The 288,358-nt window shown below is 38.7% G+C and overlaps 5 protein-coding genes and 3 long non-coding RNA genes across 10 annotated transcripts; 3 read left to right on the top strand and 5 right to left on the bottom strand.

Moving 5' to 3' along the window:
* Positions 1–26,302: 26,302 nt before the first annotated feature.
* On the top strand, positions 26,303–26,737 carry LOC128534568 (uncharacterized). Its single transcript, XR_008361490.1, has 3 exons — positions 26,303–26,370; positions 26,482–26,557; positions 26,647–26,737. It is a non-coding gene; the product is annotated as an uncharacterized LOC128534568 (long non-coding RNA).
* Positions 26,738–35,589: 8,852 nt separating this feature from the next.
* Positions 35,590–37,647, bottom strand: LOC128534560 (uncharacterized). Its single transcript, XR_008361475.1, has 6 exons — positions 37,486–37,647; positions 36,654–37,328; positions 36,492–36,537; positions 36,119–36,383; positions 35,745–36,021; positions 35,590–35,621 (listed from the first exon to the last, which is right to left on the bottom strand). It is a non-coding gene; the product is annotated as an uncharacterized LOC128534560 (long non-coding RNA).
* Positions 37,648–59,298: 21,651 nt separating this feature from the next.
* On the bottom strand, positions 59,299–60,291 carry LOC128534571 (uncharacterized). Its single transcript, XR_008361492.1, has 3 exons — positions 60,249–60,291; positions 60,061–60,152; positions 59,299–59,372 (listed from the first exon to the last, which is right to left on the bottom strand). It is a non-coding gene; the product is annotated as an uncharacterized LOC128534571 (long non-coding RNA).
* Positions 60,292–67,731: 7,440 nt separating this feature from the next.
* On the top strand, positions 67,732–217,560 carry LOC128534524 (NACHT, LRR and PYD domains-containing protein 12-like). The gene is made up of 18 exons (XM_053508978.1): positions 67,732–67,844; positions 68,795–68,926; positions 94,277–94,393; positions 96,834–98,597; positions 122,525–122,698; positions 132,261–132,434; positions 133,204–133,377; positions 137,371–137,544; positions 144,891–145,064; positions 148,082–148,184; positions 165,217–165,220; positions 189,280–189,346; positions 197,406–197,579; positions 201,687–201,860; positions 213,042–213,215; positions 213,388–213,561; positions 213,910–214,083; positions 214,518–217,560. The coding sequence occupies exons 2-18, from the start codon at positions 68,877–68,879 to the stop codon at positions 214,525–214,527; spliced, it is 3,855 nt and encodes a 1,284-aa protein (XP_053364953.1). The 5' UTR covers positions 67,732–67,844; positions 68,795–68,876; the 3' UTR covers positions 214,528–217,560.
* A 3,128-nt stretch (positions 217,561–220,688) lies between these two features.
* LOC128534126 (protein NLRC3-like) lies at positions 220,689–232,319 on the bottom strand (the record flags this gene model as incomplete). Its single annotated transcript, XM_053508425.1, has 8 exons — positions 232,193–232,319; positions 231,592–231,708; positions 229,313–229,429; positions 227,693–227,806; positions 224,258–224,311; positions 222,278–224,050; positions 221,635–221,829; positions 220,689–220,857 (listed from the first exon to the last, which is right to left on the bottom strand). Coding segments are annotated over exons 1-8 (2,592 nt in total), but the record flags the coding sequence as incomplete, so codon positions are not given.
* Positions 232,320–237,078: 4,759 nt separating this feature from the next.
* LOC128534553 (NACHT, LRR and PYD domains-containing protein 3-like) lies at positions 237,079–257,286 on the top strand. Its single transcript, XM_053509025.1, has 13 exons — positions 237,079–237,223; positions 240,930–241,044; positions 241,242–241,358; positions 241,821–241,937; positions 242,895–242,942; positions 243,142–244,890; positions 246,668–246,862; positions 248,328–248,501; positions 249,664–249,837; positions 251,284–251,457; positions 252,598–252,771; positions 254,257–254,430; positions 256,910–257,286. Exons 2-13 carry the CDS (start codon positions 240,992–240,994, stop codon positions 256,935–256,937), a joined length of 3,177 nt encoding a protein of 1,058 aa, XP_053365000.1. The 5' UTR covers positions 237,079–237,223; positions 240,930–240,991; the 3' UTR covers positions 256,938–257,286.
* Positions 257,287–260,342: 3,056 nt separating this feature from the next.
* LOC128534542 (histone-lysine N-methyltransferase PRDM9-like) lies at positions 260,343–266,362 on the bottom strand. The gene is made up of 7 exons (XM_053509012.1): positions 266,210–266,362; positions 264,694–264,772; positions 264,308–264,485; positions 263,559–263,830; positions 262,976–263,043; positions 262,657–262,847; positions 260,343–262,374 (listed from the first exon to the last, which is right to left on the bottom strand). The coding sequence occupies exons 2-7, from the start codon at positions 264,760–264,762 to the stop codon at positions 261,323–261,325; spliced, it is 1,830 nt and encodes a 609-aa protein (XP_053364987.1). The 5' UTR covers positions 264,763–264,772; positions 266,210–266,362; the 3' UTR covers positions 260,343–261,322.
* A 4,184-nt stretch (positions 266,363–270,546) lies between these two features.
* On the bottom strand, positions 270,547–282,780 carry LOC128534537 (uncharacterized). 3 transcript variants are annotated; one of them, XM_053509004.1, is made up of 9 exons: positions 282,608–282,780; positions 281,985–282,068; positions 281,084–281,293; positions 279,881–280,152; positions 278,801–278,868; positions 278,503–278,690; positions 276,204–276,713; positions 271,716–272,473; positions 270,547–271,248 (listed from the first exon to the last, which is right to left on the bottom strand). In XM_053509004.1, the coding sequence occupies exons 3-9, from the start codon at positions 281,253–281,255 to the stop codon at positions 270,808–270,810; spliced, it is 2,409 nt and encodes an 802-aa protein (XP_053364979.1). In that variant the 5' UTR covers positions 281,256–281,293; positions 281,985–282,068; positions 282,608–282,780; the 3' UTR covers positions 270,547–270,807. The 3 variants fall into 3 exon arrangements, with proteins under 3 accessions (XP_053364979.1, XP_053364977.1, XP_053364978.1); XM_053509002.1 differs by having other exon boundaries at positions 281,084–281,267; XM_053509003.1 differs by having other exon boundaries at positions 270,547–271,245; positions 281,084–281,267.
* Positions 282,781–288,358: the final 5,578 nt, after the last annotated feature.

Genomic DNA, 288,358 nt, shown 5'->3' with positions numbered 1-288,358 from the left:
GATATCATCCAAGTATACTATGACAAACCCGTTTAACATATGACGAAACACGTCATGCATGAACCCCTGAAACACCGCAGGTGCGTTTACCAGTCCATAAGCCATCACGTTATATTGGTAATGACCTGATGTCGTGCTAAACGCAGTCTTCCACTCATCTCCCTTGCGAACACGAACGAGGTTGTAAGCGCTGCGGAGGTCGAGTTTTGTGAATATGGACGCGCCGCGGAGCTGGTCGATAGCGGCCGGTACCAAGGGCAGTGGGTGCTTATATTTTACTGTAATAGCATTGAGTCCCCTATAATCAATACAAGGTCGAAGACCCCCCCCTTTTTTCTCGATAAAAAAAAAACCTGCCGATGCCGGAGACGTGGACCTGCTGATGAGTCCCTGCCGGAGAGCTTCACTCACGTATTTCTCCATTGCCTGTGTTTCTGTTACAGACAATGGATAAATGCGCGAGCAAGGCGGTGTTTTCCCCGGCAGGAGCTCAATCGCGCAGTCCCACGGACAGTGAGGAGGGAGTCGCGCGGCTGCCCTAATACTAAACACGTCACTAAACCTCTCGTACTCAGATGGCACCGTGGTAGACATTAGGGCGATAGGGCTTTCAATGGTGGTGGCTTGGACCTTCAACGTGGAAGGTTTACAGAATTTTGCGCATCTGGGGGACCAAGAAATGATGCGTGAAACTGCCCAATCAAAATTGGGATTGTGGGAGCTTAGCCATGGGAGACCCAGCATGACGGCTTGGTCCATCCGCGAAATTACAAAGAATTTTAATTCCTCGGAGTGACCCGGGAAGGTTAACCGTAGGGGCACGGATAGAAGTTTAACTGGCGATTGTTTTAATGGTTTGCCATCTAGAGCTTTGATTTGAATTTGGATTTGGGTTTGGAAGCTTCGACACAGGAGCTCGCAGCGCGGAAAGGAGAGAGGAAGAAATGAAATTCCCAGCCGAACCGTAATCTATTAAAGGGTAAACAGAAACAGAGTGGTTATGATATGTGAGTGATGCACGTAAACAAAAAGCATGATGTGTGCGTGGGGGTGTGTGTGCAGTTACTCGAACTAGAGGACAGTCTTTGAGGAGGTGCGTGCCCCCTCCGCAGTACAGACAAAGTCCGGACGAAATCCTCCGGCGTCTCTCCTGGGCTGACAGGCGAGAGGTGCTGACGACCATGGGTTCGACTGCATCGCGCGGTTCGACGGGGGTTTTATTGAGGCTGTCCCTGTGTGAAAAGTCAGTTCTTCCTTCTCCGCTTTTAGAAAGGGGAGGGCGTCGTCGTCCGCGGAGGTGCTGGTCCAGTTTGATAGCTAGCTCGATGGTGTCATCCAGGTCGAAGTCTGCGTCTCGGCAGGCTAGCTCTAGCTGGAGGTCTGGTTGCAACCCGTCCCGGAAGCGCGCGAGTAAGCTTTTCTCGCACCAGCCACTCTCCGCGGCGAGAACTCTGAACTTGACGGCGTAATCTGCCACCGAGAGGTGTCCCTGTTTTAGCCTCAATAACTGCTGTTCCCCCGTCTTGCCGTGATCCGGATGCTGGAAGACCGTGCGAAAGGCGTGGAGGAACCGGCCGTAGTGGGACGTCACCATCCCACCCGTGCTCCACACGGCGGTGGCCCAGTCCAACGCTGGCCCGGTGAGCTGTTGGATAATGAAGCTGATTTTCTTCTGATCTGACAGATCGGGGTAGTCAGCGAGGTACAGCTCACAGGCCATCAGGAACTTCTTGCACCCCTCCGGATCTCCAGCGTATCGTTCCGGGGGGGTGGCTCTAGGTGGTGATGGTGTGGAGCGCTGTGGAGGAGAGGCAGGGGCGGGGCGGTTGACCGAGATGTCGCGCACGCTGCGAGCCAGGTCACTTACGGCCCTGGCCAGACTGTTCATCTGCCCCTGTTGGCGGAGAATGTAATCCAGGATAGGGACTTCATCTTCTGGGAGGGGGGTCCCTGCTGCGTTCTGGGGGGTCTGGTCATCTGTCATGTCTTCCATAGAGAGGAGGCGAACGCAGGTGCAGGTTGTCAGAATGAACAGAGGTTTATTTTGAAAACAAGAAAACAATGAACACAAAAGCACAAACTCAAGCTGAACCAGGCAAAATGAAAACTAATTGACTCAGCGACCTTGTTCCCAGGCTGGGTCTGCAGGGGGCTGTGTAAAGCGCACTTGAGAATGCGAGTACTCCCTTCTTTTATGGGAGAGAAATCACTACGTGGAATGACTTTCCAAAGAAAAGCATACGTATAACCTTAATGCAAGTCCTTTCCTTTCAACCGCCACCTCCTGCAGACGCCCCTCAGTCCTGGGAGAGAGAAAAACACACAAAGTGGTGAGACACAAACATAACGTGCACATCAGTGACCAGACGAGGTGGTATGGGTTCGGCTGGGTTAAATAGTGTGACACGGGAGGTAGACACAGGTGATATTTGTTTAGTGTTTGATTAAATGAATGGGGAAACAGTACCGACACAGACACACTAGGGGGAGACAAAAGGCCACGGCTCAGTAATCCGGTGAGGCCGATCTTACTCCCCAGGACTGAGGTGGCCCAGATGTGACACTACCAAAGTCATTTTGATAGGAAATGCCTCCACAAATTTGTAAAATGTTTTATAATTCTTGTACTGGCTGGCTGCACCATCTGAGAACTAATGCACATGATTAAAATTTGGTAGAGAACTTTCAGTGGATTCATGAGAACCTTAATAAACTTGTGAACAACAACAGCATTGTGTTCCCTTTCATTACTGACAACACAAAAACTTTTGCAACTTAGTGAACCCTCGGTTTTACTACCACCCCTATAGTAAACCACCAAGGGATGCAGAATCACTTGGGATGTATCCCAATGAAAACCTTGAACAGCATCCTGACAAATGAAAAAATAGCTTTCGTCAAAATCCATGAGGATAACAGCCTCCTTTCCAATGGGAAGTTTCTCTTTCAGTACTTTCAGATAAGGAGCTTGGGCCTTGGCTGTATAGTGATGAGCTGTGCAGGAGTCACATTTTTCACAAAGTCTCATAATGAAATCCACTGCTTGAACTGAACAGTGTCATCTGGGTCCAAATCAGCATTTTCAAATATACCATCAAGATTAGGGCTGGGCCATATTATACCTTTCACGGTAATACCGGTACAATGTTAGGCAATGGTAAGAAAATAAAATATCGCGATAGAATATGGGTAAAACGCGCATGCGCAGTGCCTTTGTTTCCAAACGCTTATGGCGGAAAAAGCAAGGCGGCGGCGGAGAATAAGTAGGGTGAAAGCGGATCGTTGAATGAAACAGATAAACCAGAATTGGTTTGTAAAAATAGTGCAACTTCAGTGGTGTGGAATTTGCATTTGCCCTTTTAAAATTTTATATAGTTTTAATGCACATACAAACAGCTGCTTGTTAAATGAAAATAAATTGATGGGTGTTTTTTTTGCACTAATAAAGTTTTGGAATTGTAAAGTATTTTGTCTCGTGTCAATCATATCATCAGTTATATAATTATCGCAAATTTTCAAATATATATCGTAATAAATATTTTGGGCCATATTGCCCTGCCCTAATCAAGATAATCAGATAGTTTTGATTTAGGGGGGCACTGCTCACACCTGTGCAACATACTGTATAGTCACGAGAATCCAAAGAACAGACAAGCTTTGCCATCAAGTCTTTGTAATCAGACTGTGATTAGGATAATAAACTACATTGGAAAGCTTCAGTTAATAAATTAACCTAAATAAAACACACTCACCTGCTTTTGTTTTTTTTGCACTTAATTATTACCAAGAAAAAGATGAAGCAATCACCAAGTTCCTTGAGTGCGAGGTCACTCATGGAGTTGGTTGGAGATAATTCAACTTTCTGATCAGTATGAACCTGAATGGTTCAGTTACAGGATACTGTTTGACAGTGTATACATGTACCACCATAAAATGACACATTTACTGGTAGATAAGACCTATTGTGTAGATCCATGTACATTCTCTGTATATAAAATGTGTGTCAAATCGTAAAACATTTGCAAAACCTGGACAATAAATTTTTTGATGATTTCTATAAAACAGGGCATAACACACCCCTGGTTTTTATTTATTTTCAAGATGAGGTGATGTGAAGTAACCCCTATTTTTTTGAGTAACATATATACATGCAGACCTTGGGTTCTGGGGGGTCGAAAAGTTGTACCCCAAAAAATGGTTTTTCAGACATATCTCCATAACCACAAGAGATAGCCAAATTCTCATCTACATGCAGAATCTGAATCTACATGAAAAATTACATAAATATACCCAGTTTCATCTCCATATGACATATAGCAAGTCAGTTATCAAGGAAAAGAGGATTTCAAAAAGGGGCATGGCACGTTTTGAAGCGCGTTGAGGCCAAAAATCAAGATGGCTGCCATTTTTAAATGAGTGGGAGTTGGGACAAAAAAAATGGGGGTTTTTATTTTCATGGCAATACCAACAATTGGTAAAAAAAAAATCAGCAAAATCTGAGAAGTGATGGTGGAAAATTTCTCTTCCATTGGTTGATTTGAGATGGAATTACTCAGTTGGAGATGGTGCCTAAAGTTGCATGGTGTTGCGGAAAAAGAAAGCGAAGATGTCAGAAGCGTGGTGAAAAGAAGGTTGCTCCTGGGATTGGAGACAGACTCCAAGACAGTGTTGATGCCGCCCACCGTCTGGGTCCGAAACGATCGGAGGGTAAGGCCAGATCGATCATAATCCTCTTCTCAATTTCTGCGCAAAAAAACAGACTTCATCTTTCGGAGCCTTTATCTCCTGACGATAGAGCAGCGCGTCCCGCTCTGGCCACTCATGAAGAAGGCACGCAAGGAGGGCAAAAGAACAAGCTTCCGCAGCTCTTTTGCCTTGATAGAAACAAGTATTCTACGCAGACGTTTCCTAAGCTGAGTTTTAAGGACACTGGCCACCTCTCTCATGTGTTGTTCTAAAAGACTTAAAATGGTAACAACACCATCTGTGCCATTCTTAGTAACAGGATAGTTACTATGTTTATTTAGCCTTGGTTGTTGTTATTTTGATGGTTAATCTTGACCTCATTTATTGTATTTATTTTACCTTAAAGTCAATATAATTACAGGTTATTAACCACCTCTCCCTTCTTGTTTAGGGTTAAGTTAAAGGGAACTACTCTTTTGTTGTTTGTTTTAAATTATTTGGTCGTTCTTTTTCTTTTTTTTTTCATGGAGTTCAAGTCTGTCTATTGTAACACTAAATGTTCGAGGTTTGCGGGACAATTTGAAAAGAAAAGCAATTTTTTTATTTTGTAAAAAAAGTGCAGCTGATTTTATCTTTCTTCAAGAAATCCACTCAGGGGGAACGGATGTTAGCTTTTGGAGGAATCAGTAGGGAAACTCAATCTTCTTTAGTCATGGTAGCAATCACTCAGCTGGAGTTGCATATGTTACACCGTTTTAAAGGTACTATTTTAGAAACTTTAAGTTCTGAAGAAGGCAGATGGGTTATAGCTATAATCAAACAAGATATTACCACTTTCATAACTTGCTGCGTATATGGTTATAATTCTAATACATCCAATAGAGCAATGTTTTCTTACCCAGTTGATAAACTTCAGAATTTAAATAAAAAATATATTGATGCTTATTTTATTTGAGGAGGGGACTTAATGAATGTACAGATAATTATTTGGATAGACACCCCCCTAGACTCCACGGTGGGATGAGTAATGACTTAATTTTTTCGATTTGTACGGTTCTCTCTCTGACTGATACATGGCGCTTCTATAACCCTTATACTAAAGATTTTACTTGGTCAAATAATACTTGTTCTCTTGGATCTAGAATTGATTTATTTTTAATTTCTTCTTCCATCGTCAGTTATGTAAAAGATATTTCTCATGCTATTGCCCCTCTATCAGATCATAAATTAGTCTGTTTAAAGCTGAGTGACATCCATGATAACCCAAGACTTAGGGGCTATTGGAAACTTAATAATACTTTGTTTAAAGGTCCTACACATCATATTTTTCATTAAATGTTAATATGATCTTTAGGGTCCTAATAAAAAGTTTGTATTATATGTTAATTAAAAATTCAAAATTATTGTGTAAAAAAACACTAATTTTACCTGGTAAAAACTAGCTCTGTTCTCAGCAACCTGTTTCAGTACACGCTAATTTAAATGCTCATGACCTCTGCTGAGCCCCCCCCCCCCAGTTCTGTGGGGCGTGTCTTCACAACACACGTGGGGTATAGCCACGGAAGTGTAGTCCAGTGCGGGCAATGCTTTGGACTGCATTACCCACAAAGCATTGCCCACAACGCAGTGCTTTGTGGGTAATGCAGTCCAAACTGGAAACCGCTGGATTATAGAGCCCGAGCCTGTTTTCTTCAGTCGTTTTTGGTTTGATTTAAGTACGGAACCTACACGGAAGTTTGTAATATCGCCTGGCAACGCAGAAATTAAAAGAATGGACATGCATCGACTCGATTTGTCTTTCTCATCACTGCATGGGCATGAATTAACGGGCTGTTGCGCTGCCGCGAGCAACAACAACAAAAGCGGAGAAACTTACCGAGAGAGATACGGACGCGATGTGTTTACTGATGTGTTTACATGACTTCTTAATCTTCGACAGACATCGTTATAAACCATCTAACGTTACAAAGGTAAGCATAATATAGTTTTCCGACTACGTACACAGTTTGCAACTAGACAATCACTTTAATGCATTGTTTATTATAAACGGCGATTAGGGATTATATAGAGACGGATGTACATAGAGAAGAAGCCATAACCATGTTCTATGAGAGTATAAGTTAACTTACACTCCGCATTCATCGTGATTATTAGAAAAGGCGATCTGCAAAGAGTCATAGTAAAATAAATCACACTCACCGAGCCTGGTGAAGATGAAGCAGGAACACGAAGCGTTAGTACAGATCCATTTTTAGGAGCAGCTTCCTAGTAAAACCTGCTTTATATTGACCCGCGTTTATAAAGCAGTCTGGTGAGAAATGATTATCGCAAACATGAACGCATTTAGGTAAATCGGCGGGGACGTTAGCTTTAAAAATTAAATTCAGCCACTGCGTCCTCAGTGGCTCAGACACCTAACCCTAGGTAGGTACCCTAGGTCACTAACCCTAGGTAGTGAATGACAACTGCTGTGTTCGCTATTACACCCAACAACTGTACACAACACTCGCTTAGGCGCCATTTTGCTCCAGCGGCGAAAAACAATGGCCGACAGCTTCTTCTCACTCGGGGCGGGTCTTTGCTAAAACACCAGTGTCAATCAACTTGTGTAGGAGCGGCCTCTGTCGGTGTGGCGTCACATCGACAGGCATTTGTGATTGGCCTGATTTCAGAAGGGGGATGTTATTTTAATAAATGAAAAGAAAACCACTGGGCGGCTCTTTATCAGCGTAGAGTGGTTGTGTACGCACTCTCCTAACAAACAGTTCAGTCCAAACAGCTTAAAAAAGTGCATGTAGGCCTGTATGACCCCTTTAAAGATAAAAAATTCAATAATAGTATTATCAATCTTATTTAATAATTATTCACTGACTCAATTGAAGATTATAAAAAAGCATGGGAGTTCTTTAAATATAAAGCTAGACATATAGCAATTAAAATAATTAAAGAAATTAAAAAGAGTAAACATCAAACTGATTTGGAGTTGGTTAATAAACGTAATGCTTTACTAGCTAAAAGTGAAGAGGATTACAAATTACAGAAGAGGATACTTTAAAAATAAATAGGCTAAATTTGGAGCTTGATGAAGCCTACTTAGATTTAGCCAAAGGTGCATATACAGTACAAGATCTCGTGCTAAATGGCTGGAGGAAGGGGAAAGAAATTCTAGATATTTCTTTGCCCTGGAAAATCGAAATGGTCAGAGAAAGACTCTTTCTGAACTTAATATAGGTGGAGCCAGAAGACCAAAGAGTAATATCAGATTTTGTTGCTAAATTCTATGGTGGCCTTTATACCTCTAATTTTACCTATAATATTTCTGAAGAATTTATTGATCTAATTAAATACCATATTAAAGATATTGATTTAGAGTAAAGACAAATTTGTGATTCACGTTTAAATATTGATAAAATTAAACAAGCTTCACATAAAATGAAAAAACGTAAATCCCCTGGGATCAACGGGCTTTCAGCTGAATTTTATCTTCATTTTTGGGAATTTATCAAATTACCTTTCATATGTACAAGGAATGCATCAGTCAAAGAGAAATGACCGATACTATGAAACAGGGAGTCATCTCTCTTATACCTAAACCAGATAAGGATCCTTTAATAATCGATAATTGGAGGCCCATTTCTTTAACATTAAATTATAAAATATTAGCCTCTGTGTATGCCAAAAGATTAAGCTATAGTTTAGGAAACATTATTTCAGAATGTCAGTCTGGTTTTATGAAAGGCCGTCACATTTCTAACAACATAAGATTAGTATTAGACTTGCTGGATTATTCCAACTCAATCTGTTCAGATGGTCTCATACTCTTTCTTGATTTTCATAAAGCTTTTGACTCCATAGAACACAAATTTATATTTTGTACTCTAGAATTATTTGGTTTTGGTAAAGCTTTTATTGAGACTGTTACCATGTTTTACAAGGGTATTAATAGCTCAGTGATTGTGAACTTTGACCCCTCTAAGCGATTTGACATCCATCGTGGAGTCAGACAGGGCTGTCCAATTTCCCCATTTTTATTAATTTTAGCCACAGAGTTACTCTGTTTAAGAATCACCCAAGATAATAATTTGAAAGGAATTAGTGTATTTGATAAGGAGTTCAAAATTGCACAGTTAGCGGATGACACTACGCTGTTCTTGAATGACAAAAAACAGCTACTAAAAGCTCTGGAATTAGTTGAACATTTTTCTTGTGCCTCAGGTCAAAAACTTAACATGTTGAAGTGTGAAATTATCTCAGTCCATGATATAGATGATTACTCTTAGAAGGTATTCCAGTTAAGAATAGTGTAAAATATTTAGGAATTCATATCACAAGAAATTTAATTTGTGGACATAATTTAAACTTTTCTGATAAAATTATTAAAACTAAATATATTTTTAACAACTGGCTTCAAAGGGATCTCTCTTTATACGGTCGTGTTCTTTTGTCCAAGGTTGAAGGGCTTTCTTGTTTTGTATATTCTGCTCTTTCTTTATTTGTCAGCGATAAAACTATAAAGGAAATTAACAAACTGTTTTTGGATTTTGTTTGGAAAAATAGACCCTACAAATTAAAAAGAGAAGTGCTTGATAACTCTAGGAGTGAAGGTGGTCAGGATTTTTTGAATTTTGCTGATGCAGTGAATACTTTTAAAGTAAATTGGCTGAAGAGATGCCTTAAAAATACAATGTCTGTATGGTTTTTTATTCCAAATAAGATCTTTGACTATCTTTGAAAATGCAATTTTCATCAGCAATGCCTTCTTTCATGGAAACTGTGTTTTATTCATGGCTTAAAGTTATAATTTGGAATAATGCAGATATAACTGTCAAAACTAGGCAAGGGCGTAGATTTGCTCTGGACATTGGTGGGGACATATGACTCCACCACCCCCCCATACCCCCACCCCCCCATACACTGCCTGGCAATGCCTCGAATAACCTTTCACTTGAATTGCAATTCATTAAGTTAAATTAAGGAATAGTGTAATGTTAAAGGAATGTTCTGACTAACATTGTCTGAATTTTGTCTGAATTTTTGTCTGAAACATTGTCTGAATAACTGACAAAAAGATTATTCTTTATTGAGCCATAGTGCAAATGAAACATCTCAAACATCAGTATATATAAAAGTAGATTACATCTAAACATGAACCACTGTTAGGTATCACACAACAGCTCAATGCCTATTGCTCCTATATGAAGGAGCCAAAAAGACCCTTCTCTCCATCGCTGTCTGATATACAGCAGTTGTTTAGGTTCTGTCACCTGACAAAACAGGATAAACACATGCCATTTAAACAGCAATAATTTTATTTCACTTTTCTGAGTCTTGGTGTGCAAATCTAGAATCAAATCATTAATGTTTGCCAAGTCAGTGAATGCATTTATAAAATTATTTGTGCGAAGCGGATTGTCTATTGGTGAACTGTCAACTAAATTCTAACATGGCAATATTACTATGTAGCACATCAATTTCTTTCACAAGACTGATTTCTGACAAATAGTCGTCATTAGATTAGGAGAACTAACAGGGATCATATTTATACCTTTACATTTAGCTGTTTAATCTGCTGTTAGTTTTAAGTTCGTATTTACAGACTATAGCCTATCCTGCTATAATGAATGTGTGTCAAAGCGGTAAAAAAATCTAATAAATAAAACTAGCATTAACGTTAACTGTTGTCGTTACTTTGACGGACTTTGATAGATTCACTAGCAAACTTAAAGTGACTTACTCTTTTCTTTTTAAAAAAGCTCCTTATGTCAAGGTTTTTTTTTTTTTATGCTGCCGCCATCCTCACATGTATGTCACCCAACACACCTTCTTGCACGGGAAACAAATCCACTGCATTTGGCGCTGCTTGTATCTGCTTGTACAATAAATGTAAATTGGAGAAAGGCCTGGCTGTTACCAAATAAGTTTTGTATTTCTAACAAAGTTAAGGAGATTCACTTAAAAATTCTTCATAAAATTTATCCAGTTAATTCGACCATTTCGAGATATTCTGATGTTGATGAGTCTTGCTCTTTTTGTGGAATTGTGGAGGAAACTGCTGCTCACCTGTTTTTTGATTGTGGTATTACAAAAAAATTATGGATTGACTTAAGTGCTTATGTTTCTAACCTTACAAATGTGACCCATATGACCTCAAGGATATTATAGGCTATTTTATTATGAAAACCCAAAGCTACCATCTGCCGAATTTGTTATTAATTTTATCATACTGAATGCAAAGTTTTTTATTCATAAACAAAAATAACGTAAATCTCCTGTAACTTTCACCCTCTTCCTTGCTGAATCTTAGACTTACGAATAACAAAAAAGTATACAGGTTTTGGTGCATTTTGACAAATTTTCTGAAAGGATGTAACTTTATGTAATATTTTATTTACTTGTTTTTCTATCTTTATGGATATTAATCTGTTAAATGCAAACCAAAGACCTTTGTTTGCTTATTTTTATGTATGATTGTACATTGTAAAACTATATCAATGTCTTTCTTCCCTGTTCTTGTATGTTTTAATTCTTGCATTTAAAAAAAAAAGTGAATATCAAAAAAAAAATCTCCTAAATGCGCGTTCTCTGTGCCGTTTTCTCGCGGGTGGGGCTAAAAAAACGCATCCTGATGGGGGAACCAAATTTGACACAGCATCGGCCCTGGTGTGGACAAGGAAAAAGTATATATATTTCCTATTCTACTCTTCCATTATTGAATTGAGAGACAAGTGCTTAAATATGCACAACTATACAAATAGTCTTAACCGACCGATAAGACTTCAGGATCACATCTAATCCTCAGAGAAAGTCTAAACTAGAGAGCGCGTATGGTAATGTAGACTGCGCATGCGCGGTACGATTCTCATGCGTTTAGAGCTGCGCGCGCTGACTGGGTAGCTGAAGGTGTCTCGCGTGCTGTGCACGTGCACAACAAGCTAGAAGACGTGTGTGTTCAGAACAGCAACGTTCGCTAAGCGTTATACTCCCTCTTGTGGTCAATGTTAGTAACAATGCTTTAGCTTTCTTTTAAACAATGCACTGTCTGTGTATTGGAAACTGGAGTATCAATATTTCGTAAACAAATCATACCATGATGCAACCCCCCCCCCCCCCCCCAAAAAAAAAAAAACAAAAAAAACATTAAATATAATTTTACTTCGATCAAAAGTGTTAGGATTTAGTAAAATAAATAATATGTAAAGGTATGTAAATATGTAATGTGCTCTTTTAAGTGCTTCATTAAAGTCACATTCCTCACACAGACACCTAGATTATGCTGTAGGCATTTTCAGATTGTCTGTAGTGTGTGTGTGTGTGTGTGTGTGTGTGAGAGAGAGAGAGAGAGAGAGAGAGAGAGAGATATCTGGGATCGAAGAGTCACATGTTGTGACATGTTGTTTTTTTAACAATATCAGGATAGAATCCCTTTTGCGTTAATACTGGTAGCACTTTCTGAGTGAAGTGAACTAACATTGTTAGTGTTGTCAGATGTATAATAATTATTGTATTAGTGCTCTCCGTATGATCTACAATTAGTAATTGTAAACATAGCCATAGTTTAACAGCGTGGGTTTGATTTGTGAGTCTGGTTATTCATTTTATATACAGTGGAACCTCAGATTGTGAGTAACCTGGTTTGCGAGCGTTTCACAAGACAAACAAAAATTTTTAATATATTTTGACTTTACAAACGAGCAAGTCTTGATATACCTCATAATATAACCACATGATATATCATGAAGTATATATATGAGATACATCATGTGGCACGCATACACTTCTTCTTTTGATGCCGAGTTTCACATGATCACAACTGAGACAATGTCTCTTTCTCTTGTGCTGCGGAATTGTGGGTAACATCAAAACATCAGTTCCTGTGGCAGTGCCCAGCTGGCATGCAGGCATTAACGCTGATTATCGCCAGCCGGCCCGAACGGGCAACCTCGTCTCTTCGTGCACATGCAGAAGGGCTATGTAGGGAGCCTACAGAGAGAGCGATGAGCAACAGTAGGTTGAGGCGCACCCCCATCACAGGTGCACACTGTAACAACTGGGCTGAAGGGAAAGCAAATCAGGACGTTCATTTTATATTGGATGAGCTGAATTTGATGATGGACTGAGTCTGACGGAGCTCCTTCAAGTCTTTTGTTTAAAATGTCCAGGTTGAAAAATGTTCTGTTCATTTTTGATAGATTGAATGAGTGTAATTTTTCTCTAGATTTGCAGAACACAGTGAGAGTGTGTGATGTAACTGAATCAGTATCAGTGCCTGTGCTGCTGATAAACCTGATCAAAGGGAATCTGCTTCCCTCTGCTCTCATCTGGATCACCTCCCGACCAGCAGCAGCTGATCAAATCCCCTCTGAGTGTGTCCATCGAGTCACGGAGGTACGAGGGTTCAATGACCCACAGAAGGAGGAGTACTTCAGGAAGAGGATCAGTGATCAGAGCCTGGCCAATAACATCATCACACACCTGAAGTCATTAAGAAGCCTCTACATCATGTGTCGCATCCCAGTCTTCTGCTGGATTTCAGCCGCTGTTCTAGAGAGAATGTTGTGTAAAGCAGAGAGTGGAGAGATCCCCAAGACTCTGACTCAAATGTACACACACTTCCTCATCATCCAGACAAACATCATAAGAGAAAAGTACTCAAAGAAGCAGGAGAGTGATGAAGAAATGCTTCTTAAACTGGGAAAACTGGCTTTTGAGCAGCTGGAGAAAGGGAACCTGATCTTCTATGAGGAAGACCTGAGAGAGTGTGGCATTGATGTGAGAGAAGCAGCAGTGTACTCAGGTGTGTGTACGCAGATCTTCAGAGAGGAGGTTGGGCTTCACCAGAGTAAAGTGTACTGCTTTGTTCATCTGAGTATTCAGGAGCACCTCGCAGCTCTGTATGTGCACCTGATGTTCATGATGAAAAAGAAAAATGTTTTCCAACAAAGAAAGCTTTCTGAACATGAGAGTAATAATATTACAATATCAGATGTACATGAGTGTGCTGTCGATGAGGCTTTAGAAAGCCAGACTGAATATCTGAATCTTTTCCTTCGATTTCTTTTGGGTCTCTTATTGGAGGTCAATCAGAAACTATTAAATGCTTTAGTAACACAGACAGGAAGTAGCTCAGAGAGCACAGAGAAAACAGTACATTAAGAAGATGATCAGTGAAGATCTTCCAACAGAGAAATCCATCAATCTGTTCCACTGTCTGATTGAACTGGGTGATGATTCTTTAGTGGAGGAAATCCAACGATACCTGAACTCTGGAAAACGAAGTGAACTCTCTTCTTCACAGTGGTCTGCTCTGGTGTTTGTGTTACTGACATCAGCACAGGAGCTGGAGGAGTTTGACCTGAATAAATATATCAGTGAAGATGAGATAACAGAAGCTGTTCTTCCGTAGATGATGCCTGTGATTGCAGCAACCAGAAAATTACTGTAAATAAAGCTGAATATTACCGTTTTCCCATTACAGAAAAACTTAACACACTTTGTTCAATATGTTTGTTAGGATGTTTTTAACTTAAGGCGATACAGGTTTAAATTATGGCAGCTTGAAAAATAGATAGGTAAATAAATATAGAACACAATTAAAAAGAATTAAATAAAAAAAAATGGATTGAGCCAATTAATAACACAGAAGGAAAGGTATTAAATGTCTGGAGGGTAACTGATTTTATCATAGGAAAAACATAAAAGTCTTGAATTTATGCTACGGTAACTTAAAATAATAATAATTTCTTAAAATTCTGATTGTAGTTTTATCATGCTGATGATATATTTGATATATGTTTACAGAGCTCAGAGGAGAGTCTGTTATATTGTTTAAAATTATATAAACTTTATCACTGTGATACTCACATCTCTTACTTTTATTTCATCGTATTTATGTTTTAAATCAATTTAAATTATGCAGATTAAAACACAAAAAAGCATATTTATTGTTAATCTTCCTTTTAAATAAAAAAGTCAAAAGAGTCAAGGAAATACAGCACAGAGATTAGGTGGAAGAACACGTCCATTGCATCAACAGCCACCTGACCCCCAACAAAACCACTTTTAGTTTGTGATTTAGATTTTAAGAGAGCTGTGAAAGGAGGACAAAGCTATGCCCACATGCCATCTGATCTAATGGACAACAAGGTCCATGGCAATTCTGTTAAAGACAACCTTGATCAAGGTGGATGTGGACACTTTTGGAGACCCATGTAGGTTTGTTTACTAGTTGGCATTTATGACAAGACGACCAACACCTACTCACCTTTTCATGTATGTGCAGACAATAAAAATTATCCATGAGCTGATTCAGTGTTTAATTAACCATTAGATGATCTGCCATTGAATAGAATGTTCCTTTTGGAATAAGGTTTTCTAGTTAGCCCTATATTGCCCCTGGTGTGAGGCAATAATATTGATGGGGAAGCAGAAATGGAAGGAAAGCAGAGGTTCAGGGAGGATCTTTGCCGCGTCTGTGTACTTTAAAGTTGAACATTTAACTTTTAAATTAAACTATCAACATCCTTATCATCATCAAAGGTAGCCGTCATCAGTCACCACACATATCCCAGGCAGACCAGCAAGAGGCCTCCATATGATCTCTAACCAGAAGTGGGGAACCAGGATGTGTCGGACAGGTCCAGAAGGCAGAAGGGGTCGGGATTACTGGCAGCTTACACTGTAAACCTGAATAAGTTGGCAAAACTAAAAAAAAATTGAGTTAATCAGTTACATCTAATATTTTAAGTAATGATGTTTCCAGTTTTAAGTAAACGAAACTATATTTTTTTTTCACTTGAAAAGTAGCATTTCTACAAACTCAAATAGTTATAATAAAAAAATTCTTAATACTCATCAAGGTCTATTAATTTAAACTAATTGTAATTATTTAAGTTAACAGTACTCAATGTGTTTAATTACTTTGAGCATTAAAGTTTACAGTGCAGGAGTTCCTTGTGTAGGTTAACAGAAAGAAAGGGAGAGAACAGGTGGGTATGCTAACAGTCACGTAATATGAATGTGATTGTAAATTTAGTGCATACAGGAATGCATACAGGAGGTTGTGCTTGCCAAGCATCATCGCATGGAGCCACTTTCAGTGTTTCTTGGGGGTATGGCTTGGGGGGTATACCCACTGTATAACTGCTAATTGCTGTAGTACACTATCCAGCAGTCGGCAGGGCACCTGTGGGCGGTGAGCTGCACCTCGTCTTTTAGCAATTACAGCAGACCGGCTATCTTCTGGCTGCTCCCTTTATTACTTCATCATTACATCATTGAGGCCCCCCTATTGTTTAATTTCTGGCTTTGCCCCTGAACAATCTTTTGATTGATTATACCTAGTCGAAAGAGGGCAGAAAATTCGAGAAGCCAGACACAACATGTTCACAAAAATCTGTTGATGAAGAGTGTCTCGTCATTGTGTCTCTCTATAGGATGAATAGGTGTGGTGTCTCAGATGAAGGCCTTGCTGTTCTGTCTTCAGCTATGAGATCAAACGCATCAAACCTAAAAAAAACTGGATCTGTCCTATATGTAGGAGACTCAGGAGTGAAGAGTCTCTTTGCTGTTCTGGAGAATCCCCACTGTAATCTGGAGAAATCAAGGTAAGATTATGTCACATGACTTGGTAAGATGACATGATGGTTCAATTATATATGTACACAGTTTGCTTCATGTAATTGCATACACCACTCACATAATGTATGATCCTATACTGAGATAATGTAGCCCACTTTAGAAGCACTAAAAACCTATCGCCACACAAAATACTACTACTGCTACTACTACTACTAATATTAATAATAATTATAATAATAAATCTACAAACAACTTGCAGCATTATGTAATTAATAATAATAATAATAATAGATTTTATTTGTAGGCGCCTTTCATGACACTCAAGGACACCTTACACACCATAAAAAAAAGTATAAAAAACAACAACAATAGTAAAGGACAATATACAAGCAATGCAGTGTTAAAAGTATGTCTGCCTGAAGAGATGTGAGTTACTATTTCGGATATCAAGAGGTAGTAGATTCCACAGGTAAGGGGCAGCATAGCTAAAAGCTCGAGATTCCATGGTTGCCAAACGCATACGAGGAAAAAACAAATTTAGTGACGATGATGATCTCAGGTTTCTTGAGGGAGTATAGGTTAGGAGAAGATCTGTTAAATATGACGGAGCCAGGTTATGTAATGCCTTATAAACAAAAAACAGAATTTTATAATGTATGCGCTGTTGAACAGGAAGCCAGTGTAACTGTTGAAGAACAGGAGTTATGTGGTCCATTGTAGGAATTCTAGTTAGTATTCTAGCTCTGAGTTCTGTACTAACTGTAGCTTATGTAGGAGTTTTAGGGGAAGACCAAAAAATAGAGCATTGCAATAGTCGATGCATGTGGTGACGAGGGCGTCTACCAGGATAGCAGCGCTCCTCATTGAGAGGGCCGGACGGAGACGGTTATGGTTTCGGATGTGATAGTACGCTGTCCTAGTGAGTTTATTAATGTGTGCTTCAAAGGATAGGGTGCTATCAAGAATAACACCCAAGCTTTTAACTTGTGTTGAAGGAGAGATTGTAGAACCATCAATACATAAGGAAAAACTACTGGCCTTCGATAGAGTATTTTTAGTGCCCACGAGGAGTATTTCGGTTTTACTACTGTTGAGTTTAAGATTATTTGAAAACCAAGATTTAATTTCAGCTAAACAATTTGAAAGAGAAGATGGAGGAAGGTAAGAAGTGGGCTTGGAGGAAATATAAAGCTGGGTGTCGTCAGCATGACAATGAAATTGAACACCGTATTTCCGGAAAATGTTCCCCAAAGGCAATAAGTAGATGATAAAGAGTAAGGGCCCCAAGACTGACCCCTGAGGCACTCCTGCAGTGATGGGTAAAGATGTAGATTTGATCTGGCCTAGATGAACAAACTGAATTTCTTGGACTGTTGTGATCAGTTGGCCCATCATACAACCTATGTCATGTATGTGCCTATCCATAAATGCTACTGTTTAGACTTTACAGTTTAGACTTGTTTTAGAATGAAAGTAATTTATCAATGCTACTAGGAACGATTTCCTAAATATTCTTAATAGAATGAATGAATTTAGATAAGAACCAACCCGCTAAAATTGCAGTAAGATTTACCGTACTGTATATGTCTAAAAGTGGTTTATAAAAATCTGCTGATGAAGAGTGTGTTGTGTGTCTCTGCAGGTTGTGGGGTTGTGGTGTCTCAGATAAAGGCTGTGCTTATGGAAGTACCAATAACAGTGCCAAAATTCCTCAAAGCAAAATAGCAGGTTGAATTACATGAACTGAAAAAAACGTGTTGCAATAAAAATGTTTGAATTTTTCTGCATTGCAATTTGATCTGAATTGAAAAAAAAAATCCATAGAGCATTTACAATGTTTGAAATTTTTGCCACTGCAATTTATTGTGGTTGTATATTTCAAGTGAAAATGTAATCCAAGCATTTAAAATTCAATGCAAAAATATTTAAGTTACTAAATTGCACTTCAAAAATATTTTCAAGTTTAAAAAATACAATCTTCATAATTTTTTTAATCTTACAAATTCAGGTCGACAAAATTCAGGTCTTCACATCCGGGGTATCACAGGAAGAGCAGTGGAGAGCCGATTGCTGCTGTCCGTGCCGCAGTGTACTTTAAAGTGTGCTTCCTGCTCCCTGTGCAGTCTACTTCTCAGAAACTACTTACCGATCGGAACGCAGTCCTCTTAACTAACAGGCCGGGTTGCCAGTTGCACAATAAACTTTTTTAAAAATATTAAATTATGACTGACATGTGCGTCGACCCACCAGTCCAGGCCTGGATCTAATCAATATTGAATTTCTACCAGAAAGTATCTCAGATCATAATGCTGTATTTGCACATCTTTAGATTAACAATCTACGTAAACCTTCCAGATGGAGATTTAATACTTTTTTACTGCAAAATGAAGAATGTCTTTTTCAAAATTCTGTTTCTAATTAAGACATGTTCTGGGCATCTATCAAAGGGTTTTTAAGAAATAATGCCATCTCCTTCGTTGCTAGACTTGCTGCTAGACTTCAGCTAGGAATGCTGAAAGGGCTGCTCTTAATGATTTGCTTTGACAAAGAACAGAAAATTTTATGCATATTACAAAACATAAATATTACATAGATGGAAGTAAACCGAGTCGACTCCTTGCGCTCACTCTTTAAAAAAAAATTATCTCACCTCGCATCCCATGGAGATCAATAAAACATTCAAAAATTTTTTGAAAAATTTTATACCTCAGAAACGAAACCTACCATCGACCAGTTAAATAGTTTTTTCGACCAATTGAATTTAACCAAACCTTCAAAGAAAGAAACTGATAGTCTAGATTCTGAAATTACATTGGATGACCTCCATAATGCAGCGATGGATTCTCATAAAGGAAAATCCCAGTCGATTTAAATTTGGTGCTGTGGGATCTACTAGGTCATATCTGGTTACGCACTATTGATGACACCATATTCAAGGGCCACTTTCATAAAGATCTTAATATGGCTTTAATTACAGTTTAACCTAAACCTGACAAAGACCATTCAGATTGTTCTAATTATAGGCCTATTTCCTTGATTAACGAAGATGTTAAAATATATACTGTACTAGAGTTATTGCCAGACGTTCGGTGATTCACAAATTAATTGATCCAGATCAAGCAGGATTTATTACTGGCTGTTTGGCTGCGGATAATGTGCGTAGAGTGTTACGTTATTGGTGAATCAGGGAAACTGAAAACACCTACTGTAGTGGCCTCCTATTTATAGATGCTGAAAGAGCCTTTGATCGCCTGGAATGGGGGTATTTATGGTATACATTGAAAAAGTTTAATTTTGGTGATAAGTTTATTAGAATGATACTAACCCTATACAATAATCCCATGGCCAGAGTATCTACCAGTGGGCTTATTTCAGATATCTTCAATATTTGTAGAGGCACGAGGCAGGGATGCCCACTATCCCCTCTTATGTTTAATCTTTCAATAGAACCCCTGTCACAGTTCATTAGACAGTGTAACTATATCAATCCAATTCAGTTAGGCACATCAGTCCATTCCATTTCTCTATATGCAGGTGATACTTCATTGTTTCTATCTGACCTGCAACATTCACTCCCTAATGCCCTTAAAGTTACAGGTATGGATAAATTTGGCAATTTTTCTGGATTTAAAATCAATCATCCTAAAACAATTTTGATGCCCCTCAATTCAGGAGGTTCCAATGTCATTGTAAGGGCCATATTTCATTCTTGTGATTTGTTGTTATGTTTATCTTATTTCAGTTTATTAGTTAAGCATTAAGCATTAAGTATCATACTCATAATTTGTATTGTGACATCATTTCATGGGTTGTTCTGTTATATCATCCCACAGTTATGCAGTTCCATGTCTATCACGCACGTTAGTTGTAGTTGTTGTTAAGACACGGAAGGATACAGAAAGGTGTGGAGCACACAAGCCTTTGACCGTGAGACAGTAAGCTAAAAGGAATACAGTAAAATAAGTTGTTGTAACTGTAATCTATCGAAGCTACAGAACACAGCAAGCCACTTGTCGTGACTACAGTGGATTTATGCAAGAAACTGTAACAACCGTTGTTTTTGATGTTGAAAATAAACAAGAGACAAAGAAATCAACGAAACGTCTGATGTCGTTAGTGACACTGTGTAACTAAAGACACGCGTCAGAACTTGTGAATAACATGCACCTACAATAAAGTCAAAAGCTTGGCTCCGCCGCAGAAATGAAGATAAGTGATTTAAGATTGTGAAGAGCGCGCGTGCGACTTCAAAAATGCGCACCAACCGATAACGAGCAACCGAAACCGAAAGCGAGAAGAGGATTAGCCTGCCATAAAACTTCACCGTGTCACACGGCGAGGACAACGCCGCTATCGCCGAATCTGAGCAGGTGATGGTGCTCGACAAACTGAAGAGCGCCAGAGAAGGCAAGTTGAGTCAGTTGACTGTATTATACAATGAACTAGAGGCGCTTATGGACAATGCTTGTAATTTGCATGACGTTAAAGCCAAGCGCCGCCAATACAAAGCGCTGCTAAATGACTTTATTGAAAGTAATGTAACAGTGCGATCGTGCGCAAAGGACGAAGAGCGTGAAACCGATCAGCATCACTGGTTTCACCCTAGATTAACGCGCTGCTCAGAATTCATGGTAAGAGTGGAGTCGTGGATCGCGGACACTAGTAATCGCTTTAAGTTGCCTCAAACAGGTGACGATGGAGTTTCGCCAAACGACAGTGTGTCAATGGTGGAGCGCAAGACGCCCGCCCCCCAAAGGCATGGAAGCGTAACGTCAGCGGCATTCAAGAGGTCCTTAACGTCAGCAGTATCTGAGGCTCGACTAAAAAAGGCAGAAGCCAACAGAGCAGCTTTGCTGGCTAAAGCAGCGACTTTGAGAGATCGGCAGGCGCTGGAACTGGAGGAAGCACGATTAAAGGTCGAGGAAGAGCAATTGAAGGCACAACTAAAGGCTAAGCAAGCACAATTAAAGGCACAAAAGGAAAGGCTGGAATTGGAAACGCCGCTTGCAATAGCCGATGCTGAACTAAATTCTTACCAGAACCGTAAAAAACAACATCCTGCGTGACGGAGCGTGGTCGTCGAAACAAGTGGTGCATGCGCCCCGGAACCGGAGCACAACGACCACTGCGACCACAGTTCGGCAACGGAATACCTTGAGCTGCCATCACGCCTCCGAGCAACCCACTTAAGCATGCCAGTGAGTGCCAAACCCATAATGTCAAGCACCCTAGTGGAACGCCCACCCAAGGTAACGAACACTCACTTTACAACACTGACATAGTGGAGCCTCAGGGTAGGATGCCACTTCAGGCAGATCTTACAGAAATGTTTGCAAAGAGTCAGAGGCAACATTCCTTACCTCCGCGCAACGTTCCTCCATTCTATGGTGACCCTCTTGAGTTCACGTCCTTTGTAAGAGCCTTTAAACATGCCATCGAAACCAAAACTGATAGCAATCTGGAAAGGCTGTTCTATCTTGAGCAGTATACCGAAGGACAGCCTAGGGACCTAGTGAAAAGCTGCCAGCTCATGCCAGAACGTCGTGGTTACGCAGAGGCTATGAAACTGTTACATGACAATTTCGGAAATAGACAAATAATCGCTACAACGCTGATGCAAAAGGCACTCAACTGGCCAGAAATAAAGTCAGAGGACGGAAAGTCGCTGAAAACTTTCTCCCTGTTCCTAGTAAAATGTTACAATACCATGTCAAGCATCGATTACATGGATGAGCTAGACAATGCTACCAACTTGAGGAGTGTTGCCTTAAAACTGCCCTACAAATTGCGTGAAAAATGGAGAAGCCACGTATACGAGTACGAAGAGCGCAATGAAGAAAGAGCTAAGTTCGTGCAGCTGATGAAATTCGTAGAACGAGAAGCAAAGGTAATGTCTAACCCACTTTTTGGAGACATGAACGTTTCGACTAGTGGTACAACGACTAGTGGTAAAAAACACAGCAACAAATCCCCTTCAGGATTCAAGCAAAAAATGGAAGAAAAGAGAGGTAGCAGCTTTGCGACCGGCGTAAAACAGGTTGGTAAAAATCATAAAGACTCAATTACAGTAAAGAGTAGTGGTGCATTAGTTATTAGTGCCTTCACTAAACCTTGTGCATCCTGTGAGCAAGATCATACCCTAGACGAATGCCACAAGTTTAACAATGAGACATATAAGGTCAAATTGGACTTTCTAAAAAAGAATGGATTCTGCTTTGGCTGTTTAGTAAAAGGATATTTAAGCAAAGACTGCACGAAGAAAATTACATGTCAGTTGTGCTCAAAGAAACATCCTCGCATGCTACACATTGCAGCAAAGGACACAGCTCAAGCGATCGTAAAGGCTGACGAAACCGAACCAGTTCAAACATTGCTTGTTACAGCGAGTCACGAAACGAGTGCGTGTATCGGGGCTGGAGATGACTGTATTCTCTCCATAGTACCTGTTAAAATAAAGTCCAAGAAAGGCAACAAGACAGTAAAAGTATACGCCTTTATGGACCCAGGTAGCTTTGCTACCTTTTGTACAGAGTCATTAGCAAGGCGATTAAACGTACAAGGTAAAAAAATTGACATCATGTTAAGCACCATGAACGCGAGGAAACAAGTAGAAAGTTACGTGCTTACTGACCTAGAGTTTAGCAGTCTGGAAGAAAACACCTTTGTTGAACTCCCCAAAGTGTTCACACAAAAGAGTATCCCAGTCTCAGTGGAAAATATTCCACAACAGCACGACATTGATAAGTGGCCATACCTCAGCGAAGTAAAACTGCCTTACATTAATGCTGGAGTTGAAATTCTCATAGGTAACAAAGAGCACAGGCTCCTAGAACCACGGCGAGTAATTAACAGCAGGCACAATGGGCCATATGCAGTAAAGACTGCTCTCGGATGGACCATAAATGGACCTCTTCGAGAGTCGGTCGAGGAAGGCACATGTGACAATAAGCAAGCGAGCGTTGCAGTCAACAGAGTCTCCATCGAAAGTGTAGAACAAATGCTGATACAACAGTACAACCATGATTTTCCTGAACGGAAATGTGATGACAAAGCTGAGTTATCACAAGAGGACTATTAGTTTTTAGACTCTGTAACTAATTCTCTGCAGTTTACCGATAATCACTTCTACATCGGTCTCCCATTTAAGAAAGCAGCTATTCAAATGCCCAATAACCGAAGCGCAGCCATGCAGCGCGCACTGAACCTCAAACGGAAGTTTAAGCATAACCGCTCCTTTCACAAAGAGTATTTAAACTTCATGAATGACATGTTTGAGAAGGGTCATGCAGTCAAGGTCCCCACACCCCACCTAAGTCGACAAGACGGGCAAGTGTGGTACATACCTCACCATGGTGTGTACCATCCTCAAAAGAAAAAGCTAAGGGTAGTCTCTGACTGTGCTGCCAGCTATCAGGGAATATCATTAAATAGCGAGCTTCTGCAGGGACCCGACCTGACAAACTCACTCATTGGGGTGCTCGCACGCTTTAGACAAGAAGAAGTTGCCATGATGGCAGATGTGGAAGCCATGTACTATCAGGTCAGAGTTCCGGAAAAGGACACAGACTTGTTGCGTTTCCTGTGGTGGCCGAACGGAGACGTGAGTCAGGACTTGGTTGAGTATAAAATGGTCGTTCATTTGTTTGGTGCAAAATCATCTCCAAGTGTAGCTAACTTCGCCCTTAGGAAAACAGCAGAAGAAAACGGCAGCAATGCATCTGCCGAGGCAGTCAACACAGTACTTAAAAACTTTTATGTAGACGACTGCTTGAAGTCTGTCTCTAGTCATAGCCAAGCAGTTGCGCTATATAGTAATCTCACCAAACTGTGCGCAAGTGGAGGGTTTCACCTCACCAAGTGGGCAAGTAATAGTCGTACATTGCTAGCTTCCATCCCTGAGAGTGAGAGAATTAAAGACATGAGGGACTTAGATTTGAGTAAAGACGTACTCCCTGTTGAGAGAGCTCTAGGGGTGCTGTGGTGTATTAATTCAGACACGCTCAAGTTCAAGATTAGTTTAAAAGAGCGGCCTGTGACTAGAAGAGGAATCTTGTCAGTCACTAGTTCAATTTATGACCCCTTAGGCTTCCTTGCACCAGTCATACTGCCAGCTAAGATCTTAATGCAGCAGTTATGTAAAGAGAGACTCGCTTGGGACGATGACATTCCCGAACAATTTATAAAAAGATGGAGGGCCTGGCTACACGAGTTGCATCAATTGTCTGAGTTTAGTGTAGCAAGATGCGTAAAACCAGTTGACTTTGGAGTTACAACTACAGCACAACTTCACCACTTCTCATATGCAAGTGAAATGGGATATGGAGTTGTCTCATATATTAGGTTGGTAAATGCTGATGGACTTACACACTGTGCATTCATGATGGGGAATTCTCGCGTAGCGCCCTTGAAACAAACTACTATCCCCCGAATGGAATTGACAGCGGCAGTGGTCGCCGTAAACAACAACAAAATGTTAAAAGGTCAACTGGAAATAGAACTGCTGGACTCTGTGTTTTGGACAGACAGCACAACTGTCTTGAGATACATTGTTAATGAAAAACTTCGCTTTAAAACCTTTGTCGCTAACAGAATCTCCATCATACGAGAGTCAACCAAGCCACAGCAGTGGAGGTACGTCAACACTTTAAAAAACCCAGCTGACGCTGCTTCCAGAGGAGTTTCCTGTGAAAAATTCATGAAAAACAACAATTGGATCCATGGTCCCCCCTTTCTTAAAACACCAGAGAGTAAATGGCCTAAAGACATTCACGATCTGTCGATGAAAGAGGATGACATTGAGATTAAACACTCGTAAAAACTACAGAGAGCACAGATGCCGTGAGAAAACTGATTTACTATCACTCTGACTGGTATAATTTAAAAAGATCCGTTGCCTGGATTCTTTGCGTTAAGGACATGCTTAAACAGAGAACAAAAAGGATTAAGGGACAGGCAAACAACTCAATAACAGAAAACCATAAGTCTTTAACAATTAAGGACTTAACAATGGCAGAAAACGAAGTCATTAAGTTCGTTCAAAACCAAAACTTCAAAGACGAAATTTCCATGTTACAAAAGGGTAATGCATCCGTAAAAAGAAACAGTTGTCTCTCCAAACTAGATCCAGTACTGCAGAATGGAGTGCTAAGAGTTGGAGGACGTCTTGGTAGGTCTGCAATGCCTGAGCATGCAAAACACCCTGTCATTATACCCAAAGACTCACACATTACAACTCTAATCTTAAGAAACACTCACGAACAGGTCGGACATTGTGGAAGGAATTATATGCTTTCAAAATTGCGGCAGAAATACTGGATTCCGACAGCAAAATATGTGTTGTCATTGTGGAGTAAAAAATAATTTATTTTACCATATAGTAAAAACTGAAGTGTTCTGAATACCTTCTGAATGCACAATATAAACTTTTTTTTTTTTTCATTGTTTCTCATTATACTTGCATTACTTCTAATTTTAACTTTGTGTTTAGCAGACAGAGTACCCGGATGTGGTTAGTGCAGCACAGAGCCTCATCTCTGTGCTAACACAGACTCTAAATCAGAGTCCTGTAACACCACGTCCACAAGTTCAAGTTCAGGGTCAGGGCCAGCAGACAGCAGTGCAAGAACAAAGACAGACAAATACCACCATTGATCAGGACATGGCCAGGTGCATTTTGCTGGCCACACAGAGCATGGATGCCCAATTAAATACTTAAAAGCTTTAATTTGCAGGCACTCTGTACATAGTCAACCCCTTACAGTACAGTAGTTGACAAAGTTAAACAAACTTAGTTAAACATGGAATTATTTTTATGACTATTTATCTACCAACATTAATTTTATGTTGGAAAACAAAAATAAATACATTTTCTTTTCTTTGTAGGGCCTTTCCTAGCATGTTTCGAAGACATGCATTCTGTGGGGAAAAAAAGAATACATTTAGCATCCCGAACACATACCAAGCCTGCAAAAGCATTTAAACCTTATGATTTAAATGTGTATCTCCTGGATACAAATTCTGAGACCACCCCTTCATGAACTCAAGCTTGTGCAAGCAGGGCTTGGCAAAAGGACAATCTCAATTACAATGGACATGACACATTCAGAGGTAAGGTAGTCTGTCTGTATTTTTTGGGGAAAAAGTAGTTTATATACTAGAATCACTAGTAAAAAAATAAATAAATTCAAAATGAGTGAGTTTCTTTGCATTTTTCAACAGTTTTCCAGCTTACTGTATGAAGCATTCCCAAAAATGGAGGGTTTGAGTGGAGGATGGATGCTTTATAAGGCTACTGGTGACTTTACAATTTTTCTTTATTATCACTTAAGTCAGTATGTATTTGGTTATAGAAAAATGTCATGTTAATTCTATCTTTGTTTTTAGGGGGGTGTGGTGTAAGGCGGCTAAACATTATTCCTCCAGACTCAGAAGGTTACACTGGATCCCAAATCAAAACTGCCTCTGCATCTGGAAAGACAATGCTGTATGTAGTTCCTCTGCAAGAGGAACTGGACCTTAATCCTTTCCCTAATGATGCCAGAGAATAAAAAAAATGCCTAAGGCTACTTGCCAAATGTGCAACAAAAGCATGCTCCTGCAGGTGCTGGCTCTCCACATTCAGGTTTGCAAGTCACATGATTCAGCATCTTCAAATGAAGAGGTAATGGAGAAATGCTGTTTAATTATTTTTATTTTATTATATTCTGGATTATTATCCAGACTCCCTCTGCCCTCCGGACCTGTCTGACCCATCCTGGTGCCCCGTTTCTGGCTGAAGATCTCGTCACATGGATGCCCCGTGTGTCTCTCTGGGATGCGTCTGGTGTCTGGGGATGATTCTCTCTACCTGAGAGTTGACTGGTGTTGGCAACTGTTTCTCTGGGGACTTGACAGTTCGATAGTTCATGACTGGAACTTCTTACAAGTCCACCTGGGTCTTCAATAACTATCTGGACTCCATATTAACATCAATTAACATCAGCTATTATAGCTAAACTGCCTCCCACCCTACACACTGTATAAATGCAGATCATTTACTGCTTTCTGTTTCACCCAAATGAGGATGGGTTCCCTGTTGAGTCTGGTTCCTCTCAAGGTTTCTTCCTATTACCATCTCAGGGAGTTTTTCCTTGCCACTGTCGCCCTCGGCTTGCTCACCAGGGACAAACTGACCATTTTGATTCATACAAATTCACATTTCATACAAACTTAAATAATTTTTTTGACTGTGTAAAGCTGCTTTGCGGCAATGAAAATTGCTAAAAGCGCTATACAAATAAAATTGAATTGAATTGAATTATTTGCTGATTTCATGATGTATTTCGACTGAATGTTTAATTTGTATTAATTTAACATTCCACGTTGATTTTATATTAGATCTAGAAATGTGTTCAAACCTTCAAAAGAATACCAAATGATTTCAGATTTAATTTCTCTGTTGTTGGAGCAGACAGAAGGCCAGTTTGTCTCAGAAAGCAATTTGGATGAGATGAAACAAGAAAATTCTCCATTTGAGGTAATGTGGCATTAAAACTCTCCAGCCCTAATTAAACATTTCTCTAACCCATGGTGCTTTTATTGTTCTGTAACAGTTATTGTTAAATAATAATTAAGAATTAATCATTAGTTAATGGTTGTCTCTCCCTAATGGACATCTTGATAATTACGTATTGTAGCAGTTACCATGTGATCAATCAGGAAGTTAGTGTTTTCCGTGATGGGCAGTTCTGAACATGTGCTGCAGTTAATCAGCAACTATCTGTGTTCATCCTTGGCCTTTGGTAGCTTCGTTGGTATGTTTATTTTTCCTTTTTATCTATATTTTATAGCATTTGATTATTTGTTGGATTTACAGTTTGTACATATATTTGTTTGTTAGCTGTACATGCCCAACATGCTCCAACATGCCTGTTGGATTGATATTGGGGAATATTGCATTTGTAGAATTTGTGTAAATATTGTGTGTATACTTATATTGTTTATTGTTTTCTTACTTTGTTTCATAGTTTTACCCTATCCTTATTAAAAGCTGGAAAGAGACATTCCGTGTCTGTCATTTTGATGAGAGAAAAGCCTCCTGAAGAACGCAGAGCATTCTTAAAAGAGAATGGGATTTGCTTCAGATGTTGCACATCTTCATCACACATTGCTAAAAACTGCAAAGCCTATGTCAAATGCACAGAATGTGGTAGCGAAAGGCATGATACCGTTCTTCATCAAGATCCAGCACTTTCAACTAAAGACACAAACTTCCATCCAGAGAATGGCGGGGAGGGAGATCTTGAAATCTCAGCTCATTGCACTGAGGTCTGTGGTGGTGATTTAACTAACAGGTCATGTTTTAAAATCTGCCTTGCCAAGATCTATCCTAGGGGTTACCGTGATAAAGCTGATAAAGTGATAAAGATATGTTTGACATCCAAAGCTATGTTTGACATCCAAATATTCACTAAGAACCTGTGCTGGCATTATGGAAACAACAGGAAGATGAGCCAGTGGCTTTCAAATTGAATCCAAGGATGGACAGATTAGCCTTCCACTTCCAGATCTGATTAAGTGTAATGAGATTCTCAATAACCGATCTGAGATTCCTTCACCTTCTGCTGCACTTCACTATCCACATCTTAAATCAGTAGCACCCCTAATCCCAGAAACTGATCCAAATGCTCACATTATACTTCTCCTTGGACGGGATGTTCTTAGTCTGCATAAGGTGCGTAAACTAATCAATGGCCCGCATGACTTGCCATATGCGCAAAAACTTGACTTAGGATGGGTCATTGTAGGCAACGTCTGCCTTGGAAATATCCATAAGCCACCCACAGTTAGCACACTCTATACCAAGACATTGGATAATGGACGACCTTCACTTTTCGAACAATGTCCTAACATCTTGCAGGTAAAAGACAGATACAATGATTCCTTCAGACCTGTCTCAGCACATAAAATGAACTGTTTGGGCGACACAGTCTTTGAGCGTACGAAAGATGATGACAAATTGGCTCCGTCTATTGAAGATGGACTGTTTTTGAACATTATGGAGAAAGGGTTTAAGAAAATTGAGAACAACAGTTGGGTAGCACCATTGCCATTTAAAAATCCACAACAATGTCTTCCTGACAATAAATCACAAGCAATAAAACGCCTCACATCACTTTTGCGCAACTTTGAAAGAAAACCACAGATGAGAGAACACTTTATTTCCTTCATGGGAAAAATCTTTGAGAACGGACATGCAGAGGTGGCTCCTCCTCTTGAAGATGAAGAGGAACGGTGGTATCTTCCACTCTTTGGCGTTTACCATCCAAAGAAATCTGGACAGATCAGGGTGGTATTCGATTCGAGTGCCCAATACAATGGCATCTCTCTCAATGATGTGCTGTTAACGGGTCCTGACCTTAACAATTCTCTCTTAGGTGTACTCATTCGATTTCGCAAAAAGTCAGTCGCCATATCTGCAGACATCCAGCAGATGTTTTATTGTTTTTTTGTTAGAGAGGAAAAACTTTGAACTCATAAATCCTACAAGTGATGTTGAGGTGCGACCAGAGGTTTCTAGTATGATTACAACTACTATGAGCAAAAAACTAGGATCACATCGCTTCTCTAGGTTCTCTAATTGGCAATCACTTATTCGTTCAATTGGACACCTCATTCACATTGCCAGTGTTTTCCAAAAAGCACCTACTGACAAATCCTTAAACTGCAAAAATTGGCATTGTTGTCCAAAAGCTTGCACAGCTGAAAACCTTTTTAAAGCAAAGACTGTAATCATTCGTACTGTACAGGAAGAAACCTATGGATCAGAGATCTCATGCATCAAGAGTGGGGAAAAAACTTCCTAAAAGTAGTCCATTAATTTCACTTGATCCATTCATTGATGAACAGGGCCTTCTTAGAGTTGGAGGAAAACCCAACATCAAGGACGCTTGTTCACTGAAGGAGCTGTCCGCACAGCTGGCCTCTGGATCACTGGCGGCAAAAGGCTCATAAATAGTATCATACACCACTGTGTCCTTTGTCGGAAACTTCGTGGCTACTTTCAGACGCAGAAAATGTCTTGTCTTCCATCAGACAGGTTGTGTACAGATCCTCCATTTACCAATGTAGGCCTTGATGTATTTGGCCCATGGCCAGACGGTGCACATCGGACAAGGGGAGGTCTGGCCCATGACATAGGTGGGCAGTGATTTTCACTTGTCTTAGTGTCAGGGCAGTCCACATTGAGGTATTTGAGTCGCTGGACACATCCAGTTTCATAAATGCCCTAAGGCACTTTTTTGCTCTTCGTGGTTCAGCAAAACAGATTTGCTCGGATCGTGGGACAAATTGTATTGGTGCGTGTAAAGAGCTTCAGATCCCATCAAACCTTTACAATGAAACTGTTCAAAAATATCTAGCAGAAAATGAGTGCTCTTGGACTTTTAACCCGCCTCATGCTTCCCACATGGGTGGTTCCTGGGAAGGGATTATAGGAATAGCAAGGAGAATACTAGACATCATGTTACTTCAGCTACTTCATCTATGTGAGTAACACACACTTTAGAAAACATAGCTCTTGGAAACAGATATGTTATAAATCTTTGTGCTTTATTGCCACATGTGCCACTGGAGGAAAAAAAACACTTTATTCTCTTCACATTACAGTGGAGTCTTTTTTACACAATGATGATCCTTGTATTACTGATGATACAACAGGCAATTCAAGCTCTCAACAAGTATTATGGTAAACTTTGTTTTCAATAAAAGTCTAAAAAAATTCAGTAAACGTTACAGTGTTTATGTTGGGTACCATCTCAATATCTCCTGCCACAGTCTAGAGCAGTGGTTCTCAAACATTTTCTGTCATTCCCCACTTAAACCTTTTTAAAGCAAAGACTGTAATCATTCGTACTGTACAGGAAGAAACCTATGGATCAGAGATCTCATGCATCAAGAGTGGGGAATCTCATGCACTTAAGAGGGTGGGCGAATTTTCAAGCCCCACTTGTCAACAAAATGATAACGAAAACGGCCAAGTGTACTATTTATTGAAATATCAATTTCTAAACCGATAAGATCAAATAACACCAAGTTCAAAACAGATAAAATACACGTGCAATTGTTATAACAGGCTTACTTTGTCACTTATCTAGAGCTTTCTTTCAAAAAAAGATGTTGTCGATAAGTGTCTTCCTACTTTGTCTCATGCTGTCTGCTGCCAGCGGTTTAAGACACAAAACACACAGAGGTCTCTCCTCTGCCCCCACCATCCCCACCATGAATTCAAGCGCAACATAGGCTTCATCATGTTTTCGGCTGGATTTTTGGTTGATTAGGCTGATAGGGCTGAATCACCTGCTTATTTGTGGTCCATGTAACAAATGTATCCATTGATGTTATTATGCTCACTACATACAGTACGCTACTGTGTTATGGTCTAAAATGCCCCCGACCTAGGCCACGGATTGCCCACCTAAATTCATAGGTTTATGGTTTAGAAATTACAAATTATAACAAATGAATTTAATTATAAAGTAAGCAATATAAAAAAAAGGTTGTATAGGGGGCAAAATATATAAATTATATATTTTTTCATATACCACATGTATATTTTTATATTGCTTATTTTATAATAAAAATCATTTCCTGTAATTTTTCACCACAAACAATATTTAGTGTAATTTGTGATAATTTGTTATTAGTACATTGACAAACCCCTATAAAATAAATGTGCCATAAAATAATCATTTTGGGGATTTGTATTAATCGTCTCGATGGCTGTCACGTGCCTAGGGTTAATTATAATAGTAATGATATATTTGATAATAATAAACCTTTGAGTGTATGTCCTAATATAATAATTGATAGAGATTATGTAGGGGGGCAATCTGTGGCAGGGGGGCATTTTAGCGCATAACACCTGTTTGTGTCCGCGGTAAAGTTAGTTTGATATTCGCATCTCCGAATTCAATAGCTGCGTAAATAAACCTGCGAATAAGATACCCACATATATTTCCTCTCTACAGTGTGTTTAAGCTACATCTGCCTTAAATTATACATGTTTAAAAGCATAAACACCATTATTCTCTACCACGCAACGAATGATTTAGGGATCATCGCAAAATGCCGCACAGCAACAAAAAGCGTAGAACGATATTGATCTTCCCTTCTGTTCAGCGCCTGAAGGAGCAAAAAGCAACTTTGTTGCCGCACTGGAAACTAGAAATGCCAGACTAGTACTGCCTGATGAAATATTAATGTTTAACAAAAACACAGAAACATCAGAATACACATAGGAATAAATGAAATTACATATATAATACCGAATGTTTCCTTATATATTGCTCCTCTGGAATTAACAAGCCGACGTTAAACCGTTATTGTTGCACTATGGTTCCACTTTTTCTCTGATGTTATTTTAATTTACTTGTATTAATGATCCATTTCTTTGTGTGTCATTATTTAGTTTCGAATGTCCGATGAAGAAAATAAAGATTAAAAAAATCAATAAAGAAAAGCATGAATTAGAATAGGTACTTTCCTATTATTTTCCACTAATTCCCTCCCGTTCATTGCGCCCCACCTGTCATGTCTCTATTCCCCACTAGTGGGGCGCGCCCCACACTTTGAGAACCACTGGTCTAGAGGGTCTTCTGGAGCTGCTTGCTAGCCGAGTAAATGCAGAAAACCACTTTCGCATTTGTGTTTCACGGGACAATCTCCTAGAGAGGGGGCTCAAGCAGTGGCAAAGACAAAAAAAAGGAAATCCAGTCAACCAGCTAAAGGTAACCTTCATTGGCGAAGCTGGAATCGACTCTGGTGCTTTGCGAAAGGAGTTTCTTACAGGCAAGTTATTAAGTATAATAAAAGTGGAAAAGCTGTAACAAAAAGAAATAACATTTATTTGGTAATTTACACAGTTTTGTTCTCAATATAATATTAAGAAATGATCAGTGGCATTGAAAAACACCTCTTCTTGGGTCAGAGAGCAAAGAGTCCACAGTACTCCAACAGTGACCTTGACAATGGTCTCTTCAGGTTTGTAACATTGTAGCTATTTTTTTCCCCTTAATTATGTGTAATGGCATTGACTGAGTGCTTTTTGTAATCTCACTTTGGAATAATAGGACTGCTGGAGAGATCTTTGCAGTTAGCTTAGCTCAAGGTGGCCCAGCCCCATGTTTCATAAGAGAGTGGTGCTACTATTATCTCACCACTGGGGAAGTTGATATTGAATACTCCCTGTTGATCTCAAAGGTAACTTCACTCTGAGTACTGTAGTATATTGCATTGTTGGTTTGCATTTTACCACAAAGTAATAATGTACTGTTAATTTGGTATCCTGTTGTTACTATTTTTCATGAGGTTGAAGAGACGGCTGATCTGACTGAATTTACAGATGAAATTATCAGCTGTGGATACACAGGACCACTCAACATAGACCAAAAGATGCCATAATTCGGTAAATATGGAACATAATTGCCCTTCCAATAATCTTTTAAGCAGTCTGTGTCATGAAGGACATTTGAAAGACTATTCAGTGTTGCTTGTTAACTTACAACTTAAACAAACTTTTGCTATATTGGTTTTTTAGTTTTGCAGTTTTTTTTTCTTTTTTTTTTTTGTATATTAAATTTGTCACTTTTTTGTTTTCTCCACAAGCGCAATTGTTCTCCATGCAACATTTAGAGTTACACCGATGCTTGGAGACTTGCGCAAAGGCCTCCAGCTGTATGGACTGCTGGACATACTTAAGAAGCATCCACATTTTTGCAAGAGTCTGTTTGTTCCTGGGGAGGATTGTACAGTAAGTCAAATGTTTGTAATAATGTTGTTTTTTGAACCGAACACTAATTTTTTGTTTTACTGACAGTTTGTTGTTTTTCCAGCCGGATGCTGACTACATTCTCAGCAGTGTTGCTCCTGAAATGAGTACGAGAGGAACTTCGAGGGCTTCGGTAGAGAGTAAAATCATAAACTACTTTCAAGACTTCCTACAAGAAATTGAATGTGGAGGTGGGCTTTGCATTGTATTGTATTTTTTTTTTTATTATTAAATGTTCTTGATAAGATGGTTTATCCAAAAATAATACTGACCAACACTACTCACTCTCAGGCTGTCCAAGATATGACTTTCTGCATCAAAACTGAAATACTGAGCTGGGATCAAAAAAGAGAGTTTTTTAGAAAATGAAATTTGAGATCAACAGTCTTTTCAGTGTAACTAAGTATTGCTGTAAGAGTCTCTCAGTACTTTGTTGCAGTAACACTTGTTTGCTTGTTTTCCCCCTTTCTTTACTCAAAACTACAGAGAGAGTGCTGAAGATGCAGCAGAAGTGGAAACCGAGCCATCCGACCTCACTGTTCCTAGACTCATGCAGTGGATTACAGGCCAAGGGCATAAGCCACTACTGCTTTCGGAACAGAAAGCTTTTCAGACACCATATGCTACCCAATAGTGAGCGCCTGCACTAATACAGTTACCTTTCCAGTGGCACACATGACAACATATAAAGACTTTAAACGCATCATTGTACAAGCCATAAAATCAGGGGGAGCATTTAGCAGGGTTTAAATATCCTCTAGGTGCTGGATTTGAGTTTATTTCTTAAACCACATGTTTTAGTGTTACAGTTTGTTAACATATTTCCTATCTCAACTTGTTGGAGGTCTACAGTATTTTATCTACATTAAGATACTTAAATTGCAATTCCAATTCTAAAATGTTTTAAAAATGTTAGCCCCTGCTAAGAGTGCTGTTTCTGGAGTTTATATCTGATACAAGTTATGTAACTTGCATTTGCAGTTCAAATTGTTCAAATTAAGCTGCTCTGTTACAGAGCTCTTCTTAAATTTATATCTGTTTTAAGGTACTAATGTTGCATTTCATTGATATGTTAGTGTTTCTAAGGGAACCTTGGTGTAGAAGTTTGCCACTACAGTAGGTATTTGGCAATGTTATTATTATTAATAATAATAATAAACTTTTAAAAGCCATTGCTTTTATTTATTGTCATGTCAAAGGTGTGCATACACACATTTACCACATTAGTTATACATAAAAAAAAAAATAAAGCTAAAAATTCTACGATTTGTTTTTTTTTCTGCGTACTACTTCACAGTAGTTAAATGACACTGTAAACTTTGCAGAACAAAAAAATCATAACTTACAGTCTGATGTTTTGAGTTTCAAAGTATGTTATTCAAGAAGCTGCTAAACAAAATTTAACACAGATAAGTAAATATCTTGTCCAAAGTCTCTAGACTGGGATACTGGATTAATGGTTGTCCTGAGTCGAGCCATTTCATACTCGGAGAGCAGACACTCCTCCTGAGGGACCTCTACTCCAACATTCTGCTCCTCCAGTGGGTAAGTTCTGTCTTGCACAAAAATGTTAAGGTCCTGAATTAGAAAACAACAACATGAACAGTATAGACAGAACATACATTGTGTTGTGCTTTAAAATTTTTAATTTTTTAAAAAAAATCATTATTCATACCTCCATGTCGCATGAAACATTGACTGCATTCTGTGCAAGTCCTATTTCCCACAGCTGATTGGGGGAAAGATTTTGTTCTGTACGGATGGAATGGTCATTCCATGCATCAGTGAAGGTCTCTAGGTCTCTTTGGCGGCGAGGAAGAAAAGCATAATGTGCACAGAAGAGATGAAGGCTGTTTGATGGGTCAAGAGAGCCACTCTCTTCCATACTATGTAGAACATCATAATACACATTTGAAACCGACATCCACACGTCTTTCCACAATCGTTCGATCCTAAATGTAAGAGACAAAAACAACCTTATTTCTTAGTCATTTATAATTTAAAAAGTAAAACAAATACATTACCTACACTAACGTAACACAAAATTACCTCTGATTATGAACGCTCTTCCCCGAAATGAAACTTCCTCTGCCACAGCCCTGAACAGTGAACATCCACCTTGCTATGTCCACATTTTCTACACCTCGGTCTGCTCTTACCCTACACATTAAGACAATACATTTAATAAGGACAGACATACAGACTAAAATGTGCATACATACCGTGAAGGAACTCCATGCTTCTCTACTGCCTCGAGAAAGAAACCTAGAGCAGTCTCTGCTCTGTTGTTGTTTGTGGCCCCCAGATACATGATCTGATAAAATAATTTAGTTAAGTTATTGGCATCTTACACAATTAATTCATGATTGTATCACACATACAGTACACACAGAGGTCACACAAATAAAGATCCACCACTAACCTTTCTTGAGTAGCCATCTATGCCCCCAAATATTACTAAGCCATATCTGAATATAAAAAAAGAAAACCTCTTATGCACACAGGTACCTAAACCGTTTTAATAACAGAATAACATATCTTGCTGTACAAATATTGTCTACAAAAATATTTTAACCTACAGTACCTGATCAGCTTGTGGTTGGTGTCCAAATGCATAAGGGATAGAGGAGCCTGTACTGAATATGATCTTCTCACAACATGTCCAAGTTGTGACAATCTAGCAAGGACTCCAGCTGAATCAACTCTATTCATAGAATCCCAGACTCTGCTCCACTGGACTCGATGACCACGAGCTTTCAAGTGTCCTCTCATCATTCTGTAGCCTGAGTGTGGTGATGTTGTTTTGATTGCAACCACAAGATTGTCTAACTCCTCGTCAGTCAATTGACTGTATGTTCCTCTCACACTAATACAAAACTCTTGCATTCTTCGTTCCACAGTTGCTGTTGACATGCCAAGCAGTTTTGAAATGCAAGATACAGTCAGACCAACTTCTATCAATCGTCTGAGATGCTGTTCAGATACAGTGATTTTGGGACGTCCCGTTGGTCCAGCAATTTCATTTACAACAACTGAAGGGGTACGTCTTGTGTCCAGGCAATTAGAAAGAACAGAACACAGGTTTGAAAGGCACTGCATTACCTCATACATGAGGCACATGTTCACGACTTGCATGTGAAGTGATCAATGTCAAATCATTTGTGCAAATAAAATATAAATAATCCAGGTCCAGAGGCAAGCGCTGCATGGCCTCCTGTAATCGTGACAAGAGTCTCTCTAAAAGCAGCCTTGTCACTGCCTGAAAATATACATGAAATAATAAGTAAAAATACCAAAATAAATAAAAGTGATCAATTATTTGATACTCGGTACAACATAAAGCTTGCAGAAAATATGCATAGCGCACGTAAGAAATGTATCGGTCACCCACTAAAAAAACAATTAAGGCCAATTACCTGAGACTGTCCAGCATTTGCCAGCTGACGGGGGCTATCCATCTTCACACCTGTACGAGTTAGCCACAGAAGTCATGAGTCGCACTGGAGTGACGTAATCTCCCCCTTCGACTGATTGGCTAGAGGAGCAGCTGTCAATTCAGACTAGTTAACCAATGGTGACTCTGAAGCCCGCCCTAATTTACATCAAACTCTGTCAGCAAAGTTTTGAAACGCAAGCGCAAAACATGAGAACGTGAGCAAAAGGGAAAGGAGCATAAGCACACAAAAAATTTAAATATGAGAGGAAAACCTGATTTTGTTTGTGACTCGAAAAATGCTGAATTTGTGTTTCAGTTTTGTGCAATATAATTTGTAATGGGTTTACATTTGGAATTTGCGCTTATTATTTTTCGACCCGTGACCGGGTTGTTTGTTTTTCTAAATGACTTTGCATCTATTTTTCATTTTTGTGCGTTATAATTTTAAGAGTCTTTCATTTTCTTTTATTTACGCTTATTATTTTTAGATCTGTTACCGCAATACTTTTGATGGAAATTTGATCCCATATATTTGGGTTCAGTTTCAAATAATCATTCAACGCTAATCCCCAAACAGCAAGAGAACATGATGATAATAATAATCAAAAGTTATCGGGTAGTTATAACACTTTAAGCACTTGGTTCATTTAGTTATTACACATTAAACATGGTTTAAGTAGTTATAACAGATTAAAGACCTCCCTTATTTAGTTTAAACACATTCGACAGACTGAGGGATATGAGAAGTGTGTTTATCATGCACAGGGAATTAGACTGCACACAGTTCTATACTAAGTGTATAACAATCTCTGATCTCTGGATAAAATTCCCTGAACCTGAATTCCATAAAAAAAAACCTGAGGTATGATTTGGAACAGAAGGTAAAAAAAATCACATGATCTCCACCTGATGGCCGTATGGATCATGAAGACAGTGGATTGCTTCTTGTTGTGGTAACACGTAGGCTGACTGCCAGCACAGAGTAAGTAAGTAATGGCTTCAGTATAACAAACTTTCACAAACATTTTACATTTGTTAAATATTAGATCTCTCACATCTAAAGCAGTTATTGTTAATGAAACTATCACAGATCAGGAGTTTGATTTACTCTGTTTAACAGAAACCTGGATTAAACAGGACGAGTATGTAGCTCTAAATGAAGCTAGTCCTCCTGGATACAGCTACATACACCAGCCTCGGCTAACTGGTAGAGGAGGAGGCGTCACAGTTATTTACAATGATAATCTGACTATCGTACAAAAGCACGGACACAAATTTCATGCATTTGAAGTTCTCTGTAGTAACATAAGTGTAGCTACAAATATGAAGTCTGCTCAGTCGATCCCGCTAATCATCATTTACAGACCTCCAGGGCCGTACTCTGAATTTCTTAGTGAATTTGCAGATTTCCTCTCAAACCTAGTCGTTTCTGTAGACAAAAAACCTTAATTGCTGGAGATCTTAATATTTATTTTGAGAATGCAGAAGACCCCCTAAGAACAGCATTTATGGCCATACTGGACTTACTAGGAGTAAATCAGTGTGTAGTAGGACCCACTCATAAAGCATGTTACACTTTAGATTTAATATTGTTCTTTGGATTAAGTATAAGAAATTCCACAGTCTGAAGTTATCTGAATTAAAGTATGTCATTGTCGTTATCGTTAGTTAAAATTTTTATTAAAATAAAATGTTCTTTAAATTTTTGTGGCGTAGCCGTATCTTATTTTGAAGGGATAGTTAGAGTTAGTGTTAGGGCAGTGGTCGAGAGGAGAGGAGTAGCGCTTGTGAGTATTAGAGGGCACACCAACATGCAGAAGCCTCGTCAGACGGCTTCATCCTTAGATAAAGGAGCAGATCTGGGGGACTCATGGACGTAGAGTATTACGATGAACTGGTATGTTTATATGCTGTCTTCCCCACTTTCATTGATCACTCAGGTTTGCTGACGGTGAGGTGATTGTTTGCTTTACAGTACATCCCAGTTCCCCCCCATGTCTGTGTTTCCTTCTGGCTCTCCCTTTTAGTTATGCCGTCATAGTCCTGCCGGAGTCCCGCCTTGCACTCTGCAATAAAAATACATTCACATTATTCATTGTTGGACTGTGACCATACTTAACTGCCATCTCTCCTTCTCTTCTTCTCTCTCTTCTCCTCTCTCTCTCCCTCTCTCTCTTTCCCTCTACCTGTCTCTCTGTATCCAGTGATCCAGCCCCCCCTTCTCTCTAGACCTATCTGACTCGTCCTGGTGTCGTGACTGGGGATGGTTCCACTTCTCCACGAAGACGGTCCTGTTCTCCGCTTCTTCTGGTCGTGAGTGACAGCGTTGGGGGAAATCTGTTCATTGTTGAATCGTCGATTACAAAGTAAACACAGCGATGGAGAGAAAAAGGCCGAAGCTGTCAGGTGCCAAATCTAGGGAAAAAATAAAAGAAGATGAGGAGAAACAGGCAAAAGATAAAATTATACAACAATGTTCTCTCTGTATGATTAATGTATTCATGTCATTATGTTCATTAGTGGTATAACGTTAACTCTTAGGTTTGTTAGACTTCTTGCTTATGATGCTTGCTGTGCTTAGCTTGCTAAAAAGAAACACACAATAAAAGCCTAATATACAAACCATTACAGAAATTCTAATAATTTCTATTAAATACCATTATGAACCATTAACATTTTCCAGTAAACTATTACAAAATTTCTTCTTGTAGCCATTTGCATCTAGAAAGGCCAGAAATGGCAGATTTTAGTTTCAGTTTGTGTTTTCTGTTCTGCAGTGAAATAAATAATTTAATTTTCTTTAGTGTGATTCATTCTATATTTTATTCGTATAGTATTCTTAATAATTTAAAATATTTTTAAAGTGTGGTTTGGGGCGCCGGGAGGGAGTCTCGCCCGGGGAGCAATTCAGTGTAGAACCGCCACTGATTGGGAGAATTTTATGCCGACTGTAGTATGTACAGTATGCACTTGGCAACCCGGCAACTCCAAAATTTTTCCTAAAGTCTCGGCTCCATTTTGTGCAGCGTTTGGAGAAGGTAAACTTTATCGGCCCAAACGGTGATATTAACGTCACACAACAAGAATGTCGACTAAAAGTGAGATATTTCATCATTATAAACGACTTTATATAAGATTCACGCGGATATTGTGTAAATGAAACTCGTGTAAACCCCGTTTATTATTAAATATTAGAAAACATTCAGTTTGTAAAATAGCATAAATAAATCATGGGTAGTGTATATCAGTGATAAAAAAAAACAATGCGCGTAATCGGCGTTTTTTCCGTTGCAGGGATTAAAAACGCGAACAATGTCATTTTTTGGCCTTTACCGCGCTCCGTAGAATCCCAGTGGTACGCGCGTAACCCTTCGCGGGCGAGCCTTTTCCTAAGTGCGCGCTCGCTGCGCCGTTTTCACCGGGATGGGTCTAAAAAAAACGCATCCTGATGGGGGAACCAATTTCGACACAGCACGTAAAACCTCACTGAATCAGCTGAATCATTTTTGCTCTGTAAACAAGTGAGCAGTAACAGAACTTCTACTGCTTACTTAGAACATGGACATATGAACATAGTGTTATAATGATGAAACTCAGACAGTCTGATACATGAGGGAAGTTATTTACATAGAAAGCAGAGTGGGATCAGTAACTGACAGTAATAATTCTGTCTATCGGGATGTCTTTCCCTTGCTATAATGAACAAACTTAGAAAGATAAAACTGCTTTACGATAATGTCAATTGTTAAGCGCTATACAAATAAAATTAAACTGAATTAAATCAAGTCCTTGTGGTCTGAGGCGAGCAAAGCTGAGATGAGCAGAAAGCACTTTGAAAGAATAAGTGGAGGGCACGATCACGGGCATGCTGCTTTCTCCATGACAAAGTCCTTTCAGAGTTCTTGGAGTCTGCGGATATTGGAGACAGACGTGAGTTTATGTGCTGAAAGAACCAATTCACCGGACTGTGCGCTGACAACGAGACAGTTGATGTTAATCAGCATCCTTGCCTGGTGGCTTTGGAAACTTAAAACTTAATCTCAGTAAAACCAAACTGGTGTTCATCCCAGGAGATTCATTCCCCTGTCAGGATATTATGAAGTACCTGGCCAACATTTGGATCACTCCTTCAGTCACTGGACCAATCACAACCTTGGGGTCACCCTGGACAATGAACTGTCATTTTCCCCACACTTTAAACTTACTCACGCTTGTCGTTTTTTTTTGTTTCTTTACAACATCAAAAGAATTTCACTCTTGGCAGGTCTTCATCTGTCCACCATTCATTCTTTGCAGCTGATCCAGAATGCAGCTGCATGGCAGCTTTCAACGTTCCTAAGTCTATAAAGCTAAAAATGGCCCAGAACCCCCTTACCTCTCAGCTCTAATTACACACCGCACTCGTGATGGGTCGTTTAGAAACGATTAAATTAGTGTTTAACATGACTCAGAAGAACGACTAGTCTTAGAGAGTGATTCGTTAATTTTCTACTGGGTGCGCATGCACAAAGCATTGCAAAACCTCTGTAGGTTATATACAGGAAATAAGTAGTAACCTTTGAGGGTTCTAGTCTGAATCGTTCGTTCTTTTGTCATGTGACTCCAATAGACGCTGTGCAGTGCAATTTAGATTCACAAGATCGATCGAGCGATTCTGACCAGAAGATATGATGGTGAGCTTCTCATTCTGTTTATCATAATAGGTCCTTAGCTGCATTGTAATATTTTTATTACTGGAACTATAGCCAAAGTTTGTTTATGTACACGTGTTGGGGTCTGTTTATAGAGAATGTAACATTTTATTTTATTCCTGATCACAAAAACTAAATGAACTAAATGACTCCAAAAAAAGATTTAATTTACAAAATATATACACAATGTATTTATAGTCTGTCCAACTAAGCTCTCAACCTCCACACAAACTAGCTCAACTGCACTCCACTTCAAACAAAAACCCTGGCAATAGCAGGTGACTGGCGTCAGGATGGCCTTATACGTATGTACAGATCTGGCCTGTAAAAACGCACGTTTTCGGAAAAGGGATCCCTTTTCCCTTTGCGCGCGGCAAGCTGTGAAAATGCCCTTCAATACCTGTAGGGGGCAGTCGTGTTTCAGTCAAAATATTGTGTGTCTACTGAAGCCGAAAAATGTTATGTCTCTTAGGCGCCCATTGACAGCAAGCGACAGAGCTCATAAACGTGTCAAGCTCAAACTAATATGTATTTATTCATCATTTTAATTCAGAATTATTATTATTAGTAGTAGTAGTTCTCCGAATTTATTATTATTATTATTAACCTGCGCGTGTGTGCAAAAGGGCTACAAAAATGTATGATGTTAGCCCATAACAGTATTGTTTTATTGTTTTTATGCACTCGGAGTATATAAGGGTACTGGTGGCTCAGTGGTAGGTGATTCGCCTGCCATGCAGGAGGCCCGGGTTCGATTCCCAGCCAGTGCTCAAAGTGCCGGTGTTTCAGTACTATATGCATGTTTGCAATTGAGAATTTTTTTTGCTTAAAGGGGTCATACAGCACTACATGCACTATTTTAAGCTGTTTGGACTAAACTGTGTGTTAGGAGAGTGCGTACACAACCACTCTACGATGATAAAGAGCCGCCCAGTGGTTTTCTTTTCGTTTATTACAGTAACATCCCCCTTCTGAAATCAGGCCAATCGCAAAAGCCTGTCGATGTGACGCCGAACCGACAGAGGACGCTCCTACACAAGTTGATTGACACTGGTGTTTTAGCAAAGACCCGCCCCGAGTGAGAAGACGCTGTCGGCCATTGTTTTTTCGCCGCTGGAGCAAAATGACGCCTAAGCGAGTGTTGTGTACAGTTGTTGGGTGTAATAGCGAACACAGCAGTCGTCATTCACTACCTAGGGTTAGTGACCTAGGGTACCTACCTAGGGTTAGGTATCTGAGCCACTGAGGACGCAGTGGCTGAATTTAGTTTTTAAAGCTAATGTCCCCACTGATTTACCTAAATGCGTTCATGTTTGCGATAATCATTTTTCACCAGACTGCTTTATAAACGTGGGTCAATATAAAGCAGGTTTTACTAGGAAGCTGCTCCTAAAAATCGGATCTGTACTAACGCTTCGTGTTCCTGCTTCATCTTCACCAGGCTCGGTGAGTGTGATTTCTTTTACTATGACTCTTTGCAGATCGCCTTTTCTAATAATCACGATGAATGCGGAGTGTAAGTTAACTTATACTCTCATAGAACATGGTTATGGCTTCTTCTCTATGTACATCCGTCTCTATATAATCCTTAATCGCCCGTTTATAATAAACAATGCATTAAGGTGATTGTCTAGTTGCAAACTGTAGTCGGAAAACTATATTATGCTTACCTTTGTTACGTTAGATGGTTTATAACGATGTCTGTTGAAGATTAAGAAGTCATGTAAACACATCAGTAAACACATCGCGTCCGTATCTCTCTCGGTAAGTTTCTCCGCTTTTGTTGTTGTTGTTGCTCGCGGCAGCGCAACAGCCCGTTAATTCCTGCACATGCAGTGATGAGAAAGACAAACGGGTCGATGCATGTCCATTCTTTTAATTTCTGCGTTGTCAGGCGATATTACAAACTTCCGCGTAGGTTCCGTACTTAAATCAAACCAAAAACGACTGAAGAAAACAGGCTCGGGCTCCATATTCCATAGTTTTCCAGTTTGGACTGCATTACCCACAAAGCACTGCGTTGTGGCAATGCTTTGTGGGTAATGCAGTCCAAAGCATTGCCCGCACTGGACTACACTTCCGTCGCTATACCCCACGTGTCACGCCCACAGAACGGGGGGGGGGGGCTCAGCAGAGGTCATGAGCATTTAAATTAGCATGTACTGAAACAGGTTGCTGAGAACAGAGCTAGTTTTTACCAGGTAAAAGTAGTGTTTTTTTTACACAATCCTTTTGAATTTTTAATTAACGTATAATACAAACTTTTCATTAGGACCCTAAAGATCTTATTAAAATTTAATGAAAAATATAATGTGTAGGACCTTTAAGCTATGAAACACATTAGCACTCACCTCACAGTTGCTATAATTTAATGCTAATCATAAGCAAAAAGTGTAAAACAAAGGATTCACATTTATTAAATTTTCACCCAGAGCGGGATTCGAACCAGGGTCTGGACGAGTTTATACTACTATTTAAGCAACGCCACACCACGTGGAAAGCAGCAAAAATGCTTCAATTTCATTGGCTGTCACTGAGTGTCAGCTATTCACGACTGGCCCACCGCGGAACGCAGAATCCCCGGGCTTTGACTGCGCTTTCTCCATTCGTTATTACAGGGGTGGACTGGGACCAAAAAGTGGCCCTGGACTTCCTGGCCCACAGCAGCCCACACCATAATACATTGGCTCATTAATGTAGAGATACATTTTTAACACCAGTTACTAGTATAAAAATATAACACAATACAGAAATCAATGCTATTTAAACATATTATTTGAAGTATCACTAAACATATATTGGGTCATATTAGTAAAACAAAGAAACGAAGAAAAGAACATCAAGACAAACAACATATAAACCTATAAAGACAATATTTTAAAAGGAATGGCAATAAAACTGAACAGGTAAGCTGAAATAAAATCAGTAGCAGCAGTAGCTCACGCTAGTAAACTAGTTACTTATTTTAATTACTTATTTTAATCGCTCCGAAAACAACGTGGGCTTCATAGATAATTGGAAGACCTTTGAGGGCAAAGCTGGCCTGTTAGGGCGGGACGGTGTCCATCCCACTCGGGAAGGTGCTGCTCTCATTTCTTGTAGTATAGCTCATAGTCTCAGAAAAGGCCTAGTTAATCGGTGACAATCCAGAGCCCAGGCCAGGGAGCAGACAGACAGGCTAAACCAACCGTCTGCTAGCTGCATAGAGTCGTCACCCAGGGTTCACTCTATTGAGACTGTGTCTGTTCCCCGAGCTAAAATCAAATTTAGAAAGACTCAGAAAGTCTGTTTTAGTAATTTAATTAGCATAAAGACCACAAACTTGGATCAGACTGAATGCGCAGCCGGCACCTCTGATCTGAAGCTAGGACTGTTAAATATTAGATCTCTCGCATCTAAAGCAGTTATAGTTAATGAAATTATCACAGATCAGGAGTTTGATATACTCTGTTTAACAGAAACCTGGATTAAACAGGACGAGTATGTAGCTCTAAATGAAGCTAGTCCTCCTGGATACAGCTACATACACCAGCCTCGGTTAACTGGTAGAGGAGGAGGCGTCGCAGTTATTCACAATGATAATTTGACTATTGTACAAAAACACGGACACAAATTTAATTCATTTGAAATTCTTTATAGTAACATAAGTGTATTTAACTATATTAAGTCAGCTCAGTCGATCCCGCTAATTGTCATTTACAGACCTCCAGGGCCGTACTCGGAATTTCTTAGTGAATTTGCAGATTTCCTCTCAAACCTAGTCGTTTCTGTAGACAAAATGTTAATTGCTGGAGATTTTAATATTCATTTTGAAAACCCAGAAGACCCTCTGAGAACTGCATTTATGTCTATACTGGACTCGGTAGGAGTAAATCAGTGTGTAGTAGGACCCACTCATAAAGCAGGTCACACTTTAGATTTAATAATATTTTTTGGATTAAGTATAAAAAATTTATTCACAATACCACTATCTGAAGTTATCTCAGATCACTATCTTGTCTCAATTCAAGTGTGTCACAATAATAATGTACACACAGCGCCGCGCTACCGTATAAAACGTACATTCACATCAACTACCAAACAGAGTTTTATCAGTAATCTCCCAGAGTTCCCAACTACGATTAGATCACCGTCTGACCCCACAGAACTCGATCAGGCGACTGAATATTTAGAGTCGACATTTCGCTATACCCTAGATAATGTAGCTCCAGTCAAGAGAAAAATTATTAGAGATAAAAAACTTGCTCCCTGGTATAACGATCACACGCGCACTCTAAAACAGACCGCTCGGAAATTAGAACGTAAATGGCGTCAAACTAAATTACTAGTATTTCAAATAGCATGGAAGGAGAGCATCCTGAACTATAGAAAAGCTCTTAGTGTAGCTAGATCAACATATCTCTCCACTCTTATAGAAAATAACAAAAATAATCCTAGATTCTTATTTAATGCTGTAGCCAAATTAACCAGAAATAAGACCACTGCAGAAATCTCCACAATAACATCATGCAATAGTGAGGACTTCATGAACTTTTTTAATAATAAAATTGTAAATATTAGGCATAAAATTGAGGTTTTGAAACCGAACAATGTAATTGATGCAGATGTTAATCTAGCCATGTCAGACCAGAACCTAGAATACTTTACTCCCCTTGAAGAGAATGAACTGATTTCACTCATCTCTTCTTCAAATTCATCAACCTGTATATTAGATCCTGTACCGACACATTTTCTTAAACAGATAGTACCAGCAATAATAGAACCCCTGTTGAGAATAATTAATTCTTCACTCAGCATTGGATATGTTCCAAAATCTTTTAAATTAGCAGTTATCAAACCAATAATTAAGAAACCTGACCTCGACCCCTGTCAGCTGTCCAGTTACAGACCAATATCAAACCTCCCCTTTATCTCTAAGATCCTGGAAAAGATAGTAGCGGAGCAGCTATGCTCATATATACATAGAAATGGCATACATGAACTGTATCAGTCAGGATTTAGGCCTCATCACAGTACAGAGACAGCGCTCGTTAAAGTAGTAAATGACATTCTATTGGCCTCTGATCAGGGTTGTGTAACTATGCTTGTATTACTTGACCTCAGTGCAGCTTTTGACACTGTTGATCACGCTATTCTTCTTCACAGATTAGAAAATGTAGTGGGAATTAAGGGTACAGCCCTCTCCTGGCTCAGATCCTATCTGACCCATCGTTATCAGTATGTAGACTTAAATGGTGATTATTCTGCATGTTCTCTAGTGGAGTTTGGCGTTCCGCAGGGTTCAGTTTTAGGTCCACTGCTTTTTTCCCTTTACATGCTTCCTCTGGGCAACATAATCCGTAAGCATGGTATTAGTTTTCATTGTTATGCTGACGATACACAGTTATATGTCTCAGCAAAACCTGATGAGAAAAAACAGCTTACTAAAATTGAGCAATGTGTGCAGGACATAAGAAATTGGATGCTAATTAACTTCCTTCTGCTAAATCCGGATAAGACAGAAGTTCTAGTCATAGGACCGCATACAGCTAGGAGTAAAATTTTAGATCACACCGTAACTTTAGATGGCCTTTCTGTTCCATCAAATGCAACAGTGAAAGACCTTGGTGTGATTATTGATTCCAGCCTTTCATTTGAAGCACATGTAGATAATATTACCAGGATAGCATTCTTTCACCTCAGAAATATTGCCAGAATAAGAAATTTATTGTCGCTAAACGACGCAGAAAAACTAGTTCATGCTTTTATCACCTCTAGGTTGGACTATTGTAATGCCTTACTGTCTGGTTGTTCAGCTAGATGCATAAATAAGCTTCAGCTAGTCCAGAATGCAGCAGCGAGAGTCCTCACCAGAACCAGAAGATATGAGCACATCACCCCTATCTTATCTTCACTCCATTGGCTCCCTGTGAAATTTCGCATTGATTTTAAAATACTACTCTTGACATATAAAGCATTAAATGGTCTCGCGCCGCAGTACCTGAGCGAAATGCTAGTGTCTTACGATCCGCCACGCCTACTTCGATCAAAGGATGCAGGCTGCTTGTCAGTACCGCGTATTATGAAAAATACAGCTGGGGGCAGAGCTTTTTCTTATGAAGCCCCAAAGTTATGGAATAGTCTTCCAAATAGTGTTCGGGACTCAGACACAGTCTCAGTGTTTAAGTCCAGGCTAAAAACCTATTTATTTAGCCAAGCATTTTTATAAATAGATTTGCCATAGGTAAAGGAGCAGATCTGGGGGACTCATGGACGTAGAGTATTATGGTGAACTGGTATGTTTGGATGCTGTCTTCCTCACTCTCATTGATCACTCAGGTTTGCTGACGGTGAGGTGATTGTTTGCTTTACATGTCAGGAAGCCCTCATGTTTGTGTTTCCTTCTGGCTCTCCCTTTTAGTTATGCTGTCATAGTTAGTCCTGCCGGAGTCTCTGCTTGCACTCTACAGTTAATATACATTCACATTATACATTGTGTGACTGTGACCATACCTAACTGCCATCTCTCCTCTTCTTCTCTTTCCCCCCCTCTTTCTTTTTCCTCTCTCCTTCTGTCCCCCCCTTTCACTCTTTCTCTCTCTCTCTGTTGAGCTACACATGTCGTTCCTGAGCTGCCAGTGATCCAGACTCCCTCTGCCCTCCGGACCTGTCTGACCCATCCTGGTGCCCCGCTTCTGGCTGAAGATCTCGTCACATGGATGCCCCGTGTGTCTCTCTGGGATGCGTCTGGTGTCTGGGAATGATTCTCTCCACCTAGAAAATGGTTCTGGCCTTGACTGGTGTTGGCAACTGTTTCTCTGGGGACTTGACAGTTCGATAGTTCATGACTGGAACTTCTTACAAGTCTACCTGGGTCTTCAATAACTACCTGGACTCCATATTAACATCAATTAACATCAGCTATTATAGCTAAACTGCCTCCCACCCTACACACTGTATAAATGCAGATCATTTACTGCTTTCTGTTTCACCCAAATGAGGATGGGTTCCCTGTTGAGTCTGGTTCCTCTCAAGGTTTCTTCCTATTACCATCTCAGGGAGTTTTTCCTTGCCACTGTCGCCCTCGGCTTGCTCACCAGGGACAAACTGACCATTTTGATTCATACAAATTCACATTTCATACAAACTTAAATAATTCTTTTGACTATGTAAAGCTGCTTTGCGGCAATGAAAATTGCTAAAAGCGCTATACAAATAAAATTGAATTGAATTGAATTATTATGGTAGTCAATATTAATACAAAATAATGCTGAGAAACATTATTTCAATTAATATTGACCACCATAATAATTACTAGCACAAGTTAATGCTGCTACTAATTTTATCCTGTTTGATTGCCATTCTTTTTACTTGGCTCTGGTAGATCAGGGGAGACGTGTTGGTCATCATCAGCATGTATTATGATGTGGGATGTGGTGCGCTGCTGGATCCAGCCTCACTGTCCCTGACCTGTTATAGGCAGAATCTGTCCATTTGAAGCATTTCACAGCATTTACCTCTAAAGCTTTTTCTTATTTTCTCTAAAGCTTTTTCTTATTTTCACGTTACCTTTTCTTCTTCCTGCTTTTCATTCATGTAAATTATTATTATTTTGCTTAGAAAATTCGCTGCATCGAGAAAGGATCAATATCTAAAAAGTTTAAGATGCCCACGTGTGTGGACAAATAATACAAAAGTGTATAATCTTTAATAAAGTTAGCCTAATACAATATTGTTTCCAATGCTGAAGCAAACATGATTTAGTTTTAGTCTATTCATTGAATACAACGCGACAGCGCGCTCTCAGGTGAAGCGCACCCACAGTTACTGTAATCCCCCATCTCACCTTTACGACAGGTGTGAAGTCATCAAACCGGTTTCGCTGCTGGGGGAATTCACAGAATTGGGGGTTTTAAAACAAATTAACAAGACCGAGCAGACGTCAGAGAGGGGGTTTGGTTGGTTAAAAGTGGCGCTGACGGGCAAGTAGGGATAACTGCAGGCTGGAACAATAAGGCGTGCCGAAAGGTCGGGGCGTGCCGAAGGGTAGAGGGCATGTCAAAAAAAAAAGGGTGGGTAAATGGAGCTTTTGCGTTGGCCAATCAACGTGCCAAAAGGTAGGGGGCGTGTCGAAAGGTAGGGTGTGCCGAAAGGTAGGGGCGTGCCGAAAGGTTTTTTATTGGTGAATGGAGCTTCTGCATTGGCCAATCAGCGTGCCGAAAGGTAGGGGGCAGGTCGAAAGCTTTCTCAATAGTGAAAGCAGCTTCTGCGTTGGCCAATCAGCGGTAATCTTATTTATATGTAAGTACCTTTTTAGCGTAGAAGAACATGGCGGCGGTAAGGCTTAGTGTGGTTAGTCAATATAAATAATTATTTTCTTTATTTTCGTCAATTAATTGTTCGTTTAATTGTTGTCGACAGACACATATTATTGTGAGACGAAACACAGACAGGTTTTCACTCGAAGTAAGGGTTGGCAGTGTGTATCGGTGTCTGTTTTGCGCTACAGATGTTTTTAGGCCTCGTTAATGTTTTAGGTCTCGTCATTTTATTCTGACCGAGAGTTTGAAGGATTCTGTTCCATGGACTGCTACTACAGCATAAATAAATGAATGAATGAATGAGCAGATTGAGTGTACAGGGTGGGTGGAGTACACTCTTAAACTGAGCAGCTCTGCCTCTATGGAATAAAATCACTGTCAAAAATATTCGTGCGTAAAAAAAAAGATTTGTGTGTAATTCTGTCTTTTGTCTAAGTTGGATTCCAAAATCTACGGCCACGACAGCTTACAGATACGAGATTTTGTGTGTTTGTTACAATACAACTCTGAAATATACGACTCTGACCGCTTACAGACACAAAACTCGTTTTTACAACTCCTCTGTTTTACGGACGAATTGCGAAATTATATGGCGTTATATTCCTGCCACAATTTTGAGAGCAGACAAAGCACTCTATGCGCGTGCAATGTCTCCACTGCGCGCTCAACAGCTCGATTCTGCGCGTGCAGTAAAGTTCCTCCCCTGCTTGCTCAACATGTTCTCCGCGCACGCGCGACTTCTCGATTCTGTGCGCGCTCGACTCTGTCTGCACACGCGTGCAACGTTTGTTTTCTGTGCGCGCTCGACTCTCCCTGTACGCTCGCTCAACTTTGTCCAGTGTTACAAAACTGCCACAAAACCAGCCAATCACAGACTTCCACACACTACTTCTGATTGGCTGTTCCTTCTCTATCAGCTGGCAATATGTGCTTTTAAAATGGTCATTGTCTCAAAGCAGCTTTACAAAATCAAAAGAAAATAATAAGAAATAAAAATTATATTATTATATATAATTATATACAAATGAAAATAAATTATATATAAGGGAAGCAATGTAAATAAATTTGCATTTATTTATAAATATTATAAACAAATATAATAGTATTTATTTTTATTTAATGAAGTATTAGTATATACCAGTTTCGTTTGTCCATTGTGTGTTTTTATTCACTTATCTAATTATCCATATAGCTCATTGTTAGACTACATCGACTAAAATTAAAATCGGACAACTCGGTCGCTTCACTTATAAACCTTTATTTACAATGCTTCCGTTAAGCGGTCGATAGTAGTGCCACTTGATTGGAGGAGGAACAGCCAATCAGAAGTAGTGTGTGGAAGTCTGTAATTGGCTGGTTTTGTGGCAGTTTTGTAACACTGGACAAAGTTGAGCGAGCGTACAGGGAGAGTCGAGCGCGCACAGAAAACAAACGTTGCACGCGCGTGCAGACAGAGTCGAGCGCGCACAGAATCGAGAAGTCGCGCGTGCGCGGAGAACATGTTGAGCAAGCAGGGGAGGAACTGCACGCGCAGAATCGAGCTGTTGAGCGCGCAGTGGAGACATTGCACGCGCATAGAGTGCTTTGTCTGCTCTCAAAATGTCAAACCACGCGCTCAGAATTGTGGCAGGAATATAACGCCATAAAATTACGCCTACGAATGCTGTGCGTGAAATGACTGTCAAAAATACGTCATCACAGGCATTACTATCAGAAGGAGGATTAATCGATTCCCCGATATGCGCATGCGCCCTTTAGCGGTTTAAACCACAGGCGCCGAAATGGCAGATCAGCAGCCAATAGCTCACTCATCGTCTCAGGTAAGTGCGCAATTCCACCCAAATTTCTAAGGGTTAGTTATTACTAATTACAGAAAGGATTAATATTAAGAAGATAGTTTAAGTATAGTAAGTAAGCACTCACAGTATGGGTGGTTAAAAAACAGCTGTGAGGCCATCCCTGCAGCCTGTAGACACGGGTCATGTAATATAAGTGTTCACTGCTTAAATATTTATGTCATATTTTATTGTTCATCAGGTTCCATTAGGTGACATTTTGCACACAGCCCAGAATCTGGTATCGATGTTGACTAACACCTTAAGTGCTGGACAACCGAAAGTGGGAAACCAGTCCAACAGCAGTGGACAGTCAGCCCAAGAAAGAAGGTCCACGTCAAATGGGCAGTCAGTGCAGCAGGAAATGGCTAGGTGTGAGATTTACTGTAAATGCTGTTTTAATAAACTTGTGTGTGGTTTGGTTTATATATACTTGTGGGGACTTAAACCTGAATAAACATGGACTCGTGAGGACGCGTGTGATGACCTAAATTGAGTTCTCATTGGTACAAAAGCGTATAAATCATACAGAATGTTCTTACAAAGTTTTTTTTTTTGAGAGTAAAAATGCCTGTAGTTTGGTGTAGGAAGATAGGAAATACAGTTAGTGCAGTATAAACACCATTACACCTATGGAGAGTCCCTACAAGGATAGCTGACCAGTGTGTGTGTGTGTGTGTGTGTGTGTGTGTGTACTGATGGAATGTACAGTTTGTATAGTTTAAAAAAAAAAAACATTACATCACATGTATACGTGTGCATAAGGGTATTCTGAACTGGCTCAAAAATAAAAATGAAATTGTTTTTAAGGTCATTTCCAGGATTTTTCCGAAAGGAATTGAGAGGTAAAAAACGCTTTGGACCATATAAACGGCCAGAGAAAAGCTTTTTGATGTCCTTTTTCCTCCTTGATCAACAATATGAAAAAACACCCATAGGAGATACAGAATTAACACTTACACTTGCAGGACTTGGTAGAAGATCACTAACTATAAGTGAAAACATGTCTCATTCAGAGGTAAGATCAATAATGTTATTTAATAATGTGTGTGTTGGGTGAATGTCCTTACTCTGTTTAACTCTGCCTTTAATAATTTAAGCTGTCAAAGGTGCTTGTTAATGCATATCCAAAACTGGCAAAAATCTGTGGAGGATGGTTGCTGCACAAGTGCTCAGGTATGTAGGATTGTTTCAATGTTGTTGTTTTTTTTAAATATGTCAATTGAAATCATATGTGTTTATAGATATTGTATGGATTTTATCTATTAAAGATTTTGGGTGGATATGTTCTGTTACATATTTTAAATCATAGGTGGAGGTGGGCAGCGTAAATTGACTGTTGTACCTCCTGACCCAGATGGGTATAATGGACAGCAATTGAAAACCGTGAGCAACAATGGAAAGTACACAATATATGTTGCTCCTGTGCAAGAGCAAATTGACACAACTCCATTACCACCTGATGCAAGGGAATTTGAAAAAATGCCCAAAGCCCAGTGTACACTCTGCAACCAAATGGTTCCTATCCAGTGTCTTCCAGTACACATAAAACACTGTAAGATGGAACATGTGGATCTGTCTACTTCAAGTGATGATGTGAGTCTACGGTGTTTATTTTAGTCACTGAGTTATAAGAACAAATTCAAATTTTATTTGTCACATACACAGTCATACACAGTACGATATGCAGTGAAATGCTTATACGACCGCCGGTGACCTTAAAAAGAAAATAAAAAAACTATATATAAGGAATAAATATTAATAAAATACAAAGGAAAATAAATGTAACTAGTAAAATTAACAACTGTACAAATAAGGGCATGTAAAAATATCACAAAAATAGAATATAGGAATATGGGGGGGGGAATATATATAATTTTTTAAAAAATGTTTTAAAGTGGCATTAAAATGTCTTAAAGTGGCAAAGTGTCATGTGCAATGGCAGGTAAACATGTATTGTATAAAGTGACATGTGCAATGGCTTCAGATATGTAAATATGTATTGCATGAATGTGTCCATAATTGTCCAGTCAGTGTCAATGTTTAAAAGACATTACTCCTGTGTGGTGTGATGTGATTGAGAGACCTTATCGCCTGCGGGAAGAAGCTCCTCCTCAGTCTCTCTGTGTTGGTCTTCAGGGAGCGGAATCGCTTCCCAGACCACAACAGAGTAAACAGTCCATTGTTGGGATGGCAGAGGTCTTTCACAATCTTCCTAGCCTTGGTCCAGCACCGCTTGCTGTAGATCAAGTGCAGGTCAGGGAGCTCGGTGCAGATGATGCACTTAGCTGATCGCACCACCCTCTGTAGAGCTCGTCTGTCCTGCATGGTGCTGTTTCCAAACCAGGTCGTAATGTTTCCCGTCAGGATGCTCTCTATGGTACAGGAGTAGAAATTCCTGAGCACCTTAGAGGGCAGTCTAAAGTCTCTCAAACGTCTGAGGTGGTACAGACGCTGCCGGGCCTTTTTTACCACGGTGTTGATGTGACAGGACCATGACAGGTCCTGCGTGATGTGAACACCGAGGTTTGGAAGCTGTCCACTCTCTCCACTGGGTTCTCATTGATGATGGGGTCTGGTAGTTCCTCTCCTGCTTTGTACTAAAGTCCACTATCAGCTCCTTTGTCTTGCTGACGTTCAGGAGGAGATTGTTCCTCTGGCACCAGTTCTCCAGATTTACAATCTCCTCTAAGTAGGCCGACTTATCATTGTTAGAGATCAGGCCCACCATGACAGTGTCGTCAGCAAGTGGCCACGCAGTCATGGGTGTACAAAGAGTACAGCAGGGGGCTCAGAACACAACCCTGGGGGACTCCAGTGCTGAGAGTGAGTGAGGCTGAGACATGTCCGCCCATCCTTACTGCCTGTGGTCTGCCAGTCAGAAAATTATAGATCCACTGACACATGGATGAGCTGAGTTCCAGGTGCTCCAGCTTGGTGGTGAGTGTGGAGGGAATTATGGTATTAAATGCAGAGCTGTAGTCGATGAAAAGCATTTTAACATAATTCCCTTTCCTAGTGTCCAGGTGAGTAAGTGATGTGTGGAGGAGATGTGAGATTGCATCGTTCTGGCGGTATACGAACTGTAGTGGGTCGAGTGTGTCCGGTAGTGAAGAAATGATGAAGTCTCTGACCAGGCGTTCAAAGCACTTCATCAATTAAAAAACAAGATTAATGAGATTCAGTTTTACTTGCAGGCAATAGAGAAGTCCCCAGACTCCCCACAAGAAGATAATTCATGTTCTGTTGACACTTGGAAAGAGGTGTGTGGGGTTTTTTTCTCAAAATGTTTGGGACATTTTTTGATTATATTTCATAAGATCTGAAAACACGATCTTTGTGACTTTTTTTTTTTTTTTTTCTTTTCTTGTTTTCTTTTGGTTTCAGGAATTGGAAAAGTTACCAGATATTGAAAGCTGTGATTCATATATAAATGAAGTCTGGGCAGAAAAGGTAAGAAGGATATTTATTTATCTATTTGTGTATTAAATAATATGGATTTTTAGTTTATAGTATATGCATGGTTCTTAAACAATTGTTTGTGCGTAATTTAACAACATTTTAATGTCACATCAGACTGCTGAGTGTCCACTGTGCAAAAAAACATTTGACAGTGATGTCATTGAGATACACGCAGCCAACTGTGGATTACGGTAAGTAACTAAATAGAGTTTAGTGTTATCTAATATTAATAATTTAAATGTTTCCTATCCAGCAATTTAAAATATCAAAGCATTTAGTTTGTTACTTTTGTCTGTGTGCAGACCTGCAGAATGTGATAACTTCAGTGAACCAATAAATACACTGAAAAGGTAAAAATGGTATATTGAGAAAGTGCTCATTTTGCTGGTAAATTTTTAATGTTTCATTTGTTTATTTCTATTACAAAGTTCTGGGGAGATTCTGTGTTGGATCAGCAGTAAAGTTGATCAAACCAACACCTTTGCCATCTGCATTTCTCGGAATGACATCTACACTAGAGGCATGCAGCAGTGGCAGCGACAGAAGAAATTATCACCGAAAGGCAGACTAAAGGTTACTTTTTTTGGCGAAGCAGGGGTTGACTCTGGTGCTCTTAGCAAGGAGTTCTTAACAGGTATAACTAATTTAGTTTATTATAAAATGTTTTATATTTTAAAGCAGACATTTTGACAGATAAGGTTTTAAATAAGTTGTATTTGTTGTCTAGAAATGATTGCAGAGATTGAAACAAGACTGTTTATCGCTGGTGTAGATAAAAAAGGGAAAAATCCAGTCTATTGTCTCAACAGCTTGGATCGTAACTACTTCAGGTATGCAAGATTTGATCAGTTAACACTTTTCACATTAATAAAAATTTTTGGTTGATTTAAGGTCTTGTTTTATCCACTGTGGTATTAGAAGTGCAGGAGAAATTATGGCAGTCAGTCTAGCACAAGGAGGACCACCGCCGTTTTTTTTGCGCAAGTGGTGTTTCCAATATCTTTGCTCTGGAGATAGTGACAGGATACAGGTGACTTCCAGTGATGTCACAGATTTGGAACTCTCCCTGCTCATTGAGAAGGTAAAATATTAAACAGATATGCAAGTTAGATAAAGTAGTCAACATTTGAAGTGGATCAAAACCTTTCATCAAAGTTGTCCTAAGACAAGAATAGGTATTGTTTTTGATTGTAGGACAACTTTGATGAAAGGGTTTGATCCACTTCAAATGTTGACTACTGTATAGCAATGCTTAAAAGTAAAAGATGCCAATAAGATAGTGTATTGTTTCTTTCTTTTCAGGTAAACTCCAAAGATGACATGAGTGAGCTTACAGATGAGATTTTAAGCTGTGGATACCCTGGAAAAGTGTCTGCTGACATGAAAAATGACATCATCAGGTGTACTATTCTTTGTTCTTGAAGGACTACAAAAAGTTTGATTTTAACTGCATTTCTAATCATATGAAATGTGGCACAGTAGATAACTAAAGTTTTTTTGTTACATGGTACATCAAAATTGAGTTACTGCGTATATATTTTATTAATATTGTTTAATGTTTTAAACAAATATTTGATGAAATCATTTAAATTGCCTGTAGAGCCATTGTTTTACACTCCACTATGAGAGTTGTTCCAATGCTTGATCAGCTGAGAAAAGGACTTCAACTCTATGATCTCCGGAATGTCATGGAAATGCATCCAGACTTGTGTCTACCACTATTTGTTCCAGGGGAAAAAGATGACAAGGTAAACTATTGTGGTTCTAATGGTGTTTTCATTATGAGGACATGTTAAATGTGACATGCATATAGAAATGTTAACCGTGTCTCTTTTATTTAAGGTGGATGCAGCCTTTAATCTGGAGAATTGCCACCCTGTCTTTAGTGACAAAGGTTCTGTGAAATACACTAAAGAAGTAAATGTTATGAACTTCTTCCAGGATTTCCTACAAGAAGTTGAGGATTGTGGTATGTATTATTATAATGGCATAACATACTTAGCTCTGTTAATCTTGTTTTCATTTCACTGCAAGTCCTTTTCCCTGTTTTTATAGAGGGTGAAGCTGAACAAATGACTGCTGGTAAAGTTATGCAGTGGATGACAGGCCAGAGCCACAAGCCTATTCTTCCCAGTGACCAGAAGGACTTCTCCATCACTGTGAAGTTCAATCACGACTGTGACACAAACCATACCGTTTGTTTTCCAACTGTAAGCGCATGTACTCACACAATTACGTTTCCTACAGCTCACCTGAAAACACTAAATGAATTCAAAAACATAATGGGAATAGCTATGAAATATGGGGTGTCCTTTGATAATGTTTAAATGTATTTCATGGAGAAAGCATGTTGAAATAGCTTCTCTGAGTTACTGTTTATTGGCACAAGTAAGAATTGTTCCGTTGACTATTTGTCCAAAGTAGTATCATGTTAAAGAAACGATACACAATCATTAAGTTTTCTGAATGTTACAAATTACTTCTCATATGATTCATTCATTGTGCTGCTTTGTTCCAGTTGCAATTTTCAAAATATGTACACAATTTGGTATTTGATGGGACAAGTATGTTGCAAAGAGAAGCTGAAAGTTACTGTTTCATCACTGTTTATTGGCACATGTAAAAACTGTTCTGTTGGCAATATTTGTCCAAAGAATTTGTTCAAGAAACAAAAAAATAATAATTAAAAATCATTTACTCTTCTGAATTTATTTACAGATTACTTTTCACACCATTCATTGTGCTGCTTTGTGTTACAGTTTTCGAAATGTACACAATTTGTAAAATAAATGTTTACAAATGGGCTCACACAGTTGTTTGTGTTTTTTAAAGACTTTCAAAATATTGAACCAAAGATATATAGATGTCTCTGCCATAACAGTCAGATGTTGCAAGAGGATTAAAGATGGATTTTACTGTTTCCATCAGAGCAGGAGTGAATGGGCACTCAATTTCTGGAACATTAACTCCAACATCACCTTCTGTCACACTATCAAATGTCTCCCAGTCTGTTCCAAACAGTTCCAAATTCTTAAATGAAATAAAAACAAATTACTTCCTGCATCATGCAAAAGCACAATTTAACAGTATGACTAAATGCATAGAAACAAACAAACCTGAACATCCTCTTCATCATCACCAGATGAGTTGTGCATGTGTCCCATTATCCACAGCTGGTTAGGGGTGAGCCCATTTTCAGACCGTAATGGATGATTGTCCCAGCCTTCAGAAAAAGTGTGGAGGTCACGTTTCAGACGTGGGAGGAACACATAATGTGCACAAAACACATGAAAGGAATCTGACAAGTCCAACAAGCAATCTTCTTCAAGGCTGTGAAGTACTTCGTAATACAGCTGAGTTACACCAAGCCAGACGTCTCGCCACAGACGCTCTATGCTGGAAAACACAAAAGGTATCAATTAAAACGATAAATGAAACAACAGAGTGACATCCTAAATTGTTTATTACTGCTGATTATGTACGCTTTTCCCAGCAATGAAGCTTCCTCTTCCGGTTCCTTTCACATGAAACATGGTTTCTGCAATTGCCACATTTTCCACACCTTCATCACCCCGGACCCTAAAATAGAGAAGTGGAGGGAGAGGTTAAATCTGCCCGACTGCTATAATGTTAAGATATATAAATATATATTAACATGTAGGTTCAGGTGCAATGGATGAATTAACAACAGAAGTAAAAAATTAAGAAAAAAATGACACTAACCATAACCAGAAACCATTTTTATATTTTTCCCCCTAAATATTTATGCAGGTTTTTCTATTATGTTTTGTTAATTTTTTTTTAAATATAGATTTACCTTCTATTCTGCATATTAAGAAAACATAAGCAATTTTTGTACATTATTTCACTCAAAAACAACACAATTTCCAGTCCTGTTTTATCAAAAACCAACAGATGGACTTGGAATTGAGTCATTGAGAGTCTCTAATGCCATATGGTGGGAAAAATGACAAAATGATATACTATAATGTGGTTCTGGTACATTCATTTCTATGTGGGTCAAAATTACCCACAAGGGACACTTTTGTGACTTTTTTTATTGCACCCATTAAATTTTTCTGTCTCTATGTGTGTGTTTTCCTGGTGCAATTGTGACAAAAGTAAAAAAATCCTGAACCAGAATGATCAACACACAATTTTTAGAATTTATTTTAAATTAAATTCTGGGTCAAAATGACCCAAGGGATGGATGAGGGTTTAACTAAACGCAAGAAAGGGAGGAGCAGATAAAAATATGTTCTCTTACCTTGAAGGCCAGCCATGCTTTTGCACAGACAGGAGAAAGAATGATAAGGCAGTGCTTGAACGGTTGTTTGTTGCTGGTTCCAAGTACATGATCTATAACAACAAAAAAAAAGAATAAATGAATTACATTAAATCATTCAATATAGATAGATAGATGGATTCCACTGGGTTGGAAATAAACATGTTTACCTTTCGTGAGAACCCATCTATCCCACCAAATATGATAATGTTGTATCTACAAAATAAAACCATGTTAAACATAATACTGCATAACATTACACCATCATAAGTAAAATAGAGGACAATACCTTATGAGCTTGTGATTCGTGTCAATGTGGACTAAGGACAATGGACTTTGAACACAATATGATCTCCTAACAATACACCCCAGCTGTGTCATCCTTTCCAAAATTCCAGGGGCATCCACTCTGTGCATAGATTCTTTTATTCGGTTCCATTGAACTCTATGTCCATCTGCTTGCAGGCAGCCTTTCATCATTCTATATCCAGCATTTGGTTGTCTTCTTTTGATGGCCAAAATGGCATTATCCAATTCATTGTCAGATATGGTGGTATATGTACTTTTCACAGATAAACCCAAGTCACGCATTCGGCGGAAGATCGTTGACTGGCTTACTCCTAAAATATTTGCAATGCAAGAAACAGGCAAAGACATCTCAATGAGCTGGGACAACATTTCCTCGGAAACAATAAACTTAGGTCGTCCTCGTCCCCCACCAAAGTCCCTCGTAAGAACTGGAGCCACCTCTTGAGAAAAAGCTGCACTAATTTTTTGTTGTAGATCCATGAGGGTCTCCAAAATATCACTAGGCACATCAAAGATAGTGGAGGCTGATGACAAAATAAACACTTCTTGATTGATAACATACTGAAAATAGTCCAAGTCCAGCTGATGGACATCTATAACTGCACTTATTCGTGACCTGAGGCGTTCTAGCAAGTGCGTCAAAAAAGGTCCGTGTAAATCAAATTACTCAGACATTAATATTACGTCATCTCAGTTTTTAGTGATTTCTGGGAGGAATTGTGGAATTGCGCACTTACCTGAGACGATGAGTGAGCTATTGGCTGCTGATCTGCCATTTCGGCGCCTGTGGTTTAAACCGCTAAAGGGCGCATGCGCATATCGGGGAATCGATTAATCCTCCTTCTGATAGTAATGCCTGTGATGACGTATTTTTGACAGTCATTTCACGCACAGCATTCGTAGGCGTAATTTCGCAATTCGTCCGTAAAACAGAGGAGTTGTAAAAACGAGTTTTGTGTCTGTAAGCGGTCAGAGTCGTATATTTCAGAGTTGTATTGTAACAAACACACAAAATCTCGTATCTGTAAGCTGTCGTGGCCGTAGATTTTGGAATCCAACTCAGACAAAAGACAGAATTACACACAAATCTTTTTTTTTACGCACGAATATTTTTGACAGTGATTTTATTCCATACTATTCCTAGGCTATTTATATAGCCTCTAAATAAAATGTTTTATTGGCTAAAATTCTGTCTGTTTACTGTTTACTGAATAAGTGCCACTTCAAAGGTTACTAAACTGTACTCTTTATTGTGGGGTTTTATGAACTATTACATTGTACATTTTACATTATGCTCATATCTATTTGTAAATTCCTGTCTACAGTTAATAACAACTTGTATATATTGACCACCCACTGTAAATTTATAATTATAGTTACTTGCAATATGTATACTATGCTTACATAATATCCTGCACATTATGTTCATATCCATTTGCAAATTTCTGACTACAGTTAATAACAACCTGTATATACGGCTCATCCACTGTAAATTTATAAGTATAGTTACCAGCAATCTGTATAATATCCTTCTGTAATAGTTACCCATAGCTTCTCCCTGCACATATCCCTCTTAAGTGTACTAAGACTTTATACCTTTATCCTGCACTTTCTGCTAATTGCACTTCTGGTTAGACCTACAAGGCATTTCGTTGCCTTGTACTTGTACATGTGTAATGACAATAACGTTGAATCTAATCTAATCTAATATTTGTCCTTATCAGGCAATGTCAAAGTCAACGTTATTGTCAATTCTGCTACATGTACAGTGCATACATATAGAGAATTAAAATTACATTTCTCCCAACCCTTGTTACAAATAACACTGCAAACTTTTTAAAAACCTAAAAAAAAAAACTTAAATAACACTGGAGAACTTTGAGAACAACAGAGGTAAGATAATTGAGTTACTGTTCTGCAAAAAGGGACAGTTTACAACACAGAAGGCTGATATGGTGAAAAACGGAACAGTGCAATAAGAATAGTGCAAGTGTGCTTATTTTAGTTGAGTAAAGTGACATTTTGGAGAGCAATATAAAACAGTATAAACAAGAATGTTTATACTTTTTAACGTAGTTGCACTTCTAGTAAAACTACAGAAAACAACTGTCAGTTCAAAACATTCTGAATGACTAATTCTGTAACTTTTTTTGGTCTTGTTTAACCAATACAAAGTTAATAGTATTTCAAAAATATTAAAATTACATTAAAAATTTTATGAACAGCTTGTGGTACTATATTCTTTAAATAATTGTAATTTGATTTTGATTATGGGTTTAATACAGTTGAGGCTAGAAGGAATACAGCTTGAGCTCTATTGGGCATGCTCACATCAATCTAACGTTTTTTTTTTCTCTCACTGTACAACAATAAAACTTTTTGTATTACAGAAAAATGATCCAGTAGGTATAACAATTCATTTCATTGTTAGTTTCCGGTGTTATGCGCTAAAATCCCTCTGCCATGGATTGCCCCCCCCCATACATAAATATTGTAGCGTTTTTACGCCGGAAAGAATGCTGGAGAGACGAGTGAGCTTATTTGCTGCCCAATGCAATGGCTGGGAGTACTTTATTTAGCACACAGCAGGTATGGCATGAGTAGCACCTTCACTCAGGAGCCTACATCCAATTCAGCGTCAGCCTGAACTGGAGCACATTTCACACGTCACTCCCCTCAACACACACACAACAGGGCCGAAGTCACTAACCCAAGCACCTTTCCCCATCATGGTGAATACACCGACATCCCCGCAAGGCATGCTGGTCGTCAGCCGCCGGCCCGCCCACGCCACAGTATGATATTATCATATTATATCACATATATATGATATCACAGCCGTCAATACCATGAATAGAAATTCTTGTATAAAGTTTATTTTGTGGCACATTTATTTTTAAGGGCTTTGTCATGAATAAACAAATAAGCATTTATATAAAAAAAAAATTAAATATTGTTCATGATGAAAAATTAGAGTAAACTATTTTATTATTCTAAAATAAACAATCCAAAAGTATACATGTTGTACAGTATATGAAAAAAATCTATTTTTTCATATACAACATATTTATTTTCATATTGCTTATTTTATTTTATTGTCTTATGTAATTTGTAATTTGTAAACCATTAACCTATGAATTTATATTCTAATACAATATTTGATAGCGATTATGTAGGGGGGGCAATCCATGGCGGGGGGGCATTTTAGCGCATAACACCTCGGTCGACGCTATATCCCTTTTAGCCACGACCATGGCTCAAACGCGCGAGGATGACGTCAGTAACCCGTGGCAACGCAGTAGAATGTTTAGAAAGGAATATTTGTAATATCGATATTTTACAGAAAAAAAATGGAGGGAGTCTCGCCCGGGGAGCAATTCAGTGTAGAACCGCCACTGCCTATTTTCCACCACATCACGTACTTCCCTGATCTCGGACTAAACTCCGCGCCTTGCTTTTATAATGTGGAGCAAGCCCCAGATCATATTAACGTAGCATTCATCATTCAAAGTTATTCATATCAGTGTATAGTAAGTGTGATTTGAAAAGTGCTATAACTCCACCAGCCACAGTTTCAGGCCAGTGGAACAATCTGACTACATGTGAAGTGCCATGAAAAAAGTATTTGCCCCTTCCTATTTTTTTTCTTTGCATATTTGTCACTTGTATAGGTGGAATTTCACCTAAACACTTTAGGTGAGAACGTATAGGTTAATATGTATAGGTGAGAACAGCTGATTCACACTTGGGGAGAGTGAATAATTTGCATTTGAATGTTGTCTGGCATTGTAAGCACACGCAGTGACACTAAAAGAACAATAGGATTAATAGGAATAGGAGGCACTAAAGAGGAGGATTTTAATTTAGACTATAAAAAATTAACCTGCGTCTATTTTTAGGCGTGCCAGCTGCCACTTTTTAGTTAGAAGTTTTCAATACAAATCTTATAATGCCCACACGACATGCTGTTGAGCATGCTGTTTGCACCCCGCGCTATAAAATACGAGTACGACGGCCATCCGCGGACAGCAGCTCCTGCCTCCGTCCGCTTGCGCTGGCTCTTCTTTGAAGTCCCTGGGGCGCGTTCCATTTGCCCCGCTTGCATGCCGCACTTCCGCGTTGTTGTGCGCGCGTCTCACTCACACCGCGTAGTAAAATCCACTGTAAACCAACAAACCCCAAATATTTTAAAGCGCGGATTGGAAGCCCGGGATCATTAGCCAGGAGAGCTCTGCTTCACCATCCTTGCCTAATTCCGCAGCCCTGCTTCTTCGCATATCTGAAGGAGAGGCCGCCTAACTAGTGAGTGAGAAGCGATATTGATTTGGGCGCATGCCGTGACAGGCTGAAAAAAAACTATTGTCCTCAAAAATTTAACAGATGAGGACTCTGATTAATGTGCAAAAACTATATAATAAAACTATATAAGACTACATGCCTTTATAAGACTCAACTTTTATTTAAGCACACTCACAATAACGAAAAAACGTTGTGATTTTGTAAATGTTTGAAAGCAAATAAGCTGCGATGTTCTATATTGTTTTTAGTGAACTTGAGCGCGTCAGAAAATGAACGCAAAGTTTTTTTAAAATGGTCAGAGTCGGTCTGCTTGCTGTTTTCCCGACGCGTTCATAATCATTAGTCTACTTCTGCTGGTGCGCTCTGGAAAACTTTATGCATGCGGCTGAGCGCTGATTAAAACTATGGAGTAAATTAAAGAGGAGAATCACGATGCCGAATCAAAGTCCTGAGCCCAAACCTCATTTAAATTAAATTAACAAATATTATAATAAAAAAAAACAATAGCCCACGTTTAGAAAACTTTTATAAATTATTTCCGACATGAGTTGGCCCGGTGTTATGCGCAGAGCGCCGGGAGATTTCCTGAAGCTCCGAAATCACTGGGGCATTTTTTCTAAATAGACGCTATCTTTAATAACTGATGGAGGTTTGGGGCTGTATACACACGCAGTTTTAAGGGGTTTAAAACGAATTAATAAGTCCGAGCAGACCTACATGAAAGGTGAGAAGTGAGTAACTGAGCGCACTGTCGCGTTGTATATACTGGACAACACACGTTTATCAACCTTTTGATAAAAACGCTGCCTTTTGTAAAGTGAAAGTACTTTACAAAAGACGAACAGCTTTATTTCAGTCATGAATTCACAATCGCATCACATTCCAGCTATTATTTCCAGCCGTGGTTAAATAATAGATGAAATAATTATTAAATGCTGGACACAAACAGCAAATATGATGATTATTATAAAAAGCCTGAAGAAGTTTGTGTTCATAAAATAATATTTACTTAATAATATATATAGTTCATTCATGTTTTCTGATGATGTCGACACATTTTTACGTTTTAAATAAGATATGTTGGCATATTCACGAATCAGGACATTCGCATAGTTAAGACTATCAGATAGCCTACTATCAGGAAATTAAAATATTAATTTCAACACCATGTAAACCGAGACATTGCCATGTCTTTCACTGTTTTGTCCCTGTTAAAACATTACAAAAAATATATAAGAAACTTATTAAGAATTTTAAAGCATGAATTTGGGCATCTCATTTCATCATTATGAAAATAATATAAAGCACATATACACACATTCATCATGAAAGATCTGTTGTAAAGCAAAATAAAATTCATGTTTGCTTCAGCATTGGAAACAATTTTGTTTTAGGCTAAATAATTATACACAATTCTTCATTATACTTGGTCCGGCTTTTAGATAAAGTCCTTCCATGCGCCATCTGGCGGATATTCAGTAAAGCACAACACATTTATTTAAATTCCCGAATGTTACTCATGGCAAGTCGCGGCACGCCGCGCGCTAAATTGCGGCGTCTCGCGGGAAAACATGCGCAGTCTTAATGGCCACATCTGTAGAGTGTGCAACTGCAAAACTTATTTTTCACACTTTTTTTTACTAACATCCAATTCTAAGACACCGCTAATCACATCTCACAGTTTAACAGCATTTTCCACAAAATCAACCTTTAACAATACAAAAATATACAATTTGAGTGCAGAAAACTGTTTTTCCCTGATTCATCAGCGATGCGCATGCTCAGGGAGGGAAAACGCGTATAACGACCAAAAAGCACTCGAGACTCAGTTTCCCACAATACGCTGGTGATGATGCACGCGGACGCAGCCAATCACAGTAACATGAAGACCCCGGTGTTGTGTCGAATTTGGTTCCCCCATCGAGACGAGTTTTTTTTTTTTTTTAAGCGCCACCGTGAAAACAGCGCAGGGAGCGCGCATGGCACACCCGTGAAATGTTATGCGCGTACCACTGAGCTTCTACAAAGCGCGGAAAAGGCCAAAATTTACATTGTTACCGTTTTTAATCCATGGAATGGCATTTCACGCGCCTAGAAATTTCTTTTTATTTATTTATTTTTACAAATGGAATCATTTTCTTTGGTACTTTTTGATAAGATTTAAATTTTATATTTTATAAAAAGTAGACCAGTACTGGTTCTGATTCCTTTTATACGCAGTTTTAGTTTATTCAGATTTTATAACTTAGAGAGTTGACATCACACACATTAAATGCAAAGGATATTATTATTATTATTATTATTATTATTATTATTAATAATAATAATATTTCTATTATTAATAATGTCCTGAGACTGCATCTGATGAGTCTTTATTATGGCACATACGGTTTTGCTCCACTTTATTGTAAGACATGTTTGAGAAAAAATATTAGACAGATATGTGTCCAGTGCATGCATGTTCTGTACGTGTGTGTGTGTGTGTGTGTGTGCACCCATCCGCGCTAGATTCTTGATTACAATGTGTTTTCATCAAACCTAGTAAATAGTATAAGGATATATTTATGGCTGATGTTCATTTGACCACGTGGTTGGTGGCTTGAGGTGATCTGTCTCTCCATTTACTTCTTCCTTTCCTTGAGTCAGGTTTTGCCTGTCTGTGTTTCCCTTTCACAACTTGGTCAGAGCCGAGAAAGTCACGGAGAGATTTTATTATATGGGAAAAGTTTATAATGTAACAACAGTAATAGTAACTGAATCTTGAAAACTTTCTCAACTCTCCATTAATCAGCATATCCAGGGGTGATGATGTCTGCAGGATCTATGGTATAGACATCCACTGTCACCAGCTTCCACAGGAATCTCACATCGTGTTTGAGGATTTCACATTTCCTGCGTCTTAACGGTCCCTGAATTACTGCATCAGAATGTCTGTAATGTTCGAATATTAAACTAACTTCACCGCGGTAGGATTAACGCTATCGGGAGGATTTTATCCCGACTGTAAAACGTAGATTTTGTCCTGCACCTGGCAACCTTTCCAAACCGAAAGTGTTTTTCCTAAAGTCTCCAGCGTTTTTATCCAGCGTTCCGGGAATGTAAACTTTATCGGCCCAAACGGTGATATTAACGTCACACAACAATAATTTCGAATAAAGGTGAGAGATTTCATCATTATAAAAGACTTTATATAAGATTCACGCGGATATTGTGTAACTGAAACTCGTATAAACCCCGAAGTGGGAATTCTTTAGAGCTGTGTTTATGGCGTTTGTTCTTTATAGGCCTCTCAACTCCTACTTTTATTCTATTGTAATATTCTTATTTTCATGACATTTTAAAGTCTAAAACCGGTAAGTATTTGCATGTACACACTATCTGTAATTGTGCGCTGAGGAATATTATTATAATCTCACTTATTTTAATACACGGTGTATTTTAACAAAACAGCAGCAGCTCATAAACCTGAACACACCGAGAGCACGAGGAACTCACGGAGCACAGGCGCGCGCACAGCATGACGTAAACACGGGCTTTAATCTTTTATAACACTAAATATACAGCGCTTTAAACAAAAATCAATATCATTGATCACCTGAAAAATGGTTTGGATTTAATAAAATGTTTGATGTTATTAGTTGTTTCAGTCTCACAAATGCCTCAAGTGTAAAACAAAAGCAAATGAATTAGCCCAGCTGTTCCAATACTTTTGAAGGTGACTGTAGATTAAATTGTTTTCTCTAGAGAGTCGTTCTAGTTTCTTTACCACGACATTTAAACATATTATAATCACTTATTATTTTGAGACAAAAATAATGACTCAATATAAAATATTTAGTTTAAAGTAATTTATCATGTGAGATGTCAGTGATGAACAGTTAAAAGTGAAATTGACCGTCATAGTCCATCATCTCCACTCAAGAAGAGGAACTCATGAATCCTTATATGACTGAGGGATAAGAGACTTTTCTAAATGTTACATGTTAAACGTATTTTCAATACAGTATTAATTTAAAACTCATTTTTAATCAAAGAAGAAATGTTTATGGCAAATTTTTAAAAATTTGTGTGTTTAGTGTAACTGCACATTAGTTTTTGTGTTTTCTAGGAGTGTAATTCATCACAGCAGAGGAGATCAGACTCTTCAGGACTCGGCTGTGTGTTTGTGCCATCTTTACTAATCTTCAAAGATGGATAATCCTGACCGGGACAAAGATATTTCCAGGCTCTTAGAAGAACGGTAATGTATCATGTAGTGTTGGATGATTTTTACAATTAATTCGATTAATTGAATTTAATATTGTAGTACTGTACAAGTTTTCAAAAATATGTTATAAACACACACACACACACACACACACACACACACACACACACTACCTGGCCAAAAAGTCACCACCTAGATTTAACTGGGTAAAAAGTTAAGAGGCTTCCATTGAATAATTACTGCAGTGATTACTATGGTTCAACTGCAACACGTTATTTAACTCTAACTGATGCAGTGAGTAACGTCTCTAACATAATTGAAACTACTTACATTGGGTTAAGAACTGAAAAATGTATTATTAACATGATTAAGTATAGTGGAGAATCACTGTTTTCAAGGAAGAAATGTGATGGTAAAAAATTAAATGACTGTAGGGCCGCCATGATTAATCGATGCTATCAACTAAAATCAATAACCAAAATAGTCAATAACAAATTTATTTGGGAAATTGTTCATGGCGTCAATATGCTTGATTTTTGTGTGAACGCTCTGACGTGTAGTTGTACAGCTCACTGGAGTGAAGTGAGTCATAGCGTGATGGCAAACACCTTCAGAAGCTGGTGGGGAGGCTGCTAGCCGCGGGGTGGTGGTGGTGGCTGCTGTGTGGGACGACTTTCTTACACACTCACACACACGCTAGAGGCTCATCCTCACTCAAGTGTAAACTGGTGTGTGTCTGTCTCACACACACACACATACACACACACACAAAATTAAAGATGCTTTACACACGTCACAGTGTTATGGTAAACAGTACACATGCGCATGGATGATGTTGTGTACATGAGTGGCGCACACACATTGAGACCAAGCATGGAAGACGTTACCCACAATTCTGCAGCGCGTGTGAGAATAACCATTGGCTCAGTTATGTGATGCTCAGTGTGAAAACAAGAAGCGCATGCGTACTACTAGGGGTGAGCGATATAACCAAAATCTTCTATCACGGTAGAAGCAATTTTCTACCTCGATAACGATATATATCACAATATAGCAATTTGTATCTAAAAATGTTAAATAAAAATTCAAACACAAAGAAACTGTTTAACATACATTACGTAACGTGCAACATCACGTGATCTCAACCGCGATTAAGACGATAGACCAAAATCTCTATCGGTTGACAAATTTCTACCGGTTAATCGTGTCCACCGGTATATCACCCACTCCTACGTACTACATAATAGTGATAATTGCTATATCAAGACTCGCTCGTTAAACAAGGCAAAATGTAATAATTTTTTGCTTGTCTTGCGGAACGCTTGCAAACCAGGTTACTCGCAGCCCGAGGTTCCATTTGTTTTATTTTTGCTTTATATTTTGTATTAATTATTTTTATATAAATATTTTTGGGTTGTGGAACGAATCGTCTGAGTTTTCATTATTGGAGGAAATTCGCTTTGATCTATGAGTGTTTTAATATACAAATTAAACAAACAAGAACGGATTATGCTTGCAATCCAAGGTTTTACTGTAACTAAAATAGCTAAGATCTGTAAAGTGTATATAAACTTCTAAAGGACTGTGTGTAATGTGCAGTGAACTTCAGAGGACAATACCAGGATCAGCAGCACCCAGCTGTGTCTCTGCAGAGAGTGCAGAGTCTATGGAGGGCATACTTCTACCCAGGTAACGTCTCCTCACTGTTAATGCCACAGTTACAAGAAATTCTGAGATAACACTAGAAATGAACATTTTATCTTGATATGTACTGCTCTGTTCTACTGAACTTTACATTACACAACAGCACCCAGCTGTGTCTCTGCAGAGAGCGCTGAGTCTATGGAGGGTCCTATGAATTTTTACCCAGCATTTTAGCATTTAACAAGCAGTTAATATTTTATTATCATGACATGTAGTGCTCTGTTCTGGAGAATAATTTTTCCCCCATCTCTCCAAATTAAGCTTATGTTATTGTGTATTCACTCTTGTAAACCTAATACCTTAGATATTAATAATAAGAGCATTTTTCCTGATATTAGATGGAAAATAGAAGCATGGTTGAAATATTTGGAAATCAGACTATAAAAGCATCTGCAGACTGACAGAAATGTGTATTGACTTAGTAAATAAATGTTGTTCTAATAAAGTGGGAGTAAAACTGTTTCCCAGCTCTAGAGCTCCCAGTCACTGTATGTGTGGAGTTTCACATGGTCTCCTCTTGTCTGTGTAGGGTTACTGAGCGGCGTCCGGTTGATATCAGACGTTCAAAGAAATACAGGTAGGTGGATTGACTAATTTAACTTCTCTATGTGTGATGGACTGGTGTCACATCCAGGCTGTAGTATTGTCCTGGTTGTAGTTTCATTTTACTGATTTATTAAAAAAATAATAATAATAATAATAATAACAAAACTTTTTTTTTGTCTCTTGAGAACACATTACCTGTTTACTCAGTGCGATGGGTTTAGTCCCTAACTGCCATAGAGGGGAAAACTGGAATAAGAACATTTCTTTTCCTTAAAAAATAAAAATAAAATTAGGACCTGTATTTGGGTATTTTAGTTATTAACTGTTCATATAAAATATGGAGTCCCTACATATAAAAGGAATAACTTCAAGATAACTTGAATTCGATGATGATACTCCGTCCATTATAGGTCCTTGTTAAATTAAGAAGTCGGAAAAACCTGTAAAGTATATATAAACTTCTGTTGTGCAGGGAACTCCAGAGGAAGAGATCAGAATCAGCAGCACTCAGCTGTGTCTCTGTAAAGAGCGCTAAGTCTATGGAGGGTCCTATGAATTTTAAAGATGGAGACTTCATACGTCCACACAGGTAACGTCTCCTCACTGTTAATGTCACTGCTAAAGTCACAGTTAAAGGGAAATTCCAGCATTAAACAAGCAGTGAATATTTTATCATCATGACATGTAGTGCTCTGTTCTACAGAACTTTACCCCTTACTGTCAGTGTTTTAGCAAAATCCATGATTATTGTCTGTTTTCACCCACACACTATGAAACACTGGATACAGTACAGTAATAGAGAGACTTGAGATCTCATTTTATGATACCAATAGTTTTTTTCAAATTTTTTCTATTTCTTTTTTAAACCTGATTGTATGCAATTAAAACCGCACCACAGTTTCATACCAGGAAGACACACTAGATGGAGCCGTATTACACTTCAGCTGAGTGATAAACATCAAATAGACCTACAGGACCTGTTATATTCATCTCCTGCTCTCCCAGTGCTCTCATGTAGGGCTGCAACTAACGATTATTTTAATAATCAATTAATATGTTGATGATTTTTTTTCAATTAGATAAAACAAAAACAGGAAAAGCATTCATTTTCAACCCTTTATTCAAAAAACAGAACTAAAATCCTTAAAAAGTGCAAACATGTTGCTCCTTGAGCTGTTATAAGAATAATAAAATAAAATAAAAATGGACTAACATAGACATGTATACTTTACATCTGCCAAATATATACAATCAAACCTTGGATTACTGTACGAGCATAATTCGTTCTGGAAGCGGCTCGTTTTTAAAAACACTTGAAAACCAAATTTAATTTTTAAAAACACGCTGTAAAGTAACGGAATCACTAAAGTAAAGTAAAGTAAAAATAAAACAAAATAACCTGCACTTTACCTTTGAAATGAATCGCGACAGAGCAGTGTTTCTGTGTAGAGCAGAGAGAAAGTGTGTCTGTGAAGGTGAAAGTAGGAGGTATAAAATGACACACACACACACAGCAGGCAAAGAGCAGCCTAAACCTTGAGCAGTAATATAAAATAAAATAGTAAACCTTGAGTTTTTTTTGCTCCGCCCTGTCTGAGGCGCCGAACTCTGCTAGCATCAGTGCACAAGACCAAGTGTGTTCACTCCACTCTGCGCCTAACTAAAGTTTTTTTGAAAATAATTATATGTCTCTGTGTCGCGCGACACAACCAATCGATTATGAAATTCGTTGCCAACGCTTTTAGTGATTCGTTGTTGCAGCCCTACTCTCATGCCCAGCAGTATTATATTCTAATAGACTACGATGGGACACGGCTTACAAACACAAAACACTTATTTTGGTGTCATTTTAAACCATCAGTGTTTGGTGTCTAATCTTAATTATTTCCGTGTAGCCCGAAGGGGAGGAGTCTATACTGCCAGTGGCCATGCTCTGTGCTGAATGAGTTTTTTTTTTTCTTGTCTCCGGTGTCAGTGCCCATTTGTGAGGTCCAACATAGATAAAAGCGGGCTTTGCCTAGGTACTCAAAGAGTTCATCCACTCGTATCAAATACTTGGTATTTAGAGCTTTTGTTATCAAAAAAAAAATCATTTCAGGAGGACACACTAGATGCCTCACTATTACATTTCAGAAGAGTGATGAACATCAAATAGACGTACAGGATCTGTTATATCTCTCATGCTCTCCTAGTAGACTATGATGTGACACAGCGATGAGTCCTGCAGAAGTTCTGCATCAGATGAACTTTCAGACACGCCTCATGAGTTTTCCATTATTATAGCACTGACCTGTACAGTTATCAACACTCATGTAGTGTTACAGCATCAATAGCAGCAGTAATGTTAGGTGAGGTATTTTTATAATACTGTAACAGTATTTAGTGATGATACGATGCTTTAACTTAAATAACTAGTGTATTTATTTACCAGTAAATAAAAAAGCAGAAGAAATTAACAGGGATGAGAATCAGCAGTGATACATCAGATACAATATTATCACGTCCCTATTCGAAATTGATTTTGTCACAATTTTAAGACTTTTAAATTAGGGGAAAATGTGTTATGTATTTACTCTTGTAAATATAATACTTTAGCTATTAATAATACAAATTAGTACAAATCTGATGTGAGACAGGAAAATGCAAGCAGGGTTTGTTATACAGACAGCTACTTCAGGGTTCACAGTCACTGTATGTGTGGAGTATCGTCCTGGCTGAAGTTCGGGATTTTAGTTGTGGATTTGTCTCTTTTCAGAACACATTAACTGTTTATTCAACCTGATGGTTTATTTATTTATTTTATTTTATTTTAAAATGCGTACAATTGTCATAATTTCCATAATAATATTCATAATTGGTCTCACTGTATTTATTACTCAAAAACAGAATCCAAACATTTCTGTATTTTATTCATTAACTGTTCATGTAAAATATAAAGTCAGTACATATGAAAGAAATTATTTAATGAAATGTTTTACAATGAAGAATTAAAACAGTCACCCCTTTAGCATGGAAATGTTAGATTCTCTTCAGTGTAAGTAAAATAAAGTCCTCATTAAATTAAGTTAAAGTCTGTACTAAGTGTATATAAATCTCTGTGAAACTCTGGGTTTAAACCCTGGTTGCAGTACGGTAATGTGTAGGCTGAGATCTGTCATTCCCTGTTATGAATAAGTGAACCTTTTACTGATCATTTGGACCTGAAGGCACACTAGATGGCGCTGTATTACATTTCAGGGGAGTGATGGAGATCAAATACAGCTATAAGACCTGTTCTATCCCCTCGTGGCTCCCAGTGCTCTCATGTCCAGCGGACTTCAATGTAACGCAGCCCACAAACACAAAATACTCATTTAGATCAAAGTGGTGGATAAATTCATCACAGAAAGTGAATTATTCCTCTGTCTCACTGATGACGGTGTGGACAAAGTTCCCTTTAAACTTTAAACTCCTTTCAAAGGCTCATCCATGTCTCATGCTTTTTAAGTCTGAACCTAAAATCCATTTTCCTGGTGAACTCCTTCCCTTTCTCTATGACATCATGGACACCTGTTTGGTGATGTGTTGACAGAGACGTGACTGTGGGAAGTGTGTCTCTCACATTAAACTTTAGTGACTGTAGGATTACACTGGCACGATCAGTTGTGTTTAGAATTGTGTTTTAAATAATTATACCAAACGCCTTAATTAAGTGTAGCGCATTCTTTATAGCATAATTTTTCTCACTTAAAAACCAAGAGCAGGGTTTAAACATTTAAACTACAGTAACTTAAAATTCAAGAGTTTAATATTTAACTTAAAATTAAATTAAACAAAAATGTTTTTTTTCTGACGCGCACAAATCTGTGTTTTGTCATCCATAATAACTGTTGTTTCTATACAAACTTAACAAATAATTCAGTCTTACCACACCTGATGCCAATGTGTGAATAGTTTAGAGCGCCCCCTGTAGAATCGTAAAGAAGCTAATGAAACACATTTCAGATTATGTAATTCGTATGAAACTGAATTATTGGCGCATGATCATAATGACATGATCACCTTCATCATAACAGCCAAAACCAGAGAAATTACAAGTTTATCAAATGAATTATTAAAAAGGTCAGAGTCAGTCTCCTTGCTGTTTTTCCCGACGCATTTATGATCATTAGTCTACTTCTGCCGGTGCGCTCTGGAAAAACTTTATGCATGCGGTTGGGCGCTGATTAGACGACGCAGAACGTTAAAGAGGAGGATCACGATGTCGGCTCAACATCCCGAGCACAAAATTTTAATTATTAATTTTTTTGGTTTACATTTTTTTTTTATTTAATCAGCAAATATTGTAAGTAAGCAACAATAGCCCACGTTTAGAAAGGCATTTTTATATAGACTATTAAAAATAATCCTGCATCTATTTTTAACTTTTTATACAAATCTATGAAGTTACAAAAAGGATAAAAAGAAAAAACTTATTCAGACGTTTTACCAACATAAAAAAGTCAGTCACAACTTATCATGAAAATGTTACTCTGTTCATTATAAGTAAAATAAAGTCGCGGCTAAATTAAGAATTTAGTTAAAATGAGTAAAGAGTGAATATAAATCTCTAAAGGACTGTCTGTAATGTTATACAGTGAATTCTATGGAAACAGACCAGAATCCCCATCACCCAGCGGTGTCTCCATGAAGAGTGCGAGGTCTATGGAGCCTCCTGAGAATTTTAGTGGTGGAGTTTCATCACCTCTACACAGGTAACGTCTCCTCACTGTTAATGTCACTGTTAAAGTCACAGTTACAGGGGAATTCTGGGATAAACCTTAAAATTAATATTTTATTATCGTGGTATGTAATACTCTGTTCTACAGAACTTTACCCCGTACTGTCTGTTTTAACAGAATTTATAATTTTATGTAATTTTGTTGTTTTCACTCAAACACTATGAAACCCTGGATGCAGTAATACAGAGACTTGAATTCTGTAATATTCTGTTATTATAAATAAAAAATATTTGTTGAATATTTGGTCTAGACAACCACAGTGCCATATCAGGAAGACACAGTGGATGGCGCTGTATTACATTTCAGAGGGGTGATGAACATCAAATAGACCTACAGGACCTTTTATATCCCCCTCCTGCTTTTCCAGGTCTCTTATACCCAGCAATATTAAATGTTATCCTGTAGTCTATGATGTGACACAGCGATGAGTCCTGCAGAAGTTCTGCATCAGATGAACTCTTTCAGACACGCCTCATGAGTTTTCCATTATTATAGCACTGACCTGTACAGTTATCAACACTCATGTAGTGTTACAGCATCAATAGCAGCAGTAATGTTAGGTGAGGTATTTTTATAATACTGTAACAGTATTTAGTGATGATACGATGCTTTAACTTAAATAACTAGTGTAATTATTGAGCAGTAATTGAAAAAAATAACAGGAAATTAACAGACATGAGAATCACCAGTGATGTGTCAGATACAATATTATCACCAGTCAGGTGACTATTCCAAACTGATTGTTCCAATTTTAAAACCTTTAAACCTTTTTTTTTTTTTTAAAGGTGTGCTGTGTAAATCCAAAACTTTAGCTATTAATAATAAAACTCTGCACGTCTCTGATGTGAGATTGGAAAGTGGAGACATGGTGGAAATATTTGTAAATCATACAGACAGATAGTGAGGACCTTCAGACTGAGAGAAAGGTGTATTGATTTACTGTCTGCTTGGAATGTTTAGAAATCTTTTTAGAAAGTTTCTTTATAAATGTCTAAAACGCTTTAAAAAAAAATTGCCTCTTTAGAACACATGACTTTTTTATTCAGATTGATGGGTTTATGCCATACCAGCTATACAGTAAATAACTGGAATTAAAACAGTATCCAACCGTGTCTGATATTTTAGTGATTCACTTTTCATAGGAAAATATGAAATCAGTACATATGAGTAATTATTTATTCAGAGGTTTAACTATCAATAAAAATACTAGCAGTCACAACTTAGCATGAACATGTTAAACTCTGACTCAGTGACATGTTAGACTTGTGTAAAATTACTTTCTTGTTAAATTAAGAAATTAGTTACAATTTGTATATTATTACAATACCCAGGTGTCGATTTCGATTTTAAATGTATTTATTAATAATATTTTATAATATTTTAAGTTGATATTAAGACATTTCATATTATCACTGGCACGCCCGATTCATCTCCATCATAAAACTTGTTTAGTTTTACACATCATGTTAAAATTTGAGATCATTTGAGCAAGAATTGGCTTTGGTGACCCAAAAGAGACAATCTGGCGGAGTACAGTTTTTTGTTTGTTTGTTTGTTTTATATATATTAAAATATATGGACACATCAAAGTCTCCAAAAGTTTCCAGTAACACAAGAAAAAGTCGCTAGTCGCCTTTTTAAAAAATGTCGCTAGAGGGATCTGAATACTCGCTAAATATAGCGAAGTAAAGTCACCAAGTTGGCGACACTGTTTAAATAACTAGTGTCAGGGCCAGTTCTAGACAGGCAGAAATATGAAGGGGGCATCATGTGTACACATCATGTTCGAGCACTGTTTTTCCCCCTGTGCTTATAGTAACAGTATTATCCTTGCTGAATTGTGTTGTTAGCTGCATCAGAAGCCTGGAGAAGTGGAATGCACTTTGTCAGGTCTCTACCTTCAGACCTGTCCAACTTGGGTGTCCCACTTGAAGACTAAAGTCCTGCTGGTATAGATCTTAAGGTCACTGAGGCACGCAAACCCCCTGACCACAATAAGGTGGCAATCCCTCAGGGGGAAACTGAAAAATAAAAATTAAATAAATAAAACAAAATAAAATAAAATATCCTTAATCCAGATTTTATCAATCAACGACATAACATTTATCTTAGCTGGATGGTCTAATTCTCAAAAACGTTTAACCTAAAGTAAGACTTAACACATTATAACTAGAATATTTACAAAACTGAAAGGTTGTCTTAGAATAATAAAAAAAAAAACAAAGTTAAAGCAGATGGGCTATAGAACAGATCATATTATGTTTTTTTTTTTTTTTTTATATTTTTTATATTTCAAATTTTTTGTTATTTTTTAATAGTAAATGAACAGCTCTTTTCTCTCCAATCCACTCTACAATGATGTTTACCGAGGGCTCAGGGACGTGTGTGTGTGTGTGTGTGTGTGTGTGTGTGTGTGTGTGTGTGTGTGTGCGCGCGTGTGTGTGCGTGTGCTGCAGCCTGTGAATGAATACCCACAGCAGAGGGACAGAGACATGCGGGAAATCTAATACCGTATTGAGTAGTGTCCCTTTTTCGGCGGATTTTTCCGCTACTGCAGATCATTTTATCAGCTTGTAATATATTCATTCTGTGAGTATATTAACATGTCCTTTCTCAACATTTTCAAAATTGTGTTTTGAGCGGGCAAGACATTTATTTGAGTGGGCGCTGCCCCCTCTTGCTCCTGTGTAGAGCCGGCCTCGACTAGTGTACTTGTTCAGTGATAATTTTGACGTTGAAGACAAATTAAGCATGTGTCTTATAAACTTCTACTACAGCTATTAATGTTATGAATAATAATAATAATAATAATTATAAAGAAAATATAATTATAATTAAGACAGGAAAATGAAACCCTTATTTAAATATTTGAAGTCATACAGACAGATAATGAAAGTACAGTAGTTGATCAATTGGAATTGTTATTACCGTCGCGCTCACCGCCGCGTAAAAACGTCAGCGGCCAAAATAAATCAGTTGCATTTCAAAGTCATTCGTAAAATGGCCGCCAGGTGGCGCAAAGTGACATTTTTACTCGTCGCCGTAAATACAACATTGACCGTTATACAGCGTATCTCTGTATCGGTTTATTGTTATTTAAGTTCTGGATTATTTCAGGTACTTTAAACACATTGTTGGGTTGCTCATGTTGGATCATATGAGATGTAGTTTACAATTGAACACCTGGTTGGGTTATTTTGACCCAACAACTGGTTTATTCATTATTCTTTCCTTTCTCCAAATATCAGCCTGCAGAATGTTTGAAATATTACTGTTTATTGTGTTACAGGTGTAGTTTTTAGAGTTGTTTAGGCAGGAATGAGTGTGTATACAGCTCAAAACCTCCATCAGTTATTAAAGATAGCGGCTATTTAGAAAACATGCCCAGTGATTTCGGAGCTTCAGGAAATCTCCCGGCGCTCTGCTCATAACACCGGGCCAACTCATGTCGGAAAGAATTTATAAACGGTTCCTAAACATGGGCTATTGTTTTTTTACTTATAATATTTGTTAATTTAATTTAAATGAAGTTTGGGCTCAGGACTTCGATTCGGCATCGTAATTCTCCTCTTTACTCCATAGTTTTAATCAGCGCTCAGCCGCATGCATTGAGTTTTCCAGAGCGCACCGGCAGAAGCAGACTGACTCTGACCATTTAAAAAAACGTTTGCGTTCATTTTCTGACGCGCTCAAGTTCACCAAAAACAATACAGAGCAGCGCAGCTTACAACACTTACAAAATCACAACACTTACAAAATCACAACGTTTTTTCGTTATTGTGAGTGCGCTTAAATAAAAGTTGAGTCTTATAAAGGCATGTAGTCTTATATAGTTTTATTATATAGTTTTTGCACATTAATCTGACATAGTTTTTTCAGCCTGTCACGGCGTGCGCCCAAATCAATATCGCTCCTCGCTCACTAGTTAGGCGGCCTCCCCTTCAGACATGCAAAGCAGCGGGACCGCAGAATTACACATGACTGGTGAGCTATCGTTGCTATCGTTGCCTGGGCTTGCACCCCGCGCTATAAAATACTCGGGGTTTGTTGGGTTAAAGTGGATTTTACTACGCGCTGTGTATGCAGCGCGCGTGCAACAACGCGGAAGTGCGGCATGCAAGCAGGGCAAATGGAACGCGCCCCACGGACTTCAAAGGAGCGAGAGGAGGGAGGGGGGCGGTCTGGCCATCCGCGGAGAGCAGAGTCAGCGCGAGCGGACGGATGGCCATTGCACTCACACCGCGTAGTAAAATCCACTGTAACCCAACAAAGCCCAATCATCACCAGCCGTGCCTTATTCCGTCATGTCATGTGGGCATTATAAGCTTTGTATTGAAAACTTCCAACTAAAAAGTGGCAGCTGGCACGCCTAAAAATAGACGCAGGTTATTTTTTTAATAGTCTAAATAAAAACGCTCCGATTGAATTTCCTATAGTCTAAAAAGCGCTCAACCGCACGCATAGTTTTCCCGGAATTTTTTTGTGCTAAATAATGTTTATGCAGTATAAGAATTCCTATTAATCCTGGGTTGTTCTTTTAGTGTCACTATAGTGCTTTACAATGCCAGACAACATTCAAATACAAATTATCCACCCTCCCCAGGTGTGAATCGGCTGTTCTCACCTATACATTCAGAGGAACTGAAATGCACTTCTCCCCACTTTAAAAACCTCTTGAATCTGAGGCTGACTTTCAGTGATTTCAATTTGTGTAATTTTAATCTCCTGGATTCTAGATTCTAAAGTTGACATTGTTACCTTTTTTAATCATTGGAATGGAAGAACTTATTTTCCTTATGATAGCATAAATTGCATTGTTTTTAATCAGTCTATACACAATAATATTATTTGGTATTTATTTATTTATTTATTTTTTAAACGGGTATGGGGGCTATCTTGGTTCATTAATCTCCGTGCCTGGTTTAGGTTTAGTATTCAGTGCGCATCTGTTATATTACAACTATCATAACACTCAAATACCTTTTATTGGGGGTTAAGTGACTGATGTGCCTAACATTTTTCAGCTGAGCCTTTGTTTCACTGAAAACGACCGCGACACCCCTCTCTCTCTCACACACACACACACACACACAGAGCCGACCAAATCATTAGCACGTCCCTCCCCCAAACAGCACAGACATTTACTTACACCTGAACTGAGTTGTTTGAGTAACATGGGTCGAACCCGTTACAAGTCATAACAGTCTACTGCATTTCATTCTTATAATAACGCAAAAACACAAGTGGGGCTGAAAGACCGACATCTGCTGACGCAGTAGAACGTCCTAACACTGTTTTAATTTTATGGTCATTTATTTAAGTTAATAAATCTACTATAAATTTAAAGAACACAAGAAAATAAGATGACACAAATCCATACACGCTTTTTTTTCTAATTACAAGTGATAAAATCTAAAGGCTCACTGTGTTAACATTTATTGTACTTAAATTTGATCCTAATAAGATTTAATTTAATTTGAATTTTAGAACAGTGGCAGCTGGAACACCTAAAACAGATGCAGGATAATTTTTTTTATAATCTAAATAAAAATGCTGTTTTAAACGTGGGCTATTGTTATTTACATGCAATATTTGTTAATTTAATTTAAATGGGGTTTGGTCTCCGGAATGTTGAGCATCAGGATCCTCTTCTTTACTTTCCTGCGTAGAATCAGCGCTTAATCGCACGCATTAAGTTTTGTAAATTCGTTTAATGTTTAATAGTAAATAATGACCCCCGTTGCGCTGTACCACCGCTCGGAAAACCTTATGAAATACAAGTTTAGGACAATTATGATGATCTGCCACGGCGTGCGCGTGTGATGGGTGTACGCCCAAATCTACTATAACTACTCCCTCACTCCGTAGGCTCCCTGAATAGGCGGCAAAGGGACGGGAGCCGCCTATTTGTGCCGGCTGGCGATAATTAACGTTAATATGATCTCGGGCTTGCTCCGCATTATAAAAGCAAGGCGCGGAGGTTTGTCTGAGGTCTGGGAAGTACGTGATGTAATGGAGAATATAAAAGAAGCATGTCAGTGGGGAGATGTGACGCGGCCCAGGCGCTTTAAACAAGGGCACTAGAATTCCGCCCTTTGATCTCTGCGCTGAGGACAGCGCGAGAAAGAGCTGCGCGAGCTCCTGCGGCATCTACACTCCCGCACCGTGCCCGCCCTCGCAGCCCCGCTGCCGAAGAGGAAAAGTGTGGTTAGGTTTTTGCGTCAGCGAGAACTCGCGCCGGCCATCGACAGCGGGAGAAGCGCCGTCACGAGGGAGCGTGCAGGAGCGCTGCCTCCGCGTGCTCAGTTCTGCCACTCGCACCAACACTTAGCATCAGCTGTGTGCCCGCATGCCAGTGTGGCACAGCCCCCGGAACTGCACATGCACAATCTTTATCCCTTTCTTTCCATTCTCCCTCCTTCAACACTTTCCTTCCCCATTTTACCTAAATAAATTACCCTTTTCCCGTAAGACCTCGCCTCGTGTCCGTGCTTTATGGTGCCGCCCGTGCAACATGGGTCGAATCCGTTACAGATCATAACAGTCTACTGCATTTCATTCTTATAATAATGCACAAACACAAGCGGGGCTGAATGACCAACATCAGCTGACGCAGTAGAACGTCCTGACAATGTTATAATTTTTATGGTCATTTATTTTAGTTAATAAATCTACTATAAATTTAAAGAACACAAGATATAAGACGACACAAAACCCTACACGCGTCTTTTCTAATTACACGTGATAAAATTTAAAGGCTCACTGTGTTAACATTTATTTTGTTTAAATTTGATCCTAATAAGATTTAATTTAATTTAAATTCTACATTTGTATCGTCATTTTAGTTCTGTGATTATAAATTTGTTTAACTACAATGTTTTACTTGATTTTATCCGCTACTACGTGCTGTTCTAAAACTCTGTGTCTCATTAATCCAGCGGAGGATGAACTAAGGCATGAGGCGTCAGCCTGTAGTTATATAGCGCCACTCAACGGTAAAAGCCAGCAAACGCACAAAGCCAAACGGTACCGCCGAGCACGGCGACGGTAGGACCTACATTCCGATTGATTAACCACTGTACCTGCAGACTGACAGAAATGTGTATTGAATTCCTGAATAAATGTTCTTTTAATAAAGTACCAGTATCTGTCTCACAGCTCCAGAGCTCCCAGTCACTGTATGTGTGGAGTTTCACATGTTCTCCTCTTGTCTGTGTAGGTTTACTCAGCCTTGGATGGTTGTTCCAATGGACAGGTAGGTGGATTGTCTAATATAACTTGTCTCTGTGTGTAATGGACTGGCGTCACATCCAGGCTGTAGTTAGGGATTTTATTTTTTTATTAACTGTTCATTCATACTGATGCGTTTAGTGAAAGCCTGAAATTAAATCAGGACCTGAATTAAAAAAAAAAAAATAATTTCATCCCTCCCCCCCCCCCCCCATATTCCCTATAATTGTATTTATTTATTATTATTTAGTTTTATATACAATTATGATGACGTCATTAATATATCATACTGGTCACAGTGTAGTTATTATTTTAAAACAACAGTATCCAACTGTGTCTAGGTATTTTTGTCATTAACTTTTCATATAAATCTACAGATGGTACTCAGCCAAAATAATGATTTTACCGGCGCAGCTCCTGCAGCAATGTCATTAGGGGTGTGCGTTTCCTGACCTTACCGCTAAGTGGCGCTTTAACTATAGACTATAGACTTAGTTCATTCTCTCAAAGATTAATGAGCCGCAGCTCACGTGGTAGCAGATAAATAAAAGTGAAACATTTAAACGAATTTACAATTACAGTACAAAAACTACAGTACTAATTTAGAATTTACATTAAATGTATATCGAATTTAAGCAAAGTAAATATTAACACAGTGAGCCTTTAAATTTTATTATATGTAGCGTAGCCAGAAAACAGACTCTGGGTGTACAGTTGTGGCCAAAAGTTTTGAGAATTAGATAAATATTGGAAATTGGAAAAGTTCTTGCTTATGTTTTTTATAATAGCAATTTGCATATACGCCAGAATGTTATGAAGAGTGATTAGATAAATTGCATAGTCCATAGCCATGAAAATTAACTTAATCCCAAAAAACCTTTCCACTGCATTTCATTGCTGTCATTAAAGGACCTGCTGAGATCATTTCAGTAATCGTCTGGTTAACTCAGGTGAGAATGTTGACGAGCACAAGGCTGGAGATCATTATGTCAGGCTGGTTGGGTTAGAATGGCAGACTTGACATGTTAAAAGGAGGGGGATGCTTTAAATCATTGTTCTTCCATTGTTAACCATGGTGACCTGCAAAGAAACGCGTGCAGCCATCAATGCGTTGCATAAAAATGGCTTCACAGGCAAGGATATTGTGGCTACTAAGATTGCACCTAAATCAACAATTTATAGGATCATCAGGAACTTTAAGGAAAGAGGTTCAATTCTTGTTAAGAAGGCTTCAGGGTGTTCAAGAATGTCCAGCAAGCGCCAGGATCGTCTCCTAAAGAGGATTCAGCTGCGAGATCGGAGTGCCACCAGTGCAGAGCTTGCTCAGGAATGGCAGCAGGCAGGTGTGAGCACATCTGCACGCACAGTGAGGCGAAGACTTTTGGAAGATGGCCTGGTGTCAAGAAGGGCAGCAAAGAAGCCACTTCTCTCCAAAAAAAAAACATCAGTCACAGATTGAACTTCTGCAGAAAGTATGGTGACTGGGCTGCTGAGGACTGGGGCAAAGTCATATTCTCTGATGAAGCCTCTTTCCGATTGTTTGGGGCATCTGGAAAAAGGCTTGTCCGGAGAAGAAAAGGTAAGCGCTATCATCAGTCCTGTGTCATGCCAACAGTAAAGCATCCTGAGACCATTCATGTGTGGGGTTGCTTCTCATCCAAGGGAGTGGGCTTACTCACAATTTTGCCCAAAAACACACCCATGAATAAAGAATGGTACCAAAACACCTTCCAACAACAACTTCTTCCAACAATCCAACAACAGTTTGGTGAAGAACAATGCATTTTCCAGCACAATGGAGCACCGTGCCATAAGGCAAAAGTGATAAATAAGTGGCTCTGGGACCAAAACGTTGAAATTTTGGGTCCATGGCCTGGAAACTCCCCAGATCTTAATCCCATTGAAAACTTGTGGTCAAACAAAAACCCACTAATTCTGACAAACTCCAAGAAGTGATTATAAAAGAATGGGTTGCTATCAGTCAGGATTTGGCCCAGAAGTTGATTGAGAGCCCAGTCGAATTGCAGAGGTCTTGAAAAAGAAGGGCCAACACTGCAAATACTGAGTCTTTGCATAAATGTCATGTAATTGTCGATAAAAGCCTTTAAAACGTATGAAATACTTGTAATTATATTTCAGTACATCACAGAAACAACTGAAACAAAGATCTAAAAGCAGTTTAGCAGCAAACTTTGTGAAAACTAATATTTGTGTCATTCTCAAAACATTTGGCCACGACTGTATATCAGAAAAAGTGTGTCAAAGTTATTGTGAGACAAATGTGCAAAAACTATATAATAAAACTTTATAAGCTACATAAACTCTATAAGACTTTATAAGATTCGCTGTTTTGTATCGGTTTTGGTGAATTTAAGTGCGTCAGAAAATAAACTGAAACTCTGTGTGTATATGCCGTGAAAAAAAAAAATTATGTGTAGAAACGAAATGTCTGCTTTTATTTAAACTAATGAAAAACAAATTTCAGATCATGTAATTTGTATGAAACGTGAATTATTGGCGCATCCACTGCTGGGGAGATGACGATAATTAATTATTAAAATAATCAGAGTCAGTCTTCTTGCTGTTTTTCCCGACGCATTCATGATCATTAGTCTACTTCTGCCGGTGCGCTCTGGAAATCTTTATGTTGGCGCTGATTAGACTACGTAGGAAATTAAAGAGGAGGATCACGATGTCGGCTCAACATCCCGAGCCCAAACATTGTAATTATTTAATTTTTTTTTTTTACTTTTTTTTTTTTTTTTTTTAATCAACAAATATTGTAAGTAAGCAACAATAGCCCACGTTTAGAAAGGCATTTTTATATAGACAATTAAAAATAATCCTGCATCTATTTTTAACTTTTCATACAAATCTATGAAGTTACAAAAAGGATTAAAAAAAAAAAAACTTATTCAGACGTTTTACCAACATTAAAAAGTCAGTCACAACTTATCATGAAAATGTTACTCTGTTTATTATAAGTAAAATAAAGTCGCGGCTAAATTAAGAATTCAGTTAAAATGAGTAAAGAGTGAATATAAATCTCTAAAGGACTGTCTGTAATGTTATACAGTGAATTCTATGGAAACAGACCAGAATCCCTATCACCCAGCGGTGTCTCCATGAAGAGTGCGAGGTCTATGGAGCCTCCTGAGAATTTTAGTGGTGGAGTTTCATCACCTCTACACAGGTAACGTCTCCTCACTGTTAATGTCACTGTTAAAGTCACAGTTACAGGGGAATTCTGGGATAAACCTTAAAATTAATATTTTATTATCGTGGTATGTAATACTCTGTTCTACAGAACTTTACCCCGTACTGTCTGTTTTAACAGAATTTATAATTTTATGTAATTTTGTTGTTTTCACTCAAACACTATGAAACCCTGGATGCAGTAATACAGAGACTTGAATTCTGTAATATTCTGTTATTATAAATAAAAAATATTTGTTGAATATTTGGTCTAGACAACCACAGTGCCATATCAGGAAGACACAGTAGATGGCGCTATAATCATTTCAGAGGGGTGATGAACATCAAATAGACCTACAGGACCTGTTATATCCCCCTCCTGCTTTTCCAGGTCTCTTATACCCAGCAATATTAAATGTTATCCTGTAGTCTATGATGTGACACAGCGATGAGTCCTGCAGAACTTCTGCATCAGATGAACTCTTTCAGACACGCCTCATGAGTTTTCCATTATTATAGCACTGACCTGTACAGTTATCAACACTCATGTAGTGTTACAGCATCAATAGCAGCAGTAATGTTAGGTGAGGTATTTTTATAATACTGTAACAGTATTTAGTGATGATACGATGCTTTAACTTAAATAACTAGTGTAATTATTGAGCAGTAATTGAAAAAAATAACAGGAAATTAACAGACATGAGAATCACCAGTGATGTGTCAGATACAATATTATCACCAGTCAGGTGACTATTCCAAACTGATTGTTCCAATTTTAAAACCTTTAAACCTTTTTTTTTTTTTTAAAGGTGTGCTGTGTAAATCCAATACTTTAGCTATTAATAATAAAACTCTGCACGTCTCTGATGTGAGATTGGAAAGTGGAGACATGGTGGAAATATTTGTAAATCATACAGACAGATAGTGAAAGGACCTTCAGACTGAGAGAAAGGTGTATTGATTTACTGTCTGCTTGGAATGTTTAGAAATCTTTTTAGAAAGTTTCTTTATAAATGTCTAAAACGCTTTAAAAAAAAATTGCCTCTTTAGAACACATGACTTTTTTATTCAGAGTGATGGGTTTATGCCATACCAGCTATACAGTAAATAACTGGAATTAAAACAGTATCCAACCGTGTCTGATATTTTAGTGATTCACTTTTCATAGGAAAATATGAAATCAGTACATATGAGTAATTATTTATTCAGAGGTTTAACTATCAATAAAAATACTAGCAGTCACAACTTAGCATGAACATGTTAAACTCTGACTCAGTGACATGTTAGACTTGTGTAAAATTACTTTCTTGTTAAATTAAGAAATTAGTTACAATTTGTATATTATTACAATACCCAGGTGTCGATTTCGATTTTAAATGTATTTATTAATAATATTTTATAATATTTTAAGTTGATATTAAGACATTTCATATTATCACTGGCACGCCCGATTCATCTCCATCATAAAACTTGTTTAGTTTTACACATCATGTTAAAATTTGAGATCATTTGAGCAAGAATTGGCTTTGGTGACCCAAAAGAGACAATCTGGCGGAGTACAGTTTTTTGTTTGTTTGTTTGTTTTATATATATTAAAATATATGGACACATCAAAGTCTCCAAAAGTTTCCAGTAACACAAGAAAAAGTCGCTAGTCGCTTTTTAAAAAATGTCGCTAGAGGGATCTGAATACTCGCTAAATATAGCGAAGTAAAGTCACCAAGTTGGCGACACTGTTTAAATAACTAGTGTCAGGGCCAGTTCTAGACAGGCAGAAATATGAAGGGGGCATCATGTGTACACATCATGTTCGAGCACAGTTTTTCCCCCTGTGCTTATAGTAACAGTATTATCCTTGCTGAATTGTGTTGTTAGCTGCATCAGAAGCCTGGAGAAGTGGAATGCACTTTGTCAGGTCTCTACCTTCAGACCTGTCCAACTTGGGTGTCCCACTTGAAGACTAAAGTCCTGCTGGTATAGATCTTAAGGTCACTGAGGCACGCAAACCCCCTGACCACAATAAGGTGGCAATCCCTCAGGGGGAAACTGAAAAATAAAAATTAAATAAATAAAACAAAATAAAATAAAATATCCTTAATCCAGATTTTATCAATCAACGACATAACATTTATCTTAGCTGGATGGTCTAATTCTCAAAAACGTTTAACCTAAAGTAAGACTTAACACATTATAACTAGAATATTTACAAAACTGAAAGGTTGTCTTAGAATAATAAAAAAAAAACAAAGTTAAAGCAGATGGGCTATAGAACAGATCATATTATGTTTTTTTTTTTTTTTATATATTTTTTATATTTCAAATTTTTTGTTATTTTTTAATAGTAAATGAACAGCTCTTTTCTCTCCAATCCACTCTACAATGATGTTTACCGAGGGCTCAGGGACGTGTGTGTGTGTGTGTGTGTGTGTGTGTGTGTGTGTGTGTGCGCGCGTGTGTGTGCGTGTGCTGCAGCCTGTGAATGAATACCCACAGCAGAGGGACAGAGACATGAGGGAAATCTAATACCGTATTGAGTAGTGTCCCTTTTTCGGCGGATTTTTCCGCTACTGCAGATCATTTTATCAGCTTGTAATATATTCATTCTGTGAGTATATTAACATGTCCTTTCTCAACATTTTCAAAATTGTGTTTTGAGCGGGCAAGACATTTATTTGAGTGGGCGCTGCCCCCTCTTGCTCCTGTGTAGAGCCGGCCTCGACTAGTGTACTTGTTCAGTGATAATTTTGACGTTGAAGACAAATTAAGCATGTGTCTTATAAACTTCTACTACAGCTATTAATGTTATGAATAATAATAATAATAATAATTATAAAGAAAATATAATTATAATTAAGACAGGAAAATGAAACCCTTATTTAAATATTTGAAGTCATACAGACAGATAATGAAAGTACCTGCAGACTGACAGAAATGTGTATTGAATTCCTAAATAAATGTTCTTTTAATAAAGTACCAGTATCTGTCTCACAGCTCCAGAGCTCCCAGTCACTGTATGTGTGGTGTTTCACATGTTCTCCTCTTGTCTGTGTAGGTTTACTCAGCCTTGGATGGTTGTACCCATGGACAGGTAGGTGGATTGTCTAATATAACTTGTCTCTGTGTGTAATGGACTGGCGTCACATCCAGGCTGTAGTTAGGGATTTTATTTTTTTATTAACTGTTCATTCATACTGATGCGTTTAGTGAAAGCCTGAAATTAAATCAGGACCTGAATTAAAAAAATAATAATAATTTCATCCCTCCCCCCCCCCCCATATTCCCTATAATTGTATTTATTTATTATTATTTAGTTTTATATACAATTATGATGACGTCATTAATATATCATACTGGTCACAGTGTAGTTATTATTTTAAAACAACAGTATCCAACTGTGTCTAGGTATTTTTGTCATTAACTTTTCATATAAATCTACAGATGGTACTCAGCCAAAATAATGATTTTACCGCCGCAGCTCCTGCAGCAATGTCATTAGGGGTGTGCGTTTCCTGACCTTACCGCTAAGTGGCGCTTTAACTATAGACTATAGACTTAGTTCATTCTCTCAAAGATTAATGAGCCGCAGCTCACGTGGTAGCAGATAAATAAAAGTGAAACATTTAAACGAATTTACAATCACAGTACAAAAACTACAGTACTAATTTAGAATTTACATTAAATGTATATCGAATTTAAGCAAAGTAAATATTAACACAGTGAGCCTTTAAATTTTATTATATGTAGCGTAGCCAGAAAACAGACTCTGGGTGTACAGTTGTGGCCAAAAGTTTTGAGAATTAGATAAATATTGGAAATTGGAAAAGTTCTTGCTTATGTTTTTTATAATAGCAATTTGCATATACGCCAGAATGTTATGAAGAGTGATTAGATAAATTGCATAGTCCATAGCCATGAAAATTAACTTAATCCCAAAAAACCTTTCCACTGCATTTCATTGCTGTCATTAAAGGACCTGCTGAGATCATTTCAGTAATCGTCTGGTTAACTCAGGTGAGAATGTTGACGAGCACAAGGCTGGAGATCATTATGTCAGGCTGGTTGGGTTAGAATGGCAGACTTGACATGTTAAAAGGAGGGGGATGCTTTAAATCATTGTTCTTCCATTGTTAACCATGGTGACCTGCAAAGAAACGCGTGCAGCCATCAATGCGTTGCATAAAAATGGCTTCACAGGCAAGGATATTGTGGCTACTAAGATTGCACCTAAATCAACAATTTATAGGATCATCAGGAACTTTAAGGAAAGAGGTTCAATTCTTGTTAAGAAGGCTTCAGGGTGTTCAAGAATGTCCAGCAAGCGCCAGGATCGTCTCCTAAAGAGGATTCAGCTGCGAGATCGGAGTGCCACCAGTGCAGAGCTTGCTCAGGAATGGCAGCAGGCAGGTGTGAGCACATCTGCACGCACAGTGAGGCGAAGACTTTTGGAAGATGGCCTGGTGTCAAGAAGGGCAGCAAAGAAGCCACTTCTCTCCAAAAAAAAACATCAGTCACAGATTGAACTTCTGCAGAAAGTATGGTGACTGGGCTGCTGAGGACTGGGGCAAAGTCATATTCTCTGATGAAGCCTCTTTCCGATTGTTTGGGGCATCTGGAAAAAGGCTTGTCCGGAGAAGAAAAGGTAAGCGCTATCATCAGTCCTGTGTCATGCCAACAGTAAAGCATCCTGAGACCATTCATGTGTGGGGTTGCTTCTCATCCAAGGGAGTGGGCTTACTCACAATTTTGCCCAAAAACACACCCATGAATAAAGAATGGTACCAAAACACCTTCCAACAACAACTTCTTTCAACAATCCAACAACAGTTTGGTGAAGAACAATGCATTTTCCAGCACAATGGAGCACCGTGCCATAAGGCAAAAGTGATAAATAAGTGGCTCTGGGACCAAAACGTTGAAATTTTGGGTCCATGGCCTGGAAACTCCCCAGATCTTAATCCCATTGAAAACTTGTGGTCAAACAAAAACCCACTAATTCTGACAAACTCCAAGAAGTGATTATAAAAGAATGGGTTGCTATCAGTCAGGATTTGGCCCAGAAGTTGATTGAGAGCATGCCCAGTCGAATTGCAGAGGTCTTGAAAAAGAAGGGCCAACACTGCAAATACTGAGTCTTTGCATAAATGTCATGTAATTGTCGATAAAAGCCTTTAAAACGTATGAAATACTTGTAATTATATTTCAGTACATCACAGAAACAACTGAAACAAAGATCTAAAAGCAGTTTAGCAGCAAACTTTGTGAAAACTAATATTTGTGTCATTCTCAAAACATTTGGCCACGACTGTATATCAGAAAAAGTGTGTCAAAGTTATTGTGAGACAAATGTGCAAAAACTATATAATAAAACTTTATAAGCTACATAAACTCTATAAGACTTTATAAGATTCGCTGTTTTGTATCGGTTTTGGTGAATTTAAGTGCGTCAGAAAATAAACTGAAACTCTGTGTGTATATGCCGTGAAAAAAAAAATTATGTGTAGAAACGAAATGTCTGCTTTTATTTAAACTAATGAAAAACAAATTTCAGATCATGTAATTTGTATGAAACGTGAATTATTGGCGCATCCACTGCTGGGGAGATGACGATAATTAATTATTAAAATAATCAGAGTCAGTCTTCTTGCTGTTTTTCCCGACGCATTCATGATCATTAGTCTACTTCTGCCGGTGCGCTCTGGAAATCTTTATGTTGGCGCTGATTAGACTACGTAGGAAATTAAAGAGGAGGATCACGATGTCGGCTCAACATCCCGAGACCAAACATTGTAATTATTTAATTTTTTTTGTTTACTTTTTTTTTTTTTTAATCAACAAATATTGTAAGTAAGCAACAATAGCCCACGTTTAGAAAGGCATTTTTATATAGACAATTAAAAATAATCCTGCATCTATTTTTAACTTTTCATACAAATCTATGAAGTTACAAAAAGGATAAAAAAAAAAAACTTATTCAGACGTTTTACCAACATTAAAAAGTCAGTCACAACTTATCATGAAAATGTTACTCTGTTTATTATAAGTAAAATAAAGTCGCGGCTAAATTAAGAATTCAGTTAAAATGAGTAAAGAGTGAATATAAATCTCTAAAGGACTGTCTGTGATGTTGTACAGTGAATTCTATGGAAACAGACCAGAATCCCCATCACCCAGCGGTGTCTCCATGAAGAGTGATGTGTCTATGGAGCCTCCTGAGAATTTTAGTGGTGGAGTTTCATCACCTCTACACAGGTAACGTCTCCTCACTGTTAATGTCACTGCTAAAGTCACAGTTACAGGGGAATTCTGTACCTAGAAATTTATATTTTATTATCATGGTATGTAATACTCTGTTCTACAGAACTTTTCCCCGTACTGTCTGTTTTAACAGAATTTATAATTGTTTGTAATTTTGTTGTTTTCACTCAAACACTATGAAACTCTGGATGCAGTAATAGAGACTTGAATTCTGTAATATTCTGTTATTATAAATAAAAAATATTTGTGTAATAGTTGGTCTAGAAAACCACAGTGCCATATCAGGAAGACACAGTGGATGGCGCTGTATTACATTTCAGAGGGGTGATGAACATCAAATAGACCTACAGGACCTGTTATATCCCCCTCCTGCTTTTCCAGGTCTCTTATACCCAGCAATATTAAATGTTATCCTGTAGTCTATGATGTGACACAGCGATGAGTCCTGCAGAAGTTCTGCATCAGATGAACTCTTTCAGACACGCCTCATGAGTTTTCCATTATTATAGCACTGACCTGTACAGTTATCAACACTCATGTAGTGTTACAGCATCAATAGCAGCAGTAATGTTAGGTGAGGTATTTTTATAATACTGTAACAGTATTTAGTGATGATACGATGCTTTAACTTAAATAACTAGTGTAATTATTTAACAGTAAATAAAAAAGCAGAAGAAATTAACAGGGATGAGAATCACCAGTGATACATCAGATACAATATTATCACGTCCCTATTCGAAATTGATTTTGTCACAATTTTAAGACCTTTAAATTAGGGGAAAATGTGTTATGTATTTACTCTTGTAAATATAATACTTTAGCTATTAATAATACAAATTAGTACAAATCTGATGTGAGACAGGAAAATGCAAGCAGGGTTTGTTATACAGACAGCTACTTCAGGGTTCACAGTCACTGTATGTGTGGAGTATCGTCCTGGCTGAAGTTCGGGATTTTAGTTGTGGATTTGTCTCTTTTCAAAACACATTAACTGTTTATTCAACCTGATGCCAATGTGTGAATAGTTTAGAGCGCCCCCTGTAGAATCGTAAAGAAGCTAATGAAACACATTTCAGATTATGTAATTCGTATGAAACTGAATTATTGGCGCATTATCATAATGACATGATCACCTTCATCATTACAGCCAAAGTTTATCAAATGAATTATTAAAAAGGTCAGAGTCAGTCTCCTTGCTGTTTTTCTCGACGCATTTATGATCATTAGTCTACTTCTGCCCGTGCACCCTGGAAAACTTTATGCGTGCGGTTGGGCGCTGATTAGACGACGCAGGAAATTAAAGAGGAGGATCACGATGTCGGCTCAACATCCCGAGCCCAAACATTTAAATTATTAATTTTTTTGGTTTGCATTTTTTTTATTTTAATCAACATATATTGTAAGTGAGCAACAATAGCCCACGTTTAGAAAGGCATTTTTATATAGACTATTAAAAATAATCCTGCATCTATTTTTAACTTTTCATACAAATCTATGAAGTTACAAAAAGGATAAAAAGAAAAAAAACTTATTTAGACGTTTTACCAACATTAAAAAGTCAGTCACAACTTATCATGAAAATGTTACTCTGTTCATTATAAGTAAAATAAAGTCGCGGCTAAATTAAGAATTTAGTTAAAATGAGTAAAGAGTGAATATAAATCTCTAAAGGACTGTCTGTAATGTTGTACAGTGAATTCTATGGAAACAGACGAGGATCCCCATCACCCAGCGGTGTCTCCATGAAGAGTGCTGTGTCTATGGAGCCTCCTGAGAATTTTAGTGGTGGAGTTTCATCACCTCTACACAGGTAACGTCTCCTCACTGTTAATGTCACTGTTAAAGTCACAGTTACAGGGGAATTCTGGGATAAACCTTGACATTAATATTTTATTATCATGGTATGTAATACTCTGTTCTACAGAACTTTTCCCCGTACTGTCAGTTTTAACAGAATTTATAATTGTTTGTAATTTTGTTGTTTTCACTCAAACACTATGAAACTCTGGATGCAGTAATAGAGACTTGAATTCTGTAATATTCTGTTATTATAAATAAAAAATATTTGTGCAGTAGTTGGTCTAGAAAACCACAGTGCCATATCAGGAAGACACAATAGATGGCGCTGTATTCTGCACTATTTATCCCCCTCATGCTCTCCTTGTGCTCTTACTGTATACCCGGCGATATTAAACTCTATTCTAATAGACTACGGTGTGATTTAGCTCACGAACATAAAACACTCTATATCTGTTTCATTTTAAACCAGTTTCTCCAAGACACACTTAGTAGTAATTAGGTCGATTATTCTCTAGTGTTTTTGATTTGATTGGTAAGATACAAATTACTATTAAAATTCATCCCAGAAAGTGAATTATTCCTCTGTCTCTCTGATGATCGTCTCCTGGAAACAACTGAAAAAGTTCACTTTAAACTATAAAATCCTTTCAAAGTCTCCATTTGTGATTCTCTGTAAGGGTGAAGCTAATTTCCATTTCCTGGTGAACTTCCCTTTCTCTAAGACCGTGTTGTTACAGCATCAGTAGCAGCAGTATTGAGAGGTGTGTAAAGTGTTTTGATATCAGAGATGAGACCAAACTGACTGTTACAGTTCTCACAGAAACTCAATCATTTCTCTTTCTCTTTGATGACCTAAGATCCATTTTCCTGGTGAACTCCTTCCCTTTGTCTATGACATCATGGTCACCTGGTTGTTGATGTGTTGACAGTTTGCTCTATCAGAGACGTGTCTACATGGAGTGTGTCTCTCACATGAAGCTTTAGTGACTGTAGGATTACACTGGAACAGTCAGTTGGTGATTAATTAGTTAGAAGTGTTTAAAATGACTGAAGTCACTACAGAATAGAAAGTCTCTACTGCTTTAAGAAGAGTTGACATTTCAGTAAGTTTCTGCATCAGATGAACTCTTTCATGTCTCATGTTTATGTTCCATTATTATAGCATCGTCCTGTACCGTCTTCAACTCTCATGTTGTGTTCCACTATTATTAGCAGCAGTATTGATGGGTGTGATCTTTTAATAACTTCTCTATGTGTGATGGACAAGTATCACATCCAGGCTGTAGGTGGAGGTTTTATGTCTTTGGATGTTTCTAACAGTAATCATTTAAAATAGTTTATTTCTATATTTTCAGATTATATTACCTGTTCATTCACAGTCAAGGGTTCGAATCCCATCTTGCCTCTGTGTGTGTGGAGTTTGCATACAATTTAGTGTAATTAACATTTTGTGTGTGTGTGTGTGTGTGTGTGTGTGTGTAGGTGTGTGTGTGTGTGTGTGTGTGTGTGTGTTTGTGTGTCTAGTATGGTGGAAATTAAATCAACAACTCTAGAGATTTCAACTAGTATCACAATAAGAGTAGAGGTCTATTTTAAACAGTGCTGGTCGTCTCCGTTACACACACTGCAGAGGCGTCTGTAAGAGAGAGGTAACTCCCCTCATCTCACAGTGTCTTATATATTCTAACAGAGCAGGTCATAGTGACGTCTCATAAAACACATCAAGACCTTTCCTCTCTGTACATCTTGTTCTTTCTTACATGTCCACATATTCCAAGTCTGCATCTCTAACTGACCCATGATTATGTAGACTTTTAGTCAGACACACAGAGTTGATTTAAAATATTCTATCACACTAGAGTCACTGCAGTCTAGACCAGCTCTTAGCTCCATTTATCCACTGACAGAACGGCAAGCCATAAGCATCTTGTAGAGTTACAGCTTTTAGGACACATTACTCAGATTGTAGTGGAGTAGTTCATTTGTGATGTGAATGGCATCTTATTAACCAGGTTACACATCTAAAGTGGTCTCTACACTGCTGAAACATTTTGGATGCAGATGAACTTTAAAGCAAAGGACTATAAAAGAGAAAGTGGAGTTACTGTGTCTTCTATCAAAGAAGATGCACAAGATAAACAGGGTGTTGAGTCACATCCCACAAAAAAATGTAAAGCGAAAAAGAGCCCAATGTGTTCTCTGAATGTTTGTGTATTTATTGTGGCAAAATTGGGGCTAAAATTGTTGACTATAATGTCTTAGTGATGCCACTTGTCTTTAATTGTTCTCCACATTGTCCACAGTGTTTTACAGCAGGAAATGAACAGATTTCAAAAGTTCATCACAGTCGTGTTGTTGGTTTTGATCTAGCCCTGTGTCTGTGACTTGTTATTAACTACAGAGTGATTATTAACTGTCTCACTGCATCTTTCTGCTTCATCATCCCACAGGAACGACCCAGCTATTAAAGAATTCCGGAAAAAGTTCAAATTAAATCTAATGAAGAAATTTCAGTGTTTGAATGGAGTGATGATGAACCTGGGAACCCAAACACTCCTGAATGAGATCTACACAGAGCTCTACATCACAGAGGGAGACAGTGGAGACGTCAATAAAGAACATGAGGTGAGACAGATCGAGGCAGCATCCAGGAGAACAACAACAGAGGAAACACCAATCAAATGCAATGACATCTTTAAGCCCTTATCTGAACAAGACGAACCCATCAGAACTGTGCTGACAAAGGGAGTCGCTGGCATCGGAAAAACTGTCTCTGTGCAGAAGTTCATTCTGGACTGGGCTGAAGGGAAAACAAATCAGGACGTCCACCTCATATTTCCACTTCCTTTCAGAGAGCTGAATTTGATGAAGGACCAGAAACTGAGTCTGATGGAGCTCCTTCATGTCTTTTTTAAAGAAACGAAAGAAACCGAAATGTACAGTTTGGAAAATGTTCTGTTAATTTTTGACGGATTGGACGAGTGTCGTTTTCCTCTAGATTTCCAGAACACAGTGAGAGTGTGTGATGTAACTGAATCAGTATCAGTGCCTGTGCTGCTGATAAACCTGATCAAAGGGAATCTGCTTCCCTCTGGTCTCATCTGGATCACCTCCCGACCTGCAGCAGCTGATCAAATCCCCTCTGAGTGTGTCCATCGAGTCACAGAGGTACGAGGGTTCAATGACCCACAGAAGGAGGAGTACTTCAGGAAGAGGATCAGTGATCAGAGCCTGGCCAATAACATCATCACACACCTGAAGTCATTAAGAAGCCTCTACATCATGTGCCACATCCCAGTCTTCTGCTGGATTTCAGCCGCTGTTCTAGAGAGAATGTTGTGTGAAGCAGAGAGTGGAGAGATCCCCAAGACTCTGACTCAAATGTACACACACTTCCTCATCATTCAGATAAACATCATAAGAAAAAAGTACTCAAAGAAGCAGGAGAGTGATGAAGAAATGCTTCTTAAACTGGGACAACTGGGTTTTGAGCAGCTGAAGAAAGGGAACCTGATCTTCTATGAGGAAGACCTGAGAGAGTGTGGCATTGATGTGAGAGAAGCAGCAGTGTACTCAGGTGTGTGTACGCAGATCTTCAGAGAGGAGTTTGGGCTTCACAAGAGTAAAGTGTACTGCTTTGTTCATTTGAGTATTCAGGAACACCTCGCAGCTCTGTATGTGCACCTGTGGTTCAGGAAAACCAAGACAAATGCTCTTAAAAAGAAGAAGAAAAAGCAAGTAATTAAAGATTTGGATCTACACAAGTGTGCTGTGGACCAGGCTTTAGGGAGTCAGACTGGACATCTGGATCTTTTCCTTCGCTTTCTTCTGGGTCTCTCACTGAAGTCCAGTCAGGATCTCTTACAGACCTTAGTAACACAGACAGGAAGAAGCTCCCAGAGAACAAAGAAAACAGTTCAGTACATTAAGAAGAAGATCAGTAATGATCTTCCTCCAGAGAAATCCATCAATCTGTTCCACTGTCTGAATGAACTGGGTGATAATTCTCTAGTGGAGGAAATCCAACATTATCTGAAATCTGGAAAACAAAGTGAACTCTCTTCTTCACAGTGGTCTGCTCTAGTGTTTGTGTTACTGACATCAGCAGAGGAGCTGGAAGAGTTTGACCTGAGTAAATATATCAGTGAAGATAAGATAACAGAATCTGTTCTTCTGAAGGTAATGCCTGTGATTGCAGCATCCAGAAAATCAATGTAAGTAAATCTGATTATAATTCTTCTACTGTTAGTATTGGATGGATAGATAGATAGATACAGTAGATAGATAGATAGATAGATAGATAGATAGATAGATAGATAGATAGATAGATAGATAGATAGATATTCGATCCTAATGGAAATTCGAAACATGAGGACAGTAACCAAACAACAGGTTTGTAGATGTAATTTCACACTATATATTTTACAGATAGTCAATAAATACAGTGTAAATGTGAGAGCTGACCAAAGGTACAATGCTTAACTACAAGAATACAGCGATACCTCAGTATAGACATTTTACTTGTTCCGGAGGCGAGTTCTTAAGGTGAAATTTCATATTATGAAACTCTTTTTCCCATAGGAAATAATGTAAATGCAGGTAATCTGTTCCAGTCACACAAAAATATTACCAACAACAATCAAAGCCTAAAAAGAGACATGTACGTAAAGTAAAATATGACATGAATAGACATTAAGTCTCACTTAATCTTAATCTTTGATTCCTCTTGGCACCGGCTGCTTTAAAAACCAAACTGAAAGCGGCTCTGTTTTCCTCTTGATCTCATCCTTGTAACATGTAGTCATTCCTCATCTCCCCTTTATTTTATCTCCACACGCACACACACACACACACACTCACACACACACTCACACACACTTACCCATACACAGCGCACCATTCACTTTTGTGAACTGGATCTGGATGAACTGGATGGTTTTAAAATAATAAAAATGTCCAGGATGAGACAGGGGTAGCTGCAGCTCGGAGTAATGGGCGTATTGAAAGGTTGGAGCGTGCCGAAAGGTAGGGGGCGTGCCGAAAGCTCTTCATGATTGGTTGCACAAGTTGCCTGTTTAAAGGCTATGTTACGATCTCTATCGGAATCATAACAGGCTAATATTAAACGCTATTGTTCTTTCTAATGTGTTTAAGTAATGCAGCCAACATAATCTTTCATATTACAATCCCATTCTTTTCCTGTAAAATATCGATATTACAAATATTCCTTTCTAAACATTCTACTGCGTTGCCACGGGTTACTAACGTCATCCTCGCGCGTTTGAGCCATGGTCGTGGCTAAAAGGGATATATAGCTCCGACCGAGATGTTATGTGCTAAAATGCCCCCCTGCCATGGATTGCCCCCCCCCCCCACATAATCGCTATCAAATATTGTATTAGAATATAAATTCATAGGTTAATGGTTTACAAATTACAAATAACATGAGACAATAAAATAAAATAAGCAATATAAAAATAAATATGTTGTATATGAAAAAATAGATTTTTTTTTCATATACTGTACATGTATACTTTTGGATTGTTTATTTTATAATAAAAATAGTTTACTCTAATTTTTCATCATGAAGAATATTTATTTTTATTGTATATAAATGCTTATTTGTATATTCATGACAAAGCCCTTAAAAATAAATGTGCCACAAAATAAACATTATACAAGAATTTGTATTCATGGTCTTGACGGCTGTCACGTAACTAGGGTTTATTATAATCTTAATATCATATTTGAAAATAATAAACCTATGAATTTATGTTCTACTATAATATTTGATAGCGATTATGTATGGGGGGGCAATCCATGGCAGGGGGGCATTTTAGCGCATAACACCGGAAACTAACAATGAAATGAATTGTTATACCTATTGGATCATTATTCTGTAATACAAAAAGTTTTATTGTTGTACAGTGAGAGAAAAAAAAACCGTTAGATTGATGTGCGCATGCCCAATAGAGCTCGAGCTGTATTCCTTCTAGCCTCAACTGTATTAAACCCATAATCAAAATCAAATTACAATTATTTAAAGAATATAGTACCACAAGCTGTTCATAAAATTTTTAATGTAATTTTAATATTTTTGGAATACTATTAACTGTGTATTGGTTAAACAAGACCAAAAAAAGTTACAGAATTAGTCATTCAGAATGTTTTGAACTGACAGTTGTTTTTCTGTAGTTTTACTAAAACTGCATAAAAACTAAAAACATTCCCGTTTATACTGTTTTGTTCACCGTTTTTTTATACTGTTTTATATTGCTTCTTATGATGTCACTTTAATCAACTAAAATAAGCCCACTTGCACTATTCTTATTGCACTGTTCCATTTTTCACCATATCAGCCTTCTGTGTTGTAAACTGTCCCTTTTGGCAGAACAGTAACTCAATTATCTTACCTCTGTTGTTCTCCAAGTTCTCCAGTGTTATTTAAGGTTTTTTTTTTAGGGTATTAAAAAGTTTGCAGTGTTATTTGTAACAAGGGTTGAGAGAAATGTAATTTCAATTCTCTATATGTATGCACTGTACATGTAGCAGAATTGACAATAACATTGACTTTGACATTGCCTGATAAGGACAAATATTAGATTAGATTAGATTCAACGTTATTGTCATTACACATGTACAAGTACAAGGCAACGAAATGCAGTTTAGGTCTAACCAGAAGTGCAATTAGCAGAAAGTGCAGGATAAAGGTATAAAGTCTTAGTACACTTAAGAGGGATATGTGCAGGGAGAAGCTATGGGTAACTATTACAGAAGGATATTATACAGATTGCTGGTAACTATACTTATAAATTTACACTGGATGGGCCATATATACAGGTTGTTATTAACTGTAGTCAGAAATTTGCAAATGGATATGAAGATAATGTGCAGGATATTATGTAAGTATAGTATACATATTGCAAGTAACTATAATTATAAATTTACAGTGGGTGGTCAATATATACAAGTTGTTATTAACTGTAGACAGGAATTTACAAATAGATATGAGCGTAATGAAAAATGTATAATGTAATAGTTCATAAAACCCCACAATAAAGAGGAGGATGGGTACAGTTTAGTAACCTTTGAAGTGGCCCTTATTCAGTAAACAGTAAACAGACACAATTTTAGCCAATAAAACATTTTATTTAGAGGCAGAGCTGGTCCATTTAAGAGCGTACTCCACCCAACCTGTACACTTAATCTGCTCATTCATTCAATTATTTACGCTGTAGTAGCAGTCCATGGAACAGAATCCTTCAAACTCTCGGTCAGAATAAAATGACGAGACCTAAAACATTAACGAGGCCTAAAAACATCTGTAGCGCAAAACGGACACCGATACAAACTGCCAACCCTTACTTCGAGTGAAAACCTGTCCGTGTTTCATCTCACAGTAATATGTGTCTGTCGACAACAATTAAACGACCAATTAATTGACAAAAATAAAGAAAATACTTATTTATATTGACTAACCACACCAAGCCTTACCACCACCATGTTCTTCCACGCTAAACTAAAGGTACTTACATATAAATAAGATTACCGCTGATTGGCCAACGCAGAAGCTTCATTCACCAATAAGAAACCTTTCGGCACGCCCCTACCTTTCGACACGCCCCCTACCTTTTGACACGCCCCCTACCCTTCGGCACCATTGGCCAACGCAAAAGCTCCATTCACCCACCAGTTTCTTTTGACATGCCCTCTACCCTTCGGCACGCCCAGACTTTTCGGCACGCCTTATTGCTCCAGCCTGCAGTTATCCCTACTTGTCCAGGATTGAGTGGGGAGGGACACAGATGATCTTATACTCAGAGACACATTTATGACATGAATATGGCCGTGAAAAAACTCACATTCAGGATCGAACAGTGCAGACAGGAACCAGTGCACGATGGAAAAAGGGTGTTATGTTTGTAAAAGCCGACTCTTACACCCTACACACAGTCATACATCTCTGTGTTACACTCGAAAAGCAGCTCCAGTTTAACTGAAGACACAAGTGAACATCACACACCTGCATTTCCACACACACACACACACACACACACACACACACACACACACACACACACACCCTGTGACACCCTTGTACACAGTCACAGGTGCAGACAGAGACTTATCGTGTGTCCATCCACTTTAAACATCAGCTGGAGCAAAAAACAATCTTTAAAACACACACATTCTCTGTCTGAGTCAGTGTTGCCAACTATTTTCAACGGAAAGTAGCTAAAGTCTGCTCGAAAAGTCGCCAAATGTCGCTAGATGACGTCATGCGTATATTTGCATATTGATTCAATTCAATTCAATTCAATTTTATTTGTATAGCGCTTTTAGCAATTTTCATTGCCGCAAAGCAGCTTTACATAGTCAAAAGAATTATTTATGTTTGTATGAAATGTGAATTTGTATGAATCAAAATGGTCAGTTTGTCCCTGGTGAGCAAGCCGAGGGCGACAGTGGCAAGGAAAAACTCCCTGAGATGGTAATAGGAAGAAACCTTGAGAGGAACCAGACTCAACAGGGAACCCATCCTCATTTGGGTGAAACAGAAAGCAGTAAATGATCTGCATTAATACAGTGTGTAGGGTGGGAGGCAGTTCAGCTATAATAGCTGATGTTAATTGATGTTAATATGGAGTCCAGGTAGTTACTGAAGACCCAGGTAGACTTGTAAGAAGTTCCAGTCATGAACTATCGAACTGTCAAGTCCCCAGAGAAACAGTTGCCAACACCAGTCAAGGCCAGAACCATTTTCTAGGTGGAGAGAATCATTCCCAGACACCAGACGCATCCCAGAGAGACACACGGGGCATCCATGTGACGAGATCTTCAGCCAGAAGCGGGGCACCAGGATGGGTCAGACAGGTCCGGAGGGCAGAGGGAGTCTGGATCACTGGCAGCTCAGGAACGACATGTGTAGCTCGACAGAGAGAGAGAGAAAGAGTGAAAGGGGGGACAGGAGGAGAGAGGAAAAAGAAAGAGGGGGGGGGAAAGAGAAGAAGAGGAGAGATGGCAGTTAGGTATGGTCACAGTCACACAATGTATAATGTGAATGTATATTAACTGTAGAGTGCAAGCAGAGACTCCGGCAGAACTAACTATGACAGCATAACTAAAAGGGAGAGCCAGAAGGAAACACAAACATGAGGGCTTCCTGACATGTAAAGCAAACAATCACCTCACCGTCAGCAAACCTGAGTGATCAATGAAAGTGAGGAAGACAGCATCCAAACATACCAGTTCACCATAATACTCTACGTCCATGAGTCCCCCAGATCTGCTCCTTTACCTATGGCAAATCTATTTATAAAAATGCTTGGCTAAATAAATAGGTTTTTAGCCTGGACTTAAACACTGAGACTGTGTCTGAGTCCCGAACACTATTTGGAAGACTATTCCATAACTTTGGGGCTTTGTAAGAAAAAGCTCTGCCTCCAGCTGTATTTTTCATAATACGCGGTACTGACAAGCAGCCTGCATCCTTTGATCGAAGTAGGCGTGGCGGATCGTAAGACACTAGCAGTTCGCTCAGGTACTGCGGCGCGAGACCATTTAATGCTTTATATGTCAAGAGTAGTATTTTAAAATCAATGCGAAATTTCACAGGGAGCCAATGGAGTGAAGATAAGATAGGGGTGATGTGCTCATATCTTCTGGTTCTGGTGAGGACTCTCGCTGCTGCATTCTGGACTAGCTGAAGCTTATTTATGCATCTAGCTGAACAACCAGACAGTAAGGCATTACAATAGTCCAACCTAGAGGTGATAAAAGCATGAACTAGTTTTTCTGCGTCGTTTAGCGACAATAAATTTCTTATTCTGGCAATATTTCTGAGGTGAAAGAATGCTATCCTGGTAATATTATCTACATGTGCTTCAAATGAAAGGCTGGAATCAATAATCACACCAAGGTCTTTCACTGTTGCATTTGATGGAACAGAAAGGCCATCTAAAGTTACGGTGTGATCTAAAATTTTACTCCTAGCTGTATGCGGTCCTATGACTAGAACTTCTGTCTTATCCGGATTTAGCAGAAGGAAGTTAATTAGCATCCAATTTCTTATGTCCTGCACACATTGCTCAATTTTAGTAAGCTGTTTTTTCTCATCAGGTTTTGCTGAGACATATAACTGTGTATCGTCAGCATAACAATGAAAACTAATACCATGCTTACGGATTATGTTGCCCAGAGGAAGCATGTAAAGGGAAAAAAGCAGTGGACCTAAAACTGAACCCTGCGGAACGCCAAACTCCACTAGAGAACATGCAGAATAATCACCATTTAAGTCTACATACTGATAACGATGGGTCAGATAGGATCTGAGCCAGGAGAGGGCTGTACCCTTAATTCCCACTACATTTTCTAATCTGTGAAGAAGAATAGCGTGATCAACAGTGTCAAAAGCTGCACTGAGGTCAAGTAATACAAGCATAGTTACACAACCCTGATCAGAGGCCAATAGAATGTCATTTACTACTTTAACGAGCGCTGTCTCTGTACTGTGATGAGGCCTAAATCCTGACTGATACAGTTCATGTATGCCATTTCTATGTATATATGAGCATAGCTGCTCCGCTACTATCTTTTCCAGGATCTTAGAGATAAAGGGGAGGTTTGATATTGGTCTGTAACTGGACAGCTGACAGGGGTCGAGGTCAGGTTTCTTAATTATTGGTTTGATAACTGCTAATTTAAAAGATTTTGGAACATATCCAATGCTGAGTGAAGAATTAATTATTCTCAACAGGGGTTCTATAATTGCTGGTACTATCTGTTTAAGAAAATGTGTCGGTACAGGATCTAATATACAGGTTGATGAATTTGAAGAAGAGATGAGTGAAATTAGTTCATTCTCTTCAAGGGGAGTAAAGTATTCTAGGTTCCGGTCTGACATGGCTAGATTAACATCTGCATCAATTACATTGTTCGGTTTCAAAACCTCAATTTTATGCCTAATATTTACAATTTTATTATTAAAAAAGTTCATGAAGTCCTCACTATTGCATGATGTTGTTGTGGAGATTTCTGCAGTGGTCTTATTTGTGGTTAATTTGGCTACAGCATTAAATAAGAATCTAGGATTATTTTTGTTATTTTCTATAAGAGTGGAGAGATATGTTGATCTAGCTACACTAAGAGCTTTTCTATAGTTCAGGATGCTCTCCTTCCATGCTATTCGAAATACTAGTAATTTAGTTTGACGCCATTTACGTTCTAATTTCCGAGCGGTCTGTTTTAAAGTGCGCGTGTGATCGTTATACCAGGGAGCAAGTTTTTTATCTCTAATAATTTTTCTTTTGACTGGAGCTACATTATCTAGGGTATAGCGAAATGTCGACTCTAAATATTCAGTCGCCTGATCGAGTTCTGTGGGGTCAGACGGTGATCTAATCGAAGTTGGGAACTCTGGGAGATTACTGATAAAACTCTGTTTGGTAGTTGAAGTGAATGTACGTTTCATACGGTAGCGCGGCGCTGTGTGTACATTATTATTGTGACACACTTGAATTGAGACAAGATAGTGATCTGAGATAACTTCAGATAGTGGTATTGTGAATAAATTTCTTATACTTAATCCAAATAATATTATTAAATCTAAAGTGTGACCTGCTTTATGAGTGGGTCCTACTACACACTGATTTACTCCTACCAAGTTCAGTATAGACATAAATGCTGTTCTCAGAGGGTCTTCTGGGTTTTCAAAATGAATATTAAAATCTCCAGCAATTAACACTTTGTCTACAGAAACGACTAGGTTTGAGAGGAAATCTGCAAATTCACTAAGAAATTCCGAGTACGGCCCTGGAGGTCTGTAAATGACAATTAGCGGGATCGACTGAGCTGACTTAATATAGTTAAATACACTTATGTTACTATAAAGAATTTCAAATGAATTAAATTTGTGTCCGTGTTTTTGTACAATAGTCAAATTATCATTGTGAATAACTGCGACGCCTCCTCCTCTACCAGTTAACCGAGGCTGGTGTATGTAGCTGTATCCAGGAGGACTAGCTTCATTTAGAGCTACATACTCGTCCTGTTTAATCCAGGTTTCTGTTAAACAGAGTATATTAATCTCCTGATCTGTGATAATTTCATTAACTATAACTGCTTTAGATGCGAGAGATCTAATATTTAACAGTCCTAGCTTCAGATCAGAGGTGCCGGCTGCGCATTCAGTCTGATCCAGGTTTGTGGTCTTTATGCTAATTAAATTACTAAAACAGACTTTCTGAGTCTTTCTAAATTTGATTTTAGCTCGGGGAACAGACACAGTCTCAATAGAGTGAACCCTGAGTGACGACTCTATGCAGCTAGCAGACGGTTGGTTTAGCCTGTCTGTCTGCTCCCTGGCCTGGGCTCTGGATTGTCACCGATTAACTAGGCCTTTTCCAAGACTATGAGCTATACTACAAGAAATGAGAGCAGCACCTTCCCGAGTGGGATGGACACCGTCCCGCCCTAACAGGCCAGCTTTGCCCTCAAAGGTCTTCCAATTATCAATGAAGCCCACGTTGTTTTCGGAGCACCACCTGGACATCCAGCGGTTCAGCGACCATAACCTGCTGTAAGTTATGTCACCACGTCTCATTGGGATAGGACCAGAGCATACTACTCCATCGGACATCGCCTTCGCTAATTTAAACACCTCTATAAAGTTATTCTTGCTAACCTCTGACTGACGAAGGCGTATATATTGATGACGTAATTACGTCGTGTTTGCATTTTGCGTGTTTTCCCTAATCCTTCCTCATGTGTCCAATATAATTATGAACTTAAGCTTTGTAACAGTGAGTAATATAAGTGCATCGGAAGAAAAAATAAATAAATAAGAAAAAAAAGAAAATGGTCAAATTAAATAGTTTTATTTCAAGCAAAAGAGAAGCAGGTAAGTGATAGGTCCGTTGCAACACCGATCAGGGCAGACACAGGGAGATGAGTAACTGTACCGGGAAAGCAAGACCTCGTGCTTACAGGACAGTATTGGCGACATTTGGAAACTTGCTAAGGTTTGTCCAAAAGTTGCTAGATTTGTCACTAGGCGCTTTAAAAAAAAAAAAAAAAAAAAAGTCGTCAAGGCGGGATCACTTAACGGCGGATTTGCGCATGGGCAGTCAAGACTCGTATGAGTGAGCATCTCCTGCAGTAACTGCAGCGGGGGGGGGGGGGGGGTGGGGGGCGGCGGCGGCAGCTGCTGTGGCAAGTTGAGAAGAGTCAGTACAGACACATCAGAGTCTCCAAAAGTCTCCAGTAACACAAGAAAAAGTCGCCAGATTTGTCGCTAGTCGCTTTTTAAAAAAAATGTCGCTAGAGGGATTTGAAAAGTCGCTAAATATAGCGACAAAGTCGCTAAGTTGGCAACACTGGCTGTGGCAAGTTGAGAAGAGTCAGTACAGACACATCAGAGTCTCCAAAAGTCTCCAGTAACACAAGAAAAAGTCACCAGATTTGTCGCTAGTCGCTTTTTAAAAAAAATGTCGCTAGAGGGATTTGAAAAGTCGCTAAATATAGCGACAAAGTCGCTAAGTTGGCAACACTGGTCTGAGTCAGTGTTGTTCTGAGGAAAAGCTAAACTCCTCCCACTTTCCAGAACATTCTGTAGAGCGCAACATCTTCCAAACGCTCAGAAAACTCAATCTGTGTGTGTGTGTGTGTGTGTGTGTGTGTCTGTGTGTGTGTGTGTGTGTGTCTGTGTGTGTGTCTGTGTGTGTGTGAGCAGGGACGTGCACAGACATTTTGAGGGGCAGGGGCTCAAGTGAAATAAAGGGCACTTCTCATAATTACGTATTTTTTTTCTTTTTTTAAACAAAAAAGTATATATATTAACGCAACACTGACTTCCTTTTTAAAAAAAATTATTAAAAAAGTTAATTTTATCTTCTTCAAACTCATGCAATTGTTTAAAGTCTAACACTTTCAACATCTGAGTTATCTGTTCTCTCTTGGGATTTGCTTCTGGTAACTGGTTGTAACCATGCATTTAGTGATTTGCTACTCTTGGCTGTTTCTTGGCGCTCCTTCTCCTTCCTTTTCTGTATCCTCTCTTTTTTTGGCATTATGCTGCCAGCCTGGCCCTGCACTGCAAGCATGATTAAAATTAATTGTTTAAATACTTTTTGTTTCACAAGCAAAATAACTTTTTAGCTTTACACAACCAAGCATCAGAATACTGCCTTAATGTTTTAATCAAATACATTAATATTATTATTGTACACATACACAATAACTGATGGTGACTGACATGGACATAGTTTCACGTTTGAGGGAGGACTGTATCACCATCATCAAATAAAACCTTCAAAATCCACATTTAGATGGAGTTTGTTTTAAACCTACTACACTCTAAAAAAAAAAAATTCTGTGGCTTATTAAATATTAAAGAAATATTTAACTTTATTAACTTAACAAAATCTCTGAAAATCTTACTTGATTGTTTGAATTAAACTTACCAAAATAATTGAGAAAAATTTAATAAAAGCCAATGTCATGTATGTATTTGTGGTTGTATGGACTACTATTTTATAAAGGTTCAGAGGAAATAAAAAAAAAAAGTTAAATTATCATCGTAAATAAAAAGTTAATTTATAAATATTGTTATTGTTAATGTTTAATGTTAACTTATTTCTACTCAGTTTTATTGATTAACGTACCAGATGCAGTTACTCAGATTTACTACATTTTTTAGAGTGTATCTATCCTCCATCTGTTTGCATCTGTAGATTTCTTCTAAATTCACCAATTTATGCTATGATATATGCTTATTAGTAACTTTATTAAGCTTATTTAGTAAGCTTATTACTAACTTATTTTATTACAAGATGGCTTGGTTGAATTCCAATGTAGAATGCGGTCTGTTATTTCTTGATAAAAGCCCGCTGTGCGGAGTAGAACAGAACATGAAGAACAAAGCGTTGCTATGGACTCACAGGATTCTAACCGTAGATACGGAGTGGACTATTTCCTTTAGCGGAAGCAATACAATCGGGCTTAAATCAATAAACTCCCTTTTAATATTTTGTGTCAAAATAATTATTTATTTGGTAGGTAGGTAGCCATGTAATAAGCGGGATAATATACATTGGCAGACGCTCTTATCCAGAGCGACTTACATTTTTATCTCATTACACATGAGATAAAGGGCCCAACAGTGGCAACTTGGTGGTTGTGGGGTTTGAACCTGGGATCTTCCGAACCGTAGTCCAATGCCTTAACCACTGAGCTACCCCTGGCAGTGAACAGTGACACCAGAGCTGACACACCGTTCGCCCATAATATATAGCGATTATCCCTTACACATTAGCTAGTCTAGTAGCTCATGAGGCATGCAGTTCGCTTCAGAACTCCTGAACTGATATTAAGATATACTATTCTTCAATAAATATATTTGTTTGACAGGAAAGCTGTGCGCAAACAGGAATATATATTGTATATATATAATATATATATTTTTTTTTCAACAAAAAAAAAAGCACCCCCAAAAAAAGGGCACTTTCTCTCCAGGAGTAAAAAGGGCAGGTGCTCAAGCCCCCTTTAATCTCTATGTGTGCACGTGCCTGTGTGTGAGTGTGTGTGAATGTGTGTGAGTGTGTGTGAATGTGTGTGAATGTGTGTGAGTGTGTGTGTGTGTGAGTGTGTGTGTGTGAGTGTGTGTGTGTGTGTGTGTGTGTGAGTGTGTGTGTGTGAGTGTGTGAGTGTGTGAGTGTGTGTGTGAGTGTGTGAGTGTGTGTGTGAGTGAGTGTTGTGGGCGTGGTCATTATCACATAAAGATTGTACCTCTCCTTGGATTCATACGGATTAAATAAACTGAGAATATTTATTTTTGACTGAAGTTTAATTTAAAATTAGACACTTTTAAGTGAATCTTTTTATGGATATATTTCTCGTGTGTGTGTGTGTGTGCAGTATTTGTAGAGTTTGAGTTCATTTTAGTGACGTTTTTTAGAAAGATATTGGTGGAGAATGAGACGACTGAAAGCGAACCCTGTTTATTTTATTTTTACAAAAGCACAAGGTTTAGTGGATATTGTAAGTGACATCAATAAAAGTCGACCCTTTACAGATTTAAATGATGTACTAAACTTATTTATACAATCAAAAATAATGGATTGTTTTTATGGTTCCCAGAAAGAAATGCAAGTGGAAGCCCTGCTGTCTGATAACAGAAATCTTTTACTAAATCATAATAAACCCCTTTTTCACTAGTCGGCCCTAATGTTAGTCCCTTTTATTTTTTCCCAGAATCAGTTGTGGTTCATTTGGAGTGAACGGTGTGTCAGCTCTGGTGTCACTGTTCAGCTCAGAATCCTCAGGACTGAGAGAAGTGCATCTGACCCTGGAAACACTCGATCTGTCCTGGAATAAAGTGGAAGACTCAGTAGTGAAGGATCTCTCTGTTGTACTGGAGAATCCTCACTTTAAAGTGACGAATCTGAGGTAAGATCATCTCTCTGAGAGTCACATGACCTGCTCCTCAGTAACACACCTTCTCTAACAGTGAGACTGAAGCAAAGGTTTTACAGATCTGGCCTTTAAAAACACACGTTTTCGGGAAAAGGGATCCCACGACTTGCCGCGGTTGCGCGTGGCAAGCTGTGAAAATGCCCTTCAATACCTGTAGGGGGCAGTCGTGTTTCATTCTAAAGTATTGTGTGTCTACTGAAGCCGAAAAATGTTATGTCTCTTAGGCGCCCATTGACAGCAAGTGACAGAGCTTATAAACGTGTCAAGCTTAAACTGATATGTATTTATTCTTTATTTTAATTTAGAATTATTATTAGTAGTAGTAGTAGTTCTCCTAATTTATTATTATTATTATTATTATTATTGTAACGCACCCGCGCGTGTGTGCAAAAGGACTACAAAGATGTATAATATGTTAGCCTATAACAGTATTGTTTTATTGTTTTTATGCGCTTTAAACATAGATGGGCACTGGTGGCTCAGTAGTAGGTGATTCGCCTGCCATGCGGGAGACCCGGGTTCGATTCCCAGCCAGTGCTCAAAATGCCGGTGTTATGCGCTAAAATGCCACGATATAGCCATTACATTATCAAGTTATGCTTCAGTACTGAATGCATGTTTGCAATTGACATTTTTTTTCTTAAGCTATGAAACACATTAGCACTCACCTCACAGTTGCTATAATTTAATGATAATCATAAGCAAAAAGTGTAAAACAAAGGATTCACATTTATTACATTTTCACCCAGAGCGGGAATCGAACCAGGGTCTGGACAAGTTTATACTATTGTTTAAACAACACCACACCACGTGGAAAGCGGCAAAAAAGCGCTTTCTCCATTCGTTATTACAGGGGCGGACTGGGACCAAAAAGTGTCCCTGGACTTCCTGGCCCACAGCAGCCCACACCATAATACATTGGCTCATTAATGTAGAGATACATTTTTAACACCAGTTACTAGTATAAAAATATAACACAATCCAGAAATCAATGCTATTTAAACATGTTATTTGAAGTATCACTAAACATATATTGGGTCATATTAGTAAAACAAAGAAACGAAAAAAAAAGAACATCAAGACAAACAACATATAAATCTATAAAGACAATATTTTAAAAGGAATGGCAAAAAAACTGAACAGGTAATCTGAAATAAAATCAGTAGCAGCAGTAGCTCACGCTAGTAAACTAGTTACTTATTTTAATTATTATGGTAGTCAATATTAATACAAAATAATGCTGAGAAACATTACTTCAATTAATATTGACCACCATAATAATTACTAGCACAAGTTAATGCTGCTACTAATTTTATTCTGTTTGATTGCCATTCCTTTTACTTGGCTCTGGTAGATCAGGGGAGACGTGTTGGTCATCATCAGCATGTATTATGATGTGGGATGTGGTGCGCTGCTGGGTCCAGCCTCACTGTCCCTGACCTGTTATAGGCAGAATCTGTTCATTTGAAGCATTTCACAGCATTTACCTCTAAAGCTTTTTCTTATTTTCGCGTAACCTTTTCTTCTTTCTCCTTTTCATTCGTGTAAATTATTATTAATTTGCTTAGAAAATTCGCTGCATCGAGAAAGGATCAATATCTAAAAATTTAAAGATGCCCACGTGTGTGGACAAAGAATACAAAAGTGTATAATCTTTAATAAAGTTAGCCTAATACAATATTGTTTCCAATGCTGAAGCAAACATGATTTTGTTTTGGTCTATTCATTGAATACAACGCGACAGCGCGCTCTCAGGTGAAGCGCACCCACAGTTACTGTAATCCCCCATCTCACCTTTACAACAGGTGTGAAGTCATCAAACCGGTTTCGCTGCTGGGGGAATTCGCAGAATTGGGGGTTTTAAAACAAATTAACAAGACCGAGCAGACGTCAGAGAGGGGGTTTGGTTGGTTAGAAGTGCCGCTGACAGGGGGGCGGGAGGGAGTCTCGCCCGGGGAGCAATTCAGTGTAGAACCGCCACTGCCTATTTTCCACCCCATCACATACTTCCCGGACCTCGGACTAAACTCCGCGCCTTGCTTTTATAATGTGGAGTAAGCCTGAGATTATATTAACATGAATTATCGCCAGCCGGAACGAATAAGCGGCTCCGTCCCTTTGCCGCCTATTCAGGGAGCCTACGGAGTGAGCGAGTAGAGATAGTAGATTTGGGCGCACACCCATCACAGGCGCACGCCGTGACAGGTCATCATAATTTTCTTTAATAGTAAATAATGACCCCCGTTGCGCTGTACCACCGCTGGCAAAACCCTTATAAAATACAAGGTAAACATTAAACGAATTTACTAAACTTTAAACGCTGATTATAGGAAAGTAAAGAGGAGCAGTGGCGGACTGGCCATCTGGAGCACCGGGAGTTTTCCCGGTGGGCCGGTGGGCCAGCCCAGTCAGTACGCAAATATATGTATATTTTTAAAAAATGACGGAAACCATAACCGGAAACCATCTTTTTTTCTACGCATATGGATGCGCACGTGCGCCTCCGACAAAGAGCGCGTGTTTATGTTACCGCGGATGCGGATGTATATTTGTGTGACCGAGCATTCGTGCCGGGTTCGCTTACACACTTTGCAATATAAAAAAAATAATAAAGACGAGAGCACACAAAATCCTTGTCAACTGTTTATTCTCCTTTTTTCTAATGCAACTTCGCGACACTCTAAAACAGGACGTGCGCATGCGCCTTTCTTGCCCTTCTACGGCAAGCCCCGAGGGGATAAAACCTCACACACACACATATGCACCTCATGAGCGCCTGTGCATCTAACCTTAGCACAATATAACAAAATCAAATTAGGTCTGTTACATACGTCCCCCCCTCACAAAATAAACGTCCCCGTTTATGTACCCAAACATAGTCAGGAACAGTAGCATCAGTGAACAATATGACACTAAAAGTACAGAACACATTTCAACTGGCTTTTTTTTTTTTTTTTTTTTTTTTTTGAAACAACAGCAACATAGCAAATAGTGACTAATCCGAAAATTATCCGTTTAATAAAGAACAAAATCCTTCAAATGGTCAGGAGGCCTATGAATTCTCCCAGTCCTACTCACACTAGGCTCAGATTCTCTTACTGAACAATGTAAGTCAGACAAAGAAGTAGTATCTGTCCGGGGAGAGACAGATTGGGCTCCACTAGAAACTCCCGTCCCCAGGGGAATCGACACACGCTGCAAGTCCGGAACATGAGACGGTGTCCGGATTCGTGAAACAGGTAATGTGTATGGCCGCAACCTATTATAATGCACGACCTGTGCCTGTTCCCCAATGTCCAAAGGATTTACAATCCGATAGGTCAGTCCCACTTCACCACATGAGTCCATAACTCGCACAATCTCGTAAGGTCCCTTCCAATGAGGTGCCAGTTTCATGCGGCTCTCCACTGGGTTGTGAAGCCACACCATAGCACCCACCCTATAAGGCTGGTGACGCAAGCCAACATCATGGTACAGTTTCTCATGGTCGTGCGCTGCCTCAATGTGCATCCGTGCGCCACTGAAGGCAGAATCCAATTTTGTCAGCAGTGAAGAAAGAAATTCAGCATGCGATACCGACATCTGAGAGTCAAGAACACGAGTGGGCACCAGTACATCAGCGGGAACACGTGCTTCCCGACCATGGGTCAAGAAGAAAGGTGTGAAATGAGTGCTGGAGTGAGTCGTCGTGTTATAGGCGAATGCCACATGTTTTACATACTCGTCCCATTCTCCACTATAAGTCAACAGTGTCTTAGCTAGTTGATCAATCAGAGTCCGATTAAAACGTTCAATCATGCCATCTGACTGAGGATGGTAGGGCGTGGTGCGAGTCTTCTTAATAGACAGGAGACGGCAGAGGATTTGAACCACTTCAGCCTCAAACTGACGACCCTGGTCTGAGTGCAAAGTCTCTGGAACACCATGAAGCAGAACATAGTCCTCGAAGAGACAATGTGCTACTGTTTGTGCTGTCTGATTAGGCAGGGGATATAAATTGACAAATTTTGTGAAATAGTCTTCAACAACCAGCACATACCGATTTCCTTTCGAAGTCACGGGCAGCTCTAAGATGTCCATAGCTACCCTTTCAAATGGCCGTACTGCCTGGGATCCACCCATCGGTGCACGTTGGGCTGGAACAGGACTGCGCCGTGTCTGGCATACCTTGCACTGCTCACACCAGTTCTTAATGTCCCTGTACATGGAAGGCCAATAACAAAATTGCCTCGCCCGTTCCCACACGCGCTCTGAAGAGAAATGGGCAGCAGCTGGTGCTCCATGCAACTGCAAAAGTATGTCAGGAATCAGCACGGAGGGGACAACTATTTGGATTACAGGTTTATTTGTCAGGGGGCAGCAAACTAAGCGGCACAACAGTCCATCAAGGATAGAAAGACGGTCGAATTCAGTCCAAAGCTTCCGTAAACACTGTGAAGTCACTTGTATCTTTCTCCTGGGAGGTCTTTGGGCGTGTGTCACCCAGCTCAACGCAGTTTTAATGTCAGGGTCAGCAGCTTGCATAGCCCTGATATCTGATAAACTGCACGACAATACATTAATATGAGACATGCTCTCAGAATTTTCAAGTGAGTTCTCCGCAGTCATGTTGCCAGTGGAATCTTTGACTTCAGAGGAATGTGTAATGTCTGTCTGATTAGAACTCACCACATTTACTTGAAATGCCCTCCCAACTTTGTTCTGCGCCACATTCGTGTCAAGTGTCTCAGGGCGGCGAGAAAGCGCATCCGCGTTCTTGTGATGTCGGCCATCCTTGTGAACAATGACCCAATTCAACGGATCAAGCTCCAGTATCCACCTCGCTCTTCTCCCCGTTGGGTCATCATCAACTGACATTCGCCGAAGAGCTAAGAGTGGACGATGGTCTGTGATAATGGTAAATGAGGAAAGTCCAATGTAGTGCTTGAATTCCCTTACTGCCCACACAATCGCCCACAACTCACGATCAAAAGTGGACCAGCGTTTCTGTGTAGAATTAAGTGCTCGGCTGGCATATGACACCACATGTTCACGTCCATCTCTGTCCTGCGCGAGAACCGCACCAACTGCCAAGTTTGAGGCATCAGTATAGATTTTAAATGGCACCCTGAAGTCGGGTAATATCACGACAGGCTCAGATGATAACACATTTTTTAGGTGATGAAATGATTGATCACATGTATCGTTCCATATGAAGGGCACATTTTTACCAACGAGTTGGTTCAGTGGCGCAGCAAGCTTTGAAAAGTCCCTGACAAAACGTCTATAATAAGAACACAGTCCCACAAAGGCTCTCACCTCCGACGGAGAACGAGGAACCGGCCAGTTCAAAACTTTGTCAGTGTTCTTAGGGTCGGGCTGAAGACCCTTACAAGAAACTACATGGCCCAGGAAAACTACGTGATCCCTGGCAAGGTGGCACTTTCGTGGGTTCAGTTTCAAACCTGCAGACTGGATCCTCAAAAACACCTCTTTAAGGCTTGACATGTGTTCCTCAAAGGTTTTATTGTAAATCAAAATATCATCAAGGTATACCATGCAGATGTGCCATGGGAGCCCTCTAAGGACAAGCTACATCAAACGTTGAAAAGTAGCCGGAGCGTTGGAAAGGCCCATCGGCATAGATCACCACTGATATAGGCCCTGTCCCGTTGTAAAAGCCGTCTTTTCCCTATCCTCCTCTGCAACTTCCACCTGCCAGTATCCATTAGAAAAGTCTAATGTGCTGAACCAGGCAGCGCCTGCCAGCGCGTCCAATGTGTCATCGACTCTGGGCAGTGGATGAGAGTCTTTAATAGTCACACTGTTCAAACGTCTGTAGTCCACACAAAAACGCCATGCGCCACACTTTTTTTTCACCAGGACAACTGGCGATGCCCAGGGACTACAGCTTTCCTCGATCACACCATCCGCAAGCAAATCAGCTACTTGTCTTTCTATTTCAGATCGTTTATCAGGAGATGTACGATGAGCACGCAGTTTAATTGGAGCCTGTTCGCCAGTTCTTATGTGATGTTTCACCAGCTTACACTTTCCAGCATTCTGTTTGGAGGAGCTGAAAATGTCATGAAATTCACACAGCATGGCATACAATGAAGCCCTCTCCGAGTCAGAAATAGGGGACTCGTTCAGTGATATAGGAGGCACCGCAGTGGACGAAGTCACCGCAGCTACATCAACCGGGGCATGAAACAGTTGAATATCCGATTCATCAACGGAGTATAACTCACCCAGGTGCATTCCTTGTTTTAATGAAATGTCATGTCCAGTAGGGTTCAAAATTCGTGCCTTCGTTAGTCCATTGTGAACTCCTGCCAGCGTATGCGCTACTATTAAATTAGAAGATGCTGCCACATTAGGTTCTAGATATCCAACAAAGTCACCTGTCACATGAGCCGCATTGGGTAGACATACTTTAACTGGCACCACTGTCTCACTGAGGGGCGGTAGATTTGTCGTGGTCGCCAGTGACACATTGCAACATGTCGGAACAAATTCAGTACTGTTAAGCAGAGGAACTGTGATGTCCCACAATTGGAGTTTAGCATGGCTGAGGTCCAGTAATGCGTGATTCTTCAACAGAAAATCTCAGCCCAGCAGCACAGTCTGTGTAGTTTCTCTCAGCACATGGAAAACATGCTGCCATGACTCAGTTCCTAGCTGGAATGTTACGGTGATAGTACCCAGTGTATCCAGCATTTGTCCATTCACTGCATGTGCAGAAACATAGTCCTTTCTCAGTGGGCGATTACGAAGTGTAGGGATTGACATACGAAAATCTGCACTCATAAGGGACACACTGGAGCCAGAATCGACTAACATCCGAACCTCCACACCTTCAATCACTCCTTTCACATACGACACTAACAGCTCCTGATCAGTCTCAGAACTGAACTCATTGTCTTTTAGCACAGAATTACAGTCATCTTCATTATCAGTATAAAGGCCCATAGGAAAGATAGCTGGCGTTTGGGCCGCAACATCAGCTACAGTCCGTTTTCCGGCTGATAGTGGCGCTCTTCTCTGCCAGGTGACCTGAAATGCACTCCCCTTTTTCTTGAAGCATCCTCATAGCTGTTCCATCTGCGGGGGCCGGGACTCGGGCTGCGTCTTGTAGAAGACAAAGGAGGGTGTGATTCTTTATAATTACGCACATCCATACCTGACGCGTGCTCATCCCTGTGCTGAAACTTCCTCTCAGGTGAGCGGCCTCTCCAAGCACCATCAAAGACGCGTGACTGACACCCTCGACCTCCGCAGGCACACTGACACCTTCCATTAAACTGGGAGCGGCCTTCATCCCACTCATCCCTTGCTCTAGAACTCACTCTGGCCTTCAGTTTCTGATTCTCATCACCCAAGCGCCTCAATTCCATTCTCATATCCCTCATTTCCTCAGTCAATCGATCCATTGCTCTGTGTAGTCCTCCATTATCAGTCACAGAGTAAACAGCAGCCACAGCTCCTACATCACTAGTACTCCCTGCAGCACTACCAGTCATGTAATCAGTCTTTATTGCATCTCTAGCATTCTCACACCGACCTGCAATTATCACAGCCTCCTCCAAATCCGTTGCTCCTTGTTCATGACATTTAGCTCTGAGCATAGGATCCAAACCAGCAAGGAAACGACGAAATCTTTCCTCCCTCTGTGCTCTTTCGCCGTATTCAGGAAAGGCCTCGTCCACCAGCCTACTGATTTCTGCCGCATACACTTCCAAACTTTCCTCCAGAGCACGAGGTCGGGCTGATAGGCTGGCTCTGAAGCGATCCATAAATTGCCGTTGACCAAAAGCTTCCTTAAGCCGTTCTTTGGCCGCTGTATAATCCGCCTGAACAGTATGAGCAAGGCTGTCCCACAAAAGAAATGCCGCGTTAGTCAGCCGTGTCGGTAAAATCCGTGCTAGTTCATAATTCTAGGATGCAGTGTCATCTCCCTCTGTAAGCGCTTTCACAGCGACCTCGAATTGCCGTGCCCACATAAAAAACTCTGCTTCTCGTTACCGGAAAACGGCGGCGGCAACTCAATCCTCACGTGTCTGTTAATCTTATCGCGGTCCCTTCTTGAAAATAATTCGTTCTCTTCCTTACACCACATGATGGTCGCGCCCACGTTAACTCGCGCGTGCTAACTCCGCTAAGAACTTTCAACTATAAACTAACTAGTTAAACACCCGCCGTCACACAGACTTACGTAAACGCTAATAAAACAAAACCGCTGCCACCAATGTGACCGAGCATTCGTGCCGGGTTCGCTTACACACTTTGCAATATAAAAAAAATAATAAAGACGAGAGCACACAAAATCCTTGTCAACTGTTTATTCTCCTTTTTTCTAATGCAACTTCGCGACACTCTAAAACAGGACGTGTGCATGCGCCTTTCTTGCCCTTCTACGGCAAGCCCCGAGGGGATAAAACCTCACACACACACATATGCACCTCATGAGCGCCTGTGCATCTAACCTTAGCACAATATAACAAAATCAAATTAGGTCTGTTACATTTGTAAAACAAAGAAAAAAGGAAAGAACAATAAGACAAACAACATATAAAACTACGTATAAAGACAATATTTTCAGTGTAGTAGCACCAGTCTCACAGAGACCCAGGAGGCTTATAAACAGTTTGACAGCAAAATGGGACATTTTCTCATTTCTCATGCTAAAATATATTATTTACAGGCTGTTAGAAAATATTCTGTGCATTGTGTCTTACTGAGTCACAAGAGTGCTAAAAAGCATTCATCATTCAAAGTTATTCATATCAGTGTATAGTTAGTGTGATTTGAAAAGTGCTATAACTCCTGCTACAGTTTCAGCCCAGTGGAACAATCTGACTACATGTGAAGTGCCATGAAAAATTATTTGCCCCTTCCTATTTTTTTTTCTTTGCATATTTGTCACACTTGTATAGGTGGAATTTTACCTAAACACTTTAGGTGAGAACGTATAGGTTAATATGTATAGGTGAGAACAGCTGATTCACACTTGGGGAGAGTGAATAATTTGCATTTGAATGTTGTCTGGCATTGTAAGCACACGCAGTGACACTAAAAGAACAACAGGATTAATAGGAATAGGAGGCACTAAGAGGAGGATTTAAATTTAGACTATAAAAAAATTAACCTGCCTCTATTTTTAGGCGTGCCAGCTGCCACTTTTTAGTTAGAAGTTTTCAATACAAATCTTATAATTCCCACACGACATGCTGTTGAGCATGCTGTTTTCACCCCGCGCTATAAAATATGAGTACGACGGCCATCCGCGGACAGCAGCTCCTGCCTCCGTCCGCTTGCGCTGGCTCTTCTTTGAAGTCCCTGGGCCGCGTTCCATTTGCCCCGCTTGCATGCTGCACTTCCGCGTTGTGTGCGCGCGTCTCACTCACACCACGTAGTAAAATTCACTGTAAACCAACAAACCCAGAGTATCATAGCGCGGATTGGAAGCCTGTGATCATTAGCAAGGAGAGCTCTTCTTCACCATTCGTGCCTAATTCCGCAGCCCCGCTTCTTCGCATATCTGAAGGAGAGGCCGCCTAACTAGTGAGCGAGAAGCGATATTGATTTGGGCGCACGCCGTGACAGGCTGAAAAAACTATTGTCCTCAAAAATGTAACAGATGAGGACTCTGATTAATGTGCAAAAACTGTATAATAAAACTATATAAGACTACATGCCTTTATAAGACTCAACTTTTATTTAAGCACACTCACAATAATGAAAAAACGTTGTGATTTTATAAATGTTTGAAAGCAAATAAGCTGCGCTGTTCTGTATTGTTTTTGGTAAACTTGAGCGCGTCAGAAAATGAACGCAAACGTTTTTTTAAATGGTCAGAGTCGGTCTGCTTGCTGTTTTCCTGACGCGTTCATAATCATTAGTCTACTTCTGCCGGTGCGCTCTGGAAAACTCCATGCATGCGGCTGAGCGCTGATTAAAACTATGGAGTAAATTAAAGAGCAGAATCATGATGCCGAATCGAAGTCCTGAGCCCAAACCTCATTTAAATTAAATGAACAAATATTATAAGTAAAAAAACAATAGCCCACGTTTAGAAACCGTTTATAAATTCTTTCCGACATGAGTTGGCCCGGTGTTATGCGCAGAGCGCCGGGAGATTTCCTGAAGCTCCAAAATCACTGGGCATTTTTTCTAAATAGATGCTATTGTTAATAACTGATAGAGGTTTGGGGCTGTATACACACGCATTTTTAAGGGGTTTAAAATAAATTAATAAGTCCGAGCAGACCTACATGAAAGGTGAGAAGTGAATAACTGAACGCGCTGTCGCGTTGTATAAACTGTACAACACACGTTTATCAACCTTTTGATAAAAATGCTGCCTTTTGTAAAGTGAAAGTACTTTACAAAAGACAAACTGCTTTATTTCAGTCATAAATTTACAATCACATCACATTCCAGCTATTATTTCCAGCCGTGGTTAAATAATGGATTAAATAATTATTAAATGCTGGACACAAACAGCAAATATGATGATTATTATAAAAAGCCTGAAGAAGTTCGTGTTCATAAAATAATATTTACTTAATAATATAATATATATATATAGTTCATTCATGTCTTCTGATGATGTCGACACATTTTTTACGTTTTAAATAAGATATGTTGGCATATTCACGAATCAGGACATTCGCATAGTTAAGACTATCAGATAGCCTACTATCAGGAAATTAAATTTATTTCAACACCATGTAAACCGAGACATTGCCATGTCTCTCACTGTTTTGTCCCTGTTAAAACATTACAAAAAATATATAAGAAACTTATTAAGAATTTTAAAGCACGAATTTGGGCATCTCATTTCATCATTATGAAAATAATATGAAGCACATATACACACATTTATCATGAAAGATCTGTTGTAAAACAAAATAAAATTCATGTTTGCTTCAGCATTGGAAACAATATTGTTTTAGACTAAGTAATTATACACAGTTCTTCGTTGTACAGTACTTGGTCCGGCTTTTAGATAAAGTCCTTCCATGCGCCAACTGGCGGATATTCAGTGAAGCACAACACATTTATTTAAATTCCCGAATGTTGCTAACGGCAAGTCGCGGCACGCCACACACTTAATTGCGGCATCTCGCGGGAAAACACACGCAGTCTTAATGGCCACATCTGTAGGTTCAACATCACTCACACCCAGATTTCCCCCATGGGCCAGTTGACGCTGCTTACTATTAGATTTTTTAATCAGAAATGAAAATGTTCAGAACAACCCTCTTGCTCGCCTTCCCACTTTATTTAGGACAGTTTCACATATTAACCTTAAAAAATGCTTCGGACATTTTAGCTTTGAGGAGTTTTGGGACTAAACCATTTTGATCATCTTACATAGCAGGAATTATTTATTGTTGCACTCTCTGGTATCACCCAAATATGCATTGGTTCTCTTCTAAGTCTGGTTCCTCTCAATGGTTTCTTCCTCATGCCATCTCGGGGAGCTTTGTCCTCACCACAGTCACCTCCGTCTTCTTCTTTATTGACCAAATTCATAAATTGGAGCAAAAAAATACTGTATATCCTCTTCTAGTGAAAGATTTAAAAAGGATCTTAAAAACTAATTTTAAAAACACTTTTTTTAAGTAAATCCTAAGCCAATATAAACATCTGTTGAGGAAGAGTGTGCCATTGTGTTTCTCTACAGGTTGCATGATTGTGGTGTCTCAGGTGAAGGCTGTGCTGCTCTGATTTCATCTCTAAAATCAAACCCCTCACACCTGAGAGACCTGGATCTGTCGAAGAATAATGTAGGAGACTCAGGAATGAAGTCTCTTTCCACTGTACTGGAGAATCCTCTCTGTAAACCGCATAGTCTGTGGTAAGATCATCATACTCACATTCATGCCTGAATCTCTAGTGTAAAAGGAGCCTCTCTGACTAACTATGACGATATAACTGAAAGGGATTTAAATTTGTGTCCGCGCTTTGTCTTGTGCTAGTTTTGCTTAGCTCGGGGAACAGACACAGTATGTTTAATATGATGAATCCTGAGTGACGACTCTATGCAGCTAGCAGACGGTTGGTTTAGCCTGTCTGTCTGCTCCCTGGTGTAGCGTTTTAACAATGATAATGACCATGAATAGCTTCCGGCATTCTTCATCATTAATACGTAGGGTTTACATACTAAAGACAACGGATGACGGTTGCATTGTCCACCAATTAATATAGACATTTTAATGTGGACACAATGCCAGCGCATCCTTTATCATTAATAAGTAATTTTTTAGCTCTGGGTCAGAGTTGTATCGAATCTTTAACGATTCGGGTTAATTTGATTAATTGAATCAAAATTTATAACGTACACTATATTGACTACCCGTCCAGCGTTTAGCACAATTTAGTTTCTGGTTATCACATGGCCGACGGCTATAACACAAAATCTAGTATTTAGCAATTTATGAGCAAGGTAACACGATCTGGGCAAATGTTTAGACTTTAAAATACATGACCAAGACAACAGTTCTTTATAAAGAAACGAGAATTTATTTGACTAATCTACGATACATGAAACTACACTACTTGAACGCACGCACGCACACACACACACATACACACAAACAGTTTGGCAAGTGAAAATGAATGAAGTTATTCTAGTACTGGTTACTAGATCAACGAAAGTCACAAGAGCAGAGTCTTGGGTTTAATCTTACGGTATAGTTATGAAACGAGCACCAACTTCAGCAAGGTATGCAGCATTGTTTGTTTACTTGCGTTATGTTTTGTTCTCATCCGTTGGTTCGCCTCCAGCGAAGGGAATCACTGCGTTGCTGATTGGTTGGTGCGCTGTTGTAGGGATGACGTCAGTCGGGAAAGCCCTTCGGTGAGGCGTTGGTTGCCTGGTTTCCGATGGCTGCGCTCTGGAACTTCTCCTGAGGTTTCCTTCGTTGCGGGACTTTGGAGTTCTGGCACGAAGTCTGGTTGAGAGTTCTTGAAGAGCGGATGATGCCAGCAGCGGTGGCGCAGCGTCGCAAGGGCGGGAGCCCGAGCTGCTTGGAAGATGTTGTAGGTCGCAGTTGTGATAACTTCTCTTCTACTTCCTTACTGTGGACTTCCTGAGGGTTTTTGTCCCTTGGGGGTCAGTCCGTCCCACAGGTGATTCATCCAATCGGATGTGATTGCAGGGCTTAGCCACACCACACGTGGTTCCTCCTTCCATGCATAAATTAGCCAGGTGTTTCGGCTGTCACGTGTGACCCATCTGGTTGGAGTTTTTAATACTTTATAAAAAGTCATTTTGCATGAGCTCTGTTCATGCTACCAATTACCCATGTTCACCAACATTCTTGAAATAAAGCCAGCTTGAGATTGACACCAAACATTACATATCTTACCCACTCATTCCTTCCTTTATCTAATAAAAAGGTTTGTAAATGCTGATTACACCTTTAACGTTATGCAGAATAATCAAACATATACACAGGAATAAAAGGAACTGAGTAAATATATGTAAATACGTTTTGCCCTACTGGCACACTTTAAAGATGTTTAAAATAGTGTCCATGCCGTATGCCTTTGTTCATGGAAAGGCATGTCTTCCGGAGGTCAAGAGACTGTCCAGGTGTGATGAGGCCTCTTCCTCCCCAGCTCGGGGTGGAGCTGTAAAACTGTCTTCTTTGTTTACCGGATCGCCGATTTACACCCTCGGTTTCAGGGTCTACTTCAAAGCATCTGGCCTTGTGGAGTTTCTTAGTTTTATAGACGTCCCCCTTAAGATAGCAAACCAGATAAGGTTATCAGGATGGTGCCATGCATGCTGGAAGAGGGTGTTCAGGAATGTGATCCATTGACTGTTCTCTCTATGGGAGCCCTGTTATTCGCTACACTGGCCTGGGCTCTGGATTGTCACCGATTTAACTGGGCCTCTTCTGAGACTATGAGCTATACTACAGGAAATAAGAGCAGCACCTTCCCGAGTGGGATGGACACCGTCCCGTCCTAACAGGCCAGCTTTACCCTTAAAGGTCTTCCAGTTATCTATAAAGCCCACATTATTTTCGGAGCCCCACCTGGACATCCAGCGGTTCAGCGACCATAACCTGCTGTAAGCTGTCACCAAATAACATTGGGATGGGGCCAGAGACATCGGACATCAGACATCGCCTCCGCTAATTTAAACACCTCTGAAAAGTTACTCTTACTAACCTCTGATTGACGAAGGTGTATATCAGTAGCTCATGAATGTATCACTATCTTAGAGAGCCTATGCTGTCCTAGAGCCCTAAGATTATCTGCTATATTCGGTGCTCTGGCTCCCGGTGTTGGGTAAATACATTTAGTAATTTAATTACCTAACACCTAACCACTGCTGCTGAACCCCTAAAGGCCTGGCTAATTTTATGTGCCTCAGTAAGAGTCTCCTATAACCAGAGCTCTTTCAGGTTTCACAGTGGGTGCATCACTGAGGAGAGAAAACCTGTTGGACATGTGAAGTGTGGAGGAGGTGTGCTCCGGTGGGTTAGCCTTAGCGTTAGCTTTGACTGAGCGAGTATGCGGCTGAGTCGTCACCCACTCGGCCCGCTGTAAGAGCTCTAATGTCGGAGTCGAGGGCTGGCATTCTTCACCTGTGGCACCCAGACTTTCTACTACAGGAGTAGAGTCTGCAAATCATGCCGGAAAAGTGTGCATTTCAGACACCAGTGTTCATGAAGGGATAACAATCTGACAAGGTGTGAATGTTGTGTGTACAATGAGTGTGTAAGAACGCTGCTCAGCAGGAGGGAATGTAGTGGGTGCAGTAACATCATGTCAGCTTCATGAATGAACAGTGCTAGTGTAATCTTCCTAAAGACACTAGATAAGGTGAATGAATTTTTTGCGAGTTTTGTGATACTGGCTTCACTCACACTGGTGCTCTCAGTACTCCAACTAAGTGCAAAGTAGCTCTTTTTCTCTTATGAAAAACTCGTCAATGCAATTAAGAAAATTTCACTTCAGTGTAAATCAGCACTGGTCAAACATGTTTGGTTTAGACTTCCGGTTGAGCTTTGATGGAGTAGGACGTAAGTTTGGGAGGTCCCACCGATTTTGATTAAATTGTTATTAATTTGCGCTTTTTGTCCATAATTTTAGTTCTGTTTTATTCTGTAGTTCGTTGAGTTGAGAGGTTTTACTCGGAACTGCGTAAAATGGCAGCAAAATATATTAAAACTCGCAGTACTGTTCAAACACAACTGAGGCCTAGTTTGCAAACCGCGACCACATCCTTGAGTGAGGCGTCGTCACCTGTAAAGCCCCCTTCGGGCCAAGCTAATCCGGATATGGATGCTCTTAAAGTCGAGTTGTTAGCCTCGCTGAGGGAAGATATCGCCGATATTTCTAAAAAAGAACTTCAGGATACTCTCGGTGATGTTTTGTCTATTATTAAGTTCGACTTGCAAGCGGTGCAGACGCAGCTGGCGATCGATAAAGCTGCTAATGATGCTATCGTGTCTGAGCTAAAAGGTACGGTCAGGGAGATGGAGCACGCGCTTACTGTGTGCTCGGACGACATAGCCGAGATGAAAAATACTATCAAGTGCCTCACAGCAAGCGTAGCCAAGCTGGAAAATAAATGTGAAGACTTGGAGTCTAGGTCGCGCCGTAACAATGTTAGAATAGTGGGAGTACCGGAGGGCCCTGACACGTGCACCACTGCGGCCGTGGCCTCCTTGCTAAAGGAAGTCTTTAATCTGGAGAAGAAGCCGCTTTTGGATCGTTCTCACAAGACCCTCCAACCCACACCTAAGCTCGGCGACCGTCCACGAGCCATTGTATGCAGGTTTCATTACCATACTGACTGTGTTGTCATTTTATGGCGCACTAGAGAACGCCGACAGATTAAAGTTGGAGACCAGACCATCTCAGTCTTTCCTGACTACACTGCCAAGATAGCACGCGCTCGGGCTGCATTCAATACGGTCAGGCAGCAGCTCCGCGGCATTGAAGGTGTTCGGTACAGCCTGTTTCATCCAGCACGACTTCGCATTACATATAAGGGTGTTGAGAAGGACTTTGTGTCAGCAGAGGAAGCCAGTGATTATGTCAAAACTGTGATCTCTGAGTGAGCATTAACAGCCCCTCAGTTTGGTGCTATAATGCTGCTAAGTGTTTACGCTCTCATTAGGGTTAACACTACATGCGCATTTTTTTATACTTTTTTTTTTTTAGCGTGTTGCGCTAGTTACAGTACGGTACTGTTTCTTTGCTTTTTTATTCTCACTTTTATATAATAAGACTAAATCGTATATTATACTCTTGTACTCTGGATTAGTCCAGCACAATCTTTCTATGCTTACTGTGCTTACTATTTGCACAGGACTTGTTTATTTGTATTTTTACGTATTTTTGTTGTTTTGTTGGAATGTTCATCTTCTAAGGAAACAATATTCTGTACTGTGAGTTTTTGATATAACGTGTTTATAGTTACACGCACACTGTTATACAGTCGGTGGGAGGTTTTTCTCTCGCTTTTGTTTGTTTTGTTTGGGCTCCAGTTAGTCTATTCACTTTAGTGGATCATTTTTGCTGTCTCCACTGCTGTCTCCTTTGTTCTGTTATGTGGAGACTTTGGGTGTATTTGTGGGAGGGTGTCCCATTTCGTCTCTTAACGACCACTGGCATTTTGCCTGTTGTGTTTTTTTTTTTTTTTTTTTTTTAATGGTTAGTGGCAATATAGATCCCAGCATTGCTGGGTCAGGCATGCCTCTTAGATTCATTAGTGGAATGTCAGAGGTATGGGTAACCCTGTTAAGAAATCTAAGGTTTTCACACTTGAACCGTCTAAATTCTGATATAGCATTTTTACAGGAGACTCACCTTCGCATTAAAGATCATTATAGGTTATATAGCCCTTGGGTAGGTCAGGTCTTTCACTCAAACTTTAATTTGAAAGCTAGAGGAGTTGCCATTCTCATTAATAAGAAAGTTCAATTCTCATCAACCAATGTTATCGCTGATAGGAATGGTAGATACATCATTGTTGCTGGTACCCTAATGCAAAAAAAAGTTTTGTTGGTAAATGTATATGCCCCAAATTTTGATGATGCTGAATTCGCTAATAGATTGCTGAGTAACATCCCCTTCTTGGATACCCAGCTGATCCTAGGTGGAGATCTGAATAGTGTTTTTGATCCAATCTTGGATCGATCTAATCCTCGTAATCTGACTCCATCATCTATGTCTAAAATATTTTTAGATTTTATGAAACAGAACGATCTTATTGATCCATGGAGATTTTGCAACCCTTCAATCAAACAATTTTCTTTTTTCTCTCAGGTGCATCATTCTTATTCCAGGATTGATTACTTTTTTATTGACACAACTCTTAATTCGTGTGTTAATTCTTCTGACTATTCTGGTATTGTAATATCTGATCATTCACCTCTGCTATTGGATATTCAACTTTCTACCTCTAAATGTAACCCACCAGTTTGGAGATTTAACTCTCTTCTTCTGGCAGATAAAGAATTTATTGAATTCATTTTAAGTTCTATTGAGGATTTCTTGTCCTTCAATCAAAACGATTCAGTTTCATATTCTCTGCTATGGGAGACACTTAAATGCTACCTGAGGGGTCAAATTATTTCTTATTCTGTTCTTGCTAATAAAAAGAATAATGCCAGGCTTAAAGAACTTACATCTGCGATTAGTAACCTTGATTAAAGTTATGCACTCAACCCTTCTCCAGAATTACTGAAGCAGCGTCTTGATTTGCAAGCAGAATTTAATCTAATGTCAACTAAAGAGGCAAAACGCTTGTTACTACGCAGTCGTGGCTCATATTATGAATATGGCGACAAGGCAAGTCGCTTGTTGGCACATCAGCTACGACGACAAGCCACCTCGCGTTTAATACCTAGTATTAAAAACACTTATGACACGATTACCACAGATCCCTTTGAAATTAATTCTACCTTTAAAGCATTTTACGCATCGTTATTTTAGTCAGAATTTCCTACGGACAAAGCTAAAATTAATGAATTTCTTCATAATCTTTCAAACCCTGTTATTGATACTAATATTGCCGGGCAATTGGACTCCCCATTTTCCGTTAAAGAAGTATCAAATGCTATTACAGCTATGCAGTCTAATAAAGCCCCAGGCCCTGATGGGTTTCCAATTGAATTTTATAAAACATTTATTGGTAAACTGGCACAATTGCTTTTATCTGTGTTTAATGAATCCTTGTAAAGGGGTTCATTACCACCAACTTTTACACAAGCCACTATAGCGCTGCTTCTCAAAAATGACAAAGATCCAACCTCCTGTGGTTCCTACAGGCCATTATCTCTGCTTAATGCCGATACAAAGGTGTTGGCTAAAGTGATTGCATCTCGCCTAGAGGATGTGCTTCTGGGTATTATATTTGAAGAGCAAAATGGCTTTATAAAGGGACGTCAATTGTTTTTAATACTCGTACACTCTTTAATGTTATTTACTCAAAGCATCTATCTGAACTTCCCGAACTTTTGAAATTTTAGTTTCAGTCGATTCCCTTATTTTTACCAAAACATTTTTTGTCTCACTGGACAAGATTATTGGTTCTTTCATTTGGGGAGGGAAGTCACCTAGGGTTTGTAAAACTTTACTGCGGAGATGCAAATTCAGTGGAGGACTTGCATTGCCTAATTTTCTAGCTTACTACTGGGCTGCTCACATCCATAAACTTTGCTACTGGTTAAAATCTTCTGGTTCTGAATCCTCTTGGTGTAAATTGGAGCTACCATCCTGTAAGGGATCTCCTATACCGGCTCTGCTCTATTCCTCTTTACCCATAAAACCCTCTCTGTATACTGATAATCAGGTGGTTCTTAACACACTCAAGATCTGGTTTCAGTTTAGACGGCACTTTAAATTTGTAAGGGCATCTTCCTCGGGTCCTCTAAACGACAACCATTTGTTTCCCCCATCACTCTTGGACTCGACATTCTCAGTGTGGAGTGACAAGGGTATAAAACAATTTAAATATTTATATGTGGATGGTGTCTTCGATAGTTTTGCCAATTTGTCATCTCGTTATGGTCTCCCCATTACCCATCTGTTTCGCTATTTTCAAATTCGAAATTTAGTTGCCAAGTGTTTCCCTAGTTTCCCCTCTTTACCTCCAGAACAGCAGTGGGAAACTATGCTATCATTTATTCCTAATCATAGAGGAACCATTTCTAAACTCTATGATTCTATCCTGTCTCTTAGTAACCACTCAAATGTTAGGCTTAAGTCTACATGGGAAGGGGAACTGGGAATTCAAATACATGAGGAGTCCTGGGAACAGGCTATAGCGAGGGTACGGTCTTCCACCTCTTCTGCTCGTCTTGGACTTATTAAATTTAAGGTCATACACAGGGTACATTTCTCTAAGTCTAGACTTTCTGAATTGTATCCGGATGTGGAAAACAAATGTGATAAATGTCATGGCTCTCCTTGTCACCTTAGCCACATGTTTTTTCTATGTCCTGAGCTAGAAGATTTCTGGACAGGTTATTTTGCTGTTATGTCAACTGTTCTTGGGGTAACTCTCCAACCTTGTCCTCTGATTGCTATATTTGTGATTCCTGATCGCTCACTTACACTTTATTCTACACAAATGGATATCATAGCTTCCACATCCTTATTAGCGAGACGTCTATTATTGTTGGAAGTCTGCTAAACATCCTACTATCTCCCAGTGGCTTTAAGATGTCTTTTTTTTTTTTTTAAACTTGAAAAAATTAAATATACGTTAATTTACAAATTAACGTACAAATATTTTTTTTTTCACAATTGGCAACCATTTATTTCCTATTTTACTAGTCTAGAGGTATTGCCTGATTAAATGTATACCTGTTACTGTTATATTTATGTAATGTGTTTGTTGGTTGTGTTGAGCCGGGGGGGTGGGGGGGTAATCTGTTTAGTTTTTTTTTTTTTTATATATATAAATATATTTATTTTAAAAAATTAAGAAAGGTAAATTGTATTTCTAACTGCAAATACTGTATTGTTTTCCTTTTTTTAATGAAAATATTTGCAAAAAAAAACATGTTTGGTTTAGAACACTGGTGTACCATCAGGTTTAAGGATTTTGGAACAAAGTTAATTTTCACACACACACGCACTCTCTCTCACTCACACACACAAACACACACGATATGGGGTCATAAATAATGGAACAAACGGCTGACAAGTAATTACATGGACAGGTGCGGCCGGTTCCCTCATTACTCCATGATTAATTAAGCAGATCAAAGGCCTGTAGGTGGTTCTGAGTGTTACATGTGCAATTGGTAGCTGTTCATTCAAACCCTCAACATGAAAAGCCTGTACAAGTGATGAGGTCATTAGGCTAAAAAAAAAAACAATGTACCTGTCACTGAGAGCTTTGGGAGTGGTTAATATAAAATGATTCATGTTCATGGTGAAGAAGAACCTCCTGGGTTAACCTGGGATTCACAGCTGTGTTTAAGGTTCTGTACAGTGACACTGAGAGTGCAATGAAAGCTAACAGTGGTTTATGTGAACCTTTTAAAGTCTATAGGGGTATTAGTCAGAGCTGGTCGGTCCAGCATGCTATACTCACTAGCCATAGGAACTTAGCTGTTTAAGATAAAAAGTAAAATCTTCTGTCCATCAATACCAAGCTTCTAAACAACTTAGCATGAAGACACTTAAAGGGAGAGTCTTAAATATCTGGGAGTGGACCTAGGAGACATTAACCATGTAAAAAAGAACTGAGAAGGCAAGTCGAGAGAATTAAAGAAAGTTGAATAAATAAATAAATAGAAATGGCTTGTTCCAAAAAAGTCGTACAAAGGAAGAACTTTGGTTATAAATCATTGCTATGGTACAAACTAGGCTGCATCAATCCACTTCCCAAACTAGTAGCGGCTCTACAGGCCATGTTAGTGGATTTATACTTGTAAAGTGTTTTATACTTACTTTAATTTCTTCACCTGGAGGACATACTGTAGCAGCAGGGATAGGGGCGCGTACGTAGGGAGCCTACGGAGTGAGCGAGGAGCGACAACATGTTGAGGCGCACGCCCATTATAGACGCATGCAGATGTTTTCAAAGTAACGTAATTAATAATCTGATTACTTTTTACATGTAATAATCAGTAACGTAATCAAAGTACAATTTTAAAGTAGTAATTAGTAATTTGTAGTAGATTACTTTTTTTAAATAACTTCCCCAACACTGGAGACTAAAATAAAACTCTCTTTGTCTTGCTCTGATTAAAGGTCATAGTCAGTCTGTTCCCTGTTTTAGCTTCAGCTGCTGATGGTTTAATATCACACACAACAGATGAGAGAAACTAATTAAACTGTCAATCTAAATAATAAACTCATTTTACATTCACACTATCTTCAAAGTAAATCTGAAAGCAAGATGAAAAAGCTTATGGAGTGTGTTGTTGTGTCTACAGGATGATTGATTGTGGTGTCTCAGATGAAGGCTGTGCTGCTCTGACTTCAGCTCTGAGATCAAACCCCTCACACCTGAGAAAGCTGAATCTGTCCTATAATGATGTAGGAGACTCAGGAGTGAAGTGTCTCTCTGCTCTACTGGAGAATCCTCTCTGTAAACTGGAGATACTGAGGTAAGATTATATTATTTATATTAAACCAGAAATACCAAAACATGATCTAATCCACCTCCAGGTCATAATAATAAACGATCAGGGAAAAAAAATCTCGATCTTGATTGATGTATAGACGCGTCTCATTTCTGACGGAGATTCACGTGCATGTGTTTCCCTGCAGTCAGATCACACTGTAATTTCATCCAATCAGATGCTAGAGGAGGGACAGTACCAGCCAATCAGAAGCTGGAGGGGGTACATGCTGACAACCTGTTTCTGATTGGCTCCTTTTAATGCTCTCCGTGTCCCTCAGTGCGCACGCGTCAAACTCTTACACTTTCTTCTGTTCTTTCGTTTAGCAGCAAGTATAGACTTTATCACTGCATGTGTTAGTTTGTGTTATTTTATTATCAGAATAAGGTAAATTTCTCACACACACACACTAACATATATACTACTGTGTGAATAGAGACAGGTGTGTATAGTACAGTTGTAATTGGGATATAAATTACTGATTTAGTAAAATAAACCTGACGTGTTGATTCTAGCTGTTACACAGAGACACTTTTTTCTTTTCTTTTTTAACTTGAGTGCAACAAAAGTTTTGGTTGAAAAAAATGAGAATCATGTGGATCACAATTCCAGTGGAGAAAAATCCTGAATCCCATTTTAGCCTCCCTATTCCTCAGTCCACAACAAGACAAACTGTCTACAACCAGAGCAAAATCAGAGCTGCTCCTCTGCCTGAGATCAAAAGAGTGAAGAGTGTGTCATTGTGTCTCTACAGGTTGGATTCGTGTGATGTCTCAGATGAAGGCTGTGCTGCTCTGACTTCAGCTCTGAGATCAAACCCCTCACACCTGAGAGACCTGGATCTGTCCCATAATCATGTAGGAGACTCAGGAGTGAAGTGTCTCTCTGCTCTACTGGAGAATCCTCTCTGTAAACTGGAGACACTGAGGTAAGATCATCTCTCTGAGAGTCACATGACTTGCTCCTCAGTAAGACACATTCTCTAATAGTGAGACTGAAGCAGAAGTTTTAGGTTTATTATCAATGTCAATGCTCTTCCTGCCGTAACCCTCCCATTATATCCGGGCTTGGGACCAGCACTGCATCCAGTGGCTGGGGTTTGGGGTTTGGCTGGGAATTGAAGACCCAGGCCTTCTGCATGGCAGATGAGAAACCTACCACTGATGATTAAAATAATATATATATATATTTTTTTATTTTAGTTTTTTTTCCAAAGAATGCATTAAATATATAATGGCAGTAAAAGTGTATTTCACACTATGATGGTTGAACTTGAACCCTGACCTTCCAATCAGTAACTGTTTGAGCCACCACTGCCCCATTATCCACCAGTGGGGTTTAACTTGTTTCCTCTTTATCTTAAAAACAGCGATGCCTTAGTTCTTTAATTAGTCCGGTCTTCTAACCTGTTTGTTCTTACACTTCGCTCATACAGAACTGTTTCCAAAGCATCAATTTTGCACAGATATTAACCACTAATGTCATTAGAGATGAGAAAAAATGAATAAATTCAGTTACGTATCATGATTCTTTTATGCAGCAATCCATATACGTATCGCCATGCTGACTGCCAAATCGATTTATTGTAAATACTTATTTTAAAATTATTTATATATGTTTGCATTTGAGTCTGTAATATGTTGCAGTTCCTCTATAATCCTACAGATGGTGCACTCAACTAGTGATTCCCTTCCCTAACAGTCATGCTTGTCATCACATAGCTGGTGTTCTGTCAAAACATGCTACTCGCTGATGGACGCCACAAAAACAATCCTATTTCCCTTCACAACATTGTTTTTCCAACTTTTATGCGCAATACTATGTTTGTTTTTGTACCATATTTCGACAAAAACTCCAGAACAACACAAACCTGTTGTACAGCAGCAATGCATTCTGGGACTCTGCTAGAGATCCATCTGTGATCCTTCAGGATTTAAAATCCCTGAAATGCTCCTCTCTCTGTGAAACTTCACTGGAACTCTGACGTCAGAGTGACACTCCAGTATAACTGCTTTCTTACGGCCAGAATAATAGAAACACACCAACACATTAACACCAGAATGACTATAAACAAACCTCAAATATTTTAACAGACATCCGTTTGTGTTTCAGACTGGAGGTAGACCTTAAAACTATGTGAACGGACACAATGTAAAATTTGTGAATAAATTCTAATAGTAACATTGACTAAGGTACTGAGCGTGAAAATATATATATATATACTCAGCAAAAAAAGAAACGTCCTCTGACTTTCAACTGTTTTTACTTTCAGTAAACTCAATATGTTTGTATTTTATACAATAATATTTTTATGAACACTAAAAGAGTCAACACCATAAGACATAAACTAAAAATGTTACCCCATGTGTCCCTGAATGAAGGGAGGCTCAAAATCTAAAGTACCAGTCAGTATCTGGTGTGGCCACCAGTCTGCTTGAAGTACTGCAGTGCATCTCCTCCTCATGGACTGCCTATTGCGGACAGTCTGAGCACTGATGGAGGGATTGTGTGTTCCTGGTGTGACTCGGGCAGTTGTTGTGGCCATCCTGTACCTGTCACGCAGGTGTGATACTCGGATGTACCCATCCTGTGCGGGTGTTGTTACACGTGGTCTTCCACTGCGAGGATGATCAGCCGTCCTTCCCGTCTCCCTGTAGCGCCGTCTTAGGCGTCTCACGGTGCGGACATGGCGATTTATCGCCCTAGCCACATCAGCGGTCCTCATGCCTCCCTGCAGCATGCCTAATGCACGTTCACGCAGATGAGCAGGGACCCTGGGCATCTTTCTTTGGGTGTTTTTCACAGTCGGTAGACAAGTCTCTTTAGTGTCCTGCGTTTTTAGAACTGTGACCTTAAATGCCTACTTTCTGTAAGCTGTTAAGGTCTTAACGACCATTCCACAGGTGCATGTTAATTAATTGATTATGGTTAATTGAACATGCATGGAAAACATTGTTTAAACCCTTTACAATGAAGATCTGTAAAGTTATTTGGATTTTTACAACATTATTGTTGAAATACACAGTCCTGAAAAAGGGACCTTTCTTTTTTTTTGCTGAGTATACATCTTGAGTGTGTGATCTTGCTCATTATGCCAAATATGTGCATAATCCAGATGATTAAGACTAATCAATGAAATGACATAAGGGAAAAAGCTGATCAACAATATAACAGCAAAATCTGGCAAATCAAGACACCATGTTATACAAAATGTCACCCAACCTGACACACAAGTGTTGACACACACTGCTAAACTCTGTATATTCTGTATATTGTAATGATATTTGTACAGAATGTAAAGTAAGTGTCCAATTTGACAGTTTAATTTTAATAAATGCATTATTAAGATGTACACATGTGTAAAAGGTTAGCCGTGGTGATCAACTAGGGACACCTGGGTGGACTGTATGATGTGACTGGTGGTTGGAAATTGTTTAAATAAAGAATCTAAATTTCAAATTGAAATCTTTTTACAAAGATTTCACATTTCAGAGATCCAACCTACTAACCCTCCCCATATATGATGAAGTATATAAAAATACTAAACAGTCTTTATTGTAGATGGCACTGTTTGTCAGAGAGCCCTAGTCCTTACACCCCAAAGCATTTTTAACCATTCTTTCCATTATTATGTTTTAATAAATATACTGTATATGAGTCAGGATTGTGCAATATAGAATTAATTTTTTTCAGCACAATATATTATTCAATACAAAGAACTTAATTGTATTTAATTTAAACTAACTATACACACATGACTAAGCAAAAATTGTAAAAAGGATCATATAGGCAAGAAATGGAACAGATTTATAAGATCACGTGTGACCATAATAATAACAATGATAATAATAATAATAATAATCATAATAATAATAATAAGAAGAAGAAGAAGGCATACATTAACTATACAGTTTTAAATAAAGTGACCCGTGATGAAAACCCTCTCTGTCAGCAAACATACATTTTACATCAAGGACATAATATATATCAATATGTGCATTTTTTTTTTCTACATTTTTTTATTGTCATTCCAGTTGTACTAAAATTTACATTTTCTAAAAGTAATGATGAGTTTAATTCTACATATCAGAAAACCCAAATGTACAGTTTACAAGCTCTGTATACTTGATGTGGGAAACACTGCTTTAGGGGAAACAAAAATCTGTTTATTCTGTGAGTGAATGTTCTTTCAGTGTCTCTGTCTAGTTGTTATAAACAGGGTCGCTGAAAGCAGCTGTAGACATGACGAGCAGGATTAAAACCATGCAGTTTTCCTCAATAGTTATTTCACTAAGATCCTAAAACAGTTTCGTATTATTTAACATTTTGTCATGAAGTTTATGAATAAACCCACTGACTCAAACACGTTCCTACAGTAACACAGAGCTGAAGGTGAGAACAGGATCAGTAGGTGTGTGTATGAAAGGAGATCACAGTGCACCATCACTACTGTATGTTTAATATACAGATATAATTAAAATAATGTAGTTTTTTGATTAGGTGCTAATTTACGCCTGGTTTAGAGAGGAGGACGAAATAACAAAACTGATGAGTGTTAATCTCACACACTTTATTATATGAATATGTAACCAGACACACTTCTGATTTTTACACACTTTTTGTCAGATCCTTTTTAAAATGCACAAAAAGCTCAGCACCTCTGATCCTCTGTTTTCATCTTATTCTCCTGTAGAACTTTTATTCTCTGTGAAGTTAAACCTGCAGAAGCTGAAGAACTCAATTTGTAGTTGTGACACTCAATTTAATAATTTTAATTACATTGTTAATTAGAATAATCAGGTGATATTAAATCTCCATGTCACTGTGAATAATAAGCTCATTTTCCAAACTCGTGATCTTTAAAGTGAGTCTTAAACCAAGATAAACATTTGTTGAATTGTGTGTCGTTGTGTCTCTACAGGTTGCAGTGGTGTGGTGTCTCAGATGAAGGCTGTGTTGCTCTGACTTCAGCTCTGAGATCAAACCCCTCACACCTGAGAGACCTGGATCTGTCCTATAATAATGTAGGAGACTCAGGAGTGAAGCGTCTCTCTGCTCTTAAGGATGATGAACATTTTAAACTACAGACACTGACGTAAGTAAAGACCTCTTTTAATTAATGTTGCAAACGTATAAGAATGATCTGTTAATCCCTTTTACATTAATTTGTACATTTCTCTCAAGATATCAGATTACCAGATTAGTAAATAAAACCTTTATTGATATTAATAATAATTTATTGACAAAAAAAATCTTTAAATCTTCAACATCTTACGGAATGTCACTATATTTTATATAATCAGATTTTTTCCATTGGTTTAAAAGGTGTTTTATTTTCATTAAAGTGTTGATATAAAATCCATGTGAAGTCAGAAGACAGGGAGTCAGACTGAGTCTACAAAATGTCACAAATGAGTTGATGAGAGTGATTGTAAATGAACTCGTCTCCTTGTGACACTCTGGACAAGCAAAGAAAACAACTAAGGACGAGCTGAAACTACTAAAATTGGGTTAAGAACTGTCCAATGCATTATTAAAACCTGAAAGGGTCGTAGTGACCCAACATCTCTGAGAAATAAATGCAGTCAGAAAAATATCTTGAATGAGTGTGTTGGAAGATCACTTAAATACTTGGTGAAAACACTCACTTATCGTCTTTACCGCTTTATCCTGTATTCAGGGTCACGAGGGACCTGGGGCCTATCCCAGGAGATTTAGGGCACGAGGCGGGGTACACCCTGGACAGGATGCCAATCCTTCGCAGGGCTCACACACACACTCACAGACTCAGTCACACACTATGGGCAATTCAGGAATGCCAGTTAGCCTAATCTGCAGGTCTTTGGACTGTGAAAGGAAACCAGAGTACCTGGAGGAAACTCACCAAGCACGGGGAGAACAGCAAACTCCACGCACACAGACGGAAATTGACCCTGGCTGGGAATCGAACCCTGACCCTGCAAGGCGACAGTGCTAACCACTACTAACACATAGTAGAACCCGCAGGGACCCGCAGGGACAACCCAAGGGATTGGGACTAAACAGCTGTGTAGCCTTAAGAGATCAGGGAGGCTAATCAGAAAAAAAAGCCTTCAAGTTATAATCTGGGTTTCAGGACTCAACTTTTAAAAGAGTGGTTCTGGGAGCATGAAGAATAATTTTTAAACATGAACTAAACACCCCATTGTGCATCATAATCAAAGCTAAAGGCACTTAAGCGAAATAATGGATTGTACAAAATAGTGTGTATCATTTTTATAGTCTTTTGTCTTTTAATTTTTTAAAAATAGTTTTTTTACTAAGATCGTTGAACAAAATGTTGAATAGTAAGGTCTTGTACTATTCAACATTTTGTTATAAATAAAGAATACCTATAAATAATCTCACTGACTCAAACACAGTCAGACAGAAACACAAAGCTGAAGGTGAGAACAGGATCAACAGGTGTGTGTGTGAGAGGAGATCACAGTGCAGGTTTACAATTAAAATAATGTACATAAAATATCACAACTGCAAAGAAATCAGTTCACATTGGTGGGTCAAAAGTAGCTCAAGTTCTCATGAACACTGGGGACCTGAGACCTGCTCCCAACACACATGCTGCTAATGTACACCTGGTTTAGAGAGGAGGACAAAATAACATGTAAAACTTATGAGTGTTAATCTCACACACTTTATTATTTTCTGTAAAGTTAAACCTGCAGAAGCTGATGAACTCAATTTGTACAGATCTGGCCTTTAAAAACGCACGTTTTCGGAAAAGGGATCCCACGACTTGCCGCGGCTGCGCGCGGCAAGCTGTGAAAATGCCCTTCAATACCTGTAGGGGGCAGTCGTGTTTCAGTCTAAAGTATTGTGTGTCTACTGAAGCCTACTGAAAATGTTATGTCTCTTAGGCACCCATTGACGGCAAGCGACAGAGCTCATAAACGTGTCAAGCTCAAACTGATATGTATTTATTCTTCATTTTCATTCAGAATTATTATTATTAGTGGTAGTAGTTCTCCAAATTTATTATTATTATTGTAACGCACCCGTGCGTGTGCAAAAGGACTACAAAGATGTATGATGTTAGCCTATATTTATGCGCTTTAAAAGCGACGGGTACTGGTGGCTCAGTGGTAGGTGATTCGCACGATATATATATATATATATATACATTTTCTGTTGCATGTATAGAATATATATATACATTTTCTGTTGCATGTATAGAATTAGTTTCAGCTGAAACTCATGATCAATGGTGTTGGGGTACTTATGTAGTGATAATTAGTTTCTGCCAAATCATTAAAACTAACAATAGACTATGAGAGGTGGTTGGAAGGTGTTACTCTGAATATAAACAAACTAAATACAGATTTTTTTTTCTCAGAGGTAAACGGAAAAGTGAAGTTGTTCAGCTGTTTAGTGTCACTATGTCATAACCAGTGAAACAACGTGGACTCATCGCTGTGCTTGTTGTAACCGAAAAAAACGCTGCAACTGTTCAAAGTCTTTCCTCTTCGTGACCGCTGAAATCCGACACGACACCACGTTAGGCTACGTCTTGACTCATTTGCATATCGACGGTCATTAGATGTTGACTGAGAGCTCAGGGGAGGTGTGTGTGTGTGCGCACCTACTTCGTGTACTTTTTAAACATTTCAAATATAAACAAACAAAAAAAAACGTTTTTTTTTCTTTCTCAGAGGTAAACGGAAAAGTGAAGTTGTTCAGCTGTTTAGTGTCACTATGCAGATGTTACACTCAGTGTATGTCACGAACCGCCAAGCCACAGCTCTGCCATAATGTCTGAAGCACACCTGTTCCACGTTCCCAATCACTCCTTACATCTCACTGCCTCACCTTCCGCTCGCCACACACCTGTGCGGCATCTGTAATCATCCCCTTACCTATTTAAACCACACACTGACACCACCTCATTGCCAGATTATTGTGTGCCTTCCATAGCCCAATTCTCCAGCGTTTGTTCCATGCCTTGACTCTTCGCTACCGACCACGCTTCGTTTTTCTCGACCTCGCTTTTTGTCTCACGTATTGGACTTCCACGCTCACGGACTTTGTTACCGACCATTGGGATTGTTTCAACGACTACGAACTTGGATCACGGACTTTTCTCTCGTCTTTTTGACTCTGAACTCTGCTTTCCCTCGACCACGAGTAAGATCAACAAAACCAGCCACCAACCTGCGCGATTTCGTCATTCTCTCACCGGCTCTCCACATCATTGCATCCCGGCACAAGTCACGCTACAAATAAAGTCCTTTGCACCGGCCCTTTGCACTTCTGCATTCCTGCGCGGGACACACAGGGCGCTCTCGCCGGCTCACGGCACTTCCGCATTCCTCCCAGGCTCACGGCACTTCCGCATTCCTCCCAGGCTCACGTCACACACAGAGCTCTCACTTCGGCTTCCGCATTCCCGCGCCTCTCGCTCTCTCTGCACACGCAGCTTCCCGACACAGAGGAGCGAGCGCCCCAGCTACAATCACAGTCATCAAGAAACCTCGCTGCCAGCCAGTTTCCAATCTCACGTCCGGCAGTTTATAACATAATAGATTCATAGAAGTTGCGCCACTGCACTTGGAACCATCTCGTCCTGCATTCCTAACAGTGTAGTTACCGAAATCATTGATTTAGTTCTCATTCAGTGGCCACACATCACTTCCACATTTCCCTCGCTTTTATGCATAAGCAGTGAAACATTCCGCAGGTTTATAATACACCGCGGCCAAGTGAACCACGTTCCCGCCGATTAGGCGCGTGGTCCGTTGCCTAGCAACACTAAACGAAACGATGCATAATCGTGGTGTTTGCTTCGGTTATGACATAGCATAGTTTATTATCTGCTGTGGTAGATCTGATTTATTTAAATTTAATATTGTTTTAGCGATAATTTCACGGAAGCGAGTTCAGAACTAAATCGCTGCTCCTGCTCCACCCGAGACGTTCAGAAGCTTCCAATAGAATGAACAAACTAATAAATTTTCTCCATACGATATAAAATTAAGTAGAGCTTCCCTTTTTGTTATAGGCCGAAGCCCCTAGATGGACAAAGGAGGAGAAAAAACGGCAGAAAAAAGTCAAAAACTTTGGGTTATAATTCCAAACATGACTTGTTTTTTCCCTCTGACTTGTTTTCTTCCTTTGTCCCCTTGGAGACTCTGTAGTAGGTTTTCTCAGTTGAATATGAAAAAAAGATACCGCTTATTATCAACGCGAGAATGAATGGCGCATTGTCCAAGTGCAAGTTTATCTTGGAGCTAAACTATTTGCTTTGGGTGAAAGCGCCATCTAGCGATCATTGTGTGTCAGCAGCAGCTTCCCATTCAAAACAATAGGCGGTCAAATGACCGCTGAACCGCGTTATTAGTAGGTGACACTGGCGCGGCGCTTCTAGTGATAGTAAGTGTGATTTGAAAAGTGCTGTAACTCCACCTGCCACAGTTTCAGCCCAGTGGAACAATCTGACTACATGTGAAGTGCCATGAAAAAGTATTTGCCCCTTCCTATTTTTTTTCTTTGCATATTTGTCACACTTGTATAGGTGGAATTTCACCTAAACACTTGAGGTGAGAACGTATAGGTTAATATGTATAGGTGAGAACAGCTGATTCACACTTGGGAAGAGTGAATAATTTGCATTTGAATGTTGTCTGGCATTGTAAGCACACGCAGTGACACTAAAAGAACAATAGGATTAATAGGAATAGGAGGCACTAAACAGGAGGATTTTAATTTAGACTATAAAAAAAATAACTTGCGTCTATTTTTAGGCGTGCCAGCTGCCACTTTTTAGTCTTATAATGCCCACATGACATGCTGGTACAGAGCTGGACATAGCTCATCCATGCCAATGATCCCGGGTTTGCACCCTGCGCTATAAAATACGAGTACGACGGCCATCCGCGGACAGCAGCTCCTGCATCCGTCCCGCTTGCGCTGGCTCTTCTTTGAAGTCTCTGGGGCGCGTTCCATTTGCCCCGTTTGCATGCCGCACTTCCGCGTTGTGTGCGCGCGTCTCATTCACACCGCGTAGTAAAATCCACTGTAAACCAACAAACCCCGAGTATTTTATAGCGCGGATGAACCCGTGATCTTTAGCAAGGAGAGCTCTTCTTCACTATTCGTGCCTAATTCTGCAGCCCTGCTTCTTCGCATATCTGAAGGGGAGGCCGCCTAACTAGTGAGCGAGGAGTGATATTGATTTGGGCGCACGCCGTGACAGGCTGAAAAAAACTCTTGTCCTCAAAAATGTAACAGATGAGGACTCTGATTAATGTGCAAAAACTATATAATAAAACTATATAAGACTACATGCCTTTATAAGACTCAACTTTTATTTAAGCGCACTCACAATAACGAAAAAACGTGATTTTATAAATGTTTGAAAGCAAATAAGCTGCGCTGCTCTGTATTGTTTTTGGTGAACTTGAGCGGGTCAGAAAATGAACGCAAACGTTTTTTTAAATGGTCAGAGTCAGTCTGCTTGCTGTTTTCCCGACGCGTTCATATTCATTAGTCTACTTCTGCCGGTGCGCTCTGGAAAACTCCATGCATGCGGCTGAGCGCTGATTAAAACTATGAAGTAAATTAAAGAGGAGAATCACGATGCCGAGTCCTGAGCCCAAACCTCATTTAAATTAAATTAACAAATACTATAAGTAAAAAAAAAAACAATAGCCCACGTTTAGAAACCGTTTATAAATTCTTTCCGACATGAGTTGGCCCGGTGTTATGCGCAGAGCGCCGGGAGATTTCCTGAAGCTCCGAAATCACTGGGCATTTTTTCTAAATAGATGCTATTGGTAATAACTGATAGAGGTTTGGGGCTGTATACACACGCATTTTTAAGGGGTTTAAAATAAATTAATTAGTTCGAGCAGACCTACATGAAAGCTGAGAAGTGAGTAACTGCGCGCGCTGTCGCGGTGTATATACTGTACAACACACGTTTATCAACCTTTTGATAAAAACGCTGCCTTTTGTAAAGTGAAAGTACTTTACAAAAGACAAACCGCTTTATTTTAGTCATGAATTCACAATCACATCACATTCCAGCTATTATTTCCAGCCGTGGTTAAATAATGGATGAAATAATTATTAAATGCTGGACACAAACAGCAAATATGATGATAATTATAAAATGCCAGAAGAAGTTCGTGGTCATAAAATAATATTTACTTAATTATATATTATATATAGTTCATTCATGTCTTCTGATGATGTCGACATATTTTTACGTTTTAAATAAGATATGTTGGCATATTCACGAATCAGGACATTCGCATAGTTAAGACTATCAGATAGCCTACTATCAGGAAATTAAATTAATTTCAACACCATGTAAACCGAGACATTGCCATGTCTTTTACTGTTTTGTCCCTGTTAAAACATTACAAAAAATATATAAGAAACTTATTAAGAATTTTAAAGCACGAATTTGGGCATCTCATTTCATCATTATGAAAAAAATATGAAGCACGTATACACACATTTATCATGAAAGATCTGTTGTAAAGCAAAATAAAATTCATGTTTGCTTCAGCATTGGGAACAATATTGTTTTAGACTAAGTAATTATACACAGTTCTTCGTTGTACAGTACTTGGTCCGGCGTTTAAATAAAGTCCTTCCATGCGCCATCTGGCGGATATTCAGTGAAGCACAACACATTTATTTAAATTCCTGAATGTTGCTTACGGCAAGTCGCGGCGCGCCGCGCGCTAAATTGAGGCATCCCGCGGGAAAACACGCGCAGTCTTAATGGCCACATCTGTATAGTCCCCACAGAGAGAAATCAGTCCACACTGGTGAGTCAGAAGTAGCTCTCATGAACACTGGGGACCCGGCACCTGCTCCCAACACACACGGTGCTAATGTACACCTGGTTTAGAGAGCAGGACAAAATAACATGTAAAATTAACGAGTGTTAATCTCACACACCTTATTAAATTAGGCAGAATATGTAACCAGACACACTTTTTGTCAGATCCTTTTTAAAATGCACTAAAAGCTCAGCACCTCTGATCCTCTGTTTTCATCTCATTCTCCTGTAGAACTTTTATTCTCTGTGAAGTTAAACCTGCAGAAGCTGATGAACTCAATTTGTAGACATTTTTACACTCCATGAATTTTATAATTTAGGAACATTTTATTTACCAATAAATTATCACCAAGTCATCTGGTTGTAAAAAAAAGTCATTGATATAAATTTTTTAATGAATGATTCATACTTGCATGGACACGAGATGAGGTCTTACAGGAAAAAGGGTCATTTTATTTAGGAAAAATGGGGTAGAGGTGATATAAATCAGGTGATATTAAATCCCCATGTGATTGTAAATAATGAGCTTATTTTACAAACACTTTACAGTCTTTAAAGTAAGTTTTAAACCAAGATAATCTGTTGATAAAGTGTGTGTCATTGTATCTCTACAGGTTGCGTGAGTGTGATGTCTCAGATGAAGGCTGTGCTGCTCTGACTTCAGCTTTGAGATCAAACCCCTCACACCTGAGAGAACTGGATCTGTCCTGTAATGATGTAGGAGACTCAGGAGTGAAGTGTCTCTCTGCTCTACTGGAGAATCCTCTCTGTAAACTGGAGATACTGCGGTAAGATTATATTATAAATTGTTAATAATAAACTATGATCTAATCTGCTTTCCCGTAATATTAGTAAACAAACACGTGTATAAATAAAACGTCTCGGGTTACTTTGCTGTAACCCTGTTCCCTGAAAAAGTGGGAACGAGATGCTGTGTGAAAACGCTATGGGAACATCTTTTTGTGTTACCGGTTGTGAAGCATGTGTGTATCAAACACGCCAAATTTTGGCTATATATAACCTCGGTGACGTCATCTGATGAAGTGCACCTGCAGGTTATAAATAGGAGTGAACCAGAACCATTCTCAGGTCAACTTTGTCTTGAAGGACGTCCAGTGCGGCACTGGAGTGAAGCATCTCGTTCCCGCTTTTTCAGGAAACAGGGTTACAGCAAAGTAACCTGAGACGTTCCCTTTCAAAAGCTACACTCAATGCTGCATGAAAACGCAATGGGAACGAGAATACCAACGCCGCTGCACTGCAAGTGCCTGGACCCCCAAGGTTGTGTTGCGTGTGCACACAATAGCCAAGGAGGTCTCAGACCTAGCTCTGGGGGGCTGATTTGAGGACCCGTGAGCCCGGAGTAGCATGAACATCCAAACTTTAGAATCTGACAAATGTGTGTGGAAAGGACCAACCTGCTGCATTATACACTTGCTGCAAGGGGACACCTCTTGCCAGCGCAATTGATGAAGCAATCCCCCTGGTTAAATGACCCCTGATTCCTAGAAGCGAAGTGTGACCACGCGCCTCGTAGGCTAGGGCAATAGCATCTCTTACCAAATGGACACAGTAAGTAAAGCCTTTCCTAATCCGGAGCTGTAAAAGGCGGAGGACAGAAGGCTTCGAGGAAAACTGGGTGCATGGTCGAGAATGGAACTTCCAGGAGAGAGTTCGGGTGAGGATGCAGAATACCTTTGACTAGCCCAGGGGCAAAGTCTAGGCAGAATGGGTACACTGACAAAGCCTGCAGATCTCAAATTCTCTTGAAAAAAAGTAACCATAAGAAAAAACATCTTAAGGGTCAGAAGCCCGACAGGCGCGGACTCTAGTGGTTTGAAAGGGGTGTCAATCAGACCTTCGAGCATAATCGCTAAGTCCCAGGAAGGGACCGTCGCTCTAGTGGGACGGCCTCAACCGTTTAGCTCCACGAATAAACGGGCAACTAAAGGGTGCTTTTCCTCGGAAACCCCATCAGTCAGAACATGACAAGCCGAAATTGCAACTACGTACATTCTGAGGGTACTAGGGCATAAGAAACTCCAGCACTGAAACAATTCGGCAGTGGACTGAGTCTACGTGCTTTGCCATGCATCAACTTTCAAATACACTCCATTTGAGGGCATAAGTTCTTCTAGTGGCTTGAAGGTTCCAGAGCTCGGCCCGGGAATGAAATATTGTCTAGTGTTAGATTTTAGTGTTAGGTTTCAGGATGCCGAAAATCTGGCAGGAAGTGACTGAACAACTAACATCTTGTTGGAGACCACCGGCCTCCTGGGGGTGCCAGGGAGAAGACTTTATTCTCAGAAGGAATTCTACGCGCCTCTCCCAGGGGAGTGTCACCCCCACGGTCCTGGGCGCATGAGCCTCAGGACTTCTTCTTTAAGAAGATGACGGTGCACAGATCCGGCCTCTTTGACGCAGATTGCGAAGAGCGGCGAGCCCCACCCCAGTCTCTGCGAGGGGGTGACTGGCTCACCACAATCTCCTTTTGCACTTTGCGCCTCGCGAAAGCCAGACCTGGTCAGGACTGGTTGGCAGACAGTCCCGACTCTTGAGCACGGCAGGGGACTGTTCATATAGTTTCGCCTCCCAAAACCTAGTGGTGACGGAATTAACAGCGTCGCCAAACAGGCCTGAAGGCGAGATGGGGGCATCAAGGAGGAATGCACGATCCTTATCTTTGATGCCCGTGAGGTTTAGTCACAGATGTATTTCCATGGACACCATGCTCGACGTAGATACAAACGCCCTATCATCAATAGCCCCGCCAGTGCTTAAGTCTTTCAGACTTCTTTCAGTCTTTCTAACCCGCTGCCTGAAAGCCTTTCCCCACCAGGGAAAATGTCAGTCTACACGGCTTGGTGGGGAGTGTGGGCTTTTTCAGGGAGGATGATGTCCCAGGAGAGAGAGAGCCCGCAAGCGTCTCTTCTATCTGGGGCATCATTATATAACCCCGTGCCTTTACATCAACGATATTCGAATAATCGAGGTTGATGGCATGAAAAACATGGGATGAATAAGGCAGGAAATCTTCCTGATCCGGCGAGATCACAAGAGAAGGGGGGAATTCCGTCACATGCACGTCTGCCAGATCTGCACAGATCTCGAGGTTTCTCTAACCTCTTTGCTCTAAGGCACGGATCTTCTAACAAACTCCGCCCTATCAGTAAGTTAACACTTTTAAACTCGCTTGCACGCATACACACACACACACACACACACACACACACACACACACAATGCAGTCCTGATGACAAAACGATCTGAGGATGTTTCCGGTTCACTCCTATTCATAACATGCAGGTGCACTTTATCAGATAACGTCACCTGACCGAGGTTATATATAGCCAAAATTTGGCGTGTTTGATACACACTGCTTCACAACCTGTAACACAAAAAGATGTTCCCATAGCGCTTTCACGCAGCATCGAGTGTAGCTTTTGAAAGAGCACGCAGACACATTTGTTCTGGTCAATACTGAATAAATCATTTACACATTCACAGTCTGGGTTTTACAAAGGACATAAACCAGTGAGAACTTCTCCAGAAGATAATTAGAGTCTGATCTTTTTCTATAAAATGCATACAAAGTCTGATTACTGACAGTCTGATCTTCTCAAGAAAGTGTGTGAATGCTAATAGATTTTGTTTAGAATGTAAGTGAGAGAAATTCTAATGACTTGGTGTGTGTTCCTCAGTCCACAACCAGACAAACTGTCTCTAACCAGATCAGCATCAGTGCTGTTACTCCTCTGTCAAAAAGGATCAAAAGAGTGAAGAGTGTGTCATTGTGTCTCTACAGGTTGTATAATTGTGGTGTCTCAGGTGAAGGCTGTGCTGCCCTGACTTCAGCTCTGAGATCAAACCCCTCACACCTGAGAGACCTGGATCTGTCCTATAATAATGTTGGAGACTCAGGAGTAAAGTGTCTCTCTGCTCTTAAGGATGATGAACATTACAAACTACAGACACTGACGTAAGTAAAGACCTTTTTAGAGAAATGTTAAAGTAAACAACTGATCATTTAACCTCATTATCATGAGTCTGTACATTTCCCTTTAGTTCCAATAAATATCAAATTAAAAGGTTATAAAATAAAATCAGCTGTAGAAAACATCACTATATTTCACTTAGTCTGAATTTTTCTAACATTTGAATTTGATGCTGTTTTGTCTTCAGTAAAGTGTATTGATATAAAATTGATGTTACGAGAGTCAGTCAGAGTTTACAAAATGTCACAAATGAGTAACAATCTCTGCTTTACCCTGTTTCTGATCAACAGTACACTTTCTTCTCAATTCTCATAAAAACTTATCACAATGACAATTTCTAAAAATGTCACATTGAGCTGTAATAAGTCAAACAGGAGGTGATGATGTTTCCCTTGGAGATGAGATGATTACATGCTGATGGTCATGAAGGACAACAGATCAGCTTGTGGATAATAATTCATGTTTTTTTCTTTTAGTTTCCATCAATAATGAACATCTGTGTCAGTGTGATGAAGACTCTGGTGTTCCTGTATTTCCATGTTGAAGAACATTTAGGAGCACATCATTCATTTAGATATAACACATTAAACAGACTCTAGAAACATGAGGAGTGAATAAGTGTAAAATGGTTTCTGATCCCTGGATTAGATTCCCAGACCTCAATCCCATAAAACACCTGGAGGATTATCTGGAACAGCATGTCAAAAACCACATTATCTTCAACTGGACTGAATATGAACATGTATCGTTGTTCTCACAAGGATTTTTTCCCAAATACCTCACAGCTGGATGGAGCATTGTGTGTTCATGAGGTAACATGGAGCGACTCTCAGCCTGCAGTAAATGTAGGAATATTTTGAGGATGAACTGTTACTAGTATCACAATTTTATGTAACGAACACAAACAAGTGGAGTTACAGACACGTGTACTTGTGCTTTTACTCTACATCTTTAGGACTATTCTTTAAAAAATAAATAAAATAAAATAAAATAAAACAATTAACCTGAGGTTACTGTTCTAACATTACTGATTTCCCTGTTTGAGATTAATATTTAAGTGTCAGATGTTAAAATCTATTTACACATGCACAATATAGCTCTTTTGCTTAATTTTCATAAATAAAATTTTATTGTACTTAGATACGTACACGCTTTGTGCAATTGTATCAAAAAATACATTTTGAAGAAATAAAATTACATACTATCCAATGTTATCCATTTAGTCTAACTTAAGTATATAACATGAGTTATTGCCAAATTATTTTGGCAACAGTTCCATAAGCATATATTCCTTTAAAGTGCCTTTTTTTTTTTTTTTACTTTGGTGATGTTTTCAGAAAATAAATTATTGTTGTAATTTTTATGTTGCAAATTACGGTCAGAAATGTTTCCATAAGTTACTCAGTGTTCATTGTAATATAATCATATTATATATTCTGGAACTTTTGACAAATTATGGATGTCACAGTTACATCTGATGCAATAAAATATTATTTCTTTGTGCTTTAAAAAAGTTGAATTGCATGTTCTCTTTCTAGTTAGTTACTGTAACACTTCATTACTACACAGCAGGTATCTTATGCTGCACAGATCATGTTAAGAAGTGTTGTTTTGTAATGGTTTGGTTATAGATTATAGAGTGTTATTAGCATTAGCATTTTCTTTGCATTAGCATTAGCAAAGAAAATGAATATTTCAGATGTTATATTGTATGATCTTTGACAGCTCCACACATTGAGGTAAGAACAAATGCAAATGGAATAATATCACCTTTGGAGGTAGAAGTTGTTGCACCAATCCTTTGTAAAGCTACCTTACTTTGGTTTTTCACATAGTTGCAGAATTTCTCTGTCAGAGGGTTATTCAGTACAGTAAATTACATGAAGCTGAACATGGTTGTATCCAGTATAAAGGCTGAGACTCCTGTGGACTGGAGGTTAGTCATGGGAAGTCTGGGGTTTTGTGCATTTAAATACAGTGAAGTCAGTTAAGGGATCAATACACAGAGAGATGTACAGTAGTTGGAATGTTTAACTTGAGACAACTGGGATAAGTGTTAAGAAGAAACTACTACCACTTGCTGGTTATTTTTTGATTGTACATTTAAATACCCCCTTTACCAATAAAATAAATTTTACACAGGTAATTAAAGTAAAGTATTACATTTCCTGCTGTTTCAGGTGCAACTTTCTTCATATTTTGTATGTGGATGTTGAATATGTGTACATAGAAATATCTGATCAGAGAACAGATGTGTAATAAAAGTCTCCTACTACTGGATTCTGATTAATGCTTGTATAGTCCCTGGGATGTTACTAAAATAAACCCATTTCGAGCGGACAATATGCTCTGAACAGATACAAATACAGAAATAGAAGCTTTTTATCATACTGCAGAATTGTTTTGCCCGCACAGATCAAACATTGAGCGCAGTGGAGCACATCATTGCTTAGTGTCTCCTATCTATCTATTTATCTATCCATCCAGCCATCCGTAATCAAATTTTACATTCCCAAACTTCCAAATTAATCAAATTTTTTGTCATTTTTCATCATTCTGAAATCTCACTGCAATTTAATTATTTGCAAAGTAATTTTATTAAACATGGTTATCAGTATACCAAATAATATATAGAAAAGGTAGTGTAGATCTAGTTCTAGTAATGCATGCTTATGTGAATTCAATTTCAAACTTAAGATCAGAAAATAACACTTGAAGATCACTTTACAATTATTTAAATGCAAATTAATTGTATACCTAAGTATGTGTTTCATAAAAATACACTTAAAATTTATTTACTATTATTTATTAAATGCATAAAGATATATTTGGTGGCATGTTGGCTTAGTGGTTAGCACTGTTGCCTTGCATCTCCAGGTCCTGGGTTCGACTCCCACCTGAGGTCTGTGTGCATGGAGTTTGCATGTTCTCCCCGTGCTTGCTGGGTTTACTTTGGATACTCTGGTTTCCTCCCACAGTCTAAAGACCTGTACATTAGGATAACTGCCGTTCTCAAATTGTTGACCGGAGGTCCTTCTACAGTTGTAGAAATGGGAATAAATACAATGGTCACCACTGGCCTCCAGGACTAAAGAGGGTCATGGATGGATGGATGGATTAAGTTATATTTAGCGATATTGAAATATAATTTAAAATGCATTTGTGTATTTTAGTTGCAACATTAATTAAAGTAGTCTTTTGTATTCACTATGTATGTATTCAACAGTAAATTCAGTACTAAATTTATAAATTTATATTACATTTAACTGTGATCTATTTATGTCTTAAAAGTGCATACTTAAATCTAGTCGAGTTCAAATTCAGTTGTATGAAAAAAGTATAAAAAAATTCACGTTACATTAAGATTTTTCAATATTGGCTCTCACTGAAAACTTGGAAGAATCATTAGTCAATCCAAATACTGTACATCTTTATCAATACTATTAATATTAGTAATGTTGTCATAGCATTAGATACCTTTTATATATTTATATATCAGTATTACTGTTCATTCTGTCAGTTATTTTCAATTTTAGTCTTAGTCAGATGTAGCCGTTAGTTTTTTTTATCATATCTAGTTAATCTGATCCTATTTTTGTTCAGTCAAGTTTTAGTCAGACGAACCCTTAAGTATTTAGGTCTAGTTTTAGTCAATGGAAACATGTTTGGCAACAGTTTAACTATAAAATAAAATAAAATGCATCACAATATAATGGAATGTAATAATATGTTAACATGGTAAAATAATTACCACAGAGAGGCTGCCTGACTGTAAAACTGTGACTTACAGGGTAATAAATTTTATTATTATTATTGTTTTGATACTATTTTCAAGTAAAGTGTGCATTTTTAAATCTCTTTGTACAAAACTCACATTTGATCACATTTGTAACACCACTAGTCAGTCTTTTAAATCTGAGGTCATGATTTCATTGAATTTGCACATATTTTCATTCCACTTAATCATTGTTTCAGAACACATGATCATTGTGATATATATTGAGAACATTTGCTTTAATCACCCAAACAAAATAGTAAGATCTTTTTTCAACTTAGTACTTTTACCAATCATTTTATTCAGGAGCAAATAATACAAGGGAAGCGTTTCAAATTGTCCTTGGTGCTGAATGAGTGTAACCGAACTGTAAAACTTTACACAGCAAATATTACACTTACAGTATGTTCAGACAAATAAACAAAAATTATATATACACACACACCCACACACAAATTTTCATCAACATCACAGTGGATGTCTTCGTTGTTCAGGCACCGTGGGAAAAATCTCCTGACATGACGAATCCAGGCTTGACATTGCTCAGCAGTTATATCACCACAATCTTCACCCATGGTTTGAAAAAGGGAGACATGCTCAAGTGGCTGGCGATCATACACCTTTCACCTCCACATTTCTTAATTGAAAGCTCTTGCAGCAATTTGTAACTTACAAGTGACCAGACAACAATCAGTCAAGTTGAAAATCCATGGACATAATGAATGATTCATTGATTAAACATTACAGTTTTTTTAATTGGTTTGGCTCAGTTTTCACAAGCAATTGGTACATTTTTAAAACTCTTAGTACTTATATCACAACAGATCATCAAAAGTCTTTTTTCAAACATTCTAGCATATTTTCAATTGTTTAAGTACAAAATTTGCATCTCTTATTATTCAGTTTAATACATTTGTCTGTCATTTAATTCAACTGATATTAATGTTTAATCAATGAATCATTTATTATGTCCATGGATTTTTAACTTGACTGATTGTTGTCTGGTTATTTGTAAGTTACAATTTGCTGCAAGAGCTTTCAATCTAGAAATACTAATTGCTAATTGTTTCCCCCTGATGATCACAATTAGTTACCATATAAGTAGAACTGTGTTTGAGACTTTGCACTGTTTAAATATGGAGCAGGATAGACTCGGGAGAGGGAGAGGAAACCTTCATCGAAGAGGTGGTGGTGCTCCTCGACAGAGAGGTGGTCTTCAGAGAAATGTAGGCAGAAGACAACGCACCATCATCTCTAATGAAGTCCGGGCCATCATTGTTGACCATGTGGTTAACAGAGGCTTTACCATGGCTGAGGCTGCCAGGTTGATACAGCCTAACTTACTGTACAAAGGTCAACTGTTAGCTCTATCATCAGAACTTTTCGCCAAGAAAACCGGTAAGTCTGCTACAGTATAGTGACTTCACTTCTAAAATATAGTACTCTATTGTATAGATGAACAACATGTAATTGTCAGTTTACAGTAATGTAATTTGTAATACTACAATATTGACAGTATATGGTTGTCCTCAGAATTATCAGGAGGCAACCTGGGGGTGGTTGCCCAAGTGTTTTGACTGACCGGCAGGAGTTGGCTGTGGTGGCAATGGTCAGGGCAAGGAATGACATACGGCTGTCTGAAATCAAACAGGCTATTGAGAACAGCAATGACATCATCAATTAGCCTTCCAACGATTGCCCGGCTTTTGAAAAAGCACCAGGTTTCCATGAAACAAATTCACTTGGTTACTTTTGAGAGAACCAATGTCCAGGTGAAACAACTGCGTTCAGAATATATTTAGCATGCAATTACTGTAACAGTACTGACAACTATTAGTTGTAAAAAAACTAACCAAATTATAATTTTAAAGGGTGATGGAGCTGGACGCTGCTGTGAATCATCACAAGTATATTTTTGTTGATGAGGCCGGTTTCAATCTGGCAAAAACTAGACGCAGAGGACGTAACCTTATTGGACAAAGGGCAACCAATCTCAATGTGTGCAGCTATATCTGAAGATGGTGTGGTAGGCCAGTTCTAGGGTCATACAACACTGAACACCTGATAGTTTTTTTTTTTTTATGAACTAGAGCAGGCCTGTCAGGGAGGAGACATTATCTATGTTGTTGTGTGGGACAATGTCCGTTTCCACCATGCACAGCTGGTTCAGGAATGGTTTCAAACACATCCTCGCTTCATGACCCTCTATCTTCCACCATATTCCCCTTTCCTCAACCCAATTGAGGAATTCTTCTCTACATTGTGGTGGAAGGTGTATGATCGCCATCCCCATGAACATGTCTCCCTTCTTTAAGCCATGGGTGAAGATTGTGGTGATATAACTGCTGAGCAATGTCAAGCCTGGATTCGTCATGCCAGGAGACTTTTCCCACGGTGCCTGAACAACGAAGACATCCACAGTGATGTTGATGAAAATTTATGGCCCAGTGTTAATGACTGGCTGGATTAATTGTGTGAAAGTGATAAAAAAAAATATATATATATATGTGTGTATATATATATATATATATATATATATATATATATATAAACTCAGCAAAAAAAGAAACGTCCTCTGACTTTCAACTGTTTTTACTTTCAGTAAACTTAATGTGTAAATATTTGTATGAACACTAAAAGAGTCAACACCATAAGACATAAACTAAAAATGTTTCCCAATGTGTCCCTGAATGAAGGGAGGCTGAAAATCAAAAGTACCAGTCAGTATCTGGTGGCCACCAGCTGCTTGAAGTACTGCAGTGCATCTCCTCCTCATGGACTGCCTATTGCGGACAGTCTGAGCACTGATGGAGGGATTGTGTGTTCCTGGTGTGACTCGGGCAGTTGTTGTGGCCATCCTGTACCTGTCACGCAGGTGTGATATTCGGATGTACGATCCTGTGTTGTTACACCTGGTCTTCCACTGCAAGGATGATCAGCTGTCCTTCCTGTCTCCCTGTAGCGCCGTCTTAGGCGTCTCACGGTGCGGACGTGGCGATTTATCGCCCTAGCCACATCAGCGGTCCTCATGCCTCCCTGCAGCATGCCTAATGCACGTTCACGCAGATGAGCAGGGACCCTGGGCATCTTTCTTTGGGTGTTTTTCACAGTCGGTAGACAAGTCTCTTTAGTGTCTATGGAAGTATAATAGTGCCAAAATTCTTCAAAGCAAAATAGCAGGTTGAATTACATGAACTGAAATGTTTGAATTTTTCTGCATTGCAATTTTATCTGAATTAAAAAAAAAAAATCCATAGAGCATTTACAATGTTTGAAATTTTTGCCACTGCAATTTATTGTGGTTGTATATTTCAAGTGAAAATGTAATCCAAGCATTTAAAATTCAATGCAAAAAATATTCAAGTTACTAAAATTGCAGTTAAAAATATTTTCAAGTGTTAAAAATACAATCTTCATTATTTATAATCTTACAAATTCGGGTCGACAAAATTCAGGTAATAAAATTCAGGTAATAAAAGTCAAGTCGCTAAAATTCAGGTCTTCACATCCGGGATATCACAGGAAGAGCAGTGGAGAGCCGATTGCTGGTGTCCGTGCCGCAGTGTACTTTAAAGTGTGCTTCCTGCTCCCTGCGCAGTCTACTTCTCAGAAACTACTTACCGATCGGAACGCAGCCCTCTTAACTAACAGGCCGCAGTCTACTGTTAGTTTCTGAGAAGTAGACTGCGGCCTGTTAGTTAAGAGGGCTGCGTTCCGATCGGTAAGTAGTTTCTGAGAAGTAGACTGCACAGGGAGCAGGAAGCACACTTTAAAGTACACTGCGGCACGGACAGCAGCAATCGGCTCTCCACTGCTCTTCCTGTGATATCCCGGATGTAAAGACCTGAATTCAGCGACTTGAATTTTATTACCTGAATTTGTAAGATTGAAAAATAATGAAGATTGTATTTTTAACACTTGAAATTATTTTTGAACTGCAATTTAGTAACTTGAATATTTTTGCATTGAATTTTAAATGCTTGAATTACATTTTCACTTGAAATATACAACCACAATAAATTGCAGTGGCAAAAATTTCAAACATTGTAAATGCTCTATGGATTTTTTTACTAATTCAGGTTAAATTGCAATGCAGAAAAATTCTAACATTTTTATTGCAACACGTTTTTTTTTTTTTTTTTTTTTTTTTCAGTTCATGTAATTCAACCTGCTATTTTGCTTTGAAGAATTTTGGCACTAATACACTTCCATTAGTGTCCTGCGTTTTTAGAACTGTGACCTTAAGTGCCTACTTTCTGTAAGCTGTTAAGGTCTTAACGACCATTCCACAGGTGCATGTTAATTAATTGATTATGGTTAATTGAACATGCATGGAAAACATTGTTTAAACCCTTTACAGTGAAGATCTGTAAAGTTATTTGGATTTTTACAACATTATTGTTGAAATACACAGTCCTGAAAAAGGGCCGTTTCTTTTTTTTGCCGAGTATATAATCATATTTTATATTCTGGAACTTTTGACAAATTATGGATGCCACAGTTACATCTGATGCAATAAAATATTCTTTCTTTGTGTTAAAAAAGTTAAATTGCATGTTCTCTTTCTAGTTAGTTACTGTAACACTGCTCATTACTACTCAGCAGGTATCTTATGCCGCACAGATCATAAAACAGCACTTCTTAACATGATCGATAGATTGGAAAGTGTTTTCAGCTTTTCTGCCTCTGGCTCTTACCTCAATAACCTAAAGTTCCTTTGGGCACATGAACTGGTTCTTTGCATTAGCAAAGCAAATGTATGTTTCAGATGTTATATTGTATGATCTTTGACAGCTCCACACATTGGCAAATGGAATAATATCACCTTTGAAGGTAGAAGTTGTTGCACCAATCCTTTGTGTCTATAATATCAAATTATTACATTATTGAGTTAATTAAATTTGTAAATTAATTTATAAAACTTCTAATAATAAAAAGATTAGATTTAATTGATACAAACATTTAATAAATAATGAATCTCAATTTCTTTCTAAAATTTTATTAATTCAGAGCTGCTCTACTGATGCACTTGCATTGTGCCCAATATGAATCAGTAAATTTTCCCAAATGTGTATCAGTATAAGGAGTTTAATAACCGGATCCTTGCCCAGTCACAGGGAGCTCCTCCACAAAAGTGAAAATGTTTATATAGTGCATTTCAAAAGTATCAAAATAAAGAGGGAAAACAAGTGGCATAGAAAAGAGCTACTCACACGAAATCATAACTGCCCTGACTGATGCGGTTCTGGTGCATATCTATAACTATTTACAGCAGAATTGATTCTTCTTAATTAGAGAGCATGGATCTTTGGCCAGTATGCATCTTTTCTGCATTTATTGCATTTATTGCATTTACCAGACACTTTTATTTAGAGTGACTTACATTTTATCTTATTATGCATATGAGCAGTTGATAGTTAAGGGCCTTGCTGAAGGGCCCAGCAGTGGCAGCTTGGGGGTGCTGGGGCTTGACCCTGGGTTCTTCGAATCAATATGCCAACACCTTAACCCAGAGCCACTCTTTGCTCCATGAGTTTTACATATTTATTAGTACTGTATAAGCTGGGTCTTTGCCTTGGATTTTCTGCACGCTTTGTCTTTTATTTTATTTTATTTTCTTTGCTTTGTGTGGTCTTGTCTTTGGCCCGGATACCATAGTGGTGCTACCTAAATGATCGCACAAGTGCCACCAGATATGACGCGTTCAGGCCGATTGCCTTGCAACCATGTGTTTAAATGTCTGTGCCTGTTTAGGACTCCGCGTGGTCCCGTTCTGAACAGTGCAGAGCATTTTCACATGGTTCTGCCCCTAATGAGACCCGCATTGTTACAGGTACTGGACAGGATGGGCAAAGTGCTGGCAGCGGCCATAACACTTCTGCTAAGTGAGTTTCTGTTCTTTCGCGCAATTACACAACATCTGGTTGGTTGATGAACCTGCAGTAGGCTCAGGTTTCAGGAGTCTACTCAGTGTTTTATCACTGTTCCTCTCACACTGCAGGATTTCAAGTCTGTAAAATGAAACATGTTTAATACTGGACCCATGATCTTGTCTGAAATTTAGATAAGGTGTATGTTTAAGTACAAAATACACTCTTAGGAGCAGGCAGTCAGGCTAAAACAAGTTTATTCACAGACAAATGCATTTAAAAAAACCTCACTATGCCATGAGTTTAAATGCCACACATCTGGTTGGAATGTTCTTCTTTTACCATCAGAGGCGCGCACACACACACACACACACACACACACACACACACACACACACACACACACAGATAACATTCCAAACACAGAGAAATCATTCCATACAGAACATCAGGTCAACTTAGCCTATAAAATATGTACACAGTTACATAGAAGAAAATAACATTACTGTAACTCTTACATTTCACGTATACAGGGGATTAAACCATGAAAAAATGCATAAGAAGTAATATTAAGTAATATTAAAATTTGTTACTACAGTCTCTCAGTTTCTACAGTGATTTGCGGCATCAGTTCAGTGTTTCTTGGTAGATCCCAACTACACCTTCTAAGCCCCAAACTTACATGTAGGCTATAGTATCTGCTTTATGCCTTCAGAGACTGTGAAGGGAATGTAGAAGACTGATACTCAGTGCAGCAACCATGTACACGTTGTAAACACCACAAATATTTCTTTTGGTTTGATGACATTTGTTCTGAAATATCATCATGGCAATCTAGCCATCAGCTTTCTTAATGCAGTCCTGAATATTCTGGACACAAGGATAATGTATTTGCTGTGTAGCTGTTTTAAAGCAACACTTTAAGTTACATTTTAATATTTTGCTTGTATGAGGGAAACTATTGTGTTATTTTTGTACCAAAAACTTTAGTGAAAACTCTGAGCTCTCCGTGGTAAGATTCAAGATTCAAAGAACTTTATTAATCCCAGAGGGAAATTGCTTTGTCCTGGTTATACAGTTGCTCTGATTAATTTACCGGGAAGCAAGGAAAAGTCAGATTAGAAAATATATATATATTAGACAGGAAAATAAAATTAGAGAAATAAAAATTTAAAGAAAAATAACAATAAATAGAAGTAAAATAGAATAGTGTAAATAAAAAAAGTATTGCACAAGTGTAAAAAAATAAAGTTATAAAATAGATAAAAGAGGAAAAGTATTAAACACAAGTAAAAAACACAAAAACCCAGAGAGCAACTGCACCAACCTGATGCACGCTCACGCATGCGCATTCACAACGCATTAACTGTCACAGCCGATCAGAAGCTGGAGGCGGGAACATTCTAATATTGTTTCTGATTGGCTGATCATCAGCTGGAGGCAGAGCTATTCTAATTACCGCTTTATTATTGGCGCATTTAAATAAGTGCGCGAGTGAAGGTGGGACCTAATGCGAAATATATGGAGGCAGATCCCATGATGCACTCGTACATTTTAAACATTAAAAAAATTTTACACAGTTGTACATATATGAATTGTATATTATGAATATGTATATATTTTATGCATGTGAATGTGTTTTTTGTGGATACATTTTTTTTTCGTGCACGTGAATTGGGTTTTACGCATGTGAATTGGGTTACGCACGTGAACATCGTGTCTTTTGTGTGAATTATTTATGAGACCGATCTGCCTCCATAGGAAATACGCCTGAGTTTATTGCTCAGGTATCAGACACCGATGTAACGTGATATGAACCAACCAATGGGAAACAGGCGTCCTTTAAATGTTTAGCGCGCGCAGAGGTGGTCTGACTCTGCGGCCGGTAAACAGTTTCTGTGTAAATTCAGAGGAGTGAAGACACGTTGGTGAGCTACAGGTGAGGAGGAAAGCAGTCTCTGAGGGACAGAGGAGTGAAATGTGACTGAAAAGTCGTCATGTTTCAGAGGGAGAAAAAAAAAATACCTGCAAGCTCAAGAGACAATGACGGTAAGAGATTTTTTATTGTTATTTTAATACTTATTGTTGTTGCTGTAAACAAAGCTCATTTATTACTCATTTATTAATACTGCCACGTTCGTCTATCACAAATCTCAGGCGAGTCTCAGGTACTGTTAACATTACTTCACCATGTCACTGCTGAGAAGCTGCAGGAATTCACTTCCACCTATAAGGGGAAAGGAGTCAGATGGACAGGGAGGGTTAGTGAGCTCTTTAAGAGCATGTGCATTAAGAATTTTGAGAGAGAGTCAGTGTGTGTGTACTGTACTCTGAAACCTAACTTCAGTATAAGTATTAGTGTCTGACACTGTTAGCCTGACAGGGGCAGAGATGACTTGTGTTACATTAACAGCTGCTTTTACTCTCCAAAATGTAAAATTCCACAAACATTGTGTATTTGTACTTTTAAACGACTCGGTCTATTCAGTAAATTAATTTCAATACTTCAGTCAAGATAAGTGTATATTCATATAAATAAATATATATATATATATATATATATATATATATATATATATAATACAGTATATACATTGACACATCTTGTTCTAATTCTATAGAGATCAATATCTTGAAAACTTCTATGTATATGTACAGTAGCTGCCATATGTGATATTCTGTGATATTTACATTAACTTTTTCCAGCTCTGATTTCTGCCAGTGATGATGAAACTTGCTTACATTTTTTGATCAAACATTAAACATAGAAGAAGAGGCATCCAGTAGAGAGACAAGTCCTTCATTAGTAAGTATGGAGTGCAATATAAGACTACTTTAAATCTTTTCATGGTGATTTAAAAGGTAGCTCCTTCAACCTTGGATCATTTTGAGTCTGATTTATTTTCCGATTTATTGTCTCACTTATAACCTTTAAGAGCCTGTCAGTGGTGAAAATAAGTTGTTACACTGATGTACAAGCTTGTCCTGTTGTATTAAATTGTATAGCATTTTTGTGAATGCTGGTTGTAGAGTTCAAACTTGATACTGAACTGATTACGATTATGTTCTCATACAAAAAAAAAGGGATCCCAGTTGAAAAGTTCTTGAGTTTATTTTTAAAACATCTAGTATTAAATATGATTTAGAATATTTTGTTAATCTGTTCCTCGGGCAACAGATTTTTTTTTAGAATCGAAGATCGTAATGTGTTATTATCTCTCTTCCAATCCACCCTAATGCACCAAGGATCCAATTGTTTACTGCCTGTTTGGGAAAGGATCTTTCTTGGATCTAATGGACCGTCCATTTTGCTATTTTGGTCTGTTTTAGATTTGACTTACTTGCACTAACGCATTAGGTTCCTGAACTAAAAGATAAAGTTATTTGAACTTTATTGAACATGTGTGTTCATAGGAATTTATGAACAATGTGTGAAATAACAGGGATTTTGCTTTATTGAAGGATCATATAAATTTAACAAAAATCTGTAAAATAACGTTTTTTTTTATCTGCTAAACTTGTAGTGCTGTTAGTATAATGAAGGTGTTTAATTGTATAAATTTAGGAAACATCTGTAACAGTGTTTCTCTGTAAAAAGATTTAGCAATTTCTGTAAATTTTATGATCATGCACATAATATGAACTTGATACAGTGAACTTGAACATGAGTATTTGACCTTAATTTTACGGTTTTTGTTTGTCAGTCGTTGCTGCCAGTCATTTAACCATTTTTTTACGCTTCTTTTTTTAAACAGTGTAATCATAAAGGCCTTGACTAAAACAACATGCATGAGGAATCACAAAGGAGTTTTGATTTTCTGTCATGGAAAAGTACTCTAACTAGTTACTTTTATCAGGAGGTAATGCTGTAATGTAACTGATTATTTTTTTATGACAGTAATTTTGTAATGTAATTAATTATTTTAAAAAGTAACGCCCCCCCAACACTGTTCTTCTGTGTAACTTATGAACATTAAAAACAATACGATACAGTAGTGTCACGGGTGGTCCATGTCGAGCAGGCTTGGAGGACCCAAAAGCAGACAACAACTGAACTGAGAGTTTTAATTCTTTAAATGTGGAATGCACTGGTTAAAGAAAAAGAGAAGCTTGTATATACAATGAGTGTGGTGACGAGCGGGGGCGCTGGAGATCAGAGTGACGAGGTGCATGCGGCATCCAACAGGCTGAAGACGAAAGCTCTAATTCCTGAAGCTCATCCCTGCGCTTCGTGTTGTAATAAATCCTGCGGGCTAGACAGGGTCATGGTTGTGAAGCAGGAGATCAAAGCCGAGAGTTCCGTTAGTGTATAGCGAACAAAGTCGGCAATGTGAAGGCGAGAACTAAACTTGACGTGAGGCACCAGAAAACTGGGCTATGAGCACGCAATAACTCGGGGCAGAATGGTTGCTTGATGAGTTTAAATAGGCAAAGGTGATAAACTGAGACAGAGAATATGGAATAAGATCACTGTCAAAAATATTTGTGCTTTAAAAAAGATTTGTGTGTAATTCTGTCTTTTGTCTGTGTTGGATTCCAAAATCTACGGCCACGACAGCTTACAGATATGAGATTTTGTGTGTTTGGTACAATACAACTCTGAAATATACGACTGACCGTTTACAGACACAAAACTCGTTTTTACAACTCCTCTGTTACACGGACGTATTGCGAATCTTTGTGTTAAACCACTGTAAAAAATACGTCATCAAGGCCACATGCACAGGCGTTACTATCCGAGGGAAGAGGAATCGATTCGGCGCATGCGCCCCGCCACTGTCTTAAACCACTGGCGCCAAAATGCCAGATTCGCAGCGGAGCGCTCTTTCATCGTCTCCGGTAAGGTTTTTTTTCACAGATTCGGACATGTTTAATGGAGGTAAAATTACAGAGATGTTTTAACAATAGTAGGTAAGATTTTAGGAGTTTAAAACAGTGGAGGAGAGCATGTGCCGAATCGATTTCTCTTCCCTAGGATAGTAATGCCTGTGCATGTGGCCTTGATGACGTATTTTTTACAGTGGTTTAACACAAAGATTCGTGGGCGTAATTTCGCAATTCGTCCGTGGAAAAAAAAGTTCCACTTCCATACATGGTAATAAGTTAGACTCAAAATGTCATTCCTAGGTCATCCATTATTGCCCTCATACAATCATGACTTTTCTGATTATCTTTCAAAAAAAAAACTCAAATACACAGGTGTTGTTGTTATTATTATTATTATTATTATTATTATTATTATATTTTTATTGCATTTTCTGTTTACCATCTAACCCCATTATTATTGGTTGTATTATTATTATTATTATTATTATTATTATTACTAGTAGTAGTAGTAGTATGATTTGTTTTTGTTGTTGTATCTACTATTATAACATCAGTTACACATTTTAAGTTGTTTTTATTCATGTACATGCTTCCACCCCTACACACACACACACACACACACACACATATATTTAAATAGATTTGTCAATGCTCCATTTTCTTTCTTGTCTTGGTCATTATCAGTTTACATTCTTTAGTATCTCCTTTTTTTTTCTTTCGGTGTCTTTCTGTGTTTTCGGTTTGTTGTTTGGCCTGGTTGTTGTCACATTTTATGTTAAAGTCTCTGCACAAGAATAATCATAAAAAAAAATAGATGGTAGCTACATGTACTTTGCCTAGTCACAAAAAAGTTGAATATTATTGAATATTATTGAAATCAATTAAATACACATGTAGAGAAGAAGGTAAAAGTCAATCCTCTTTACTGTTAGTTGTTGACGAAGCTTCCATAAAATATTAAATGATTCAATCAATCGTTCCTTAAATAATTAATGCATGACAAAATACTCCACTTGATCATGTCAGCTTACAAAGCAGATTACAATCTAACAAAGTATATATAAAAATGTTTCCCCTTAACATTATGTTTCCCTATACCTGAGTTATGTAGCAGGAAAGTGATGTTTATACTGAATGAGTTAAATGAAGACAAACTAACATGAGAAATGATGTTAGGCTCTTCTTGGCAAAAAAAATGTATCATGTTGTTTGAGGAGAGAGTTTAGATTGTTTGTGATATTTAAAAAATAATTTTTTAAGCTTAAGATTGGCTCATACTTTAAGAACATCTGATTAACAAATCCCTTAATCAAAATAGAATCTGGATATGTAGGGTATCCGGAATGTCCACAACGTAATTCAGTGTTATAAAGTTCATAATTTGCTGTGTGGCATGCAGCAACGCCCAATGCAGCCGCGCACTCGGAAATTGGAATTTTATCAGTAATACTGATTTTATAAGTTTTGTATTTCTCTAACAATGTATCAAGAGAATGCAAATACAATGTGGCAGCAGTATTGATTGAATAGACATCGTCTGATGCTTGCTGGCCAGTCTTGATTTTTAGCCGAGCGTCATGGATCATCATCTGGATGTGGAAGAAGGCTCCATTAACCCAGATTTTAAGCCCACGGGTCCTCATCTGTCCGTCTTGCAGCAGGGAGTTTCTAAGGATGGTGAGATCATTGCTCAACTGCTGCTCCAGTCTCCGTAATTCTTCTTGCAAACGCTGCTCTTTGTAGATGAACATCTTATGGCGCTTCATATATTCTGACATCGTATCCCGAACAGCTGAAGCTTTCTCTTCACCAAACACACGTCGAAACATGCTGTATGAATCATCTTTTTGTTGTGTGTGTGTTTTGCTCTTGATGCAAATTTCTATGATCATAGCAAGCACAAAAGCACCAAGTCCAACAGCATTCGGGACAGAATTGAATGAGGCCAAACTAGATCCCAGGCTTTCAACGTAGCCTGGCACACTGCTGACCAGTTCATCAGAGTAGTCCTGCAACACCGAGTTAGAGTCCAAGCCAGAATATTTCAGCAGAGACGCATCGATGCCTATGTCCGGGAAGAGGCATGGCTCCTCTAACGCTTTTTTATAAACTTCAATAGAAAGTCTCTCCTGTTCTTCTTGTGAGTATTCAGAGCCCATGATTTATCAATCAGTCTGTGATTTTCAGGTAAAGTATAAATGTTCCAACACCAACAGAGAAAACAGTTCAGAAATCATGAAGATAAAGACCAGTTATCTTATTTAAAGCCAGGAGGATGGTGTCAGTAACCAATCAGGTCTCTGAAAGGTTAGGCGTACAGTATTTGTTGACTGTGTGTTGAAGGTTCTGTTTGTCCAAGATCCAGATGTTTGGAGCCAAAAAACAATATTTACCTCGGCAAAAAGCAGAGAAACAACATTATGGAAAAGGGGCGTATGTTATATTTGGCTACATTATACAGGGCCAGGGGTAGCTCAGTGGTTAAGGCATTGTACTATGGTTTGGAAGATCCCAGGTTCAAACCCCACAACCACCAAGTTGCCACAGTTGGGCCCTTAACCCTCAACTGCTCAGATGTGTAATGAGATAGAAATGTAAGTCGCTCTGGATAGGAGCATCTGCCAAATGCCCAAATGTAAATTATACAGTTATCATTGGTTCTGCTGTTACTTACACTGAATGCTGTTGTAGTGCCGTTATCACAGTTTTAGTATAGAATAACTGCAGAAAAAGCCAAGGTAAGGAGTAGCATCAACCAACAAAATGGCAAACTTTTCTTTCAAAGGTTTTCAATCAAATTTGACATTTTCTGCCATATTTCCTACCAGTGTCAGAGGCAGATAGATCTACACACGGTGTGGGTAAGGATGGGGTTACATCAGTAAAAACCTAACATTTCCTAAAAGGAATTTAATAATGGGGGTTTGTGTGTTATGTTAGCTAAAATCGCTTGCTAAACAGTACTCATCACAGCATTAGCAAATATACAGGCTCCTTCTAAAGCACAGTGCCTGCATTATGGCCCCAGTTACTCCCAGATTGGGAATATATCAACCATGACAGGATAACATTTTCTAAAAATTATTTGGAAATGTAGATGGGCAGAGGTGGCTGACATGAGTCAAAGTTCATCTTTTTGCTTGTTTAAACAGTATTTTATGTTTGTCAGCATAATCTCTCTTGCATGGTGTCTTTTTCTCTCTCATACACACACACACACACACACACACACACACACAATTAAACACAGTCAGATTTAAAAAAAAACACATTATGACACATAAAAACATTTTTTTAACTCATATTGGTACACTTTCCACATCCTGCATGGTGTGTTATGACAGTAGTTTCAAGCTTGCCATAAAGCCAAATACAGTTTCAAATCATGTTGTGCTGTGTCACAACCAGGTCTATGCACAGGAATTACTTTTAACAACTAACTTTAAGTTACAAGTGAAATAACAGTAGGCCTATATTATAGTGTTAATTTAATTCAATTTAACCGGTGTAGTAATTTTACCATTTACATTTACATTTGGGCATTTAGCAGACGCTCTTATCCAGAGCGACTTACATTTTTATCTTATGGAGGGTTAAGGGCCTTGCTCAAGGGCCCAACAGTGGCAACTTGGTGGTTGTGGGGTTTGAACCTGAGATCTTCCGAACCGTAGTCCAATGCCTTAACCACTGAGCTACCCCTGGCCCAATGGTCATTATTGCAATATAGACTACTGTATACCCATCAGTTTGTCCCTGATGAGGCTTCCTAAAAAATTAAACCAACCAGTCACTTCACTGTCTACAAACTTAAGTGATCAGTGAGAGTGGGAGAAGATAGCATCCAAACATACCAGTTCACCATAAATCTCTATGTCCATGTGTCCTTTAGATCTGCACCTTTGCATAAGACAAATCTATTCAAAAAAGGCTTGTCTAAGGAAATACATTTCCAGCTTAGACTGAGACTGTGAAATTTGAATATAAGTCTATTCAATAACGTTAGGGCTAGAAATAGCTTAGCCCCCTGTATTTATAATCCAAGGTACCACATAATAGCCTGCATCCTTTGATTGAAGTAGGCATGGCAGATCATAAAACACTAGCAGTTTACTTACTGTAGGTAGCATGGCAAGCTACCATTTAATGGTTTATAAGTTAAAAGTATTATTTTAAAATCAATGCAAAAGTTCACTTGGAGTCAGTGCCATGTGGATAAGACGGGAGTGGTGTGCTTATATCATCAGCTAGTAAGGACTCTGTCTGTCTCATTCTCGTGTGACAGTTAAATACTACCAATTTAGTTTGACACAATGTATGTTTTAGTTTTTTTTTCGAGCAGTCTGTGTTAAGGTGCATTTTAGATGTATCTAGAACCAGGGTGCTAGATTTTTCTTTTAAGTAAATATATATTATTATGAAGGTAAAACAGTAGCAAAACCCGAGAGCTTGCAAATTCGAATGTGAGAACTTGTAAAATTAATATTTGTATTTGTAAGTTGAAATTTATACTCACAGCTCTGATGTGAAAAGCTGCATCTATCGATTTGCACACCTGTGTTTTGAATTCGAAGTTGCAGAATAAAAGTGACAAATGTGTAAAGTGTCATTCACATAAACAAAATGACAGGCACAATTGTGTACTACACATTTATCTTTGCGCTTTACTTCAGTTTCGCTGTACAACCACAAGTCGGCACTCACAACCTCTCAGATCTGGCAGTACAACCTCAAATCCCGCGCTCTGACTTTCGCTACTCATTTTGCGATATTCCTGTAGCAAAACTCACTTGTGCACTTGTAAACGCGAACTTTAGAAAGCAGAGTCGGGGGCAACGCCAGCCACAATGCAAACATTTGTATGCATATGTATCAGCTATTTTGTTTTTAAACGCTTGGAAAATATTTTAATGAAATATCATTAGTTTTACTGGATTTTATATACCAGTAAAAGCGCAGCAATGTCGTTTAATTGGTTGGCATAGACGACCCACCACCACCGAAACGGCGTGAGCTGATCTGTGTAGTCTGTGACATCATCGCACACAAAACATCCCACTTCATTGGCTGGCTCCAACCAATTAAATGTTCATCGGTGAGGCATCGACCAATAAAATGACTTTATTCCCATCCCAGCCCCGCCCCCGCGTTTACAAGTGCACAAGTGAGTTATGTTACAGGAATATCGCAAAATGAGTAGCAAAAGTCAGAGCGCCGGGATTTGAGGTTGTATTGCCAGATCTGAGAGGTTGTGAGTGCCGACTTGTGGTTGTACAGCGAAACTGAAGTAAAGCGCAAAGATAAATGTGTAGTACACAATTGTGCCTGTCATTTTGTTTATGTGAATGACACTTTACACATTTGTCACTATTAATCTGCAACTCTACTCAGCTGTGAGTATACATTTCAACTTACAAATACAAATATTAATTTTACAAGTTCTCACATTCGAATTTGCAAGCTCTCGGGTTTTGCTACTGTTTTACCTTCATATATTATCTAGGGTATAACAAAATGTTTAATATAAACATTCAGTCTTCTGATCGAGTTCTGTGTGGTCAGACGATGATCTAATCATAACCGATAACTCTGGGAGATTACTGATAAAGCTCTGTGCAGTAGTTGACGCGAGTGTACTGTGTATTGAATGTGGTATCGTGGCACTGGATGTACATTATTACTAAGAAACACTTTAAATGAGAGTAAATAATATTCTGTGATAGCTTCAGACTGTAGAAATTGTCACTTTATTGTCTAATTTTAATCCAGAGTTTTGTATTAAATCTAGAATGTGACCATCTTTATGGAGCGGGTTCTGGTCCACACTGATTTACTCCTACTGAGTTCAGAATGGACATGAATGCTGTTCTCAGAGGGTCTTTTGGATTCTCAAAATTAATATTAAAGTCTCCAACAATTAATGCTTTGTTTACAAAAATTTACAAAAAGTTTGAGAAGAAATACACAAACTCACAAAGAAAGTCAGAGTAGGGAACTGAAGGTATGTTATGGAACTGACAGGGCAGACCTATTATTTGCAGCTACATTCAATATGTTAGTATAGAGGACAGCAAATGCATTATGTCCATGGTTTTCAAAGATAATTAGATCGTCATTATAAATAACTGTGCGGCCTCCTCCTCTACTAATTGGACATGGCTGATGTACAGTATGTCATATATTTTCCATATTTAATAGTAATAGTTTTTCTACAGGCATGGTGGTGTAGTGGTTACTGTAGCACTGTCGCCTTGTACCTCCAGGTTTGATTCCCGTCTCAGTGTGCATGTTTCCTTGTTCTCCCCGTGCTTGGTGGGTTTCCTTCAGGTATTCCGGTTTCCTCCCACAGTCCAACAGTAGATTAGGCTACTTGGCATTCCCAAATTGCCTGTAGTGTGTGAATGAGCGCGTGAGTCTGTGTAGATACAGTACATATGTGTGTGTGCTCTGCAATGGATTGGCACCATGTCCAGGGTGTACCCCGCCTTGTGCCCTAAGCCTCCTGAGATAGGCTCCAGGTCCCCGTGACCCTGAATACAGGATAAAGCGGTATGGATGATAAATGAGTGAGTGAGTTTTTCTACATTTTTGCTTGGTTTGGGGAACAGACAGACTCAAAATTGTGGAACCTGAGTGACAACGCTGTGCAGCTAGGAGATGATTGGGTTAGTCTGTTTGTCTGCTCCCTGGCCTACTGTTGGGCTTTCACTTCCCATCTACTACTTTTAAACATTTAGTGTCTGAACTCATCTGAATTGAAAACTATAAAATATGCACAGTCACTCATTAAGTTATTGTGCACACACACACACAATTAGAAAGTGTTCAGCAACCATGTCACTTGTTTTTGAAGTACAGTAATCATGTTCAAAAGATATATGTTAAATAACCAGTGTCCTTCTTCAACCATTGTTGAAGTAAACATCTCTTTGCATTTTGTTATAAATTCACACTTTGTACATGTGACATCATGTAAATCCCAACTGGCCATGGTATTTATGAAATTAATGTTAATAGAATTTACTAAAAATATATATATTTTTTCTAACTTATTTTACAGCATTATCATTTCCAACTTTAGGCATACAGTACCATGAAGCCAACATGCTATAGAAAAAGTAAGATTTTAACAACCTAGAAAAAAAAATAATACAAAGCAGATTGATTAACAAACCAGCCGTAAAGTCTCAGAAAAGGAAAAACAAATGTTAAAATAAAAAGAGTTAACATAAAAATTTTCCCAGCCCTAATACATATGCAACAAATGTTTTATTTGGACCAATTTTAGACTTAATGAAGTGACATACCTGTATTACAGCTACTGGAAGGCAAGGCCTATGGCAAGCCGTTTAAACATTTAATGGCAAGTCTGGATATGTATTACAGATATCCGTAATTCAGTTCTTCCTAGGCAAAATGTAAATTTCAGATATCCACAATGGCATTCCTCCTATCAACAACGGTTATTCCAGATATCCACAACGTCGTTCTTCCTAGGAGGAATGACGTCACTTTTCCCATTCATATCTATGGAGCTTCCCTTTACAGATATCTTTAACTTAGTTGTAGATATCCACATTGTGAAATGTGGATATCTACAAGTAATTTGTGACTATCCATAATTCCTGTTAGAGATATCTACAATTTAATTATGACTAGTCACAATTCCAATTCAAGATATCATCAAATCCCCTCAATTAAAGATATTTATAATGTCCTTTTTAAATATCTTAAATTCTATTTTAACTAGTCAAAACTGGAATATAGATATCTTGAACTGGTATTGTCACTAGTCAGAATGAAAGTGTAGATATCTCTAACAGGAATTGTGAATAGACATAATTTAGAATCTGCTATAAAATTATAGATATCTTTAAATGAATTTTGATTAGAGATATCTCAAATAAAAGATATATTTAACTTTTATTCTGCCTAGTCAAATTGTAATTACAGATATCTTGAATATAAAGTTTTGACTAGGCAAAATAACATTGCAGATATCTGTAATTGTGTCAGAAGTTACGGTAAATAGGAGGACGGGACAGGTTTGATATTGGCGGGAGCGGCTTACTGTTCAAATACGACATAAATTTCTCCCACAACGAAGCTCTCGTTCCCCACAGACTCCTTGATTGTGTACGCATTTTATTTCATGGCATTTTCTAATTATTTTGTCTACAACAGCGACTGCCATTTCTTCTGCTAACTGTTCAAATAATTTGTTTGCTTGGCAAATATCCAATGGGAAGCCTTTCACAAGCAACGTCGGACACAGCAATGCTGACGAGTCAAAATGACATTTACGATATCTTTACCTTTAATTCTGCCTAGGCAAAACTCAGTTATATATATATCTGTAGTTGTCATTTAGAATGTCTGAAGAGTCGAATATCAGTTTCAGTGACGTCATTGCAGATATCCATAATTCAGTTTTGACTCTTCAAAACTTAATTGCAGATATCCCTAACTTTCATTGTGACTATCCAAAACTGAATTACAGATATCTCTAACTACACTCAAAAAAATAACTTGTTGAATGAACATAATTAAATCATGGAAAGAATTTCCACCTGATTTAATGGCTTTCTTTCAGCCTTAAGCAATTTTGTTGGCCCAACTTAATGTTTTTAGGTTCAGTCAAATTAATTTTATTAGGTTAATTTAACTTATTTACTACAGCTGCGTCCAACATAATTTAATACTATTAACATAAATGAATAGCGTTGGTACAACACATTTTTCTAGTTGTAAATTAAGTTGATCCAACTCAAGTAAATTTAAATTTCAAGCCCTGGTCAACAGAATTCTGTGAAGGAAGGAAGCATAAGACAAACGGGATAAAATGGAGATTTTTATTTTACACCAGCAGCAACTTACAAATGAAGTCTCAATTTGAAAAGATGTACAAAACATAAAACACCACAAATAAGTATTAATCATAAAAAAAAAAAAATTACCACCAACAGAAAGTTTTGTACTTTACCTGTACGTTATGACTTTTAAATATGACCGTTAGAGACGGTTGGTCAGGAAACTCCTGAAGTCAGATGCAGACAGGACACTTTCACTCACAAACTCCTGTGAAAAAATACAGAGATAGATTCAATTAAAATTCATGATACCTAATTTTGCAAATGAACAATATTTATACTTTCTTCCTCTCACTTCACAACTTATGAGAACAGACCGAAACCAGAACCGAACCGCAGATTAAGCACGCGCATATAACCGTCGGTATTTTAAGTGTGATTAAAAATACAAGAAATAGCTTAAACCAAAATAACGTGACTAAACATCGCTAAACAGCAGGTGACATTTATGTTCAGTATTTCGTTTCTATTTAGAAAGATGGGAATTAATTCCTGCTTACCTTTTCCACACGCCCGCCAAACGTTTGTCTTCTCAACACGCTGTGTTCTCTTCTCGCGATGTTTGATCTGATATTTCCGGTTTTCATAGTGACAATGGTTTATCTCAACATGATTAAATCTAATAAATGTTAAGTTGTTGAATTTCATGTAAATACAACATAATTTATTCATGTTCATCTTGGAAACATGAAATTATTATGTACAAATCACATATTACATTTTAGTACATGTAACAGGTAGCCAGGTTAATTTTTTTGGGTGTATCATTTTGACGCGTTAGAATGTAATTACAATTATTCAAAAATATGTTGTTGATATCTGTAAGGTTTATTCCGGATAGTCAAATTTTGCCATTAAATGTTAAAACGGCTTGTCATACATGGCCCTTCCTGCCTCCTGCCTATGTTGCACATTCAATTCAATAAAATTTTATTTGTATAGCACTTTTAATAATAATTGTCTGTTTAGGGAAAGCTGCAAAGCAACAATTGCAGATTATAACAGGTACTGTATATAGCATTTTGGTTCACTATTATAGACATTTCCATTTCTATTTCGAACTAGCACATTCTGAATAATTCAAACAAATAATGTTTGTTATGGTACGATCTGGTTGTGCTACATTGCTACCTGTCTCTATAAACAGAGATGGGTAACCTGGTGCTAACATTAACGTGAGGTAATGGCATTAGGCTGTAATGATTATAATTTGAGATCCAACTTGCTGTATCAACTTAAGCCACCTTCTTTTCACTTTTTCCGAGGTAAAAAGCAGCAAAAGATAGTTTTGTCAACATCATTCTGCTTTTACAACACAAGCTATATATTACAGTTCTCATTGGTTCTGCTGTTATTTACACTGAATGCTGTCGTAGTTTCTTTATCACAATATTTGCATGAAGCAACTTGGGAAGAACCCAAGATAAGCAGTAACAACAAGCAAAAAGATAAGTAAAAAAAAGGTTGGTTTTTTTTAAACCTTTCCGATCAAATTTGAAATTTCCTGCCATGTTGGGGAGTGGCTGCATGAATGGCAATGCCAGTTAAGTAGTTAATTTATCTACAACAACTGTTGAATGGCATGTGGCACACACACACACACACACATACACACACACATGCTGGGTATCCCAGTACAATATTATTTGCCACTAAAATGCGACAGCAAATTTACTTTGTAGGAATCGATTGCTAGATAATGTTCAGAGACAACTGTTTTCTGAATTAATTTATCATTGTAATATTGTTGACCTGCTGTGGCTCAGGACAGGTGGGTCGTCCACTTTTTATAGCAGTTAAGTCGCTGGATATCTGGTCCACATTTTAAAGTGTCTGCCAAATGTGAATTAAAGCGATGAACTGACATAGAGGCACGTGGCTTGGACTGTGTTTGTACAAAAGGGCATTACTGTTACACCACAAACCAAAGTTTGTGTTTAGAGTCTTGCCTGCAACAGGTTACGGTTATGATTAAATACAAATAAACAAGTTGTGTCTCATATCATTGTGAACTTTGACCAAGTGTTGTGAGTGCTTAAAAATGAAATAAAGTTTACTAATGCCACATGGTACACTGGATGTTGTATGCAAGGCCAACTATTTTAACAGAAAATAAATAGTTTGTGAACATTTTACTTATACATTTACTTTATATTTCTTACTTGCTGAACGCATCAATGAATAACTCATTAACCTAGAAAATAAAGAAATTCTGGTCTGTCAATTAGGTAGTCAGGCTGTTAGATGAACCACCATGGCATGCAGTTTACAAAAGACACAAATGTGTGTATAAGATATGAGTATTAGTTTATTTAATTTCATTGTGTTTAATTTCACATCTTACATTTTAAATAAGAGAGGAAAGAGGGCTACTGCGTAAGACGAGAGGAGGGAGTCATTCATCCTATTATCTTACTTTAGCTTCACACACACACGCACATAGACAGCGTGTGCGTGCACAAATACAGTACACACACATTTACAGCGTGTGCACAAATACGCTAATAGAAACACTTATCTGTCGGGATTTATTTTTACTTTTTTCAAAGGTAAACTGCAGGTTAATTCGTTTATTTTTAAATAAAGGTTAATTCGGAAATTTTTTTTTTTTTTTGGAAAGTGGAACGAATAATCGAAATTTTCATTATTTTTTTATGGGGGAAATTCTCCTTAATATAGGGTTAGGGTTAGGTTCTGAAACAAATTATGCTCGTAATCCAAGGTTCCAAGCAGGTTATTCAGGCTTACAGAACTAGGAAATGCAACAAACTACAATAAAAATAGATATGCAAGTGTTGCGAAATAAAGGAGAGTATATAAACTCAAACAGAACCCCTAATCTTGGGGTTTTAAGTAAGACAAACTATCTGACCACAAAATTAAATCATCAGCTGTCTCCCTACTGTACTAGTACACACAAACCAATATTTTAATGAATAAATATGTTATTTGTTTTGGGGGAAAAAAGGAACATGTCTGAGTCAAAACATTATTATCTGATAACAAGCAATGTATTTCTTTTTGACAGATATCTCTTTTGATAATACTATATCCCTCCTCACGTTGTTTTAAAGCAGGTGCATGCATGTGCTGCTTTTGTGTGTAATTGATGTCATTTGGAGACGACAAAGTGAAGCCACATTTTTGCATACAGGCAAAGTTACTTATTACACAAATAAACCTTTTTTTAACTTGTTGTACAATTGTGTATTGTATTTAAGACAAGTAAAAAAAAAAGATATTTAACTACGAAAGTTTCAACTATGTTTAATACTTGATCATAGAAAACAACTCACCAAGTTCACGAAGAAAATTGCCTCTTCTTTACGGCATTCAACTGTCGTTTAAAATAGTCCAAACTTGTGAAAAACAGCTAAAAACAGGAGAAGGTAAATTGCAGAAAGAAAAAAAATACTCTTGTAAAATTGTAAAATTAAGAAAAGGTACAATTTTCTCAATATCCTCCAAGAAACAAGCACAGACCAGCAGCAACTAAGGTGTGGCCTTAGGTAAAACTTAATAGTTTAAGTGTGTTAAACTTACAAAATTGAGTACACCTAGTGATTGTCTCATCTATTCATACTGTTTAAGTAATGCAATAAAACGATCTGTGTTATTAACTCAAACTGTTTGCATAGAAACAACTTTTGGGTTAACAGTACAAAAAAAATGAAATATATACTCACTAAATAAATGCTGCCTTCTGCAAAGTGAAAGTACATGCAATGTGAGCAGCTTTATTTCAGTCATAATATAGCGTAATAAGGTCATTATCATATTGTCATTATCATCACACCTCCGTAAAAGTTTTGTTTCTTGAGCATGTGTGTCTGATTTTAAGGGTAATGCAAAAATAAAACATGAACACACACTGTTTTCAGTTTCTTTCTTTTCAGCCCCAAATGTGTACACACGCGATTTTCTATTCAATGTGATTTAACCTTGATGTTTAAGACAGGCCTTGACAAAATGACAGACATGTTGTCTCAGAATAACTCACAGAAACAGTGGTGAGTTGTGTAATGAGTTGTGTTTCCCCACCAGATTTAATACTATTGATGTAACTGTATGAATGCATTATGTTAATAGAAATGTCATGTACACATGTAGCCTCCATACAGTAAGTGCAAAAGGAACAAAACAACAATGAGTCTGTTCTAGTCAGACTGATGGAATGAGACATCAACAGACAGATCATTAACTGCATAGATCATTGTTTTTCACAGCTGATGAGAATTAAATGTTGTGACATACTGTTATGAGAAGTGGAGGGCAAAGTACACAAATCCTGTATTTGAGTAAAAGTAGAGATATCATAGGTAAACTATTACACAAGTAAAAGTACTGTAAAAGTTGAACTTGAGTAAAAGTCCAAAAGTACTTACCTTAAAATTTACTTAAATATCAGAAGTACTGAGCTTCTATCAGCCTACAGTTGCATTTGTCATAGTAAAAGACTCTTTCGCCAACTGTTAATGTGGTGTTTTGTTGCTGTCGGCAACCATCTCGGATTTTGATTTCAAACAACTGCTACATGATTGATTGTTTCACAGAAAGAAGACAAAGTGCACAATTATGTAAAATAATTAGCAGGTGGTGTTATTACTTCCTCAAATACCACACACCACAGTCATTACTGTATTTAACACAACGCCTAGCACAAATTTAGTGAAGTAGACAGTTTGCTGTAGGATGTAATAGAGTAAAAGAAAAAAAATCATCCACTCATCCAATGACAGTAACAAAGTGCTACTTACTGTAGTTACCTTCCTCCTCTGGTTATGAGTCATGCATAATACCATCAGATACACTGTAAAAAATGTCAGTAAATTTAACGGTAAAATACTGTATAAATGCTACAGAATAAAACCGTATTCCACAAAACATGCGATAACCGTAAAATTTACAGTTAAAAACCGTAATTAGTTTAACAGAGTAATACCTTACATTTAACAGTTAAAAACATATGAAAATACGGTTAATTGCAGTAAAATCAACAATATACTGTATTATCCCTTACAGAAAATACATGAATTTTACATGTTTTTACATGTGCAAAAATGTGTTTTTGGGACATTTTTTGTGTGAAACCCATGGGATCACATGTAAAACCCATGAGATAAACATGATGTTACTATTTTTGTTAAAAATTAAACCTGCTTGTGTTGATTTCAGTCAATGTTCTCTAAAAAAACATCCTGGAGAAAAGCGTTTCAACATATTTTTGCCTCGAATTTCTGTAATCTGTACAAATTAGAAAAGAATTTAGTTGAAGAATACTTAGTTGTTATCATAAAATATTGTATTGTAAAGTTTTAAAGAACAGTAAACACAAAAACAATTACAAGGCAGGTTGTGAACTTTACATAATATAATTACTTTCATATACTCAAAATAATCGTATTTGTTGACGTAAAGTGTTTTTTTTTTTTTCGATTTAGGGTAAAGTAATTTTGTAATTACGGTCAACTTGACCGTACAAATTCCTAATACGTTGTCTAATCACAAACCATTCATGTTAAGTCAACATTTCATACAGTACAGCAGGGGGCAGTAGCGAGACCCCAGCTGTCATGAACCGCTAATGAAACAGAAGAGTGAGACAATTCAAACTACACCTGCGCTGGAGTTAATTGACTCTCTGCCCGCGCGCGCGTTACCCTTTGCAGTTCTGTCCGTTTTAACAGAGGAGGTCAACACACGAAAAGGTAAGATATAAGATTTTTTTTCGCCAGTACATATTTTTATATATATATAGTATTTAACTTTGACCTGCTTCTGTAGTTTTAGAGAGTGCTAGTGTTTTAGACTGAAGTAAGCTAACGGATTTAGCCACGTGTCACAGACGAGGCTGAAGTTAGCTCGTTATTCGCCTCGTTACTCACGGGAGTGTTCACGTTGGCGAACGCTGCGCAGTTTAATCAATAAAACGTTATTTTGGTAGCTTAAACCATTCTGGCCAAGCGAATATGTACTATACCATACCTAGCAGGTACCCAACTATATAGTAAAAGTGAAATTGTCCTGGCCCAGATTGATTTTACACTTTAAAAAGAGTGTAAATATTTGACTATTTAATTGTATTATTAAATCGACTTTTGAATTAAATATTCGTTTTATTTATTTTTTCATTTTTTTTTAAATGGTAGTGATTTTAATGTCAAACTTTAGAACAGAATTTTCCAGTGTATCGAGCGCTCTGACTGATTAATGGATATGTATTAATTATTCAGCATTCACTATATTTTTACTATTTGCCTATCCCTTACTTGCTATATACACTCGCTTAATTATAAGTAGGAGAGTATGCTACTATTCAAACTGATAAATTTTAATTATTTTATACAGCACATTAATGATTGTAAAAATGTTGCACATAGCAATGATAACTAATAATAACATTCATTAAAAAAAATTACCCAAACAGGTATTAACAATACAGAGATGCACATTCAAAATGCAATGACAAACTATATGGGATTATCCTAAATTTTTTTACAGTAAACTAATTTAATTTTCATTGTATCTCTTACATTTTCCAAAAACACCAGCATGTCCTTCATTTTGGAGAAGACAAATAAAAAATTCACTAGAGTATCTTCTTTTTCATCTTCAACATTTTCTAGTGTCAAATTTACACAGGGCCGTCTCTGTTTCATCCTTGTTCATGTACAAGAGATCTCAATACATATACAGTGATTAACACAGTGATTAGTCTGTGCCATAGACTGAACAGTGTTTAAGGTTTTTGTAACAAACTAAAATACAGGCTATTTTATTCTCTTTTTTGCCATCAACATCAGCAGTAAACTAATCACTGTGTTAATCACTGTATATGTATTGAGATTAATATATTTTCAGATTTTAGAGTTACCTGGTGTATCAGTGCATTTTGGAAGCTGAGAGGTGGCGCAATGAAAATAAGCAGCTTTTCTGGTGGAAATGTTGCTTCACCTCTTGTACATGAACAAGGATGAAGCAGAGAAGGCCCTGTGTAAATTTGACACTAGAAAATGTTGGAGAAGATGAAAAAGAAGATATTCTAGTGAATTTTTCATTTGTCTTCTCCAAAATGAAGGACATGCTGGTGTTTTTGGAAAATGTAAGAGATACAATGAAAATTAAATTAGTTTACTGTAAAAAATTTTTTAGGATAATCCCATATAGTTTGTCATTGCATTTTGGATGTGCATCTCTGTATTGTTAATACCTGTTTGGGTAATTTTTTAATGAATGTTATTATTAGTTATCATTGCTATGTGCAACATTTTTACAATCATTAATGTGCTGTATTAAATAATTAAAATTTCTCAGTTTGAATAGTAGCATACTCTCCTACTTATAATTAAGCGAGTGTATATAGCAAGTAAGAGATGGGCAAATAGTAAAAATATAGTGATTGCTGAATAATTAATACATATCCATTAATCAGTCAGAGCGCTCGATACACTGGAAAATTCTGTTCTAAAGTTTGACATTAAAATCACTACCATTTAAAAAAAAATGAAAAAATAAATAAAACGAATATTTAATTCAAAAGTCGATTTAATAATACAATTAAATAGTCAAATATTTACACTCTTTTTAAAGTGTAAAATCAATCTGGGCCAGGACAATTTCACTTTTACTATATAGTTGGGTACCTGCTAGGTATGGTATAGTACATATTCGCTTGGCCAGAATGGTTTAAGCTACCAAAATAACGTTTTATTGATTAAACTGCGCAGCGTTCGCCAACGTGAACACTCCCGTGAGTAACGAGGCGAATAACGAGCTAACTTCAGCCTCGTCTGTGACACGTGGCTAAATCCGTTAGCTTACTTCAGTCTAAAACACTAGCACTCTCTAAAACTACAGAAGCAGGTCAAAGTTAAATACTATATATATATAAAAATATGTACTGGCGAAAAAAAATCTTATATCTTACCTTTTCGTGTGTTGACCTCCTCTGTTAAAACGGACAGAACTGCAAAGGGTAACGCGCGCGCGGGCAGAGAGTCAATTAACTCCAGCGCAGGTGTAGTTTGAATTGTCTCACTCTTCTGTTTCATTAGCGGTTCATGACAGCTGGGGTCTCGCTACTGCCCCCTGCTGTACTGTATGAAATGTTGACTTAACATGAATGGTTTGTGATTAGACAACGTATTAGGAATTTGTACGGTCAAGTTGACCGTAATTACAAAATTACTTTACCCTAAATCGAAAAAAAAAAAAACACTTTACGTCAACAAATACGATTATTTTGAGTATATGAAAGTAATTATATTATGTAAAGTTCACAACCTGCCTTGTAATTGTTTTTGTGTTTACTGTTCTTTAAAACTTTACAATACAATATTTTATGATAACAACTAAGTATTCTTCAACTAAATTCTTTTCTAATTTGTACAGATTACAGAAATTCGAGGCAAAAATATGTTGAAACGCTTTTCTCCAGGATGTTTTTTTAGAGAACATTGACTGAAATCAACACAAGCAGGTTTAATTTTTAACAAAAATAGTAACATCATGTTTATCTCATGGGTTTTACATGTGATCCCATGGGTTTCACACAAAAAATGTCCCAAAAACACATTTTTGCACATGTAAAAACATGTAAAATTCATGTATTTTCTGTAAGGGATAATACAGTATATTGTTGATTTTACTGCAATTAACCGTATTTTCATATGTTTTTAACTGTTAAATGTAAGGTATTACTCTGTTAAACTAATTACGGTTTTTAACTGTAAATTTTACGGTTATCGCATGTTTTGTGGAATACGGTTTTATTCTGTAGCATTTATACAGTATTTTACCGTTAAATTTACTGACATTTTTTACAGTGTAGTTCTGAGTAGCTTGTTACTTTTTTAGTTTTATTTACGACATTAGACATGTGCCTAATTTTATAGTGAAATGTAACTCACTCAATAGGATTGTATTAAGTATATTGAGTTTTTTTTTTTTTTTTTTTTTCTCTTTGTTTTTTTTAAGAATGCAACTGTTGAGAAGAAGAGGGAGTGCCTCATCAAGGCACTTTGTGTCTACTTAAATGAAGAACCGGACAGTCTCTTCAAAGAATATCTGGTAGGTAATGCTAATGATTACTGCAGAAGTAATGGTATCATTGGGCTCTTCAGAATATCACAATATCCATTTAGTCTTCTTAAATTATAAGTTAAAGCTGCTATTAGATGGCATCAGATCACAGGTGTACTTGAGAAAAGAATGTGAGAAATCAGTGTGGACCAAATGTTAGTGATTTAAAGACTAGAAAAACAACTACCGGGAAAAATGCAATGCAAACAGGCTCTTTGGAATTCTGTATTAGTCTAGTGATTTTCATTTTTGCTTTTTGTGTATCAATAGAATACAGATGGCTGTGCTGCAGAGAGGATCTTGAACATGTTGTATTTGGCATCTACAGCATCAATGTTGGAGGTGATGCCACTACCTCTCCAGCTAATGTTGGAATTGTTATTGAGGGTGTTGAAGTGCTTCATGACTTGGGAGACATCGCTACTACATGTACGGTCTTAATGTCTCCAGTTATTCTCAGGAACTGAAAATATTCTCTGAGGTACTGCAGAAGATCTTCCTCCAGCTGGATGCTACCAGACTTTCACCAAAAGTACAGATGCTTAAAAACAAACCAACATCAAGCACCTGAGTGTAAGATTCATACAGTGAGAACCTTTATTGTTTTCTATTTTTTTGTGAGTGACATGATTTTTTTCTTATGTAAAACATGTCCAGAATACTGTTTTAATGTTTTTTTTTTTTTTTTTTTTTTTTGTCAAACACACACATTTTTTCCCCCTCTTTAAATGTGTTACAGTTGGGGGAAAAACGTTAGAATATGTTGCATTTTGTGTGCAGTATGTCTTTTGTATTGTTGGACCATAATATTCTCAATTTCTTAATCGCACGTTGTGAACATATTTGCATGGCTTGTCATGTCAAAATACATGCTCGCTGCAGACATCTCGAAAAGGTTTAGGATAGGAGATGATCGGCTTTACAACACTAAAAAAAATCCCGTAGTTTTTACGGAAAAAAACTGGCAGCTGGGGTTACCAGAACAATTCCGTAAAATATACAGCAAAACAGTAATTGCTTTTACTGCATAACATGTACATTTTACAGTTTAAACCAGCATATAACACACTAGACTTCTGTTATATTTACTGGTTTAAACTGTAAAAAATACATGTTATGCAGTAAAAGCAATTACTGTTTTGCTGTATATTTTACGGAATTGTTCTGGTAACCCCAGCTGCCAGTTTTTTTCCGTAAAAACTACGGGATTTTTTTTACAGTGTAGACACATAACCTGGCAGAAATTGCATGTGATGTGTGCAGGAGGTTAACATAATTTCTGAGTGACACACGATTGACTGATGTGGACTAAGCCAATACATGAGAACAGGAGGTCTGATAAAATGATAACAGTTACATTTAGTCCAAATAAAATTCCAAAAATAAAAGTTTAATTTAATTAAAAATTATTTATTTAGCATTTTAACAATGAACATTGTCTCAAAGCAGCTTTACCGAACATAAGAAACCAAAAATATAGTGCGAAAAGTCCTGGTTGTTAGACAAAATCATCACTAGTGAGCTTTCGACAGTGTGTTTTCTGTGTGCACAGGTTTTGCATCGGAATCTCGGAGAAACAACCAAACAAAATTGGTTTACAGGAGACAGTGAGCAAAATTTTCAAGATATCAATCCCATAAAAACAAGTTGAGAAAACAAAGCACAAAGCATCCAGTGAGCATGCAGTGTCCTTCAGAGGACAACTCAGACAGATCCCCCTAAAAGTGCTATTTAGAAGTCTGGTCTAGGACACCCTCGGCAATGATACAGGGCAAAGGGTCAGGATGGGTGTTTGGCATGGAGTCTGTGACATGTGTCTTGGCATAGTGACTCAACTATTCGTGTTTGGTGTTAAAACAATGTCTCATCAAGGTAAAAAAGCCAATTTTCAGATAGGATCATATAACACTATTTTTCATAACACTTAAGTAAAAAAAAAAAACACACTTGCTAAATAATTTATAAATTTATAAATAAATTGACTTGTGTGCAATAAACCAAGAAATAAAATCTAGATATGTAAGTGTGCATGAATGTAATGCAACCACAGGGGGGCACAATCCAGTGTATTCTTGCGCCAGTCCCAAGTCTGGATAAATACAGAGGGTGGTGACAGGAAGGGCATTCGATGTAAAACATTTGCCAAATCAAATGATGCGAATCACTAAGAGGACTTCCATAATGGATTGGTCGTGGCCCGGCTTAACAAGGACCGCCACCGGTGTTGTAGACCTACAGGGTGCTGGTGGAAATTGGGCTAGTGTTGTTAAAAAAGGATGGATGCAGTAAGAGAGGACATGAACTTAGTTGGGGTGAGAGAAGAAGAAGCAGAGGATAGGGTTAGGTGGAGGTAGATGATTCGCTGTGGCGACCCCCAAAAGGGAACAGCCGAAAGACAAAGAAGTGTGCATAAATGTTAAGGTGTCCATAAGTGATCATGAATGTCCAGAATGAGTGCAAAGAGACAATGTCATAATAGTGCATGTTTAAAAAATTTGTCCTATCTGATGTTTCGGTTGAGAGACCTTATCGCCTGCGTGAAGAAGCTCCTCTTCAGTCTCCCTGTGTTGGCCTTCAGGGAGCGGAATTGCTTGACCACAACAGAGAGAACAGTCCATTGCTGGGGTGACTGAGGTCCTTCACGATCTTCCTGGCCTCGGTCCAGCACTGTTTGCTGTAGATTGAGTGCAGGTCGGCTCGCTCAACTGTAGGGCTCGTCTGTCCTGCATGGTGCTGTTTCCAAACCAGGTCGTGATGTTTCCTGTCAGGATACTCTCTTTGGTGCAGGAGTAAAAATTCCTGAGCATCCTGGAGGGAAGTCTCTCAAGCGCCTGAGGTGGTAGAGACGCTGCCGGGCCTTTTCTAAAATGCAAAATGGTTAAGATATTGCAACATGAATTTGACATGGTTACGGATGCTATAGATTTTTTGCCCTTTAATTTTTTAACAAAAAAATCTATTTATGAAATGATTTTGCAGGTCACATGCTTTTAGGAGCTTACACAAATTTTAGTATCAATACTCAAAGAAATATGAATAATTTGCATTTTAAATTATTATTGTTTTAAGCACGATTGTTTGTATAATGCTGAAAATGGCAATTTTGGGGGCACAAATAAAATCATGTCTTCAAAATGGTTGAAGCTGCAACTTAGGGAAAATAAAAATAATAAAATATTTAGGGAAGCAAGGCTGGTCATTTTCATGTTGCATAAACCTCCGCTTCTTTGGCAAATACATTTTCTGTGTTATATGTATAACATTAAATACTGCACCAGTATTGTGTTTTCACGAAGAGGAAGGCTTGCTAAAGTTGGAAGTTTGTATAAAGTTTGAAAAAACTAAACATGGTTAATTTGTCAGCTTTTATCCCACTTGTCTCACTGATTATATTGTCTCTTGTGAATGCACTTTTACTGTTGTGAGATTTGTGTTTATTAAAAGATCCGGCTCTAAGAGTTGATTTATTTCCAAATGACTCATCTCCTGGATAGAATCCTTCTTCTGAAAGTGAAAGTGTTTCTCTCTCCGCCTCGACTTTATTTTGTGGTGTCGTAAGATGAGTTAAAACACGATTTTTTAAGCAAAAACTGTTGTTAATGTCATGCAACAAGGACTGTTGACCAAAGGTAGGTAATTTCTGTATTATTAATGACTTTATATGGGATAAATGCAGATATATTGTAAATCAAACGCATGTAAAAACCAGCTGTAAGAAACCTTTGTTTTTTGTTGTATCGATATTTCAGCCTCCCTTATTTTATTTGTCATGAATTAAACATTAAAGCAGTTAATTGTATCAAAGGTAGTTCCTGTAAATTAAAAAAAAACGTAAAAAGTAGTTTTTCCGAAGCCCTGTGTTTATTGCTGGAAGAGCTGTATGGAGTGTTTACAGTTGACATCACAGCTTGGCCTTGATCAACTTCTGGCGGTCTGTTTTCTTGTACTTTTGTTTAACTGATCCCTATGGGTTTTTTTTTTTTTTTTTTTTTTTTTACACAAAGTGCTCATGCATCTCTTAACTGTTTTAGGTTATTCCTTGGTTTAATTTTGTACATCATGGCTCCAAAGGGCACCAAAACCAGTGCTAGTGTTAGTGCTGATATTTCTCCATAGCAAGAGGCACAGGATAAATATCAATTTAAAAGTGAAACAAAATGTTTTCAAACAACCCAAATATTATAATCAGCTGAGAAAGAATATTTTTGTCATGAGCATCTCCCACTTGCACTGGCCATCCATCCATCCATCCATCCATCCTGCTAACAGATGCACATAAAGAAAAAAGAAAGAAACAGTTGTTGGAAGCAGCATTGTTTACAGTGTACAATGCACCAAGTTTCTCTCTGTAGATTCTCATGAATTAACAACCAAATTGTACTTTTTTTTACTGTAAAAAGTACTTATTATTTTTTTATTTATTTATTGTTGCCATCTGTTGATGTAGTCTTTAAGCAGAAGTTATAGTGTGTCTGTAAACCTATTGTGTGGTGTATTGAATAGAATCAGGATCAGAACCTCTAAATTGTGGTCAAATTTAATTTTACATTTGGTTTTGTGTTTTCTAGGAGTGTAATCTCTTCCTGCAGAAGAGAACAGACTCTTCCCGACTCTATGCGTTTGTGTATACTTTCCTAAAAGTCTAAGATGGAGATTTCTGATCTGGACACAGATGATGGTCCCCCACCCTGGAAAAAATGGTTAGTTAAAGTGAATAATTTAATGAATGATTTTACCATTAAGAAAAAGCTAACAGTAACACCTCCATAATAAATTAGCATGTTAATCAAAAACTGTAAGGAGTGTATATAAAAAATAAAGCACTGTATACAATGTTGTGCAGCAAACTCCAGGGAAAGAGCTGTATCTCTATGAAGAGTGATCGGTCTATGAATTCTCCTCTGTGGTTTAAGGATACACAGTCCTTAATTGGACACAGGTAACATCTTCACACAGTTAATATCACTGTTAGAGACGCAGTAAAAGGGAAATGTAACTAAATAAACCAAATGGCATACCCACATGTTCTGTTTTAAAGCAATGAAACTCATATTTTAAATTTTTAGGCACTACTCTGCGTGCCTCAGGCTAGATCACTGCTTAGCATCTTTTAGCCACTGACTGGATACCAAGCCATAAGAACATTGCAGAACATTCCTCATCCTCAGTGTAGGATGTTACGGGCCTGTTTAAAACAACAACTGGTTAAATTTTTAGATATTGGTCAAAGTGTTAATTTAAAGCCTGTGCTACAGTCAGCATTTTTTTTAATTATTTATTTATATAATACTGTATTGTTTAAGTCATACAATGCTTTTAGAGGTATACAGTAAATTTTCAACAACAACTGAAGACAAATTCTTTTTTTTTTATTATTAGAAAAGATAAATCAGGATAAGGTTGCTGTGTATTAAATTTCAGGCAAAGAGATCACCATTAATTTCTGGTGTATCAATGAACAGTGATGATTATTTAATTAAGGTAGATATAACAAGATCTAATAAATAAAGACATGACAATGACTTTTTATCATTAATCATGTGGCTGACATTAATGCATTGACTTAATTCCTTAAATTTGGATCGAGAAATAAGAAGCATTATATGAAAATATTTGGATGTATATACTGTATATATATATATATTACTCACTTCAGCTAAGTATGACTCAAGTTGTTTTAATACATGTGGCTGTAATATCAATTAAGAATATTTATAAAATCAAGATACAAATTGAATAATTTTGTATTCAGTGGTCCTTAGTGATCCCTATTATTATCTGTTTATCACACATTACCTGTTGATTCAGAGTGATGTAATTAGTCATATTATAAATAGTCATACAGGAGACGACCAAGACTCCAACAGGAAGGCGCATGGGGGTGCCGTAGTTATATATATATATATAGAACAGTAAAGATCATCATCACAGATACAGGGTAAGATCAAAACCAAAAACATAACTGTGAAACACTGGTGCTATAAACCTTTCTGCTGTCATTATATAAAGAGTGATTAGATTATAGAAAACAGATGGGAACATCATAATGACTTAACTATGTTTACCAGTCAGAAAAAAGGTTAATAATTGAACCTTATGTCTCTTCCTGCTTCACCTTCTCCCAGACACGACCCAGAGTCTGCTGCTGTAAATGAATTCCAGATAAAGTTCAAATTAAATCTGATCAATAAATTTCAGTGTTTGAATGGAGTGATAAACCTGGGAAATCAAATACTCTTGAATGAGATCTACACAGAGCTCTACATCACAGAGGGAGACAGTGGAGGAGTCAATAAAGAACATGAGGTGAGACAGATTGAGGCAGCATCCAGGAGAACAACAACAGAGGAAACACCAATCCAATGCAATGACATCTTTAAGCCCTTATCTGAACAAGACAAACCCATTAGAACTGTGCTGACAAAGGGAGTCGCTGGCATCGGAAAAACTGTCTCTGTGCAGAAGTTCATTCTGGACTGGGCTGAAGGGAAAGAAAATCAGGACGTCCACCTCATATTTCCATTTCCTTTCAGGGAGCTGAATTTGATGAAGGACCAGAAACTGAGTCTGATGGAGCTCCTTTGTGTCTGTTTTAAGGAAACAAAAGAAACAGAAATGTACAGTTTGGAAAAGGTTTTGTTTATTTTTGATGGATTGGACGAGTGTCGTTTTCCTCTAGATATCCAGAAAACAGTGAGAGTGTGTGATGTAACTGAATCAGTATCAGTGCCTGTGCTGCTGATAAACCTGATCAAAGGGAATCTGCTTCCCTCTGCTCTAATCTGGATCACCTCCCGACCTGCAGCAGCTGATCAAATCCCCTCTGAGTGTGTCCATCGAGTCACAGAGGTACGAGGGTTCAATGACCCACAGAAGGAGGAGTACTTCAGGAAGAGGATCAGTGATCAGAGCCTGGCCAATAACATCATCACACACCTGAAGTCATTAAGAAGCCTCTACATCATGTGTCACATCCCAGTCTTCTGCTGGATTTCAGCCGCTGTTCTAGAGAGAATGTTTGGTAAAGCAAAGAGGAAAAAGATCCCCAAGACTCTGACTCAAATGTACACACACTTCCTCATCATTCAGATAAACATCATAAGGGAAAAGTACTCAAAGAAGCAGGAAGGTGATAGGAAAATGCTTCTTAAACTGGGACAACTGGCTTTTGAGCAGCTGAAGAAAGGCAACCTGATCTTCTATGAGGAAGACCTGAGAGAGTGTGGCATTGATGTGAGAGAAGCAGCAGTGTACTCAGGTGTGTGTACGCAGATCTTTAGAGAGGAGTTTGGGCTTCACCAGAATAAAGTGTACTGCTTTGTTCATCTGAGTATTCAGGAACATCTCGCAGCTCTGTATGTGCACCTGATGTTCATGATAAAAAAGAGAAATGTTCTTAATCAGTACTCTGAACAATGGATCTCAAATGTCCATAAGTTTGCTGTAGATCAGGCATTGGGAAGTCAAACTGGACACCTGGATCTTTTTCTTCGCTTTCTTCTGGGTCTTTCACTAAAGTCCAATCAGAATCTTTTACATGTCCTAGTAAGGCAGGCAGGAAGTAACTACCAGGACATAAAGAAAACACTTCAGTACATTAAGAAGAAGATCAATGAAGATCCTCCTACAGAGAAATCCATCAATCTGTTTCACTGTCTGAATGAACTGGGTGATGATTCTCTAGTGGAGGAAATTCAACGCTACCTGAAATCTGGAAAACAAAGTGAACTCTCTTCTTCACAGTGGTCTGCTCTGGTGTTTGTGTTACTGACTTCATCACAGGAGCTGGAAGAATTTGAGCTGAATAAATATGTCAATCCAGATAAGATAACAGAATCTGTTCTTCTGAAAATGATGCCTGTGATTGCAGCATCCAGAAAATCAATGTAAGTAAGGCTGAATATAACTGTTACAGTTTAAGAAAGAAACTAAAAACACTGTCAAAAATACAATATACAAGAAAAGTCAGTACACCCCAGTGCACAATTTATTAAAATTGTCTCACTCCTCCATAAATGCACTATTAAATTGGCAAGTAGAGAATTTTTTTTTTATACACAAACAAAACAAACACTTTAGAAAGACTATTAAAAATACTGGCCCAATGTAGAAATACAATGCAACATATGTACAGTATATATACCTGCCCATGGCCGTTTCACCAATCCATCGAAGGGCACACACATACACCTGGGGAGGGGTGCAATACCCCCAAAATGTCAGCCCACAAGCTTAAGGAAGTCAGTGTAAGTTTTTGGCCTGACAGTGTAGGAGTCTATACGCCGACGAATAGGTTTAGTCTTGACTCTTAATTTGGGTGTATAATGTCTTCATGTTCACTAAATAAAATGTTGCTGGCTCTCTTAGTATTTCTGAAAAAGAGAAGGTAAAGTGAAAGCTTTAAAAACTTGTTTAATAAATTACATTTGTGCAAATTTATCATATACTTTTCCTTTTCAGCATCAGGTGTGACTTAATTGGAGTAAAAAGTTGGTCACTACTGGTCTCAGTGCTCAGCTCAGAAACGACCAGTCTGAGAGAATTACATCTGACTGTGAAAACACTGGATCTGTCTGGGAACAAACTAGGAGATTCAGGAGTAAAGCATCTGTCTGCTGTTCTGGAGAATCCTTACTGTAAAGTAGTGACACTGAGGTTAGATTATCTTTTTGAGGGTCACGATAACAATAACTCATTATATATACAGTGGAACATATGCAAACATAATTCTTCCGGGAGCGTGCTTGTATATCAAAACACTTGTATATCAAAGCGAATTGTCCCCACAAGAAATAAAGAAAACTTATTTGTTCCACAACCAAAAATATTCATATGAAATAAATAATACAAAATATGAAGTAAAAATAAACAAATTAACCTACACTTTACCTTTAAAAAGAATTGTGGCTGTAGTGGTTGAGACCAGAGAGAGGAGGGGAAGAGGAAGGGGGCTGCTGTGTACTGTAGGACAACTTTCACACATACACCCATGGGAGCAAGCACACACACACAGCCACATGCAAGAAGCACACACACACACAGAGCACTGCGCGAGTACAGATGTTGACTATATGAGTGACGCACGAGCACTGAGATCAATAATGGGAGACAATTACTTACAACTCCAAGAGAGAATTGGCTCAGTTGCGATCACGTGACTCTCATCATCAAAACAAGAAGTGTATCTATGCCACATGCAGAGGTGGAAAGTAATGAATTACATTTACATGCATTACTGTAATTGAGTAGATTTTTTTGTGTACTGTACTTCTACTTTTTAAAGTAGTTTTTAAAATCTGTAAATTTACTTTTACTTAAGTATGTTTTGTTTAAAGTATTGTACTTCACTACATTTTAAATAATCTTCGCTACTTAGTAAAAAAATAAATGAATGAAAATAAAAAATAATAAAAATAATACAACGGGGAAGGAAAAAAATTGCACCCCTGTAAACTGAAACTATCCCCAGTGACCACACGCGTCCCAGGTAGACCACACGGGGCAACCTCCAAACTCCAATCTCTAACCAAAAGTGGGACTCCAGGACGAGTCAGACAGGTCCAGAGGGCAGAGGGGGTTTGGATTACTGGCAGCGCAGGAGCGACATGTACAGTATAGCTCAACAGACAGACTAAGAGACAGGGAGAGGGAAAAAGAGAGAGGGAGAGAGAGAGGAGAAGAGAGAGAAAAGGAGAGAGCAGATAACAGGTATGTGTTTACAGTCATGTAATGAAGAAGGTGAATGTATATACAGTGCAGAGTATAAGCAGGGACTCCGGCAGGACTAACTATGAAAGCATAATTAAAAGGGGGAGACACAGACATAAGGGATCCCTGAGATGTAAAGTGACCAATCACTCCACCGTCAACAAACCTAAGTGATCAGTGAGAGTAGGGAAGACAGCATCTAAACATGGCAATTCACCATAATACTCTATGTCCATGAGTCCCGAACATTAATTGGAAGACTATTCCATAACTTTGGGGGGTTTGTAAGGAAAAGCTCTGCTTTCTGCTGTAGTTTTCATAATACGTGGTACTGGTGAGCAGCCTACATCCTTTGATTGAATTAGGTGTGGCGGATCATAAGACACTAGCAGTTCGATACTGTGACGCGAGACCATTTAATGCTTTATATGTCAAAAGTAATATTTTAAAGTGCCCCTATTATGCTTTTTCAAATATGATCTTTCATGCAATGTGTCATGTAGCTGTATGTGAACATAAACTATCTGCACTATCTGTATCGACAGTGCACTATAAATGAAGTTTTTGTCTCTTTAAAAAAAGAGTCGCCTCACATTCACCTAAACGAGTCTTTAGCAATTCTAATATTTCTCTGTTACGGATCTACGTCACTATGTAACATATTTGCATAATGTTTGCCCACGTTCTACGTCGCAAACAACTTGCCCGCCATCTTACAATTACCGTTACCACACTCTTGTTAATGTGACCGAGCATTCATGCTGGGTTCGCTTAAACACTTTGTAATATAAAAAAAAAACATAAAAACGACAGCACACGAAATCCTTTTTAACAGTTTATTCTCCACCATTCACCAAAACTGAAGTCATTAACACTCGCGACACTCCAGAGCAGGAAGTGCGCATGCCCCTTGCCCTTCTATGACAAGCCTCGAGGGGATAAACGCATCACACACACATATGCACATCACGAGCGCCCATGCGTCTAACATTAGCACAATATAACAAATTAGGTCTGTTATATTAACATACAGTATGACACTTACCACTGAGAAACGTCCTGCTCCAGTCGTACTAGCGAAACAGTTTCTTGTTGATGTGCCACTTCAACCGTTTCATCGTCAGACTCCGGCTTGAATTGATACGGTAATACCGACGCCATCTTTTCTATGTATTGACGGGTCTCCAGAGCTGTCATTTAGTTATAGTAATGGGCGTTTCGTTTTCCGACACACGCTCTAGCGGTAGACCAATCATAAAGGACAGTGCCATCTGACCAATCACAGCAGTAAGGGCTCACGGAAAGGAGGGGTTTAGACAGACTGATTCTTCAACTGCTTTAACTGAAACTGCTTCACACGAGTTGTTTACGAATCATTTAGAAATGGGGTAAAATTAAATCTATTTTTGGAGAGAACTAAAGTATTTTTTTACCTTGCATACATGTAAAACTGTTTTAAGAGACTCATTAAGCAATATAAGCAACCTTTAAAATGGCATAATAGGGGCACTTTAAAATCAATGTGAAATTTCACCAGGAGCCAATGCAGTGTCGATAAGATAGGGGTGATGTGCTCATACTTTATCTTCTGGTTTTAGTGAGGACTCTCACTGCTGCATTCTGGACTAAATGAAGCTTGTTTATGCTTCAAGTTAAACAACCAGTCATTAAGGCGTTACAACCTAGGGGTGATAAAAGCATGAACTAGTTTTTCTGTATCATTTAGTGACAATATATTCATTATGTTGGCAGTATTTTTGAGGTGAAAGAATGCTATCCTGGTAATATCATCTACATGTGCTTCAAATGAAAGGCTGGAATCTATAATCACACTGAGGTCTTTCACTGTTACACTTTATGGGATTTTTGCCTAATATTTGCTATTTTTTTATTTTTAAAAGTTCATGAAATCCACACTACTGTATGTTATTGTTGTGGAGATTTTTGCAGTGGCTTTTTTCTAGTTAATTTTACTATGGTATTAAATAAAAATCTTGGATTTTTTATCCTTTTAATTGGAGCTACATTATCTAAGGTATAACGGAATGTTGATTAAATATTCAGTCAGCTGATCGAGTTCTATGGGGTCAGACGGCGATCCAATCAAAGTTGATAACTCTGGGAGATTACTGATAAAGCTCTGTGTGGTAGTTGATGTACGTAGTAAATGCACGTTTAATGTGGTAGCGCGGTGCTATGCGTACATTATTACTATGACACAATTTAATTAAGACAATTGTGATCTGAGATAACTTCAGACTATGGAATTGTAATTATATTTTTTTTATTTAATCCGAAGGATAATATTAAATCTAAAGTGTGACCTGTTGTAAGAGTGGGTCCTACTACACACTGATTTACTTCTACTGAGTCCAGTATGAACATAAATGCTGTTCTCAGAGGGTCTTCTGGATTCTCAAAATAAATATTAAATTCTCACATTATCCTGAAGATTTTTTCATACACTTGGGAATTCATCTTCCCCTCAATGACTGCAAGCTGGCCAGGTCCTTATGCATCAAAGCAGGCCCAAATCACATTTACATTTAGGCATTTGGCAGATGCTCTTACCCAGAGCGACTTACAAAAAGTAATCACGATGTTTCCTCTACCATACTTTACAGTTGAGATGATGTTCCCTTTCAAAGGCTACACTCGATGCTGCGTGAAAACGCTATGGGAAACATCTTGTCATGTTGCCGGTTGTGAAGCATGTGTGTATCAAACACGCCAAGTTTGGCTTATATAACCTCGGTCGGGTGACGTCATCTGATGACACGCACTTGCAGGTGTGAATGGGCAAGGATAAACATTCTCTCTCGCTCCGCGGAGATGGAAATAGCACCCAAGCACTTAAAAAAAATAAATAAAAAATAATAAATAAATATATATATAAAAAAAAACATTAGACGGCAACGCTCTCTCCCTTTTTCTTAGCAATGTCCATATGAGTTAACCCTTTCATAGAGTAAGCTGTATCTATCCTGTGTTTTCCTGCCATCTACTTTATTTATTTGTTTAAACATAGTTGAGGTGGAAGCGCAGGGTTATATGATGACGCCCAGATAGAAGGGACGCTTCCAAGCTATCTCTCTCCTGGGACATCATCCTCCCTGAAAAGCTAATACTTCCTTTCAAGCTGTGTAGACTTTTATCTTCCCTGGAGGAAAAAGCTTTTCAGGCAGCAGGTCTGGTTGGTGCTCCATTGCACACCATGACGGTTTTGCAGGTCTACCAGGCTGACCTGCTGAGAGACTTGAGTACTGACAGGGCTCTTCGATAGGGCGTTCTGAAATTACGCCGGGCCACAGACTTATGGCTGAATCTCAGCAGCATCAAGCATAGGATCGCGCATTCCTCCTTGATGCCCCTATTTCGCCTTCCGGCCTGTTTGGCGATGTCGTTAACTCGTTCGCCACTAGGTTCATGAGGCGAAGTTATATGAACAAGCCTTCGGAAATTCCTTCCCCGCCGTGCTCAAGATTCAGGACTGTCAGCCACCCGGTCTCGACCGGGTCTGACGCTTGCAAGGCATGAAACACACAAGGAGAGTGTTTTTGAGCATAAAGATTGCGGTGCGATGCCCTGAGGTTCATGTGCCCAGGACCATGGGGAGAGGCACGCAGAATTCCTTTCGAGAATGAAGTGTTCTCCCTGGCACCCCAGGAGGTCGGTGTTTTTGCTCCGCCACCACTGGTGTTTCGGGCAATACCAGTCTCCAATAAAGTGTTAGCTCTTTGTTTTTTCCTGCCATGTTTCAGGATGCCGAACATCTAACATTGCCCCCCCGTTTAACCAAGCCGCCGAGACTTTTGCCCCTTTCAGAGAAACTGGCAGCGTGGAAACTACTGCCAAGCATATCTCCTTGGGTACTAAATACTGTAGAGAGAAACTACAGGATGCAGTTCTCACATCACCCTCCGTGTTTCAACGGCGTGGTCTCCACTTCCGTGAAACCGGAAAGTGCGCATCTGCTGACAGAAGTTGCTGGGGAATGGGGCCATGGAACATGTTCCCCTACCAGACAGTGAGTCAGGCTACTACAGTCGGTATTTCTTGGTTCCCAAGAGGAACGGGGGGGCTACGTCTAATTTTTAGATTTTCGGGGGCTGTTCCGCTATCTTAAATAAATAAATACAGCTTTAAAATGTTGACTGTCAAAGTGATTGCTCTCAAATCCTACCAAGTGATTGATTTGGGACAATCGATTGAAGGACGCTTACTTTATATAGAAATATTGCCACAACACAGGAGGTCACTTTCGGGGGCGAAGCTTACCAGTATCGGGTCCTTCCATTTGGTCTAGCTCTCTCACCCGCACATATATGAAATGCATGGATGTAGTTCTGGCGCTTACGACTGCAGGGCATCCGTATTTGAATTACATAGACGACTGGCTGGCCCAGTCTTAGTAGCTAGCGCTTTGACATCAGCATGTCATCCTAGCTCATCTTTGTTTTTTTTTAAGATTGAGATTGAGGAAAGAGCACGAAATGCGTGCTCTTTCCTGTTCAGAGGACAACATATTGGGTGTCACATGGGATTCGATCGTAAGCGGGCACAGCTGTCTCCCGCTCGTGTCGAATCCATTCTCAACACCCTCAAGGAAATTAAGCTAGACCGGAAAGTGACCATCACTTTCATAGATCTTAGCTCTTATGGCAGCTGTATCCACGGTGACACCTTTGGGCCTTCTACACATGGGAGCATTTTAGTTGTGGCTAAGAACCAGGGGATTTCACTCTAGGGCTAATCCCCAATAATGGTTACGCGCCAGGTGCTTCGTACCCTTCCTATGTGGTTCAGACCCCGGTTTCTGACTTTGGGTCCCACTCTAAGTTCATCTTGTCATTGCAGATGCTAACGACAGACGCTTTCCTCATGGGCTGGGGTGCGGTCTTAGATGACCGTCCAGCCCAACTGAGCTGGAAAGGCCATCTTCTCCCGCGAGACATCAATTGTCTCGAAATGATGGCTCTTTTTCTGGCCCTAAAGCACTTCCTCCAGCAGTTGAGAGGCTACCATGTCCCAGTGCGGGTGGACAACACTATGGCAGTCTCATATATTAATCGCCAGGGCGGACTGTGCTCGCGCTGCTAAATAGCTAGCGCACCAGGTTCCTGTCCCTCAGGGCGATTTACATTCCAGGGCATATGAATGTGGGAGCAGTTGTTCTGTCCAGTCAATCTCTGACACACAGGGAATGGAAACCCCACCCCAAAATAGGGAGAGATTTCAGGTAGAAGAGGTGGACCTCTTTGCCTCGCAAGATCAGCAAATGTTCCCTTTACTACTCTCTGACTCTTCCAGCTACCCCGGATCTGGACGCCGTGGCCCGTACATGGCCCTGGTTACGCCTTTATGCGCTTTTCCTGATAGCTCTGTTCCCGGGAGTCTTGGCCAGGGTCCATCAACAGTGTTGCGCCTCTTATTGATAGCGCCCTGTTGGCCGACCAGAGTGTGGTTCTCGGATCTAGTATCCCTCTTCAACGGCTCACCACAGGTGATTCCAATGAGGTGGGATCTTCTGTCTCAGGCGCAGGGGATGATATTTCATCCCCAGCCCGAGTTTTGGAACCTTCACGTTCAGTCCCTAAACGGGACCAACTAAGTCCAGCTGGTCTTTCAGCCAGCGTAATTAAGACTATTCTAAGTGCTAGGGCTCCCTCCCCTAGAAGAGCTTATGCCCTCGAATAGAATGTATTTGAAAGTTTGTGCATGACGAAGCAGGTATACCCAGTTCACTGCCGAAATGTTTCAGTGCTGGAGTCTCTGCAGGAAAAATTGTCCTCGGGCTTGTGCCCTAGTACCCTCAGGACGTACGTAACTGCTATTTCAGCCTGCCACAACGGGACCAACTAAGTCAAGCTGGTCTTTCAGGGCCGCAACCGGGGGGGGGCGCGGCCGCCACTACACTGGGTGAGAGATGCTATTGCCCTCTCCTATGAGGCGCGTGGGCTCACTTAGCCTCTAGGAACCAGGGCTCATTTAACCAGGGGGATCGCCTCATCTACTGCACTAGCAAGAGGTATTCCCCTGCAGCAAGTGTGTGATGCGGCGGCATGGTCCTCTCCGCACACATTTGTTAGATTTTATAATCTGGATGTTCATGCCACTCCGGGCTCACAGGTCCTCGAGTCAGCTTCCCAGATATAGTTCTGAGACCTTCTCGGCCTTGTGCGCACACGCTACACAACCTTGGGGTCCAGACACTTGCAGTGCGGCGGCGTTGGTATTCTCGTTCCCATAGCGTTTTCACGCAGCATCGAGTGTAGCCTTTGAAAGGGAACGTCCCGGGTTACTTTGCTGTAACCCTGTCCCCTGAAAAGGCGGGAACGAGATGCTGCGTCCCAATGCCGCACTGCCTACGTGACCGGACGTCCGTTCAGACAAATCAATCTGAGGAATGTTTTCGGTTCACTCCTATTTATAACCTGCAGGTGCGTCTCATCAGATGACGTCACCCGACCGAGGTTATATAAGCCAAAATTTGGCGTGTTTGATACACATGTGCTTCACAACCGGCAACATGACAAGATGTTTCCCATAGCGTTTTCACGCAGCATCTCGTTTCCGCCTTTTCAGGGAACAGGGTTACAGCAAAGTAACCCGAGACGTTTTCATGATGATGATATGCAGTGACCTTTTTATGGCAGATTTATTGCTGTGTTCTTAAATATTTCAATATATATATATAATTTTTTTTTTTTAAGTTTCATCAGTGCATAAAACATTTTGCCAATACTGATTTGGAGGGTCAATGTACATTTTTTTTTTTATTTATTTATTTTTTTTTCAGGTAGGCAGCAATGTTCCTTCTAGTAAGCAGCAGCTTCCTTTGTGGTGTCCTGCCATGGACAACCTACTGTACTTGTTCAATGTTTTACATTTTGTAGACTCAGATGAACACAGATGTTAGCCAGTTCCAATGATACTTTTAAATCTTACAATGCTGCCATGTCTTGTATCAGCAACATAAATGAAAAGTATCATTGTCTGTCTACAGGTTGTGTAATTGTGGTGTCTCAGATATAGGCTGTGCTGCTCTGACCTCAACTCTAAAATCAAACCCCTCACACCTGAGAGAACTGGATCTGTCTAGTAATAATGTAGGAGTTTCAGGAATAAAGTCTCTCGCTGTTGTACTGAAGAATCCTCAGTGTAAACTGAAGACCCTGTGGTAAGTTCTCTTTGGGAGTCGCATGACCTGTTCCTCAGTAACACACCTTCTTTAACTGTAAGACACAATTAGTATCCATTATTATTATCCAATATTAATTTACCTCATGAGGAAAATTGTTTATTTTTATTACACATTGATTATTTGTCTTTTGCTTTTGAATAAGAAGCTGTAGTGCAAAACAGCTTGATTTGATTGTAATATCTCTAAAATTACTGTTAAATGTATTACAACAGAGTAAACAATCAAAAGTTCACCTATGCCACAAACTAAATGAATTATATGTGAGATTCAGGATTTAAAAGCAGCAGTAACATGAAACTGATCTAAAAAAAAAAAAAAGCCATTTTATATATATACAATAAGAAGTTAGAAGCCAAAGAACTTGATATGTCAACCATTAAATAAATACAATTTGACTTCTTTAACAAAAGAGAGTCACTATTTATTTTGCTAATTCTATCAGTAAATTATCAATAAACACCAATGACCCAGTTCCATCATGCTTGATATATGATGATGCTTCTGTGTTTGACAGATGATGAGGAATTCCATATACAGTATGCTCTCTTACACCATCATTCCTGTCCTCAGAGGGGAGCCTGAGCAGGCCTTCCCTCTGTTATTTAAAGAGGCTAATGGCTACAACCAGCACTGACACAAAATTCCTTGCCTGCTGCAGGCTCCCTTCAGAGCCAAAGCAACACCCTGTGCCCAGCTACATACTCTCCTGTAGATCAACTGCAGCTAGATTAGAGCAAAGTCTCAGAGACGGCTGAACACATTGTCCTTTACAAGTTCCTGCATTCCCCTCCCTGATGAGAATAGAAAAATTGATGGCATGTGCACCCCAAAAAGGGCTAAGGCCATGATACAGGTCCTAGAGTTTGTGCTTGCCATACTGACCTTTAGGTACTAGGGAAGAACCTGGACTTACTCTTGGAATTGTCAACAGTGCTCCCCTTTCCACAAGGCCATGTCAAAGGACATTACTAGAGAACTAATCCACAACTAGGTGGGTCGTATATGCCTATAATGCCATACCATCCTCCTCGATGGATATGTGTCTGTTCCAGTGTTGTCTGGGTTACCAACCACCCCAGTCCAGTCAGCACAGCTATAAGGTTGTGACATTGAGGATGAGTCATCCAATGCTATGTGAAGCAGGGCTGTGGCTTGCTGTTGCATGCCTAACTTATCCTCCATAGCCTGCCCCTATCTCTAACCTGACCAAAAAGTAACAGACCCTTTATTGTACACATCTTTGCCTTGCTTGGGCAACATGCTCTCTGAGAAGTTTGAAGGAGAATAACACTTAGTCCATTATTTGAGCAGGATACGTTCTCCCATTAAGTGGAAATATGCAGATTCAGTATTCCCATTACCAAGACAGGCTTATGGCTTGACACAGCCAGAGAAAACTATCAATCCAGACTTTTAATGTGCTGAGAGAATATTAAAGAACATCTGTGTGCCAGCTGTGATGAGTTTAGTTAATTGTGTGTTTAATTTAGCTATTGTCTTGTTTGTATTTCACAAATACAGTGGTTAAACAATGAAACTAAAACGCCTGGTTTTAGACCACAATAATTTATTAGTATGGTGTAGGGCCTACTTTTGCGGCCAATACAGCATCAATTTGTCTTGGAAATGACAGATACAAGTCCTGCACAGTGGCCAGAGGGATTTTGAGCCGTTCTTCTTGCAGAATAGTGGCCAGGTCACTACGTGATGCTGGTGGAGGAAGATTTTTCCTGACAAAACATCTCAACAAACCTTCTTTGTGGTATGTTGACATTACCCTGGGTACCATGGCTCTTGATACATCACAAAGACTTGCTGTCTTGGTCACAGATGCACAGATGCAAGATGCGTATGAACAATTTGTCCTCTTTTGAACTTTGATATGTCACCCATAATGTTGTGTGCAATGCAATATTTTAAGCAAAACTGTGCTATTACTCTGCTAATTAAACCTGCACACTCTTACGGGTGAAACCTCTAACACTAAATTGGCTAGTGTTTCAGTTTCATTGTCCAACCCCTGTAGAAGCCACTAACTTACTTCTGCTTCCCTAAAGCAGAGGGTCCACCATTGCTGGGACCTTGCATATCCCAGCACTGACATTCACTGTCCTGCTATTAAGCCAGGCTCAGTGGCCACCTTGAAGAGCACTTTTCCCCACTTGCTTCCCTGCATCGAGCCTTTCTTGCATTTCACCTCATTTCCCTTAACGTAAAAGAGCAGACATTAATTAAATGATAGGAAACTTAACCCAAGCCTTCTGATTCTGTGTTCTGGTCACTGTCAGCACACCCTACAGAGCCACTAAGTGAAAAATTCAACACTTGTAATAGTAATAGACCTTTTATCCCCTTTATTTGACAAGAAAAAACAAGAAAACATGCCACACCAGGCCATGAAACTGCTTGGTAGTCAGTTGTTTAATTGTTTTAAGCCTGTGAAAATAAGGGAACCCTGTAATCCCAAAACAGTCAATGCCATATTTTTGTTTAAGCCTTTGATGGCTAAAATTCCACACTTCAATCATATCCTCATTTATTTTTAAATCCATAGTAACGGTATAAATGGTATATATTTGAAAATTGTGTCCTTGTCCAAATACCTATAAAGCTAATGGAAATTTAGGTTGTTATATCTAGTCCGAGGCTAGCTAAGAAGAAGTGGGACACTGAGAGGACTGAAGAGAGTAGACAGGAGTATAGGGAGATGCAGAGTAAGGTGAAGGTAGAGGTGGCAAAGGCCAAACAAAGAGCATATAAGGACTTTGTATGCTAGGCTAGACAGTAAGGAGGGAGAGGTGGATCTGTACAGGTTGGCAAGGCAGAGAGATAGAGATGGGAAGGATGTGCAGCAGGTTAGAGTGATTAAAGATAGAGATGGAAATGTACTGACAGATGCCAGGAGGGTGATGGGAAGATGGAAGGAGTACTTTAAGGAATTGATGAATGAGGAAAATGAAAGAGAACAGGTGGAGTGACAAGGATGGATAGGATCAAGAATGAGTTTATCAGAGGGACAACCTACGTTAGATGTTTTGGAGATAAAGTCAGAGGGGCCAGATTGAGGTGGTTTGGACATGTTCAGAGGAGAGATGGTGAATATATTGGTAGAAGGATGTTAAGGTTGGAACTGCCAGGCAGGAGGTCTAAAGGAAGACCAAAGAGGAGATTTATGGATGCAGTGAGAGAGGACATGAAGTTAGTTGGTGTGAGAGAAGAGGATGCAGAGGATAGGGTTAGATGGAGGCAAATGATTCGCTGTGGCGACCCCTGAAAGGGAACAGCCGAAAGACAAAGAAGAAGAATCCAGTCCTGGGCAAAATTGTTGCCACCCCTGAAAATTTTCTTAAAATCAAGTATTTCTTAGAAAAAAGTATTGCATTAACACATGTTTTGCTATAAAAATGTTTATTCTCTTTGTGTATATTGGAACAAAACATTATGTCAAATTTGCTTTTTTCTCCCTTTTTTTATTCTAATACACATAAAGGAAATAAAAACGTGTATAGCAAAACATGTTAATACTTTTCTGTGCGAAAAAAATTTCAGGCCAACAATTTTGGCCATGACTGTAAATTCATTATAAATGATATAGAGAAACAAGTATCTACCCTGTGCCATGTACTATAAATCTGGTGGAATAAGCTACTGCTTACAGTGACAAAAGAAAATAACAAAACGAGGCATCTGTCACTCAAAATATAAAGGAAGTACTGAAGACATACAGACATTTAAATGTATATTAAATACAAAGCTCGCAGTGAGTCATGATAAACCGTACTTACGGCCACCACCCGAAACCGCGTAGGTGAAATAGGGGTATTAAGTGACAGATTCTTATCTAATCAGTGATAAGAATTTTATTTGGAAACTATACCTACCGGTTTGACTGTATTGTCATTGTGTTTTATCAATTGGTATTTTGTCTGTGGATACTGTGTTTTCTGATTTGTTATGTTGTTTTCAGGTTTTGTTATTTTGTTTTCTGATTTATGTTGTTTATGTTATGTTTTTTTTTTTTTTTTTTGCACTTCTTGGCCATCGTTGAAATCTGTTGATGTCTGTAATTACATCTCTTTACAGGTTGTGTAAGTGTAGTGTCTCAGATGAAGGCTGTGCTGCTCTGACTTCAGCTCTGAGATCAAACCCCTCACACCTGAGAGAACTGACTCTGTCCTTTAATAAACTTGGGGACTCAGGAGTGAAGTGTCTCTCTGCTCTACTGGAGAATCCTCACTGTAAACTGGAGACACTGAGGTAAGATCAGACTCTTTGACAATCGCATGACCTACTTTTCAGTAAGACCCATTCCCTTATAGTGACACTGCAATGTAAAATTATTGTGAAATTCGCAAAACACACAACCAGTATCCGGGACCAGGGCTGGACAGTAAGAAAGTACATTTATTTTAGTATTATACTTACAGTCATGTGTAACCATAAGTGCCACCCTTTTTTTAAGTTCTGTGTTTGTGTGTGTGTGTGTAAAAATTCACTTTGTATAAATGATTCAATAGCTTGTCAATCCACTTTTAGCAGCAGTTACTTGATTTAATAGTTCCCTTTCAAAGGCTACACTCGATGCTGCGTGAAAACGCTATGGGAACATCTTGTCATGTTGCCGGTTGTGAAGCATGTGTGTACCAAACACGCCAAATTTTTGGCTTTTATAACCTCGGTCAGGTGACGTCATCTGATAGGACGCACCTGCAGGTTATAAATAGGAGTGAACCGGAAACATTCCTCAGATTCTTGTCTTCACCTTGTCTAGTTGTGAGCGTGTTGTGTCTAACCAGCAAAAATAAGTGTTTAACTCACCGATAATGGCAGAGTTTAAACGAGATGTCCCTCCGTGTGTATAATCCATATCGGAGGGCGATCTCTACACTTTACTGCTTCGATTAAGTGCTACGCGCGCGCCTCGCATTCCTTGAGAATCTTCGAGCCGCCGCGCATTCCTGGGGCTTAAACTCGTGCATCCGGCAGAGCAGTGAGAGACGGATTTAAAACTCCTTTCTTTCGCGTTCTCATCGGATCGGGAAATCCCTCTGTCCGCTCGCAAGCGCGCGCCGCGCTTCTTGTAAATGGGCAAGGATAAACATCCTCTCTTGCTTCCGCGGAGATGGTAATAGGCTCTAAGCACTTAAAAATAATAAAAATAAAAACATAGACGGCAGGTTCTGTCGGGTGGCCGGGGGCGGAGCCTCAACGACGCTCTCTCCCCTTAGCAATCTCCATATGAGTTAACCCTTTCATGGAGTAAGCTGTATTCATTCCGTGTTTTCCTGCCATCAACTTATTTATTTATTTAAATATAATTGAGGTAGAAACGCGGAGTTATATGATGACACCCAGATAGAAGAGACGCTGCCAGGCTATCTCTCTTCTGGGACATCATCTTTCCTGAAAAGCTATTATTTCCTTTCAAGCTGTGTAGACTTTTTATCTTCCCTGGAGGGAAAAGCTTTTCAGGCAGCAGGTCAGGTTGGCGCATTGCACACCATGGCGGTTTTGCACGCCTACCAGGCTGACCTGCTGAGAGACTTGAGTACTGGCGGGGCTCTGCAAGGTAAGGCGTATTGGATTTACGCCGGGCCACAGACTTGTCTCTTCGTGCAACAAAGCAGACGGCTCGTGCTATCGGCCGTTTTATGGCTGCTATGGTCTCCGCGGAGAGGCACTTGTAACACGCGAAGTTATATAACAAGCCTTCGGGAAATTCCTTCCCCGTCTTGCTCAAGAGTCGGGACTGTCGGCCACCCAGTCTCGACCGGGTCTGACTGTTGCGAGGCATGAAACACACAAGGAGAGTGTTTTTGAGCTGGGCACCCCCTCGCAAGATTGGAGTGCGTCACGCAATCCGCCTCAAAAGAGGTCAGACTATATTGTCTTCACAAAGGTTCATGTGCCCAGGACTGTGGGGGGTGGCCCCCCAATGGGGAGAGGCACGCAGAATTCCTTTTAAAGAATGAAGTGTTCTCCCTGGCACCCCCAGGAGGTTGGTGTTCTTGCTCCGCCACCACTGGTGTTTCGGGCAACTCCAGTCTCCAATAAAATGTTAGTTCTTCGGGTTTTTCCTGCCGTGTTTCAGGATGCCGAACATCTAACATCCCCCCCGTTTAACCAAGCCGCTGAGCTTTGCCCCTTTCTGAGAAACTGGCAGCGTGGAAGCTACTGCCAAGTATATCTCCTTGGGCACTAAGCACTGTACAGAGAAACTACAGGATTCAGTTCTCACATCACCCTCCGCGTTTCAATGGCGTGGTTCCACTTCCATGAAACCGGAAAGTGCAATAGGAACGGGGGGCTGCGTCCAATTTTTTAGATTTTGCGGGCTTTACCGCTATCTAAAAATAAATCAATGGAAATATTGCCACAACACAGGAGGTTCCTGAGGTTCGCTTTCGGGGGCGAAGCTTACCAGTATCGGGTCCTTCCATTTGGTCTAGCTTTTTCACCTGCACATACACAAAATACATGGATGTAGTTCTGGCTCTTACGACTCCAGAGCATCCGTATTGAATTACATGACTGGCTGGCCCAGTCTCAGTAGCTAGCGCTTCGACATCAGCATGTCGTTCTAGCTTATCTTTGTTTCCTAGGATTGAGATCCAATGCCATGAAAGCATGCTCTTTCCTGTTTAGAGGACAACATTTTTGGGTGTCACATGGAATTTGAGCGTAAGCGGGCACAGCTGTCTCCCGCTCGTGTCGAATCCATTCTCAACACCGTCAAGGAAATCAAGCTAGACCAGAAAGTGACCATCACTTTCAGAGATTTTAGCTCTCATGGCAGCTGTATCCACGGTGACACCTTTGGACCTTCTGCACATGAGAGCATTTCAGTTGTGGCTAAGAACCAGGGGATTTTACTCTAGGGCCAATCCCCAATAAGGGCTACGCGCCAGGTGCTTCGTACCCTTCCTATGTGGTTCAGACCCCGGTTTCTGACTCTGGGTCCCACTCTAAGTTCGTCTTGTCGTCGCAGATGCTAACGACAGACGCTTCCCTCATGGGCTGGGGTGCGGTCTTAAATGACCGTCCAGCCCAAGGGAGCTGGAGAGGCCATCTTTTTGCGCGGCACATCAATTGCCTCAAAATCATGGCTCTATTTCAGGCCCTAAAGCACTTCCTCCAGCAGTTGAGACTACCATGTCCTAGTGCGGGTGGACAACACTATGGCAGTCTCGTATATTAAACGCCAGGGCGGACTGTGCTCGCGCCGCTAAATAGCTAGCGCACCAGATTCCTGTCCCTCAGGGCGATTTACATTCTTGAAAAATTTCATGTTGCGTAGGTGGACCTCTTTGCCTCGCAAGATCAGCAAATGTCCCCTTTACTACTCCCCCTCAAATAGAATGTATTTGAAAAGTTGGTGCATGACGAAGCAGGTAGACCCAGTCCACTGCCGAATTGTTTCAGTGCTGGAGTTTCTGCAGAGAAAATTTGTCCTCTGGCTTGTGCCCCTTGTTGAACCACCAGAGTCAGCGCCTCAGGTTTCTGACCCTTAAGATGGTTTTTCTAAATGGTGTTACCTCTCTAAGAGGATCGGACAGCTATTGCCCTCTCCTATGAGGCGCGTGGGCTCACTTCGCCTCTAGGAATCAGGGCTCATTCAACCAGGGGAATCGCCTCATCAATTGCATTAGCAAGAGGTATTCCCTTGCAGCAAGTATGTGACACGGAGGGTTGGTCCTCTCCACACACATTTGCCAACATGCATCCTATTGTTTTGAAGCCTTCTGTCCTCCGCCTTTACAGCTTCGGAGCAGGAGAGACATCACTTACTGTGTCCAGTACGTGCTCTTCAGATTTACATCCACCGCATTAGCCAGTGGCGTAAGTCAGAGCAGCTTTTACATGTTTTGAAGCCGCAAGCTGCGTGAGAGATGCTATTGCCCTCTCCTATGAGGCGCGTGGGTTCACTTCGCCTCTAGGAATCAGGGTTCATTCAACCAGGGGAATCGCCTCATCAATTGCACTAGCAAGAGGTATTCCTTTGCAGCAAGTCTGTGATGCGGAGAGTTGGTCCTCTCCGCACACATTTGCCAATATGCATCCTATTGTTTTGAAGCCTTCTGTCCTCCGCCTTTACAGCTTCAGAGCAGGAGAGACTTCACTTACTGTGTCCAGTACGTGCTCTTCAGATTTACGTCCACCGCATTAGCCAGTGGCGTAGGTCAGAGCAGTTTTTACATGTTTTGAAGCCGCAAGCTACGTGAGAGATGCTATTGCCCTCTCCTATGAGGCGCGTGGGTTCACTTCGCCTCTAGGAATCAGGGTTCATTCAACCAGGGGAATCGCCTCATTAATTGCACTAGCAAGAGGTATTCCTTTGCAGCAAGTCTGTAATGCGGAGGGTTGGTCCTCTCCGCACACATTTGCCAATATGCATCCTATTGTTTTGAAGCCTTCTGTCCTCCGCCTTTACAGCTTCGGAGCAGGAGAGACTTCACTTACTGTGTCCAGTACGTGCTCTTCAGATGTACGTCCACCGCATTAGCCAGTGGCGTAAGTCAGAGCAGCTTTTACATGTTTTGAAGCCGCAAGCGGCGTGAGAGATGCTATTGCCCTCTCCTATGAGGCACGTGGGCTCACTTCGCCTCTAGGAATCAGGGTTCATTTAACCAGGGGAATCGCCTCATCAATTGCACTAGCAAGAGGTATTCCCTTGCAGCAAGTCTGTGACGCGGAGGGTTGGTCCTCTCCGCACACATTTTCCAATATGCATCCTATTGTTTATGAAGCCTTCTGTCCTCCGCCTTTACAGCTTCGGAGCAGGAAAGACTTCACCTACTTTGTCCAGTACGTGCTCTTCAGATTTACGTCCACCGCATCAGCTAGTGGCGTAAGTCAAAGCAGCTTTTACATGGTCTGGGGCCGCAACAGGGGTGGCCCCCACTACACTGGGCTATTGCTCTCTCCTATGAGGCGCGTGGGCTCACTTCGCCTCTAGGAATCAGGGCTCATTCAACCGGGGGATCGCCCCATCTATTGCACTAGCAAGAGGTATTCTCCTGCAGCAATTGTGTGACACGGAGGGTTGTCCTCTCCGCACACATTTATTACATTTATAGTTTGGATGTTCGTGCTACTCCGGGCCCACGGGTCCTTGAGTCAGCTACCCAGACATAGTTCTGAGACCTTCTCGGCCTTGTGCGCACACGCTACACAACCTTGGAGTCCAGACACTTGCAGTGCGGCGGCGTTGGCACTCTCGTTCCCATAGCGTTTTCACGCAGCATCGAGTGTAGCCTTTAAAAGGGAACGTCTCGGGTTACTTTGCTGTAACCCTGTTCCCTGAAAAGGCGGGAACGAGATGCTGCGTCCCAATGCCGCACTGCCTATGTGACCGGACGTCCGTTCAGACAAATCAATCTGAGGAATGTTTCCGGTTCACTCCTATTTATAACCTGCAGGTGCGTCCTATCAGATGAAGTCACCTGACCGAGGTTATAAAAGCCAAAAATTTGGCGTGTTTGGTACACACATGCTTCACAACCGGCAACATGACAAGATGTTCCCATAGCGTTTTCACGCAGCATCTCGTTCACGCCTTTTCAGGGAACAGGGTTATAGCAAAGTAACCCGAGACGTTTTTTGCATGAATTTATCAGTCATTCACATCATTTTGGATGATTTTTCTTTAGAATATTACCTCATTTATTGAGGTCTGCGATAGAGGCACCCTGTACCCCGCTTTGTGCCCTAAGCCTCCTGGGATAGGCCTCAGGCCTTGAATACAGGATAAAGCGGTATAGATAATGAGTGAATGATTGAGTTTATTGAGGGTTTTTGAGCATTAGCTTATGCACAGCTCTGTTAAGGTCCTGCCACAGTATTTCAAATGTATTGAGGTTTGGACTTTGACTAGGCCATTCTAAAACCTTGATTCTATGATTTTTTAGCCATTCTGATGTTGATTTACTGATGTGCTTTGGATCTTTGCCCTGTTGCATTACCAAATTTAGTTTTAGCTGTTCGACAGATGTCCTCAAATTTGTCTCTAGAATACTGGTATACAGAGGAGTTCAATCAACTCACTGACTGCAAGGTTCCTGTGGCTGCAAGAACCTGCTTGACAGCGAGTATGACATATTTCTATTGAAATGCTGTTTGGTTTTTACCAAACATGGTGCAGAGTATTAAGGCCAAAAAACTCCACTTGACCACCTGACCATAGGACATTGTTCCAGAAAATTTGTGGTTTGTTGCAATGGAGTTTTGCAAAGGTCAGCTTCCATGTTCACTTCAGACAGAGCTGCCAAAGCTTCCAAGCAAACCATACTTGTTCATTTTCCCCCAATTGTTCTGTCATGTGACTTTAACATGCTCAGTCAGGCATGTAGGTCTGATATGTAGCAACTGTTATGAATCCTTTCCACTTTTGAATCATTTTTCTCACTGTACTGTACACTGTAAAATATCTGACCTCGGATTTACTTAAAAAAATTATGGCAACAAAGTGACACCTAACATATTTAAGTACATTTTACTACTATAATAATGAGTAAGAAACATAGAATAAATTATTTAAATGTAAGACAAAATCTATATTTAATTTTATATATTAAATATATATTTAAAATTTTTATATTCAAGTCTTTTATTGTGTTGGATTTAATATTAACTGTCAAAAATATAATGTATTCAACATAAATATTTTAAACTAAATTAAATCATTTTAAGGAAAACAGTTTTACGTTTACTAAAAAAATGTGTTACATTCAATAAATATCTGAGAGAAATCAGGAAGAGATTGATTTATTTTTATTAAATATTTGAGAGAAATTGACTAACATTAATTAAATATTTAGGTGAACCTGATTTACTTTTACAGATAAATCTTCATCTGCACCTAAATACAGTTAAATTATAAATCAAATCTACTCAATAATATTGGATGTCACTTCATTGTATCCATAAATTATGGATTAACATAGAAACAACAGGAATAGCATTTAACATTTGTAACATTGACATTTATTTGCAGACATTTTTTTAAGTGCAGCATCAAAGGCTGGTAAACGGACAGTAACTGTATACTTTGTGTATCAAAAAAGAATATACTGCCAAATATGTTCCATCTGAAACATCAAGAGTTTTTATTTTAACATTAAAACTAGCAAACAGCATTATGAGACTGTTACAAAGGTGGGACATATTCATCATAAAGAAACATACAATATTCTGTTACTACACGTGTCCCCTTTAATTTAATAGTTTGTATTGAGCTCAATTCAAAACACAAAAGGGAAATCTTTAAGTTAATTACTCACCTCTAGAGCAACAGTTAAATGCTGCAGTTAGGCACTCAGTGTCAAGGTCAGCTAATCACTTGTTAAAGTGGTAGTGGAAGAGGGGAAGCTAACGCTAACACTCTGAAACATAGACTAGCCCGACTGCTTCTTTAAAGAATGATTGATTGGCATCCGTCTGTCTCAGGAGACGATGGTGTAGCTTCTTGTGAGTCTACCTGCACCGCCGAGAATGGATGTGCAGTCCGACTCGAGAGTGGCAGTCCCTGCCGCACTTGGTACAGGTGAAGGCGGATGGCTGTTGTAACTGTTGTAGCCTCTGCTTCTGCCTGGATCTTTTCTGAGTGGCGTTGAGTTTCCTTTCGTGTCTTGCATACAGTAGGTGGTCCATGTCTCGCTACCATAGAGGAGAGTGCTGGGTACACAGGCTTGGTAGACACGCAGTCTGGTCTTCTCAGTGAGGCTGGAATTGTTCCACACTCGCTGGTTAGTTTGGACATGTATGTGGCTGCCTTGGCGATTCTGCTGTTGAGCTGTTGATCTCCGAGTCGATGGACAGCGAGCTGGAGATATTTGACCCAAGGTAGGTGAAGTTCCCGACAACCTTTAGGGTGTGTCCGTCAATGGCGATGTTTGGGGGAGTCACTGTGCCCTGAGCCATGACGTTGGTCTTCTTCAGGCTGATGGTCAGTCCAAACTCCATACACGTGTAGGAAAGACATGTGACAAGCTGCTGAAGTCCGTCTTCGGTGTGTGATATCAAGGCTGCATCGTCAGCGAAGAGCAGCTCACAGATAAGTACCTCTGTGACTTTGGTCTTGGCACGGAGACGGATATGTTGTAGAGCCTGCCATCGGACCTGGTGTGGATGAAGACACCCTCGCTACAGTCCTTGAAGGCGTACTGGAGGAGCATGGAGAAAAAGATGGCGAAGAGTTTAGGCGCGAGGAATCAGCCCTGCTATACTCCGCTGCTCACTGGGAAGGCCTTGGGGGTTTCGCCATTATAACAAACCATGCTGTACATGTTATCGTGGAATGACATGACCATTGCAAGCAGGTGTGGGGGGCAGCCGATCTTCCGCAGCAAGCTGAAAAGTTCTCTTCGACTGACCAAATCAAACGCCTTTGTGAGGTCGATAAAAGCGATGTAGAGTGGCATCCGCTGCTCCTGACACTTCTCCTTCAGCTGGCGTAGTGAGAAGATCATGTCCACTGTTTATTGACCAGCCCTGAAACACTGGGACTCTGGATAGACGCGGGAAGTGAGGGCCTGCAGGCGGGCTAGAGCGACACGTGCGAACACTTTGCCAACGATGCTGAGGAGGGAGATACCCCGGTAGTTGTTGCAGTCACTCCAGTCACCTTTGTTCTTGTACAAAGTGATGATGGTGGCGTCTCTCATGTCCTGGGGGATATAACCCTGATCCCAGCAGAGACAGAGGAGGTCGTGGAGTGGCTGTAGAAGGGCTGATTTCCGGCTCTTCAGGACCTCTAAAGGGATTCCGTCACTCCCAGGTGCTTTCCCACCGGGAAGGCAGTCGATGGCTTTGCTGAGCTCTTCCTCAGTGGGTGGGGTGTCTAGCTCCTCCATAACTGGCAGGTCTGGGATGGCGTTGAGAGCGGTGTCTGTTACGATGTTCAGCATTGCGTACAGCTCAAAGTAGTGCTCGGTCCATTGCTGCATCTGCTGTCACTCCCACTCTGAGAGCATCTTCCAGCCTGCTGGTGAATTGCTGGATTTTCTCGGGGTTGCTGGCACCCTTCAAGCTGCTGTTGATGCGTAGATGACCCTTCTTCTTTGAGTGGTGCAATCTCTTCGGTGTTATGCGCACCTTACTTGCCACGAGGGCATGGTCTGTGTCGCAGTCTGCACTATGTTAACTGCAGGTGAGAAGGACGCTGTCAATGTTCCCTGTTCTACTGATGACGATGTCTTTGCACTTGAAGAAGGTGTTGGTCACGCACAGGCCATGGTGGCAGAAAAGCTCAAGCAGTCTCTGGCCATTCTCGTTGATCTTTCCCCTCCCAAAGCTTCCGTGGCAGGTGGGCCAAGCCTCTCGGTCAGCTCTTGCGTTGAAGTCTCCAAGAAGGTAAAGGCCTTCAGTGCTGGGGATCCTGGATATCGCTTCATCTAGGGCCTGGTAAAACTGATCTTTCTCCTCGGCAGTGGAGCGGAGGGTTGGGGCATACGCTCTGAGAATGCTGACTGGGCCAGAAGACGTTGACAGCCGGAGGATGAGTAACCTCTCTGTGCCTGCTGTGGGTGGCTCTGTGGAGGTGGCAAGCGTGTTTTTCATCGCGAAGCCAACACCATGCTTCCTTGGTTGCTTCCCTTGCCAGTAGAAGGTGTAATTAGCTTCTCTGATTGTGCCGTTGCCAGCCAGCCGGGTCTCCTGAAGAGCGGCAATGTCAATGTTTATTCATGAGAGCTCCCTGTCAATAACGGCGGTCTTCCTTGCATCGTTGATGTGCTGAAGGTCTGCAGTAAGTCCGGGTCCCATGGTCTGGACGTTCCAGCTAGCGAAAGGAAGAGCTGGAGGTTTCTTCTTTCTTGTTATTTTCTTGGGATTGCCTGGTGCGATTGTTTTGTGGCCCACTTTTTGAGAGATGCCTCTCTAATCCCCATGCACCCAGTGGGGCAGGTAGGCCATGGCGGGACAGCACTTACAGTAACTGACTGGGGGCTGCCCAGCTTGATGCGGGCGTTAGCTGTCCAATGAGGCGCGATGACCTCTCCCACCGTCGAAGGAGACCCCTGGCGCTCATTTCCTTCGCCAATCGGTTGAGCTTACATTTACATTTACATTTAGGCATTTGGCAGACGCTCTTATCCAGAGCGACTTACAAAACGTGCTTTAATGTTTACATCATTGGATACATACTTACACTGGGTTAACTAGGTTAATAACTAAGTGCAACTGGGAAGAGGTTGTGTTTTTTTTTTTTTGGGGGGGGGCGGTTAGTTCAATAACTGGAGAAACAGATGTGTCTTGAGTCGTCGTTTAAAGATAGTCAAAGTCTCTGCTGTACGGACATCTAGAGGAAGTTCATTCCACCACCTAGGAGCTTATAACCGGTAACTGCCTTCTCCCGTGTTGAGGCGACATCTTGCGATGATGCTGGAGTGTCCTAGAGCTACATAGCCTGGGTAGGGTGATATGGAGGGACAGCTGTTGCCCATGCAGCAGTCCCCCCCTCTCTTCGCTGCTGAAGGACTCAAAGGAAAGACAGAGTCAATACAACTTGGCTTCAGCTGCGCCACAGGAGTTGCCGACGTTGCCGATACAAGGTCAAGCCGCCTTAGGGACTCCATTTTCGGATTTTCTGTAAACGTTTACTCCCTTAGCCTTTCCCATAAGAGGGTACGCCGCAAGGCAGCGGAGATGCTTTATGCGCTCACACTCATCGTCACAAGGTTATATTAAACAAGACATGCACGCCAAATTTTGACAATACGAGTGATGCACACGCACTGAGCAAGGGAGACGATTACATTTAGGCATTTGGCAGACGCTTTATCCAGAGCGACTTACATTTTTTATCTCATTACACATCTGAGCAGTTGAGGGTTAAGGGCCTTGCTCAAGGGCCCAACATTGGCAATTTGGTGGTTGTGGGGTTTGAACCTGGGATCTTCCGAACCATAGTCCAATGCCTTAACCACTGAGCTACCCCTGACCGAATACCCACAATACTGGTCGTATTTTAAGACCTCACTCGTTTACCGAGTTAAAATTTATTTAGAATTTTTGCTCATCTTGTAAAACACTCTCAACACAAAGTTCCACTGTACTGAAGTATTGTTTTAAAAAAGCCATGTTAAATGAAAATGTAACTAAACACTTTTACTGAACTTGTTTTTGAATGATATTAGACTAAGTATTTCTTTACTTTGACTCAAGTAATTCTTATACAAATTATGATACAAGCAAATTAATGTTTGGCTGTAAGCCTCATGGCTTCCTAGACATGATCAAGGACAATTGGAAAGCAGGTTCTTCTTGTAGTAAAAGTGAAAAAAAAAAATCTAAATAACTATATTATGCTCAGTATGATTAATGTTTTGATTTACAATATACAGTTAATGTAAATTCCTTATGTAAGTTTAAAAAATGAAATAATTTTGCAACAAAATCTAAGAAATCTGTTGGTGAAGAGGGTGATGTTCTGTCTCTCAGGTTGCGTAATTGTGGTGTCTTAGATGAAGGCTGTGCTGCTCTGACTTCAGCTCTAAGATTAAACCCCTCACACCTGAGAGAACTGGATCTGTCCTATAATAATGTAGGAGACTCAGGAGTGAAGTGTCTCTCTGCTTTACTGGAGAATCCTCTCTGTAAACTGAAGAGACTGGGGTAAGATCATCTCTCTGAGTGTGACATTGAAATAAATGTGTCTTTAGATTGTGTAATTTGTTGTGCTTTTCTGAATAATAAAATAATGCTAAAGACATCATTCTAAAGTATTAAATCTTAAGCCATGTTAAAAATCTGTGGATGAAATGTGTGTGTCATTGTGTCTCTACAGGTTGTATAATTGTGGTGTCTCAGGTGAAGGCTGTGCTGCTCTGACTTCAGCTCTGAGATCAAACCCCTCACACCTGAGAGACCTGGATCTGTCCTGTAATCATGTAGGAGACTCAGGAGTGAAGCGTCTCTCTGCTCTACTGGAGAATCCTCTCTGTAAACTGGAGACACTGACGTAAGATTATATTTTAAAACCCTAATAATGAAACATGGTCAATACTGAATAAATCATTTACTGTACACATTTACAGTCTGGGTTTTAAAAAGTACATGAACCAGTGAGCTAGAGTCTGACCCTTTTCTATAAAACACACACAAAGTCTGATTACTGACAGTCTGATCTTCTCAAGTAAGTGTAAATGCTGTTAGATTTTTGAGAATGTAAGTGAGAGAAATTCTAATGACTTGTTGTGTTTTTCTCAGTCCACCACAAGACAAACTGTCTCCAACCAGATCACCATCAGTGCTGTTACTCCTCTGTTAAGATCTAAAAAGTGAAGAGTGTGTTATCGTGTCTCTGCAGGTTGCGTAAGTGTGGTGTCACAGATGAAGGCTGTGCTGCTCTGACTTCAGGTCTAAAATCAAATCCTTTACACATGAAAGACCTGGATCTGTCTGAGAATAAACTAGGACACTCTGGAAAAAAGCTGCTCTCTGCTCTTAAACATGATGAACATTACAATCTACAGACACGTATGTAAGTAATGTCCTCAGCAAAATGTTGAGGAAAAATAAAGCACTAATAATTTAACATCATTATCAGTATCAGTTTGTAAAATTTCTTTCCGCCAGAATAAGTAAAAGATTACAAGGTTAGAAAACAAACAATTGTGATCTGATTCGTTTTTAATGCTATTTGTGGTCAGTAAAGTGTTTTAAATTAAAACTTGTGAAAGGAGGAGAACAGGGAGTCAAACAGAGTCTACAAAATATCACATATATAAGAGCAGTCGTGTAATGGGCAAATATCTGTTCTAGCTATGTTTAACACGTGTGTCACACGTGTGTTATTAAAAATGAGAAAATTATCCTTTTGTCTTTGAGAAGAAATGATTACATGCTGTTGATTATGAAGTACCACCTTCATGATCAATTGTCAATATTAATTCACCTTTTTTCCTTTTTTTTTAGGGTGTGGTGAACATTTGTGTGTGTGTGTGTGTGTGTGTGTGTGTGTGTGTGTGTGTGTGTGTGTGTGTGTGTGTGTGTGTGTGTGAAAGAGAGAGAGAGAGAGAGAGAGAGAGAGCGCTCTGGTGTTCCTGCATTTTCACGGTGAGGAATAGAAGACACTAAACACTTCACTCTTTTGGTTATATAAAGTAAAAGACTGAGATATGAGAAGTGTGTGTGCAGTGTATCAGGCTGCAGTGTATCAGGCTGCAGACGTACTGTATGTATAACAACCTCTGATCGCTGGATAAAACTCTCCAGCCCTCAATTCCATGTGATCACAGCATTTTATCAGAATTTAAGCTAAGGAAGTTTTGATAAAGCTGTTTATGGATTTAAAGTAAAAGTAAAACAAATCTAAAATAAAGCTTATTAAGATAAATAATGCCCGCTCTTAGAACAAAAATAATGGCACCCTATAAATGAAGGGAAAAGGGAATGTCAGTATCCAGCAATGGCTGAGCTTCATTAATAACACATTTAATGCCAAGAGGCACTGTGTCTTTTTTTATTCTTTACGTTTGTCGTTGGTGGTGTTTGTATGCCTCGCTTTTAATGTCTGTATTAAAAGATGTATTAATGTAAAAGCAGTTTATCCATGTTTAGAGATTATAGTGAGCTCTACAAGTATCAGTAAGTTATAAGCAGTTTGATGAACCTGAAAGTGTGTTTAAAGTTTCTTCACATGTCATTGGCAAGAAGTATTCAATAATTATTGGACTTATCTTCATCCGATGGTGAAATTTAATCAAGTAATAAAAAAAAAAAAAAAAATGATGACAAATTCAGAACAAACTTACTTTTGAGGTTCATATAAATGTGAATTCTGGTATAATGCAATGAGTGCAACGAGGCGGTAAAATATAAACAATGGTTAAATGTTAACATATTATTAATATAATTATAGTTTTTTTGTAACACAACTCATTATTAATCATTACCTGCGATGAAGCATGATCAGGGGCATGAGACGTTCTGGAGGAATGTCGTCTGTCTTCTGCTGAACTAATTATAACAGCTTAAAAAAATAATTACACTAATAATAATAATAATAATAATAATAATAATAATACACTTTTTTAGAATAAGAAATACATATTTAAAGCTGTATATGAACACGTAAAATAGTAAATGGCTTTATCATTAAGTTAACAAGTTAACAAACACAACCATAAAATATGTATTAAATGTGTATTAAGTATGTATGCAGCTGTGATCTAACTTTCCCATTGGTTAATTATTCCAATAATTTACTAGCATTTAATTTTTTGTTCCTGTGTCGTTCCTTTATGTCTCTCAGACCTAAAGCTATAATATTCGGCCCACAGATGCTCCATGCACGCCACGTCTAAGACCTGGATTGGCTTGATGGTGGTGCTATTCGCTCTGCATAAGAGCGTCTGCCAAATGCCTGAATGTATTCGGTGGCTTAAACCTTATAAACCTTATAAACTAAACAACATGTTAAACTATAAATTTCAGTATATTTTGAAATTGAGCCACATTAATTTGTTTTCCAATTTTCACCTTTGCAATTTTTTTTTCACTACCTCCTTCAAAATAATTAATTAATAACTCCCCCTGGTTGGTCTGATTCACATAAATCTTGGCAGGGATAATTTTTATATCTTTTCTTTTATATAAGGCAAAACGTTACTTATATTTGCCAATATTCTCGCTGTATTGTCTGCGTGCATGGAGTTTGCATGTTCTCCCTGTACTTGGTGGGTTTCCTTTGGGTACTCTGGTTTCCTCCCACTGTTTAAAGACATGCAGATTAGGCTAACCGGCACTGCCCGTAGTGTGTGTCCTGCAAAGTTAATTTAAGGATGTGCCCTGATTTTGGAAAAAAATAAATCAATAACTTATTATGATAACCAAGTGTCTTTTCTTTGTATTTTTTTTATAAAAGCATGCTATAAAAATACACTCAGTGTGTTCAACCTGTTTGACTAAACTATCACTCAATGTTTCAAATAAACATGAAACATATATTTGGTGTAGAAAGATTTTATTTATTTTATTTATAGTTAGGATGTCACTTTTAGGACATGAATAAAATAAAACAAAGAAAAACTGCAATAAAAAATTACAACAGACCTTAAAATTTGTATAGTAGAGTTAAAGAGGTGCATATTCCTTCTCTCTCTCTCCCTCCTATCTTCTCTCCCTTACACACAGACTGATTGTTTTCAAATGTAAATTGCAGAATGAGTAGTCTGATTTTTACTTTATATTTTCTGTTAATCATTTTTGTATAAATATTTTTCGGGTAAAATCATCGGGGTTCCCATTATTTCTTATGACTAAATTAGCTCATCCGGGATTGCCCTCGCAGCGACATCTTGTAATGTGTGCCCTCTCGGGGTGTGAGATTGATTTCCTTAGGCATGGTAATGGCTTTTGGCCACATGATGGCAGTGTGGGAAAAGGGGTCTCACTTTGTCAGACTTAAGAACAAATCCAGTTTGCGAATGTGCTCCTGGAACAGAACTCGTTCGTAAGTAGGGGACAACTTGTAGTTAAAAATGCACAATGTATTTTCCCTATCCCAATAATGCCTTTAGTAAGGGGTAATGTAGTTAGGGGTAATGTAGTAAGGGGTAATGGGAAACTGTAGCATTATTATTATTGAAAATGACATTGGCAATTGGGCATTTTTGCCATGTTCAATTTTTCCAATTCATTGAATAAGATACAAGAAAATTTGGAAAAGCCAGAAGTGTCACATTTGCACATTACAGTCCACTCTCATTGGCTTCCACGGTACGTATATTAATGTTGCACAAACCATTCTTGTTTTATCAACAATGGCTCCCAAATATACCATGCATCTCATTAAAATGTTAATTATAACTTTTTTATTTCTTTGTGAAATGTTACTTTTCTGCTCTTGTACATCTCAGATGTCTCAAATGTTTCTGAAGTAAATGGTTCCTATGTTGCTCCTGTTGCATCTCAGTCATGCCTCTTCATTTCTCACAACATATTCACTCACTTTCACCATCCCCCAAAAAAAAGAAGACCTCTGTATTAATAATGACTTCCTGGACTGGCGGTACTTTACAATCATGCATAGAATTATTCCTGCTCCAAGGAAAACATCAGCATCAATATTAACCCAACACACATCGCTGCTTTTATCCAATAACAGGCTCTGGAGCTTTTAATATTAATACGCACTACAATGTAATTTAGCTCTTGGTCTACATTCATATTTAAAAGTGTCTAAACATTTATCTAAAAAGGTCATTACTTACTTAAGTGTCTTAAGTTTAAAATGTTTATCCTTTTTAAGAGCAAGCAGCATCTTCTTTTCCGAGTCTTTAATTTTATTATTAGACAGATCCAGTTCTCTCAAGTGTGAGGGGTTTGATCTCAAAGCTGAAACCAGAGCAGCACAGCTTTTATTTGAAACACCACAATCACACAACCTGTAGGGAAACACAAAGATACACTTTTTACTCAGTTTATGAACATCAAGTCAATTGTTATGTTACTTGTGGTGTGTGTGTGTGTGTGTGTGTGTAATTGGGACATAAGACATCAATTCAGTAAATAAGATTTCCATCTTAATCTTTTGAAAATGTAAGACATGCAGCAGACACATGAAGAGAGCTTTAGTGTAGACATTTTTTGCAGGTCCTTTATTGTTCCCTTATGGTTTCACCTTCACCTCCTTTGGTATTACATGCTGTGCTCTTGGTGTGATCTTTGCAGAACAGCCACAGCACTGACTGTCCTCTGGTTGTACACATTGTTTTTTCAGTGAGTATCATACAGAAGATCTTCGTTATAATGTGTGAAGCAGATCACACATTTTCAAAGTCTCTCTTCGGAATCAACATTCATTTAAATAGATGTTTTGTGAGAAGATCTGATCATCAATGTTCAGATTTTGTGTATATTTTGATAGAACAGGGTATGGCTAATTTTACACACTTTCTTAAATCTCATACAGTTAATATATAAATGTGTGTGTTTAGATTTGTACACAAAGTATTTTCGTCACATCTGCATATTAAACATTGAGGATTCTCTATACACTATAATGTCATCTCATACACACTTATTGATCCTGCTGTCAACTTCAGCTCTGTTTAACTGTATGATTGTATTTGAGTTGGTGGGTTTATTTATAAATATTCTTAATTTATGACAAAACATGGGACAAAAAGGAATAATAAAATATCATTTTAGGATCTTGGTTAAAGAAATATTGAAGAAAATGGTGTCAATACTGCTTGTTCACTGAGCTGCTTCTGTAATTCAAATCTGCAAGCCTGTTCACTGCAGCTGGACAGAGACATATTGAACTCTCATACTGTTTTAGCTCTGTTGTTATGGCAAGCAATCAGATGATGTAAGTGTCTTTTTTATTGTTACCATTTTGCAACTGCTTTTAAATCACTTCACACACAGTGCATTATTCAGGTCATTGATGATAAACCGAGGTCATGCGACTCTCACAGAGATGATCTTACCCAAGTATCTCCAGTTTACAGTGAGTATTCTGCAGTACAGCACAGAGACACTTCACTCCTGAATCTCCAATCTTTGTATTATGGGACAGAATCAGTTCTCTCAGGTGAGAGGGGTTTGATCTTAGAGCTGAAGTCAGAGCAGCACAGCCTTCATCTGAGACACCACACTGCCACAACCTGCACAGAGACACAGGGACTCACTTTTCATCAACACTGTTTTTTTTATTTTTTTATCTTGGTTTAAGAAGTCCTTTAAAGCTTATTGTTATTCTTATTATTTAGAATGCAAGTGAAGCTGAAAAGAAACGTCTATAAATTTGGTTTAACATGAAAAATATCAAACGAATGACATGGAAAAGACGATGTTCTGAGGATTTTGTACAAGTTATATCACAAAAAAGTGTATAAAATTGGAATTGTATCTGGTTACATATTCTACTCACTTCTGAAATAATAATAATAATAATAATAAGATATTTAGTTTTACATCTTATTTTGACCCCCTCTGAAAACCAGTAAATTAGTAAATTAGTGTGTTGTTGGGAGCATTTTCCACCATCTTTATTAGTTAAATTTAGAAGGCCATTAACTGATCACCACCTGGTTCTGATTTGGATAAGATGGTGGGGGAAATGCTGTTCATAACTACCTCTACAGGTATGCATAGGGTAAACAGTTGACCTCAACTGGGCAGATAATCAGATGGTAGTAGAAGTAGTCCTTTGAGGACCTCTAAATTCTCCTGACACATTCAGGACGTCAAGCTGGGAAACTCAATGGAGGACTTGCCCATCAGCGTTGAGATCAAAGAGGTAGTTAAACAACTCCTTAACGGTGAGGCTACAAAGGTGGATGAGGCTCAGTACCTCCTGAGTACCTGCTCTTTCCATTGCTGGGATATTCTAGCTGTCACGCTTTTTTCAACTTGCATGGAGGTTGGGGACTGTGTCTCTGGATTTTCAGACGGGGATGATGGTTCCCATCATTAATTCTGCCTCAAAAAATCTATGCAAGGTTTAGGAGGGCTCAAATATTTGAACTACAGCTTCAGTAGAAGCAATATGGATTCCATCCTGACTGTAGGAGGATAAACCAGTACTTTAAGTATGATGGAGACCTGGCAACCCTGTTTATAGCAGTTAAGACATACCGAATAAACATTCTTAATTTCAGGAGTATGGGGTGAGAGGCCTGTTATTATGAGCTCTTAGCTCTCTATCTTATTAATTATTAATAAAATAATTTTATTGTTGAGCTTTTCATTTGAATAAAATAGGAAATAAGGAAATAAGTCTAATTTAAATTTCCAAATCCTATCTATTTTTTGGGACCATTTCCATTTTCCTATTGCTTTTAAATCCTAGAGCTCACACAAGTGCAGTTGGTGTTATTAGTTACACTACATCAGTAATTTCACAGTTAATTTCTGACATACATTAGTGCTGCAGCTTCCCACATAATCGCATCTGACCCAGAGACACTGACAAATCATCAGTGTGCAGTGAAAAGAAACTTTTGTGAAAGAGAGAATCTTTCTCCTCATGACTTTGAGGTTGATCCTAAAGATTCTGCTTCAGTCTCACTATTAGAGAATGTGTCCTACTGAGAAGCAGGTCATGTGACTCTCAGAGAGATGATCTTACCTCAGTGTCTCCAGTTTACAGAGAGGATTCTCCAGTAGAACAGAGAGACACTTCACTCCTGAGTCTCCTACATTATTACAGGACAGATCCAGGTCTCTCAGGTGTGAGGGGTTTGATCTCAGAGCTGAAGTCAGAGCAGCACAGCCTTCATCTGAGACACCACAATCACGCAATCTGTAGAGAGAGAAGTTTTCCTCTGTAAACCACCATACTGAATTTAAAATAAAGCAAATAAGATGTAAATGTAATATAGACTTTCAGCTTTAATTCGAGGGGTCTAAATGTTACAGTATAAAAATCATGCAGGAATTCCAGCCATTTGAAAAGGGTGGGAATAATAAATCTGAAAATACAATGGTGAACCATCAACTTTGTGGAAGAATGTGGTTGTAAAAAAAAAAAAAAAAAAAGGCCACTATCAGAGATCACTTAAATTCTTGGTGATGCAGCAAAATCGACAGTGAAAGTAAATACATTTCCACACTCAAAATGCAACAAGAACTAACAGGATTGGAATTAAACACCTGTGTGGGAGCATAACGATTTGGAGTAATGGAAAAGGTCATGTGGTCTGATGAGTCCAGACTGACCCTATTCCATTCATCAGGCTTAAGTTGGAAAAGAGTGGTTGTGGGTGTGTGAGGAATCTTTTTCACGCATGAACATTTTCACACACTGCCAATTTGACTTTACAGAGTGGTTCGACTACCTTATTGTTAATACAAGATGACATAATGACATGGCACGGTGAATATGTATAGTAACCCCAGCTAAAGGCAGGACAGTAAAATATTATAATTTGTCCTTTCAGGTCAGTAGTATACTGTAGATTCATAAGTGATATTGGTTACTGCCTAATCTATTTGTCCTGCATGTTGTACTGCAACAGGAAATTTCAGTTGTAAAATGGTTGCTTTTTGTAAGTCATGGTGACTTAAAATATGGTCTTACCTCAGTGTTTCAACTTTACAGTAGGGATGCTCTAGTCCAGCAGAGAGACACTTCACCCCTGAGTCATTTAGGTTATTCCCAGTCAGATCCAGGATTTTCACAGTTAGATGCAATTCTGTCAGATTTGAGGTTTCGGAGTGAAGCGCTGAGACCAGAGCTGACCAGGTTTTTATTCCCCGTTTATCACAGGTGATACTGAAAGGAATATAATAATGTATGTTTTTAAAAGCTAGACAAGCTGTCGCACTAGCGAATTAATCCGTATCCTTAACAACAACCAGATTTAAAAAGGTTTTTAGATGAAAGTAAATTTTACATTGCATTTGGAAATCAAGGTCCCAGACTCTGTTAACAAGCTTTATGGAGATGACAATTTCCTTTTTCAGCAGGATGCAGCACCTGCCCACAGTGCAAAAACTACCTTTAGCTGGTTTAAAGACCATGATATCACTGTGCTTGACTGGCCAACCAACTTGGCTAACCTGAACCCCAAATGAGCTACTGTCAAAAGGAAGATGAGCAACACCCGACTCACACTCATACACAGACACACACACACACACACACACAAAACACCCTAATTTTTAAGTTTCTCTCTTTCTAACACTGTAACAGTAGAGGAGTTATAATCAGATTTACTTACATTGATTTTCTGGATGCTGCAATCACAGGCATCACCTTCAGAAGAACAGCTTCTGTTATCTTATCTTCACTGATATATTTATTCAGGTCAAACTCTTCCAGCTCCTGTGCTGATGTCAGTAACACAAACACCAGAGCAGACCACTGTGAGGAAGAGAGTTTACTTCGTTTTCCAGATTTCAGGTAGTGTTGGATTTCCTCCTCTAGAGAATTATCACCCAGTTCATTCAGACAGTGGAACAGATTGATGGATTTTTCTGTAGGAAGATCTTCACTGATCATCTTCTTAATGTACTGAACTGTTTTCTCTTCGCTCTGGTAGTTACTTCCTATCGGTGATACTAAGGTCTGTAAGAGATCCTGACTGGACTTCAGCGAAAGACCCAGAAGAAAGCGAAGGAAAAGATCCAGATGTCCAGTCTGACTTTCTAAAGCCTGATCTACAGCACACTTCTGTACATCTAAAACTGTAATCTTTTTCTTTTGCAGAGTGTTTTTAAGAGCATTTCGGTTTTCTATTTTGAACTCCAGGTGCACATACAGAGCTGCGAGGTGCTCCTGAATACTCAGATGAACAAAGCAGTACACTTTACTCTGGTGAAGCCCAAACTCCTCTCTGAAGATCTGCGTACACACACCTGAGTACACTGCTGCTTCTCTCACATCAATGCCACACTCTCTCAGGTCTTCCTCATAGAAGATCAGGTTCCCTTTCTTCAGCTGCTCAAAAGCCAGTTGTCCCAGTTTAAGAAGCATTTCTTCATTACTCTTCTGCTTCTTTAAATACTTTTCTCTTATGATGTTTATCTGAATGATGAGGAAGTGTGTGTACATTTGAGTCAGAGTCTTGGGGATCTCTCCACTCTCTGCTTCACCCAACATTCTCTCTAGAACAGCGGCTGAAATCCAGCAGAAAACTGGGATGTGGCACATGATGTAGAGGCTTCTTAATGACTTCAGGTGTGTGATGATGTTATTGGCCAGGCTCTGATCACTGATCCTCTTCCTGAAATACTCCTCCTTCTGTGGGTCATTGAACCCTCGTACCTCTGTGACTCGATGGACACACTCAGAGGGGATTTGATCAGCTGCTGCTGGTCGGGAGGTGATCCAGATGAGAGCAGAGGGAAGCAGATTCCCTTTGATCAGGTTTACCAGCAGCACAGGCACTGATACTGATTCAGTTACATCACACACACTCACTGTGTTCTGGAAATCTAGAGGAAAACGACACTCGTCCAATCCATCAAAAATGAACAGAACCTTTTCCAAACGGTACATTTTTATTTTCTTTGTTTCGTTACAGAAGACATGAAGGAGCTCCATCAGACTCAGTTTTTGGTCCTTCATCAAATTCAGCTCTCTGAAAGGAAGTGGAAATATGAGGTGGACGTCCTGATTTGTTTTCCCTTCAGCCCAGTCCAGAATGAACTTCTGCACAGAGACAGTTTTTCCGATGCCAGCGACTCCCTTTGTCAGCACAGTTCTGATGGGTTTGTCTTGTTCAGATAAGGGCTTAAAGATGTCATTGCATTGGATTGGTGTTTCCTCTGTTGTTGTTCTCCTGGATGCTGCCTCGATCTGTCTCACCTCATGTTCTTTATTGACGTCTCCACTGTCTCCCTCTGTGATGTAGAGCTCTGTGTAGATCTCATTCAGGAGGGTTCGGTTTTCCTGGTTTATTATCACTCCATTCAAACACTCACATTTCTTCATCAGATTTAATTTAAACTTTTTCTGAAATTCATTTATAGGAGCAGATTCTCGGTCAGACCTGGGAGATGAAGAAGATGTGGTAAGACATAAAGGCCAATTATTATTTATAACATTTTCTGACTTGTTAGCATGTATTTTAAGATGTGTTTGCTTCATTCTACGGTATGTTTTCTATCAACAAATTATTCTGTAGTTAATAGCAGCAGAGGGGTTTATAATCAGCAGTGTGTCAGTGTCACAGCCATGTTCTTTGTTTCAATCTTACTCTGTATCTGTGATGATGTTTTTTTCTGTTCTGTATCCTGCATCCTGTAGAACACTGTGAACAAAAACTATAGTTCATAAATAAAACAACTTCTAACCTTATAGTTTAAAATTTAGCCTTAATTTTGCCACAATAACCAATTATGAGTGCAATAATTTTCAGAGAACGCAGTGCTCTATTTCAGTCCTGTATGGGATTAAATATATGATGTCTCCAGGCATCTTTTGCCATTAAAGAACTGATAACTCTGCTTTCGCATCTCTTTTATAGCCTGCTGGTCCAGCCCGCAGTGACGGGACATAAAACATCTCTGTTATGTTTTCTATTAAGGTTAAAACAATTGTGACAATTTTACACTGAAAGCAGAGGTAGTGAACAACAATATGCCCTGAAATATTTAAGCAAATGTCAAGACAAATAAAAGACAACTCAGTAAGAATATAAGTCATGTAGAACTGAAAGCAATATAAAATAGGCACGTTAGTTAACTAGAAAGCTTAACCTGTTACATTCTTAGTTTTACTAATAATTAGCTACTCAGTGGAGTTTACATGTGTGCCAGAAATACAAAAAAAAACCAAAAGCAGAATTATTCCTCCAAACTGCCGGTAAAGACAATCATCACATGGAAATTTGTCTTTAGTTCTATAGTGTGTATACTGAAGATCTGCTATGTTTTTTCCACAAACATATCACAACATTTTTACAGGTATGTATATCAGTTACAGATCTTTACTTGATTTAGATTGAATCCAGAATATTATAGTGTTTTGTCGAAAAATGCAGTAAAATCATAAAATATGCTAATATTCAGACAGTATGCAACACAATAATGTGGAACGAAGCACTACATACTATAATAATAAATATACAGCATCATTTAGTTTATAGAGTTTGCATACTGTTAACTCAACATGAAGATGAAAGTCTAAGAAACAATCAACCAAATATTTGCACCTATATGTTTTTTTACCCTATATGGATAATTAGCAGATATTTTTTTCATAGCCATCAACAAGCTTTTGGCAGAAATACAGTTTGATTATGACCACTCTTCTTGGCTGAAGTGTTGGACTTCAATTAAATTTGTTGGTTTCCTGGAAAGGTCCTGGGTCTTGGCAAGGTCCCACAATTCACTATTTTTGGATAGAATTGAGGCTCCAAAAGCTTACATTTTACCTTCTTTATCTGTTCTACAACCGAAAATCAAACATTGCCCTGTTAAAACACTTACTTTTCATTATTCCATCACCTAAACTTGTGCAAAGCTCCAGTTTCACTAAGAGCAAAACAGCCCTAAAGCGTGATGCTACCATTACCATGCTTAACAGTTGATACAGATTTTGTGAGGCTGAATGCAGGGGTATGTTTGAAGTAGCGTATTTACAGTATAGTACTACTTCCAACATACCCCTGGTCAAAACTTCTCATCTCCAGAAGTGCAATTTAATTTTCCTTTTAATAACAACTAAGCAGGCACAAACCTGGAAAAGAAGAATAATTTTATTCAGCCTCCCTGGACATACACAGTTGCTCCTCAACTTACCTATGAACTGCAAAACATAAAAACTAGGATGCCAACTCAAGGTCAAAACAAAGATAAAAACTGTCTCCTAGGTCCAGAAACACATTTTTGTCATTTTCACAAGAAATGCTCAGGTTTCTCATATCCTCACGCACAGAGAAGCTACCAGGTGGAGTCCATCATCACTACTAACGTTGACCACTAAATGAAAACAGAGCTGTGTAAAAGTATTTAAACATTGAAAATGAATGAATAAATGAATGAATTCAGATCATCATACAAATTTTAATACTACACAAAGATAACCTAAGTAATACAAAAATGCACTTTTTAAAAGATGATTGTATTTATTAAAGAAAACTGGTTGTCCAAACCTCCCTGGCCCCATGTAAAAAACTAACTGCTCCTAAACCTAATGACTGGTTGTGCCAGCCTTAAGTCTTTAGCACTGCTGTTGAGGAATTTTGGCCTATTCTTCTTTGCAGAATCATTTAAATTAATTGGCTGGACATTCTCGTTCATTGCCCTGTCGGTTCCATCAATTATGGCAAGTTGGCCAGCTCCTGAAGGTGCAAAGCAGCCCCAGACCATCACACTGTGACCAACATGTGTGACTGTTGGTATGAGGTTCTTTTTATAAAACGCTATGTTAGTTTTATGCCAGATGTAATGGGACAAACACCTTCCAAAAATTTCACCTTTTGTTTTATCAGCCCACAAAATATTTGCCCAAAAGTCTTAGGAATAATTTATTTTTTTTTTTTGCAAATGTCAGAGGGGCCTTAGTGCTCTTTTTGCTGTCCCATGCATGCCATTTTGGCTCAGTCTCTTTCATATTCATAAACACTGACCATAACTGAGGCAAGTTAGGCCTGCAGTTCTTTAGATGTTGTTCTGGGTTCTTTTATGAGTTCCTGGATAAGTTCTCATTATGCTCTTGGAGTAATTATGGTAGGCCAGCACCTGGGAAGGTTTATCACTGTTTCCACTCGATTTGTGGATAATGGCTTTCACTGTGGTTTGTTGGAGTCCCAGGGTCTTAGAAATGGCTTTGTAACTCTTTTCAGGCTGAAACATGTCACTGTTTCTCATCTGTTCTTGAATTTCTTTAGATCACTGCATGATGTGTTGCTTTTTGAGATCATTTAAGCAAATTTTTTTTTTGATGATCCCAATCATACTGTATACAGTGTGACAAATATGCAAAAAATACAAATCAGTAAGTGGTCAAATACCTTTTTACACTACCTATCCATTACCTACAGGCAGAGCCACGGTCATTTAGACGCCCGGTTGCCAGGCGACGGCACTGTAAAGGCAATCAGCTGAACACACTGCACCTGGCGGCGTGTCTATTTAGGGCCCCTGATATATGCGCACTTCGTGTGAACATTAGGCCCCGTCTTATGGGGCTCAAGACAAAGGCAAAGCGCGGGGCAAGACAATATAAAGACAAAGGCAAAGACCTAGCCAAAGTCTACAGCTGGCATTATTAATAGATAGAAAGCACCATGCCAACTGTTAAGCCTGTGCTCTTGGCCTCAGTTCAAGTAACATAAAATCACACATAAGCCCTGAGAAAGGGTTTGTTTCTGAGTTTTCTTTAATTTCTTTTCAGTTCCCCAATTTACCCATCATCAAACGGGAAGGTCTTCACGTGCGTGTCATAAGCACTCTCATACTCTCCTATTTTGTTGACCCCCTCAGAAGGTCTGCATAAGGGCTCTTATAAGTATTATTATCACATGTGGTGCAGCTCTTTAACCCGCACAACGTAATAATTATACTGTAGATGAATGTTGTACGAATGTTCTTTCAAAAAATATCCAAAGAAATCACTGAAAGTGAGAGCAAATTTAGGATTAAACCTGTATTCAACTTTTATGCTAGAATTAACAATAAGATGTTACCCATGTAGAAGTTTAGAGTCTCCATCTGTAAATTTCGGAGGAGGATCCATAGAGTGATCACTCTTCATGGAGATACAGCTGAGTGCTGATGGTTTTTGCTTTATCTGGAGCTTACTGCAAAAAAATTATAGAAAGTTCTTAAGTAATTTATATACATTTTTTACTGTTTTAACCAAGTTTATAATTTTACTTAACCAAATCTAATTTTAATTCTAAGTTATTCCATAAATATACACTCCCTGAAGAAAAAAAAAGAAAAAAAAAAAGTTATTGCAGTGATTAATATATTTAATCTAGACCTGATGTAGTCTTTTAACTGTAACTGATGTGAGTTAGACCCTGAGGTAGGTGCAGTCGTATCCCTTGGTCATAGAAAAAATGTGTCATGGAAAATGATTCGCTTGCATCGACCAAAGAAAAACTACTGAGATGAGTAAAATTACTGAAAGTTGGTTTAGAACTGTCCAACACGTTATGAAAACCTTGAAGGAAAGTGGCACACAATAAAGTTTGTAGAAAGTAGTTTGTGAGGAACAAAAATCATGGGTGACCATGATTTAAGATGACAAACATGATAAAGTTGCATTATAAAAATCAATAATATAAAAACCATAGCTACATTTATAGTGGAAATAAGAGCATTGGCACATGCATAACGCAACAGGATTTAGACTTAACAGTTGTGTGGCCATAAGAAACTCACTTGTAAGGAATTTTTTTTTGTCTTGGGAACATGAAGATTAGACTTTGGAAAAATAAAAGATGGTCATGGGGTTTAAAGAGTCCAAAAAGTTATGAATAAAGATTATGAAAACAACACCATGGCAAATATGCACTATAATCAAGGTTAAAAGTGGTCCGATTAAATATTAACAACTTGTGTTGGCCAGAAAGGTTCACAGCAATGGTACCAATAGTGTAGGGTAAAAGCAGCTTATCTCCTGGAATGTTCTTGGTGATTCCTCGATTATTTAATTACCTGATTAGCCCCACTGTGGAAACATTGTACTCCTTCATTCATAGGTATAAAAGTTTCAGATTCTTCTATGAGTATCTATTGATGTTTTTGGAAGACATGTCCTTGCATCTACAGAGGGGAAGGGGTCTGGATTCATGTAATAGCCTGCCGAGACTATGTCTCTTAGTGTTTCTGACACTTGGCTGAGAGATGAGTCAGGGAGATTTGTGGTCAAAAGAAGTCTTGTTAAAGATTGGATAATTATCTGTGTTAACTCAGATAGCTAATTTTAATATGTTTTTTTTTATGGCCATACACACGTTTAGTCTCAATCCTGTGAGTTTTTATCACATTGTGCATTCTTACTTTTGCAATTATAGCTATGATTTGTGTTTTTACTTCACCAGTATTTAAATTGTCTTTAATTCTTGTACAGTCAATCATGATTAAAGGATGTGATAAGGATATGCTGCTGAAACCAGCATTTACAAGGTATTGTACTGTTCTTGTGAAAACAGGAAAATTACATAAAACATGACAAAAGTAATACAATCCTATAAAACAAAGAACATAAGGCATTCTACATTTAAGTCTAATATTTAATGGCAGATTCTCTCTTTATTTGTACTTTAGCAGTAACATTAATAGTGAGGAGATGTTACCTTTGTAGAAGTGGGGAGTCTCCATCTTTAAATTTGTCAAGCGGATCCATAGACTGTTCACTCTTCATGGAGACACAGCTGGGTGCTGGTGATGCTGATCTCTGTGCCTGTGGGTTACTGGACAACATTTTCATGCTTTTTTTCTTAATACAATTTGATACACAATATGGTTGTGGCAGCTGTGGTGAGGTCAAACCACCTGCCCATCTCGATCAACCTGTGACCCCCGACCACGCCCTCATGGCCACAATGGTTTTTACAAGACAATCATATAAGTCTGATTGCAGAATACTCAGTGTTATTCCTGTTTTTCCCTTTTTTATCAAGTGGTTTTCTCATGGCCAACGACTCTGCTTGTGGCAATGCTTTTACTTTTACTATTAAAAACGGCTCTGAGTTCACCACTATCCTTCCAGGCTTTTGTAAAACATTGAATGGTTCTAAACCCAAGTTTGCAACAGTTGGTTCTGAGCAAGTAATTTAATTGGATGAGAGGCATTTTATGTGCATTGGTAATAGACAGTAATAGCGCTGGGAAAATTCCCAGGTGTTCTGATAACAGTTAAATAATTAACTGCCAATCATAGTATGGGTGAAAGTAGGTCTGTAGGGTTCGCAGTACTGAGGAGAGGGGGCAGCTGCCTCCAAGATTCACTTTCAAAACCAGTCAAAGAAGCACTTTCAGCAAGAAAACACGTCTGATAATGTTATGACATCTTAAACAACACTTTATCTCTTTAGTAACTGCTTCTAAGTCATTCTGAACTGACTCCATTTTGTTTTATTTAATGCGTAAGGTGAGCAACAAATGCTGGATGTGGAAATTGTGATTATATTAAAATCAAATATAACATTTATAAATACAATCACCATCCGAATTCATTCTTCCAGAAGCTGTCTGGTGGCAAATATCCGATCAGTGCAACCACACCCTGGCCAAAGTCCAGCTCTCAGATTACGAGAATTATCATGGAATAAATCTACTCTCAATAGCTGGGAAAGTGTTCACGAGGATGCTCTAACTGGCAGAGAACAAATCACCAGGGATTCACCTGGATTTCGGCCAGCGTTTGGTTGCAATGATCACCTCAAATAAATTAGTAAAGCTGAATGTCTACACTTTAATAAATCTTGATGGCATCATTCCAAATTCATGCGGTGCTGTACAGAGGCAAAAGTATGAAAATGTCAGTCTGAATACTTATGGACCTAAATGTAAATGCATTATTTTTAACTTGGAAAGTGCATTATTTCCTTGTATGAACAACTAAAAAAATATTTAAAGTAGACTACATAAAATACAAGCTAGAAGTAGAAACTTAATACCACAAAAGTAAAAACACATAAACACCAACACACTAACATCTAGGTGCGCATGCGCGGGCGTACAGCAGCTTGGTGCGGTTGCTCTAGGAGTTTTTTATTTTTTGGTACTTACTGTTTTACTGTTTTAGGAACTTTTTTTTTTGAGATTTTTATTATTATTTATTACCTTTATTACCTTTCCTTAAATAACAACTGTGAGCAACTGTAACCCAGCATAAGCAATTTCCCTCTGGGATTAATAAAGTTCTTTGAATCTTGAATCTAACAAGAAAACCTGTGATCACTTTGCATGAACATGGTTATATAATCAGAACTTTTTCAGTTTTTAACCGGTGGGCTGTGTATATCAGCATTGATAAACCTGCGGGCGGTCTTCATCATTGATTCGCCAAAAAAAAAAATTGTCAGAGGAAGTAAAAAATCTCATGTCAACCTGTGTGGACAGCTTCAAAAAACTAACCTAGCAAAACTAACCTTGCAAAAGTACAGTACATGGAAAGAAGCCTGGAACATTGGAGCATGTGCTATGATCAGATGAGACAAGGATTAATGTATTTCGCAATCCTGTGAGTTCTCATCATATTGATTATGATTGTGAAAATGTTCTTAATTTTCACATAGCTGCGATTTCTACTGTTATTTTTTTATCCAATACAACTTCACCAGGTGTTAAGGTGATCTCCAGTTACAGTAATTCATGGTTTAAGGATGCGATAAGAATTTGCTGCTGAAGCCGGAATTTACAAGCTGTTCTGGTGAAAACAGGTAAATTACATAAAAACTTGACAAAAAGTATTTAGAATAATAAATTCTACATTACATTGTCATTTTCATGGCAGAGTCTCTCTTTACTTGTGACTTTAGCAGTATACTGTATATACAGCAGTATATATAAACAGCAAAATTCTTCATTTGTGACTTTAGCAGTAACATTAATGCCGAGGAGATGTTACCTGTGTAGAGGTGAGGAGTCTCCATATTTTAACTCTGGAGGCTGTTCCATAGACCAGTCACTCTTCATGGAGATACAGCTGGGTGCTGGTGATGCTGATCTCTGGTCCTGGGGTTTACTGCACAACATTACAGTCCTTTAGTGATTTATATACACTGTTCAACAGTTTTGTTTATTTAACAACAAATAACAACTTAATGTAACATTTTGATGTTTTTTTCGTAATACAATTTGATACACAATATGGTTGTGGCAACAGTGGTGTGGTCGAAAAACAAATCCATGTTGTTTGCATTAACCTGGACAGGATTAGCACAGTGAACTCATAGTCGCGAAAGTGAATTACAGAAAGGTTTTAAATATATATATATATATTTTTTTTTTAATAAATTTTTGAACACGCCCTGAACACCCTTGGGATACAATGAAACCTTACTAAAACTCTGGTTGGTACATGATCACAAATCCTCACAGGTACACTTCTGTAGGTACACAGCAACACTATATCTTTATATGCATAGAAGGGAGATGCTCTGGTGTCCACATACTTATGACCACGGTGTGTATTTTAGATATGAAAATATAATGCCGTTGTAGGTTACCATTTTTTTAAGGGCGGGGACATGTTATCTGTGTTCAGATCAGAAGTCTCCATATTTGAATGTTATTAGAATTTGCATAAACACACAGTTGGGTCTGGTGGAGTGTGTTCTCTTCTGCTGTAATGGATTACGCTCCTAGAAAACACAAAAAACAACCATGCAGTTTAACTTAAATATAAGTTTCATATTTTTTCCATGTAGAGAAATGTTCCACCCTTGGCTTATAGTACAGAGTGATCAGCCTACACACACAGGGACTGACATCATACATGTTTGTAGCATCCAATCATTTCCAGTAAGAAGTCTATCCTAATCTGCGGTATTACTGAAGCACTGTGTGACACAAGATATAATATGATATAATGAGCAGCAATTTATACAAACTTGAAACTATTACTATTGAAACTATTGAAAAAAAAAGTTGTAATTTGGGTCACTATTTCATGCTTTTTAATGTAGTGTCCATAACTTTTTTGGATTTAAATCTTAATTGTCAGTCAGATGAAACTTGGCCAATATAGATTTCACATAAAAAGACATAAACCTGAAAAGTGTATTATTATAAAATGCAAAAATGTTAAGATATTGCAACATTAATTTTACATGGTTACAGACACTACAGATTTTTTGCTTTTTAAGCTCTTACCAAAAACCGGAAGGCTTTAAACAATAATTTTTACTCATATTGCTAGTCATATGCTTCTAGGAGCTTTAACAAATTTTTGTATTAATACTCATACAGAAATATGAATAATTATAAATGTATATTTTAAATGATTGTGCAAGACAATATTGTTTGAAGAGAGTATAACACTGAAAAATAATCATCTTTGGGCAACATAAAGTAAAATCATCTCTAGAAAAAGGCTGAAGTTAGCAACTTTTTATATGAAGCAAGAATGTTTTATAGAAGCAAGATTGATCACTTCTATGCTATATAAACTTTAGAAGTAGCTTCTTGGAATACATTTTCTGTATTATATATAGAACATAAAATTAAATAATAGAATCAGCACCAGTAATGTGTTTTGGCCAATTGTAAATCAGATTTATTTCATTAAAAAAAAAATCTTTAGATAAAAAGTATATGGTTTTCCGTTCTCTGTATGATCAAAGTGACAGGACATTTCTTTGAACTTGAACATTTTTTAAATGCTACAATTACCTATTAAGCATTAAAGTTAGAATGTATATTACTGAAAGTACTTACTGTGTTCTCTGAACATACACAAATAATCTGTCTGTTATGTTAATTTGAATGATTTTGCCTTGAGCAAATCTGAGTGACAGCACTTTCCACAATTTTTGTTAGAATGGCCCGTATAGGATTGAAAATATATAAGTACTCCTTTTTTTTATTTATTAAATTAGGAAACAAAGTAACTTTTCTATGGTATTCTAATGTTTTAGGTACATTGTATATACGTACAGTACATGAGTTGAGTATGATAAGTCCTGTTTGTGATGTGACAGGGAGGAAGCGCTCCTTTACTTTCAATTTTGACCATTGGTTTAAAGTCTTTATTTGCCGTATGAGACACACTTAACACCTCCCACTATTTTTTCTTATCTTTGTCGACCATTTGCATGAAACAGTTTCTTGTACTTACGTGTTTTTTTCAGCTTGTTCCTGTCGGCGGTAATCAAACCCTGCAGTTCTCTCCTCTCTTAACAGCAGCTCTCGTTTCGATTTTCCCGCCGTGAGGTGACGTCACAGGTACCGCGCCAGCCAGGTCCGTTCGTGCACGAGACATATCAATGTACAGACCCGAGACAGTACAGCCAGACCCAGTAGAGTCAGTATTTTTTTATTTTTTTTTATTGCGTTTTCTAAGGCTTCATAAAATGGAATGGAGGCTAAAAGAGGAAAGATTCATTACGAGGGAATCGATTCTTTGATTCGGGTCTTTTGATCTTAATTTCTTTTCCGGTAATGAACTCCTCTGTGCTGTTGCGGTCTACCACCTCTTCCCTATTTTTCACATAGTATTTTATAGTGCGTGAAACAGCGCCTCCCTTTAACCCTATGTAGTGAATGTGTGGTGCAAAACGGTACTGCACTGCCCGAAGGGAAACGGGAGCTTGAACTTGGAAACTTCTTGCTACTGCACTCTGGGGGGTGGGGAGAACACCTCGCCCTTTGCACCTTGATGTCCAAAATACCCTTGATATATGTTAAGTATTAATATATATTAATGGTGCATCAACTGAACCTTCTATTGCTTTGCTAAATCCCCTCGTGTGTGTGTGTGTGTGTGTGTGTATATATCTACACACGCACACATATACATATGTCAGCCAAAACAATTTATACACATTTCAAGGAAATAGTATGATTTTATATTAGTATGATATTATATTAAAATAATATTACTAATATTATATTATCATAATACTATATATGAATTTAGCATTTAAATAGCCTATCTATACAACTGTTTAAATTTATAACATTTATACAAGTGTATATAGATTCTTTTGGCAGAGTCTGTATATAGAGGCAGGTACAATAATTATACACTGATCAGCCATAACATTATAACCACCTAATATTAAGTAGGTAATTTCTTTTGCAACCATAGTAGCACAATAATAGGGCACTGGTGGCTCAGTGGTAGGTGTTTTGCCTGCCATGCGGAAGACCCGGGTTCGATTCCCAGCCAGGGCCCAAACCCCAGCCACATAAAAATGGGAGGGTTGCGTCAGGAAGGGCATCCGGCGTAAAACCTGTGCCAAGTAGTAGTGCGGAATGGATATTCCGCTGTGGTGACCCCTTGCCGGGAGCAGCCGGAAGACGAACAATAGTGATGCACTGTGTGTTCTGACACCTTTCTATCACAACCTTTTCATAAATTTGAGCTACTACACACTTTTGTTGGATCAGACTACATGGGCCAGCCTTCACTCCCTATGTGCATCAATAAGCCTTGGCCACACATGACCCTGTTGCAAATTCATCAGACCGGGAACATCACACAAGAGCTGCAGTTTTTGGAGTTTTGGAGTCTGACCAGTTCTCTAGCCATTACAGCTTGGGCCTTGCCACTCAAAGTCATTGAAATCGTTCTTTTTATTTTTCCGATTTCCAACACATCAACTTCAGAAAAATAAGGTTCACTTGCTGCCTAATATTGTATATCTCACGCACTCCGATCTTCCATTGTAACTAGATATCAAAAATGTACTACTGTGAGAAATTCCAAATTGTGTTGGCTAGACAACTGAGTGAGAGGAACTCTAAAACTGCAGCTGCAGCGGTCAGGACATACCAAAAGAAAAACCGGTGTAACTGCACTGATAATAGTGTTGTAATTATGTAATGGTGGTAATTATGACCATGGTCAAATGAAAATATTAACAATTTTATTTTAAACCTCAATAAAAAAAATTGCATTTTCTGCCTTTCAACAAAAAAGGGGAAATAGGGGAAAATACATTTAAAAAATATATTTGTTAAAACATTAATAATAATCAAAGTTAATATGAACAAATTCTATCACACTGTGAGTAATGATATGCCTTTTCTCCTGTGTGAACTTGCTGGTGTCATTGGTAATTGATCAACTGATAGAAACTCATTCCACACTGTAAACAGTGATGGGTTTTTTCTCTTGTGTGTTTAAAGGGCATCCTGATCATTAAAACTCTTTCTACAGGCTGAGCAGCGGTGACTTTCCTTCTATACATAATTGTGAGAAGTGTCAGAACCAAGAGTATCCGAGTCTTTGGAAACAGTCTAAAACTGAATCTCTCCTGGTTCCTGCATTCTCACATACCCATTATTGTAGCATCTCTGGATGTGTTGATCGAGTTGATAGGAGTAGAGGTGAGGTTGAGGTGACATGAGGTGAGATGCCTAGAAAAGAGGACACATGGAGCAGAAAAAGTCATGCACCATGGCATTGTTTCCTCCTAAAAAAGTGAAATGACAAAACTATGAAAAACTGCGCATGAAATACAACATTGTAAATTTATATTGTAAAAACATTATCATAACGTAAAGAAATGTGTGAGGTAAAGTGAAAGCAGTTCAGACTCTTCATGTGAAATTAATGTCTCAAATAGTGTTAAAATTCATGGGATCACCATCATGAACTTGACTTCACTTGACCCAAAAACCATACAGTTCCTGTTTTATCTTTTATGATGTGCCATATCTGCTTTAATCAAAAAGTGCATAGAATAATAGAAACTTCAGCAGGGGATAGAACCTTTCCCTACAAAGCTCTCCAGATGTCTTCCATTGCTAAATAGCTTTTGTCCCGCTCAAGGGTAAAAGTGCAGATCTGGGGTGCCATGAGTTCATGAGAGCTTTGATCAGGCTATACATGCCAGTCCCCAAGACTTATCCAGGGCCTAATCAGTGTACAAACACTAATGTGGGAAACAAACATAATTAAATAGAAATGATTTACAGTACATCTGGATGTCCTATAACCCTTGAGGAGCATTTTTATTCCAGAGTGGGTCAATACTGCACCAGCTATGTAGTCCTTTTTGACGTAATATATGTGTGTGTGTGTGTGTGTGTGTGTTTCAGGTTAGAGACACTACCTTTTTAAACACGCTAAGGCTGAACTACAAATCTCTCCTCATTCTATAAATAGTGCACTACACAGTGTGCACATGCCACTAACCCATACTGAGTGTAGTGCACTTACACAGGGAAGAAGAGAAACATTTGGGATTCGGTCACACAGTTCAAGCAGAAACGAGTTTAAATTCTCAGAAATAAACACAATGGCATTTGTAACTCCATCACATCTAACAGCAACTGCAACAACCATAAATATTTGAATATAATGATTAGATAAAGATCTTAAGGCGGCAGAGACTTTTTCTTGCCCAAAGCGTTACCTACTTCTGAGTTTAATAGATGGCGGTTGGCCAAACAGTTTAAAAGTGAATTACCGCCTCCTACTGGACTGGATCGTGGAGCAAAAGATTATGTCGATAAAAACACCCCAACGGCGGCGTGTCCAGTCTGCGATTCCCCCGTAAATGAGCGTGCACGGGGTATATGCGGCCAGGGTAAGTGCGATTCCAAACCGCGCAGTGCTGTTTGCATAGGGCTGTGTGATGCGCGTGCATGTGCACGGTTACAATGTTGCCAACCGCCCTTTTAAACATAGAATCGTCCGGTATTTTGAAACTAAAACACCTGTTCTGTATTGAACCGATACTGTACGCGCTTTGTTCCGTAGTTCTGAAAATCAAAGTGTGAAATCTGTGAGAGATAAACATTAGAGGTTAGTTCTACTACAGGGTGATGTGTGTATGTAAATGTAATCCCTCCTCTATGGTCTTTACCAGAACAGAGACTGCACTTCTCATTGGCCAGGGCTCAGTAGCCAGGAGGGGAAGCACAGCGCGGGGGGTGAAATAAAGGCAGGGATTCGGATTGAGGAGAACATTTGGGAAATGACTGGGAAGCTCTCTCACTCAGGAGTACGAGATGGGAAGGGAGGAGGCTAGTGACCATCACCTCAGGCCACCTGCAGGAGGAGCAGGGAGAAAGCACATCTGTATACATAAAAGAAAGGGTCTTTTGTCTGTACATTTGTCTGAACTTGCTCTTTTAATTCAATTCACTTCACTTCAATTTTATTTATATAGCGCTTTTAACAATGGTCATTGTCTCAAAGCAGCTTCACAAAGATGAAAGAAATTCAATTAAAAAAAAATAATAATAATAATAAAATATTAATAATAATAATAAATTGTGTGTGTGTGAGAAAAATGTGTCTAGATGATAACGAGAAGAATGAATGAAATTTCTCTGATGAGCAAGCCAAGGGTGACGGCGACAGTGGCAAGGAAAAACTCCCTGAGATGGCAATAGGAAGAAACCATGAGAGGAACCAGACTCAACAGGGAACCCATCCTCATTTGGTTGATAACAGATAGAGATGATATAACACCATGTGTGTTATGCAGCTGAGAGTACAATATAACAGAAATTCTTTAAATTAACATGAAGTCCAGTTCAGCATAGGGATGAGTCAGTAGGTGCAGAGGGCAGATGGGGTCTGAATCACTGGGAGCACAGGAGCAGCATGTGTAGCTCCAACCATAATAAGGCAGAATTCAGCTGGAGCTGGTCCTTCTCTGGATGCCTCAGGATCCTCACAGGGTTGGCCTTTATCTACTGAAGCTGGTAAAATCTCCAGATGCCTCGGGATGGGTAGAAAAGTACAGAACTGATGTAGAGAATTAGCGTAGTTGCCATTCAGAATAGATGTACTGAAGTTTGAAGTTATGGGATGAGTTACGTGTATGCCAGATTAAAGAGATGCGTCTTGAGTCTACTTTTAAACTGGGAAACCGTGTCTGAGCCCCGAACACTGTCTGGAAGGCTATTCCAAAGTTTTGGAGCTAAATATGAAAAAGCCCTACCCCCTTTTGTAGATTTTGAAATTCTGGGAACTACCAGAAGTCCAGAGTTTTGTGATCTTAAGGAGCGTGGCGGATTATAGCGTTTTAGAAGACTGGTTAGGTATGTGGGAGCTAAACCATTTAAAGCCTTGTATGTAAGTATTACTATTTTGTAATTAATTCTAAACTGAACTGGTAGCCAGTGCAGGGATGATAATATTGGGGTTATATGATCATATTTTCTGGATCTGGTGAGAACCCTGGCGGCTGCATTTTGGACTAACTGAAGCTGGTTTATTGAGGATGCAGGACAATCACCTAGTAATGCATTACAATAGTCCAGTCTGGAGGTCATCAATGCATGAACTAGCTTTTCTGCATCAGATATGGATAAGATGCTCCTAAGTTTGGCGATATTTCTAAGATGGAAAAAGGCTGTTTTTGTGATATTGGAATCATGATTTTCAAAGGACAAGTTACTGTCTAATATTACGCCCAGGTCTTTTACTGTTGAGCTCGTAGTAACAGTGCATCCTTCTAAACGCAGGCTGAATTGTGAAAGCTGTTGTGTGCTGGTTTTTGGGCCGATGAGTAATATCTCTGTCTTGTCTGAGTTTAGTAAAAGGAAGTTATTGGTCATCCAATCTTTTATGTCCTGGACACACTCGGTTAATCTAGACAATTTAGGTATTTCGTCTGGTTTTGTTGAGATATATAATTGGGTATCATCAGCATAACAATGGAAACTAATCCCATGTCTTCTAATGATGTTACCCAGGGGAAGCATGTATATTGAGAACAGCAGAGTTCCTAAAACTGACCCTTGTGGGACCCCATATTTCACTGGCATTACACCAGACAGTTCTCCATTTAGGTCTACAAAATGGTATCGATCAGACAGGTATGATCTAAACCATTTTCATGCCTGTCCCTGAATACCTATGTGATTTTGTAAGCGATCTATGAGAATGTTATGATCTATAGTGTCGAATGCAGCACTAAGATCAAGCAAGACTAGAATTGAGGTGCAGCCTTGGTCCGAAGCTAAAAACAAGTCGTTTGCAATCTTAACTAGTGCAGTTTCTGTACTATGATGGGGCCTGAAACCTGATTGAAATTGTTCAATGATCTTTACGTTTTCAACGCTGGAGGATCAGAAACTAGTATCAGAAAAAAAATCTGCCTGTCTCTACAGTATGTCAGTTCTTGCAAAAACAGTATTGTCAAGTGAATGTGCAAAACCCATCAAGCACCATGATGAAACTGGCTCTCATAAAGACCATCCGTGGAAAGCAAGACCTAAACTTACCTCTGTTGGAAAAATTCATTTAGAGTTAAATAGCACCTCAGATTAGAGCTGTTTTGAAGGCTTTACAGAGCATGAGTAGCAGACATGTCTCAATATCAACTGTTTAAAGCAGATTATTGCATATTTTCGGCATTGTTTTACAGGGTAGAAAGAAAGAAAAATCAGAAAAGACCATGGAGTTAGAAGATGTGTCCCAATTATTGACTGGTAATGCATATGTGACAAATAAAGGCTTTGATAAAGGCCAGTATCGATTTATATTATGATGCTACTGCTACTTACACGTCCCATATTAAAAAATACTTTTTTTTTTAAAACACGTTAACATGGGTCATTGTCCATGTAGTGAGCTACTCCCGGAAAATGGCAGAGGTGAGCAACAAGCCAGTGGATGGTATCTTCTTATATGAGGTTATATTGAGGAGGGGGAATCTAATTGGCTTTTTTCCCTAACCAACACAAAAAAATTTATTCCTTTTTGGACACACACAGACACACAGGAATCTAATGTGAAATTAAAAATGAACAAAAAAGTGATATTTACATAAGTCCCCTTAAAGTTTTGTAAAATAACATATACATTCTGGAGTAATAATATTCTTGCAGATATTTCACAATGACTTGGACAGCGTAAGTTCCACATAAGCAGAATAAATGATGTATAGTCTAGTCTAGTCATATAATCCGCAATGAGTCTTAAGTGTAGGCTCATGTTTTAATAGAGGTTCCTACTTTTATTTCACAATTTTAAGTTGCTTGTATTACCTTTTCTTTATGCAAAATCTCAATTATTTTGTTTATGAGATAAAAAAAACTGTTTGATAATTATCATGGACTTAATTTGTCTAGAGTCACTGTGAGCCTGATCAGGAGAAAAAGCTTACTGAAAATGTATGAATGAATTAATTAGTGATGAGTATGTAAGAGGTCAGGTCCCTGGACATCCACTCAGTAGTCTTTTTAACCAAATAAGGAATATTTTAAGGATGTTAAAGGATGTGATTGTCATTTTGTGAAAGTTTAACTGCATGCTTATTTGTGTGTTTTTTTTAGGAGTGTAATCCATTTCAGTAGAAGAGATCAGACTCAGACTCCAGGACTACTAATACTCAAAGATGGAGACTCCTGATCTGGACACTGATCATGTGTCCCCACCCTTAAAAAAATGGTAACGTATGGCATATAGCTAGGTTACATTAGTCATTAAATATCTATATTTAAATGATTTAGCTAACAGTCAATACTAAGCATGAAAATAGACTGCTGATTGTATTTAAAATTTGGTCCTCATTAAATAAACAAGTTTCTTACAACCTGAAAATAATTTATATAAATCACAAAATGACTGTCTAAAATGTTTTGCAGTAAACTCCAGGAACAGAGATCAGAATCAGCAGCACGCAGCTGTATCTCCATGAAGAGTGATCAGTCTATGGATCCTCCTATGAAATTTAAAGATGCGGACTCCTCACTTCTACACGGGTAAGTAACTGGTTAAAATAGTTGAAATATTTAACACTGATTTAAAATTTAATAGCAAGGAAAAAATGAAGTTTATCTTGTTGTATATTAATCTCCAGGTAATGAAATCATCACTAGTTGGTGGTGTTTCTATTAAGAGTTGTGTGCTTTATTGTATTTTATTTTCTTATTACTTTTTAAAAAATCGAATACAGTATATGCAGGTGGCACAGTGGCTAGTGGTTGGCACTTTCGCCTTGCACCTTCAAGTGTCCATCCAGGGTTTTATTCCTGCCTCGGGTCTGTGTGCATGTAGTTTGCATGTTCTCCCCGTGCTTGGTATATCAAGGCTTAAGACCCCCTGCGACCCTGTATATATGATAAAGTGGTATAGATGGTGAATGAGTGAGTTAGTGAGTGAGTAAATAAACAAGTTTAATAATGTATATAAATCACCAAATGACTGTTTATAATGTTTTGCAGTAAACTTCAGGAACAGAGATCAGAATCAGCAGCACCCAGCTGTATGTCCATCAAGAGTGATCAGTCTATGGATCCTCCTATGAAGTTTAACGATGGAGACTCCTCACTTCTACATGGGTAAGTAACTATTTTAAATAGGTTAAATGTTCAACACTGATTTTAAAATTAATGGACTAGCAAGGAATAATTAGGGTTCCCTTTAAAGGACATGCTGGACAACCATTAGCAGCACTCTTGATATTATGATATTTATTTCATACTCTTTTATAACAGTCGCACTAGAGAAAACAGTTCTCAAGGATGCTTATCACTCTGTATCCCAGGGAGCTTTGGGACACTTTGATCACTCCTTGGTTCATCTTATTTTAACCTGGTCCAAGAAATGGACCAGTGAGCAAATGCACGGTCGTTAGCTGAAAACCTGTTTCCCAGCTTTTCAGTGTAGCTTCTTTAAGCCACCCTGATCTCCTTTGTAAGTGTGTTCCTGGTGTATAGCCTGTATACAGAAACCAGTGCCAATTCATGTGGGAGAATTCCCATCTTGCCAGCTTTTTGATCGACAGTGCAATCACTACCTGAACAATGATACCAGGCCATCAGTCCTTCCCAACCTTGTTTTGTCTTTACCATCACATGAGCTTCGGTTCCATTGTCCTTGGTATTTGTATTTTTTTCTGAATAATCTGTCTCATCAAGTTCAACTTGTTCAACTTGTTTCAGACTTGTTTCACATTGACACTGGTGTCCATGTGTCATCGAAAGTGGTCCATTATGCATTTCATTTCCTTTGGCTCTTCTCTGTGTTATTTTGATAAATTGTCCTACTCTTCATCTTCTCCATGTTTCAAGTTTATCATGATTACTTCCTTATCTAGTGTAAGCCAAAAATACTCATCATAACTTACATATCTATGTCTATTATCAGCCTTGACTGTACTTTATTTCTATAAAATAAAATATTTCTTTTAAGTTATTGTTGTTATTGTATTTTTAAGGTATTGCAAAAGAAATGGCACTGCTTGCCTGTATATTGTTGCTTGTCAGTCATAACAGCTCCTCTATTTTTTTTCACAGTGTTATACAGAAGGAAGGAGACAGCATAGAAAAGATCACATATACAGAGTAAGAGTAAAACCAACATGACACTAACACATTTGTGTAATCAACTTTCTTCTTTTATTAACTACAGAATGATAAGATCATAGAAAATATACAGTGGACTAAAGCAAATTGTGTTAACCCATCAAAATACAAATGCATAACCACAGGCTAATAACTGAATCCATGTCTCACCACATATTCTTCCTTTACCCTCTCACAGACACGACCCAGACTCTGCTGCTGTAAATGAAATCCAGAAAAAGTTTAAATTAAATCTGGTGAAGAAATGTCAGTTTTTGAATGGAGTAATAAATCTTGGAAACCAAACCCTCCTGAATGAGATCTACACAGAGCTCTACATCACAGAGGGAGACAGTGGAGACGTCAATAAAGAACATGAGGTGAGACAGATCGAGGCAGCATCCAGGAGAACAACAACAGAGGAAACACCAATCAAATGCAATGACATCTTTAAGCCCTTATCTGAACAAGACAAACCCATCAGAACTGTGCTGACAAAGGGAGTCGCTGGCATCGGAAAAACTGTCTCTGTGCAGAAGTTTATTCTGGACTGGGCTGAAGGGAAAACAAATCAGGACGTCCACCTTATATTTCCACTTCCTTTCAGAGAGCTGAATTTGATGAAGGACCAGAAACTGAGTCTGATGGAGCTCCTTCGTGTCTGTTTTAAGGAAACAAAAGAAACCGAAATGTTCAGTTTGGAAAAGGTTCTTTTCATTTTTGACGGATTGGACGAGTGTCGTTTTCCTCTAGATTTCCAGAACACAGTGAGAGTGTGTGATGTAACTGAACCAGTATCAGTGCCTGTGCTGCTGATAAACCTGATCAAAGGGAATCTGCTTCCCTCCGCTCTCATCTGGATCACCTCCCGACCAGCAGCAGCTGATCAAATCCCCTCTGAGTGTGTCCATCGAGTCACAGAGGTACGAGGGTTCAATGACCCACAGAAGGAGGAGTACTTCAGGAAGAGGATCAGTGATCAGAGCCTGGCCAATAACATCATCACACACCTGAAGTCATTAAGGAGCCTCTACATCATGTGTCACATCCCAGTCTTCTGCTGGATTTCAGCCACTGTTCTAGAGAGAATGTTGTGTGAAGCAGAGAGTGGAGAGATCCCCAAGACTCTGACTCAAATGTACACACACTTCCTTATCATTCAAATAAACATCATAAGAGAAAAGTACTCAAAGAAGCAGGAGAGTGATGAAGAAATGCTTCTTAAACTGGGACAACTGGCTTTTAAGCAGCTGAAGAAAGGGAACCTGATCTTCTATGAGGAAGACCTGAGAGAGTGTGGCATTGATGTGAGAGAAGCAGCAGTGTATTCAGGTGTGTGTACGCAGATCTTCAGAGAGGAGGTTGGGCTTCACCAAAACACTGTGTACTGCTTTGTTCATCTCAGCATTCAGGAACATCTTGCAGCTCTGTATGTGCACCTGATGTTCATGATGGAAAAGAAAAATGTGTTTGATAAGTTCTCTGTAGATGTCCACAGGAGTGCTGTAGATCAGTCTTTAAGAAGTCAATCTGGACACCTGGATCTTTTCCTTCGCTTTCTTCTGGGTCTCTCACTGTTGTCCAATCAGAAACTTTTACAGACCTTAGTAATACAGACAGAAAGCAGCTCCCAGAGCACAGAGGAAACAGTCCAGTACATTAAGAAGATGATCAGTAAAGATCTTCCTACAGAGAAATCCATTAATCTGTTCCACTGTCTAAATGAACTGGGTGATGATTCTCTAGTGGAGGAAATTCAACGCTACCTGAAATCTGGAAAACAAAGTGAACTCTCTTCTTCACAGTGGTCTGCTCTGGTGTTTGTGTTACTGACATCAGCACAGGAGCTGGAAGAGTTTGACCTGAGTAAATATATCAGTGAAGATAAGATAACAGAGGCTGTTCTTCTGAAGGTGATACCTGTGATTGCAGCATCCAGAAAATCAATGTAAGAGGAGCTGAATGTATGTATTGTAAGATCTTTGACTTAGGGCACACCACAGACACGAGGCGAGGTCTTACGGGAAAAGGGTAGATTTATTAGAAAAATGGAGAAAGGAAGGGATTTTAAGGAGGGATGTAAGAAAAAAAGGAAGGAAAGAAGTAAGAATAAGAATGTGTACAGGTATGTGCAGGTCTGGAAGCAGTGCCCAGCTGGCATGTAGGCATTTAGCTGGCAAGCAATAGCGGAGACAGAGTGGTGGAATAGGCTCTCAGACAGCAGCTCTTGCAGATTCCTCAGCGGCATGTTTTATAGTCAAGTTTTATGTGTTTGGTGTGGCCACAGGCAGTCACTATGTGATGTAGCCAATGTGGCTGTTGCTTCTCCAGGAGCTGACCTCAACTGGTTGGACTTAATATCGAGGCAGCAGCCTCATGGTCGACTCAATGATTGCAAGGTGCCCTGGTCCTTTGGCTACGAAATAAGCACAAATCATCAACCCTCCACCACCATGCTTCACAGTGGGTATGAGGTGTTTTTGCTGAAATGCTGTTTGGTTCTCCCCCCCAAAAAAGAAAAGCACTAAGCTAGGCATTAAGGCAAAACAATACCATTTTGGCCTCACAAGGCCAGTGGTGGCTCAGTTGGTTAAGGCTGTGGGTTACTGGGTGACTGATCAGAAGGTTTAAACCTCTGGACCATAAGGCTTCCACTGTTGAGCCCTTGAGCAAGGCTCTTAACTGTGTGTCCTCTAGTGGTGCTTTATCCTGGCTGACCCTGTGCTCTAACCGAAGCTTCCTAACTGGGATCTTGTAAAAACATCATTTCACTTTGCTGTAAGGTACATGTGACAATAAATTAAATTATTATTATTTTTACATTTAACATACTCAGGTTGGCTTTTAGGGCCGGAGATGTAGTTTTTGGGATTTTTCTTTGCATTTCTCAGCATTGCGCGGTCCTTGGGGTGAATGTGCTGGAATGTTCATTCCTGGGAAGATTGGCAACTGTGATTAATCTTTCTCACTGTAGATCTCTAGATGTATACAGATTGCTTGCAAATGATTTTATAACCCTTTCAGAATGATGTGCAGCAACAATTGCTTCTCTGAATGTTCCAGACTAGCACATTGCCAAACCTTATGCTTTTATAAAGGTCTGCACACCTGCTGATGATCAATTAATCAAGTGCTGATGATTAGTAGCACCTGACTGCAACTGACCCTGCTAAAGCCTTAAAAATCTTACATTTTTGTTAAATACATAATGACACTGTGAAAACAAATGGTGTTTGTCTACGATTGCACTCACCTAATACTGAGACCTCCTACGATCAGGTGATTTTTGATTATGTTCTTACACAAAAAACACATAGTAATCCTAATTAGACAAGGGCCACTAACTTTTGAACATGACTGCATATGAACAAAAATAGCATAACATTGTTAGCTTAGATTATTTAAAAGAATAGGATAAACATAGTTAAAAACCCTATAAAATTATAAAATACAGGAGTTACATAGTTATTAATTTAGACTGTTTTCTCTCATACGTTTATTATTGTGTTTTTACACTCCAGAGATCTTTACAGTCACTGCTTTCTAGAGATTAAAGTGTTTTATTATTATTATAATTATTATTATTATTATTATTATTATTATTTTAAAATGCATGTTGTAAAGCTGTTACAATTTTGTTTTACTAAAAATAGAAGTTACAGCAAACATTTAAGACCTTGTAAGATCATTTACACTTGTATTAGTTTATGCCCTTTTTTCTACAGTATTAGGTGTAATTTGCTTAGATGGGAAAGTTGGTCAGCTCTGGTCTCAACACTTAGCTCAGAAACCTCCAATCTGAAAGAACTTCATCTGACTGTGAAAGGACTGAATCTGTCTCAGAAAGACCTAGGAGATCCAGGTGTGAAGAGTCTCTCTGCCGTGCTGGAGAATCCACACTGTAATGTGGAAAAACTGTGGTAAGATAATGTCTCTGAGAGTGCCAATATTTCACTGGTTTTATACTTTATACTAGTTTTAGTCATTTTCTACCTAAACGTTTTTTAGCAACATGTTGAACAAATGGATTGGACTTTAAGTGATAATGATTTCAATCCAGAGCCACTTATGTATTAAATAAATATAAAGGTTGTAAGTAAACCTACTGGGGACCTACTGAGAAAGGGAATTAAAATTATATCCTCTACTTCGTTGTCATGGAAGTTTTTTGATGCAACTAAACTCAAACAGGAAGCGAAAGAAAATCTGGAACGCTGGGAAGTTAATTAAAAACAAGTCTTAGCATAAATTTAGTTGCATCAATGAAATTCCATTACAAAGAACTGAAAGCCAACAGATCGTTCTGGCAACATCAGTGCCAAGTGTTAACTCAGAACTTGCCAGTAAAATATACAAGATAAAAAAAAAAATACTTCCTATTCTATTGTCATATATTTAGTTAACAATGAAAAAACATGCACTGTATTTTTGTGTAATTTATTTTTATCATAAGCAGAAGCAGACAATGGTGAGATTTTATATCCTCCTGACATAACTATAAAAGGCAATATTATAGGCATTTTTTGTTATTTTTATTTATTTATTGAATCAACTTGTAAAATACTGATAAAAGTAGGAAGAGGAAACAGTGTGTTATGTAATCTTAATCTAAAACTAAAGGGAGTTTTGGGCTAAAGGAACTGATCATTTATTATTCAGCCAGTCACTGAAAGAAAGGTATGTTGTGTTACTTACTGACTGTCCAGTACAAAGATCAGTTTTAGCTAGTTTTAGGTGAAAATAATTATATCAGGGATTATTTCCCTTATCTCCCAGGGTCTTTGTGGAAATAGTGAAAAGCAGGTTGTTTACAAGTTGATAGTTTACACAGTTGATTGCGAGCAAGTCTTGATTTACAAGCACCGAGTTTAATGCCAAGCATCACATGATCACAACTGAGCCAATGGTTTTTCTCTTTCTCTTTTCTTTCTTTGCCTTCACACACACACACACACACACACACACACATAAAACACACAGGGGAAAGGGTGTCATTCCTTCTCTCCTCTTACTTTAGCTTCACACACACGCACACACATACACAGCACATGCACAAAAACACACACATACATACACAGTGTGTGCGTGCACAAACACACACACACCCATATACAGCTTCTGCACGCGCACACACACACAGCACATGCACGCACAAACAAGGGGAAACACTTATCTGTTGTGATTAAGGTAAAGTTAAGGTTAATTTGTTTTATTTTTACTTTGTATTTTGTATTAATAATTTTTATATGAATAATCAGAATTTTCATTATTTGATCTACAGTACAAGCAGATTACCGGAAACAAATTATGCTTGCAATCAAAGGTTCTACTGTAACCCAATACAAAACCTTCTGATGAAGTGTGTGTCATTATGCGTCTCTACAGGTTGTGTAACTGTGGTGTCTCAGGTGAAGGCTGTGCTGCTCTGACTTCAGCTCTGAGATCAAACCCCTCACACCTGAGAGAACTGAATCTGTCTGAGAACAAACTAGGAGACTCAGGAGTGAAGTGTCTCTCTGCAGTACTGGAGAATCCTCACTGTAAACTAGAGACACTGAGGTAAGATGATCTTTCTGAGAGTCACATGACCTGCTCCTCAGTAAGACATGTTCGGTAATAGAGAGCCTGAAGCAGAGGTTTGTGTTTCATCTGTAATGTTGTGAGGAGAAAGATGTTTTTGGTTTCACTGCACACAGAGAATTTTAGACAGATTTATGTTTGTGAGAAGCAAGCATTTTAGGGTTGAGACAGAAATCTGTGAAAATAGGTGGATTTTAGCATTAAATTTTTGTTTTAAGCCTAGTAAGAAGTTTGCCCACTTAAAGAGACAGAATAATCAAAGATCCAGAAGAAAAAACATTATAAAAATTTTATAAATTAATTTGCATTTCAGTTAGGAATATAAGTATTTGATCCCTAAGCAAAACATGACTACTTGGCTAAAAAATAAAAGTACTTGGTAGAGAAACCTTTGTTGGCAAGCACGAAGGTTTCTTGTTTCTTACCAGGTTACCATTTTGGTCCACTCTTCTTTACAGATCTTCTCTAAAACCTTAAGGTTTTTTGCCTGTTGCTTGGCAACTCGAAGATTCATCTACCTCCATAAATTTTCTATAGGATTAAAGTCTGGAGACTGGCTAGGCCACTCCATGATGATGATGTGCTTCTTCTTGAGCCACTACTTTGTTGCTTTGGTGGTATGTTTTGTTGTGGTATGTTGGTGGTATGGACAGCCCCGATGCATAATGTTTCCACCTCCCTGCTTGACTGTAGAACTGCTTGACTGTTCTTAGGGTCATAGTCAGCATTTTTCTTCCTCCAAACACGCCGAGTTGAGTTAATGCCAACGAGCTCGATTTTGGTCTCATTTGACCACGGCACCTTCTCCCAATATTTCTTAGTGGCAAACTTCAGATAGGCCTTTACATGTGCCTTCTTGAGTAGTGGGAATTTACAAAGCTGAAGGATTTCTATCCATGGCAGCGTATTGTGTTACCGATGGTTTGTTTAATGACTGTGGTCGCACTTTCTTGAGATCAGTCACAAGCTCCTTCTGTGTTCTGCACTGATCCTCCACTTTCCTCATGATTATCCTTATCCCATGAGGTGAAATCTTACATGAAGGTCCAGACAGAAGGGGAATAATAATTATTTTGTATTTATTCCATTTCCTTTTGTCCATATAGTGTATATTGATGGTGTTCTGTATGTCTCTCTACAGGTTGTGTAATTGTGGTGTTTCAGATGAAGGCTGTGCTGCTTTGACTTCATCTTTAAGATCGAACCCCTCACACCTGAGAGAAATGGATTTGTCAAGGAATAAACTGGGAAACTCAGGAATGAAGTGTCTCTCTGCTGTCCTGGAAAATCCTCAATGTAAACTGGAGACACTGAGGTAAGATCATCTTTCTGAGCGAGACATGAACTGCTCCTCAGTAAGACACTTTGTCTAATAGTGAGATTAAAGTTCACTGAAGTGTTGGTTTCATCACAAGTTTTTGGGTCAAATGTACATATGTATATGCATAGCTAGCAGAAATAACTACTCCTAACAACATATGGGTTTAATATTTTTTAGATTTTGCTCTTAAAGCTGAAATAATGAATATACTGCTAGTGAATGTTCATTCTGTAGGTCTTTCTGTCTAGCCGCTATGAACAGATTTGCCAGATCTGTGTGATAGCTAAGTAGCTCAATCCGTAAGCAGTATTAAAACTCTGCAGTTTTCCCAGTTTTTTACCATAAAACTCTAACTCATGTTACTGAGACTGCATTGTTCCCCTAGAAGAGAGCTCAAACTTAGCAGTAATGAAACAGTCATCATATAGTCATTACATATACACTTTCATATAGTAACACAGAGCTAAAGTTGACAAGAGTATTAATAGATGCAAGAATCCACAGCCAAAGATTTAATCCATGATGATGAGTCAAAATGTAATCAGGAATCAGGAAATCAGGAACCTGGCAACTGCTCCCTGCAACATGCATGGTGGGAGTTTACACCTGGTTTTGAGAGAAGAAAAAAAAAAAACATTTTTACTAAACTGAGCAGAATACGTAACCAGTGCACAAAATGCTTGCTGTTTTCAGTCATATGTCTGTGTGTATATATATATATATATATATATATATATATATATATATATATATATATATATATTTTTTTTTTTTTTTTAGGGCAAATGCCATGTTTTCATTCAGGTCTTTTAAATGTAACAATAAAATATCAGACTGTAATTTAGAAAACACATAGATGTTAATTCTCCTAATAATGAATGTTTATACTTGATATTATTATCTTTGTTTTAATGTTGTTTATTTAGTTTATTTTACTTACCTTGCAATTTTATTCACCAGTTATGAATTTCAAGGGTTTATTTAATTTTTTCACTACCATTTTGAATGTTAAATGAGTGTGGTCAATAAAGACCCCATGGGTTCCTCTCGCAGTTAGTGGGTCCATGAGCTGGGGGAGGATAGGCGTCCACGTTGCTTTTTCAGGCTGTTCAGGCGCTTGCTGACAGACCCTCTGTCCAGTCCTGGCTCCAGACATGGGCCTCGGGCTTCCTCCAGGCAGGGTCACTTTTGTTCCTTCTCTTTTTTTCATGGGATTTCAAACCGTTCTTAGTCTGGCCCCTCGCCTGAAATCAGTTGGCCTTGGAGGCCCTACCAGGAGCACATGGCTCTGACTGAATTTGACTGTTAATTACCATTTTAAGGTGATGGTAAATCTTTATGTATTTTAGTAAAGATTAAGAATTGTTTCAATGATATCATCTTTAAATTAAATTTTAAACCACCAATAAATAACTGTTAATGAAGAATGTATCTCACCAGGCTGTGCGACTGTGGTGTCTCAGATGGAGGCTGTGCTGCTCTGACTTCAGCTCTAAGATCAAATCCCTCACACCTGAGAGAACTGGATCTGTCCTATTTTAAACTAGGAGATGCAGGAGTGAAGTGTCTCTCTGCTGTATTAGAGAATCGTCATTGTAAACTGGAGAAACTCGGGTAAGATTATCTCATAGAAACTGCTCCTCAGTAAAACGAGCAAGCCCGGAGTAGAAGTCTTTGGGTCAGATGTACATGCTGTATTAATTTACTAAAACACCAACTAATCTCACAAACCGCACCCGAGACACAAACTACATGCACAGTGTGTGAGCTACAGGGTTTAAAAGCAGCATTAAAATGAAAATGATCTGCAACAGAAAAAATGAATTAGAAGTTAAGACCATGAGCCTGAGAATGTCAACAATTTAATCATCATTTAATCATTTAAACCAGCAACTTGTTGGTTTAAAATTGAAGATGTTTATTTTGTCTAGTGGTTTTAAATAGGGCTGCCAGATTATTATTACAGAAGCAGCCCAGTGGACTCGCTGTTTATCCTCGCTCTTCTTCTTTGTCTTTCGGCTGTTCCCTTCCAGGGTTCGCCACAGCGAATCATCTGCCTCCATCTAACCCTATCCTCTGCATCCTCTTCTCTCACACCAACTAACTTCATGTCCTCTCTTACTGCAGTCCTCTTTCTCTCTTTGGTCTTCGTCTATATCTCCAGTACCTCAACGTCCTTCTACCAATGTAGTCATAATCTCTCCTCTGAACATGTCCAAACCACCTCAATCTGGCCTCTCTGACTTTATCTCCAAAACATCTAACGTGGGTTGTCTCTCTGCTGTACTCATTCTCGATCCTATCCATCCTTGTCACTCCCAAAGAGAACCTCAACATCTTCAGCTCTGCCTCCTGTCTTTTCTTCAGCGCCACTGTCTCTAAGCCGCAAAGCATTGCTGGTCTCACCACTGTCCTGTACACCTTTCCTTTCATTCTTGCTGATACTCTTTTATCACATAATTCAATTCAGTTCAATTTTATTTGTATAGAGCATATTTTACAGAGCAAAAGTAGCAGACACATCTTAGCATTAACTGTTCAAAAAAGGATTAATGCATTTTTTTGGACGCCTTCAGCATTCCTTTACAATGTGAAAGAAAGAAAAATCAGGAACCATCATGGAGTTAGAAAGTGACCCCAAACTTTTGAACGGTAGTGTGTGTGTGTATATATATATATATATATATATATATATATATATATATATATATATATATATCTGTTGATTGAGAGTATCATTTTGTTCCTGTACAGGTTGTGTGGTTGTGGTGTCTCAGATGATGTCTGTGCTGCTCTGACTTCAGCTCTGAGATCAAACCCCTCAAATTTGAGAGAACTGGATCTGTCCTGTAATGATGTAGGAGACTCAGGGGTAAAGTGTCTCTCTGCTCTACTGGAGAATGTAAACTGTAAACTGGAAGTACTACGGTAAGATTGAACCTCTGGGAATTTTCGCACATGATGTACAGTAAATCAATGTAAACACAAAACTTAGGCTGGGGCTTTAAGATCTATTTTAAGTGTCTCAGTGGCACAAGCATAATCAATTAATGATTTGATAATAAAGCATAAAAAAATCAAAAGAATTAAGTTTGTATGAATTGTGAATGTGTATAAATCAAAATGATATGATTGTTGCTGATGAGCAAGACGAGGACGACGGCGACAGTGGCAAGGAAAAACTCCCTGAGATGGTAATAGGAAGAGGAACCAGACTCAACAGGGAACCCATCCTCATCTGGGTGAAACAGATAGCAGGGATTGATGTGCATAATAATATGCGAGACTGGAAGTTCAGTATAAGAGGAGATGTGTAAGCTTAAAGTCCAGTTTGTTCCTGGAGGCTCAGGTACTGTAGACTGTGAGAAATTCCAGGCCTGAACTAGCGAGCGACTGAAGTCACAGGTCCTCAGAGAACAGCTGTCTGCATCAGTCGAGGACAGGACCACCTTCATGGAAAAGTGGAACCAACCCCAGCCCCAGAAGCAGGACTCCAGGATGAGTTAGAGAGGTCCAGCCGGCAGAGGGGGTCTGGATCACTGGCAGCTCAGAAGCGACATGTATAGCTCGACAGAGAGATAGGTAGAGGAAAAAGGAAAGAGGGAGAGAGAGAGAGAGAGGAGAGAGCAAAAGAGATGAAAAATCACATTGCTTATGTGAAAATGCTCTTACTTTTACTATTAAATATACTGTAGCAGTGATTTTTTTTTTACTACGCATATTTACTAAGTGTTTAAGTGATCTCCATTCATGTTTTTTTCTCTCACCACATTTCTTCTATAAAGTTGAAGATTTCAGCGTTATTTTTACAGGTTTTTATAACGTGTTGGACAGGTTTTAACCCAATTCCAGTTATTTAAAATCTTCTTAATTGTTTTAGTACTTGATCAGGCCAATAATTTTATCCTTTAGAAATGGTGACTTTTTTTTTGGCCAGGCAATGTACATTCATCTATTTCTATCTATAATTAGATCTTCATCTATCCTTATAGCATAAAGCTATTTCTAATAGTTTCAACTAAACATCCTACACTCAACACCCTGAACAATTTAAATGTTTGGCATGTTAAACATTATCTTAAGCTTGTGGAAATTGTTTTAGCATGTCTTGCATGGACGACTTTTATTTTTCTTTTCTGTCTTTGGACAAAAAAAATGTCCTTGGAGAAAATTTAAATGTGGCACACAAAAAGACAAAGATAGGGGGAAATTATTCACTAAATAATGTTGGTCGACCAGAGGACATGCAGGGGTGCTACAGTACTCATGTCTAAGATGAAGCATGTTGCAAAGATCACATCAAAAGCAGAATATGTCCCTTTTTTGTATACAGACACACCACTCATTTAAAGACACATGATGTCTTGAAGTTTATAAACTGAATTAAGAGTGTGTCATTGTGTCTCTGTGCAGGTTGCGTGATTGTAGTGTCTCAGATGAAGGCTGTGCCGCTCTGACTTCAGCTCTGAGATCAAACCCCTCACACCTGAGAGACCTGAATCTGTTTAACTGTAAAATAGGACACTTAGGAAAGAAGCTGCTCTCTGACCTTCAGGATGATGAACATTACAAACTACAGACACTGATGTGAGTAATAAGCTTCTTCAATAAATTTATGTACAAAAAATGTACATAAAATAATATTAATTTTGTAAAATTGTCATTAGTTTTCATTTTAGTTCTAATAAAAATCTGATTAGCAGTTGTTGTTGTTTTTAACAATTTGTATAATGCAGTTATATATTCAGTAAAGTGAGTTGATTTAAAATTCATATGAAGGCAGAAAGCAAGGAGTCACACAGAGTCTACAAATGAGTGCATGAGAGTGATCGTAGATAACCAGCTCGTCTCCTTGTTACTGCTGCTTTGTCTGAACAAGATGATCTCTGATTTTTTCTGATTAGCAGCACACTTTCTTCTCAACTCTCAGAACTGTTAGTTAAAATGATCATCTTTTATGCTACAAATATTGTATTTAAGCCGCCACTTTATTCACTCTGACACTCCCTCCAGCACCCTCCCTCCACACCGTGTCTTCTGTCATTCCTGTCAAATTCACCTCAGCTTCTTCTTCAAGCCTCCAGTTAAATATAAATGTAGAACATGAAATAAATGACTCAGTAGTGTTCATTATTTAAAAAAAATCTCCAAAGCCTGTGATTGGATAAGAGCAAGGATGCGTAAATAACTGTTAATTTTCATTTCTTATTTGTTCTTGCTAAATATTGCAACACAGATAATACTAGGGCTGTGTAATTAATACCATTTTACATTCAGTTACAATTTTGGCTTCCAACAAATATATAAAAAAGACAACTAAGATTAAAGAATTTTGGCAAGGCATTCCTTTTTGCAGTAATTAAAAATTTTGAGTGTTCATCCCTCACTAAAAGATAACAGATGGTGATCACTACAGATCTCTCCCTATGGATGGCGAACATGTGAATTATGGATTCATTTAATTAAGTGTAAATGATTTTGCCCTTTTAAAGATTAGGGGTATTTTTGTGCCTTCAAACTCTTTTTCTCATATCATCAAATGAATTTTTATATTATACAAAGATGACCCAAGTAAATACAAAATGCTGAAAAAAAAAAAAAACGCTATAAAAAAGTGATTGCCCCATGCTAAATCATGAATGAACTGTGATGTTTCTAAATCTGAGTTAAATGTCACCTGCCACACCCAGGCCTGATTACTGCCAGACCTGTTGAATCAAGAAGTCACTTAAATACCTGTCTGACAAAGTGAAGCACGCTAAAAGATCTCAAAATGCAACACATCATGCCGTGATTTAAAGAAATTCAAGAACAGATGAGAAACAAATTAGATGACATGTATCCATCTGGAAAGGGTTACAAGGCATTTCTAAGGCTCTGGGACTCGAGCAGACCACGGTGAGAGCCATTATCTACAAATGGAGTGAACTTTCCAGGAGTGGCCGACTTACCAAAATTACTGTAAGAGCACAATGTAAACTCATCCAGCAGCTCATGAAAAAAAAACAAAAAAAAAACAGAATGACACACAAACAACTGTAGGCCTCACTTGCCTCACTTAAGGTCAGTGTTCATGATTCTGATTTTGATTATCCCCTAGACATTTCGACAAATATTTTGCCCAGCATTTCAAAAAAAGAACATCATGCCAACAGTCAAACATGGTGGTAGTGTGATAGTCTGGGGCTTTGCAGCTTCAGGACCTGGACGACTTGGCATTAGTGGATAACCATGAGTTCTGTGCTTTACCAGAAAATCTTGAAGGAGAATGACTAGCCATAAGTTTGTAACCTCAAGCGCACTTAGTTATGCAACAGGACAACGATCCGAAACACACCAGCAAGTCCACCTCTGAATTGTTCAAAAAAAAATAAAAAATAAATAAATAGTTGAATGAAGGTTTTGGAATGATCTAATCAAAGTCCAAACTTAAATCTGATTAAGATCCTTAAACAGGCCATTCGTGCTCTAAAATGCTCCAATGTGGCTGTATTAAAACAATTTTACAAAAAAGAGTGGGCCAAAATTCTTCCACAGCAGTGAGAAAGATTCACTTATAAAACACTTGAAGCATAGTAAAACTTGGTTTTAAATGACAAAATTTCATATTTTCATCAGACAAAATTTAATATTGCAATATAATAATAATAATTGAATAGTGCAATTTTTTTTTTCTGATGAAAATATGAAATTTTATCATTAAAACCAAGTTTTACTATGCTTCAAGTGTTTTATAAGTTGAGTTCTTTAAGCGATAAACAAAAAGTAAAATTATATTTGTCCCCCTCATTTGCCTGTTTGAAAAATAATTCCGTCCATGACTCAAAACCTATTCATTACCTTTGTTTAAGAATAAGTAGGTTAAATGACTGTGATCTAGAAATTGACCAAAATAATTGTCATTATGATTTTTTGCCATAATCGTGCACTGATACTAAAAATGACTGAATGTTGAAAGATTAATTATAAACAGGAGATGATAATGTTTCCCTGGGAGCAGAGATCATGCTGTCCAGAAACATGAGATTCCTCTTTGTAATCATTAATACATGTTTCTTGTTTATAGTCAGGCTATGATAAACATCTGTGTGTGATGAAGACTCCGCTGTGCAACATGTTGGGGAATAAAGAACATTTTTATAAGCACACCTGGAAAGTAGTTCTAACACATTAAACAGACTCAGAGGCATGAAAAGTGTGAATCAGACTGCATAATGACTTCTGACCCCTGGATAAAATTTGTTGGACCTCTATCCCACAAAAAAACCCAAAGATTATTTGGAATAGCAGGTAAAAAACTTGACGAACTCAAGCAGAATCCGGTCAGAGGAAGAAAGTGCTAAAATGCACAAGAATTTCATAACCTTGGCGGAAATCTCACCTGACAGGAACTTATCTGTGTGTGCTAAACAAACGTTAAGTGTTTTATTTATTGTGTTTTAATATTTTAAATCATGTGTAATATAGCTGATTTTCCTTTGCTTTTGCTATGTTATATACCAGTCAAAAGTTTGGGATCACTTTCTAACTCTATGGTTGTGAATTATTTTTGTTTATTTCTACATTGTAAAGCTATGATGAAGTTATATAAAATATTTCAATCTGTAAAGTCTTTATAATGGCTCTAATCCGAGGTGTTGTTACTTGGTGAGTTTTGCGGCTGGTAAAATTATTAAAAATTTATTTAAAATTATTTAAAAATATTTGACAAGAATGTTTTCATCATGCACAGTGAATCACTGCACACATTTCTACAATGAGAAATGCTTTGGTTTGACTACGGTTTGGAAGATCCCAGGTTCAAACCCCACAACCACCATGTTGCCACTGTTGGGCCCTTGAGCAAGGCCCTTAACCCTCAACTGCTCAGATGTGTAATGAGATTTAAAAAAAAAAAAAAAAGGAAGTCGCTCTGGATAAGAGTGTCTGCCAAATGCCTAAATGTAAAATACAAGAAATAAAATATAGAGAATAAATCGATTTTTTCTTAATTTGATTTATAATTAACTTAATTATTAAACAAGAATTTTGTGGAAAAAATTGTAACAGTTCTTCAAAAGTAAATTCATGTCTAAAAACAAAAGAATCGGTTACAAATAAAAGTGGTCTTTATTTCCATTTAAAATAAAATCACCCCAGGACTTAATCCATTAGTAAGTAAATAATGGAATTTTCCCAATCTTCAACTTATCAATTGTCCAGTTTCGGTAAGTGACCAATAAAGCATCAAACTCCTGTTTTATTTATAGGAGTGGGACCTAGTGTGAATATTTTTTGTCCCTGTCTGCCATCCACCTCGAAGTCTGGATGTGTTTTAATGCTCTTTTTGCTCCACAGTTCTAAAGTTTGATTATTAGTTGCTATATATTTTTTGTCAGCTTAGACCTGTCTGGTCATCACAAGGTGTTTCAGTCAGCACATGATACACTCACAGGATGTTATTTATTTATTTATTTATTTGCCGTGTGCTTTGAAACTCTACAGTCTGTTGTGTCGGAAATTTCCAGATGATCAATTCCTCTTATCTTCATTATCAATTTCTAAAAATTTAAATTCTGAAACAATAGGTAAAGTGACAAAGATCACATTTGACCCATTCAGACATTTGATGTAAGAATTAACTGGAGCTCTTGATATGTATCTGTGTGATTTTATGAACTGTTTGCTTCCACACCATTGTCCAGTTAGCTAACTGCATGAATTAGGTGTACAGGTGTCCCTTATCAAGTGGATGGTGTGGATGGTAAAGTAATGGCAATATTTAAGGGGATGCATAGGGCTTTAATCAACCCTTGGAGATCTGCTGGACATGTCGCATCATAATGTCACATGAGTCTATAAGTTGATGAAACATTGACAAAAACTTTTCATAGAAAATCTTTTCATAGTTACTAGCCATGTGTTAAACTATTTGCCTTCACATGTTATGCACTATGAGGATGGAAATGAGTCACAACATCTCAGAAGAAAAATTGATCAAAGAATGACATTTTTGAGTAAAATTCAAATAATCAGCAAATAATCAGAATCCACAAATCATCTCCTATTGGCTGCTGATCTGGGACTCTATATGTATCCTGCATGATTTGAGTGCAGCTTTTGACAACATTTTGTGCATTATTTTGTTAATCAGCTGAGCTGCTCTTCATATCACTGACATATCTGATTCACCTCATACTTCTCTGACAGTATCCAGTTTGTCCAAGAAAAAAATTGGGTTCTGTCTCTTCCTGTCAGCAGTGGTGTTTGATCTAGCTAAATGCTAATATGGAGTTTTACTAATTCGTATTAGCACCGAAGCCAGAGGTGCCAGACCCTCCCCAGTGGCACAAGGGGAATTCAAAGTTTCCTTCATGGTTATATTATAACTAGTCAAAGGGCTGTTTCATGAATTTAAATCTATGTTAATGGATGTCAGTTTATAGGGATCATGCTGTAGGACATCAGTTTTTAGGGGGACAGTATGACAAATTCATATTACGTTTTTACAGTGTAAGTGAGAGAGACGTGTTCATTTTGTATGTTGTCATGTTCAACAGTTCAATGGTTGATTGACATTGATGTATTAAGTCCATCAATAGAGAAAGGACTACAGTGTCATGTATTTCCTATAGGCAGTAATGTAAAATAATAAAATCACTGACTACAACACTGGACTTCTGATTCACCAAGCAAGCCACTGCAAGTGAAACTAGGTATTTCTTTGTTTTCATTTACTTGAACATTTGGTATCTTTGACCCAATCATTAAACAGGGCAGAAATTGTATAGAAGTACAACCTGTTTAAAGGCAGTCTGGAGAAGAGAAGAGAAGAGAAGAGAACAACCTTACATTGCAAAATGTAAAACTGTATATCATAAAAGTTTTTAATCTTCTACAGTATGTACAGTCAGGTCCTACAAAGTTCTTTGTAATTTGGCCTCTGCACACCACCCCACTGAATTTGAAATGAAGCACTCAAGATGATGGGGGAATCAACACTTTCAGCTTTAAAACAGGCGTTTGAAAAAAGTGTGGCAGTAACCATTCAGGAATTACAGCCATTTTCATATACACACAGCACCTTTTGGGAGAGCTCATAAATAATGGAACAAATGGCTGACAAGCTGTTGCATGGCCAGGTGTGGCCTGTTCATTACTTCATTACTAATGGAACTGATAAAAGGCCTGGAGGTTGTTCTGGATGTTACATTTACATTTGGTATCTGTTTATTCGAAGTCCCAACATGTGGTCCAAAGAGGTGTCTGTGCAAGTAAAGGTGGCGATCATTAGGCTGAAAAACTATCACTAAATGAATCCATCGGAGATAGCAAATATGTTTGTGAGTGGCAACAACAGCTTGAAACGGAAAGAACCAGTCAAGAATACTCTTGAGGAGGTAGGAGTGCCATTGTCAACAGTCAAAATAGGCTTCATGAAGTAAATAAAGATTTACCTACTTACTTCACAACAATGTGCAAACAACTCATGAACAGAAAGGCCAGATTAGACTTAAAAGTAAGACTTAAGGAAGTCAAATTGCATACAATAAAAACAAAGGACCCAAGTATTAATGGAAATCCTTACGTTTGTAACTATAAGAGTTTGTTCCACTATTTATTATCCCCCAAATGGGAAGTGTGTGCATGTTTGAGTAATGGGTGAATGTCTAGTGCCAGAAATTTGTCCAACCCCACAAATTAAAGCTGAAAGTCACGACTTCAATCACATTTTACCATCAATGCCATTTGCTATGCCGTGTGGCCTCAGTTGTTTGTTCTGAAAAAAGAAGGCAACTTCCAGTTCTGGATGCATACTTCCATGTTCATTACCATAACATTAGTCTTTCTTAACGTGTTAAGGAAGCAATGGTTTGAAGACATGAAAAATGTCCTCAAATAACAGATTTACAGCTAAAATGTACCATCAGCAGCAAATGTAAATCATCAGATTTAAGTTATCTTTGATCCCAAGTAAGGATCCTGACTGTTAAACTGGAGTTTAATAAATATTGTGTGCATTTACCTATAAAGTGCCTTTGGCGTAGAGAATTCTTGATCATGGAATATAATTAATCTGTCTTTACAGATATGTTCACTATAGATACAAGACATACCTCACTGGATGCCCCCCTTTTATGACATGAATGCATTTAAATCCTTTGGTTACTGCAATGAACTTTCATGTCCAATATTGTTTCAATATTTAAGATAAGAAACAATTGAGTGGTTAGAGGAACTAAATGCTTGATTAATTTAAATGTTGGCAGAGTTTGATTAAATGTTGGAAACATCATTACTGATTTACATGTGACTCAAGAAAAAAAAAATACAATTAAATATATACATCTTTTTCAGCCAAAACAGTAATAATAAACATATTGAATCTGACAACTTTACATCATGCAACATCTGATTAATGTACTTCTTTACTTTTTCAGTTATATTTAAGATCCATGGAATCATTGGAGATTACTCAGTTGAGTAAATTTAATTTCTTCTAACATTGTATAAAGTGATGTGGCTTCTCTCCTGTGTGAATGCACTGGTGTCGTTTCAGAGCAGTATGATAAGCAAAACTCGTTCCGCACTGTGAGCACTGATATGGCTTCTCTCCTGTGTGAATGTACTGGTGTCGTTGAAGATTCCTCTGGCTAATATAACTCTTTCCACACTGTAAGCAGTGATATGGCTTCTCTCCTGTGTGAATGTGCTGATGTTGTATGAGATTACGTCGTTGAATAAAACTCCTTTCGCACCACAAGCAGTGATACGGCTTCTCCCCTGTGTGAATGCGCTGGTGTCGTTTGAGAGCAGTCTGATAAGTGAAACTCTTTGCACACTGTGGGCACTGATATGGCTTCTCACCCGTGTGAATGTGCTGGTGCTGTTGGAGAGTAAACCTCTGAGTGAAACTCTTCCTACAATGTGAGCAGTGATACGGCTTCTCTCCTGTATGAAGGCACTGGTGTTGTCGTAGAGCGCTCTGTCCACTAAAACTCTTTCCACAATCTGAGCAACGGTATGACCGCCCTTCTGTGTGAATGCGCTGGTGATCTAGGAGGGCGCTCAGATGAAAAAAACTCTTAACACACAGTGAACAGTTATGTGTCCTCTCCGGTTTCTGTAAGCACTGGTGCTTTCGGAAGGCAGCTGGATAAGTAAAACTCTTTCTACACTGTGAGCAGTGATACGGTTTCTCTTCTGTGTGAATGATCTGGTGTTTGTAGAGATTTCTTTTTTGGTTAAAACTCTTTCCACATTGCGAGCAGTGATGCGATTTTTCTCCTGCTTGATTGCACTGGTGTGTTTTGAGGGCATCTTGATGACCAAAATTCTTTCCACAGGATATGCAGTGGTGACTTTCCTTCTGTACATCATTGTGAGAAGCGTCAGAACTGAGAGTATGAGATGAGGATGGCTGACTATTGGAGTCTTTAGAAAGGATTTGAAAGTGGCATCTCTCAATGTGTTTGTCTAGGTAAATTTGAGACGCATAGGAAAGAGGACAAATGGCACAGCGAAAGACTTGCAACGCAGCATTGTTTATATCTAGAGAAATGAAGGGACAAAAATATCATAGATTTTATAATAAATACCATATAATCGCAAAACATCAAGTAAGGGCTTTTAGCGATGTCTATGATGATGAACACCTCCATATGAGTGATGCACTACCAAACCTAAAATTAAACTGCCCCTGAACCCTTTGCCCCTGTGTTGTTTTGTCCTTTTATGATCCAGCACATTTGCTTAATCAAAAAGTAGAGTTTTGAGTACAAATACAAATGAATAGAACTGAAATGATCTGCAGTAAATCTGGATGGACTTTACCATTCGTGGAGCATTTTCTGTTCCAGAGCTGGTCAAATGCAGGACTGAGTTCTTTTGCGTACTTCTCTTCATACCACACCAAGAGCTCCTGTCCTGGGTTGACGGGTCGACAACAACGATACAGAATTCTTCCTTGATATTGAAATGCCACAAGATTCTGTTCTTCATCATTACGAGCACAATTCACAAACCTAAAGGAATGAGGCAAAGTGGAAGGAAATGTACAAATCAGATCAGAGATACAGAACATGTGGGAGATATCAGTGACAGGAGGCAGATAAAGTTGCTCAGTAAAAACAATAGCTAAACAATTTCTCACCTCATCCAATTTGCTTGCTTTTCTTTTGTAGCATCTATGTATTCTTCCCACTGGCTGCCCCTGCATATCTGTAGACAAATTGCAGATTTACATTTTCTCTATTACATCATACATACAGTATACAGTAAAATGTCGATATTATTATTACAAACAGGTTGTTTTCTGTAAATTTTGTTGTCATCGAGCAGCCGACAAGCTTTAAGGTGAATTTAGTAACCTAAAAAGCAGTCAAGACTTTTATGAAAAATCAGAAGGAAGAAAATTTCTACTTATCAAGAATTTATGTTGTTTACATGGCAAAGCTGTACTGTTAAATCAAACCTCTCTGAGTAATGTCATTTCCTTGTGCTTTGAACACTAAACAAACCAAATCCAATATATTTTACATGAGTAATATTTATTTACTTTGATTTTGTAAGCTAATGTTGGTTCAGTATAGCTCTAATCCTCAATACATAAGTCATCCAGAGTTAAAGACTTGAAAAAAAATTCTATTCTATGGAGCATATACTTTCATTCAATGGTAACACTTTGCTGCTTAAAGAAATCTTCGGATTTTTTGATAACTTTACGACAAACTCACCACCCAGGAGTATCCACTGTTCATGGCTTTCTCTCTGTCTACCAGCTCTCCCTGGTAGGGTCCGAAGTGTACACCTACTGGAACAGTCTCCCCCTTATTGAACACTCCCAGGCCTGCATTAGGAATACCGGACTTCTGAATCTCCAGTCCAGGGGGAAGAGTTTGTCTGGCTCGATCTGTGCCACCCATGGGAGCGGGAGTATCAGGGATAAAAATAGGCGGTCCATGAACCTCACATTTATTAAAGAAGATGGATTTGCAGATCTCACAATCTGAAAATAGAGAGACCACAGCAGGGGAAAAAATATTGACAAAAGGGTTATCCATGAGACAATGCAAGAAACGTTTATTTTTTAGTCTTGCATTGGTGGTGACAGATGAAGCTTGCAGAAAAAAACAAAATTATGTTTATTACAGTAAATAATACTTAAGTACACAGAATGAAAAACAAAAAAAACACGCAGTCTAGCTGGGACATCAGGACATCATACATCCAAACATTTATACATTTACTCACATCTAGTGACAATGAAAGCATAGCCAATTCGTCTGTCTAAGAAACAAGTGGATCGAGAGAAAACCCACTTGGACATGGTAAAAAACTCACTCTCATGGTGAGAGGCATACTCTGTCTCCTGTTAATCACAGCCAATCACCATCATCTGCAAGATCATGCATGTGGCTAAGAGAGCCCACCACCGCCCCCTCCCCCAGCTAATATTCATCTCCAGAGTGGCATGATGTCTTACAGAGGTAGTCTTTAGTGTCAAGATCTTCCTCTTTAATGGAGATATCTTCAGGTGTGTTGACGAAGTCATCTCCATCATCGTCGATCTTCCGCTCCAGCGTCTCCTCTTTCTTCACACAGACTTCTAACACTTCATATGTTTCTCTGTCTGAAGTCTCTGCTTTTACATCCTCACACAACTAAAGATCAAACAACAAGAACACTTATTAAGAAAACACTTTAGAATTCCTTTTTCACCCCTCATCTTGTGTTATGAGGTTTTGTTTGATTAGCAGGACAGCTTGTAGGCTAGCAAAGCGAGGCAGTAAAATACAAACACCAGTCAAACTTTAACATTCTATTAATATTATTGTTTTTTTTGTAACATGGCTTATCATTAATCTTTACCTGTGAGGGAACAGGATCAGGAGCCTGAGACTTCCTGGAGGAGCTCCATCTGTCTCGTGCTGAACTCATTATAACAGCTCTAAAAATAATAATAATAATAATCATTATTATTTACCCATTTAAACCTTTCTATAAAAATAAAAGGAAATAAATATTTTTAACTGTTCATGAACCTGTAATTAGTCAACAGTTAATCAAAAGTAATTTGTTTCTCTCATTAAAAATTACGAAACAGAAACTTGAAATAGGGACGGGGCAAAGAACCATCATGTCAGGTCATGAAATCAGTTTAACTTGGCTGTTGAGTATCTCACTATCTGCCCCCTCTGACAGTGTTGTACGTGTCTAAGACCTAAAGCGATGAAATTTGGCTCAGATGCCCCATGCTTCCCAGATCCCAGCTAAGTCAAATGACCCTGATTGGTCTGATGGTGGCGCTGTTTGGTTGTGTTTTATATTTAGGTTCATAACCCATAAATCAATTAACCAAGAAAGACCTTTTCAAGGTATTTTCTAATTAGTCATTGGCTTAAGGTGAATCTAATGGTCTAGGCTCCGCCCATTTCCACCAAACCAAATTTTCTGACATTTTCTGCACAACCGCGTCTCATTTTAAGAATTTGTATAAATAAATAAAAAGGTTGTGTCTGTACATTGGTCAGAACTTTCAATTTTATATTTTAACGCGTTATACATTAAAGGACCTGAACATTTCTGTCTGTAAATTAGTACTTGCGGTTTATAATCTGTCTGGAGAGAATTTAATATAACTTTGCCAGTCCTTAAGTTTTTGCCTGAAGTTGAACTGTACCATAAATTAAATTAAAATGTTACGTAGAAGGGAAGTTATGAGCAGTTATGTGCCAGATGATATATGGAAAGTTTTAACAGGGTTCTGCGCATGCGTCAAACTGTGGGCGTGTCTTAAATCGACCGCTAGACAATTTACTGAGACTTTTTTCAGTTTAACCTGTAAGTGACATCAACATGTAGAGTAAAAGCGATGTTACCAACAGTTATGTGGCGGATTTAATAATCTTCTTTAAAATAAGCTACTAATGCGCGAATGTAAACAAACACCTGCACCAATAGATATTAATTAGAAAAGATAAAGTGAATATTTTTACTGGGATTAGTTCATATTTTCACTTTGGCTGAAATAACAGCGCTGAAGTGGTATAAGTGAATTTTAACGCACTGGAGTCGTTTTAGGACATAAGTATTTTAAAAGTCGTTTGTTTTGATATAAAGAGCAAATTAAATAATAATGACATTTTGTCACATCATTTTGTGTTATCACACAATCGTTTAGTCTTATTTAAAATCTAACACAAATGAATAAACAGGTTAGAGACGGTACAACACCTCGCTAAGGCTGAACTACAAATCTCTCCTTATTGTATAAATAGTGCACTACACAGTGTGCACACAGCACTAGTCCATACCGAGTGGAGTGCACCTACACAGTGAAGGGGAGAAACATTTGGGATTCGGACACAGCTTCAGTTTGACTTACCTTAAATGGGATGGGGTTTAAATCTTCAGAGACAAACACAATAGCGTGCTTTTATTTTTTAATTCCATCACATCTATCAGGAACTGCAAAACCTATTAACATTTTAATGAAATGATTAAAGATGTTTAGACGCGCAGCAACTTGTGCTTCTCCACCGTTTCTTGAGCGCATTACCTTCTTCTTCTTTGTTGCTGTTAATTTTTTTTGCAGCTGGCTGGCAGCCAACTTATAACTCATTACTGCCACCTGCTGGACTGTGGTGTGAAGTATCGAATTGGCAGAACAAAAACAAAACTCGAAAGAGGTTAAAAAAATAAAAAAAAATCCACCCTTAAATTAGATTATATAAGGCCACTTTCGTTTAGATAATGAATCAGGTTACTATATATTTTCCAGGTCATTTTCCCTAGAATGTCTTTTTTGACAAAATTATTGCAAAATATGTAAACATTTTCAAGAACAATTTTATTAACAAAATATAAGCTTAATTAAATCAACTTGTAACCATCAGGAAAAAACACATGCATTTAAACATTCAACTGTTAAAATTATCAATTGATCCTTTCCATGGCTTTCATCTGGGAAGGATTATAAGAGTAGAATAAAAATCTACATAAACATTAGTAATGAAAAAATGTAATAGTACTGTAGATTTGTATGACTACGTACCAGTCTTAAATACCAGTCGGCATTTAAAAATCTATTTTTTACCTTTTTGTACACAAGCATGTATGTAAAGCCACAAAGTCTGAAAAAAACTCTTCTTAAAATTGAGAATGAAATTACACATATTGGGTAAAGAAATCTTCTTTTATAATTATTAAATTTGTCAGTCAGCTTCAAAAAGCATTTAAACTGAATGCTTTGTTTTTATCGCATCTCCGCTGAGAGGATTTGTGTGTCAAAAATATGTCAAAAGCTGTGCTTGAACTGTTCTCTTGGCCGTTGTGAAAATGCAAACTTGCAGCGCGTTACTGAATTCTGATTGGCTAATCGCTGTTATTTATATTTCGTAAATGTTTATACATAAAAAGTTGTAATATTTAATTTTCATGACAAATGTTACATAATACACAGCATTATTAATCTAAAAGGGATGGTAAGGGGGGGATTTACAGACAGGAATGTTTTTTGACATTTTGCCATCCATCCACATCCCCCCTCAAATCGAGCCCTGCTTACACTTTTATGCTATAATTCTGGTATTCTTTGCAGCAATAAGTTAGCTAGGATGTCCTGTCTGAATGAGTTTCCTGTTTCTAGACTGCTGGTGGCTGCCCTGTTAGCTGGTGCTACTATTAACCCTTCTTGTACAGTAATTCTCCACCCCCATTTAACAGCTATTTGATTCAATTATTTGTACAGGGTCAGTCAGGACATAGCACCCCTGAAGCAGAGGGGCTTAACAATGGCAACTTCGCTGTACTGGGACTTGAACCTCTGACCTTCCAATCAGTAACCCAGTAAACCACCGATTGAGCCACCACTTTCTTTAGCTGATAGTTTGTACTGTGGAATGTAAAATGCTAGCGTACCTAGATCTTTGGAACCATCCGTATATATTATTAATTTCCTATTTGCTATTGTTTTTATATGGTTTTGCACTATTTACCAGCTTGGGATGGGTGATTTGGGGTACTTTTTATTTTATTTTATTTAGAATCACGTCTGATCTTGGCATTAACAATTTCCACGGAGGGGTGCTGTTTTCTTTTCTTTATCTTTCCTAATTGTTGTGGAACCAAATATCTTGTATTCCTATTTTGTTTCAAGCGATATCTCTTCTTCTGTATCAGTTTCTTCTAAATTAGATACTTCACTTAATTATTTCTTGATGTTTGAGTTTAATCCATTTCCTCTCCCTCTGTACTGTTTTCCAATCGTTCTCCTTCTCTTGTCCTTCCTTACTTTTTCACATTTCACTTTCTGTCATCCCTACCTCCTGCCATTCTTTGCCCATTCACAGTCCAGTTGCTATCAGCCAACCTTTACATATGACCAATCCTTGCTCTGAGATTATTGGTGGTTGGCTTTAAATATCTCCTTAAGGTTCATTACCACCACCTACGGGACCAGAGTGTAGAGTAAAAGGTATTCTTTGTATTAAAGATCTAAAGTCCCAAAATGTTTGTTTGTGTGTATTTGAGTGTTTTATCTTGTATCTCACCTTCTAACAACAAGGCAAATTAGCTGTTTAAATAAAGCAAGGCCTTATCAATATCATCATCATTAAGAAATGTTGTTGCCTCCCAATATTACACCTCTATAACTAAACCTGCCCACATACTTGCTATGATGTTTGTCCAAGGATGATTCCCAGTATCTAGTAGTGAATGCCAGAAAGCATCTGATACACATGTAAAGCTGAATGGAGTGTGATATACAGTATAATCGGTGACTAGTACCAATGTTCAGCAAACAACTTTTTAAATTTTTTTTAAAAAGTACCTTATAGGTGACACGGTGGTGCGCTGGTTAGAACTATCGCCTTGCACCTCCAGGGGCTGGGTTTGATTCCCTATCTGTGTGCATGGAGCTTGAATGTTTTCTGTGGGTACTGCGGTTTCCTTCCAAGGTCCAAAAAATGCAAATTAGCCCAATCTGCATGTCTTTTCACTGTGGGGGACATTCCCAAATTTCCCCTTGTGTGTGAATGAGCATGTGTGAGTATGTGCGTGTGCCCAAAGTCTCCTGGGATAGGCTCCAAGCCCCCGCGACCCTGTATATGATATATCAGTATAGATGATGAGATAGTGAGAAAATAACTTGTCACAAGCTTTTTGACTAATTTATTTGTCAGGTTTGATGGGTGTTCTTAAATGTAAATAAATTAATTAATAACGACTTAGTTGATGTAATGGCTATTAATTTCTGTGTTTCGTAACACTGGGTTCTCTTTCCAAGTAAAGCAATGCACACGTACTCAGCCATACACATGAAGTAAATGACAATGTGATTCATCAGACCAGGCCATCTTTTTCCATCTGTGGTCTATCTAATGCTTATGTGCCCATTGTAGGACCTTTCTGGTGGACACGGGTCAGCACAGGCTCTCTGAGCAGTTATGCTGCTCCATACACAGCATAGGGTAATGCACTGTGCGTTCTGACTCCTTTCTATCAGAGCTAACATTCACTTTTTCAGCAACTCTTTTATTGAATTGGAGCCAACCTTTGTTTCCCATGTGCATCAGTGAGCCTTAGCCAACCATGATCCTGTTGCCCGTTCACATTTTTTCTTTCTTGGACTTTTTGTAGGTCCTGACCACTGTATTTTAAATAATGGTTTATTTTTATAGCATTCCATAGTGTAGCTGATTTTGCTAATTGCATTGCCCAAAATTGAGTTGACTGACAAAAAGAGTGGCGTATAGGGCATGGCAAAATATAAAATATGTTGCATTTTATTTCTATGTACAGTGGAACCTTGGATTACAAGCATAATTTGTTCCAGAAGCGTGTTCGTATATCAAAACACTCGTAAATTAAAGTGATTTTTCCCAAAAGAAATAATGAACACTTAGATTATTCATTTCACAACCCAAAGAAATACATTCATACAAATAACTAATACAAAATTACAAAGTAAAAAAAAATAAATAAAATTTAACCTGCACCTTTGAAAAAAGTTCCGACAGATAAGTGTTTCCATTAGTGTTTGTGCACGCATGCGCTGTTTATATGCGTGTGTTAAAGAGGTTAAAGATCCATTTTCTCTTTCTCTCTCTTTCAGCCTGCACTGTTTGTGTGCATGCATGTCATTAGACACCGTGCCCCTCCTCCTGTCGTCTTGTACAAAACTATAATTTCATTAATGTAAACTTATATCAAAGAAGTTCACCAAACAGCAGATACAATAAACTTTTATTTGAGACTTTTGTCAGGACAGAAATGCATATATTGTGGAATGTCATTAACCAAGGCATCACCAGAAACAAAGTTCACCATTAGGAAACAGCTAACTTTTTTGTGCCCAACTCCAAAATTTTATTAAAACACAGCTGTGCGCTTCTTCTTCGTCTGTGTTTACTGGCAGCTTGCGTCCAGAAGCGCGCTGTGTCGCGCCAAACAAATAACTGGGCAAAAACATAACGCAAACTTTTAAAATTAATTAAAAGAAGCTTAGAGGCAGAAGACTTTGCCTCGATCATTTTTTTGTAATCCAATTACTCGAGGAATCCTTTCAGCCCTAGTCATGATCAATATCAAAAGATACTGTTAACCCATTATATTTATACTAGTAATCAATTTATTCACAGTGATTATGTTCATCATTGACATTGTATTTATAATAAATGCTTCACTGAAATCTTTAGAATTCACAAAAATAGAAAATTTCAGGAATCCCAGAAATTAATTTGGTGTTGTTGCTGATTTTCTACTTCTTTCCGAGAACTACTAGTAACGGCCCAATAAACTGTGACACCATAAAAAGTGGGGTCTTGCAGAAAACATTTTACTTGTCCTCATCGCCAGAATCCTCATCGTAAGTGCCCGAATCACGCATCATGAAAAAGGTGTCATTAGGCATCCTGGGAGTGCTTGTCTGGACAAGAGTTATGGCCTGTAGGAGCCTAACTGATGAAAAATGCCTCAGCATCAGATAACATTGGTCCTGGGGTGGAGAGCTGCCTGGGCAATGGAGCAGTTTGGTACTGCCGGACTTGCAGGTGGCTGCAGTGACGAAGGAGAAGGCACTGCAAGATGCTGAAAAGAAGGAGGAGAGCATGCAGGTGCCTGGAAGGCCATGAAAGCTGCTGGCTGGGGCGACAAGGAAGCAGCAGGCTGGTACACCCACGAAGGGCCAGGGGTCGGCTGATAGGACCAAGGAGCGTGAAGAGGTACAAGCTGTCTCTGGCGACTGACAGTCTTAAAGTGCATCAAGGTCTGAAATATAGCAGCTTGGCATTCCTGCCACGTATCAGCATCCATGAGCCTGGTTTCATGATAAATCATCTCTGCCATTGCCCTCCTCGATCCCATCTCATCATCATGTGGTTGTGCTGTATGCTTAAGGACATCTTGCAAATCAGCTGCCTTCTTAAGAATAAGAAAAACACATTTAGTATTCAAGCGAGTACTAAAGAGCCCTGCTGCCTAGTACAAAATGAGTGTTACCAAGTGGCCTAGTGGGAAGATTTATGAAGTGAATGGAGTGAAGTGAACATTATTATATATTTATTATTTATTTATTAATTATTACTTATTAGTATGTGGTTCATCTCCTATAACATCATGTACAGGACATCATGAAGAAAAGGTACTTGTCAGCACCAAAAGCATTATTTATTACAAGTGCTGCATGAAATGCGTGGTGAAGTGAAATTGAACAAGCCCTCATGAACCCTCATGAAGTTATGGATACAGGCTAAGTTCTCCAGTATCTTTTTTGTATACTGGACTCAGCCATCCTATAATTCAGTAGGAACCATTGTCTATAGGCTCATGATGTCACTGGAACATCAGGTGACAAAGGAAAGAACACTAGAGCAAAAGAAAGTACTTACTTCACTGAGAGCAGCTGCAGTGGGTATTGATGAAAGCTCTACAGGGATCATCTTCTTAGGTTGAGTTGACCTCTTTGAGACTATGCTAGACCCTGATTCAGGATCTCCATCCTCCTCATTGCTGTCATCGGCAGGTGAAGTCACTGCGACATCAGCAGACTGAGTACAAGTCCCAGCCCTGGAGGACGGTTGACCTCGCTTATTTCTTTTTCCCTCTGCCACCCTCTTCATGAAGTTCTGAATATAGCCAAAATTCTCTAGTAGCCACTTGTCTCTGTCGGTCATTGGAAGTGTTCCTGACCCAGACGGCTGCTTCTTGGTAAGTTTCCCAGTCCTATCTCTCATAGACTTCAACCAGGTAGTCAACTGGTCAACTGTGATGCCCAACTGCTGTGCCTTCTCTGAAACCACTCTGCTTTTCTTTTCTCTATTTTTGTGGTCAGCCATTTCAAAATTGTACAGAAATTCATTTTCCCTGTACCAGTCAACTACTTCCTGCTCCTGTTCAGGCTTCAATGTAAGTGCGGGAGCTCTGGCCTTCTTGGTTAATTCTGGAGCAGGTGTGCCTGAAGCTGACTCATTATTAGCAGGATTAGTTTCACCTTCTTTTTCTGAGACCATATAAGCAGGACTAACAGGAGATAGTTGTGGATGAGAACTGCTTTTCTTGGATTTTCCTTGTACCTTTCCCTTGGGTGGCATGATGTTATGATGTGGATGCTGTAACTGTCTGATGACACATGATGAGGAGATGGGGCCTGTGAACGAGATGAAAACACCGTACTGACACCATATTGACCACTGCAGGCTCTGTAATGAAAACGCAGACACTGTACTCAGTACGTGTGCGTCATATTGACAATGTGGCCACCGTACTCACACTGCCAGCATTCGTGCCATAGTTCCATCAACAAAATTCTAACTGCGTATAAAGACCATACTAAGACCGCATAGTCACCGCTGTCTGAGGTCGGCAGAAATGTCTGTCACCGCTGTCTGTGGTCCTAGTATGGGGTGTAAATTGGATTGTGGTGTTGGCTCGTTTCCAATCTTTATGCATGAAAAATTAAACACAAATTATTTTAAGCGGACCCTAAGAAACCTTGTGGAACATCGGGGTCACTCCTGGTGCCTAACACGTGTCTCCCTGCAGGTCAACCCGCATGGGTGAGATGGGATGATAGTCCGATCTGGTCTGTACTGAGTTATTCTATGCATGCGACATCATCCTAGTAAAAAAATTTAAGGCCTGATGGTGAAAATGAGGTTAATTGATTAACCATGACATTGACACAGAACTTTTCTACAATCATTTTATAGTGTACTAACTTTAAATTTGACTTGTACAATGTGCTTCACTGCCACAGATCATTTAAATTGTTACAATGATCATATTTCCTATCACATTGGGGACACCAAAAACTATAGAGGTGAACCAGGCAGGATGGAAATCAGATACTTTCAATCAGCATTAAAAAGTCAATTATTTTCTTATATTACTATACAATAAGTTACTCAAAACACACTGGACTTTTTGTGTGTCATGGCTCTGTGCTTAGCTGGGGCTGAGCCCCCTGTTTAGCAAACAATTCACACTTCCACGGTAACACAGGTGCATAGACAAAACAAACACCACAACTAAAGCTTTTTTTGATTGCAAACCACTGTATACAATTACCACGTTACATAAAATAACATTGAATCCAATATCTTTTATTTAACTTTTTTACATTATTACAAAGGTAAGAATTTAGCTACGAGCCATAAATTGTTCGATTGTGCTATCCAACATGGGTATTTGGTATATTGGTATTTTCAGTATAAAATATAGTAGGTTCAGTGTGATATCTACGACCACATCATGGCCGTGCTGATATTTAGCAGAACAGGGGTCTGTTCTTCGTACGTCGCTAACTCAGTTAGCTGGATTTGATTGTTGTGGATTTGTCCTGATCTTGGATTGTTTCGTTCTTCGATGCGCTTCTCGCATTTGTTGTCATAGCAACATATCCGTACGCTTGAACCTGCTCGGAAACAGGTTTATTTCATGTAAACAGGATTAAGGCTGCGCTCCTGGCGGGTTATGATTGGTTGAAATGACGAGGTCACATCTGATTGGTTAAAGAGCACGACTGACATGGACTGACTCACGTGGGAAAAGAAAAGTATATGCCCCCCTGCCATGGACTCCAAACACACACACATAATCGCTATAAAATATTATATATGACCATAACTTCATAGGTTTATTGTTATCAAATATGATATCACTAATATAATGAAGATTAGGCACGAGACAGCTGTCAAGACCATTAATACAAATTCTTGTATAATGTTTATTTTGTAACACATTTATTTTTCAGGGGTTTGTCATAAAAATATGCAAATAAATATTTATATATATTAAAAATAAATATTTTATAATGATAAATTAGATAAAACTAATTTTATTATAAAATAAACAATATAAAAGTATACATGCTGTATTTGAAAAAAATATTAATATTTCTATTTTTTCATATACAACATATTTATTTTCATATTGCTTATTTAATTTTATTGTCTCATGTAATTTGTAAACCATTAACCTATGATTTTATGTTCTAATATAATATTTGATAGCGATTATGTAGGGGGGGCAATCCATGGCAGGGGGGCATTTCAGCGCACAACACGTGTTACAAAAAAAAAAGTTGAGCCGCTCTTTTTCCATTTCGTCAACCAATCGGAGGGCATGTGATCAGTCTTTCTACTGTCGATGCATATTGCCTTTTAAACCAACGCACGAACGCGCAATAATCCTAAACAACTCAATCCAGCTATACTAATCATCAACAACAGGTGAGCTCGAAGTACCAACTTAGCCGCATCGTAATTAGCACGATGATCTCATCTTAGATGTGTCAGTTCATCTCGGATGTGTCAAGCGACATACGAAGAACAGACCCCTCGACTCCCTCCCATGTGATATTAGCTTAAATCTTAAGTATATGAAGAAATCTGCTGCTGAATGTTATGTTTTTTGCTTTCTATAGGTCTTTCCCATTTACTTGTCAGAGTAAATTGCAAAAATTAGCATCCTTTTTTAGATTCTTAGAAGCACTTTTAAAAGTGTCCAACATTAACAGTTTAGCCAGAAAACTATTTCTAATAACCATATACAGGTAGCTCCTGACTTAAGAACAAGAAAATCTTGTATGATTGTAAATATTGGTATCTTATGCACTGCAGTGTCTTTTTTTTTTTTTTTTTTTTTTTTTTACAACACACATGAGCTACATCCATGATTTGCCTGCATCTACAAATATTTGTAGAACCGTGGTCTGTTCGTATCTGTGGAAATTCGTAATTCGAATGTTCATAAGTCGGGGACTACCTTTACTGAAAATGCCAAACAATGTACAATTTACTTACATTGCAAAATATACATTAATCTTTTTTTTTCCTAATCTTGTATAGTCCTCATGTCATCACTATTAAATAGGGTTTGGACTGATATCATACATTTATGTTTTACATCAATACCCGTGTGTGATGTTCATTACCACCCCATGATATACCTTGCTAGGGCAAATACAGCACCTGCTTTTTAAAATGTCTACAGAAATTATACAGTTTTTCTCCTTTGTAAGTATTCTAAATTGTTTGGAGTCCAGTAAGTCTATTACCACACTGAACTGTGATTATGCTGGTGTCAAGTGAGATTACTCTGCTCAGTTAATTCCTTTTGACATTGTGATAAGAAGTGTTATGTTGTTTCCCTTTTGTGAATGCGCTGGTGTTTTTGGAAACCACTTGGATAGGAAAAACTCTTTCCACACTGTGAGCAGTGATAGGGCTTCTCTCCAGTATGAACGCGCTGGTGTCTTTTAAGATGACTCTTTAAATTAAAACTCTTTCCGCATTGTGAGCAGTCATAAGGTTTCTCTTGCGAGTGAATGACCTGATGTGATAGAAGAGCACTCTGCTGAGTGAAACTCCTTCCACACTCTGAGCACTGATATGGTTTTTCTCCTGTGTGAATGCGTTGGTGGACAAGGACCGCATCCTTCAGAGTAAAACTCTTTCCACAATGTGAGCAGTGGTATGGCTTCTCTCCTGTGTGAATGTGCTGGTGTCGCTGGAGAGCACTCTGTCGACTAAAACTCTTTCCGCAATCCGAGCACTGATATGGCCGCTCTCCTGTGTGAATGCGCTGGTGGACTAGAAGAGCGCTCAGATGAAAAAAACTCTTAACACACTGTGAACAGTGATACGTCCTCTCTCGTATCTGAATGCACTGGTGCTTTTGGAAAGCTGCTGCATAAGTAAAACCCTTTCCACACTGTGTACAGTGATGCAGCTTCTCTCCTTTGTGAATGCACCGATGTCGTTGGAGATGACTGTGTTGAGTAAAGCTCTTTCTACACTTTGAGCAGTGATACGGTTTCTCTCCTGTGTGAATGATCTGGTGTTTGTGGAGATTACTCTTTTGATTAAAACTCTTACCACATTGTGAACAGCGATACGGCTTCTCTCCTGTGTGGATCCGCTGATGGACTAGGACAGCACTTGGAAGAGTAAAACTCTTTCCACACTGTGAACACTGATGGGGTTTCTTGCCTGTGTGAATGCGCTGGTGTTTGTGGAGATTAATCCTTTTGCTAAATCTCTTTCCACACTGTGAGCAGCAGTGTGGTTTTTCTCCTGCTTGACTGCACTGGTGTGTTTTAAGTGCATCCTGATGACCAAAGTTCTTTTCACAGGCTGTACAGTGGTGAATCATCTTCTTCCTTATACATTTGTGAGTGTCAGAACTGAGAATATCAGATGATGATGGCTGACTACTAGAGTCTTTGGAAATGACCTGAATCTCATACTTAATCTCTTGGGGTTCTTGCAGTCTCACATTCTCCTCATAGTGGCAGCTCTGGATGTGTTTGTCTAGGTAAATTTGAGATGAAGAGGAAAGAGGACATGTGGAGCAGGAAAAGACTTGCACCTGTGCGTTGTTTATTTCTGGAAAAGAGAAAGAACACACATCAGACACTGAACATGAAATGCCACAAATTTTAAATGTAACAACAGTGTTCTAATGAAAAAGAGTGTTTGAAGTTAAGTAAAAACTGTTGAACTTCTATATGAAACTATTCGAAAGACTCAGAGAGTGAAAATTCACAAGGCTCAGGGTCACCAGACAGCACAAATAAATAAATAAAAATGTCAGTCAATCCAACAATTAATCAACCAACCAATCAACTGCAGAAGGCTCTTAGCTAATTTCTAAAAGGTTTCCCCAACAACGTAATTATTTTCTGAGGCTGAGGTATAGTATTAAAGCTTCATTACACTTAATCTTTAACTCTTATTTTAAAACCCATTGGTTCATTCCAGCATTTTATTAAAGTGCCCCTATTATGCCATTTAAAGGTTGAGTCTCTTAAAACAGGTTTACATGTATGCAAGGTCAAAAATAAAAAAAACTTTCTCCAAAAATAGATTTAATTTTACCCCATTTCTAAATGATTTGTAAACAACTCGTGTGAAGCAGTTCGAAGAATCAGTCTGTCTAAACCCCTCTTTTCCGTGAGCCCTCACTGCTGTGATTGGTCAGATGGCGCGGTCCTTTACGATTGGTCTACCGCTACAGCGTGTGTCGGAAAACGAAACGCCCATTACCATAACTGAACGACGGTTCTGGAGACCCGTCAATACATAGAAAAGATGGCCTCGATTTTACCCTATTAATTGGAGCCGGAGTCTGACGATGTGGCACATCGACAAGAAACTGTTTCGCAAGCACGACTGAAACAGGAGTTTCTTAGTGGTAAGTGTCATATGTTAACAAGAGTGTACAATTAATCCACGTGGAAATTGTACTGTTTGTGGGTGGGCAAGTTGTTCGCGACGTAGGACGTGGGCGGACATTATGCAAAAATGTTACTTAGGGACATGGATCCGTAACAGAAAAAGATTCAAATTGCTAACGACTCGTTTAGGCAAATGTGAGCCGACTCTTTTTTCAAAAACTATATTTATCATGCGCTGTCGGCGTCACAACTTTGCATATAGTTTATGTTCACATACAGCTACATGACACACTGCATGAAAGATCATAGTTGAAAACGCATAATAAGGGCACTTTAAAATAGCTTTGCTTAAGGGTAAAAGTGCAGATTTGGGAGTTCATTACTTCATACAAGCTGACCAGCTGTCCCCCTTTTTGCCACCACAACAGCAAAGCACTGTGTGTTCAGACTATTTGGGAACCAAAATTATCCTTTTTCTGCAATTTGAGCTACAGTATATCTTAGGGATTAGATTAAATGGGCCAGCCTTTAATCTCCACATGCATCAGTGAGCCTTGGACACACGTGACCCACAGTCGCTGGATTTTCCTTCCTTATACTACATTTGGGAAGGTCCTGACCACACCTCCTACAAGAGCTACGTTTTTGGACCTTCTCTGACCCAGCTCTCTAGCTGTTACAATCTGGCTCTTGTAAAAGTAGCTCTGTTAGTATTCTGAAAGGCACTTAAGATTTGGTGGGATTTATTAAGCAGCAAGTGAACATTTTGTTCCTGAAGTTGATGTGTTGAAAGCAGAAAAGATGGGCAAGCATAAGGATTTGATTGACTTTGACAAAGACCAAATACTTAATATGAGGCATAAGTTTATGGCTGATTGATGTATGGTCAGGCCATACAGGTTAGTTTTGGACAAATGCTGACAGGCGAGGATCCTCCACTATAGAAATATAAATGAATAGAAATGAAATGATGTGCAGCATGTCTCGATGGCATTTACCATTTGTGAAGCATTTTCTGTCCCAGAGCTGGTTAAATGCAGGACTGAGTTCTTTTGCGTACTTCTCTTCATACCACACCAAGAGCTCCTGTCCTGGGTTAATTGGTCGACAGCAACGGTACAGAATTCCTCCTTGATATTGAAATGCCACAAGGTTCTGTTCATCATCACAAGCACAATTTACAAACCTAAAGGAATGAGGCAAAGTCCCAGGAAAGGTACAAATCAGAATTACAGAATTAAAGCTGTAAAGTCAATAAAACAAACAAGGACATAACATAATCTGGGTAATCCTCACCTCATCCAGTTTGCATGCATTTCTCTTTTGGCATCTATGTATTTTTCACCTTGCCTGCCCCTGCATATCTGTGGACAAATTGCACATTTACATTTTCTCTATTAAATAAATCCAGGTGCATTAAATGAAAGACACGGGCATGATGGCTCATGCCGCATACTTATTATAATAAAGCTAGATAAAAGTATTTATAATACATCATCATTAAAGGTACTGTAAATGTAGTTTTACAGAACATCTGATAAGATTTAAGATAAATTAAATAATTGGAATGACTGTTTTAGCAAAACTCTGCTTTTGAATCAAAGTGAAAGATAAGAAGCTGAAAGAATGCTAGCAGTTCAATAAGGGTAAAACTAATGGCATGCTATAAAAGAACATGTGCTCTTATCATCCTGTAAGACGTGCTTCACTGCTGGAATATTTAAGCTTAGGAAGCACTCTTCATTGTTTATTTATACATGTGAAACCGGGTAGAACTTTAGATCTCATTGAGCTGAACATTCACCATGATTTTCATGGGCTCTACTTAACAGAAAGTCAGTTATTTTGGGTCGAAATTGTAAATGGATTTTTAATATCTAAAACGGTTCAGCCGTGGTGATTCCTTAAATTTATGCTGAAAAGTGGCTAATCACTTCCTGGTTGGCATCATATTGAGTGACATCACGTTGAGTAACATTTACATCACATCTACATCTAGGCATTTGGCAGACGCTCTTATCCAGAGCGACTTACATTTTTTATCTCATTACACATCTAAGCAGTTGAGGGTTAAGGGCCTTGCTCAAGAGCCCAACAGTGACAACTTGGTGGTTGTGGGGTTTTTGGACGTCTTAACATGCTCAAAAAGTCATGAGAATCAGCACCAGGTTGGATTCTGCTGTCATTAGGGATGCCTGAGTAGCTGGGCCCTGGGCGAGGCGCACAAGCACCAGTACGTTACAAACAGTTTGATAGACCTTAAAGTGTATTTAAAGCATCTTCATGCATCATTGGCAAGAAACTGAAATAACCTTAATCAAGTAGTGACATTTAAAAAAAAAAAAAATTCTTTTGATAACTTTACAACAAACTCACCACCCAGGAGTATCCACTGTTCATGGCTTCCTCTCTGTCTACCAGCTCTCCCTGGTAGGGTCCGAAGTGTGCACCTACTGGAACAGTCTCCCCCGTATTGAACACTCCCAGGCCTGCGTTAGGAATACCAGACTTCTGAATCTCCAGTCCAGGAGGAAGAGTTTGTCTGGCTCGCTCGGTGACCCCCATGGGAGCGGGAGTATCAGGGATGAAAAGGGGCGGTCCATGAACCTCACACTTATTGAAGAAGATGGATTTGCAAATCTCACAGTCTAGGGAAAGGGGAAAATCATGTCTATGACGCTTATGTATATCAGATAACATGTACATTGAACTTGTATAAAAGTTTGACCACTAAAGCTTGCCAAAATGGTTAAACTTGTAGAGAGCTGAGGTGTCCATAACGATCTTGCGAGACATAGCAAAAAGTTATCCAAGTATTTTTATTTATTTCATCTTTTTTTTTTTTTTTTACTAAATTTTTACAACCATCTGTAAATTATTATTTAAACAAACTGAATATCCTTCCTACATGCACATTACTACTACTAGTATACATTTATAGTATACATGATGCACACAGGGCTACTTGCCCCGCCTTGCACACTTACTTTATGTATGCCTGCACAAACCCCCCCCCCCCCCCCCCCCATACTGTGTATGTTGGTCTAAGAGCCATTAACAGCCAGAATCAAATTCCTTGTGCGTCATCATACTTGCCGACTAAAACCTGATTCTGATTTGTAATTCTAAGCATTTTTTTTTGTTGGAGCATATTTAATACAAAAATTAAATACAAGGTATAGCCATCTTTGCTTTAGAAGCAAACCCAAATACATCCACACCATACACCCTCATTTACTCCTAGTGGCAGTTTAAGCATAGGCTTATAAAAAAAAAAAATGTCTCCGAAGGAACACATTAGATCCATAGGAAACCAAAATGGACATGGACAGAACTTGCAGGACCCTGAAGCTGTGCTGCCCATCAACCCGTCCACAGATACAGAGATTTAAACACCTGACCATCACACCCATGTGTTCTTAAAGGTCATCCTATTTCAGGGGCAAAAGGAGGGACATACTTTCTGTCTCCTATTAATCACAGCCAATTACAGTCAGCTTGCATAAATCCCTAATGGCCCCTGTTGTACTTCTAGTGCACTGGATAGTGTGTAGTGTGGGAGCTCCAGAGTGGCCTTACAAAGGTAGTTTTTAATGTCAGGATCTTCCTCTTTAACTGAGATATCTTCAGGTGTGTTGTCGAGGTCGTCCTCATAGTCGTCAATCTTCAGCTCCAGCGTCTCCTCTTTTTTTACTTCAGACACTTCTAATGTTTCTTCTAATGTTTCTCCATCTGAAGCCTCTGCTTTCATGTTCCCACACAGCTAAAGATCAAACAATAACATTTATTCTGAAAATAAGGTTTAGGACAGTATGTAGGTTAGCAACAAGGCAAAAATAAGTAAAACACAAACATGAACAAACTTTAATTTTACAGTGGACCCACGGCATATGAACGCCCCAGACTTGCGAATTTTCAACTTATAAACCAAAATTACTAACATGCGAACATGCGAAGCAGTTTCTGCGCGGAAGCGATCAAGCTGGTTGCATGTAGCCGGTTAAAAAAAATTACACTCAGTATACAAAACCCAAATGTGTATTATAAAAAAAAATAACAACGTAGTGCACAAAATACGACTATTTACAACTATATACAAAATTTTCGGGAGAATATCTGGCTTTCCGGGTTCACGATAATGAAATCATGAAATAAGATTAAGTAAGATTTCTATTTATTTCATATTTTATTTCATTTACATGTCTGTTCTAAATGTTTTATATGTTTTCATATGCAAAAAAATTGACTATAGTGCTGCAAATGTTAATATTGGTAATATTTTTGGGTGGTTCTAACACATTATCTGCAGTTACATTTTTTTCTTATTCACGATACGAAATTTCACCTTAAAAACTCGCCCCTGGAACGGATTAAATTTGTATGCTGAAGTACCGCTGTAAATCATATGAATGTTATTATTGTTATGTTTTACTTTTCATTAGATTTAACGTGTGTAACTAAAAAGAGCATTAATCTTTACCTGTAAGGGAACGGGATCAGAAATCTGAGACTTCATGGAGGAGCGCCGTCTGTCTCCTGCTGAGCTCATTATAGCAGTTCAAAACTAATAACAACAACAACAATACAGAATATTAGGCTGTTTTATAGAAATAAAAAAATATATAATATGTTAAGCTGTGCATGATCCTGCAAATCTCAACAGAAACATATTTATTTACTTCAATAAACAAAGAAAAGCAAGCAGGAAAGAAAGGCTCTAACTTTTTGCTTTTATAGCAAAAGTCTTTAAATTTTACCCGCATTAAAACCACAACAATATTTTGATGACAGAAGTAAATGATCTATATGGCAGTTAAAGCTTTCTTTAAGACTTTTTTTTATATACAAATGAAAAGCAAACTAAATAACAATTGCAATTTTGTCACACCTCTTCAAAAGACGAGTTACTTTAAAAATACATTTAAACACATCAACAATAAAACGCCTCGCTATGGCTGAACTACAAATATCTCCTCGTTGTATAAATAGTGCACTACATAGCGTGCACAAGGCTCTAACCCAGACTAGACTGAGTGTAGTGCACTTACACAATAAAGAGGAGAAACATTTGGGATTCGGCCACACAGCTTCAGTTAGACTTACCTCAAACAGAAAGGGGTTTAGCTACTCAGAAATAAACACATATTTATCTCAAGCACATCTTTCTGCAAATGACACATCCATAAATATGATAATGTGATGACGACCTCAAACGGATAAAGCTGTTCTAGCAAACAGTTTCTCCAACATTTCCTGAAAGCGTTACCGCCGACTGGGCTTCGTCTTCTTCCTCTGGGTTTAGCGATTTAGCGGTTGGCATCAGGTCTAAATTACCGCCATCTACTGGACTGGAGTGTGGTGCAGGAAAAATACTGAGCACAAGCACTGTACCTCAAAGGCTGCGTTCTATTCATATGTTTACTTTACACGGTGCTCCCTACTTCCTACTCCGTGTGCAGGGAATGTCGGTTAACACTAGAAGCGCTGGGCCGTTGTTACCTTCTTATAACGCGGTTTAGCGGTCATTTGACCGCCTATTGTTTTGCATGGGAAGCTGCTGCTGACACACAATGATCGCTAGATGGCGCTTTCACCCAAAGCAAATAGTTTAGCTCCAAGATCAACTTGCACTTGAACAATGCACCATTCATTCCCGCATTGATAATCAGCGATATCTTTTTTTTTTTTTTTTAACTGAGAAAACCTACTACAGAGTCTCTAAGGGGACAAAGAAACAGAAAAAAAACGGCAGAAGAAAAAAAAAGTAATGTTACCCAAAGTAACCTAAAGTTTTTGGCATGACTTTTTTTCTGCCGTTTTATCTCCTCCTTTGTCCATCTAGGGGCTTCGTACTATAACAAAAAGGAAAGCTCTACTTAATTTTATATCGTATGGAGAAAATCTATTGGATTGTTCAGTCTATTTGAAGCTTCTGAACATCTCGGAGCCGCGATTTAGTTCTAAACTCGCTTCCGTGAAATTATCGCTAAAACAATATTAAATTTTTTCAATATTGAATGAATCAGATCTACCACAGCAGATAATAAACTATGCTATGTCATAACCGAAGCAAACACCACGATTAGTTAACACACGTTCAGTGTTGCTAGGCAACAGACCACGCGCCTAATCGGCGGAAACGTGGTTCACTTGGCCGCGGTGTATTATAAACCTGCGGAGTGTTTCACTGCTTATGCTCATGTAATAAAAGCGAGGGAAATGTGGAGGTGATGTGTGGCCACTGAATGAGAACTAAATCAAAGATTTTCTGTAACTACACTGAGTGTAACATCTGCATAGTGACACTAAACAGCTGAACAACTTCATTTTTTTGTTTACCTCGGCGAAAAGAAGCTGTATTTTGTTTGTTTATATTTAGAATTTTTATAACAGTACAAGAAGTACGCGCGCGCGCACACACACACACACACACACACACACCTCCCCTGAGCCCTCGGTCAACATCTAATCACCGTCGGTATGCAAATGAGTCAAGACGTAGCCTAACGTGGTGTCGTGTCGGATTTCAGCGGTCACGGAGAGGAAAGACTTTGAAGCAGTTTCAGCGTTTTTTCAGCTACAACAAGCACAGCGATGAGTCCACGTTGTTTCACTGGTTATGACATAGTGACACTAAACAGCTGAACAACTTTACTTTTCCGTTTACCTCTGAGAAAAAAAGCTGTATTTTGTTTGTTTATATTTAGAAATTTTATAACATTACAAGAAGGTAACAGTTTGGTCTGTGTAGTTAGTGCCCTTGTAGAGAATAAATAAATGAATAACACCTTTCAACCACCTCTCATAGTCTACTGTTAGTTTTAGTGATTTGGCAGAAACTAATTATCACTACATAAGTATCCCAACACCATTGATCATGAGTTTCAGCTGAAACGAATTCTATACATGTAACAGAAAATGTGGCTGCAGATTCCAAATGTATAAAGATGCATGCTATTATATAGGCTACACACACACACACACACACACACATATATATATATATAATATATATATATATATATATATATGTGTGTGTGTGTGTGTGTGTGTGTGTGTGTGTGTGTGTAATCGAGGCCGGCTCTATTCAGGGGCAAGAGGGGACAGCGCCCCCTCAACTAAATGTCTGCACATATTAATATGTTCCTAAAATTACTATATAACAAGTTGATAAACTGATCTGCGGTAGTGGAAAAATCCATTGAAAAGGGACACTACACAATATGGTATTATAAGTCCCTCATGTCTCTGTCCCTCTGCTGTGCATATTAATTCACAGGCTGTTCATCAGTTGTGTTGTGCAGTAGTCAGGTTACTACACAGTCGACAGCCCTATTGGACAACTGTTACAATTCATATTATAATATGATAATACTAACATCATATATAATATAATAACCACTAAACATTGGACGTCGGATAGACGTGCAGATCATGTCTATATTGGGTCCATCGGTCCATGACCAATTCTGGACATCTATTCGACGTCCAAACTAGGTCCACTATTTGGACGTCCAACCATGACCCAACTTGGAAGTCAAATTCAAATTCAAATTGTATTTGTCACATACACAGTCATACACAGTACGATATGCAGTGAAATGCTTGTACGACCGCCGGTGACCTTAAAAAGAAAATAAAAACTATATATAAGGAATAAATATTAATAAAAAGAAATGAAATACAAAAGAAAATAAATGTAACTAGTAAAATAAACAAACTGTACAAATAAGTCATTTTGACGTTCAACATTTGACCTAATCTGGATTATTTTTTTTGGATGTCATTTGGACATCTATGGCAGTGGCAGTAAGTGTGTTTTACAAAATAGAGCCTATCAACATGATTATACATATGAATACAAATTATTTATAAACAAAAAAGATTCATTATCTGTATGACTATTTATTTATTTGTTAGACCATATGTTTTTTTTTTTTTTACATTTTTCACAGTTTTTATTTTATTTAAAGTAGCCTATAATCTAGTTATTTAATTATATATATATAAATCATGGTAGCCTAGCCTATCCAACTTATTCCTGTCTTACAAAAGAACTGACAGCTGCAAAAAAGTCAAGGACAGACAGACACAATCCCAGTTGAGAAATAAGGGTCTTATCTAGCTAACAATTTGCCATTTTCTAAAAAGAAATTATATATTTATACTTTTTCAGCACACATGCCTGTCTTGTACCATCTCTGAGATGTGTCACCATCATGTTGGAAAGATTATAAAAAAAGCAAATAATAATAAATTAGAACAAAGATTTGAATAATTTTAAAGTTGGAGAAGAAAATGAGTTGGCATATTTCACAGACAAATAACTTAGATGATGTGACGGCTGACCTTTCCAACGTGATGACGCAATGCATGGCGCATCGCTAAGATGTACAAGACAGGCATTGGTGGTTAAAAAAATGTTTTTTGTGTTCAAATGACGCTGAATAAGACTCTTATTTCTCGACTGGGATCATGTAGAGTCTTTGAAGCTGTATTGAAACAGACATTTGAACCTTCATTGAACATTTCAATAGTTGGTTTTCATTGAAGTCCATTAAATGGATAAAAATCCTGGAAAGTTTTCCTGAAAAACCTTCATTTCTTTTTTGACTAAAGAAAGACATACATGGACATCTTCGTTGACATGGGGGTGAGTAAATTATAAGGTTTTTTTTTATTTTCTATTGAACTAATCCTTTAACTTTTGGATGATGGAGAATGAAAACTTTAAGGTGTGTAACACATTTTTTTGTCTTTTCATGCTCTAAGGAGTGAGATGTCCTTCCCCTTTTAGGAGATAAACCACCTAAACGAGGTACATGTTGTAATCTCATCCTCTTTTCTTTTGTACAGGCCCCAGTCAAATAAACAGTTAAACTTAACAAATTTTGATTAACGATTACAGATGACTGTGAGAGTAAGACAGTGGCGAAAACGCAAAAGAGAACTAGATCAACTGCTCTGTTATTCTGACAGTGATGAAGAGGGCATTGAAAAAAATTCCAACAGTGTGCCTGGGACAAGTAGTTGTAGCAGTGACGGTGTGCCTAGGACCCCAGATAGTTTGAGTGACAGTGTTCTTGGGGCATCAGATGATTTTGACTTTGACACTGATTTGGACTATTCCTCTACTGACTCGGAACAGGAACCAAATGAAGCTGAAGTGACCAGCTTTCAGGACGAACTGAGACAGTGGGCCTTAGAGCACAGATTGACCAGTCCAGACATGATAAAAGAGCACAGCAATGTGATGACGGATCCCGTAGTGATAAGAGGTTGTGGCGATGTGATGACCGATCCCGTAGCAATGCCCCCAGTCCCTCGGCCAGGTCCAGACATGATAAAAGAGCACAGCATTTTGATGACCAGTCCTGTAGTGATGCCCCCAGTCTCCCGGCCAGGTCCACACATGATGAATGCACAGCGCAGTGATCTCAGCCGCACCCCCCCCGCCCCCCCATGACAGGCTAGGTTATTTGTCAGCTGTGTTTATACTGCGCACAATTATGATTATTTTGCTATTTAGGTGGTGATCCTATCAACCTGTCTGCCTTTTACAGTGCACACATTGCTTTGATTTTTCTTTCTTTCTTACAATTAAGGAAGCAGTTTTCATCTAAGTACTTTGCAGTTCAGCAAGTTTTATAGATGTTCCTCTAATCATTATAATATTGCAGATTTGTTATTTCTCTTCAAACAAATCTGTTAAGTTTCATTATTTAATAAATTCTAAAACAGATTTTTTTTTTTGTGGTGCAGATGCAGTGACTGAGACTGGGAGATGGGCCTTTCCATTGCCTTGCGGTGGTAAGTATTGATCTATTGGCAGTGGAGTAGGCATTTTTAATAGTACCACCTTCTCTCTTCCTGCACTGTTCTCTCTGTCCGCAGAAACTGCTTTTCAATTATAGCTGTGGCTTGGTTTCTATCATGTCAGATGATTACATTTCTTTGGACTTTTGTTTCTTTCTCCAACACTGCTGTACTAATAACAAACAATGAAGTTTATTACAAAAACAATTGTGAGCTAGCTAACCTTGCTATTTTAATTGGAACATTGTAATCATCAACAAATGTGTTTATTTATTTCAGTGTTCCAGAAAAAGGTCCTGAGCCTACTCCTCACGGAAACGCAGCCTGCCTCTTCAGCTGTCCACATAGAGAGGATGGACACCATGGAGGACTTTGAGTTACAGGAGCAAAGCCTCTCTGATGCACAGGCATTTAATACCCTGGTAGGTTTTACAAGTCTTAAAGTAATGGATAGCTTAGAATAAAATAATACAGTGCACTCGCACACTGTAATAAAAAAAAAAAAAAAAAAGAAATTAAAAAAAAAAAACTTTTGGAAATTGATATGGTGAAGGCTATGTGATAATGTGGAGCGATTTTAATATATTTTTATGACTATAATTAGTATTAATATATTATTAATTATTATTATTAAGTGCTTGTAAGCGTGTTTGTACAGCACGCGTATAAAGCAAAAGCAAGTCTCATTAGAGGGTAAAAATCAATTTTTTTCTCTCCCTCTCTGTATCAGCCTGTTTCGCGACAGAGCGGAGTTTCTGTGTAAGGCAGAGAGTGTGTGTGTCTATGTGTGTGCGAAGCCGAAAGGAGATGGGGGTAGGAGGGGGGTCTGTAAAGGCGAGTGTGTGTGTAACACACACACACACAAAGCGCTTGCGTGCACAAACGGAAACACTTATCTGTTGGGTAAAGTAGGTAAAGTGCAGGTTAATTATTTTTATTTTTACATTATATTTTGTATTATTTATTTTTTTTTGGGGGGGGGGGGGCTGTAGAACGAATAATTTGAGTTTTTTATTATTTCTTATGGGAAAATTTTAT

This window comes from Clarias gariepinus, chromosome 12, assembly GCF_024256425.1.
Source record: "Clarias gariepinus isolate MV-2021 ecotype Netherlands chromosome 12, CGAR_prim_01v2, whole genome shotgun sequence".
Lineage (NCBI taxonomy): Eukaryota > Metazoa > Chordata > Actinopteri > Siluriformes > Clariidae > Clarias > Clarias gariepinus.
The sequence above is the reverse complement of the archived record's forward strand: the minus strand, read 5'-3'. Positions and strand labels throughout refer to the sequence as shown.

Coding starts and splice junctions, on each gene's coding strand:
- LOC128534524 (XM_053508978.1), top strand. CDS start 68,877: ATGGATAATCCTGACCGGGACAAAGATATTTCCAGGCTCTTAGAAGAA. Junction 68,927..94,276: donor TCCAGGCTCTTAGAAGAACG/GTAATGTATCAT, acceptor AATGTTGTACAG/TGAATTCTATGGAAACAGAC. Junction 132,435..133,203: donor TGTAAACTGGAGATACTGAG/GTAAGATTATAT, acceptor GTGTCTCTACAG/GTTGGATTCGTGTGATGTCT.
- LOC128534553 (XM_053509025.1), top strand. CDS start 240,992: ATGGAGACTCCTGATCTGGACACTGATCATGTGTCCCCACCCTTAAAA. Junction 244,891..246,667: donor GCAGCATCCAGAAAATCAAT/GTAAGAGGAGCT, acceptor TTTTTTCTACAG/TATTAGGTGTAATTTGCTTA. Junction 246,863..248,327: donor TGTAATGTGGAAAAACTGTG/GTAAGATAATGT, acceptor GCGTCTCTACAG/GTTGTGTAACTGTGGTGTCT.
- LOC128534542 (XM_053509012.1), bottom strand. CDS start 264,762: ATGAGTTCAGCACGAGACAGATGGAGCTCCTCCAGGAAGTCTCAGGCT. Junction 263,831..264,307: donor TGACACTAAAGACTACCTCT/GTAAGACATCAT, acceptor CTCTATTTTCAG/ATTGTGAGATCTGCAAATCC. Junction 263,044..263,558: donor ACAGTGGATACTCCTGGGTG/GTGAGTTTGTCG, acceptor ATTTGTCTACAG/ATATGCAGGGGCAGCCAGTG.
- LOC128534537 (XM_053509002.1), bottom strand. CDS start 282,053: ATGAGCTCAGCAGGAGACAGACGGCGCTCCTCCATGAAGTCTCAGATT. Junction 281,268..281,984: donor CTGATCCCGTTCCCTTACAG/GTAAAGATTAAT, acceptor TTTGATCTTTAG/CTGTGTGGGAACATGAAAGC. Junction 278,691..278,800: donor ATGCATGCAAACTGGATGAG/GTGAGGATTACC, acceptor TCATTCCTTTAG/GTTTGTAAATTGTGCTTGTG.